Below are 236,618 nucleotides of genomic sequence, written 5' to 3'. Positions count from 1 at the left end.
CAATCTTACGAAAAAATGTTTGTGGGATGAATATGGGGATGGTCTGAAAAAGATATGAGAATTTTGGCAGCGTGTTCATTTTAACAGAATTAATCCTAGCTGGCAGTGATAGGGGTAAAATAGACCACCTTTCAAAGTCTTTCTGTACACTGGATAGCAAACTTGCAAAATTAAATTTAAACAAATCCTGAAATTTTTCTGACCTGTACCCCCAGATAAGTAAATCTGTGAATTGCTATTTTAAATGGGAAAGAGTGGATAGGATATGCTCGAGCTGCGGCATTTATTGGGAAGAACTCACTCTTACTAAAATTTATTTTATAGCCTGATATAGAACTAAATGTTGTAAGGCACTGAAGTGCTGCTGGTATGGATTTGGAGATGTCTGACACATTAAAGGAGGAGATCGTCAGCATAAAGCGACACCTTATGTTCTATACCCGATCTAGATACGCCTGCAATATCTTTGTTGGATCTAAGGAGTATTGCCAGAGGTTCAATTGCTATGGCGAATAAAAGAGGGCTCAAAGGGCATCCTTGTCGGGTAGAACGATGTAGGCGGAAGTATTCAGAGAAGTTGCTATTAGTCCTGACAGAGGCCTTTGGTTCTGAGTATAACAACTGAACCCAGGTGATAAATATTTGTCCAAGGCCGAATTGTTGCATAGTGTAAAACAGGTACGGCCAGCCCACTCTGTCAAAAGCTTTCAAAGCATCAAGGGAGATCAGGGCTTCAGTTGTTGTAGATGAGGGTTGAGTATAAATAATGTTATAAAGACGCCTTAAATTGTAAAATGAATGCCTATGTCAATATAAATTGGTGCATGGTCAGATATTATGGGGTTGTAGGTTACAGATTGGACCGAGGGCAATAAATTATTATGTATTAAAAAGTAGTCAATACGTGTAAATATTTGGTGGACAGAAGAGAAAAATGAATATTGTTTACCATTTGGGTACAGAAAACGCCATGGATCAGATATATTAAGTTCCTCCATAATGGATTTAATTAATTGTGCAGATTTGGATGAGGAGTGTGTTTTGGTTGAGGATCGATCAAGGGTTGGGTTTATCCAGCAATTAAAGTCTCCTCCAAGTATGAGAGAATGTGTTGCGATATCTGTGAGCTTTGAAAAAACAGTTCTGAAAAAATTAAAATCGTCCCAATTAGGCCCATAAATATTTGCAAGGATAAGGGGAGTATTGTTAATTTTCCCAGTGACAACAACATATCTTCCATTTGGATCTGCTAAGACATTAGAGCATATAAAAGGGATTGATTTGTGTATGAGAATGGCTGTACCCCTTGCCTTGGACTGAAAATTTGAATGATATATTTGACCTATCCAGTTCTTTCTCAATCTAATATGGTCTGCTATTTTTAGACGTGTTTCTTGTAAATAAATTATGTGTGCTCCCAGTTTACGAAGATGACCCAGAACTTTGTTACGCTTCATTGGTGCATTTAGTCCCCTGCAGTCCCAATTGACAAAATTCAGCTCATTCTTATTGAACTGCTGCATAAATCACTGTGTGATAAAACACTAATAATAAGTAGGTTACTGTAAGGCGCCACCACAAATAAAAGCAGGCATAAGGAAAAACAAAAACACACAAAATCAAATTAAAAAGCCAAACACAGACAAAAACAAATAAAACACACCCCTCCCTTGCTAAAGCGTCTACTGAACATGACGCGCGCTTCCCCCCCTTAAACTCTGACGAACTAACTGAAGTAGCACCATTGCTCGTGTACATTCCAGAGCCGCCTACGTGCCGTAGAGGCTAGTGACTTCACTTAAATCAATATTGTAGCCAAATGGCTAATACAAACACTGTAACAGCATTTCAAAATTTAGATTGAGTTATGTCATAAACCAGATAACTTAACCAGCTAAGTTAACAACCGATCAACTGTTAAATTATTTTGCTCTGCACTAAATACAGCAACAACACCTCCCATATGAGCCCTAATGAGAAAGATGTGTGACAAAACCAGGACATGAAATGCATTCATGAGCAAATTAGCAAATAATATTGTCAACCTTTGCTCCTCAGAAACATTTTTGTTTTAGTTATGACAAGTTCACAGGTCCTCAACCCACTTCACAACTAACTACTTCTGAAACAAAAGATGTAGGCTCTTGATTTAAGATGAAGCCAGCCAAAATGTTTATTTCTGCATGCATTTAACCTTTAAAAGAAAACCACTGTTGCTCCTAACCTGTGTCCTGTGACATTCACAGCTCAGATGGCCCACTGAAAACAACGCACACTCCTCAACACGGTCAGTGAGTAATTTAAATAAAATCATTGTGCGGAATAAACAGTTCTGTAACTCTGACTGCAAAACAAACGTGCTCTGTGCATGAAATAAAATGCAGCTGTTACATTTCTTGCACCCTTTGGCTGTCAATCTTTATGAGCACGCGTTCATTCATTTTCATTTTCTAAATAAAAAAAAATAAACTCCCCATTAAGCAGTTGATACGTTGTTGTGTCACAATGGAAATACCCGGGTGGATTACATAAAAAAACCTTCAGCATTGGCCACTTCATTTATTCAGTGTAATGACAAATTTCCCTTTACAAATCCCTGCTAATCATGCACATATCTGCATATCAAACATTTTACATTCTGCAATCAAAGCCTTTGGAACTGGGTCTGCTAAATAATTTCCAAATAGTAGTTCATTAACGCCCTCTACCCTCCTGCCACGGAGAAAAGCAATGCCGTCAGATAAAAACATTTTTAGAATCATTAGTGCATCTTATCGGTAAAAGCCACTCCGTCTAACATCTGGGGTCAGCTGGTGGTAGACTCAACACAGCAAGTAAGCAAAATAAAGACTTTTTACAGCAAAATAGTTACATCAATCTAACAAAACACCAACGGAGTCAAATAAATAAATGCCCTAATCTCATTTTAGATCAATAAATGGCAACTGTGCTGTATTATAATTACTTTCAAGCTAGGCATTGAGATACTTTAAACAGGGTTGTGCTTTACGCTCATGCTAGAAATAAATTATTATAAGCAGAGAAATTCATGCACTTTGCAAGTCAGTGCAAAAATAAAACTACAATCCTTAAAATGTATCAGTGTGTGCAGAAGGGAGTGTCTCCAGTCTCTACTTGTTCTCTGTGCTACAGTCAGGACAAATCAGTTGAGCTAATAAGGCAATGAAAGTCACAAGGCAGGTGAGGACGGCACACAAAAATATGGCATCTTTGAGAATGGTTTATCACGGTAAACCTGTAGCAGTAGTATGTCAAATCTCTTACTGTCCATCAAAACAGAATTTCTGACATTAATGTTTCCTTTAAAATGTACCCTGAGCAGTGAATTTAGCTTGTGCACATGGAACAATGCATAAAGCTGTACATTTTGGCACTGAAATGACAGAATGGCACCACAGGTGAATTGATTGTTGATGGTTAAAGTACCAAGAGAGTGTGTGTGCGTGTCTGCGTGTGTGTGAACACACATCAATTACTATTCTCAGATGAAAAAGTTAAGAAATATAAAGTACAATTGACTCCCAAATTAATTACATGGAGCTGTCAGCGCAATGCCGATGCTTGTTATCTTCGGTAGTTTTTAGAAGATGAGAACCTTAGGCAAACCTTCTGAGCAGAGGTGCATCTGTCCAAGTCAGAGAACATGTATATTGCCAGTTAATATACCGTATATTCCCCAACGGTATAAGTCGACAACAAAGACACACATCAGTTTTCTTATGGCAGAGTTATCTAATCTCCCCTTCACTAAAGTTCAGATTGAAAAAAAAAAGTTATGTTAAATAGATCACAAAAACCATTACCACTCACACAAAGGGTCTCAAGTATGGGGAACAGATGGTAAATGGCCACTAGAAAGACTGAGGTGATGGTACCATCTGGAACAGTTTTACATTTGGCTGTGGAAGGCACATGGGGACGAGGATCAGCTTAAAGATGCAAAGAGAATCAGAAGTGAACTCTAATTCTTTGGGCAGAGACTAAACAAAGAGCAAATCAGTATTCATTACAATCACTCTTTGCCCTTTGGAAGGCAAACATTCTCTACTATATCTTGGCATTTTTGCTCAAAACAACATACATTTGTGTACAGCATGATGTCTTCAGTGAACCCATGTAAAGTAAGCTACTTCATCCAGGTCCACAGGGTAGTCAGTGAGGTACATGGGGCATTTATCAAAATGCTCCCCTTTGTAACTCTTCCATCGTCCTGCAGGCAAGTAGATGTCCCTCTCTTGTTTTCCTGATTCCAGAACCGGAGCAACCATCAGGTCGTCCCCGATCAGAAACTGGGAGTCAATCTTATGTGCTGCCTCGTCGTCAATGGCAATCCACCACAGGGGCCTCACAATGGGGTCTCCTGTATCGAGAACTTCTCCTGCCAGTTCAAGGACCCTTGGGGCCACTAGAGTTTCATGGAGCTCTGTGAACTTCTGCGCAATCTGAACCACCTGGAAATGGAAATAAAAGTACCGTGTTAGCATCAAGGTGGAGTACATGGCACAAAGCACTCCACAAGCAAGATTCTAAAATAACAACAACAAAAAAAAGGGGGAAAACTTCTTGTATAAACGACACCAACAACCACTCTGTGAAGAAATGTTTAACGTTGGCACACTCTAGTGGTCTAGAGGACAAACATTTCACAATTTTTCTACCAGCGAAACTTTATGCTTGCAGATTTACTTGAGGAGTCAGTTATACTTCACATTCATTTTTTCATTCTCCATTAAGATCAGTGCTTTTTCCAGATAATTATCTTTGCCGGTGGGGACTTCTTCCGAGCAGAAGAGATGTTTTGAAATTATCACACCAATTGATTTCTCTATTTACAGAATTTACTCACTAGGTATTAACACAACCAAAATATCCAGTAAAATGTTTCATTTATCTATGTATCTATTTATTTTATACTTTCATTGGCAAATCAATTCATTTTCCTACTGTGAGACACAGCCAGTACTTTTCACTTGGCTCACCTCATTGTCATATGCCCACGGCGGTATAGAGAACTGCATGGCAGGCATAAAAGCAGACAGCTCCAGCCATCGGATGTACAGCTCTCTGTCTGGCAGGCCATTTATTCCATTTATCCCACCTAAAAGACGACAAAAATGTAGGTTGAAACTACATCAAAGACTAATATATGCCTTTAATAGTGGCAACTCGAAAGCTTTCTGTAGGTAACGATAACTGTATGTTATGCATTCCCTTACCTACAGTGTGGTTCGGGTATGCATTCCCTCCAATCATATCAGGCAAGACAAACTGGTAACCCAGAATGCCAACAGTCAGAACAGTGGGGATGATAGACTTCAGGCCGAGCTCGTAACCCCACACTGAGTCTCTGTCAATGATCCTGTAGAAGCAAGAGATGTCCTGACTCTGGTAACCCACCCGCAGCTCAGCACGCTCACTGAATGGTATGGCCATCTCCGTGTAACGCCGTGTAAAGGTGGAGGGGTCAGAAAGTGGGACCAGGGTGCTAAACTGACGCGGCAGGTAGCTCGTTTCACCCGCATCGAACTTGAAGGAGCTAACGTCATAGCGTGTTTTAAGCATGTGCAACTGAGAGGTATACCAGTCACGAGCTTCTGGGTTGGTGAAGTCCAAGATGCCTCCAATGCCGTTCCACCATCGAACCAGAGCAGGCAGCTCACCACTCGGCTCCCGAACAAACAGCCCTTTCTCCACAGCTACACCAAAATTAATGGAGTCATAGTTGATGAAAGGATGTGTCCACAGCGTCACTTGAAACCCGTCCTCTCGGAGTTTCTCAAACATACCGCTGGCATTGGGGAACTTCTGCGGGTCAAAGTCAAACTCTCCATAGTCAGTAGAGTAGCGGTCGTCCAGCTCCAGGTGGGAGCATGTGAAACCATGCTCGATGATGTTAGAGGCATAGCGCAGCACCTTCTCCTGGGTAACAGAAGTCTTATGGAGAGCCCATGTGGACCAAACTGGCTGTTTGAACACCTCAGGAGATGGGACTTTGATGGGCTTTGGGAAATATCGACGCACCTGAGCAAAACAGATATTCACAGAACAGAGTGACCGTAAGTGTACTGACAGCTAGTTTTTGTTTGTTGAATTGAAATCTGCACAATAAGTACTTTGTAAATTATTTGCTTAATTTAAAAAAAATAAAAAACAGTCTAACATTATGCAAAATAGCCACAAATGAGTCATTAGTTGGCATGACGACTATGAGCAGGAGGATGCAGTACATTTCTTAGGAATGTCGCCTTTCTCTGTCATGAAAACCTCAACCCAACCCAATTTTTACCCATGATCTCTATGTAGAAATTACACAGACGTTACACAGCATGCTAATCAGTCAGATGTAGCTGGATTTTGTTACATATAAGCAGTCGATCAGCAGCAGGGCTGGATTCCCTGGTCAGTCAAGGACTCTACATCTTGAAGTAGGAATGATAATACCGATCTTCTCTGAAAGTGAGCAGTTACATTTTTTTTCCTGGAGTTTTTTTGACTTCATTACAAACGGTTGTATCAGTGGTTGTGCTACTATGGCTATCTTTAACTAAAACATTTCATTGGCTGTGGCAAATACTGTTGTATGCTGCAATAGCAGACATAGGAATAGTCTGAAGTGACCTGAAAACCTAGTTAACTACTTTTAGTCTTAGTTTTGGCAGCATGTCAAGATGAAAGCAAAATCCCTCTATGTGTATTGTTAGAACGGGTGAGGCTAATGTAGCTAACACTGAACTGTGACGTCATCTTACAAAATCACCGTACACTTCAGTTAAATACAATGGCTGGGCAGAGATTTCCAGGCTTGCTGGTTTAAGATGTAGTCTCGCATGCCTGCACAACAGTTTGTCTGAGTGAAGCCTGAATGTTGTGCTGTTGTGATGAAATGATGTAGAATTCAAAGTAAATGCTTTTGCGTAACTTGTATGTCCATGCTCACCATGTATTTGTGAATCGAGGTCACATCCGACCCCACACAGACTCTGTAGCTGAGCTCAGGGAAGGCCTGCTGTCCTGCTGCGGGTCTGAAGGGAGAGTTTTGGTACCGGGCCTGAAACCTCAGTGTCTTGTTCTTCTCTGACCAACCCAAATGAAACGGCACGGAGTCATTAATCTTGATTGCAGATGCATTCGATGACAGCCAGTACCGCTCAAGAATTCCCCCGAAATCATTTCGATTAGAGTAGACATCGCTAGTGATGAAAGGCCGTGGTTCCACTTCTCCTTGGAACCTGATGGGCCAGTATTGCACAGCTGTCTCTGCTCCTCCATACCAATGAGAGCCATTATAGGCCATAGTATGTTCTACTGAGTGCTTATCTTGCAGCTCCTCCCAGCGAACTCTGTAGCACATTACAGTGTCTTTTGGTCGAACTGTCTGTATGAAGAAGTTGAGCTTGCCAGAATATGACTGTGTACAGCTCAGAAGATCTCCCTCCTTTGAACAGGAGTCCAGATCCAAAGTTCCAGACCTAGGACGACATGTGGACAGGGGAACAGAAAATACAAAACTGCCAGTTAAGCACAGCACATATCGAGCTGGTATTAGCTCCAAGCCGTATATCTGTTCAGCCAAAAACATAACAAGCTTTTTTTATTGTGATGCAATCCTAAGTTAGAACATTTCAGATGCTCCATTCAATTTCACTGCAAGTGCTGGGACTTAACTAAGTTTCTGTCAATATGAGCTCTGCTGATAAAGGACATGACTAAATCAGTCTTCCCCCAGGGTGTAATCACATGTATGCCTCGAATGGTTTTTCATTATCTATCCATAAACTGCAGACAGGCAGGCTCTCAGCATGGGTCAGTACACAAAGAGGAATAACTGTGCTGGGGCCAACAAAGTTATTTATACCACAAGCTGCATTGAAATCCAAGACTTGTTTCAAATTAGTGGTATTTACTTCAGGAACAACTTGATTTGAATTTATAGAAGATCACGCGTTCTAATGTTAATTTCTCAGTTAAGTATCTTTAGATTACTTTTGTTTTGAACAAACTTTTGTTTTGGTGTAAGAGAAACAAATTGAATTGAAACTGAAAGCAAGTCAAGGGGGATGAATAAAGTATTTTTCTATTCTATTCTATTCTATTAATCTCTGGCTTCCCTCACCCCGAGTGAAGCCTTTCTTGCCTGCTGTGCGCATTTGTTTGCTTTTTCCAAACATCTCATCCAACACTATATTGCTCATCCATGCCCCAATACACACCACAAGTGCTGATTACACTGACTGCCACAGCCCATGTTATATTTTATTGTGTTATTTTCAAGTTTTCCATTACATTTGTCCTTTTTGGGCGTCTTCCTACTTCTCACTCTTTTTTGCGGCTTTTGATCAAGTCTGGGACCAAAATCATTTCAGTAACAGTGAAGATTCTCTTCATCAGCTCCTTAAATGCAATTTAACAGGGCTTTAGGTCTTCTCTTTTTGTCCCCATAGACAAAAATCTGCATTTAATAAAAATTATTAAAAACACTCCCCGTGGCAAACCCACCTGAAGGTCATGGTGAAGATGACAGCCCCTCCCTGGTTGCGTATGATAAAACCATCCTTATTCAGGTCTAGTAACTCAGTCTTCAGCAGCTGAGCCTTACGGAGAGACACTGAGTAGTAGCACCAGGCGACCACAGCAGCCAGGACCAACGCACAGCCTAGCATGCCAGCCATCACCAGTGGCCGGCCCTCGTGAGACAATTTCTTCTTAAGTGGGGAGCCACGAGCTCTGTCTCCCATCTGCTGCTCTCCAGGAGCTGCCGGGACAATCTGATACATACTGAAGTCTTGCAGTCAGGTGTGAGGACAAGTAGGTTTGGAGGAGGAGTTGCAGCTGGTGTTACCTTGCTGTCACTGCTGGTGAAAAGGCAGCTGATCTGCACACCGGCAGCAGTAGAGGTGAAGGAAAGGGATGTCTACCTGCATATCCTTAATAATGTCTCCATGTTTGAACAAGGGCCGATATGTCCAAAGCTGTGAGAGAGACAGATACCAACAATGAGCTGAGCTATGGTTCAGGATGCCAAAAAAAACATCAGTCAAAGAGTGTCCGGAAAAAATAATAAGTTACTGCAGATTCTAAACAGATTCAATCAAATTCATCCATATGGTTTCTGAGAGCCATTCTGTGCATGTGAATATCTGCTACAATAGTGAACGACAGTACTCGGTGAACGTTTCTTATCAACTGGGTCACACTACATAGATAAACACGGTCTGGTAGTTAGAGAGCCCAGGTGCTTTAATCCGATAAATAGCATTTAGCCAGGCTACATGGCCACACAAGCACCAATGGTAACAGAGCCAGAGAGAGCACAAAGTGCAGACACCAAGTCAGCATGATACAGTTACATTTATCTCTTGGGTAAGAGCACCTTAGACATGAGTAAATAATATTTAAGAGGCACAGCCCTCAAATAGCAGTACTGCAGAGAGACTGCAGTTTTCTGTAAACTCCTGTCATCCACAGTAGAACCCCTCTTTACCCACCACGGGAATCATTTTGTTCCTGCTCAACATTCTTAAATTATTCTGATGGATTTTAAGGGAATATTGCATAACCTGCAACAAAAAATGTCCTCATGTACTTACACGGGACTCCCTGAGAAATACAGCTGGTTTAAATCATTTTCTGTTTGCACACTGCATTACAGGCGAAAGTGCACCGTGGACACAACTTTCAGTGATTATAAATTGTGTATTTCATCACACATACTGAGCTTCACTCTGCTTCCCCTCACACCCTTGTTTGCATTAGTTTATGACAGCACTCATACCATAGGTCTTCATTTAATTATTCTAACAATTATTACGTTGCATACTGTTTCATCATGCATAAACCATTGTTGTATGACATTTTCAGGGTAGCTACGTACATCATATCACATCCATTTAGCCTCCAAACTATATTCTACTCTGTTAAACCGTAGGCTACATTAAAACAGTTCTATGCAGGTTGCTTAATGTTTTAACAACAAACACACTGGTCGTTTCATGTAGTAGGCATGTTGCAAGCGGGCAAGTTTCCTGGATGGATACTACATAAATTGTCTCTTTTCTTTAAAAATCACATTTAATAGCCAACATAAAAGCTTGAAAACACTGACATCCTGCTTTGTTGATGGGCAACTTCAGTTTCCCCCTAGATGCATGTTTGCTAGTCTCCATAACAGAGTGAAGATGACATGTAACTAATCAAACATTTCCAGTTTATGGTCAACAGCTGTCGATTGATGTTGACGCTGTGTCGGTGGGGACACTGCCGTGACTCTTAACTAACTGGCTCTACCACTTCCTTTGGTTTCAGCATACACCTTACAACCCTGCAATGCCTATTAGGACCGCCAAGTTCACATTTAGAGGACGTGTTAGTAATGTTAACGACACAGTTATAAGTTGCTGATAATACAGTCCAACTCTTCTTAATAATATACCCAAGAAAATAGAATTACCTTCTCTCTGCGTCTGAGTCGCTGAGGTCAGTATGCGTACACTAGAGATGTGAGAGCGATACTGTACTGCGCAGCCGCCAACAGGTTTGTTGTGCCATAGTGAAAGCGGATTGGCCCATGGATTTGTCAATCACAAATGACGGCACATGGTGGGGTTCTGGGAAATGTAGTGTATTAATGTGTTTCCAAAATTAAACGTCGACTAGATAGATAGATAGATAGATAGATAGATAGATAGATAGATAGATAGATAGATAGATAGATAGATAGATAGATAGATAGACGACTTTATTCACCCCCGAAGGGAAATTTGGTCGTCATAACAGTCCGGTATATTTGAATACAATTAGAGAAACTGTTGCCACTGGAAACAGTTCAAACATCACATTTCTAAAAAAAATAACAATAATTAAAAAAAAAAAAATTCCTGTTCTATTTATCTAAAAAATGACGTGCTCAGCTGCATTTCAGTAATACCTTATTTTACTTTTATTTGTCTATTTATTGACGACTTTAAAAAAAAAAAAAGAGAGAGAGAGAGAGAGAACAGAACAGTTTTGTGACCAAACTATTTTCGAGTGGACTTTGTGCGGACTTTAGCTAGCGCAATTGTCCTGGATTAACGGAGGTAAGGTTATAAAGATCTGATAGTATTGTTGTGATTTTACATATTCAACCACTGGGTGCCAGCAGTGAGCTACATATAGATGCCTTGTTTGCTTGTTTTTTTCTATTATCCCCATGTCGTTTGGCCTTGTAGGAAGTAGATATAATACTTGTGCTGTTGCTATATTTATTAGGAGTTGAATAACGGCTGTAAGTTAGCTTTATCATTCCTTCTTTTTAATCATTAGCAATATTAGATCATAACAGATTCCCATCAGGGTCTGCGACTCAGGAATACGGTGATTTAGGAGGTCCCATTCTCGCTCCCAAAAAAGAGACACAAAACGACAATGTGATAAAATGACCTTTAAAAAAAGAGTGACAATAGAGAAGCGAAATTATCTTTTTTTTTAAAGTCAAAGCTGTCTGTAATAGTTGTGAATGACTCATGCAGTGACCATAATGATGGCGCTTGTTCTGCAGCAGCACTACTATTTAGCAACTCTGTTTCAGGAGGTGCACCAAGTGCAACATTACAGGAGCAAAGGTGACTCGTCCTGTTGCAGAAGGTTCAGAGACCAGAGCGGAGATGCAGCTGATCCTGGTGTCCCTGCTCTGCTGTGTCTCAGCAGCAAGGGCCTGCCTGCAGTGTGACCACACGGTCAGGCTCCTGCATGAGGACTTCATATTGGCTGCCCCCACTGTGACTGATCAAATTGAAATGAAAATGATTTGTGACCATGCCTATGTGACCTACAGAGAGACCAGCCTAGAGCGAAAGGGGGTCATTGGTGGGCTTGTGGCTTTGATTTCATTAAATTGTTCTGAAATGTTGCCATTGAGGTCTTTTCTAATTATTGTCTCTTTTGTCACTGCTTAGATCCCACTACTCTGTACAGAGTCAGAACTGAGTACCAGAATGAATTTGACCGCTTCTGGAAAATGGAAATCACTGGTGAGAAAAATAAATGCGATTTCTTCTAAAGGGATGGAAATTTTGGGACAGGGGCTTTTGTAAAACAATAAGATCATTTTAATTGTCTATTTATATCATAACTTGAATCATTTACCTACAGTTTAAATCACAACCAACTCAGATTTGAAAACAAATTGTGCTCTTCCTCTAAAGGCTCTTTGACATTTGAAACCATTCAGATCATGGAGAAAGGCAGGAAGATTTTAGAGAAACATTTGGACGTTTTCATCCGTGATGGTAATCAGCATGAATAACAGTGCGTGTACTGCTCAGTATGACGCTGGGCACTTTGTACTTGTCAGTTCTGTGCATAAGTTTCAGGTTATTTATCTGTCCCCCCCCCCCCCCCCCAGAACTGTGCCCCAACAAGTGTGGTAAGTTTGTTTTCTCTTATCCCCCTTTCTGCATCACTTTGTGCAAAACACGTTGAATACATGTTGCAATTCATATGCATATATGTGCTCTTGCGTTTGTGTGGTTTTAGGGCTTCTAAAAAGAAGAGTAATGGATTGCTTTTCTTGTCAGTACAAAATGTACATCTGTCCATCAGGCCCGCAGGACTGTGGTGGTATATTTGAATTTTTTGTGTATGTTCATATTGCTATTCAGTGAGCATAGGAGTGGATCAATGAGAGTTCCACCCACAGTCCACATAAAGTTCACCATTTTTTGGTTCTAAGGTTTTATGAGACGCCATGAAAAAAAAATCCTGTCTTTATCTGGTCTTAGAATTAGTTAATGCAACCTCAGATGAACAGCACATGGCCTTTTACATGTGTTGACATTTATCTAACGAAAAATATAAGCCAAAATTGAAAAATAACATGTTCAGAAAAAACTAAGTACACCCTATGACTCCACCTTAAGCAGCAATAACTTGTAGTTATGCACTTTCTGCATGTATGCAGTAGTATCTCAATCGAGTTAAGGTCTGGACTTTGACTGGACCGTTGCAACACGTTGACTCGTGTGCTTTTCAGCCATTCTGTTGTAGATTAGCTGCTGTGCCTGAAGTAACTTTCCGGGTATGCGATCCGGTTTTGACCAGTCTTTAGCTGTCAGACAGATGACCTCATGTTTGACTCTTGAATACTTTGGTAAACAGAGGAGTTCATGGTTGTCTCAGTGACCTCAAGGTGTCCAGTTCCTGTGGCTGCAAAACAAGCCCGAATTCATCACCCCTTGACCACCATCCTCGAAAGCTGGTATGAGATATTCGTGCTGATGTGCTGTGTTTGGCTCTCACTTAATATGGCGTTGAGGATTATATCCAAACATCTGCACTCTGGTCTCATTCATTCAAAGCACATTATTCAAGATTCAAGATTCAAGATACTTTTATTTGTCACATACACAATCATACACAGCACAATGGGCAGTGAAATTCTTCCTTGTCCTGCTACCAATAAAAAGATAATTCAAATTAAATATGAAATTTGAATTAAAATGAATGAAAAATATAAAAGAAGAATAAAAGAACATGTATAAGGTATCTGAAATATACAGTATTAACAGTATTAACAGATAGACATGGAGTCCAGTTTAACGCTCAGTGTTCAGCAGACAGATGAAAGACTGGGGAAAGAAACTTTTCCTCATCCTCTCAGTGCTGGTTATACCAGAAGTCTTGTGGTTTGTTCAAACTCAACTTTGCAAACTTAAGCTGTGCTGCCATGTTTTGTTTTTTTAGAGAAGTGGCTTTCTCGTGCAGCCGATCCAAATGAACCATTCTTGTTAAGTCTATTCATAATTTTACTGTCATAAACTTTAACATTTAACATCGAAACCCTCCTGCATGTATATCTCCAGGTGGTCAGCACATGCTCCAGTGCTCCATCTCTTTACATCTTTTTTGTAAAAAGTCTATATTAACCCTTCCAAATTCCCCAAAAAGCTGCTCTCGTTCACATATTCTTCTGTTACTTTTGTCAGATGACTGAATGTGTCAGAAATTGTGCTTGGAAATCAATCAGCCCATTACAACTACTTATCAACTTGCTTAAAGCATTTCCAGACTGTCACTCTGTCCTAATAAATCCTGATTTTATAACCGTAGCATCATCTGATAAAATTTCCATGTAAGTTACATTAAGCAAACATCTGTAAAGTGAACTTGCATTTACATTGCATTTGCATTTACTGCATTTACTTCCATTTACGATGATTCTGCTCCCATGTACGTATGCTATATTAACCTGCATCAGTGTACTCCTAGCTCAACTTGACCACATGTAACCACACTGACTTTAGAATAATGGACTCCAAATACTATGGAAATATTCCTGTAACCCATCTCAGATTAATGGGCATGTTTTTAAAGTAGTCACCCATTCCGATGATCTTTTAATAAAGTAGGCCTACATTTGATTAGCCCCACCTGGCTGCGACTTTCCCTTTTAATTCCATGGAAACAGTAGCAATCCTTATTTTCATGCACTGTTTGGCTTATTTTTTGTTGAATAAATAATACATTTGTTTGATATGTCGTGTGATGTTGATCATCTGAGGTTGTAGTTACCTTTTTTTATTGTGTGGTAAAGACTAGATGTTTTTCTGTCCAGTTACATAAAACCTTAGAATTAAAACAGGTGCATTATTCTTTAGCGCACACAGATACATGTTGTCACGAGTGTAGAAATGTGTTCTTAAGCGATGTGCTGCTGCGTGTCCATGTGCTAGGCTAATGAAATAGATTATTGAACTAATCCGGATGTAAAAAAAAAAAAAAAAAAGGAGGATGTCTTGTTCCACCTCCTTTCACCCCTTTTCTCTAGAGTACCCGGTGCAGGCTGAGGAGGGAGGCCAGGCAGTGTTGAACTGTTTTCTTCCATGGCATCGTCTTCTGTCAGGGAGACCAGAGTACTACTACTCCTGGGCCCCGGGAGCACCAGGAACCAACAAGGTCTCTCACAGCCAGCACATGGCAACACAAGTAGAAACGTGAAGACCAAATTTAATTCTGCTTTAGTAGAAACAGAACACTTTCAGTCTGCCTGCATCACCCTACCTCCCATGTGTTACATGTCATCCCATACTTGGCTTCAAAATGGCTGCAAAACGGCATATTTTACTGTCTGCCATCTTTGGGCCCACTTACATTTATCACTTCCAATTTTAGGTAGATGAAAGTGACTTCAGGGCCTTGGTGGTGACGCATGACTCATCTGTGGTCTTGAATCAGCTACATGTGGATGAACAAGGAACTTATCGCTGCTCTCTGAAAGACCTAAATGGAACCATCTTCTCTCGATTCACTTTTCTACTCACTGGTAGAGTCAAGCTTTCAGACATGTCGTCACTAATACATTTGTCAGCTCCCAATACTGAGCTCATAATGTAACATTTCACAGTTAGCTGTTGCTAACTGATCTGAACACATGTTCCAGATTTCTGTAATTCAGTGTGAGGTCTGATAAAGTGGCGATTATTGCTAACACGGAATTTTGAAGAACATCAGAAAAGAGAAGTAGAGAAGTTGATTTTTAAAAAAAATATGCATTTAAGAAAATAAACTGAAAACATCTCAGCTATGTATGACTTTTAATTAGCCGGTGAATGTGGTATGAATGATGTATAGGTGCGACGGATCGTTTCTGTGAGGGCTTTGTTTTATCCTACATTTTTGCTGTTTCTTATTCAAATAATAGACATTGGGTTTAATTTTACAGACATTTGCTATACCTTCAAATGTAACATCCCATCCACTGGATGCATGAACACAGCCCCTGAAAAGTATGACGTCTGACGTTTTAACAACGACACACTAAATTTACAACTCCTCTGCATTTATAGGGCTCATTACACAATTATTAAATCATCTCTCGGTTCTTTTCTCCTCCTTCTTCGCAGTCGCCCCTTTCCCACGCCAGACTCACCGACCCTTCGGCACTCTGCCCTCGCTGCCTCATGGAGACAACTACTCACCTTTTCAATCTACAGAGGACCTGTTGGTGCCAGTCATCACCATGGTTACTGCTCTGAGTCTGACTGCGAGTGCAGGCCTCATGGTTGTCCTGGGGTGAGAGACAGCACGTGGGTGGAAGGGAGGAAAATGCAGCACGAGAGGTTTGCAGGAAGGGCGGAGGTTAATGTGGTGATATGGAGCATTCAGAGAGCGCGACTATGTGATGTAAGACAAAGGAGGAAGCTACGTAATTGAGCACTTCATGTAGGGCCATCTCTGGTGACACCTTCACTTCTTCCAGGAAGTGATTTCAGTTTGTAAGCATTAAAAAAATCAGGAGGTTCCAGATTCAAACACATTCAAAGGAAAAGGCAATAAACAGCGGAAGATTTGTTTTATTCAGAAAGTCACTTTAAAGGTTTATTCGTGTGTGATCTTTTTCACAGAATGATGGTGAATCGGCACAGAGCTGCAAGGGAGGTGAGGAGCAGGAGGAGGAGGGAGGAAAAAAGTACAGAGGGAACTGTGTGATAGATATACAGGAATCACACTCTTTGATGACAGCAGAGGTTTTCTCACTTCAGCCTGTACATTTTGCTCCATGGTTCAATAAATTTTGCAAGACTTCATGAGGCAAAACAAAACTCAGTGATGTTTATTTTTGTCAGTGTAATAAGTAAGAGGGGTTTACAGTGACGATGAAATACTGACAACTTATAAAACCGAAAGTTTGTGGTGTCACTAAACCGAAATGAACAGCATTGCTAAAAGTCCCCCAGAAATCCCTCAACTCAGCGTAGTTGCCAGGATATGTCAGTGTTTTGATCCCAGCAGAGACAAAATAAAATAAAAAATGCTAAATATAGTGATGCTGTTGTCACGCAGGTGTTTGAAGGAGACATATGATGCCTTTCTTTTTTCCAGAGCTGACAACTTACGGAGATGACTTGTTTCGGTCAAAGTAACGCAGACAGACAGCATGGCACCACCTTTTTTTTCCAATTTCCACCTATGTTTACATGGATAATTTTAGGGTTTATTCTAACCTTAGGGTCTGCCTCCTCGGAGCACATTACTATGTTTTGAGAGAGTACAGTAAATAGTCTGAAACAGATAAGACAAAACTTAACTGACTTAATTTAACTTAATTTAACTTCAAATACTTACATTCCCCTCAGAAACAATTAAGCCAGCTGGTGGACTACTGAGCCCTCTTTTAGGGAAAATCTCGTCAAGATTCTTGTTGAACTGGTCCAAGTTGTTAGAGCTCGAACCGCAAAATATAACAGCCTGTTATGAGCCTGTTGCTTATCTGGGCAATACTTCATGGATGTAATAACTGTTATCAGTGCCGTACCAATGCTGCATTCACTGCCAAAGGGGTGCAACTTCTGACTGGTAAAAGATTAGCTATAACCAATTAGAAATCAGGTTTCCTTGTGAGGACATAAAACATCGAACAAAATACAGGTTGAGCCTTATTGGCCAAAAATTAAGTGAACTATATAACTAACGACCAGACTTAATATTATTTGGAAAGCAAAAGAGTTTCAACTCCCAACTTCAAGCGTACAGCGAATGAAACATTGTTTGTTGATTTTAGACACAGATGAAAGAGGGATGAGACTGGATGACCTTGTAGAGTGATGTATATTTCCCCTGCTAAACTCAATGACACATTTACTGATATTTGGGACCCAAAACAAAATGCCAGGATTGTGGGTTTTCTGAGTTTTTCAGTTTGTAATGGACCCAGATATAAGGTCTTGTGCACAGAAAAAATGTTATTTAGCATTTTATTCATAATATGTCCCCTTTAAGAGAGGAATCAGCGATGAGGTAAATCTCCCGGATTACTGGGTTTTTAGAGATTGATTGCCCCAGCCATCTGCTTAGTGCTGGATAATCCTCCTGTTGGGAGGGTGGAGGCAAAAGCAAGCAGCCGATGTTTTCATCTGAGCCTCTATTGATGTTTAGTTACACATATTCTCATTCAGAGAGAAATAGGGCAAGTTTCTTGCTACATTAATAATGTTCCTGCGACTCTGAAGTTTGTGCATCAGCTTCTTATGGTATAAAAAAAAAAACAGTCACCTCTACATACAGAAGCTCTGTTATGGTCTTCACCACCTGCTCGTCAATTTGGTTACATAGCTGCTTCCTTAATTTCACATGTGTGCTTTCTGATGTCTTTTTCCTACTAACATGACAGTTGAAGAAAATCATCTTTAGTGACGGCAACAATTTCAGCATTATGTCATGGGAAAGATATTGATAACATTTGGATATTTCAAAAAACTGAAAATGAAACTCCTTGATTAATATTGTGTGAGTCACCAGAACCAGGAAATTACCTATGAAGTCATAAATCACGGTTCAGGTTTTTTCGGGAAATTTCTGACAAAGCCTTGAGTCAGGGTAGGTCGGGTTCTGAGCTACGGCAGCTGTAACAAAAGCTGTAATGATACATTGTGTCAGTGGGTATGTGTGGGGGTTTAGCTCTGCGTGGATGTTGACAGGATGTATGTCTGCTGTTGCTTCCTGTGGGGCTTGCTGACATGGGGGCGAATACTAAAAAAAAAAAAAAACACTTCAAGAGACACTAACGTCATAATCCTCCAACTGAACAGACCTCAACACTGCATTGTGGGTTCACCCGAGAGTGTTTAAACCTAAATTGAAGGTTGAGGCTAAAGTACATGCAGGCTCAGCGACTCCACTGACAGCCACGATGAAACTGTGTAGCAAGGTATGTGTATGCTGCTGTGGATAAACTGCAGTCTCAGCGGGCAGAGGGAATGACAAAGTGGCCATGCTGCTGTGGGAGTGGCAGGCAGCGGTGAGGGAAAGGAAGAAGGGGGATGAAAGCAGTGGGAGTTAGAGGTTTGAGTGGGAGACATTTGTGGGAAGACAGAGTGATTTGAAAGTGGGCTATGAGGAAATGAGGACAGAGGCGTCAGATTACAACCTATGATATAATTAAAATGACCCCACACTGAACATAAATATTGCGTGTTCTTTGGAGTGGAAAGACTCCTCAACCAGAATAGAATCACTGGTGTTTGACTTCCTTACCACTCATGTAGAACTGAAACAAGTTGTTCTGAAAAGTACTCAAGTGAAATCACCAAAAAGACTACTCAGGAAATGTGCTTAAAGCCTCCAAACTTGGTTTTAAAATCTTAATTAATCCTGTTCAATGATATACTTTCACTGAAAGATGTTCAAGTCAGTCAAACAATCTAAACTGTTATTGATTCTTGATTCTAAAACCAAATGAATTAGAACAAACAAAATCACTCAAGTAAAGGAAAAAATGGTGAAGTTCATGTCGGATTTCTACAGAAATCAACAGGAATTCATTGTGCTTTTTATTATCTGATCTTTGTTATATGTATCTTTGATTATGGGAAATGTTTCATTCATGAAAAAAGATTTCTATCAAATTGTCCTAAAGGCCCAAGACTTTCCGGTAACCTGTGGCTCTTTCTGCTCTTATCACTTTACAGGCACGACGTCCCATATTTTGCTGTTTTAAATCTTATGATCAAGAATCTCTGAAAAAGACCTCAACAGTAGTTTTAATGATATCATAGTTTTGTGTTAAAACTCCACAAAATGTGTCAGTGTGTGGAGAACTGACACCATCACCACATCTGTTTGAAGGCTGTGACATCACACTGATCCCACGACCTTAACGTGTGAAGTGTACGTATCTTAAATCTGATATATTCATGACGTCCAGTAACGATTAAAATACAACGCTGAGCTGCAATGATCGATGGATAAAGTCAGGTTTTAGTTTGACTCAATACACTTACTTAAGTTTCACAACTGAATCACACTTCCCCGTATCTGTATGATTTGAGGAAATGATCTAAGGAGATATTCCATTTCTTTTAAGTGGGGTTGAACAAAGTTCTTATCAGTGGTCACTGTGTCACCTGCAGTAGACAGCGGACAGAGCGCTCTCAGTTTGGAGAATCAGAATGTTTTCTGATGGGAAAGCCAAGCTACTCAGAAGGAGGCCAATTAGAAGAGAAATGCTCCTCATCTACAACAACTCAACCCGGGCAGTTTGACCGCAGTTTGAACAAACAACATATTGTGCGATGCTTTTTACACCGCCTCACCTCTGCACTAGCTGCACAGACTTGGTGGGCATAACACAGTTCATATATGAAATGTGGTGAGATGACAAATCCCGACTATAGTCTAGTTCTCTGAAAAACCACAGTGTTATTTTTGAGGTTTGAATAGTTTTAGATTGAGAAAAAAATGTTTCATGTTCCCATGGCCTCCTATTGAGTAGCTTTTAACTCGGCTCCTGTGTCTCCCTGGATGCACACCTCAGTGGGCACATCTGCCGACAGACAGTAACGAAAATGTTTATCACCTGCCTGCGTTGACTTTGATTTCGAAAAGACTCAAAAAAGCACTCAAGATCGGACAGTTGTGCTTCAGTTGTGGGACTATTTTCATTAGCTTACTTTTTTTATCTCTCATAAATAAAGCTGCGTCTGCGCAGAACAAATGAAGGCTCATTCAGAACTGGCCTCAACATAAAATAAGCTAAAGCAACTAGGTTATTTGGATTTAGTTTGCAATGCACGGTGTAACATGTTTATTCTAGATACTGGAATACTCTTCTAATGGAGAGACAAAACATATGATACAAACAGAACACCTAGAGACACACTTAGAGATGCAAGTCCAAATTCAATTCCCTTCTCTCTACTTAACCAAGTTACTAAACACCTTATTTTCTCTTTTTCGCTTTCAACTACTCTGCAACATGTGTGCAAATAGCCCACAGACGCATAGAGACTTTGAAAATCTTTCTAAGGAATGTCCTAACCAGACCAGATCTGGAAAAATCTGAATCTACAATTAATTGTGCTGTACTCACCTTTCGGGAGGACACTACAAAGAAATGGACATACTGCACAATCTGATCCAACACTTAAAAAAGCATTTTACAACAAACCACGTGTTGTTTCCTCTCTTCGATAATGGGGTATTAAACTGCTTAAGCTTTCTTGGCACGGAGGCCACATAAATGCATTATTGCTCAAAGGAGGAGCGTTCTGCAGTTATACTTTGGAAAAATTTGCCCTCAGAGGTCTAAAAGAAGATTTTATGCTCACAGGCATTCTTGCAGTGACCCATATGGTTTTATGTATTTTGGCAGATGGTCTCCATGATAAGTTTTATAAATATGAATGTCTATGATGTTTTGAATAGATTTTTTTAAATAAATTATTTTCTTTCTGATACTTTTGATACTAGATATCACATGCCTCTGAGATGGTTCACACACTTCACTCAGGTAAGTGAGAGCACTTGGGGAAAGTGTTAGGCTGTGTTTGTGATCTACGCGGGGAAAGAAAACAGAGGCAGTTCTACAGCAGCTGAAGGCAGCGCGAGATTAAACTGAACTCAGCTCTCAACATTTCCTCTGAAGGCAGCGGTTGTTTCAGAGGCGGGTGGGAGAGCTGGCTTCCAACTTGCAGCATCACGTCATTCAACATAAAAACACAAGATAACCCCAGAAAACCACGTGCGCAGTAGGAAAGTCGGGTTTTACGTCAGTGTCCGTATGAGGAGTGTCGGGCCAACTATATTTGGTCGTTCCGCCTTTGACGCTTATCCTTCTATGGAAAACAAGGAGGGGCCGCGGCAGCCCCGCCCAGCTCACAGCTGTTATCAATGAACAAGTGAAACTCTGAAACTAAAGCGGATTTTAACCTACGTAACGGAGAGTGCAGGTACTCTCCGGATTCATTTACAATACATTTTTTTCCCTTTTCAATTTAAAAACACTTTGTCAGTCGTAGTGTCTGACATAATAACTTTTTTTAAATTATAGTTTGTTACTGATTGTTAAGGACAAACACAGTACTTTTTTGTTTATTTATTTATTTTTCGTATATATAATTTATACTTTTTAGATACTTTTTAACCACTTTGAAGACATGATTTCAAGCAGTGAGACACTGGAAATCACTGGCAATGAGTTGGTCCACATACTCAGGACCCCCAGGGACCAGTACACCTCAGACGGGTGCGTGGTGCTGGACTGCAGACCTTTTCTCGATTTCTCTATGGCGCACATCTGCGTGTCCCGAAACGTCAACTGGAACTCAATGCTGCGTCGTAGGTCCAAGAGTTCAGTGGTGGCCCTGGAGTGGCTCATCCCAGACAAGACGCTCCTGGGCCGGCTCCGGTGCGGGGAGCTCTCCCCGGTGGTGGTGGTGGAAGAGAGAAGCCGCTCGTTGGCCGATCTGAAGTCGGAGAGTGTGGCCCAGATGCTGCTCACCGCCTTGCAGAACGAAGTCCAGGCGCAGATCTGCTTTCTGCAAGGTAAAAACACCCACAAAATTGTTTAAAGGCTGCTCCAAAAATAGTTTTTGAAGCGTTTGATGAAACGCTGACTGAACTATTAATGCCATTATCTATTATTTCTCTATTTGAATACACTAAATTGTAATGTAGGCTAGTTCTCTAATGTTTCAATTCTTTTTCACACATATTTTTGAGGTGAATTATGGAAAATGTTGCTTTTGAGCTAATACACTGTAACTTCTATTTAGGTGGATTTGAGGGATTTTCAGAGTCCTTCCCAAAGCTTTGCTACAGTTCTGCCAGTAAACTCTTTGCTTCGGTGGAACCAGAGCCAACAGTGACAGGCCGGAGGACTCCTGCATATGATCAGGTAAGATAAATGTCATTTTTGCAAACAACAACAACTTGGGTGCATCCCAAGGCTTTTGTGATGACTGACCATCAACCAAGACAAATCTGCTTAGTGATAATTCCTAATTTTTCCTTTTTCCAACTGTAGGGTGGTCCAGTAGAGCTGCTGCCCTTCCTGTTTTTGGGCAGTTCCCTCCACTCCTCCCGCAGGGAGATGCTGGCAGCCGCAGGCATCACAGCTGTGCTCAATGTGTCCTCCACCTGTCCTAACTTCTACGAGGGGGAGTTTCAGTACCTGCGACTCACCGTGGAGGATACGCTGGCAGCAGATATCAGAGCCTGCTTTCACACAGCCATTACTTTCATTGGTGAGCCTCTCGACTTTGTGCACAGTGACACTGCTTCCTAACTGAAATGTCAGTCAAAGTCCAACAAAGCTAATGAACCCAAGAAACTCCAAGCTTAATTAGCTTCATTGAAATTCCTCAAAACATTCCTAAGCAGCTTATACACCATAATCCATTTTTCATCTTAGATTTATGCGCAAACAGTGTAATAATCTGGTTACAAAACAACTGAATTATTCAGCACAAGCTGCAGAAAAGACGATTATTAACAGCTAATGTTTTGTGTTTTACTTGTTTTGGCCCCTTTGCCATGCAAAAGTTTAGTCCAGAAGAGAACATTAAACTAATCAAAACCACAATTTCAGTGAATAATTGTGACTGCATTTTCATATTTTCTTTATTTAATTTTTTTTGTCCCCCATCAGCACAGTATACTTATCGCTTTTTGTGTGTATTTTCTTGTCCCACCCACAGACTCAGTGAAGCAGAGTGGCGGCCGGGTGCTGGTGCATTGTCAGGCAGGGATCTCCCGCTCAGCCACTATCTGTCTAGCCTACCTCATGCACACGCAGCGTGTTCGGTTGGACGAGGCCTTCGACTTTGTGAAACAGCGGCGTCAAGTCATCTCCCCCAATCTGGGTTTTATGGGACAGCTGCTGCAGTTTGAGACTGACATTCTCTGTCAGGGATGAAGACTACACGTATTGAGGGAACTGACTTTTTGATTAACTGTCTCACCCCATGACACTCAGGGCTTTATAAGGACTTAAACGTACGAATTTCCTGTTTGTACCATTTAAAGCGGTACCTTACGGAGGGGTACACTTTGTGGATTCAGAGTAAAAAAAGCTATTTGTGCTGCTGGCGTCACATAGCCAGATTCCTTCCTCAAGCAGAGACCGTGTATTGCTGACGCAACACATAGCAGTTGGCAACATTAAACCCCACTGCAATAACGACATTATGAATTACTGTGATTCTGAGCCAGCAAGTTGGAGCATTTACGAGGTGACTTCCCTGACTTTTTCCACTTGAGGGAAGTTGTTCCTGCTTGTTTGGTTGCATGTATTTGTACATGAGCATGCGTGTGTTATCTTGTTTGGTTTTTTTTTTTTGCACCGTTTGTTTGTAAGGGCTGTCTTATTTCATACTGAAGCCATTCCCTCACGGTTGCTGCCAATGGGACATGATGATACACTGTGGTAACTCAGAGCAAGTTAGTGTTGAATTTATAGAAATGCACTAAGAATGGGTGTCTAATGAGTCTGTGTGTGAGATGAATTGCACTTAAGCTGGAAGACTATTTTATCATGTAAATAGAATCTTTTTTTATTATTATTTCAAGATTTCTTATGACGGTGTTACCGTTATTGATGTCTGTTACAGCACTTTATACATGCAAGTTTTGCCCCATTTCTGCTGTGTTTTTTTTTTCCACTGAAATAAAAACTTGCTGAGAACACATCTGTTTTCTCTGTGTAATTATTTTGTACATATGGTGTAACGCACCTCACATCTTCTGCTCTAGAAATGGATCATTCTGTGCCGCTGGCCCGCAACACAAACAAAATAATCTGAACTCTGCGCCCTGAGTGTGTTGCATCCAATTCACTCTCATTATCTCCCATGCTGAATCAGGAATTATTAAAACCATGCATTGCTGAGTGTTTTGGAGGATTATCCTGCCGAGAGTGGGTTTTACCATCTCAAGTCCGTTTGACCTAAGCAACCAGTGACAGAAAATTCATATCCGCTTAAGTTTGGTAAACAGCTTTGGGCTTTTGACAGGAAAATAAGTGCACTTTGGTGCTCAGGAAGTTTGGAAAGTCCATATTGTGTTCTTGTCATTCTGATCTGATGGCTCAATTGGAGAACCATTCCAGTGGGCTAAACATACAAGTAAAACATTACCTTTATGTTATATATTGCACATAGCTTTGATGTTAATTATTTCACCAAATGCTGGTTGCTTACTCAGTCCGATAGTAAATGGAGTACCCCAGCCAATGGCTTTACACGCAAGGCACAGCTAAACTTTTAGATGTTTAAATCACATCTTTGATACTTTGTCAGCAGAATAACCCAAATACAGTGGATGAAGAGCTTCTTCTGTCTGCGTTTAAAATGACCAGCTTCCACCACTACCTCATGTCTTTATGCTAATTATTCCACCCACACTTCTCTGTTGGGCATGGCTAAAAAAAGAAAATTCCACTTCCTCTCATTTGCAAGGACCCATTGCCCAACCTCTACGTGAGTGGAACTGTCATGGTTGACTCCCCCTCCATTGGCCACATTTTCCAGATTGAAGACAGAGAAATGCCCCTTGGACTTTTAGGGTTTTAGTTAAAACTGAGCGTTCACTTCAACTAAAACCTAGTAAAAGGACATTTGTCCTGCTTTGTGGCCATTAAAACCTTAACAGTGACATTTTCATTTGAATTTGTCACATGAAATAGCTCATTTTTGTGGTTATGTCCAACAAGCTCAGCCCCCCAAGTGTACCTTATTGCCATTCATCTGTCAAAACATATGTATATATGCATATATATGTATGTATATATGGAAAAATAATATATATACCTATATATACAGATTCATACTTAACATATGAAAGAAAAAAAATGACAATCACTGCAATGTTTTTCTTTTTTCTTTTTTGCTGTTCTTCTAACTTCTGCAGTCTCTTGTAGAAGTTACTATTCAATTATTCATATAAGCTTAAATTGACTAAAAGATAAGTCGCTGAATTTCATAACTGACCACAAAAAAAAAAGACCAGAGGAGCATTAAAAAAAAACTATCGTTACACATCTTGTTCAGCCTATTTCATCATGTGGAGGAAGCTAAAGCCAAGTGATGCCTGAAAGCTTGGATTTTCTAAATCAATACGTCCTAAAGTACTATCAGACTTTCACACAAGTCCAAAACCGAGACAGGAACAACAGACGTCAGACAGAGCTACTGTATGATACATTATGTGGTCATTTATCCACTGAGGGAAATAATACACTGTTACATATCTGTGTGTGGTAAAAATCATGTGATAATGATCAGGTGTTTTTTTTGTTTGAAGAACTCACATCTTTCATGGTCAGAGCCCAAAGAGTTCACAAACTCTCAGACCCCAGCAGATACAAAAAAGTGCATGTATATAAGAAAGTTCATACTGTTTTCTCCCCATTAAGATAAGCAGTAAAATCAATCACAGATTAAATGTTTTGTTCTGGGTTTTTAGAAAACTTTGCGATTTTCCTGAAAATGGAGTTTGTAATTACTTGAACATTAAGTAGGATTTTTTATTACAAGGCTTTTACTCACGCATATTTTCACATTGTTTTGTTGTGATGTTCGCATGTGCAAATGATGTGCGAACTTCTTCAGCTCCTGCGGTTTATTTCAAGAGAAGAATCTGTCAGACTCCGGGCTGGACAACCAGGACTGAGCATTAGTTGGTGGAGAGACAGTGTCCTCTGGTGACAACTTTTAAAACAGCCAGAAAGCACCATCATTGCAAAGTGACCAGCAGAGGACGCCAGCAGTCTGTTTACTCAACGAGGCCTTTTTATGATAAAAAACTATGCAGAAAAGCCTCGTGTGCAGATCCAGATCTTGCTGTCTCTCACACAGCTTTCCTATCCGTGCTGTTTCTGTCCATTAACACGCTGAAACTACTCTTGGTGTCCTTTTGTATCGTCATTTGTTCATCCCCAGGAGCAGACTTTTTTCACCTTCCTTCTATTAGAACATTTCTCATGAGGTTTGTCGTTTTCAATTCACCCTCAATCAGTCAGCCTCCTTAATGAAAACGGACTCGGAACTATTAGTCACACTCTGTGTCCAGATTAAACAAGTGTCAGGGTCAATCATATTATATTAAGCTGTGGCAATACCTATCGCATATGTGTGCCAGGTGTTTATGTGCCTGCGCTGTATGCAGAAAGGGAAGAGTGCGTCAGATTAGGGATTAGCATGGAGATCTCATTCCCTTTGGACGTCGTGTTTTGCAGGGTTTGCTGTTCACAACTGCGGGATGTGTCACTCAAACGAGAAATCCCAAACGGAGAAAACAAATGTGTGCTGCAGAATTATAATGTGCAAACACACACACACACACACACACACACACACACACACACACACACACACACGAGTTCTCATTGCAATTGCAGTCAGGGAAAATTACTGTTTGGCCATTTGAGAGTGCTCCATGTAATTGTTTGCAGGTTACACACACGTACATACATACTGTTTATGATGCTGTGCTTCTTAAGACTCTTACCAAAATGATGCACTTCATCAAGTAGAAGGTGCACAACTGTGGAGAGAGATATATTTCTATTCTATTGTTTCCAAGAATTGGGGAGGGTTTTTCTTTGTTTATTTCTTTGTTCTGTTTCTGATTTTTGTTAAATATTTTGTAGTTTCACATCTTATGGTCAATTGAAATGTTTAAACAATCTGAAAATATCTTTCTTTTGTGGATTGTCTTTCAACTCTTGCAATCCCAAACGTCACAATCATGCATAACATTCAAAACATCTTGATACTCTAAATATATGTTTTCTTGGGGTCTAAAAATCAAGGTGGTGCACAATAAAACTAGAAGCATACATGCACAAAGGCACATACAGTAGAAAACAGGGTGCAGAATCAAGCCTGAGTCACAATGCACATTTCAAAAGGCAGTTTTTAAAAGAAAATGTGTTTTAAAAGATTTTTTTTTTCAAACTGAAACAAGATTTCCATGAGCACGAAAAGTTTTGTCAAGAGTGAGTTCCTTCTTCGGGCCAAGCGCAAACCTTTCTAGTCTGGACGTCAAGCAAGAAGTGTTGATCCGGTGTGCGCGATCTATGACAGCCGAATTACTTCCAGGTTTGTGTGCTGTACACCTGATTGTGTGTGCATGCGCTTCCACAACAAGCACTTGGAGAGGCGGTGTACTGTGCGCTGAACACTGTGTGCTGCTCAGCCTCTGTGACCTTGGAATCAGTGGCACACCCCTCACCCCCAGAATGCATTTCCAGCGTGTTACGAAGCCCGGTTCACCCACGGAAACAGAGACACTTGATTGGAGTGCACTCTCCTGCTAAAAGCTTTATTCTCTGTTCCTTTATATTTAGAATGTGTAGCGGGAGCGAAAAATGTACGACCATTATTGGCTGCTGCTTTAGGTCACGCAATCTGTGAGCAGGCCTCTTAATTGTAATTCCATGGGTGGCTGGCCGGGCTCCTCTCTCATTACAGCAGTGATCCGTGGGGGATGTACGACGAAAACAAATAAACACAACCTCCTACTCACCCATTCATAAGATTGTGTGTGTGTGTGTGTGTGTGTGTGTGTGTGTGTGTGTGTGTGTGTGGTTAATGTATGTTAGAGAATTGTTTGTATAACAGAGGCCACCTACGTACTCCAGCATGGCAGGGTAAACTCTGCTGCTGTTGGGTTTATGCTTCAGTAACGCATCCTGTGTGTGACGCAGGTTCCGCTCCATAATTGAACAATCGGCCACTTGATCTCAGGTGGGGCAGCCAATCACAAGGGACGCATGGAAGTTTTTCTTGGGGGAGGATGTGTTGCTAGGTGGTTGAGGCAGAAAATTTTAGACATAAGTCAAGAGTTGATGCAAAAGCAGGAGCGCAAAAGTGCGTGATATACTTCAAGCCCACCATGAGCACAGGTGAAAGATTACCTGGTGCATTTACCCACGGAGGCGGGAGGTAACTGAGCGGGATGAGATCTCGGATTTCATAATAAAATGTATCTCTTCTACTGAAGCATTTATTTGACGGCTGTAATAACTACATTTTTTGCTGAGTGAGATTGCATTATAAAATCCGAAACCCCACCATGTATCCCCTTGGATACCAAATCCAGAGGCAAGACCACCTGCATTTGAATGGATTTATGATTTATCACTCAGGCAGGAATCATTCGTCGAAACGAGTGCTTTCATTTCATTTGAGCTGCTGAGCTTTTTATGTTTTTAAATACATTGAAAGCACTGGCTTCTACAATGGAACGCGAGACTGCCGCAATGATGATGAACTTGCAATCTAAATTGGTCAAGACATTCACAGCACCGTATCGCCTCGGCAGCCCTCTGCCTCAGAGTGCCTCTGGCCCTGCACTGCACTGCCTTTTTCAAGATTTTTCAACGAAAACTTGAATATCGAACTAGACCTTCATCCGCCACTGTGAGCGAAACTTCATTAACTTAATGGGGTGTAAATAAGATGTTGGAGGTTGTTAAAAATGTGTTTAAAGCAAAGTATAAACTCAGAGAGATCAAGAAAGTTTTTTTTTAAAGTGTTTACAATGATGATGATCACTACGAATAAGTAGTTTTCCTGTGTGTAAATGTTAAACTAATGTTTTCTGATAAGCAGAGGCCATCCCTGCATGACACTTCAGCCTCCCGTGGAGTTAATTGACTGAAGCAGTAACACCCAACAATACATTTCTTATAAATCTGCGTTGGCTCAGCTGATGGGTTTTATGGTTTAAAGGAGGTGGGTGTAAAGAGAAGAAGAGAGCAAGGATCCCATGACGCTCCACAGTGACATCACCGGGTCCGTAAGAAGCGCAAGAGGGAGATGGGAGGCACCCCGCTTATTAGATTTAGTCGGAAGGTCCAGTTTGCAAGAGAAGATGCTGCTGCGCGTCCGTGAGGATATCGGTGATGTGCGCCTGCGGAGCGGCTGAATCACAGCATCCCGGTGAACTTCTAGAGCACCCAGGACCGAAACCCAACTCCCGAAACGCTCAAACCTGGTTCTGCCGACAGCGGGGATCGTTTCACTGCTGGGGAAACGTTTTGGTGACACATCTGGCTTCATGCGCAGGGTTGGAGAGCTCCAGGTCAACTTTCCGTCCTTTCACGTTAAATTAACTGGAAACGCTGGCATCAACTCAGCCTATCCTTCGCATTAGAATACTGAAATATCATTTTGTGAATCATTGTAAATATTTTACTTTTACGTGCCTCTGACTGAATTATTTTATTCGATAATCGCGCGTCTCCAAACGAAGACGCGCGCAAGTGTCAACATTTGCTCTGATCTGATATCTTCTATCCGATGCTGGCTCGCTGTAAATGACCCCGAATTCGATTGTGTGACGTTCACTCTCATCTTCAAAACTGTAATTAATCGACAGCAAGAAAGCATCAATCTGGGCGAAATAAGTTTTTCGTTTTTTCGGGTTGTTTTGGTTACTCCGCATGGACTGACCCACCCTGTCATAAAAATCCCCTCTATTTATTGGAGAGAAACCTCTTCTCGGACGTGGCAAATACCTTTAATTGAAAAGCACTGATCTGCGTCCTGACGCATCTCCCTGGACTTTTCTGTGCGCTTAAAATGGACTTGGACGACCTGCCGCGGAGGATGAAAGAGATCTATCATTTGAAAACAGAGTAATTAAACCAGAGCAACTGAGGTAAATATGACAATGAATTCTAATTTGTTACGAAAATGTGTTGTCTAAATAAAACATATATTTGAGCACGAACAATGCACGAGACAATCCCTTTTAAACCATTTTTACCGTGAAATACATTTTTCAAGGGAATTAAATTCAGTAACCACATTATATTTCTATCTAGAGAGATAATCCCAGCATGGCCTCAGTTCTGGACAGTGGCTGTTCCATGGAGCTGAGCGGCTGGAACAACAGTGTGAGCAGCTCCGGAGCCTCCGTGCCCTGCAACCAGAGTGTGCGAGCGCTCGCCCCTTACTCCCCTGAAGCCACGGCGGCCTTCGCCACCGCCATAACCTTGATGGTCGTATTCACAATCGTGGGAAACATCATGGTCATCATTGCTGTACTGACCAGCCGGTCGCTCCGAGGTCCACAGAATCTGTTCTTGGTGTCACTGGCTGCAGCAGACATTTTAGTGGCTACACTCATCATCCCCTTCTCTCTGGCCAATGAACTGCTTGGCTACTGGTACTTCAAGTCTCTGTGGTGTGAGATCTACCTGGCGCTGGACGTGCTGTTCTGCACCTCCTCTATTGTGCACCTGTGCGCTATCTCATTGGACCGCTACTTGTCAATCTCCAGGGTTACGTATGGGCGTCAACGGACTCCCAAACGCATCAAAGCCGCTATTGTGGTGGTGTGGCTCATCGCAGCCATCATCTCCTTCCCTCCTCTGCTCTCACTTAACAAAAGTAAGGGAGACGAAGCAGGTATAGAGAGAGGACCTCAGTGCCAGCTGAATGATGAGCGCTGGTACATCCTTTACTCCACCATGGGCTCCTTCTTTGCCCCATGCCTCATCATGATCCTGGTCTATGTGAGAATTTACCAAATTGCCAAGCAGAGAACACGCCGCCCACCAGGGGAGCCCAGGAAGGATGGAGTTGGCAGTGCAACACCAAATCAGCCTGCAAGACATGTACAAGCCAATGGGAAGAATGATGATGACAGCACTCCCCCTTCATCCAACAAAACCTCAAATGTCAGACCCCCTACCCTGGCTATCACCCCTTCTCCATCCCAAGGAGACTCTCAAACCTCCCCAAATCCCACCCCTAACAATCTCCTGCAACCTCCATCCACTTCTCCTGCCATGTCACCTGTCACAACTCCACTTCATGGCCCCTTAACCCCCTCCTCTGTTCCCCAGTTTGCCCCCAACAGTAAAGAAGAGGGGAAGAAAGGCAAGCGTCTGAGAGGGAAAAAGGCTGACAATAACAATGGTGACAGCTCAAGCACAGAGAGCGATATGGAGCACAGCCATGGTGGGGGTCGTGGCAGCGCGAGCATGCCAGGGTCCCCTGCCGGAGGGGGGGTCCACTCTCCAGCCTCAGTCAAGCGCTACCGGGACATGATCGCCACTTCAAAGGGAGCTCGGCTGGTACCAGGAAGAAAGTCAAAAACTGAGAACAACCCTGGAGCAGCGAGGCGTAAAGCAATGGTCAACAGAGAGAAACGCTTCACCTTTGTTCTGGCAGTGGTCATTGGTGTCTTTGTGCTGTGCTGGTTCCCCTTCTTCTTCTCCTACTCTCTACAGGCCGTGTGCCCAGAGACCTGCGTCATCCCAGATCCACTCTTTAAGTTTTTCTTCTGGATTGGCTACTGCAACTCCTCCCTCAATCCAGTCATATATACCATCTTCAACAAAGACTTCAGAAAGGCCTTTAAAAAGATACTGTGCAGAAGCACCAAGGGTACTTTATTTTAGCATAGAGAAAACTTAGTGGGATGTCTACACCAAAAAAAAAGGCTACTTCTGTGGCATAAAAAAACTATCTTTTCCATTTTTTAGAAATCTTAAAGGGCTGTTTTAAAAATATGCTAAACTGTGGAAATTCCAGCATGAAACTCAGAGCTGAGAGACACTTTAGTAGCCACAGTGTGCAAACAGGCAACTTGGACTGTGAAATCCCCGCTTGCAGCTAAGTGTGAGATTAAAACAGGGCATGAAAAAGAGGCTGACTGCTTTAAACTGCTTATCACTTCAGAAATGCTGATAAGAATATGACAACAACATTTTATCTCCAGATCACATTGACTAATGGATAATGCTGGGAGACAAAGTGGTGCAGCATCACTGAAGACATGTACATACTTTAGAAAACTGATAGGATATCCATACCTAAGCAGGAAAAAACACGGAGAACAAATTCTCCAATGTGAATAAAGACTATTTGATCTATATCATGTTTTGTAAGTTCTCCAGGACTAATGGATAAAGAAGGCAAGTGACCTTAGATTCCTGTGAGCCTGGGGCCTTTTTATTTATCAGTACAGAGCACAAGGAGGACACAAGGTTAGTGGTGATTTCTTGCGTCTGCAGTCTTAATTTGCCCAGCTTCAGGGCAAACATGTGTTCCTTGATTTCAAAGTACAACAACAAGAGAAGGTTTCCAACAATCTCAGATGTGATAGCACAAACAAGGGCACCCTTTCAAACTTAACTTGTGGACTTTTATGTGGAAAGCCACCTTGCTCTTGGCTTTGCAGGAGTAAAAAATGGACACAATCCTGGCTTTCACCTTTCCTGAACAGAATGAAAAGAAGCGTGGTTAATTTTGGACTTCACATGAAGAATCACATGCATGTAATTAAGATGTAGAAAGAAATAAGGTGACGTGGCCCCCGTCATCCTCTTGAAGTGTTATTTCCTGTGTTTAACTGGACTATTACATTTACGGACTGACCTGAGCATCTCCTTCAATGAGCTGCCTCAGTCTCTGGACAATTAAATAACAACTAAAACTGCTTTGAGCCTCTTGAAACTCTTTCTGAGGTTTTTCATAGCATCTAATGGGAGGAGCATCTGCTGAAGACTGAAAAAAATTACATTGTTATTATTTAAATTGAAAAGATTGTTTCCCTGATTCTTTGCCTGTCATGAACAGCAGTACTTACCAGGTAGACGTTTATATTACTATAAAGGACAGATGAACAATGCAGTTATGGATGTGTGATGCTACCCTTAATTACAGCTGCAGGGGGTTACTCTGAGAAATGTGTGGCTGAGTTGGTCTCTGGCAACGCCTCTGGCACATCGTCGCCTCCATATTGGCACTTTTGGTTTGTTGCTTGGAGGCAAGAGAGGATGGATTTATTTTTTTTTCACCACAATAGTGACAAAAAAAGAAGAGTAGAAAATGTGTCTGACTGTGAACAGCACACAGACTTATTGACTCTATGGGACAAGGGCTGTCAGCAGCAACACGTCAATTTACTAATTGTTTAACTCTGCTGACCTGTGTGAGTGCGTGTGTCCGTGTGTGTGTGTGTGTGTGTGTGTGTGTGTGTGTGTGTGTGTGTGTGCGTGTGCATGCATGTTGACCTTATTGCTTTTTTTTATTCTGTAGAAAGTGTCAGTGCCTCGTCTGGCTGCTATGTACTACAGATCTACTGTATTATTAATAAGAGCAGAGAACAGATTTGCTGGTACAGGGATCACATTGCTGTCTGAATGTTGCACATGAATGTTTCACCCAGTGGGAAGATTGAGGATTGAGTACCGCTACGTTGAGACAGTCTTATTGAACTGAAAGTCAGTGTTTATCCGTAATGCTATCAGAGTACACAGCTTTTTAGTGATCACCCTCAAGGGACCAAAGAGCCTTATAGGACATCCACCTGACTCAGTGATATCTGGATTTTACGAAGTATTGGTTTATATTTGGTGTTTGTGACAGGAGGCTCAGATTGAAAATGCCTTTATTTATTTCAAGCAACTCCAGGTTTTCTCTCCGTTACCTATTTATTGTTAAGTTACTGTGCTTTTTTTGTGTTTTCTGAAAGTCGAGAAAATTGAACAAAGAGTGTACAGATTTTTTTAAGTCATGAATGAGAGCAAAATTGGCTTACAGTATGCCACCAAACTCTTGCTTTGTGGGAATGTTTAAGTTGGGAGTTTGTGTTGAAATGAAGGAACAAGAACTTTAAGTATTGTGCATAATGCAGAACCTACAAGGCAACATTTATCATTGTTTCATCTAGTTATAGCGCCATAAAATGTTTCATTGGCGATACAAGCACATTCATGGATGTACAATTTATTAAGCAAACAGCAGCAGGAAAGTCTCTCCTGACCCTGGGGTCCTGGGAGATCGCAACAGTAATTGAGCATGAAAAATTTCAATAGCATCCACAGCCACTTTCAGGTGGGTGATCCGCTGGACATTAAAGCTACAATCCATATCACACAGGGCTGCTGGGAGATTTGAACAACTGATTCCCTGCACTCATTTGAAATGGTTATTTTGCCTTCAGAAATGCAAACAGCCATAGCTACAAAAATATAACAAAAATAGCCACAGAGGTCATGGATTGATGGTTGTTTTCAATAAATATGAGTTGCAGTGCTGCTCAGACTCACCAACTGTAGCCTCACGTAGTGAGACTGCTGCTTTGTTTGTTTTGAGGAGTAAGAATTCTGGCTTAAAGGGGACAGATGCAGTAATCTGCCTCTTGATCACCATCCTTTCCCCCTGAAACCGCCTGTATTGTCTCTTCTCCAACTGTGTTTGGACCAAACTGCTAGGTCTAAGCTTTACAATCTTCTATCTCCCATCTGTCATCAGCCCCCTCCAGTTTGGAAATAAAGCAACTTGAAAAAGCATGAGTCATTCTCCTGTTCGTTTATTTCATACAATTTCACGTAATGAAGCATCATGGAAAAGGGCAGCAATTTCCAGGAAGACTGTTAGAAATGCGTGTTCACAAATAGGAGAGTTATAACAGAATGGTTTTTCTCGCATGCATGTTGAAGCTAAGTGCAGTCTAAAGCAATTTCCAGTTGACATGAAATGGCCACGAATAGCAACACAACTTCAGGAAATAGTCCATAACGTTGTGAGCTGATGGCTGTTCAAGATGTCACTGGGAAATGTCCTATCACAGTTGGACATGAGAAGTAGGCTGCAGCAGAAACAGCATAATGTTGTCTACTGCCAACAAACACAGAGGAAAGTCTATAAGGAATTAGAGTATGTTGCCAAATGTCACATATGCACTCAAACATAGTGAATATGCCATTCTGCACCAGCTGTATCAGTTGTATTCAAGTCATGGGACGTGCGGTTCACACACGGAGGCAAACACACACGCACACTTGACAGCTTGTTACATTCGAGGTCATCGGGCCTTTAGTGAATTGTGATTGATTTATGCTGATAGGCAGTTTGGAGATTTCTCACCAACAAGTCAAGCCTCTCTGTCCAGCTTTTCCTTCACACACACACACACACACACACACACACACACACACACACACACACACACACACACACACACACACACACAAACAGGCAACACACGTTTCCAGTCTGAGAAGATTCAACTGCGAAACGATGGCCTCCTATATATTCTCAGCTTCATTTCCATATTCATAGCAGTGCTGTGATTTAAGCTGCTCAAGGAGGTGAGCAGACAACTTAAGGAGAAGTGTCGGGAGCAGTGAGGTGCATGTTTACAGTGTTGTATATTCATACAGACACATCGTCCCTAAGCTCCTGATTCTCTGACCTGAGCCAGAATACAAAGCAGGGTTGATCGGAAAAAACAGTGGATTCTCTGGTGTGAAGCTGGCGAGGCCAAGTAACATGACAGAGAACAAGCACATAAGCTTTTCATTCACTCAAGATAAGATACGAATTCCACTCCTGTACAAAGTAAACACTAACATGCGGAGACACACTTTAACTTTCATTTACAAATTTCTGATGGATGTTGCATTTCACAGTATGAATATGTATGTGTAAGGAGGGCGTTTCGCCGCTGAGCGTTTCCCTTTTCCAATCTATTCAACGTTCTGGGGCCAGATAAATTTTCTCACTCTGTAATTTGGCTGCGGAAAACACCCAAGAGGCAAGATGAGAAATGAGAGACAGAACTCAGGCACGCTCTCTGCCTATTGAAGGTGGAGACAATAAAATACACTTTTGCTTCGTGAAGTCTGTGATAAAAATGTCATTTTTAGGGAGCCTAGGCAATTATGATAAGAATCGTTTCAGTAGTATGTGTGTGACTGTTTAACGGAGCTGCATTCTGTGTGTGTGCGGCGCATCCATGATTTTGGTCTTGGCTGCCACATTAGGACCTTGTTGGGACCATTTACAGTATAAACACTGACCTGGTCAGGACGAGTAGTCCTCACTAGGATCAAAGCTCAGTCCTAATGGGGCAAAACGTCATTTCTGGGGTTCTTAATAGGGTTAGTGACTATGTTGAGAATGAAGGTTAGTTAAGGTTGGGGTTAGGAATGAATTGGTTATGGTTAAAGTTGGGTTTGGGGTTTGGATTAGGCTGTCCACAATAAAAATGCAGTTGTTTTTTTGGGAGGATCAAACTGAGCTTTGGCCCTTGTAATGATGACAATCAATTTGAGTCTGCCACGGTTTCTGCAGAGACGTGGTTAAAGCACAGAGTTAAGATCTTTGATGGACATTAAATTGTTCATTGTTTATTTGACTGTCCATTAGTTGTTACCATGGCAAGCACTATTCTTTTTGTGAAGGGAAAAATACTTGATTAAGTCAAGTTAGAGCCTGTGCCACACTGTTGCTCATTGCAGCTGAACTGCGAAAACACCTGCAAATAAACAAAGCACCAGCAAATTAGGAAAACATCTTCACCAAATGAACACGGGTGAAAAAAATGGCAAAACAATTATGCAAATATGGAGAACACAACCAAATACCGAAACTATACAAACAGCACATCCTAAACTATAAAGGCTTTACTGTGTTTGACTGTTTTTCAGTCTAAAATTTCCATGGACAAATATAGAAAATGTACATTTTATGCTGGTTTGCTGGCTTTTAGATGCACTTCTTGCAGACTATTGTTGGTCATGTGCTTGAGATGAGCTTTTAAAATCAAACAAATCACAAAGCTCCACATGACTAAGTGTGAAACACGTTTGGGTTGACTTCATAACTTCAGGAGACATGCTCAGTCACTGTAAAGTGAATCAGTTAACGATTGATTAAAATAGACCAGCTTTGCCTAATTTGTTTCACAATGAAATAGCCATTGATAAAGACTATCCAACTAAAGGATAGCAACACTCAGTTTTTTCATTATTTGGACTGAAAGGAACCTCATCCTGATCACTTCAGGATGTCTGAAGATATATTTTGATATTCCTACTATTTTTAGGTTGTAATGATCATTGATCCAACATAGACTTCAAAATTTTCTACTGTACTTATCAGTATTCAGTGTCTTACCTGCAATAGAAAGTGGTCAGAGAGCTCTTATTTTGGAGAATCAAAAGATTTCAAAACAAGCTAAAAGCTACCCAGAAGTAGGCCAAAAGGAGAGCTATTTTTTTATTTATTTTTTCCATCTAGAAACAACTCAAGCTAGAAAATTACACTGTGGTACGAAAAAGCTATATTGTAGATTTTTACACTGCTTTACCTCAGCATCAGACAATTCTTTACTTTGTCACTACTTTTTTTTGCCTACAGCAGAAGGTCCATATTGCAACATAGTCCGCTGTCAGTCCTGGTTGCAGCACTGTGTTGCAACATGGACTGTGTGAAGAGGACCCGGTCCATCGCAGAAGGGTGAAAATCCACAACACTGCAATCTCGCGCAAGTCTAAGAAATAGTTTTGAATTTGAGACATCAAAGATGGGAGGTCCACATTTACTCGGAAATAAAATCCCTTTCCAGTTGATGTAGGTCAGTACAGCTTTAAAAGCTTTGTGTTAACACAGTAACTGATACTATGTTACATTTCAAAACAGAAACATGAAATCCAACACAAGCATAATCCATGCTGAAATTAGATATTGCTTTTACAGAAGTTTTTGGTTAGACTCATGAGTTGTAATGCAAGGCTGACCCTTCCAACGAGATATGGTTCTGCACTATTCTTTTATATTTATTGCACTGGTGCAACCCAACCCAGCAATTGATCCTCCTCACTATTTATGTTTATGCATTTGGCAGACGCTTTTATCCAAAGCGACTTACACTCATGTCCCAGGTAGGCAGGTAGCAGAAGTCTTGCCTAAGGGGGGTAAGGTAATACCTAAGGTAATACCTTTCATGCAGGGGTGTCAGGATTTGAAACCAGGTCGCCCACATGAAAGGTGGCAAACTTACCACTGCACTATCCAGTCCATGTCCACTGTTTAGAGGTTAGATAAAGCATTATGTAGACAGATGTGTATGTTTCCATGTGAGTTTAAATAAATAAATCATACTTAAAATAAAAGTTATACAGTCATCCAGCTGGGTGTGTGACACTATGTAGAAAAAGATTCTAGGAATGAGACTCATTTCTGTTTTCCCTGTGGCGATAATTACTGCCTGGTTTTTCACAGCTATATAAACACTGACGCATTATTGTGCCTCCTGGTGTTGGTAAAGAAAGAGTGGAGAGGCAACGCTGTCACATGATTGTCATGGGCAGCAATGGCATCAGTTCAATAATAAGTGCCGCTTAAAAAAAAAAGAAAAAAAAGCGAGGTCTCGTTTGAACTCTGATGAAAATTCAAAGCCATATTGCCTGAGTAGAAAGTACTCGTAGAGGTCGTGAAATTAGCAGTTCATCACACAACAACAGACATGACTTGTGCAGTTGTGTGAGACAAGGTTGCCAAATATGAAGAGGGGAGTAAGACGTGTGTTTCTTTTTTTAGCCAGGCCATCATGGAAAGGTCTCAAAGTTCATTTGAACACACAGGCATGCACGCACGTACCCTAATGCATGCACACACACACACATACGCTAAGATAAACGTAAACACACGCAAGTCAGAGCACTCGCACACCAAAACAAAGCACACACAAGGAGAAACAAACTTGAGCCTAAAATAGAGAAACAGATGACTAACACTCCATCGCACAGAGAGATAGACTCTTTTGAATGCCAGCACACACACATACTGTACATGACTGCATATGCCATTATGTGGGCACACGCACACACACTCATCTACACTCGTGCATCACAGATAGTGATCTTTCCCCTGTATCTGAAAAAAGAAAGAAAGAAGAAATCAGAGTTTCTTGACAAATCTGAAGATATTGGTGGTCTGTCATTTTCCGCTCAAGCTTTTGTTGTGAATTTAGTTTTGATTCGTGTATTGATCCAAAGTTATCACTGAAACCTCAGTTTGGGCTACAAACTTTACACTGAAACCTTATTGGGGTCAGTGTGCCGGTGCAAATTTCATTTATTAATAAAGAAAGAATATAAAGAATGATGTGAATGTGACAGCAGGATGTTTATTGACACACACACAATATGAGCTTGTGTGTGTGTGTGTGTGTGCGAGCGTGTGGGAGTTTTGGCACAGGAAGTGGGACAGGATGTTCTGTTTGGATGTGAAAGTGTCATATTCTTTCTAAACTATACTGTTGTACAGTATGCCAGACACAGTGTACACACTCCAATCACAAATATACCACATTCGATTACTAATGTCAAATTCTAACATAACACATTTGTTGGGACAGTCTTTGGTACCTTGTTTCTAAAAATGTTTCAGCCTTTGCCAGAGTTTATGGTCTGGGACTCCCTCCTGATGAAGGGCTCAGAGGTTTCAGGCTTTTTCCGATCAGAACCTCTCAGACTGATCAGGTTGCTGGTCACAGATCTCCTTGTGTTGCATGCATCCAGGCTTTGGCACACATAGAAACTCCAAATAAAAACTATCCTAACAAAAAAAAAAAAAGATCCTTTGGAGAGATTATGTAATGTGTCAACCATTCCTCTGTCTCAAACGTGTTGTTATCTTCTCCACTACCCTCTGACAATCTCCAGAAATGATGGGGGGTCCTAATCCCCCTCCTCCCTCCCTCCCATTTTGAATGGGAGTGTCATACACTGCAGACAATGACACATTCAAATGTAGTTTCTCTTTCCTCCCTTTGATATATTGAAAAAAAAAAGAACTACATAAACAAGTTTCACAACAGGAATCTTCATCATATGAAGTTAAAATAAACTGTTTATACACAGATAAGAGATGCAGTTTAGATAAATAAGAACCCATCCATTTTTCAAATCCTTGAAAGGGCCGCGAGGAGTGCTGCCAATAATAATAATAATAATAAGAAGAAGAAGAAGAAGAAGAAGAAGAAGAGGAAAAGGGAGAGTGATAATAATGAGTATCATGAGGAAAAGTTTTTACAGTTTGTGCCAACTTTGATTTAGCTTTTAAGCAATAGTTCAAGGTTTGGCAATCCACTGTTTTGCAAGAAGTGGCTTGAGGTGCCGCTCCTATGTTTGTCTTTGGAATCAATACTTCAGCAGGTGGCCAAGAAGCTTAGCTACACATTTCGGCAACAGCTGAGGGGAAACATTTGATCTAGATCTATTAGCAGGTCAAACAAATAGCTTCCCTGCACCTCTACAGTTCACTCATTGACATGTTATATCTCGTTTGTTCAAACAGCAGAAAGATAAGACAGATTTATACTCATAAATCGCAGAGTGATTAATGCTCTTGCTAGTTATCCATAAATATTCCATAAGCACCTTTCAATTGTAAAAGATAAAGGCCCAGTCAAACTCAAATCAAATTTCCCTCAATATTTCATCAGCGCTGCTGTCTCACCATCTCACGCCCCAACCGCGGAGCTCAGAGGAGTGGGTCGGCCTTCATGCTGGTGCTGACGCTCATGGACAGTTGTTTAGCTCACTGAGGCAGCTGAAATGCAAAAATGATGCAGGATGAGGTAGGAGGCAGGCTTCAGGAAACTCTGCCTTGCCTTTTCCTGAATTAGTGTGATTACTAGTTTTCACCCCCAGACAAATTAACTTAGCTAATTGTTGTAATCAGTGACAAGAGTTTACTTTGCCCACATAAACCATGATGGTATCACTTTCCAGTCATTTTTGTGTGAAAGAATGCTGCAGTAAGCACAGCTGTGCTGTCATGGCTGCCACACACACACACACACACACACACACACACACACACACACACACAGATACTTGGTCTGTGCTAAATTGGATCAGAGAAAGAGGGACAATGAAATGAAAGGGTATGTCAGCTGGGTTTAGGATGGTCCAGGTTAGGGTAGTTTGTTTCCCAGAGTATAGAGGCATATTGATTCAAAGTTCACATTTAGCCTTTTCTTTTTTCGCCAGTTTGCCAATAGATAAATAGACAAATGAAATATGTATAAGAATCAAACAGAAGATTTTCCTATTGCTTGCACCCTTCTTAGCCTTTTTCATTACACAGCCAACTTGAGAGGTCTGAAAAAATCTGCAAAAAAAAGGATCTGTCTGATTGCCGCCATGCTGTTTTTTCCTGCAAAACATTGCATTATAACCAGATTAGAAGTATCACTCATTTTATCTGTCAGTGGTTTAATGTTATGGCTGACTAATGTATTTTATGTCCGTGGATTTAATAACATTAAATGGATGGAAATTGGGTTCTTTCAACTCACAGCTGAGCAAATTATGAAAACAGTTGGTCAGTTCTTCTTTTCTTTTGAGACACGTTGATGTTATAATCATATTTTAGCTAGCTGAAAAGAAGGTACAAATAGGTCTTAGATGTTTAGACAGCATCTCACCCAATTTTCAACAAGAAATCTACTTTGAAATCCTGGTTGTTGTTCATTGGATTGACCTAAGCTAAACAGTTGCAAGAGTAGCTTCATATTTCTTCACAGATATAGTTGTATTCATACTTTCTTCTCTCTCTAAAGGCCCTGTCACACTGTTGCGTATGAGAGAAGCGTATGAGTTGCGTATGAAAATTAATTATACGCACGAAAAGTCCTTGAAAATAAAGAATGACTAGCGTATGAGTAGCATATGAACTGCGCATGCCCAGCGTACGTTTCAACGCGCCTATTGAGAATGAGGAGTCACGTGACTCCGGTCGGCCGGTCGGCCATGTTGGTAGAAGACGCTATTGGTTGCCAGGGGCAACGCCATTAACTCAGCAGCCTTTCCACATTGCTCCATTATTGCAGTAGACGACGCGCTATCAACATCTCTCGAGACATTCATCTCGATCATGCCTCCCAAGAAGCAATCGTCGTTTGCCCGGGCCCTGGGCCGAGGAAAAGGCAAAAAAACACAAGAATCATTCTCACCCAAACCTGCTGAAATGCCTGATGCACCTGCGGCTGATGAGTTACATGCTTCTGAGCGATCAAGATCCCCAACTCCTCCTCCTGACCGCTCCCGTGAATCGTCTGGCGGAGGTGGAGGCGGCAGACGGGCGGAGGCTATAAATACGCTAGCTGTACGGTACACCTTCATGCCAACATATGGCAATTTATGTCCAGCGTTCTCGACCTATCAGTAACGTACCTATATCGTACCTCTAGCGTATTCAGCGTATGCCTAGCGTATGCTCAGCGTATTAACCATACGCACAAAAGTTTTGAGCATGTTCAAAAATTTATTTCTGCCTCAGCGTATGCCAACGTATGCCAGCGTGCTTGAAACGTATACAACCTATGCCTAACGTTCCCCTGGCGTATGTCAGCGTATGTCAGCGTATACCAGCGTATGAGTGATCATTTTCATACGCTAGTGCCATACGCAACAGTGTGACAGGGCCATAAGCAGGGAAATGTACCAAAGTAAACACTAGTCCTTTAAACACAAACTAACTGGAGATTATCAACCAATTTATGTATGCAGTCACACATGAATTAGCCACCGTTCTGCTGTGATAGATTCACTCAAGCCTAAACAGATGCACTTATTTTTTGTCTCATTCCATTCCGAGTGTTTTTTTCTCACGTTATTATATCTAATGGAAATTTAACCATAACACATAACAACACTGCTCTGAAGCCCTTTTGAATTGATTTCAGTGGTGGGCTTCTTATCATTAAGGTGAATGAAGAAATTAACATGAATGACAGGAGCAGAGCATTAAGCAGATCATAAGGGATAAGGGCATTTACCAATTAGCACACACTCAAGATTGATTTCTCATTTAGGTCATTGTATCAAGATGCTCCTTTTCAGTCATAAAGATTTTTTTCAGGGCTTTTTCTTTTAATCCGTATGTATTTAGACCATGAGAGTCCACGAGGCCAGCGGACAAAGATAGTAAGAACTGTGGGCTCCGTTAGCACAAGATTCAACCATCTCGCTACTCATTGACCTCTCAACCTGCACATTTATTCAACTACTTTTGTGTGGATATTTTTATACTTGCAGAACTGAACATTATGCTATTACATTTTGAGCTATTATGCGTTGCCTCAAAAAAAGAAGGTTAGTACAACTAAGGAAGATGAAGTGGCTCCACTTGTGGCAGCATTTTACAATACGTTAAGGTTTGAATATTACTGGTATCTATCACAACAAAACATCAAGGTAAGAATGTGCGAGTGCAACTATGAAGGGATAAATCCTTTCTCCCGGTCTTTCATATGCTGACACACCAAAGAAAAGACGCCTGAGATCCTTTTTTTTTTGCACTAGTGGCCTTCAATCAAAAGAGAGAGGATGACATGCAGCAAAAGGGCCCCAGCCAGGACTCAAACTTGGGCCAGGTGCATGGAGCAGCTTCACCCTCTGTACATGGGGCACATGCTCAACCGGTGGAGTGACCGAACACCATAACACATCTGAGGTTTTAAGATGAATATTTCCTATAAGGTTTCATGTGCCACGTAGATAACACTCTGCAAAACAGATTTTAAAAAAAGGGCTCCCGCTTATTCCAGGATGTTAAAGTACACAAACAAAACACTGTTCCCATGCCAGTCATTTGGTAATGTTGAATGTCAAATGTCAAAGCAATTTTACAAAACACTGATGTGATTTTCTCTGAAAGTACTCACTACAAAACAGACACACAGACCCCTTCTAGCCACCCCTAATAACAGTTGTGTAGTTTCAAACATTCTGCAACAAAACATTTATATGTGCAGTCCCCCTGCTTTGGAAAAGTGTTCCCGTCAGTGTTAACATTTCTTGGATGTTTGACCTTCAAAGTACAGAATGATGTACAGAACGCGCAGAGTCAATGTAAGACAGCTGTTTTTAAATTCATCTCCCGAAATTGGAAAGTCTCTCCGAGGTCACGGGAAGGCTGGCTTGGAGGCCACTCTTCATCAACAGGAAATTTATATGTAGTGTGTGTGTGAAAACTGTTAGCCTGTGTTGCACATACATTACATTCAGAGGGGGCTGTCAGTGATGTAGGAGATATATTTTTTACAGAAAGGAACATTTTTGGCATAATGTGAATGTTTCACAGAGGGGGTGTGAATGTGATTGTAAGGACCAACCTAACCACTGATTTGAACATTTCTTAAATAGATAAATCCCATCAGACACACACTATTAGACATGTTCTAGTCTCTTTGAACATGCCTGGAGACAATCTTTGAACAATACAAAAGCATGAAAGCAGTACCCTTCACTGTAATATCATACAAGGAACTGTTAAAGATATACACCGTCTAATTCATAGCCATCAGAAGAGAAAAATGTGTGAGTCTTCTTGACTGTTATGGAGCAACACAAAAGAAGCACGGTTGCTTTTATGGGGGGTGGACATAACCAGCCATTTGTAGAAAAGTCAGAGTTCTATTTTAAGGTCAATTCATTAAAAACAAAGTAAAACCAAGTACAATGGTGAAACTGTAATAATTCAAGAAAACAGAATAGGACAAATACACTGTGAAGAATATCACTTTAGAATTAGTTTTTCATGCACTCACACATGCTGTAACTTAACTTATATACATGCCACAAGCAACCAAAGTGAAATGGAATAATTGACTTAAACTTGTCTCTGCCACTCGAGGAAAAATATGCCAGACTGTGTGTTTGAGACTTTCGGATCTGCAGAGGCACAACCAAATGCACAGCTTGGCACATATATCCAAAGGCTTTTATGTGCTATTGGCTCTCTTCTTCAAGACATTTCACACTCTTATTTCAGTATAATAAGGGGGGGTTGCAGTGTATGATTGGTGAATGCAGATCTTCCCCTGCGGCTGCTATTGCGTGCCAGATGACAAAAGCAGCTGACTGAGTGATTAGAGACAAGAGGGGAACCAAAACGAAGAGAGTAATTTGATTGGCATTGGGGTTACTGATTGACAGCAGCAAAATTTCTTATCGTGGCGGTTGAGTGTTAGAATGAACCATAATGAATCGTTACAATGGGCTAACACAATGTTGGTATCTATTGGTCTATTATGAATGCTAAACACTCTTTGAGTCACTAAGGTAACTATGCATGTCTTTTTTCCAGCAGGCTATCCATCTTGGGAGGGTAGTGACTCATATTAAGTCTGAAATCATCTTGGTCTTTGTGAATACAAAGCATGTGGTTGAGTCATCCTCTGCTGCTTGATGTTCCTATTGTTCCTATCAAAACCTGTTTGTGCACCAGTGTGACCCCTGTAGTGTCTGAGGCAGTTATCACAGTGATATTTACTGTACAAAATGTGTCTCTTTTCGCATACAGATCAAATGTGAGTGGAAGACTAATCATCTGAATATTCTGCTAGACAGAAAGCGTGCTGAAGATCTATGGTAGAGGAGCCCACACATGCAGCAGAGACCAATTAAAGATATTCAAGCACATACCGTGAGTCAGACGATGAAGCATAGTGGAGATACAGTAGCTGAGAGACCCAAAAATCCCGCTTAAAAAGACTTGTGAAATTTTGACACCCACAATAAATATGTTATTCGGAAATAAATGATAAATCATGAGCATATGGATTTTTTTTTATTTCTTTCCCTTTTTTCTGTTTTGTAGATGATTGTATCCAAGCTTGAGCAGTTACAAATGAAAAGAGCCTCAGAGTGCTCTGGATTTTCACCACTCCTTATCTCCTCCTAAAGTTAGAAAAAAGGAGATAAAGAGAGTGGAAAGGAGGCCATTGTCATATTTATATTTGTCAAAGCCTAAGAGGAACTCTTCTGATTATGAAGTACCTCTGTCATAAGTGACTTTACACCTTGTGTCACAGATAAAGCTGGAGGTATGTGCACCAAGTGTAAATAATGAATAATATGTTCCCATTACATCCAAATTGTCATCATTAGTTCACGTATGTCATTTTTATGTAAAATATTCACTAGCTCATCCAGTCATTAAAGACAGAAAGCCCAACCTCTCTCAATTCCAAGGTTTAACAGAACAGGACACAATGAATTCCATCTGGTGCCTATAATTAGATAAACATAACCTCAGATAAACAGAAACCCATTAAAATGAACAATGTCGCTCTTTGTTTAAGAAAATTTACCCTAAATGCAGAAGCAGTGTTGAACTAAGTGCATCCTTACTTCCATAGAAATTAAGAGGGTACGTAGCAGCCAGGTGCTGCTAATCAAATACACTTGATCATCAGATGATCATCAGCAAGTGTGAGCACCTCCTTAAAAGTAGAGGTTTTGGCACTGTGTGAGTTTGAAGCATTCAGGTGTTTGTTAACACAATCATGCCAAGGAAGAAACACAATGGTAATGGCAATAGAGAAACGACTGTTGCTAGTTCAACACCTGGGGTGCAGAGATGCTTCTGCTTAGTGAGAAGTCCAGGATTAAACCATCTGCTGCCGACAGGCACTCCAACCCCTCCTCCTTTACTCTTACTTCTCTGTCTGCAGTCTTCGTCTGGCCCTACAACCTGAAAGTCAGGAAGGGAAGTGTAAAGAGTTGTTCCTGCAGCCATGTCTTAGTGACACAAAAAATATTGCCTTACCAATATTTCTATTGCGTCCTCTTTAGGAATCCAAGCTCGTCAAATTCAACTGCCAGTGATCTCACATTTCCCATGATTATCGGGAGCAGAAATGGTTTCAGCTTCCTCCACTTTTTTTCTCGACCCTTTTTACGTAATCTGGATTTGAGGTCTTGTTCCAGGCAACAGTTGGACTTTGGAAAGCTCAATCAGCTAACCCTAGATGCAAAATCTTCCTGTTGGCATACGTAAAAGTGCCAGAATTACCAACAGAAATAGTTCCAGCAGCACAGCATCCAAACCAGTGTAGAAATATGTTTTTCAAAATATGAAATATGTTTTCATAGGAAAAAAAAAAAAGCTCATGAGAAAGTCTAGAGAAGATACAAAGAAAGACTAAGTATTTTCAGAGTTTCTACAACTGGCCATAACTTGTGTGGCACCATTGCATATCAACACAAAGGCGATTCTTCAAACTTCTATATTTTAGGGTGAAACATGTCATTGATTAGAACATTTGAATTGAAAAGGGGCGTCATTTCTTTTTTTTCTCACCACACTTAAAGTAATACTTTCATGGCACTAGAAGACCTCTGGTTCTTTAAGTTGTTGTGCTTCTCTGGACCGTAGGCTGTTCAAGACAACCTTGTTTCCCTTCAGCTCTGAACTCTCTGTTTACAACATGCTGAGCACCAATTAGCAGGCTGAACAAGTTAACTACTTTCTGGTGAGCATTTTGGCTCCTAGCTTAGGTCAAATATGTGGGCTGACATCAAAACAGAGCTAAAATAGGTGTAACTGTTGGTCTTACATTCATCATATGACCAAAGATTTGACCTCAGATAAATTCTAATTACCTCGTGTGTCTGATTACAGAGCTATCTTAGAATTTAATGATATGACATCCAAAATAGGTCATGAAAAATACCTGATGCAGCATTAATGGGTTAAAAGAAGAATCACAAAACAAACTTTAAAATTGGAAAAAAATGAGATACACTTGCTCTTGGGCTCAGTGTAATTTCTGTCAATGTTTTGTTGATCATGTTTTGTCAGTGAGATCATCCTGTATGCAGCATATAGTCCCCATCAGAGTTTTTGTAAAACAAGTGGCTCGCTGGTGAGGAAACTTGCACATTTTCTGGGATTCATCAAGCACAGCTTGTCTCCTTTCACTGTCTATTGAGCCGAATGGCTACACCAGCAAGATGTTTATATCAGAGACAAAAAGGTGAATGATTTTGCATCTATGGGACTCACTCCTGGTGATTTCAATGATTAGCATACTTTCACCCAGGGAGAAAAAGGTAATTATTGAAATTACCATGGGTGAATATCCAATCCATCGATGCCTGGTCAATACTTGTTCCTGTTTGCATTAGAAAAAAAAAAGATCTCCCTGGTGTCTGGAAAATAAGTATCTTCTCGAGGTGCACTGAGTGTATTATGCTGAGCACACAATCAAGTGTGTCGAGATGAGTAAATATCTGACTTGCAGACCCCACCTGCTTTCTTTTTTCCTACCCTTTGCCCTATTCTTTTGACAAGCTACTGTGTATCTGCCCTGGCTCGATGACCTACCCTGTTCAAAACAGTCAGATTACAAAAAAAGCTGTTACCCGTGGGTCTCAAACGAGAGGGAAGCCTAATGTTAATTTTGTTCGGACATGAATTGGTACAGAAAGCACACTGAAGAATCTTAGTCGCTCTGGTCTGGCAAATATTGAATTAAATTCTGTTGGATCTGGGTGTGTTCAAAAGAATCAGTTAAGCTGCTGCTTTGACAGAAGATTTATAATGATTGACTTGATTCTTACAGTAATACTTCTTTGTCTGTGAAATACTCTGTATGCCTGTCTGTTTTGATTTAAATCAAATCACTATGCAGAAAAGTCTCCTTCTGGTATATTTCCAAACAATTCATATCAACAAAGCAATGAAGATGAGGGAAGAATCGATAAAAGGAGTTGTCTTCTCTTATAGACAGGCTCTATTCATTTGATGGTATATTAAAAATTCTGATTGATTCGCTTGTTTGATTTTTAAATGCCTATCATCTGCCAACCGAAACCGGAAAAGTCTACCATAGCAGCTGACCACATAGGTGTCGGTTGATAGACAATAATGCCTTTCAGTGCAGGAAATTTGACAATACATTTCTAAAGATTTGCAAAGGCCTCTCACATCTCTGTATATATAAAAGTTGTTGAGCAGCTGTGCATGCTGCCAGCTCTGAATTGCTCCGTGCAAAGCCTATGGAAACATCAGCCTTATTGTGTTATTTATTTTTTATCTAACATTTATCAGAATGCTGACCATAAGGAATAAGTTATGTAATTTGATATTGTGATCAAAATATATTATGTTAATTGACTAATATCTTTATTTTTTTTTTAAAGATTTAAAATAAACTTCTAAACTTTTTTATTTTGTACGAAAAGAAAAAGAAAAAGTATGGCACCAGAGCTTTTGAACAGAGACCCCATCCCCTCAGGCTCCATGGATAGACATCATAAGACATGGCCAACAAAAAGTGGAATTCAGAATGAATAGACAAAGAAAAACTACTGACACATATTTAAGTCCAAAAAAAGATCCCATGGGGAAGTCTCATCTTTTCTGTTGCCTTTTAATCGACCAAGCATTGGCTCATACGATGCCATCTCAGCCACTGAATTCACTTGGTCTTTTACAGTATTAGTCTTAGCTGTTTTTCAATGTCTCATAAAAAAAAATCATGTCACAACAGGAAATGCAGCACTTGATACATGTGGTATTTGCAACCAGTCCCCTAACAGTCATAAAATACAAGTAAGGAAATGTGTAGAGTTGTACCATAAACAGAACCTTCACAACTATAACCCCAAATGGTCCAACTAACATACAGTCCAATTTCAATGCAATATCACATTCACTATTAACAGAGTATTCTGTCAATTTGTAAAGTTGTGAAGCTGAGTGATATTTCTGAGGCATTTTAAGGTAATCTAAGATGTGATTCAGTCTGTCCCGAAGGGTTCATACAGTTTTTAAAACGTTGCTTACATCTAATATTGCCACAACATTATTCTACATAAGACATAAATTTACCATTTTAAACAGATCTCCTGCTGTGTGTATGCCATTTGAATGCATACACACAGTGGAAACCATTCCATTGTACACTTTCAGGATTGTGCCATAATCATATATATTGTTTACCTTACAACACTTCCCCAGAGTTAATAAGAACTAGATTTGGTTGTCACAGTATTGATTTAAATCATGATCATAACTAAATATCCGTGCCTATCCAATCTGTTTATTTTGCATCCTTTTTAAAATAGTTTGCCAAATTAGTTTTTCTCCATACAAACTTGGAGTAGATCTTGTCCTCCCTTTTCTTTAGAAGCGAATAAGAAGGCCAATTTTATTGAGGCTTTCTTATCATCTTATAGAAACAGTTGATTATGTGAGAGCACCTCTTAAAATGCAGGGTGGTATTGGCTGCTTTAATACAATATGAATTTCTTTTTTTTTTCTTTCATTCTATCTTACTTTTAAATTAGGTTCAAGTTTATTGAGGGTTGCTCTCCCAGTTCTTAACTGAATTTAATAATTTCAAGATGCCTCAAGATAGACAACTATTGAAATATATTATTTCCCAACAAATTTATGGAAAATAGTTTAGAAAGTATTGTAGCATCCAACTCATTCTACTCAGCTATGTGGCCTGAGAGTTTTAAATATTACTGGATGGTTCCAAAATTGATAAGTTATGTCACTTCCGGAGGCCATCTTTGTTCGGCATTGAATAAAACGCATTGTAGATGCAACGAACGTTACAGCGGTGGGACAAATTGTCTGAGAATTAAGGTAGTATGTTTTAAGTTTTAGAAAGTATAGCTCAATAACTTTATGTGTTCTCAAAGCTTGTCAGGGAGTCTGAAAAAACAGATGGCGTGTGTGGTATTTGTTTTGCACGGGGGGGGGGGGGGGCTCAAATAGCTGCTAGCTAACTGTACAGGTGCTACAGAGCGCTCCAGGAGCTAGGTGAACAGATGTGAACACATAATGACCCACAGGACTGTTGATGTTTGCCCGAAAGCTCATTTAATTAGCAAAGTAACCTGTTCTGGTTGTGTGCTTGTAAACGTAACACACTCCATGGGCCGCACTACTGTGTTTTATTTGTAAGAAGATTGAACTGGACCAGAATATACTAGGAAAGTACACGACTAAGTCATTATGTTAACACCTTAATGCTACGTTAAAAAGAGGCTTTCTGTTGTGGGTTTCCAGATAAGCTATCACTATAATCTTAAGAAAGAGTTTCAAATTATTTGCTTGGGCAGTTTGCTGCCTTGAAAAGTTGCGCTTAGTAGTTTGATTTGTGCTCTTGTCAATTTTATAGTGTGAGATTTCTTTAATAGCTCGTTGTAGACGTTGTTTTATTTTATTTATTTATTTTATTCAAGAAATAGGTTTTTTGGAGAGGTATTTGCATTAAAACCTGCTGCTTATGATTCTTTATGGGTTCAGATTGAATATTGTTATGCAGCCAGTTTGAGTCCCTTTATGCTGCACGCGAAAAACAAAAAGTTCTATAAGAAATAATAGGTCATTAAGCTAGAAGCATAAAGCTACTGTCATGTTGGTGTGTTGAGGATGAATTCAGTCGTTTTTACAGCCTGAGGACAGAAACTGCGCCACAGTCTGATTGCAAGGATGCTGATACTTCAGTTTTGCATGTCAGATGGCGGTAGGGTGAACAGGCCGTGGATGGGGTGGCTATGGTGTTTTATCATTATTTTGGATCTTATAGACGCCTCAGCTTACAGATAGTTGGTACAAAGGTGTGATTTATCAGTTAGGATATTCCTTATTGTTGCTATCTATGTGTGTGTGTGCATGTGGATGTTCTTCCTTTATATTGAGTGATATGGCACCAAAACACCAGTTGAAGGTTAATATCGATTAAATGAACCAAGAATTACATTCAACCTGCATTCTTGCACTTAAAAAACTAACAAAAAAACCCAAAAACTAAACAGATCTTAGTCAGGAGCTACTTGCAAATCCTGCATAAGAGTCCTTTCATTTCAGTTTACCTGTAGCATTTTGTCCAAATCATTGCAGCTTACTTTTAAGATGTTACACATCGCCCAATCTAATATCTAAAAGAATCAAAATTTACATGAAAGCAGTGATCCGTCTAGAACAGTGGTTCCCAAACTTTTTTGGCCTGAGTACCCCCTGAGCCTTCTTGTCACACCACGAGTACCCCCCTCACACATACAACGCGTGTGATGATTCTCCAAAATTAGAGCAACACAGTGGTTATTACATGAAAATCATTTTATTTAATATCCTTAACTTGAACATAAAATTCTCAGGCTTTCTCTCTCTCTCTCTTTTTTAACCTCAGTTGAATTCAACATAAGAATAAAAAACATTTTCTTGAAATATAAATAATTAACCAAAATAGCATAAATACTAAATCAAAATAATCTTCCTTTGTTATATAACTTAAACAAGTAATATTTCTCTTTTTTTTTTTTTTTAAGAATACATGAACATAACTCATTTCTCTCTCTTTTTAAGAATACATTAACAGGCTTAACTCATGTAACATTCATCTCAAAACTGGAGTCTCCTTCATAAACAGTCCTCCATAAAAGCGTGACGCCTTAATAAATAAGAAAAAAAAACCTCCCCGTGTTTGGGAACCACTGGTCTAGAAGGAGCGATCACGTTAGCTGAAAGTGTAGATGCTGCTTTTTAGATTTCTCAAAAAGGTTTCACCGACACCCCTTAAAATGTAATAATAGGAATTCACAAATACTGTTAGCACGAGCTTAAAACAGAAGATGGCTCTGTGATCAAGATGTGAATTATCCAAGTACCTAAAGAAAGGCAACTGGTTTAGCTTGAATTTGTTTTAAGACGGAAAAGCTGAAGGGTTCTTTCAGAGAACCGAGGGAGTCTTTCAGATGAGAGGTGAAACCCCTTCAAGGAGCTCAAGCTTAGCACTTACAGTTGACAAGTCATTTCATCATTGCAGTACATCATTTTAGTTCTGGCAGATCTAAAGGTTCACTGCCGAGGTGTTCGTAGTAAAATAAAGCTTATGTGGAAGTACAAGGGAATGACAAACTAAACCACTGCATATGCACACATACACACATTGTGCAACTTTTAGTTATATGATAATGATCATGATGATGAGAGCCTCTCTTCTCAGAAAAAGTGCACATAGGTTTATAATTCACAAATGGATTATTTGACTTTGATTAATAAAAGAGAAAAGTTATGAAATTCTACATATCACAATTTTTTTCCCTGCCATATGTACAGGATGTGACACAAGATTACTGTAATTTTATTTCCATTCTGTCCCATAAATTTGTAGATGTACATTTATTTCCTGTGTGCAGAACTACTGGCAGTATAAATCGTTGAGATGGGTTGAAGCCTCAGAAAGGAAATGATAATAGGAAGGGTTTCTTAACCATACATCCCATTTCTGTGTGGATAGTTTTAAATGCGCTCAGTTTCAGTTTACTGTCGCTGTCAACGTCTGATAACAAGAAATCCCTTATCTCCACAGTTTCTAATTCATTGACTGTAGATGTGCACAGTGATTCCGGTTATTATTGGAGTGTTTTTGCACATTGCACATGTTTAAACCATAGTTTGCTTTTACATTCCTAAAGGTCTTCTTCTTGGTTTGAAACCTGGCATACAAAAACCACAACGTTGTGGCCACTTATCCAGATTTCTGAACATCCTCTGCTTGTGAAGGATGCTGAGATGATGGAAAAATTGGATGCAGCTGTACTTATGTCATCAGAAATCTGGATTCTTACATAACCAGTTATACACAGATATAAATAAACAGGTATTCTGTGTATACACTGTATCTGGAATATAATCAAAACCCGGAATTGGCTCAAAACCGGCATACTAATGTGCATGTGAATGCACCTAATGATAGTCACCGTTATAAGTTGTATGATTTCTTTCATGGCTCCTTGTTGTTTTGCTACTGAAGATAACATTTAAACATTTCAAGTGCTTAAAAGCCTGCACTCTTTAGTATGTTATGATCTTAATGTTTCCATAGCATTATAAATTGTTAATATATAATCAAAAGCATCTCCAGCGATGGAGTACTGTAGTATAACAGGAGGAGATGCAGGTTGGCTAACACCGCTTTATTTAGTCTTTCCTATAATAGGACTTCCCAGGGGTTTGACACTGTGATAATTGATGCTCTGACAGAGGAGAAGTCTGTGAGATATTCGCTTATATAATCTGATCCAACCATTTATGCTCAAACTGAAAAATGCATATTTAAATGATGGATTACCACAGCAGACTGAGGATTTGTGTACAACTCATCAGTCGGTTTTGCTTCAGTGATTTGCAAACTTGTAAAGTTGCCTTTTAAAGAATTATTAAAATGAACTTGTAGAGCATTTTTTTATTTATGTATTTTTTTTTGCATCAGGAGTCTCTGAAAAGTTAGGCAAAAGTGAGCAACTGGGTGACAAGTGAGAGAAATTGAAAGCCCCGCTAGACCCTGTTGTGTTGTGTATTTTAAGGCTCTGACAGGATCAGAGGTATCATGTCATTTCACCCTCTGATGGAGAGGAAGGAAGCGTGTGGTTGTGTGTTAGTGTGTGTCGTGTTGGTACATGAGCTAATCCTCCTTTGTTGTGCCTGCAAGAGCGCACGGCTGTCTAGCGACATTTGGGAGAAAATGGATAGACTTTATCAACAGAAGCTGTAATGTCCATCTGCACTGGTTTGCTGAAAGGGTGGCGTAGTGTAGAAATGATTGTGTGCAGAGCCCGAGTACATCATGGTGGATGAGATGGATTTGTTCTCTGCAATCAAATGAGCTCTGAGTCAGAAGTTTTCTCTTGCCCCCACATGTCATACCCCTCTTCTCTCATTTGTCTTTTGTCGGTGCATTGATGTCTTCCCCATTACCACTGATTTAACTTGTCTGGTTGTGAATACCCAATCACTCTGAAGATGCCACACTTTCATTCATTGAGAGCTTTATTCCTATCCTTCTTTTTCCCCTCTCATCTCATAGTTGGGGTGGCAATTATTCATTGCTGGGAGGGGAATGTGCCACATGCAATTTATACAGTCATAAAAGGAGCCTGTGTGTGGTATGACCCTCTTTGCTCACCCAGCAACAAACAGACACATTCACGCGTGTATTCTTGAAAACGCAATGTTTAGGGATTTTTTTGTGTACATTTTTATGTGCACCCTTATCTCAATGAATATTAATTAGTGTTATTTGGAGCCTCCCTTCTTTTCTCTTCTCCCTGTATAATTCTTTTTTTTTTTTTTTATTCTTCTAAGGCAGTATTGAATTTCAAGCCACCAGTGGTCTTCATCAGTTTAAACCCCTTTGCTGCTTCGGATTAAGGTAAGACAAATGCACTGTTCTCTCTATGTGTTTTGCTCTTGCGTGAACACAGATAAACAGCCAGCCAAACTCCTTGTTCAAGAGCCGGGAAGTGAGCGGCTTACTCCTTTTAATATCTTCTCACACATAAGTCAGCATTTCTGACTACATTCAATTCGGTGTAAAACTAGTAAAGAAAGATACAAAAAAAATGTCTAGATAAACAGCCATGTAAATATCAGTATCAATGTATCAACTGCTTAATATTAACTCAACAGCAGGCTAGAAAATAAGGCAAATTAGCAGATAAGTATACACACTGCTGTCCCACAAGCCACGACATTATACTTTACTTTATGTTACTTTTATACACAAAATACCCTTAAAAGTTATCAACACATCTTATCAAACCCGTATACAATGTGTAACATTTACAACCATTGCTTTCTGAGAGATTAACTGCATTGATGCGGCCGTGACACGATGCACATACACGTTTTTCCTCGTTTCCGTTTTTACTGCCTACTTCCGATTAGTTGGGAGTTTTTCAAAATAAAGGCGCCACAAATACATATAAAGATGGAAAACAGTAAATCAACATTTCAAAGTCGTTTTGAGTGTCTGTGAAACATATTAAACATATTCAACATATTCAGGGCAGAACAACAAACATTGGTCTTCTTTTAGCTGACTGCGCAAAAGAAATGTAGAATGAGTCCATTTTGTTTTTGCTCACATATTTGTGATCTGCCTTGGGCTGTTTCTGTTTGTTTGTAAGCCTGTTGTTTCAGTCCCCACTAGTGGATGTTCATGGGTGTTTGCTGCCTTTGGGGTTGTTGTCAAGGCCTCGTTCACAGCTGTTCTTTTGAAATTATACTAAATAAGTCACATAGTTGCTATGTGATGAGGGACCATAGCAACAGTAGATTCTCATCACTATCACGTTTTTTTTTTGTTTTGTATTGCTTACAAAGAGGGTGAAACTTAAAAGCAATGATAATTAAGACATTCGATCATAAATTATCACACATCCTTGGAAAATGTGGGCTTTTGCTACTATGTGACTGCTCACGCACATTTTATGCTGAAAAGAAAATTGACCAAGCTGATGAACAGTGTGGTGCATTCAGAACACCTTCCTGCCTCAACTTTTATTTACAGTCTGCCCACTAGTATTTTAAATAGACATGCGTTACAAACTTTATACAAAGAATATGAATATGACTCTTTTTTTTTTTTTTTTTTTTTTAAACCAAAAAAAAAAAGGTTATTAATTTTTAACCAGCTGAGAGATGGCCTATTTGGTTTCCATGTGGTGCTTTGAAGTACGTCGAGTGTCTTACGTCAGGGGACCTCAAGCAGTGGTTCACTCTATCTCCTGGATAGTGATTGCATCCGTCTCTCCGAGAGGCTCTTGAGGGAATCATTTGCTTACTTGTTTGGTTGTGAGTGCTGTAGGTCGCAACTGTTGTCAAAACTCCATCCAATAATTTTCTGCTGTCCAACTGCAGAGAAACGTATAGGCAGCGGGCTGAGTAAGTTAGTACATATGTTTCTCGCCTCAATAATTTTCCAGCTCCTCCTCTGGGATTTTGAGGTGCATCAAGGCCAGATAAAATGTGTAATGTGTCCAGTGAACTGGTACCAGTTGGACATGCATATGAAAACTTCCAGTGGGAGGTGCCAAGGACGCATCCAGATGTTTGTACTCCCTTGATTGGTTTCCTTCAATGCAGATGAGCAGCTATGCTACTTTGAGCCTCCACTCTATAGCTTTTTACTCTCTCTCTGTGGAGGAAGGAGCTACCCATCTCTTTTAAGACACTAGTGTTTACATAATCTGCCCTTCTGTCACTACTCGGAAGTAAGTCCTCTTGTTCACCTCAGAGTCTAAGAGCTTAGTTTGTGGTATTAATCTTGTTAATACCAAAATCTGGTGTGTTTTCTTTCTATTTCAAACCTATGTATTCACTGCGCTATACAACTGAAGAGAGTGTTTTGGAAAACATGCATTTGACAGTTATAGTTTCACTTCATTCATGGAATTGTACATCCCGCAATCCTGTTTAAGTCGTGTGTATCTACACAGGAGTTTAAACAAATGACTTTTTATTGTATAATGCAAAGATTTTTTGTAATGTAAAAGTAATTATATCTTTTAAGGTTGACGCTCATATTAAATGGTACGACTATGCCACCTGGTAACATGAGCTCTGGCTCAGTGTTGTCAGAAAAGTAATGAATGATGGGCTACCATCTATATGTAGGTTCTATTGCTTTCAAGACTAAATGTCACTGATCAAAAATTACAGCTATGATTGGGAACTTCACCACACCCTGGGATTCGTGTGGTCAGATGTGGCCTGCATTGCAGCGCTTATAACGCGCCCCAGCAGTACACTGCCAGTGTGTTATAGTTTGCTAATATAAAAATAAAACCCATAAGTTCTTCCCAGCAGCACTAATTACCAATTATCAAATGAATCATTGCAGACATGGCGTGACACAACTACGGGTCGTTAGGTAGCCGTCTTTGTTTTTTCTACAAAAAGCTCATAAGACTGTAAACACCAACCAAACGCAGCATCATATGGGATTGAATCGATCGAAGTTTTAACATTGTTGAATTAAAAATAAACAATATTTTGGCCTACAAGTCTTATTGATGCATGTTCCTTTTAGGCAGTTGTTGCTACAGAGTCCTCATTTTAGTGTCATGGCAACACTATTTGTGAAGTGTTGGACCCTGATTTCATTCTTAATAACTAATTTGATGTTGGCTACCGGGCGAACGCTAACTCAAAGATGTGATTGTACTTTTGTCTGTTTCGGTCCACCCCAGTCAACTGACACACCCCCCACCCTCTCCCTCTCTTCCTCCTCCTGAGGTGTCAATGATACAGAACCACAGGAACAAGCTTGAGGGAGACTGTCTGAATTCTAGTCCTCTCTCCTCACTGTTACCCTTGTTTTTATTCTCCTCAAGCATATGCCTCCACACAAAGCTGCTATTGTTTCTCCTAACTGCTCATCGTGTCACACTTTTTCTTGCCAGGAGACAGTGGGTAGGCAGCCACGGTCTTGTGGACGCATATGTATTTAGAAGTATCTTTTTATCTCAGCAACCTAAACCACCACTTCCACCACGTGCCATGATCCACCTCTCTGTCTGGCGAAACTTGTAAACAAATATCTACAATTATGCTAAGGGTTGGGAGGCTTCTTCTTTCGTTTTTAGAAAGGACATATATATTTTTCCTCTGATTATAACTTAACTTTGCTGTTGTGTTGGTGTTTTTAGAAAAAAGAAAAAGAGGGATCTCTTATTATAAGGCCATTGAACTGATTTAGACAGATTGGGCTTCTCGTACCATCCTGTCAGCGCTATCTTTTGGGTTTCTCCTGTAGTGTAATGGGAGGAATGCCCATGTTGTTATTCTGCTCCTTTTGTTTTTGTCTTTTTCCTTGAATGGAAGCTGATCCAGGTGGATGAGTAGTTGGAGTTTTCTGTCCACATGGTTACTATCTGGGCTTAAGATCGACTTGGTGGATCCTTGTGGAGACGATGAAAGATTCTTCACACTGGCCTTGTGCACAGCTGAATTAGTGAATTGCGTCCAACACTGACTGTTACAATTAGCAATATACATCAGGCAACTGAGTGTCGATGATGTTAAGCAATTCTCTATTTTAGATTATGTGCGAGGCAGCTTAAGATCTTTTAAATGGACATGGGTGGGGAAATGATTGCTTGTTAAAGGTCCACTCGTGTCAGACTTGTGTAACTTGAATAATGTGTAAACTTACACTTATGGGCAAATAAGTTTAAAAACATCTGAAGACACGATGCGAACAATCTTTTAAACTTCTTTCACGTCCAGCTTTGTTTCATGAAATTTCAGCTGTTTGACTGCAGGGTTCTGCTATTCCTTGACTTTTAATTGAGGGACATATGATTTAAAAGGCACTGTTGTTTGATAAAAGACACTTTTTGAGATCTTATTTAAGAACATTTTTATGGTTGTGTCACAGATGTTTCTAATACAGTGGAAACCGCTTATAGTGGTCACGGATATAGTAATCAACCGCTTATATAGATCAAAAGGCTTGGGACAGAATCATTTCTATACAAATGCTGTTTAAATAATTAGTTTATAGTAATCAAGAAATCTGCTTATAATGTTCATTTTTGGCCATTTTATGAATGTAAACATGTGCAAAAATAATTTTAAAACTACGTGTAGCTATTTTATTTTTTACTCCCTTGATTCCTTTCTGGACGTCTGCTTCTGCCCTATGCTTCTGCCTCGCTAGCTAACGTAACGAGTTGACACCGGGCAGCAAGCATGCGAATCATGGCTGGAAAAAGGAAGTCATTTTCTCTGAATGAAAAACTTAGTCTCCTCGAGGCGTATGACAAATGACCAAAAACGAGCCAACGAGATGCTGCGGCGAAGCTTGTCATTCCTCAGGTGCTTTTCCCGGGCACCGTCGTTTTCTTTCTCCGTCGTTAGCATTCATGACTGTCTCTCGTTGCTTAATTAGACTACACAAGGTAGCCTGAGGAATGCCAAGCTTTGCCGCAGCGTCTCGGCTTGCTGCCCGGTGTCAACTCGTTACGTTAGCTAGCGAGGCAGAAGCATATGGCAGAAGCAGACGGCCAGAAAGGAATCAAGGGAGTAAAAAATAAAATGGCAAAAAAATAATAATAATACAAATTTGGTTTTAGTAATCAACCGCTTATAGTGTTCAAATTGGCTCTGGACCAACGTGATCACTATAAGCGGTTTCCACTGTATAAATATCTGAGATCTCTTTCATTACAAATCTCTTCTGTTTCAGCTACTTTCTGACCATCAAACTTATTATGAGGATTAACTGTTGAAACGGGTGACATTCCCGCTTGAACTCGTTGCAACGCTTTTATCCCTCAAACCTGATTCAACATCTGCGTCACAGAGTTTTCAAGACGCACGAAAAGTATATTAAAAAATCTTGACTATCACAAGGGAAAAGTCGGTGATTTACAAAATACAAGCAGACGGTTCTGACATTCATTTCCCGGGTGTTTTTGATCTAAAAAAAAAACAACAACAGAATTTCCTGTTTCCCGAGTAACAGGACCGCCTACTCTGATGTCTGGTAGGTTTGTAGCCGTCAGTCCAACGGGAGCAAACTCAATTGTCAAACCATCTGAGAAGGTTGTGATAGAGGGACATTTCAGGCAATTTAGGAGAAATGTTCTCTGCGGAGTAAACGAGTCCCATTTGGCGTGAAAGATGTACAGAATGTGGGTTCTCATTAGCTTACAGGCCACCATGCTGGGTAATGTGGCTGCTGTGACATTTTTATTAAAGAGCTGTAAGCTAACATGTTAATTTCCTTTTTGTAAGGAAATCACGATCCTTATTTTTCCATATTTTTAATAATGGTGGTTAGATTAAAATAACATTCTATACAGCACTACCAGAATGAATATATGTGATGTACGTGTATTTAGACCTCTTGTGCTTGACTCTCATGAGCCGTCTCGGTGAATTTGAGAGGAGCACTTTCAGTCGTGCGTCAGAAGCTTGTTGATGCAAATTAATTTCCACACTGGTGGCCTCTGTACACCCAAGTCATTTGTGGTGCTTTGTTTTTGCTTTGTTTGCGCTACTTCATGCTGTAGTGCCATCACATCTGCATGACACGAGGAGGTTTGTCGAGTGTTTATTTGTTTCAATGTCCCTACAGGAGTCTGCTTTTTTTAAGAGCGCATTTGCTCCTTCATACTTAGACCAAATTAACACCCTAGTGATGTTTTTTATAACATCTTTCACTTCACTACGTAGTTTGCATTTTCAATTTCTCTGCCTCTCTCCGGGCCCTCTCGTTTTCCCGTGTATTAAATTGTCCCCATCTCTTCTTTCTTATTCTCTGTTTTGGGGAAGCCAACCCCCCCGTCACTGTGTAGGCCACTTGGGAACTGAAGTGCATTTGCTGGGATGTTTATGCATATCACAGATAAATTGTTTGGCTTCATCAGAGACAGCAAGCCTGTTATTAGAAATGCTTTATTATATGATTTGGTGTTTGGGGAAGAAAATATGTCATTTTTAAGTAATTAAAAAGGTATTCTCATGGGTCAGCCATAGCTTTACGAGCCCAGCTCTATAAGGGGTATTTTGGATTCAGTTTAATTCAATATTTTTTTTTAATTATATTGTTAATTGTATTTCATTTAAGTTTCTATGGCTTTGGATTCGTCCAGAGGTGTAACTATATTTTTGTTTAGTTATTTTTTCCAATACCGAGTATTAACTGGCACAAAATGACGAGATGTTGTTAGAGGTGCACCGAATATTCGGCAACCGAAAATATTCGGCCGAAAACGCAAAAAAAAACACATTCGGCTTTCGGCCGAAAGCCAAATGAGTGGCCGAATCGGAGGCCGAATAGTGGTGACGCAAAATTATCCACAGACGGCGGAGTCGACAGAACCAAACTCATCTGTAAACTCTGCCAATATGCCGCCCATTGATTCAATGTGAGACTCCGGTTCTTTTCACAAACGCCACATCAACACCGTAGAACTAAATGTTCGAGTAAACAAAATAAAAGACAACATTAGTTGTTGTAATCATTAAAGAAATAGCACTCTTAGCATTTTCGCTGGTACCAATAAATAATCAAAGTAATACTGGCCACTTTAGCTGCTTCTCAACCAGCGGCAGAGTCATTCCCCAGAGGCAATCTTCACGGTCAGAACTAGGATTCTTTAACTTACACTTCTCCTCTGCATCACATTCACCCAGTTACAGCAAACACCACAAAGTATGGAGTGATGAAATAAAAATAAACTAGCAGGTAACATCACGCTACAGGTGCTCCTCGGTCTCTGTGTGAAGCTAACGGAGCTAACCGGCGCTACTTCCTGTTTTACTTGTTTCAACATAAAAGCACGTATTTCAAAATACATTTTTAAAAAACTCCTGCATTTACAGCCAAGTTGAATTGTCTTCTCACCGTAGTAGTTTCAGTCTAAAATATCACTAAAAGGCAAAACACACAAACTACAAAAAATGCTGCCACTGTTCCTGAAGGAGCAGGCTACCTAGACTCTATGCCAAAAAGGACACTCAGATAATTTGTTATATTGCATGTTTTTACATTTTTGTGTTGGAACGCGTTTATAATATGTTGTATTTTTTATTGTTGTATGAAATGAATGAAAAAAAACCCAGAATGAATTGAAAATGGGAATTAATTAAACTTATCTCTAGCTATTAGTAATAACTTTTGAAGATTTCAAATAAACATTTATTTTCTTTGAAAAACATGTCTAAACATTTATTGTAAGGCGTAGATTTAAGCAATGTTTAAAAATGGTGAAAAATCTAACTTTTGTTAACTTAACTGAACTGTAATATTCGGTTTCGGTATTCGGCCAAGTGATTAATTATTATTCGGTTTCGGTTTCGGCCACAAATTTTCATTTCGGTGCACCTCTAGATGTTGTTATTGCATAAATAATATGAATGTTCAATTTTCTGCAGTCGGTGTGAGAGCACATTAATGAGTCATAATTGAAGTTATAAACCAAAAAATAAACCAAAAAACATCTTGTTGTCGTTAAAATCCTATTCTACGCCTATTGTGAATATATGATGATCATAAGATGAATGAAGCTTAATTTTTTTCCCAGTAGTAAGTAGTAGCAGCAATCCGCTAGTCCACAGAATTGGTAGATATGTCTAATGGTGGTATTTAAAAAAACAAAACAAAAAAAAACATTATTGAAAAATGTTGCTTCCACCGTGTAATGTGACCCAGATCCTTCTCTTGTTTACATTCTTTCACAGGCAATCATCCACCAAAGCATTATTTGCTGCCCTCCCACTGACATGTTATCCTTTTGTGGACTTTTTCGCCATATTCCCATGACATTAATCTGCTGCTCTGCAGGGCTCTCAACTTTTAGTTACTGCGAGTTCATGCTTCATTGGACACTCATGTGAGTGCATGTGAGTGCACTAATGGCATTGTGCTGAGTGTCATGTCCAATTCCAGTCCCTGTTTTTCATCTCTGTTAAGTTGACTGTTGTTTTTTGCGGTTACGCGTCTGCTTTTCTCTAATCACGCCACTGTTGGGGTGAAAGCCTATTTTCCCCAGCATCAAAGAAATGGACCTAAAAATGAAAGATGAGTAAAAGTTCTTTCCAAAGGCTTCAGGCACCAGAGTAAAGTGCCAAAGAAGAGAGCAGAATACACATGTGGATTGCAAATCAATGTCACGATTTATTGAACTAAAATGATGTGAAATTAAGTCTGTCCATGCAGAAAAACTAAAGTTCCCAACCGAGGTGACATGTTTTGCCAATTCATTTTCTTCATCCTACAATGACTTCTGTTTTTTGACTTTAAGTAAATGTCAAAGTCTGTGATAAGGTTTTGCTTTTTAATGGGGAAAAAACTTTCAGTTTGAAAGACTAAATTTCTAAAACTTCCGTCTTGTTTTTTCATTTGTGTTTTTTGGCCTTTAACACCACAAAAACGTACATGTGCGTGACTGATCGTGTAACTTTTAGACGCTTCTTGAGCCTTTAAGATATACAGAAAATCAGTTAGAAATTACAGGGAAACCTTTGGATGCTGGACATCAACAGCATGGCCATAAAACACACAGGAACACACAGGTTTTGGACTACAGTTAGCTCGTTGTTTTTTTTTTTTGTTTTTTGTTTTTTTTTGGGTAAACCTAAGACTAATTTTGGAAAGAATACCTTGTCTATGTGTAGAAATAGGGCAAAAGTCTGCATCCATACAATGTGCGTATAAGGCCTACTCATACTCAGTATTCATTAAAGTGTTCCGATACTAGAGAACCGATAGATGTGTGACCGGAGCGTAATTTTCCTGCGATGTGTTTGTAAAATGTTAAAGCAATATGTTGCACTAAGAGTAGTTTTATATTACTAAAATGCACAAAGTGCAGTTATATTTGGGTTCAATATGCCTAAATAGAATAAAATGTCTTTAATTGTAACAACTGTAATGGCCTTGATTAGTACTCATATCGGTACTCTGTATCGACAAGTACTAAAAGGTATAGTACTTGTAGTTGTACTCGGTTTAAAAAAAAAATAAAAAAGTGGTATCGGTGCATCCCTACCATGAAGTGAAATGAGATGCTTCTGGCAGACATTTATAGATGATCTCACTTGCTTGACACATCACCTCCACACCAGCGTGTTGGCTTGCAGTTACAAAAAGGAAAAGGTTGTTTTGTCGGTGTTCAGGGAAATGACTTCAAAATGTTGATGACTTGCCTTGCACCTAGGGCATGTACTAACTTAGCATTGAATGAAATGCTTTGTCAAAACTTTGAATTTCAATAGACCAGGTCAGACAATTCCAAAGATTATGTTTGACATGACACATGCAAATATTTAGAGGCAAATAGGACTAAGGGCACCATTTCTTGGGGATTTTAAGTGAAATCTCGCTATATATTGCGCAGGTAGGTTTTTTATTATTGTAAGGAGTTCAGATATCGAGTTGGATCTCGGAAGTTTTCTTTTAATGATAATTCTCAGAGGCCTCTCTGTCGAGTTAATGTGGACAACTGGAGACAAAATCGGATCATGCTGGATGGATTGTTTATCATTTCTGGATGGAGAACATCTTGGACCAGCTGGATAGGCATCGGAGAGTAGGAGAATGGAGAGTGGTAAACATGTTTGGCTTATGTTTGGGTTTCTGTGCCCAGTAGTTAGGATTTCTAGTAAGTTTTTTTTAATTAACTTTGCAAACTGTTTACTTCCCGATTGCAGTTACTTATTGGCGGCCTTAAGTTGCAAATGCCAGCTTTGCTCGGGGATTGCTTTTGCTCTGCAGGAACAAATGACTAAAAGAACTGGTGAGAATTTTCACACACTAAAACAGCCCTGTGTGGGAGGTAGTACTTTCAAGAGTCCCAGATCTTGCAGAGTGGACCTCAGAGCGCCAATATTTCAGACTATTTGCGCACTCCCACAGTATTTATTCATTTTTCTCCTATTATTTATTGCGCAGCCAGTCTCTGCTACAACTCGTGAAGACTGCTTCCAAGCTGTAACAGCAACATTCAAACTTGGCGAGACGCAGAGCTGTGATGGCTGAGAAGAGCCTGGGAGTTTGTGAGGAGAGATCTGTCGTGAAAACAAAACAGTGATTCAGAGACAGCAAATATTAATTTGTTATTGTTTCACAGCGGTGGCCAGATTTAATTTTTTTTGTGTCACTGATAAGCTCCTTAGACAGACTTGAAACTCCAACAGAGAGCAGCGAGGAAATACTTCCCCCTCTTTTAATTCCTTTTAAAAAGCCCCTGGAACTAAAGCATTGGATGCTACTGTTTAACACCGTATTGGACTAAAGAAATTCATATCAATATATGTCATGAAACCTAGGAAGACAAGGGAAAATTCCAAAGGGGATGTCAAAACTCGAAGACCTTTGTGTTGATTAGGGCAGGTCTGATTTATTCAGTTATATAGTCCAAGCTGATTTAAATATAATTCCTTAGTCAAATTTAAATGTCTAACGACAACTGGGACAGGTCCCAAAATGCCCCCCCTGTTGCACATTTGTAAATTGTGCAATTATACTTTTATAACTGACATGGGCTCGTGTGGTTTATGAGGTAGTAAAACATCTGAATCAAATAAAGTAAGTGACACAGCTCTGAGTCATAGAACATACTGGAATCTAAGTTGATTACTAAACTTTATCTCCACTGCCTGAACACCAGTGCTCCTAACTTTTTTTTTAATCACTGTCTAAGTTTACTAATCATTACAAGCCTGGAAGCTCTCCAGTGGCAGGATTGCAACAACCACAAAGCTCGTTATCATTTGAGTTGACGCAAATGGATTTTGAATTGGCCTCTCCAGTACATAATACTTTAAAAATAAATAAATCCTACTCACAAAAGAGGAAAAAGGGAAATTATGTCCGTGAAAAACAGGTGCATAGAAATGTTTGCTCAGCAAAAGAGCGGAAAACATCTAGAGGGAACTATACTCGGGAAATGTAAAACAGGAATTATTCTTCCTTTCATTGTATGTGTGTCACTGTTGCGTTTAAAAAAAACTGATTACATAATTTCCCTTTTGTATTAAAATTAGACTTCATTAGTTCTCTGGCAACACTCCAGATATCAAACTGACAGAATAAAAGGCAAAGTTTCTTCTCTCTTCTCTGTCAGTTGACTGCACACAGACGCCCATTCGAGGATTTAGGTGATATAGTCCTGACTTGAGACTCCTTTATATCAGCCTCCTCTGATAAAGAAACAGGCTGACTTGACTTTCACACATGCACTGCTTCTCATGAAACTGGTGGTAACTGAACAAGTTGGGGACTTATGTGAATTTCCACCCAGGTGCGTTTCTGTAACATTTTGCCTTACATATTCATATCACTTCCAACATGGTACAAATGTGAACCGCTGCAGTCACATTAAAGAACAGAAGTGGTTTAATTTGACATGTAATCAGCTGTTCAGAGGAATGTGATGAGTCACATTATTAAATGATTAAATGTCAGAACTGTTCAGGTGCTTAAACTGCACAAGATTTCCCACTCTAACCCAGAGGTGTGGATAGGGAAGCAGAGAGTGTTGCATATAGTAGATGATCTACATAAAAGAGGAACACTCATGTCATTTACTGAACTTGTTCAACAATACAAATAACAATACAAATATTTACTAATTGGAGATTGCATTATTTTGTTTTATTTTGTTAATATATTTTGGGGGCTTTTTATGCCTTTAATGATAGGACAGTTGGAGAGAGACAGGAATGCAAGGGGGCAGAGAGAGAGGGGAGACATGCAGCAAAGGGCCGCTGGGGGGGGGGGGGGGGGGACGGGACTCGAACTGGGGCCAGCTGCAGCGAGGACTATAGCCTCTGTACATGGGGCGGCTGCTCAACCCACTACGCCACCGACCGCCCCAGGTGATTGCATTATTAAAAAGTTTCTGTTCGAGAGACTAGCCAACCCAATTATTGACCATCTAGAATAATCCTCATCATTTTACAAAAACTCAATCTATTTAATTTGTATCATGTGTGATCATTTGAAAATAATAAAGAGAGCTTAATTGTGAAATCTATAAGGAAACCTGGAGTCAAATCATAGCGAATAATAGCAAATATGTTGGGGAAGCTAGAGGGAATTCATTCAGTATAAAATTCTGCACCGGTATTACTGGTCACCTTGTAAGCTCTCCAAAATAGGACTAAAAAATAAGTAGTTCATGTTGGAAATGTAAAAAACAAAAGAAATGGGCAATCTTTTTGCATCTCATATGGTTATATGGTTGAGCCATTTTGGCACAGTGTACTGTCATTTTTGGTGCTGTGGGCGGGAGTAGCCCTGACGGTGTCTCCTCGTTTATGTCTTTTGAGAGATAAAACAGAAAGCCCAATTCTAACAAAGAATGCATATTCAGTTTCGATGGTTGGGATAACTTCAGCCGCCAGAGTCGTATTAAGACACTGGAAATCACCCGCACATCCAGCACTCCGGGAAATCACCCGCACATCCAGCACTCCGAGAGTGGAAAATTCGAATGAGCAAGACCGCATCGTATGAGGTTATGTTGGCCAGAATAAGGGGCGAGGGACCTGTGGAATTGGGCATTTGGGACCGTTTCATGGCCCATCTCACCTCTAACAGTATGATTGCGATGCTAGAAGTGATCTTTGTATAGTTCTCTCGTTATTTCACTTGTATTGCTGTTGTAGTATCTGTTTGCTCAGCTTATTTATTTTCCACCCCTTTTGACCCTTAAACGATGTGTCCTTTTAATGGCTGATCTTCCCTTCTCTGTGGGATTGTACCATCTGAGCAGTTGTTCACTGTGTATAGATAAAGACTTTGAATGACTTTTCTCCACTGTGGTTTTAGCAATTAAAAATAAGCTGCAGCACCAAGTCATTTTTCGACGGGGTTTGTCCTGATCCACACAGGGTGCTGAGGAGGCAGAAAAAACATACTTAGTTTGAAAAATCTCCCAGTAAGATATAGCTTTTTCTTTTACAATTTTGCTGTCTTTTCCACTTGGACTGTGGTGATTAAATTGACTCAGAAATGTAATATCAGAAGTTTTAGTTAATTCAATTCTTTTGAGACAGAGGCTGTAGGCTAAAACCATTTTCTCTCAAAGAGTAAATTGATGATTGCTTTTGGCGTTTTTCATCCCTGTAATTTTTTAAACCTCTAATGGAGGAGGCGTGGTACAGTATGGGCAGCCTAAGGTACTATTTTTGCTGCATTTATTAGTACTGTCTCCGTTATTTCCTCATGGAAATGTTTTGTTGTATTTAGCAGCTATTATGAAGTATTTTGTGGGCATTTCATTATTCATATTATGCACAAGATCCCATCTCTGTTTTTTAGTCTCCTCCTTTGATTAGATTTTCATCAGATTCATATTTAAGGTGCTATTAAATATGCATGAGGAATTCTCAGTAGCAGTTGTTTGATTAAAATATTTGAAGTCAATTCATTTGCATTCTATAGAGAACAACTGGATAATGGGCTGTTTTTTTTTTTTTTTTTTTGGTATGTGGGATGGTTGCAGGAGAGGTAAAACTGAAGTGTTTCTCCGATTTAAGGAGGGGAGAAGCTGACACAGCAGAGATTTAGTGGAGAGGGAAAGCTTTGAGGAGAGCTTAAGCCTGCATAGACGTTGAGGAAGGGCGTAAATCAGACCACAAGAGGACTAAGAAATTACAAAGCCTCTGAGACTCAGAGCAGAGACGGAGGGATGTTGATTGATAGGGGAATGACTAGTCTGTTGTTTATTACTGGAGTTAAGATGGTGTTAAGTAGCCTTGTGCTGTGGTGAGGGAGAAGCAAGAGACAAGCAGAGGAGGCATGAAGGAGGGTGGGTGAGAGGAAGAATAATTATTGCAAGGTGGAGGTTGGCAGCTTAGAGGCACATTCTTAAGAGAACATTGTCAATATAAAGCCATATGCCAGAGATAATGTTAGAGGGTTATTACTCAGTACAAGAAATGTGGTGTGAGCTATTTCTTTTTTTTGTATTGAATGTCTTTTTTTGTGTTGTGGAAATGCATTAAGTCGCAGTTCTTGAATAATCTCCAGTAATACTGATGTTTCACCTGTTGTTTCTGCCATATTCATTCAGTTCTCTCTGCCACATGTAAGTTTCAATATTTCCTTCATTTTTTTCCTCCACATTTTCTTTTGAAGATTTATTTCTTTTATTTCCTCTGTTGTTTAAACTAATTTTGTTTCCACTGAGTTATAACCAGTGGCAATATTTTCATTCCACCATGGGACCCCTCTGGAGATTTATTCTATGTATATCTCCAGTCCATTGGTGATTTTTATATATATATATATAGAAAAAAATAAGAATATGATTTGACAAATGGGTCTACATATTTTCAATATTGCTTTTAGGAGGCATTTTTTACGGTGACTCATAAAACGCACTCGATAGCAGAAAACAGGTGAACGTATTGCTTGGAAATGAATTGGCTGTTTGCACGACTTTCTTTTGGACTATTGCCATCCAGGTCCAGACCCAAATGAAGCCTGTTTCCTTGTACTTTTTGATGAGTAGGTTGTGTAGTTGCTCTAGCATGGTTGTAGAAGTTGTAACTGTAGTAATCTAGTATTCTAGAGTTGGAAAAAAGTTCTGCAATATATATATATGCTGAAGGTGCACATAAACACGAGTAATTTACTAATCTACGTTACATCTCCCCTTCGCTGGGGAATTGACTGTTTTTAGGCATTTCTTTGATTTCTTTTTTTTATTTTTATTTATTTATTTTTCATCACCTGATCCACATGCTTTCGTTTGCAGAAGTACAAATTCTGCACTTTATTCTATCTTGATGGTTTTTATAAAAATGTTTATATGCTGTGACTGCTTTCATTTTTGAGATGTGTGAAATTGTATAATCTGTTGCATTAACAGGGAGTATACTGCAAATCTTTTTCATGTGGACTTTACTGTGCAAATACCTTCGTCTAGTATAGGACTGCAGCAAATGATTATTAAGGTAATCGAGTATTCTATTAGTAATTTGATCGATTGATCTGAAAGGTTTTTGTGACGATTATTGAAAAGAGAAGAAAAGACGAGCGTCTTTACATTATGAAAAGATGAGCGTCATGATGAATTACTATCGTGTGTTTTGAGATATTGCCTTTCTATATCTGAATTTTTCCTTATCTGTTGATTCCGTCACATGCATTATCTTTCTTTTGAATGAGTGTAGTATGTTAGAAATAAGCATGTAGCTATATGTAGTCAACCAGTTACTAAAGATAATCATCCTTTTCCAGCACTCTGAGAGGCTTTAGCCTTATGATGTTAGAGATAACATCTCATTTTATCTCAGCAGAATTCCAACGTCATATAGTCTCGGGCTGCATCATCTTTACACGGATTTCAGCTGAGGCATAAAAAGTTTTTATGTTAGTTAAATTGTGAGTTGTGTCAGCTGTGCAGTGTAGAGTGAAACAGAAGCTGTAAAGAAGTCCTCAATGTATCTGAAAATCCAAGACGCTTTGATTTTTGTGAGTTTTCTAATGAAACAGGTGTTCCCCTTATCCTGCTATGAGAGCTTGGAAATGAGTTCACCCCTGCTTCATTAACATTCATATTGAGCAACAAAAAAGTAACAAGCCTTTTCGTCACACTTCATGTAATTTGACTTGGAATTATGTGGTTTCCTTGTTCAGATTTAGTCTTTCACCTGCTGATATCAATGATTTAACAACTGGTTGATCATGATCAAGGGTCACATTTAAACAAATTATGTCAGTACAGCAAACAGGCAAGAATTTGTGTTAAAGTCGTGGCAGTGATTAGTAGTGCAACGGATCAAAAAACTCATGGTTTGGATAAAAAAGAAAAGCTAGAATGCTAGGATTGTGATAGTAGAATTAGTGTGTTTATTTTGTGTATGACTTAGCAGCATAGCTATCTAGTGACATTCTCCAACTCTGCCAGCCAAGCAGGTCTGTTTGCCATCTGCAGCACCTGCTGAGCACTTATATTCCAAGGCTGTGCGTGACGATCTGCACCCTCGGTGCCAGTGCCAGTCTCTGTGTGGCCCTGTGCTAATGGTTTTCTCAGAATCATAAATTAGTCTTGAAAGGACGGAGACAATGAGCTCATGATTGAGGACTGAGAGGTACAGAGTGGGGTTGATATATTTTTCTATCATTAATACAGATTGTCTTGCCACAGTGTCTCTATCTTGTAGGCCAATTACATTGATTTTGTACATCACTCAAGTATTTTACCAGAGTATAGCCTTCGTTCAGTATGCATATGTGTGCCTGCTGTAGTGAATTTGCCAGGTCACACAAGGGCCTGTCAGAGGACTTTGTCTGTAATTAAAGACTGTGTGGCAGCAGCATGTTTCCCATTAGGGCACCAGTATCACATCCCAGCCATGTGACTAAGCTTTGGCAGTCTGGCACTCTTTCCCTAATGGAGTTAAACAGAAACGCTTAGGCTAATTTGTTTACGTCACTGTTTGGATTCGTCTCTCGCAGTCATACTATAAAGCTGCAGTAGCAGCGTTCAGCTGAACCGAAAATACAGTGGGTTTAGTTTACCTGGTAGAAAAACATGGTCTTTTATTGTAATTGATCACATTAAAGATACTGAATATAGCTGTAATTTGCCTTTAAAGAAGTGTGCCCATATAGTTTGGAGCGCGTCTGTATCATGATTATGATAATACACTAATACAAGATCTTTCCTCAGTGAGTCTGCAGCTGAGTGGGGCAGTGCAAAGCTTTTTCACAGAAATGAAGATTTATTCAAAAGGTTTTTACATTTTTCACAATTCGCATTGGCACTTATAATTGCATTTTACTTACACTTACCAATGATTCGTTAATAGGCTTTGGAGAGTTTCACACATGAATTTATTCACAACCTTAAAAAAACTATTGTTAAACATGTTTTGTCTATCTAGCAGCATCAACTTCTTGTGAAACGTTATTACTTGATGTGATGTCTGCTTTCCTGCACTGAGGGGAAGATGTTACACCTCCCCTTCCTTCAAAGGGGAATAGTGAAGAACAGACACAAGACACGATGTTACTGTCGTCACATCCAGTGTTGTAATGGGATTTTTCCACAAGAACAATATTTTTAGCAACACAGCATCATATAAAATGGTACAAAAGATAGGAATATGACTAAATTACAACTTTATACTTGTTGCTAAAATCTCAGTACAATACACATATCCAAGTGGTGTATCCTTAATATGGACAACTGTATTGTTACAGCAATAACATTATAGTATTAACACAAGCTGCACTGTGCATTTACAAACATTAATGAAATATTCTTATATTCAACAGTTTTCATCTTTCCTGAGTGCTAAACATTGCACATAAACAGTACATTTATGTGGACTACAGCGCTGCTCGCATCACGTGATGCAGCTAGCAAGAAAACTATGGCGAGTAAAACTTAAGTGATGCTGCACGTACTCAAGCCAACATTGTTACTCTAGACAGATTTAACTTCAACCTTATTTCTTAAAACACAGAGAACATGAGTACAGACATAAAATATATTAATAAGCAAAGAGTTTACCTTCAAAGGGGAATAGTGAAGAACAGACACAAGACACGATGTTACTGTCGTCACGTCCAGTGTTGTAATGGACGAGCAATAGCAACACGTTTCCCCTTCGCTAACTCAGACATAATCAAATGAGACTCAATCAGCAGGTAAGACACTCAAAACAAACTTTGAAGAAATCACTCTAAGAAAACAATGTACAATGAAAAATAAACAAATAACATTCAAGTATTGGAATTTTTAACACGTTATTGTTCTAATGCATTTTTCTATCGCTTTGTTATTGCAAGACCAGAGTAGCTGATCATGGATCACTCGATTAGCAAATCAATGTGCTAATGCTATCACAAGTTTTCTCCTACAAAGACGCAAATCACAATGGCCCTCATTTATCAAACTTGCGTAAGACGAAAAACATGCGTAGGTCGTGTGTACGTTCTTTTCTGCGCAAAGGTTGGCATTTATCAAATCCATCGTGAGCGCAGGAAAGATGAAATCGCCACGACAGGTCTGAAGCCGTGTACGCACTTCCATTTTGACTTGCGGTGACTGCAATAGCATACATAAACAGCAGCGTCACTAGTGTGTGCCTCATGAGTCGCAACAAATCCCTAGGTTAAAATTACAGACTTATCACTTCAAAGAAGGCCCATGTTTTTATTTGACTTCAACATAAATATAAACATAAACGCAAATTAAATAAATAAAAAAATTAAACAAGTACAACTCCGTAATTGGAAGAGTGATGGCTCATTATTCAACCGCCTATTTAAGAGGTGATTCTAGCGGCGCGGTAAAGGCGAAACGATGGCAGATCTGGCTTTGTTAGAGGACCTGAAGCGCGAATCAGGCGCGAGAGAGTGTTCCGGGACCGGCAGGATTTCTTTCGGGAAAATGATGAGTGGCTTATTAGCCATACAGGAGAGGCGCTTTAACACTGCGCATAGTACGCTTGCCACTGTGGAGAGGTGTACAGGGCTCCTAAAGGGCAGGTGGATCTGTCTCTCGGCTGCGGGGGGAACCCTTATATACGCCCGATAAGGTATGCAATATTATTATTGCATGCGGAGTGCCATTTCCAGATGTACATCCAGAGGACCCCATACCCAGAGATTCTTTCCACCAGCCTGCACAGCCAAGAGCGCTCAGGAGGAGAGAGGAACTGATTCAGCGATTCTGACTTTTGGTAAGCATTCTGTTATTCAAGGAAAAAAGATCAGGCCAGCCACCCTCTCCTCCAAGGCACTCAAATCCAAACCTGGATCGGAGCTCTCTCCCTCCCCCCCCCCCCCTGTTTGTGACATGCTACGTCGGAGAGCTGTGCGACCTTCTTTGGTGGCAAATTTCATATCGGACCACTTCTTCCTGATCTTATTGGAGAAAAAGTAAAACATCGTTCAATTTTAGATTTCATTTAATCTGGAGTTTATCACATTTTATTGACCATCACAGTAGGGGAAAATACAAAACTCGTCCGGTCTGCGATTTACATCACCAACGCTGTTGACAGCCGTCCCAGCTGTCAATGCTGTTGACAGCGTTTCTTTGCCGCCTTTCGTCTATCCATGTCGCAAATTCTAGAGGTGCGGCCTTTTGTAGAAGGCGTGGTTAGGATCATTACGATGGATTTCAGCCGCCGGATTTATCAACAGCCGCTCGGTCTTACGATGGGATTGGTGTGGTACGCATGTTCTGTAAATCTCACTTGAACCTCTGCGTACGACGAGTTCTCCGCTCATATCAACGATGCTTTCTACGACGGCTTGATAAATGAGGGCCAATGTGTTTTTGCTTCTGTCCAGGCACCACCATGAATGAAAACAAAACACTTTTTAACCAAATAGTATATGTATATTCTTTCTTTGTGTTCAACAGTAAACATACTTATAACCATTACAAAGACAGTCCATCTAGCCTATCATTCGTTCATTCAATCAAAAATCAAATGATGAGCCATTATACATTTTCTTATCATGTGCTCGAAAAATGGGACAAATGGATGACTACCACTGGGATTCTATTTTGGGTGTTTTTGTCCGAGACGGGCAATGTAACCTGGGAGTTAATTTTGCTCTGTGTTGTTTACGTGTCCAAAGCTTTGCTGAGCTCATTTGATCATAATGATGAATACTTACACAATGCAATATTTCCTCTCTGACTTCATCCTGTGAATTAAGAAAGCTAAAAGTGATGTTACGCATCTCCACATGCGAATTATCATGTTCCTAGGAGAGCACATCATGTGAAGAGTTGTGGTAGCGTCAGACGATTGGCCAACAACAATCAAACTAAAATCAAGATTTTCATGGATTCATCCTGCAGTAACTAGTGGGATACAGCCCTATGAAGCAAGATTGATGAGTCAGCCTGCAACTTTACTGCATTACCGAAAAATAAATAGATCCGTCACGAACAGACAAATTGGTTAACTAACTAGCCGGCTAGTCACAAAGAGCTCGTTCTTTGTGACATCTTTACCTTTAACTGCACGACCGTTTCGTGGCTGGGGGAGATGACAGCCTACTGCTTTCAGATCATCGTAATTATTAACTTGGGACTGTCATCTCACAGGATGCTATGAATACTTGTTTCCTTAATTCAAAACGAAGTGGAGCTGAGGAGAGGACAAGCTGCTAACTGGGGAGACGCAGGTTAATGACGAGTTATGCATTTTTAAATGCTCCCACCTCCGTTGTTAGGCAGGCTGGAGTTAACTCTCCGGTCTCTCTCTCTCTCTCTCTCTTTTCATACATTTCACATTCACCCCTCTCTGCTTTTATAAGTGGGATGTTAAAAAACATTTGTCTGAAAGCGTTTTGCAATTTAGAGTTTTCGGTGGTGGTTGCATTTCTTCTTTTGGCTAATTTTTTCTGTGACAATGAAGCTACCTTAAGTATTCCCTCATTGCCCAAATGCATATCTAATGAAAACCAGTAAGCACTCAAGTTTATAGGGCTTAAAGACAGAAAATGTGCAAAGAAATAAGGGGGTCAGAGTAATCACTTGCCTAATATTTGTGCATGCATTATAGTGGTATAAAGAACAGGGCCTGTGCTCAGATGTTATTGACATGTGTAATCATGAAGTACCTTGCTCTAATGGAGGAAGAGTCAATGCCTCTCAGGAAGTCTGGCCTTTTGAAATGTCACAGTCACTTCAGAGGACTCTCCGTTAAAAGAGAGGATTTCAGCCCCTCTTCTTCCACTTGTCTTTTTTTCCTCCTTTTTCATGCTATGTTCTCCCTTTTGCACTCCACTTTCATTGTTCATCTTCTCCCTTGAAGCTTTGAAGAGCGGGACAATGTGCTTTTTGATTAAGGCGCAGGTAATGGAGATCGGAGCTGTACTGTGGCAGTCAAAGGTGCTGTGTTACACCTTAATAGGTTTCTCAGCTCAGGTGTGAGCTTTTTATGCATGCAGATTGACGGTAGAATGAATCCCTCTTTAATCTTTACTCGAGCAATTTTTTTAGAATGCCTTTTTCTTTTAAATTTCTTTATATTTGAGATGATCACTTTCATAGTTGGTTCACCATCTGCAGTTTCTAATGGCTGCAAAAAGTCCACAACCTTTCCAAAACAAAAAGATTACTTAAAATAACAAGTTTAAACCAATATTTGTGCTCGATTTTCTGAATGAACAGAACAGCAAAATGTCATAAAATAAACCTTTAAAATAAATTCTTGTTGCTCCACACAGACACTTTTCAGTCATCATTTTCTTTCTTCTTCTATGTTCTAATCTGACTTACTTACTCGGCGTTGTCGCTTTCTATTCGAGGTGTCACTTTAAGATCCTTCATGTGAGATGTTGATCGTCATTTTTCTTCTCATAAGAAAAGGTGAGCTGTCCTCATAAACCCCCAAACCAAAAATAAGAAATGCTTGTGTGTGTGAGTTCCTGCAGCCGGGTGGATTTACTTATAAGTAAAAACAAAACAAAGAAAACTTTCCTTTCTTTTTTTCTTTCTTGCCTGATCTGCTTATCACAGTTCACAGCAAGTCAAAACTATTGCCAGCTGAGCAGTCAGCACAGCCCTGTTTGTAAGCCAGCTTTTTGTATCTCTTTCTCACTCAGTGTGTATCCTGTGTCTAACTTTACAGTTCACATTCGTTTGTGTAGAATGACGTATTTCTGTTTTTATCTAACGTCTCCGATACTTGCATTCTACTTCAAAAGTTTATAAAAAATAATAAAAATAAATAATTTCCACACCTCAACCTCTCTTGTTTGATCCTTCATAAAAACACTGAACAGGATCTGTGGTCGTCTAACACCTCATGTTTGCCAGCTCTCAAACCTCTTCATACACATGATTTAGATTCTCTGACCAGTTGGCCCTCTGTAATGGCCTATATCAATGGCGCTGATGTGATATTTGATGTACAGTCTGCACAAGGTGTTTTTATTTTTAAACTTGACTGGTTTCTCTGAGGTCTTCCCAAGTCGCACTTCCCCTAAAACTTGTCTAACCCGTAGCTGTTGACGGGGCCTCCCTCAGAAATAGACCAGCCATGTATTCTTAGCAGAGCGGCACACCGAGCTGCTTCAGGGACCTCTTTGAAATGTGATGTAATGTTTCTGGTGGAGACACAATTGTGGACTGCAGTCAACTCTTGAGGCTGCCTTGTAGCCAGATTATGTTATAACCAGGTTAGGTGGAAAAAAGGGGTACTGCTGGTAGAAATATTGATATAAATTAGAATAAGCCAACATACCACTCAGAGTCCTACATATAGGAAGCTATTGCTTCCTGCTTCTGAAGAGTGCAGATGTGTCTCTGCTTCCTCCTGCTGCTTATTGCTTTATTTGCTTTTAAATAATTTTATTTCTTTCCACAAGTCTTGGATATAATTTTATTCTTTTTCTTTTAAGTGAACCAAGACTTTTTTTAATCATTTTTATCAAAAAGTCATCTGGAAACTGTCGTGTGGAAATTCCGTTGCAGCTTCCTGCTTTTGGAGGAGCTCAGCTAACTGAAGCTAATTAGCAGCAAGATGCCTCCCTTTTCCACTGACGATTACCACAAGCTACTCCAGAAGATAGCAATACTGGAAACAAAAATGTATCGGCTTGAAGTGAACGTGGAGATAAATGGACAATATGGAAATGAAACTACTCTGCCAGTATCCCAAAACACTGAAAGGGAGCAGGCTAACAGGAAGCTAACTGGCACCACCCAGACACGGCAGGAGCCTGGTGTAAATGGAAAATATTCAACCAGTCCTCCCTGGAACTCCCTTGGTGCTAAGCCAAAACACTACAAATCGCCTCCCTCAGATGTGGGAAGACGGTTATCAGGCAGAACCCAACACCTGGAGACCCACAATGACTCCGAGTGGCCTGCACTGTCACACAGGAATGTCTCTACCCCGATACCAAAGAAAAAGCAACAATGGACCGAGACCACCACCAAAACCAGGAGTAAATTGCCACAAGACACAGGAATTCTGCTAGAGAACAGATTTGCTCCACTTTCTCAAAATCCTGATTCTCCAAAAGAACGCTCATCTCCCAAGACCGGAGAAAGGTATGAGGCTAAATTATATGCTACAAGGCCACAGAAAGAGCTAACCACTGGGCCTCAAACTCTGATAGTGGGTGACGGAGCTGTGAATGAGATAAAACGTTTTTGCAGCAAGAAAAAGACCAAAATACTCTGTTTTAGTAACGACACGGTGTCTGATATCTCAAAGAAGATCCTGGACATTGTTGCTGAGCATCCGACACTGAAATCTCTCATCATACACACAGGAGCCCTTGATGTTGTGAAGCAACAATCGGAGGTATTAAAACAAGACTTTATGGACCTGGTAAACAAAGTTCGATGCACAAGTACAGAGGTGTTTTTCAGTGGACCTCTACCAACAGTTTGGAAAGGAGATGAGAGATTCAGCAGACTGATGATGCTAAACAGATGGCTCAAAGACATGTGTGCTGCTCATTCAATGAATTTTATTGACAATTTCAACATCTTTTGGGGACGCAGGCACCTCTTTAAGGCAGATGGATTTCACCTTAACAAGTCAGGAGTACAGTTGCTAAGCTCCAACATTTTTTACTCTCTGCGTCACACATCAGCAGCCCCTATCAAGGACAAGACAGGACAAAACGATCCAAAACGACAGATAGGACAATGCTCTGGTGAGGGTGCTGAGACAAGGACTGACCATGGAGGACAGCAGATCCAGAAAGAACCTGCAACGTCATCATCCTCACCCCAAGATAAGGAGTCTTCACCAGCCCCGGCAGTCCAACAGGCGGAGTCTCCCCCAGCCCCAGTGGGAAACCCCCAGCTTTCGCCCCCCCGGACCCCACCCAGCCCCCAGCAGTCTCCACTCAGTCTGGACTCCTCACTTCTGGATTTCCCGGACAGGATGAAGAGCTTTCTCAATATTGGAATACAATTGACACCACGCCAAAATCCCATATTCTTCCCCCCTAACATCCCACCTCATCCAGCCCCTCCCATTCCACCACGTCCATCACGTTGGAAACAACCCTCAAACAAAAGTGACCAAGCCCCCCCACCTCCTCTGAATCATCATATCTGTGAGTCTGACTGATATGTGCCGGGTCCAGGCTGTAATACTGATATCAAGAATGCTCTTCCCCAGATAAAGTCAGGGCCCTATGGAGTTCAGACAGCCTTTTCAATCCCTGTGATGACAGGTAACAGAAAAGTGTTCAAACTGGTGAGAAATAAAAAAGGTTCAGTTAAATCTACCAATCTATTGAATATAGTGTGTCAACCCCGAAACACACCAGTATCACCTGTTGTCTCCACGAGATTAGCCCTACTCAATATCAGATCACTAGCCAACAAATCCCTCTTAGTAAATGACATGATCATGACCTATAATCTAGACTTTTTATTTCTTAGTGAAACATGGCTGACTGAATGTAGCTGTGATACCATTCTCAATGAGGCCGCACCAACAAATTTCAGTTTTATCAATAAGTGTCGAAGTGGTAAGAAGGGCGGACGAGTTGCCGCCATTTTTAAATCAGTCTTTCAGTGCAAAGAAATTTTACTTGGTGATTTTAGCTCGTTTGAATATCTCTGTTTTTTAGTAAAGGGGGATCCAAAAGTTATCTTCCTAATCATTTATAGACCACCAAGATACCCAGGAACTTTCTTTGATGAGTTTGCTGAACTGCTGTCAGTTATCTGCACTGACTATAACTTTTTTTATCATAACAGGGGATTTTAACATTCACATGGACAATAACATGGACACTAATGCCAAAGAACTCTGCTCTCTACTTGACACTCTTGGCCTCCTTCAACATGTGAATGGACCCACACATACTCGAAGCCACACACTGGATCTGGTTATCTCTAAAGGTGTTGACATTTCTTCTGTTGATATCAAGGACTTGGCGCTCTCTGATCATTTCTGTGTGTTCTCTGACTTACAGTTAACTCCAAACATTCAGTTAACCCGTGTGTCTGTTAGAAAAAGGTACATAAATGAGAATACCAGTGCTAAGTTTATGGAAGTTATAGCTATGTCATCAACTGCGAGTGCAGAGACAGTTGATGAACTTTTAGATAACTTTAACTTGAAAATCTCAAATGTCATGGATACTGTTGCACCTGTTAAAAATAGGATGATCTTGAGCAGAAAGCGAACACCATGGAGGAACACTATGATGATAAAGGCCTTGAAAACAGAATGCAGGAAAGCAGAGCGTAAATGGAGAAAAACTAAACTTCAAATTCACCATGACCTCTACAAACAAAGTCTTTGTAATTTTAACCACGGGTTACTCCGCGCTAGACAGCAACACTTATCTGAAATGATTAATAAGAACATCAACAACACTCGTGCTCTGTTTGCTATGGTTAATAAGCTGACGACCCCCCCAAAACAGATAGTTTCAGAACTCTGTTCCACAGAAAAATGCAATGAATTTACTTGTTTTTTCAATGAAAAAATCAAATCTATAAGGCTAAATATCAACATAAATCAGCAAAATAATAAAATGACACAAACCTTAAAACCACCTAGGAATCAATCAACTATGATGTCAGAATTCAATACAGTTGACCAAAAAACCATAGAAGAAACAGTCCAGCATCTTAAACCATCGACATCCTGTCTTGACACAATGCCATCTGACTTCTTTAAAACTATTGTAAGCTCTGTCCAAACAGATTTGCAGCAAATAATAAACTGCTCACTTCAATCAGGCACGTTTCCTAAACCCTTAAAATTAGCTGCCATCAAGCCACTCCTAAAAAAGACAACATTGGATGCTTCCATTTTAACCAACTACAGACCCATCTCAAATCTTCCTTTTATAGCCAAGATTGTTGAGAAAGTGGTTTTTAATCAACTCAGTAACTTCTTGAACTCCAGTGGACTCCTTGACAAATTTCAGTCAGGCTTCCGACCTCACCACAGTACAGAAACGGCTCTTATTAAAGTGTTAAATGACATAAGGTTGAACACTGACTCAGGCAAGGTGTCAGTTCTGGTATTGTTGGATCTCAGTGCTGCATTTGACACTGTGGATCACAGTATACTGCTGAACAGGTTGGAAACCTGGGCAGGACTCAGCGGGACAGTCCTAGAATGGTTCAGGTCCTACTTGGAGGAGCGGAGTTATTTTGTGACTATTGGAAGTAATCAATCTGATCGAGTGGCTATGACATGTGGAGTTCCTCAGGGGTCAGTTCTTGGACCCCTTCTGTTCACTCTATACATGCTGCCTCTGGGTCAAATTCTGAAGAACTCTAAAGTCAACTACCACAGCTATGCAGATGACACACAGATATATCTCGCACTGTCTCCAGATGACTGCAGTCCTATAGAGTCATTGTGCGACTGCTTAGAGCAAGTCAAAAAGTGGATGAACCAAAATTTCCTTCAGTTAAATCAAGAAAAAACTGAGGTCATTGTGTGTGGCAACAAAGAGAAGAGGTTTGCTGTCAGTAAACATCTTGAGTCACTGTCTCTAGAAACTAAACACCAAGTCCGGAACCTCGGCGTGCTGATAGACTCAGACCTGACCTTCAACAATCATATCAAATCAGTCACCAAATCAGCCTTTTATCAACTTAAGAACATATCCAGAATTAAGGGTTTCATGTCCCAAACAGATCAGGAGAAGCTGATTCATGCTTTCATCTCCAACAGACTTGACTACTGTAACGGTCTTCTGACTGGACTCCCCCAAAAGAGTCTCAAACAGCTGCAGCTCATTCAGAACGCTGCAGCCCGAGTTTTAACCAGAACAAAGAGATCACATCACATCACCCCAGTTCTCAAGTCTTTACATTGGCTCCCGGTCAGATATAGAATAGATTTTAAAGTTCTGCTGCTCGTCTACAAATCACGGAATGGTTTAGGTCCAGAATACATGAATGACATGCTAGCAGAGTATAAACCCAGTAGAGCTCTGAGATCTACTGACTCAGGTCAGATAGTGGAGCCCAGAGTTCAAACTAGACACGGTGAAGCAGCTTTTAGCTGTTATGCTGCACACAACTGGAACAAACTACCAGCAGAACTGAAATCAGCCACAACTGTAAGCACTTTTAAATCCAGGTTAAAAACATTTCTCTTTCGGTGTGCTTATGGTTGAGTTTATATATTTCTTTTTCCCCTCTTCTTTGATTGCTTTAATTTTTATTCTATTTTTTTTTTTTCTCTTTAAATTGCTTGATTTTATGCTGCTTTATGCTGTTCTTTTAAATGCCTTGTCTTTATGTAAAGCACATTGAGTTGCCTGTGGTATGAAATGCGCTATATAAATAAAGATGCCTTGCCTTGCCTATAGTGCTTTACATCCTTCTCTTGGGACCCTTTAGTCCGAGAGTGTAGTGCACAGCACATAGTTTTCCATCCTGTGCCAGGGGGGCCCACCTGATATGAGTCTCTTACACTTGACCTTAACATAAAACCTTTAAACAGTCGGACAGGGAGTGAAATGCTTTGCTTCATCAAAGGTCACTCCCACAGATTTCTCCCACTCTGGTGCAGTGGTTGGCAGTGAGAAGAAAAATGGTGAATGCAGCAGACTTCCACTTTATGACCTAAAGCCAAATACATTCCTGGAAGAAAAATGGATTGATTTTGTCTCAACAATACTTGTTTTAAGTTAATTACACTCTCGCACAATTGGATATGTTGCCTTTGTCTGTAGTGATGAAAGTTAATTTGGTGGTAATCAACTTTGACCTGTTATTTAAGCTCACTAGTTTAAATAGTGATGGTTTTGTTGATTGTTATTCCATTTGATAAAAAGGAAAGTTTTCTTGTATGTTTGTCTGAATGGCTAAAAGCATTCTGACGCACCATGTAATGAAGCAAACTATGTTTTTAAATCTCAGAATAATTAAACAAACCCTAACACGTGTTGGAAACAATTTCCAACTATGTTAATGACTGACTGTGTCATCTCAACACCTATTTCAGATTTCTGATGATTGACGTTGCCAAATGTATGTTCAGTTAAAGAAATATTATACAGCACCAGCCTCATACACTCACACGCAAGTGTTTTTTTTTTTTTTAAATCTTTTATTTAACTGTTCCATACATTTGAATCGGTACTAAAGGCATCCAAGGCATGACTGCTTACATTTTTCACACTTTTGGCATTCTCTCAACCTCCTCCGTGGGGTATTATTGGGATGAGATTCACTGTTTTATGATCGCATTTCTAACACTATATAAATCTAAATAGGTGCATTTTGTTTGACACAAGTAGCTACATCGTTTTGGGCTTCCTTTTTATTCAGTGCTTTGAAAATAAGGCAACTTTTTTTCAGATAAAAGGGTGTTTCATCTTATCAGAACAGAAATCACTTGGAAAGGCTACTTGAATGAATACCTGGGCTTTAATGTGGCTGTAGAGTAGGGATGTCACGATACCAGATACTTAGTAGTCGATACCAATACCAGTGAAATTCCACGATTCTCGATACCCAATTCGATACCACGGTAAAAAACAAAACAATAGATTCCATGTCCTTCAACATACACACTTATTAAAAGTATTTGAACATGACAAAAACAACAGTGGCACTGGCATGTAGCCTTCAAGTAATGAATAAAAAGAATACACTATTAACATTTGATCCATTTGAATTGTGATCAGGCAATATCAGAACCATGTCTATGACTTAGTGATTTGAAAAAATATCTGCTTAGTGCCTATCGTGCATGTGCACTGTAGCTTTAGCTAACTGGTGCACAGGTGATCTGCGCACGTCTTTTGAACACAACTTTAGTCTTTAAACAGATACATTATTTGATCTATTTCAAAACCGGACGACTCGCCTTGTCACAGAAACAAGGAATACTTTGGGTACGTTCTGCTGTTTATTTTGACATACGGTGCATTGTGTAGTGACGGGAACTTCACAACTTATTCAGCCGTGCATTGCAAAGACATGACTTTGTGCTGTTTGTTTGTTGTCTTCATTTTGTGATATTTCGGTATGTACAGATACTCTTTGCCAAGCTCAATTTCCACTGTTTCTTGTGGTATGTGTTTCATATCTATGCCATGGGGAGTTAGTTCAACTGAGAACAAAGGGCTTCGCTAAATTGGAAGTGTTTCCTCCTTTTTGTCTGAAAAGCTCTTTGAAAAGCTCTTTTTCTCTGTTCAGCATATAAACCCCTTGTCCAGAGACTACCTGTCACAAAAGGACTGTTAGAAAGTGGTCACATGATGCTGAAGAAGCCTTACGGTGCGTTCACACCAAACGCGATGCGAATATTCGCACCGCCTTCATCGCGCGATCGTTGCCGCAGGTGTAAATTAAATTTCATCGCCTCAAACGCCTCTTTCGTGCGAGTAAAAAACGAGTGAATAGCTCAAGAGGCTATCCATGGCTGATCGCGTCCTTGTACCTGCTGTGGCAGTCCGAGATTCGTCTGAAACGCACACGCCGTCGTGTCTGGGTCAGTGACATCATCCGGTGGTGCATTCAGCTCGGATAATTTCATCGCCTTCTCCAGGAGTTGCGTCTGGATGACGGCCGCCTCCAGCGGCACCCCAGGCCCACCAGGACCCAGCCCGACGACCCGCTTGGGAGGACCGGCGCCTGCAGCCGGCGTCCCGCCGAGAGATCACGGCACCGATCCTCCCGAGCAGGCCACCAAACTGGGTCCCGGCGAGCCCGAAACACCGCTGGAAGCGGCCGCCACGGGAGGATCGGTGCCGTGATCTCTCGGCGGGACGCCGGCTGCAGGCGCTCCGCAGCTGGGCCGAGAGATCGCGGCGCCGGTCCTCCATGAGTTCCGTCTGGATGACGGCCGCCTCCAGCGGCACCCCAGGCCCACCAGGACCCAGCCCGACGACCCGCTCGGGAGGACCGGCGCCGCGATCTCTCGGCAGGACACCATGCCACAGGCGCCCCGCAGCTGAAACGGAGCCGCGGAGCGCCTGCAGCCGGCGTCCCGCCGAGAGATCACGGCACCGATCCTCCCGTGGCGGCCGCTTCCAGCGGTGTTTCGGGCTCGCCGGGACCCAGTTTGGTGGCCTGCTCGGGAGGATCGGTACCGTGATCTCTCGGCGGGACGCCGGCTGCAGGCGCTCCGCAGCTGGGCCGCGGCTCCGTTTCAGCTGCGGGGCGCCTGTGGTTGGTGTCCTGCCGAGAGATCGCGGCGCCGGTCATCCCGAGCGGGTCGTCGGGCTGGGTCCTGGTGGGCCTGGGGTGCCGCTGGAGGCGGCCGTCATCCAGACGGAACTCCTGGAGAAGGCGGTGATTTAATTTTTTTATTTTATTTTGTCAGGGACCATGTGCAAAGTACATTAATTACAAAGTAAAGAGATGACCTGCACCAGATTGTAGCTTAGAAGCTAATTTCCATGTGCAGTCCCATCTGCATGTCACAGACAGCGCCTGTCCATCTGTCTCCACGTCACTGTCGTCCAGAATCTCAACGCTGATAGGCTGTCTGGCGCGAATATTTCGCCAAAGTTGGATTTTTTGAACTCGCGCGAATCGCATATTTTCACTCGCGCGGCGGCCACCGCATCACCGCACCGCCTCACCGCTCCTCACCGTGCCTCACCGCGCCTCACCGCGCCGCCCCACCGCGCCTCATCGCGCCGCCGGCTCGAATCCGCGTCTAATCGCGTCTTTGCATTGACTTTGTATGTAATCGCGTCGCCCGACCGCGTCTGGTGTGAACGCACCGTTACAGGGTTGTTTTGATGCAACCGATTGGATTTCTCTTTGTAAGCCACATGGAGAGGACATTAATGCCATGACTGAGTGTGTGACTGACTATATAAACTTCTGTGTGGACAACACCATCCCCACCAGAACAGTGAGATGCTTCCCTAATAACAAACCCTGGATCACCAGTGAGCTAAAGGAACTATTGAACAAGAAAAAAAGAGCCTTTAGGGAGAGAGACAGGGAGTTACTGAGGAGTATACAGAAGCAGCTCAAAGTCAAGATCAGAGAGAGCAAGGAGGTGTATAGAAAGAAGCTTGAGAGTAAACTGCAGAGGAACAATATCAGAGATGTGTGGTCAGGAATGAAGAAGATCACAGGCCTCAAGCAGAGGGAGGATCGGATGGATGGAAGTCTGGACAGAGCAAATGAGCTGAACACATTCTTCAACAGGTTCAGTACAGGAACAAGCTCACCATCCTCCCCTCCTGTTCCCAGCCAAAGAGACATCCCACCCTCCTCTGACCCACAGCTTTCCTGTAACATCTCCACCTCCACCTCAGTCATGGATTCTTCTGATTCCACTAGTTTGTCTTCAACCCAATCAGGAGATGCTGCTGTCCCCTTTGCCTCCCCCTCCCACTTTTCTGTTTCTAGAAGTCATGTGAAGAGGCAGTTGGAGAGACTGAACCGGAACAAGGCTGCAGGTCCAGATGGTGTCAGCCCCCGAGTCCTGAAGGCCTGTGCAGAGCAGCTCTGTGGGATTCTGCAACACCTTTTCAACCTTAGCTTGACCCAAGAGAAGGTACCACTGTTGTGGAAGACATCCTGTCTGGTTCCGGTACCAAGGAAAACTCACCCTTCAGACATCAATGACTACAGACCTGTTGCCCTGACATCCCACATCATGAAGGTCCTGGAGAGACTCCTGTTGACCCACCTGTGTAAGCAAACCAGCTCATATCAGGACCCCCTGCAGTTTGCTTATCGCCATGGAGTTGGAGTTGAAGACGCTATCATACACCTGCTTCAACAAACCCACTGTCATCTGGACAAAGCAGGCAGCACTGTGAGGATCATGTTCTTTGATTTCTCCAGTGCATTTAACACAATCCAGCCTGATCTGCTTCGTCTGAAACTCCAGAAGACTCAGGTGGAGGCCTCAACAATCACCTGGATTAATGACTACCTGACAAACAGACCACAGTTTGTCAGACTGAAGAATTGTGTGTCTAACCAGGTGATTAGCAGCACAGGAGCACCATAGGGGACTGTACTCTCACCATTCCTTTTCACTCTGTACACTTCAGACTTCCAGTACAAGTCAGACTCCTGTCATCTACAGAAATATTCAGATGACTCTGCAGTTGTCGGGTGTATCAGAGATGGACAAGAAGCTGAGTACAGAGAGCTGGTGGACCGCTTTGTGGCATGGTGTGGGAACAATCATCTCATCTTGAATGTTAACAAAACAAAGGAGATGATTGTAGATTTCAGGAGAAACAGGGTCAGATCAAACCCTGTTTCCATCATGGGAGAAGAAGTGGAGGTGGTTGAGGAATATAAATACCTTGGTGTTCATGTGGACAACAGACTGGAGTGGAGACACAACAGTGAAGCCATCTACAAGAAAGGACAGAGCAGACTGTACTTCTTGAGGAAGCTAAGGTCCTTCAAGGTTTGCAACAAGATGTTGCAGATCTTCTACAAGTCTGTTGTTGAGAGCGTCATTTCCTCTTGCGTCATCTGTTGGGGCAGCAGCATCAGAACCAGGGACCTAAAAAGACTCAACAACCTGATAAAGAAGACTGGTTCTGTTCTGGGGACGGCTGTGGAACCTCTGGAGACAATAATGCAAAGAAGGATTTTGCATAAAATCAAGAGAATTATGGACAACCCTGAACATCCTCTCCATGAGACTGTTATCGGAAAACAGAGTCTCTTCAGTCAAAGGCTTCTTCAGTTTGGATGCAAAACTGACCGCTACAGGAAATCTTTCCTGCCCACAGCCATCAGCATCTATAATAACTCCTTGATTTAATTGAGCTACATCAACATTTAATTTCCCTCTGGGATAAATAAAGTATTTTTGAATTGAATTGAATTTGAATTGAATTTGACACTGTTTGCATATAGGTTTTTGCAAATCTGTTACTAATCCCTGATCATCTGCCTCAAACGCGAAGCACTTCCAGACATGACTCTTACTATTTTCCTTTTTGACGAGTCGAGGCGGAGCTGTCGTTGCAGTTGCCATCTTCCGTGTTCCTTTGGCATTTAACGGCCCACTAGAACACTTGTAGGTGTATATGGCGCCCACGTTACGTGGAGGAATTTCATCCCAATGGTACCTACGGTACTGTAGAAAAACTGTTACCGTCATGTTTTTAGAATTGTGGCATTGACTTGGTACCGAAGTATCGGTTCTCGTGACATCCCTACTGTAGAGTTCAGATGTAATCTTTTCTGTAGAGGGAAATTTGGAATTGAAGCTTATACCATGTTCAACAGCTGGCAAAATAAGTCTGTAAATCCTTATCTCGGGAAAGTTTCTAAAAGATTTGAAATCTTTCACATATGCCTTTTCAAGCCGGTGTTACCTTCGTTGCACATTGTATCACATGTGAAAGGGTAGTGGCAAAATGGGGGGGTCGAAGTTGACTGACCTCTCCACTCTAACTATCAGTGCTGTCACCACTCCTCTGGGTTTGCTATGTTGGTTTTATGTGTGTCAGGACACAGTGACATGAGGCAGGACCGCCTCATTTTGGCACGTGAATTATGAGGAGAAACTGGCAGGTTAATGAGACATTTTTTTGTTTGTTTGTTTGTTTGTTTTTTGTGACCTTGAATCGTCCATCCATACATTTTCTATACTGGCTTAATCCAGTGCAGGGTCGTAGGAGGGCTGGAGCCTATCCCAGCTATCCCAGCTCTCATTGGGAGAGAGGCGGGAAGTGTTGAAAGAATCAAAGCAAAGTTGAGACCAGAATGTTATCAGTGCATTTTATACTTAGACAGATTTCCCAACGTAAGGACACCAGGTTCAAGCTGTCCAGGAAGGTGTACTAAATCTTACTTAAAAACGTTGAATAGCCAAAATCAGCCATTGCAAAAGGACTCAAACTTGAAAGGTTTTCTTTTTCTTTTAAGCTTTTGTACGGTCACCTCAGATGTTTTACTAAACGACTCTAATACAAAAGTAGTTGATTTCTTTCAAAAGCTAAGTTTTCTACTTTAAATTCAGGTGTGCCGATTATTCTGACGAGCTCCGTGAAGTATAGTAAGTAAAATTACAAGCAGGCAAAGTTGTGTGACTATGTTTGAAACAGGCTAATGATGTGGTATGAATGTCTTTTTTTATTTTTGCATTTAAGCCTCATGAGTTTAGGTGTTCACAACATGAAGAGTTCAACATAGGCTGTGTTTTTTCCTGCTGTCACAAATCCTTTTCTGTTGAGTTTTTAGAGTCTGCCGTTTCTGATCTGCAACACTTATGACCTCAAATGTGCCTGACTCAGTCTGTTCTGCATTGTCTTTGGTTAACCCCACCTCTCTTCCATCTCTCCCCACTGCTTGCTGGTTTTGTCTCCTGGCCTATGCAGCGTGATGAAATGAGAACATGCGGCGTCGCTGTTTACAGAAACGACTGCCAACCTGACATTCAACTGTCCGTCAGCTGCCTACATGAATTCATTTTACCCACGTTCTGTCCTTTTTGCCTGTCACTTTTCTCTCTCTATCTCTAACATAACATGCTTTTCTTCTCCACTGCCTCGACTCCTCCTCTTCTCCTTTTTTTTCTCTCCTTCCCACTCTTGCACAGCCATCCGAGATGTCGGCTTTAGCCACATTTCTTTTTCTGCCCATTTCCCGTCCATTTCCCTCACTATCCTATTCCAAGTAATTTGTTTGAACTATAAAAGGCCTTTCACCATTGCTCGAGTTTCCTCTCACCGCCCTACTATATTTATCTTAATCAGGCGATCATCCCATCTTCCCTCTGAGCTTTTCTCTCTCTTCTTCTGCCTGTTTAATGCTGTTGCATCCTCTCACAGTCATTTATCTCCCTCCTTTTCTCCCACTTTGGAGGACATGCCCTGCTAACTTTCCTCTTTTGAGATGAACGTGTATGTCTTTACATCAGGATTTATCTATGAGGTTTATTAAGGTTTTGTGGAAGGGCAGACCTCAGGAATGTATAGAATATGTCCCAGTTGATAAAGACGTTATTTGATTTTGCTCCGTGGCTGTTTTTATCTCGGCTCAGTGGGACATTAAAGTACCAAATATACTAAATATACTAAAAGATGTTGTGCTGTTTGTGGGCAGTCCAGATTGCTTTGTTTAAAGTGTGCGTCCCCACAGGCATTGCAGTGGATATTAAGTTTGGCTATATTATTTTTTTTTTGTTCAGTAAAATCCTTATTTTTATAAGCGCATGTCAGTCTGCATTTTATGTTGCAGCCCGCGAGCCAGATTGTATTATGAGCTTCATGGTCTTCCACTGCGTGTTGCTTTGCAGAGTTGAAAGGACTTGCTTGTCAGAGTGGTGTAAAGGACCTCTTTTTTTTTTTTTAAATAGACGGGAAACTCTGTCTGGTCTCTCCAGCTCTCCTCTTTCCTCCCACTGTGCAGATGAAGACCTTCATCCCTCCATTTATCTCTTTGTGATCCAGCAGGAGTCTGTATTTTCCTGCTTCGTGCTTCATCCCCCCCCCCCCCCCCCCCCCCTTTTTTTTTTTAAATTTGCCCTTGTTATTTGTCATCTTTATCCTGACACAGTCGTTTATCCTTTACTCAATAATTTCTCTTTGGCCAAGAAAAGACAAATGAATAAATTGTCACTTCAATATCACATTCTGAAGTGCATTAATATTTCAGTGGAACAGATCCTATTTAAAAACTTTTAGCCCTGAATGATATCCAGTGGTAAATTTGAAATGTTTATAAGACTTTATGGAAAGGGGTAAACAAGGAAAATATAATTCCAAGAAAAACTATTTTAATTGGGCAATAAGTGCAGCCTCTTTAGCAACTTTCCAAATTGAGTTAGATTTCACATAATTGCATTACGTGAGTCTGGAGAACCAGACTTTCTTTTTTGAGGCAGAAAGTAGCTCCAATGGTTTTTCACGAGTCCTCTCTCTAAAATATTTACAGTGGAAATGTTGAGTGTTCGTTCAAGAATTGTGTAATTAGGGGGTGGTCGGTGGCGTAGTGGGTTAAGCAGCTGCCCCATGTACAGAGGCTACAGTCCTTGCTGCAGCTGGCCCCGGTTCGAGTCCCGCACCGAGCGGCCCTTTGCTGCATGTCTTCCCCCCCTCTCTGCCCCCTGCTTCCTGTCTCTCTCCAACTGTCTATCCATTAAAGGCATAAAAAGCCCCCAAAATATATATATAAAAGAATTGTGTAATTAGAATGGTTTAAAAATAGCATATTATCCCTTTAAAGTTGGACACAGAGGTCACACAGGTTACTCGGATAGCAAAGACTGTGGCGATGCTGATCTGATATGTCTCACATGGGTGGGACATATCAATAAGAGAGACGGCTCCCCTATTGTCACTTCAGATTAGACTCCAGTTGGTTCTGACAGATTAGCAAAAATCCGATGGTTTCACCGTGTCCTCAATATTGACATAAAAGGTCCTAAATGAGTTACTTAGAAATGTCGACGCACAAATATTTGGAACATAAGTAAACATACATGCGTTGTACTGAATACACAATTAAACAATGTATTACGCGATCTGATTGTACAAAAGTACAAATAATACTCAAATGGTAATCAAATAATCACTTTATTGATTCTGTTATTTCAGTGTTTATACACTCGTATAATTAAAGACGGCGTGAGTGTGTTGACTTGTGTGTCCTTCATAATCACTCACTCACTCTCTCACACACACACACACACACACAGCCACTTCAGTGCTGGATTACCTTTCTTCTCCAGCGGCTCTACGCAGCACATAACCTGAGATGCGCTTTCTGTCTGTGAGTCATAACCAGCTCATACTTTAGGACTGTTTAACAGAGAATTTTAATGGTTTTGCAACCCTGACTTCTTAAAACCGTTGCATACATTGAAGCCGGAAACCGGCTCATGTCCACTCCAAAGCACTTCGTTCTCTGACTCACTGAATGTACTTTGCTCTTTTTGTCTCTTTTTCCGCTTCCTTCCTGTCTCTCTAATTTCAATATGTGCCATTGTCACTCCTCAGCTGAAATCCCTCTTTTTTTTCTTCTTCACTTTTTACCACTTTTCAGCTGTAATTGGGAGTAGTGTCACCATCACAAAGATGAGTGGAGGCAGGGGATTTGGCAGATTTTCCACAGTTTTCCCCAGACACATTTGTACGTTAATGGTAGAGAAAGTGAGGGAGGGTGATTGTAGTATAAGAGGTGGGCTTGTAATACAGTGTGGAGGAGGTGAGTGTCATTAAGATAGTTTTTTGAAAGGTATTTTGTATTTTTTTTTATCTTTCCACCGCACGCAGCTTTTTTGTTCACGATCACCCTTTGTCCTCCCTCCTCTTTTCTGAAAGCTGAAAAGCTCTACTGTTAACCTGTGCTCTCATAACAATTAAACAACTCCCCAAACTCAGAATGCATAATTAAGCAAATCACATGTTTGATTGAGTAATTAAAATGGGATGCGTTGTTCCCTTCCCCCTGAAGAGTTCAAAAAGCTTTTTGAATTAACTAGCATGGGGTCTTTGTAATCAAATAAACATGTATTCACTGAATCCGTCTGTGTAATGCAGATTGAATTTTATATGAAGATGAGGCATGTCAGTGCTACGTGTATTAATCTAATGGTCAGCTTGTCCTTTAAAGAAGCACCAGAGTCTGGTCATTCATCTGCTTCTGAGCCCTACGAGTGGACAGCTGATGGTAAAAATCTTTTGTCATGCAGCGAAGAGACTGCCAGGAGCCATCAAAAGTGTCAGGTGGTGGGTTAGGGTAATGTTACAAGATCTAACCAGAAAATACTGCATATTTTTGAATACTATATGTGACAACTGGGAAAAAATTGAAAGCTTGTCACTTTTCAAAGCCCTTAGTAACACCCCCATTCATGGTGCTCCTTATCTCCAAGTAGGCGCCTTCTTTCCGTCTTTATCCATATTAGCTTCATTCCTTCACTTGCAGATGAGCAGCGCAAGACACTGAGTGCTGGTAGATCAATACGCTTGGCTGTCGTTCAGTCAGTGAGGTCAAGATGTTGTTTAACCTCACAGTTGGGATGTTAAGCCCTCGTCCAATGTTGATCCACCTGCCATCATCCCATCCTCTAAAACCCTGCAGAGTGCTGCTGCTCCTTCCTCTCCCTCACAGGAGAACAGTTGATTTCTTCTAAGAGAATTCCCTCGTTTGCTTCTCCTTTTTTTTTTCTCCATTAGCATACCTGAAGGTTGTGGGGCTGGACTAATTGAAGAGGATTTTTGTGTTTAGTGAAAATAAGCCGAACTTGTTTGAATTGAACTTAAAAAACCCGGATGGAATTACGAGTTGAGCGCTCTGAGTTAGACTGATTCTTCGTGGCTTAAGTTGTTATATAAGAACATTGCTTGAAAGTTTGTGTTGCGGCCTTTTTTAGGTTGTATTATGAAACTAAAAACACTCCCCGTGGGGCAGTCGGTGGCGTAGTGGGTTAAGCAGCCGCCCCATGTACAGAGGCTACAGTCCTCGCTGCAGCTGGCCCCGGTTCGAGTCCCGCACTGAGCGGCCCTTTGCTGCATGTCTTCCCCCTCTCTCTGCCCCCTGCTTCCTGTCTCTCTCCAACTGTCCTATCATTAAAGGCATAAAAAGGCCCAAAAAATACTTTAAAAAAAAAAAAAAAAAAAAAAAAAAACACTCCCCGTGTCACACAGCCAGTCACCCTTAAACTTAAGGGAAGAGAGAAGAAAAACTGCTAAACTTAAGGCGCGCAAGGAAAGGTTTCAAACTTTCAAGACAGCGGTGTGAGACTTTTCCAATTTTCTTAAGTGACAAGAATTTATTTGTATCCTTGTGAAGGCTAACTTAATTTGTAAGGCTATAACTTGCATTTTCGCTCTGATAACGGCGTAAGAGGCGACAGGGATTAGCGCCTCCATTGTTGCAGTGTTGTTAGCAGTGATGCAGAGCGCCAAAGCACACCAAAGACCTGTTGCATAGCTGCATGTGTGTAGAAACGATCTTATGCACAAACATTGCCAAATGAAATGTTCACCCTTAAACTTCTATTAAGTTGTTTTTTGTCTTATTGTTTTATTACAGGAAAATTAGACTTTAAGTTTAAAGTGCCGTCGAAGTGATCTTTTCATAAGTACAAGCCCACAAACGGCGAAAAGCGAGGGTGAAAAATACAGAGGAGGAGAACAAATTGGTTATTACTGGCTGATAACAAAGTTAAGTGTGCAGCCATCCTGCTTCCTGTTTTTATTCTTGGTTTCTCTCAGCCAAGTAAAACCCAGCCTGGAGTTTACTCTCTTCTTGGCTCTTTGTCTCATTATTTTCCTGCTTCATTCAGTAGTCTTTGTCTTTGGTCTCTTTGCCCCATTTATCATGGTGTGTGTCCATTGTAGTAAAAAGGCTTTTTCATCTATTTTTCTATTTCCATTTTTTCTTCCATTTTTTTGTACATAAATTAACTTTACCACGCAACTTGAAAACAATAGAGCCTGATGGGTTTAAATGAATGCATTGTAACCAAACTATTACCCCCCCCCCCCCCTATCTAAATGAATTGCTTGGTAAAATGCTCCTTTCTGACTCCTGTGTAAAGCTTGACAGTTTGTTTGATGTGTGTGACTTTCCCTTGTTCTCTGTTGGATCCCGTGCGTTGCTGTGACTCCTGGGCAGGGTGAGCGTGCTCCACACACACTGTGAGAAAAAGAAGGAGCGTTTGTATGAGCTGGGAACTCGTGCCTGGCATTCCCCTCTGCTGCTGATTACCCTTTTTCCCATCTGGACTATCTGGCACAAGTGGCTCTCTCACTCTTTTCTACCTTTACTCAATTTTCTTCCATCTCCTCTGTAATGCTTGTACAGTTGATAAAATCACCTTCATTCGGGCAAGAATGTCAGGAATTTTGAGGTCTCATCACCAATTACTGGAGGCAGTATTGGCGATGCTGATAACCCGATCCAAGCTTCTATCGATCATGTCGTGGTACTTATTCAGTCGGCTATGAACAACATTCGTGTTTTAAGTTTAAAGATGCAAGAGTATCATGACTTCACAATTCATTTCAGGCAACATGTGTTTCCTATTCCTCTCGGTAAGCTATGATTTAAACCTAAGGCGAGTTTATTTGTATAGCACATTTCATGTACAAGACAATTCAAAGTGCTCTACATAAAAAGGTTTTAAAAAATAAATAAAAAAGCATCAAAAAGTAAAAGAGTAACAGTAAATTTAAAGGTTTTCAATCTTGACTTAAAGCAATTGAGAGTTTCCGCAGACCTGATGCATTCTGGGAGTTTGTTCCACAGGTGTGGAGCATAAAAGCTGAATGCTGCCTCACCGTGTTTGGTTCTAACTCTGGGTACAAGAGAAGGCACGACCCTGATGAACCTTAAGGTTCTGGTTGGTTCATAATGGACCAGGAGATTAGAGATGTATTTTGGACCCAAATCTATTCTGTGACAGACAGGAAGCCAGTGTAAAGATGTAAGAACTGGAGTTAAATGGTCCACTGCCTTGGTCTTAGTGCAGCTTAAAGCTTAAACAAATCACATCTTTGCAGTTTGAAGATTTTTTTCTTTTTTCTGTACTTTGCAGTTGGTTTTCATTTCCTTTTTTATCCATTTTCTATAGAGAATACAAAAAATGTTAGATTTTTATCCCTCTGCACTGATGATAACTTTGGTCAGAGGCATTATGTTTTATTGTTAAACACAAGTAACTCTAATTTAACCCCTCGAAACTACATTTGACAGTGACCATGAAAGTAAAAGTGATTAGGTCAAAGGTCACTGTCACCTAATCAGTTGAAAGGTGATACATTTTTATGTCCATACGGTCAGCAGTTGTATTTCCTGTAACATCGTAATGTTCTGCGAAAGTCCCCCATATTTGAAGCTCTCTCAGTTGTCATGGCTACAACTTTGTATTCCTACTGATTCGGCTTCTTTGGCCAAAAAATACCAGGGAGTTTGATTCTATTTATCCATATCTCTTTAAGAACTTTTACATTAAATGTGGTAGTTTAATATTATTTCTTTAATCTCTTACTGTGTGGACCATTTCATGCTTTTCCTCATCGGCTTGAGCCCAATCTACACCAATTTTGTCATCTGCGAGGGTCAGCATGGACCTCTCTACAGATGCCCAAAAATTTGTGTCCAGCACGCTTTCCAAACGCACATATGAACAAAACAATGTAGACACTGGACGTTACTTCAGTTCTGAGTATGTTTGTAGCCTTTTATGAAGAGAAGCTTTGGTGCCATTTACACTTAACATTCATCAGGGAATAAAAAAGGCTTACCAGAGTGCACATTTGCTGTAATTTTCTTCTTTTGGCTCGTTGTTCTTTCAACAAACAAGCACTTGAACTCCTCTTCAAGTCCCAATTTTCTTTTCTAATGTGCAGGCATGGTATATAAATTCTCATAACAGACAGATGGCTACCTCAAACTTTTGTATAAAACGAACAGAGCAAGAAGCCTGAAACAGGTGGGCTGGGAAGGGCCGACACACAGCTGCAACGTTCTTCCTGCTGGATGGAAAACGCTCTTTGGATTTCATGCCTGTCTTGCATTTATTGTGGCCTTTCTAAAATACAATTAGAATTCTAAGAAACTGCTTTGAATACAAAGTGTGGTTTTGGCAGTACCTTGATATAACAGGCTTTTGTCCTTACACTCTGGCAGAGGAGTCTTTCAGCTGTAGACTTTTGGAAAAAGCCCCGACTGCCAAGTAATAGCATGGTAATGTTTTTTTTATTCAAATGCTCTTAGTAGATGCGCTGTCAATATTTCACTGAAGATCTTACCGAGGTTGAAGAGGTCCCAGAAGTCTTTTTTGAATTTCTGACTTTGACGTTCACGCCAAAAGCTACATGTTAGTCACGTGGAGTTTAAGATTGGACGCATGTCACAAGAGGGAGAGACGCATCAGTTGTACGGGGATACGATCACAAGACGTAACACCGAGCAGTTGCACTTCTCTGTAAACATTTTGTTTGTGACTTGTGACATGTTTCTTTCTCGTTTAGCTAATTAGCATCTCACCACAGTAATAATATTAAAAAAGACGAACATTATGAAAATTGCAATCTGCTCGTATCAAACGGATGAATACTAATATTAAATCAGGGATGCAGTAATTCATTTGAATTTCACTTTAAAATATTTGGCGAAATAGAAAAGTTCTGAATACTCCAGGTTTGTTGGAGGGCAGAATATTTCAGAAACAATGAGAAGTTATTTTGTTTTTATGATCTTGTTTCACACAAATGAGTAGTTCCTGTTTGGAGTTTTCTCATCAGTAAAACAAAATGTCAGCGATACTAATGTGTTTTACACAATCCAGTATATTTATAAGTCGCAGAACAATCGTCACATTCACAAAATTCATGTTTTTGACGGCTGCTGAGCTGCTTCTCGTTCTCTTTTCCAATCACTGAACACACAGTCGCCTCCTGTTTAATTAGCTGCCCCTAAACAAGCCAAGTGTATACTCATTATTCTGATCTTGACAGTATTCAAACGGTAGATTATTTTCTTTTTTGTCTTTCTGTGCTCTGCTCAATGCTTTGTTCGGGGGAAAAAGGGCGAAAAAACACTCTTAATTTGCCTTTGAAGTCCTGATGCCCCAGTTCACAAATCCCCCGGTCAAACATTTTTCCAATTTTATAAGTTGTGGGGGGTAAAGACTCTAAAAAGCTTAAACAAAACTGTGACAAAAAGGGGTGAACAGTGTGCCCCCAAAGCATTTCGACTGTCTCGTGACTGTTCGCTTGTAACGTGGGCAGCACAGTAGACTGTCCAATCATTTTATTCATGTCTACATGAATTACAAACTGAACAAACCTGTTTGTATGCGACCATAATATCAGTTGGTGTCCTCCCCATTTTGTCATTTTGCTGACAATTTTCAGCCTCAAGCACAACCAGGAATACAGGCTTTGTATGCCTTTAGGTTTTTAGTTTGTCAATGTTCCTGGCCTAGAGACGAGGCACTTTTACGACCCGGCTCAGGCTGGGAAAAGGGTAAGCAGCGTTTGAACCAGAAAGAATTGGTTAAGGGAAAGTCCTTAATTATCCAGTGACAAACCAAAAGATGCAAAACTGTCACTGAGAGCTGGGGCTTCTGGGTCTTAACAAATCAGTGTAATTAGAAGAACGAAATGGATACCAACACAGTTAACTTATGGCTCTAATCTAAAAACAAAGAGGTAAATAAAATGCTGTGCTAAGTACCCGAAGATGAATACAATGGTTAACACCCCTGGACCCAATGAGTCGCAGTAAAAGAAGCTAAGTGTGGATGTGAGAGTGCTGTAACTGCTAACTAAGCCTGGTCCAGTTGCAGGCAGTACAAACATGCCTTAATACAGATGAGACAAAAAACACATGGAGGTTGTCCTAGTAACAAGTGCTGACCATGGCTCAACCAAAGTGCATGCTTATGTGACATAGTCTGCAAAATCGGCAGTATGCTTACAACTAGTTGAACAATAAATATGCATATATTGTAACAAGAGGCTTATCTGCAGGCTGCTCACATTAAATAACATCTGCCATGAATGAAAGGCTGACTGAGCTTTTATACCAGCTGGTGAAGGTAATTGTCTCATCTTGATTGGCAATCATCGCCGGGAACCGGTCCAATCGGACACGGTGGTAGGTAGAACGAGCATCAGCAAAGACAGGATTAGGAAGGAGAGCAAGTAACTATGCTGAACAAGGACCAGTACGTCCCAATTTACGAAACAAAACTCTCACACTAATTAGGCCCGAAGGTGAGGGGGTAGGGAACACCATGAGCCGTGAAAGGTAGATAGAAATATCAGGAAAACCCAGTTTCTGGCAATATGTCAATGCCTGCACTCCACGGATTCCTCAGTAAGTTGTCGGGACCAGTGGTTGTTGATTTAGGATGATACTCACCTGATATACTCCTTAACTCCATGACTGTTGGCAGTATCAACGTTGAATGTATTATCACTCAGAGGGTTTGTGTAGACGTGTGGGAAACAATCTGTTGTCAAACTCATGAATTTGACATCTATTAGTGCAGCATTTAACCATCTTCAACACCTTTTAGCACCACTCATTGATGATGCTTTGGGCAGCACTCTGCTCATATCTGAACTGATATGTTCGTGCTGGATGATAAAGTGTACACTGGCTGGAAGTAGTCCACCAGGCTGTGAAATCTGACATTTTCTCTGACAGACCAAGCTTGATCATTCAGTGTGATGAAGTTTGGAAACATCTCTGTGATCCTTTGACCTTCTCATAGCCAGCTAGGAGTTCACTGCTCCTCTGGAGGGGTCCAGAGAGCGTCTGCTGCCTGCCGGTTTCTCCTCAGTTGATAGTTGTGTATGATGTAACACAAGTTCCACTCCGTGTTTGCTGTACACATATTACAAGTTGTTGTCTTGCTTTTCTTTGTTTTGTGACACTGAAAACAATTTCAACATGCAATAGGTAAATAAAAGAGCCGTGGAGCATACTCCCTCAATAACCTACCGATACTCCCGGCTAGTCCTAAATTACAGTTGGTAATAGGATTAGTCCAATAGAGAACACACTGAAGGGTAGAGTTGATTCAGGGTTGAACCTTTTTTAAGATTTCTGGTCCAGACTGTTTCAGAAAAACATGTTTGGCAAGAAATCAGGCTAATGAAGGGATAATGGGATAACCAAATAGAGTAAATGAATAGAAGAGCATTGTGAAACAACTGCAGGAGGGCATCCTCTGCGCAGGCCAAAGGCTCTAATTTTAGTTGTTTAATAAAAGTGATCCAGATGTGCACCAAAATTTCTGAATTTTGTCCATTCTCCATCAAGGAGGAATTTTGACTTGGTAGTTTCTGTTTCTGTTTTGCAATCATGCAGACAAGTTGACAGACACGCTAACGACGCTGCTTTCATACTTGTGACTCGCCTCTCAATTTGGCAGAGGAGCATCTGCATTGTTAAAAAAGATCCAAACAGATGTTTTTATATTGCCTTAAGGTTAATTGCTGAGTTTTTTTTTTTGCAGGTCTCAGTGGAGTGGCGCCCGTATCCACAAGCATGATTGTATCATCTGCTGCAATAAACGGAAGTCAGACCCTAAGGCAGCTAAATACTGAATATACAAATATTTGTGCTCAAGTAAAAGTTTGATTACTGAACAAAACATTAACATTAAAGGTTTTTGCTGAGCTAGAATTGGACGTCATATGTCTATGCTGCAGAATATAAACTCAAAGTGTTTTAACAGATGTGTTTAACTGACAGCGTAGTTATAGGCTCCTGTGCAGAAGCCAGATGGAGATGAACCAAAAGAACCAAAAGGTATGGGATGCTATTGTAATCAATATTGAATGGATAAAAGAAATATTTATTTATATTAAACAGCTTTGTAACAAATATATATGCAAATGAAATGGATGGCCATGGGAAAAAAATTATTTGTTTCCATTGATTGAGATGGGAAATGACAATTTATTTATTTTATTTATTTTGTTACCTACCCTACAACAATGGTATATATGTATAGTGTATAACGGGGATTCCCAAAGTGTGGTGCGCGAGATGAAAAATGTAATGGCGGCGTGATAATCATTTTCTTTCCCCCACACAATAAAGACGTGTAAATAAACATTTCCATTGTAAAATTTAAAATCAAAAACTGTACTTTTAATTAATAAGTAAATACAGGCTATTCAAAATGCACTAACATGAAGCGTAGATGAAGTTATCTTTTACGCACTGTAAATCCGCACCTAGCTTGTGGCCTCTACGTCATTCAGTCTCGCAAATATGCTCAATTGGCTGAAATCAGGGGGGGGGTTGTCAGATTTAAGTAAATTGACTGAAGTCCTGTGAAAAGCTTAGGAAGATATAGGACTTGAGGCAATCAGTCAAGGTCACAGCAAAAATGTGACTGGACTGTCAAACAAATCACATTACAACTATTCATAAAGTGCCTTTCACCGTTCTACACACAGAGGACAAATCACTGTCTAACTCAGTCTTATTCATCAGTATAACTGCATTGGGTAATGTGTGATTATGAGGTATCTTTGTCCCGGACACCTTTGACCGGTCCTAAAGACATTCCAGAAGAAGACATTTGTTACGGAAAAGTTAGCCAGGAGAAAATCCTGATTAAACAAGGTAGTCCCTTTATTTATATAACAGTTATAGCAAGTGTTCCCATTGATTAGCATTCGATCAGAAACGACTAATCCCAGGCAGAGCTGATCTTGTTAGCCTGCAGACATTAAGACATTCTTTCTGGCCAATTGCATCTCTTTTCTTGCATGTAAATACGCACATGTCAGCTCAGGTGTTATAGGTAAATAACAGTTATAACGCAGCCTTTCCCAGGTTAACAGTTGGGAGGCAATGCTTCGGAAGATTAAGTTCAAATGGAATATGTGATCTTTTCCCATACAGGGGAAAGTCTGTTGCCTGTTTTGACCCTGCGATTTTCCACAAAATGTAATGGTTTTTGTCTGCATATTAAAATTTTACAGTACATCAGTATTGACATGCACCCTGTTGGTAAGATACCAGGCTTACAATAGATCTTAAAATTGCATGGACTACTTTAGCATGTACTAAACAACAATACAACTTTAATGAAAGACTTGAGCTGCTATGGCCAAAACATTTTACTTTGATACAATGAAGGATCTGTTCCAGTTCCCCACAGTAAACAACCCAAAGTCTGCTTCATGTTTGGACTTATTTATCATGTATTGCCTGTTGTTGGAAATCTGGTGATGCTGAAGTTGGATCATAGTTGGAAACACAGCAAGCTAATACAATATTCAAACACTAGACTTAGATAAAAGCATTAAATATAAAACTACTTTGAATCGGAACTAGTTCAGACAAGCGGTGGTGGTCAATGAACATCACTTTCTTTGTGTCAGCAGCCCCAATGATTTCTTTAGGTGTAGGAACCAGGAACAATGTTTTTGAATAATGTATTTGCTTATGCACAATAATGACATTTACAGCTGTTCAGGTATCGGGGTTATTTATACTTTTATACTGAAAAAACAAACGGCTGTTTGCAGTGAGATAACATGAGGCAGAGAACTAGCTAAGCAGAGATTAGCAAGATGAAATATGGATCCACATATGGTAGATATAGAAAATGCAGATGCACAAGCACACGACGCACTGCAGTCTTAAAATTATGAGCCTGATGGGGTCAAAAAGAGCAGAAAAGCACCAAGAGGGAAAAAAATGGCCATCACAGAGAAACTCATTTGTGGTGTGAAAAGAACCAGAACTGATTACCAGTGAGTGCTGATGTTAGCTAACGATGTTGCAAAGTTATTGTAATGTATGCCATTACATATCAGAGTATCACACACACAAAAAAGGTTGTTGCTGGAGCAGTGAAGTATTGAAAAGGACCAAAACATAAGCATGAGCTGCTGGGCTGTTAATCACATGTCACACACTGTACAAGAAGGCAAAGCTACATCTTACGATGTCAGAGACTTAGATTAAAGGCTTTCAGTGCACGGTTCCTGTCACCGTCTGGCTGTATCTCATTGATCCTTCAAGTTCGGTTCGGTTCTCGTACACTAGTGTCCTGGCAGGCTTATGTTGCTGGAGACACACTGTCGAAGTGCTCAGTTGCATGGGGGAGAACCTCTGTCCGATATTAATTTCACACGGTTCTGACTTCTTCGTCCCACTTGTAACTTCATAGAATCCCCGAGTAAATAATCCTGAAGTCCCGTTTCTTCACCAACACATAGTGAATCGAGGGAGGAAAGCCAGCTCTGTTTGCTCCTTACAGTCAGAATGGAAACGGTACAGTGGACCGCGTGTCCTGAAAAGCTGGAGTTTTTGCAGATTCCAACTGAAAATCGCAGATCGTACCAAATAACTTTATCGCAGCTACCAAAAGCTCCCTGTCAAACCTTTCTGTCACAATGTCGGAGCAGAGCTACGTAAAATGCCCTTTCCTCTTACCCAGGCTCCGCCCTCGCAGTGACGCAACACCTTCGGCTCTGCTACACTTACTCAGGCAAACTGCTCATTCAGGTGGATTCGAGTTCCCGAAAAAATGGGAACTCCACCCACTTTGTCGGGAAGCAATCAACTTTGAACAGCGCCAACGGCCCAGGGTAGAGGCGTGTTCAAGGTAGAGACGTGGTTGAACTGCCACTCAACCCATGGATTGTACACGGAAGCGCTTCATTCAATATCAACATGGAGCAGCGTCAAGCTTTTGACACTGCTGTAGATGCTGTAATGAAAGTGTTCGACGGGAGATTCTCGTTAAAAATCGAGCAAAGAACAGCCCTTGAATCATTTCTTGACAGGAAAGACGTTTTCGCCTTGCTCCCTACTGGCTTTGGTAAGAGTTTAATCTACCAGTTAGCCCCGCTGGTAGCTAAATCATACGTCAGAGGAAAGAGTGGTGTGATTGGCTTAAGCTTAGGCACAGCCTTTTCTGGCCACAACCAGTAGCAACCCGAGGGAGGCGGGTTGACCAGGCCATTTCGAATCGTATTCGTTATGGTCTTGGTCAGACCAGAATCTCGAAGAGATTTGAAAGTCTATGTTAATCAGGCTACTTTCCTCTGAATCTCTTCATTTACGTCCCATGAAATACCTTCAATTCATATGTGACCTTTAAACCAGACTTCCATCAAATATTTGCATATATTTTAAATAGCTCAACGTGCAAATTGCACGTAATGTTTCGAAATGGAAAATAAACAGTTTGTCATTAATATTCATCCACCTTGACTATCTTCCTCTGTTCCGAGAGACGAGGTTTGACGCATTTTGTATAAAACAACATGAGGATATGAACCCATCATCCTAATTGTCTCGGGTGCCACTTGAGTAATACAATTCGAGAAGTGTGTTATTTCTACTCTACTGCAAACAAGAACACGATGTTCAGAGTTGAAGAGGTTTCTGTGTAGTCAGTCGAAGCAGAATGTGTTCTCAATCTGCCGCTGGATACGTGGCATTTTGGAGGACGGAGCACTTCACAATACATTATTTTGAAACAATGCTTTGTTTATTAAAACAGATAATGAATAAATAAAACCCCGCTCAGTCATTTTGTTTATTTTCTTTCTCTTTTCATCAGCGTTGGGTGCATCAAAGGATGTCTCTGAATAAATGGAACAGAAGTTCAGACGCGCAAATGCTTGTTCAAACCAAATTAAACTGGTGCCCCTACGATCATATCAGCTTCTACTGCTCCGACAGCTCCTGTTTTTCATCAAGACAAAATAATACACATTTACCCCTTTTAATACATTAAAAGGACCAAGATAAAACGGTGAACCAGGGTCATTTTGGGGGCACAAATGCATTGGAAATTCCATTTAGCACACGAAAAGTGCTGGGAGGATTCTAACGGGAGAGAACGGTGCACAGATGCCCGCCCCTTGGGTTAAGTGATAAAGTCCACCCACTCTCTGTTTTAATTCTGTGACTAATAACATTTTGGGGTTTGTGAGGATTTGATGGAATGCATTTTGAAATGGCTGTCCTTTGGAAAAAGTGCTCTTTAATGATGCTTTATTGTGTTTGCGCGGCGAAAAATTGTGTTTTTGGTTTTCAAAACATCCTCGTTGGTGTGCTGCTCGAGTGCATCAGTGAGATCCACAGAGTATCTTGTCTGGGCCGATTCTTCTGAGGAGAACTTTTCCTTTTGACTTGATGCCATCCAGTTTCCACATGACCTATTTAGCTACCAGTGCCAGGGAGCTCCTTTGGACATCAAATGCCTCATGAACAATTAGTCTTTTCCTATTAATTGTATGCCACAAATATCGTTTAAGCTCAATACTGTAGGAATAATACATGAGTAAGTCTTATAAACAAGATGTAGGCAGAGTCTTGGATCTGTCTAGTTGTTTAGATCGATGCTATGAGCCGATGCCTTTTTGCTGCAAACTTGTGAAATTGTTATGGGGCTCTTTCTTTTTCCTCGACTAAAAACCCAAAATGTGCCCACAGTGGGGCCAAATTAAATCTATAAATGCTAATGTTTAAAAAAAAAAAAAAAAAAAAAAAAAAAAAAAAGTCACTTAAATGTAAGATGTGCTTAACCTCAGTTCAACTTCAACTTTTGTTGTCAGTTTTTCTCCTCTCAGGTGTTATTAGAGCTCGACAGAAGCACCAATCAAACTTGTAATAGTGGAAGGCATGGATATATCAATGGAGGATATTTCTCAGTCTGATGCTTCCATTTATTTTTGATATTTTTGAACATTTGATTGATTTTTATTTTTTTATTTTTATTGATTTTTATTGATTTTTATTGATTTGTTTATTTTGCCATTTAGTCATTTATTATTATTTAGTTAGTAGTAGAATTATTATTGTTGTTTTATTGTTGTTAATTCAATCATTGTAAATATTTAAAAAAAATGTTGAGCTACTTGACGAATTTGAATTTCCCCCATTGGGGGATAAATAAAGTATTTTTCTATTAAATAAACATGATCCGAAATTGTTATGGTAATCATGCCGAAAGGATCACGATTATCTCGCATAATGGCCATTAGGCGATTATGTCATAATTTTGACAGGCCTAGCTCGATACAGTCAAAATGTGCCAACGGTCACAGTGATCCACCTAAACTTTTATCACTGTACCTTTAGAGCCACAGTGATACATTTGAACTAGATTGGCATGTGTCTGTATGCTCACGTTTCACATTGTTTTGAAAGCGAGCAATTAATCACTTCTGCAATTAATTCTCTTCTTTTTGACGCTGCCTTCGAAGCTCTGCCTGGGTAACTATTTACTGTAGGTGCAACTGTGCAGACGAACACAAAAAAACACATTTAACCAAGAGAACTGTCAGCACAAAAATACAACATGAAACGTGCCAGAAGAGACGGATCAGAAGCACCTCATTTCGCTCACTGGATCCGATGAGCTCTCGCAGGCTAAAGGAGATTTCAGAGACAATATTTTATGATTAGAAATTGCTGCTTCAAGTGCTGAGAGAGAATTTTGAAGCGTCGCTAAAAGAGACTGAGAAACTTGTATACCCTTCCCCACATTATGAGCTCGTAAAGATTAATTTCTTATAATAATAAAAATAATTAATTTGTGTCCATGTTGTGTAGTAGTCTCAAAAATAGTACGAGCCAACCCAACCCTTGCATTTGGAGATACTCTTCGGAGGTGTTGAAAAGCTAATCTCGCCTGTCATGTCACACCGTATGTCGGACAAAGAGAGAGGCTACTAATCCGCGCTGTTTCGCCCTTTAATTACTTTTGGGATTTTCTATTCTTTTTTTTTTTAATAGATGAATACACGTTGCATCACTGTGTTCCACGGCAGCTCAGAAATGCAGCCTGTTGAACTCTCATCACTGAAACATGCATAAAGGGTACAGGTTTTTGTGTTCATATTGGTGTCAGGATCGATTGTTGGTAGTCATTGTGCGTGAATGCGTTTCTGTAGATTGGTAAGTGGAACTGCTTTCCTGCAAGTGTTCCTGGCTGATAAAACCCACAGGGCTGCTTTCAGCGGCAAATATTCCATTCATGCTTGAACCCGGTCAGAGCCGAGTCTTCCAGAACTGCCAGCATTCAGACGGTGGAGGACAGTGACTAGCAGATGGGCATTCATTTGCAATTAATTCATTTGCATTATCCACAAATCAAGGCAGTTCAGCTGGTATCTAAATCGGCATTTCTGACTGGGTGACCACACTTATGGCTTAATAGAACTGCCCTGTGATGCTTGTAGTGCCACATGTGCTCTTCTTTCCTGTTTTCTCTGTTGAAAAAGCTTAAAAGTGCTTTGTAACAGCATGAAAACCGGCAAATTTTATTATCGTGAGTAATCCTTATTGCAGTAGATCGGCATGACTTTTTTTTTTTTTTTTTTGCTGTTTTTTCACTATAATTTCACCCTTGTCTCACACACAGGATGTGTTGTGTAGGGTTACATATGTGAAGATGAGTGTCGATGATTCACGGCAGTTATTTTCAGAGTTATTTTCAATTTTCATTTTGCCAGATTGTTGATTCTGACATATGCACATATTTTTCCCACCTAATTACAGAGAACATCGGATGTCCTGCTGTGAAATGTACATATCATTATGCATTATTTCATTGTGATGGCCCACTGGCAGATGGAGACATTCAGTGCAGCGTTTGTTGGTGTACATCTGCTGTGCAGTGAGAACCATGTCATCGATCGTGTAAAGCATTTTTGTAACATTTGTAAATGAAACTGTAAATGGAGGATGCACAGTTTTTTTTTTTTTTAGTTTTTTTTTTTTTTTTTTTTTAGTTTTTTTTTCAATTTAAGCTGATATCCAGAAAGCTATTTAATATTAAAGCTTTAGTCCGAGAATACCGATGACACGCTAATGCATCACTAATTTGCATGCATCTTAAAGAAAGGGTTCTTTGGCTACACAGCCCCTGAATTAATTACTGAAAAGCAGCATATACGACATGTTGTTAGGACTTCAGAAGTGTTTTTGTTCTACTTGATGCCAGAATCTGTGTTGATTTGCTTTGTTTGAGTTGTCAACCTGGAAAACAATGCCAAGCTGACCCTGGAGTCGGACCTTTGTTGAGGATATGAGTCAGGTATTTGAAGCTAGGGATTCATGCAGTATTTATGGCACTTACTTCCTATTCTTTTCTGGCACTGTTGTAGAATGAGATATAGAAATGTGGGGCTTCTCTGTCATACATCATCGGCTTAGGATGCGGCAAGGCTCAGCATCAGCTGAATATTGATTTTTCAGGCATGAAAAATGCAGTATACATCCTATACCCTGTATATGAATGGAGTTTGAGCACCGCTGCAGGGTAAAGGTCAATATCTGGGTTTTGTTTTTGGAAGAGTTTTAGGAAACAGGAGCGTGGCTGCATTAAGAGTAGCTGTTTAAAGCATCCCTGGAATTTTGCAGTTTTTTTTTGCTCTTCAACCCCCCCGTACATTTATGGGATAGAACACCGCTGTTGTGAAAACAAATCTCCCTCTTAACCTTGTACATGCACAGCTGTACACGGGGTACATTTGTTGTCATTCTTTAGAGGCTGACCAAAAACTGCTCCAGAAGTCACTTTTTATTTTTCTATACTATTTCTATATGTGACAAAAGAACATGCTCACAAAAAGACACGAGATGGAATGTACTCCTATATCTGTAAGTTTGCTCTCTGCTATTGAAATTTTTGAAGGATTGGAACGTGGCTCATGTTTGAAATCAGTGCACGTGCAAAGTAGTGCATTTATAAACATATATATATTACAGTATATAAGGCCAATCTCCTCCAGCTCCAGAGGACAAGGCTGTATGGGCGACCGGGCCTTCAGCTCAGCTGCACCCAGTCTGTGGAATGCTCTCCCTGACCATCTAAGGGCACCACAGACTGTGGATTCTTTTAAAAAAGGGCTGAAAACTCACCTTTTTAGAAAAGCCTTTAGTTTGCCTGAAAAATCTTAAAATTATTTGACTGTTTTTCTTAAATGCTAGTTTTAAAATGTAGCACTCTGAGGTCATTAAATTGATGTAAAGTGCTTTATAAATTAAATATATTATTATTATAATTGTTATTATTATTATGTACCAATAGAACAGGCAAACGGGCTCGGCCAGAAAATGTGGTAAGTGTAGGAACAAAATTCTATATAGTTTGAGTGGCAGTGGCCCAGTGAGGATTAAAAAGAATAAAAGACTGTGTGTCTGCAGGTGTAAAAAGAAGATGTGAAGGTAGTAATAAAGTTGTTTGAATTTAATGCAGAGTGCCTCTGTCTATACAGATAAAGTACAAGCAATAAAATCAGAAAATATCCTCATATGTCATGGAATCCAATTCCACTTTATGAGAATTTTAAACTTTTTTTTTTTTCATCCGTGCTGCTCACCAAACGTCCTCCAAGTTATGGGGAAATGAAAGTAGAAATAAAAAAAGGCAAGATTATAACCGTCTTTAAAAAGCAAATGATTTATTTGTGCAGTTTGTGCTGTGGCAGCTTTTCTCAGGCCTCTGATTTCTTATGTATTATTCTTTTGTGCATTTAAATGGACAAATCCAGATTTCTCTCTTTCTGAGTTTATATAATTTCATTATGTGCAGTAAAAACGCGTCTCGCAGGAAACAAAGTTCCAGGCGGCCAGGCTGTGTCATTATTATTCCCATTGGCAAATCTTTGCATGGGACCGAAGTGTTTGAAAAGTAATTCAGGTTTCTGATTTTAATTTCTGAGCGTTTTTACGAACAAATATGTCCAGAGGATTCCGTGATTTATTACCTATCAAAATTTTAAATCACTAATGGAGCTTTAGTTAAAGTCCTTACTTAAAACATGTTCATGTATTAACTTTACCAGCAATGCATGTCAGAGTACATAAAGCTATGAGGGGCCGTTTAGGACTTAACTATTGAAACACTCTCACACTCACTACTGAGACACTCTCACACATAGTAATGAAACACTCACACATACATACATACTCTGTAAACCTATGCACGCTCATATATAAAACATTATACACACTCGTCTGAAACACTTACACATACATATGAGAAACACACACGCATACATATATACTTCCGTGTCACCAAACTCACTACACACTTCACTGGTCTCCTAAAGATTAAACAACAACTCTGTTGTTGAAATTCCCAGAAATTCTGAAAAATGAATTTCTTTCAAACCAAGAGTTGTTGTTTAATCTTTAGGAGACCAGTGACATGTATAGTGAGTTTGGTGACACTACACTGTATCCTAGTGAAGTTATTGAATATTTATTGATTATTTTTTGTAATGTCCGTGGTGTGATCATATGTTCACACATAGATCACACCACAATGTCTCTCTTCGGTTGCACTTTGTAGACGGTCCCTGATCGCTGCTCTCACAGCCGGCTGCACATAAACACTAATATTATTGGTGTGGCTCCGAGGATGGCTCGTTTTGATGAAAGTTAGGTTGTAGCGCCTTGTCTGTCTTACTACGGTTGAAAATATGCGTGTTTTGTATTTTAACAACGTCTCACTTCTGAGTTATTGATCCTGGAAGTCCGAATCTGCCAATATCTTTCCAACTTTACTACTGAAACGCTCTTAGATACACTATTGAAACGCTCTCACGGTCACTACTGAAATTACTTGTATGAGTACATGTGAAACACTTGCACATCCTCATGTAAGAGCATACACACTTATAATTGAAAAACGTATACATACACATTTGAAACATTTATACAAATATATGTGAAACACTTGCACATGTATCTAAACTTTTTATATCTTTGTAATCATATGCAAGAGATTCACTTATGAAGGTATAAGTGTTCAACAATATATGTATATATAACATTTTCATATGTGAATGCATGAGTGTTTCAGATAGATACGTATAAATGTTTCACTTGTATGCATGCAAGCATTTCATATGTATGTGTATATGACACGGAAGTATATATGTATGCGTGTGTGTTTCTCATGTATGTGTAAGTGTTTCAGACGAGTGTATAATGTTTTATATATGAACGTGCATAGGTTTACAGAGTATGTATGTATGTGTGAGTGTTTCAATAGTGAGTGTGAGAGTGAGAGTGTCTCAATAGTTAAGTCCTAAACGGCCCCTCATATAAAGCGGTCTCTGCTCATTTGTATTTCACTTATTTTCTCTCCCAACAAATCACTTTATCTGTTTATGTTTAGAGCAACATGGTGACTGTGGCTGCACTTTATAGATACTATGCATCGTATCGACTGCTGATATTGGCTGGAGATTTTTTAGGCCCGTGCACACTGTCTGGTATTTGCTAAATAGGAAGTGATGAAATATCATGTCGGGCTTCCCGTTAAATTAATTAATAATTTCTCAATTATGTCCCAGTCTTACAATTGAAACCACTCCACGCTCTTATCAGATTGTAGAGAGCAACGCTGGAACCCTGCCAGTACCAGTCAGTGAAACACTGCGATTGTCAAAGTAAACACTCAGCATGAGAAGTCTTCGAGAGCCAAAAGAGAAGAGACGCAGCAAGCGGGAGAGAATGAGACCTCAAGGCCTTGTGCAGGATCTATAAAGAGTGAGTCAGTATAGCCCGAGGGGACAAACTAACATGGTTCCTTGTGGTTTCTTTGTATGCCATCTGTTTATGTAAGCTATGCACCCTGTCGGTCTCCATCAGAACACAGGAAGAATTAAAAATAAGAGGCAGCACTCGTATCTACTCCAGTGGTGAACAGATCTATAGGAGCCTTAGCAGGCAGAGAAGCTGTGAAACTAGTGTGCTGTATGAGCATGACCAAGCATTGAACAGTGGCTTAAAGAAAGATTTAGATTCTAAACGTTACCTGAATGAGTTGGAAGTGAATCAGTATTGTAGGGAATATGTGACTCATTACTAGAACAATAAGCTCAAGCTTTCTTTATACCAATGGATACATATTTTTGCATCAGTAATGAGCTTTTTGCATCAAAAGGGCCCAGGTTTAAAGCTAATGTGTGTAGGATGATGATGGCGATGCACGAGCAGCCTAGTAGCTGATGGTGTGATTTCCTCGTCACGTCTCAGTAAAGAGGAAATAAAATCCTTTGGATGGGAATAAAGAATATGTTCTACACTTATTGCTACCTAAGTAAACCAGTAGTCTATGGAGTAAAGGTTTGGTTGTTGCGAAAGAGATTTGATGGCTGTGTGTTGTAAATGTAGTTGTTTGATCTGATCCTCATCCATCCCTCTATCTGATTCATACTTGTGGTTAAAGCAGGCCCAGCAAGCTACTTTAGATGCTCTGGTTTCTAATTATGTGTAAAAACGTGTCCTGGTGCTTCTTGAAGTGGGAAATGTAACCCCTTGGGATCTCTTCAAATGACCAAATCGCTGCTCAGAATATATAACCATGGGTCCACGCACTTTAAAATTACATGTGTGCACTCTGACACCCTGAGCTAGCTTGCAAATGGTTATAAAATGCAGGTGAGACTCGGGTCATAGTGGAAAGAACAAAATAAATTAGTGAAGTAACATAGGAACTGGGCTGTCTGTGTATCTTTGAGCAGAATGCGTTCAAAATGATCTTAGTTAGGGAGGGACCACATCAGTGGGACATAATCCACCATTTTTCAAAAACAGACCCCCAGTTGTGTGCCCATTATCAGCTGTCCGTAAAAACAAGGAAAAGTATACTTGTAAGACAAGGCTATAGTTGGGAAAACTATTTGTTTGTATTATATTTGAATAGTCATAAAATGATATTTAATGATTATATGAATATTCTAAAATCGTGGCCCACCCTTGATGGTGTGGCATTTGGACATAGTATATTTGGTGTAATCTGCTAGCTTCTAGTTTCTGGCTTGTCAATTTTCTTGCTCTTGCCTGTTCTAGCTCTCCATGCGGCCATTTTTGTTGGTTGATCATAATCAAGGTCATCCTCCTTAAGTTGTCCCACTCACTGGCCTGGCACACCCGGTCTCTAGTCTGTGGGCTGCACCCACTGCAGCTGCCCTAATTTACCCTTCTGTCGTATGTCTCTGCCTGCAATTTCAGAGGCCAGAACAGAAATGCATTTGTTGGATTGGTTCTGATTATTCAGTGCCAGACCGAAGGGGAGCCATCTAATTAACATGTGTAAATCTTTCCCTTCTGGTTCCTGATTTTCTCTAAATTGGAGAAAAGGACGATATATTTAGCTGAATTCTGAAGTGGAAACGAACTTCAACATGGGTGTAATTGCAATCAACCCAGAAATACAAGGTAAAATAGACTAATGATTTTAATGCAAATCACTTGTCCTGCATTCACAAAATACGTCGAGACTCAAATAGCTCTTAAGTGAGCAAATTAGGAGCTAATGCTGCTGGTAATAATGAACTCATAATTACAAATAATTTTCTTCTAACAAGTTGACTTACCTAGATCTGTGTGTACCTAGATTATGTGTGTCTCAGTAGGCACATATCACTCCTCACAAATACACTAAGTAAATGAACCTATAAGAACAAAATCTTGTAGTTTGCAGAATCCATCACTCGTCAATGAACCTCTCTGTGTTTGTAGTTAATGTGTCGGGTGCAGAGTCCTGGTTTCCTCCAGCTGTTCGTTAGAAGAGCGCCTCTCACTCCCGCACAAACAGAGGCTGTCGTAAAGGGACCGAACGACTCTCTGGAGCACAAATGGTAGCCAAAGTTGGCGCGACGCTGTTCTTGCATCCGTGGGGTGTTGGCTCCATCTGTTTGGTTGTTTTCATCCGCCAGGACACATTTTTATGCAGGCGGTCAGTGCCCATAATACGGGCACTCCACAAGTGTTTTTCTGCATGATAACAAGCCCTTGAAAGTGGAATATAAAGTCCAATAGCTGGACCACAAACAATGTAAATATTCATGAGTCCAGAGCTCATACACTAATGTAGAGAAATACACTCTTTGGGTGGGTTGATGTGTGAAAAAATACAAACCTACTCTGGAGTTTTACCTGGTATTGTATTAAATAATTGATGAAACCACTCAATACGTTATTCAATTTGGTATGTTCAGAGTGGGGAATAAAGATGTAGGTTTGGCTGATTTCTGCTTACAAACAGGAAATGGAGCATCATTGATGCAGTGGTCTTGCATCTATTTGACATGTTTATCCAAACAGGCATACATGCATGTGTCTCTTTCCTTCATCATGCATTGAAACATGAATATGTTCATGTACAATTAATAGTAAAAATATTTGTCGCCAGAAAATCAATATAGCTTAATATTTTCACTGTTATGAAATCATGCAGGCTATACCTTTATGGCGAAATAAATGGGTTTTAAAAAGTGCTTTGCATGCACAAAGGGCATTATAAACGAATAAAGGACCGTGTCAGCAGCTTGAAACTTTTACTGACAAAAGAAATAAAACCAGCATTTCCAGCCCTCAAAAATGTGTTTTTATTGCAATTCTTTCTTTGATCTCATAAAGTTTGGTTTCTGAAAAATGATTCCCCTCAATGTCCAGTTTATGTCACATCCAAGAATAGTTATTTAGTGTTCAGGAAGACTTGTGCTATTTGTTCATTTAACTTGTCATTTTTCTTATCCTGTGATTGCAATCTTGACTGTTTAAGCAGATTTAAAAGATTTCATATAAAACAAAAAAAAACACACATTATCTCATAATGTATCTTTCCTGTCTCCTTCAGCTCCTCCTTTTCTTAAAGAAAAGCCACTTCCTGAGAAGGCCTGGTGGGTTTGATTGATCAGCTGATTAGTGAGAAAACAGCAGGGTCCACAATTCAAGGAGATGTATTATATCCTTTTTTTTTTTTTTTTTTTTTTTTTTCACGAGCTGAAAATATTCCCTGAGGTCTCAATGGAATATCTGTGACATCATTTGACCAGACTAACACGGAGAGATAAAACAACCACTGAGTTTTGTTCCAGTTATTTACATCTCTATTCAGATGGATCATTTCCTGGGCATGGAGTTGACCCTCTCAACTCCGCTCTCTGGCTCAGGCATCTGTTGTTCTTTGGATTTGTTGTACTCAATAAACCTTGGAGCACAGTATTGTAGTATGAGAAAGTATAAAGTAAATAGCAGAGTTCAGACCACACACCAAATGGAGATATCATAAGAATTTATCAAAGACTTTCATATCTCTTGTTTGCAGTTGGACTATGGATAGCTGCTCATATGCCAATCTCTCTTTTAGGGTTAGTCTTATTGTGTCAGCTTCTGAACGGGCCCAAGTTGTTAAAACACAGAACACAACAGTTGCTGGCCAGTTGATGACACCATTAAGAACTCGCATCGTAATTCCTCCGTCACATATTGGCTCCATTAACTCTGGAATTGAGTGTCTCTCAGTTCCTGTGTGTTTTAACTTTTTAGTGGCTAACTTTAAGAACTGTTGCTTATGTAGGCAGTATTTTACCGATGTCTGTTTTTTGCAACAACAGTTGCTGGTGCTATTGATGGTGCGTTTAATACTCATGGAAAATTGTAATTCCTTACCTTCTGACTGGTTGAAAAAAATAAATTAAATCTCAATTGGAAATCAATAGCAAACTACTTCGTATATGATACTATATATATATATATATATATATATATATATATATACACAGTGAATCCTGAAAAATCACAGCGCTGCACTTTTTCCACAATAAAGCCTTATTCCCAAATAGATTAAATTCATCTTTCACCTCAAAATTCTACACACGATAAGGAAGAAGTGGAGCGCTGTGAATCCTTTCCAGATGTACTGTGTGTGTGTGTGTGTGTGTGTGTGTATATACACACACATATATGAGATAATAATGACATTTTATGTTAATAGCAAAGCAAGACCAAGTAATGCAGCATTATCTGAAGTTGAAATTAGGCAAAGATACAGTGAGAGGATAGCCTTGTCCAGTCTGAACGAATCTGAATAATGAATTTTCCAATAATAGAGGGGCCTCAAAATATGGTCACCTCTGGCACCAGAAAGGCCAGCACTAATGCTGAGCCTAGAACCTTGAAAACAGCAGGGTTTGTATTTTCATTTATAACAGATCATACTGCTGCTGCTAATATTTAAGCTGCCGATACTATCCGAAAAACCTAAAATGAGCTTTGATCGACAGCTAATTAACATAAAGCATAAAACAGAGCATTGCAAAGCATCAAAGGTAAACCGATGATTAGTCTGTGCAAACTCTGACTCTGACAAGCTGAAACTTAGACCCAAAAATAGTGAACTATCTGGTACTATTTTCTCTGGGTCCGTTAAATGAAATATGTCAATTAAAGATTGAAATGTGAAGAAAAAAAAAAAGAAAAAAATGGGAGAAGCACCTAAAGGGGGTGATCACACATCTTCCAATCCACACCTAACCTCACATTTAACAGGTGTACATGTCAGTATCCTTAAACAAACTGAAATCAGGAAGTGCTTTCACAGACTGGTTCTACAACATCATATACATGTACATATATACATGTCAAACTTCATCAGAGAATTCCCCCTTACCTGCTTCACATTTGGAGGATTTATACACACCGGTCTGGCACTGTTCTTTCTTACCTCAGATCACATCTTGGTGCCTTCCTCCATCTCAAGGGTTTCTCTGAACTACACGCAGAGATTAGAGAGTTTTCGGTCTCCCCCTCTGCGGTTTGTGGACATTTCTTTGAACTACAATGTTGGCCATTGAACGACTTGTTTGAAAAGGCTCGGTGTTCTTCATCATTTCCCTTCTATTAGCTCGACGTTTGATGAAACTCTATTAGAGTTATATTTGTACACTGTGATAATTTGTTGAACAATTTTTTTTTGTGTGTGTGTATTTTGTTAATTAGTTTATCTGCTGTAAAATTAGTAATTCACAAATAAAGATAAGTAGTGGAGGCCTGGCAATAAAGCCACAAAAATGAATATTTCTATATTTTCTTTACAAATATTTGGAATTAGGGTACCAATTTAATGACTTTCACCGTCCCTGTAGAAAACATACATGTAATCTGAGCAGTATAAGTGTGGGAACAATGCAAATGAAAAATATTTGCTGTGAAACCGTAGCTGTGGCTGTCCATGTGTGGATTATTAGGTTTACGAGGTACACTTGAATGCAACAGGAAGTCTGGCAGGTTTTTTGCAAAACGATATCGGTTTTTATCCCTTGCGTGACGACAGCTTTGCTATGTATGCTGCTCTATGATGGCTCCATTACCAGAAAAAGCTTCTGTATACAGTTTGTGTTATGGGGAGATGGAACAAGAGCTCAAAGCCTTTCATTGAGGGTGTGCGCACGACAAGTGTGTCCAGCAGAATGAAAGTGGGTCCTTCTTGCAGAATTTCTTTGCTTTGATATTCTTTGAATATCGTGACATTTTTTGGTCATGTTTGTGTGCGGGGATGTCCCACATCATAAGCATCTGATGAACGCACTGGATTCAGTGAAGTTGTGTGTAATGCAAGGCAATCCCACGCTAAATTAGCCTAATTTGATACGATCCAGACGGTATAATTTTCACTTTGGAAAATCCCATCGGCCTTGGAGCCGGCAGATGCTGAGCTCAAGCAGTCAAACACACTTATCTTCTTCAGAGTTATAGAATGTCGTATTTGTAGGTATTTCATGATGTAATTCTCGGAGATGGTTCAACCTTTTTATGCATTTCGCTTGTCATGGAGTTGACAGCCGAGCACAGAATGTAAACCCACTCAGGAGAAAGCATAACTACCATCGTGGGGGCAGCCTCTTCATCGACAGCGGATGGATATAAGACTCACGCACCGTCTATCTAGCCACTTTTCAACATTTTCATTACGACAACTCCCAAAAACATAAACACACTCCTAAACCTTGTGGAAAGCTTGTAAGAGTTGAAGCTGTTATAGCTGCAAATGGTGGACCGACGACATATTAAACCCAATGGATTAAGAATGGGATGTCACTTAAGTTCATATGCGTGTAAAGGCAGATGAGCCAATACTTTTGGCAACATAGTGTATGTCAGCAGAGTTAAATCAAAGTGCCGGGTTTAAGTATCAGACACTGTAGCTGTCTTATTGGCAGGAAAACATCTGTTTGGCAAATGTATAAAGTACATGCAAAGTCTTTTGAGTTTCATTGGCCTTCATGAATAACTTATGGACACAGCTGCTGTGTAATAAAATAAGGTAATTTGCTAGAATCAGTCACCCTTTGACTCTGTCATGTGTTTTAACCCTTTTAATGACAAGCTGTTTAAGTCAGTGCTGCTTCAGTAATGAATTTGATGAGTGGGTATTTAAACAAATGTTTTTTTGTAGAGAAATGGGGATTTATTATTTTTTTTAAACCCTGAGTGCATTTCGCCACAAAGAGGCAAGAGTAAGACGCAGACAGACGTATTGCATCAAGTGGACTTAATTTACTTCACCAGTAGAGCAGAAATAGTTCTTGTTCCTGGTACAAACAACAGCAAGAGCAGTTTTTCTCTGCGTATTACACCCCCGATGCTACTGAGTATTTTCTCCCACCAGGTCAGGACACATCAACCAAACTAATGCATCTGGTTTAATGCTCATGATCATTTCATACATTTTCTCGTGTTAAGTGCAGAAAAAAGCGCTCACCACACCGTTAGGCCGATACTCGCCGCCTACTAGCTTAGAACTGAAGAAGCCTTTCGGATGAAACATCTTCAAGAATCGAGAGAAAGAAGTCCAGCTGCTCTTATTCAAGCTCTTAGGTTTACCGTGTCCCGGATGACTCAGAAGCTACACTGACATATTAAAAGCATGTTCAAATAAGCACCCGGCCAAGTGAAATGTTCCTGCTTCAGACTGAATCAGAGTTTCTGCCGTTATTTGTGTGGCTGTTTTGACCTCTTAATATCTTACATATCGTGCGCAAAATTCAGCTCCCGGGGCCCCAGTTTGTGTTGAGTCAAACTCTGTAAGCTTTGACAAGCAAATTTGCATCACTTGACAAATAGCAAAGCCATCTAGACAGTGCTGACCTTTTAAAGGAACAGAAAGCAGAAGGCAGCAAAATATATGAAGCTTTTCTAGTCTGTTTGCTGTGTTGTATAATTCACTTTTATATTAGACTGCTCTGCTGTAGTACAAAGAGCTTCGTTAAAAGGAATGCTTTGCTAACATTTCTAATTTGGTTGTTCACACCTGTTCAATAATTTCACACCGCATTTATTACTGGTCTTGAATCAACATGACATTAAATTTCATGCAAATTTAAGCAGGTTGACGCTGTTGCCATGGTAAAGGAAAAAAAGTAACATCTGGCAGTAGTACAGTTTTACATTTTGAGAACCACACACACACACACACACACACATTTTTACATTTACTGGTACATTCATTTGTACCTTGTAACCTTGCTTGTAACTTCCTGCTCTCAGTGCTCTTCTTCTCTGCCGCACTTAAACGTACCCGCTCATCACGGCTATGACCTTTTTAACTTAACTGCGGTTATGTGTGTGAGGTTAACATAGTCCACACAAGAGACCACTCTTACAGCGTCTCACCCACGGAACTAAATGAACCTGTTAACACTTAACAGCTCTTAACAACATGCATAGCTCTTACGCATTTGTTTTCTCAGTATGTGGACCGGCTACTGAATATATTAATAATATATATATATGTGTGTTCATATCAAGGCTACTGGACTATGGCCATGAGGAGAAACTGGTGCTCTGATTCGGAAAGCAACCAATTCATAATTAATAAGTCATGAGCAACACGAACCTTTGCGATGGATCACAAACCGGTGTTTGATGTTATGTCATCTATCTTGTTGCCACTAGTTTTGCTCTTTCGGGGACAACTGTCTCTCGTTTAATCACAACTGTTCAATGTGTGGTAGACCTCAGAAAGCCAGTGGGTGTCCCACCACTGCACGAAAAGAGGGATTTGTGTCACTGTGGACGGCAGTGAACATCCGCGAATTTGCCTAATTTTCGGACGCACCTGGGCGCTTGCAGGCAGACAAACTTTAAGTTTGTTGAGCGAGAAAATCGTCGGAAACGAACCCGACTCGCGGCGGGCTCTCACAGCGGGGTGCTAATGGCTCAGCGATTAGCACCCCGCTGTGAGAGTGCCTGGACCTCTCACTGGCCTCGCTGGTATTGGACGAAAAAGGCACGTGATTACATAAAAAAGCTCCTGTAAAGCTGTCCGCCCATTGGCCAATAAGGTTAATATATGCATACTTTATATGGGCATATCATTCAGCAATTATGATTAATAATTGTGATTATGATTACTAATATTCCTGGGATGTTTGTGTACTTCATATATTCACGTCATTCTTATAAGCTGCACTATGACTAGGCTAATGCAGGCATGAATGACGTGAATCTATTGAGAATGAAAAAGGAAACTTTTTTTTTTTTAAAGCGCTTTTATTGCCACACCACACAATGTACATAGCTTACATTGTAATAAGAACCATATTGATAATAAAGAATTGAAAACTATATATACACACACTGCTGTAGCCTACAATATACACAATAAGCCTAAACGCCGCCGTTTGGAATCCGCATTCTTCGCATTACTCCGGTCCCTGCAGGGTCTGCGGGAGTTGTCAGACGTCCTCATCCTGGATCAGAAGCTGGCTTCTGGGAGCTGTTGGAATAACCAATAAATAATCAAAACATAGTCTATCCATGCACAGCATATTGACAACTTGTCTATAAAGTAACAAAAGTCATATTGACAGCGTATATGTTCTTACTCTCTTTCACTCTTCTGTGGTGAGACTGTGAGTATTTCGGGTTGGCTTCAAGACGCGCCTGTAGCACAGCACACAGGTCCGTCACGCTGCTAAAAAAAAAAAACAAGAGGAATGAATAAAATGACCAGTGCTTAAAAGTATCAGTGCCAGCCGTGGTAAAAGTCAGCGCCGCTCACCCTCGATAGTGTCGCCGTCTACCTCTCTGAAGTTCGGACTGTTTGACACCGCCTCCTTCAAGCGACTCGTTACATCCATATTGTGAGGTGACAGTAGCCTGTAAAAACAAAAGGCCTATGGTTAATAAAAAAAAAAAACTGCATTGACGTAACGTAACATCGGGTCCAACTCAACTAGATATTGGGAGAACATTCACTTATTCTTACCCTTGACCTGGATTATAATGCCACGGTGAGTTATGCAGGCGGCGAACTGCTTCCTATAAATTGAAAACACGAAATTCATTTTTTTAAATAAAGCAACTCACACTGGTTTTCACGTGATGGACACAATTAAGTTGAGTTTAGCCTAAAGCCACAGTCAATAACCTACTCTTACCGCGATTTTCGGATTCTGTATCCGCCTTCTCTTGCGCTCTTCAACTTCTCTGGAATGTAACTTCAGTCCGTTCTCGACGGCCATCTTGCCTCCAACCTAGCGAATCTCTGGTCGATTCCCTCCAGAACCCTCTCCACGACCGTATCCACAGTGCTGGCCACCATACGAGACATTCCGGTCATAGCATTCAACAGGACTTTCATTTTATCTGCCTGTAAGCAAGTGAGTAAGTAAGTTTAATATACAGCACATTTAAAATCAGCGAGAACTGTCCCAAGTGCTGTACAGTGTCAACAAGACTAAAATTAAACAATCAAATGGTCATGTGCAAGTAGAAAAAAACACACAAACCTGTAGACCCGCAGAGAGTGGCTGGGGAGTTGAAAGCAAGTCGTCTTCCAGCCCATTGTATTCTGCAAACCAGGTCAGTTTTCACAGCACGGGACCTCAGCGATTTCTGTCTGCCTTTCTGCCGCCAGATCTGCTCCTTAAACTTTTTGTTTACGCTGCACGACACAATGTTTCTCATACGTGATTGAACGAGAGCTTATGCGAGCCGTTAAGCTCCACCAATCATATGCGTATACGTCATTACACGGAATACTCGCGAGACAACCTCCCATCCTTTTGCTATTTAATGTTGTCTGACCACAGCTGGCAATTTGCACTGTTTTGACACAAAAATGGACTCCGCAAGGACAAAGAAAAGACCTCGGCGATATTGTGACCATTGTGACACCGAATTAAGCCATATACAATAAAACACTGAGCGCACTACTGCACATTATGTATACAGGCCAGATTTCTATATTTTTATTTCTATATTTCTATTTTATTTAAGAAACCTTTTAGAATATTGCTGTTGCATGCTTATTTTATCTTTATCTTATCTTTATTATTATACATTTGGACATCCAGTGCGGGCAACAAAGAAAACAAGAACTGCAAGCAGTGATAACGGCCCTCGCAGCCAAGCGCAGCTCCGGCCTTGCGACCGCCTGACCGCCGGCACCGCCGCCCCGACGTGGTCACCGACACCGTCACGCGTCTCCCGCGCCGGTCATCCGGGCGGAGAGTGCGACGAATCTCCCAAATCGTCTTAAGTCCACGTCAGTACGACACCAGTGGCACGTGTTCAAAGTTGGAGCGATACCTCAACTTCCAGACAGGAGTTACCGTCACTTCCTGTTTTGTGGGGGCGGGGTAGCGACGTCACAAATGTACCACGCCAACGTGTGAAGCACTCCTCCGTAATGATGCACAAAAAACACGGTGCAGATCGGATGATGTCTCAAGGAGATATAGCTGTTTAAATGATCTAGGGGGCGCACTTGAGTCACACTCCAATATAATCCTATTGGGCTCTTTAGATGTTAACAAAGGTCATTCATATCTAGTTTGGTGCAAATCGGATGATGCATGTGAGATTTAGAGCCGAACGTATGCAAATGGCGAGGGATTGGAATGTGCCATTCTCGCCACGCCCACAGTATTTTGTAGGTCCTGACAAGACGCACAGGTGTGCTGAGTTTCATGATTGTCGGTGAAAGCATGGCTTGGGGCTGATGTTTTTAGTTGTTCTAGGGGGCGCTGTGGAGGCATTAGGCCACGCCCATCAAATATTGGACTGCACACCTGTTGGGGGGCGGATTAGGATCGATCCCAGTGAGTTTGGTGCATCTGGGCTCAAAACTGTAGAATTTAGAGCCAAACGTATGGTAACGGCGTGATGTCTGACTTCACCAACCAGCCATAGCCACGCCTTCAACTGAAAACTGTTGGTGCTTTAAAGCAAGTCAGACCAACTTGTTATCTGTATTATGACACAAGATCATGTTGATTAGGTGAAGGGGGCCAGAGATGGAGCTTTCCAAGTAAAAAAAGTGACTTCCTGTTCTGAGGGGGCGGGGCTTAGATGACGTCAGCATATGACCACATAGGATTGACATGCATCCATCATGGATGACTCATACCAAGTTTGGTGCAGATTAAACTTTTTTGGTGAAAGATATAGCGTTTCGTTTACACTGGCGAGTACGCCAAGTTCGCCGCTTGGCCAAGCCCCCTAAACATGCTCAAAAACTCAAGTCTTCTGATAACTTTTGTTCCCCCATCCCTTAACTGCATACTGACCAAAAATGAAGTCTGTAGCTCAAAATCCCTGGGGCGTGAAAATTTTCCTGCGAGGTGTGTAAATATGAAAAATGGCCAAAATTTGCCCTTTGACCTAAAATGGCCGCCTCCTTGTACGTTTTAGAGCATACCTCCAAGAGACTTTTGTTCTTGATTTGAGAAGATCTACGTACATACCGAGTTTCAGATCTCTACGACGTACGGTTCGGGCTATCTCACGTTAGGTGGCGCTATAGAGCAGTTATGCAACGCCCACTTTCGAGTACATTAAAATCATGCGATTTCACGCGGGGGACAATTTTGGGTAAAGTTTGGTGAGTTTTCGAATACGTTCAGGCCCCCCCATTCGCGATTCCGCGTGGAGAAGAAGTAAGAAGCCGGAATAAAAATAATAGTGAAATCCTTCAGATACAATAGGCCTTCGCAGCGCTTAGCTGCTCGGGCCTAATAATAGTGAAATCTTGCAGATACAATAGGCCTTCGCAGCGCTTAGCTGCTCGGGCCTAATAATAGTGAAATCCTTCAGTTTCAATAGGCCTTCGCAGCGCTTAGCTGCTCGGGCCTAAAAATAGTGAAATCTTGCAGATACAATAGGCCTTCGCAGCGCTTAGCTGCTCGGGCCTAATAAGAAGAAGAATAGTGAAATCCTACAGATACAATAGGCCTTCGCAGCGCTTAGCTGCTCGGGCCTAATAATAGTGAAATCCTACAGATACAATAGGCCTTCGCAGCGCTTAGCTGCTCGGGCCTAATAATAGTGAAATCCTTCAGTTTCAATAGGCCTTCGCAGCGCTTAGCTGCTCGGGCCTAATAAAAATAGTGAAATCTTGCAGATACAATAGGCCTTCGCAGCGCTTAGCTGCTCGGGCCTAATAATAATAGTGAAATCCTTCAGTTACAATAGGCCTTCGCAGCGCTTAGCTGCTCGGGCCTAATAAGAATAGTGAAATCCTTCAGTTACAATAGGCCTTCGCAGCGCTTAGCTGCTCGGGCCTAATAATAATAATAGTGAAATCCTTCAGTTTCAATAGGCCTTCGCAGCGCTTAGCTGCTCGGGCCTAATAAGAAGAATAGTGAAATCCTACAGATACAATAGGCCTTCGCAGCGCTTAGCTGCTCGGGCCTAATAATAGTGAAATCCTTCAGTTTCAATAGGCCTTCGCAGCGCTTAGCTGCTCGGGCCTAATAATAACAAGCGCAGCTCCGGCCTTGCGACCGCCTGACCGCCGGCACCGCCGCCCCGACGTGGTCATCGACGCCGTCACGCGTCTCACGCGCCCGTCAACCGGGCGGTGCGTGCGACAAATCTCCCAAATCGCCTTCAGTCCACGTCATTACGACACCAGTGGCACATGTTCAAAGTTGGAGCGATATCTCACCTGCCAGACAGGAGTTACCGTCACTTCCTGTTTTGTGGGGGCGGGGTTTAGCGACGTCAGAAATATACCACGCCAACGTTTCAAGCGCCGCTCCGTATTGATGCACAAAAAATATGGTGCAGATCGGACGATGTCTCAAGGAGATATAGCTGTTTATATTATCTAGGGGGCGCAATGGAGTCACACTCCAATATAATCCTATCGGGCTCTTTAGAGGTTAACAAAGCTCATTCATATCTAGTTTGGTGCAAATCGGATGATGCATGTGAGATTTAGAGCCGAACGTATGCAAACGGCGAGGGATTGGAATGTGCCATTAAGCCACGCCCACACTATTTTGTAGGTCCTGACAAGACGCACAGGTGTGCTGAGTTTCATGATTGTCGTTCAAAGCATGGCTTGGGGCTGATGTTTTTAGAACTTCTAGGGGGCGCTGTGGAGGCATTAGGCCACGCCCATCAAATATTGGACCGCACACCTGTTGGGGGGCGGATTAAGATCGATCCCAGTGAGTTTGGTGCATCTCGGCTAAAAACTGTAGAATTTAGAGCCAAACGTATGGTAACGGCGTGATGTCTGACTTCACCAAGCAGCCATGGCCACGCCTTCAACTGAAAACTTTTGGTGCTTTAAAGCAAGTTAGACCAACTTGTTATCTGTATTCTGACACAAGATCATGTTGATTAGGTGAAGGGGGCCAGAAATGGAGCTTTCCAAGTAAAAAAAGTGACTTCCTGTTCTGAGGGGGCGGGGCTTAGATGACGTCAGCATATGACCACGTAGGATTGACATGCATCCAACATGGATGACTCATACCAAGTTTGGTGCAGTTTAAAGTTTTTAGGTGAAAGTTATAGCGTTTCGTTTACACTGGCGAGTACGCCAAGTTCGCCGCTTGGCCAAGCCCCCTAAACATGCTCAAAAACTCAAGTCTTCTGATAACTTTTGTGCCCCCATCCCTTAACTGCATACTGACCAAAAATGAAGTCCGTAGCTCAAAATCCCTGGGGCGTGAAAATTTTCCTGCGAGGTGTGTAAATATGAAAAATGGCCAAAATTTGCCCTTTGACCCAAAATGGCCGCCTCCTTGTACGTTTTAGAGCATACCTCCAAGAGACTTTTGTTCTTGATTTGAGGCGATCTACGTACATACCGAGTTTCAGATCTCTACGACGTACGGTTCGGGCTATCTCACGTTAGGTGGCGCTATAGAGCAGTTTGGCGACGCCCACTTTCGAGTACATTAAAAACATGTGATTTCACGCGGGGGACAATTTTGGGTAAAGTTTGGTGAGTTTTCGAATACGTTAAGGCATCCCCATTCGCGATTTCGCGCGGAAAAGAAAAAGAATAAGAATAAAAAAAAAAAAAATAGTGAAATCCTACAGATACAATAGGCCTTCGCAGCGCTTAGCTGCTCGGGCCTAATAATTTCATTGTTCAGGGAAACACGTTTCTAACTGCACATATGACAATAAACCTTTGAATCCTTGAATCCTTGAATTTTGCCCACAAAAAGCGGTATTACAAAAGAGGTGTTTGGGAGGAAAAAAACAGATATGCATCACCTGTCACCAGCAGACAGCGTGCACCTCTTCTTTTTCAAGACAACACAGCAACAAACTTGGCTGGAGTTGGAGGTGATAGTGATGAACGTGTAGAAACAGGCCTGCCCACCCCCCACCTCACCTCACCCCACCCCACTTGAAAATGACTGTGGCAGCTCCTGACCTGATCACTGGCATTTACATATTAAAGGCTCTCCTAAGTAGGGGAGGGGAGGGGGGCATGGGGGAGCAGTTGCCAGGTCAATTTGCGACAACTTGGGCCAAGTTTTCACTTTTACCACCGCAAATGCAGGGGCTTAACGTATGCGGACATGTAAGGGGCCACATACATCCACAAATCCCTCTTTTCATGCAGTGCACATTGCTCTGTTCTGTCCAGCTCTGAGACATCTGGACCAATCACTAAACTATGGGGAGTGTAGAGAAGTGTGTCGCCAGAGGGGGCAGCACAGATCCTAAACCTCACGTGAACTGACCAGTGATGACACAGTTTGAGGAGACAAAATGCTTTCACCTGTATTTTCTTTAGGTGTCGGATGATCTGAGTTGGAAAAATTGGCAAGCCAAATATTGTCGCTTGAATTATTCCTCTTCAATTAAAATCGCCCCAACCGCCCCATATTTAGCCCTTGAATGACACTCATTAAAAATTCAGTAACGTCTGCATTCATATTGCATGTGTTTGCATAAAATAGGCATGGGATGACAACACTCCCAAGTTCTCCTCGGTTGATTGTCATCTTGCACAAGAGCTGTGTGCTCGCAGATAACCCCCACTTCTCTTTTCATCAGAGCCATCAGCATCTCTTTCAGCATCACAAGTTTTAACGGCTTTCATGAGCTGCAAAAAAATAAGGGTAGAAGGACAGAGATTGAGGGATTCGGCCATATATGGAAAGCTATGATCTCCGCTTAACAAGCTGTTGCTGGAATTACTGGTTAAATCAATCTAAGGGTTTGTTGATGTTTGGGATCGTCTTCCTGCAGGGCAGGAGGAGGATTTTCATAGTGTCTTTCTCCCTAAAAACAGACGACGCACAAGCCTGTTCGTTGTTGTTATTACAGCTCTTTATTCCTTTATATGCAATCTTCTGCAAAGCGCATCATTTATATTTGATTAGTTTGCTGAAGAGCTTCGTATCATTAGTGTGTAGCAAGAATAAAAGTCGCTGTAATTGTCACAGTAAACATTTTGGAAAACTTGAAAAACACATCACCTTCATAGTGACTTTTCAAGCTTGAAGTGTTTTTTTTTTTTGTTGAACTACTATAAGAATATTAGCTAAACTGCACAGTGTACTTTCAGTAAGAAATGAACACCTTACAGAGTGTGATGTTGTTGTGTCAGTAGCCTTATCTGTTGACTCTGTTTGCTAAATTTAGTTTTTAATTTTGGAAGAAGGTTGCACACCATTGATGGACCTAGCTGAAGCATGATTGGAGTCTTGTGCCTATTATGCCTAATTCTATTCACTGGAACACATGAATTGTAAAACTCAATTAGTTTGAGCATTTTCGGTCAGAAATGCTTCTGTGGGTAAATTGCAACGGCTTTTATGCTAATTAGCTGTACAAATCCACTGACATCTGTAGCAATAGTTTAAGTTACGCGTGTTGGGTATAAATATTATTATATTTTTTGTTATTTCCAAGTGTGCAAAGACTTTCAGATTTATGTTCAACGAATGAAAATCAACAAATATTGAGATTTGAAAGTTTTTAGAAAATCTTCCGAGTTAACCAGTCATCTCAGTTGATTATTTGTATGTTGATCAGCTTATCTTCTGGCCTACGATGATTTGTTTTTCTTTACTGTGAATGATTTTAAGATGTTGCATCCACCCTGGCCTTGCCGTGGTAGTGCAGGGGGGGGGGGGTCTGATTGCTGCTGCTTGTTGTATGTTGCTGAGGGGCTTCAACATTAGCTGGTTTCTAATGAGCAACCTCATTTTTTCTACACTTGTATGTTCATCTCAGTGGTAACAAAGACAACCGTACAACAGCTGCTCTTCCTTAATTGTTCCGCTATAACATTAACTTAGGTGTACTGGATACAGTTGTTTGTCTTATTGCCATCGCCAGAAGGGATTCATTTGTCACACAGATCGACAATTGGCCAACCTGGGCCATATTGATTGAGGCAGGATGAGTTAAATGTGCTGAGACGAGAGGATTTGACCACATTTCAATATCAATTCCTCTATCCAACTATTTTCTTGCCTGTCAGCTCTTTGTAAGCAGCAGGGGGATCCTGGGAGATGTTGGTGACACAGTAACTCCGGATCTTTTTCATCGGTAGTCCTCAGAAGGATCCTTCATGAATTAAAGAGTTATGACCTGATTATCGCATAAATTGGCCCTCTGAATAGATTTTTACCTTCTTGGCAGTGTGTGCACTTGCACTGTTTGTTTGTGGGCGTTTGCAAGAGAGAGTCAGAAATGAGATCCATCCGAGATAACTCGCCCTCCATTACTTATATCAGCAGTGCAGATAATGCCGGTGTATTTCTTTATTGCTGTCATCAGTTTTATTGGTGGTGTTAATACTGTGGTTTGTTCCTCTGGCACTCTAATTCAGAAGAGATGAGTGGATCAATCACAGCTAGATTGGTTCCTGGAGGAGAAATAAACGGCATGAGGCAGAGGGGAGAGTCGGGTAGAATGGAGAGCAGAAAGGGACGAAATGCAAGAAAAAGAAAAGTAAGATGATGTGAAAGAATGAGCCAAATAATTGAACAAACTAATGGGCACAGACGAGCTATTTGTCAAGAGAAAGTTACAGAGAGAAAAGGCTAGATTGTATTTCCTCTGAATGTAAATGTGTAGAAGAAGAAAAACCCAACAATAACAAATGTGCACAGAAGGGGGGGAAAGAGCTGCATTTGATTGAGAGTGAAAAGTTGAGCTTTTGCATGGAGTGAGGAGTGCCTGGATGAGATTTATAGACTGTGAGAGCAAATAAACTTGCTTTATTTATTTATTTTTTCCTTTAGTGCTGCAGAAGAGCAATATCAGCACTACAAGAAGCAGAGGTTTCCCAAGACTTATATAAACTGCTGAATGTCTCCTGCTTACTTGTTTCACTGATGGAGACCGGGGCAGAGAGCAAGAAGTGGCGGGCTTGGTGCTTGTCAGTGCGGCTCACTGCAACCTCCCAGATCTGTGCTTCCGTCGGCCCCCTTTTGACCGCAGTGAACAATGCTACAGGGAATAATTGAACAAGACAAGAACAACCCTGTTGGTTTAAATGAGATTTATGATGAAAAGATCTATGGGGGGGCCAAATAAACTAACGCAATCTGTTTCCTCAAGTTTACTCCACAAACTGTCATTTTTTAGTCTTCAAGTTTGTCATTTGGCTGTTTTTGTTTTAAAATTGTTTTAATTGATCTAATAATTCATTTACTTATTTATTGTTTGAGGGAGGGAAGCTTGACATGACATATAAGGGAAAGAAGGGATTAGTGCTGGGCGGTATACCGGTTCACACCGAATACCGGTTTATAATTTCGTTATGATATGAATTTTTAATATACCGCCATACCGGTGTATTTGATTACACAACGGGGGGGAACGCTGCGCCGCGCGTAATTGTTTGAGACGGGACCCTTTTCAGTGTTGCGCTTCTAAACACGCATGTTTACTGTCTATGGGTGCGAGGTGGTAATAAGCACTTGCGTTACGCGAAGGTGAAGGTGGATAGGATAGACATGGAAAGTTCCAAAATCGAAGCTGCAGAACTAGTAGAACATGCTGACACAGAAGAACTTGTGCCAAAAAAAAGAGCCGGTGTTCTGTCGATTTCTCCTACTTGTCGAGAATTGCTACTTTGTGGTTTTTGCGCATGCGCCGAGCCGATTTTCTAAGTTTCCTTTTCACGCCCATAATGTTTTGCTACCCTGCGTCTTGGTGTGTAACTGTAACATCCTCAAAATCCTGATTATTTTCTCTTTTGGAAGACATGCAAAGTAATAAAACACTTATCGTATTAGCAAGCAGTTAGCTTAACATGCACAAATGGGGTGTCTGAAATAGGGTTACGCATATTTGAGCATATTTGAGCATGTTGAATAAGTGGAAGAAAACTGGACTACAGTTCACAAGTACCTTTCTGAGGGACACTTCTGTCTTTATTTAGGTGACTGCTCCATCATTGTCATGAATGCATTGAGAACAGGGGGAGCATTATTTGACAGGGTGTTATTGGATTATCAAAATGTGGTACCCTCTTAAATATTGATTAGAAAATGTTATGAACATGCTGCCATTCATCCTACAGTGGCAGTGAGGTGATAAGTCGTTTTATATGAATGCATTGAGAAGGGGGAGCATTATTTAACAGCGTGTTATTGGACTATCAAAATATGCTACCCTCTTAAATAAATCAATTTCATTACACTTTTTATAATTACACACACGAGAGACAAAAAAAACTTACTTTATGACTTTATTTGATATACAGAGGTAGAAAACCACAAAGTTGCATTTTTTGATAGGGTAGCACAAATCGATAGACAAGCCTATCGTTTTTTGCGGCGGTAGCATTTCTCGACGAAGTAGCACAAATCGACAGAACACCGTGTCTGTAGTTTGGAAGTTTTTTGGTTTAAAAAAATCCGACGTCGACCAAACAACCATATACCTTATGCAAGTGTTGTCGGGCTACAGTTGTCGCTGGAGGTGGCAACACGAGATATTTGCTCCATCACCTTAGCCGTAAGCATGTCTTAGAATATCAAGAATGCATGAAGTTAAGGTCGGCACCCGCCACATCAGCAGGTAACACGGGGAAATCAAAAGAAAAGTCGAGCCAAATGTCACTTCAAGACGCAGAGTAAAAGTTCTGTATTTTGAGTGCAATTGTGTTTGCATTCCGATTCCTCACTTCATTAGAATCATGAGTAGCACTTCTGTGTAAACAGCATCATTTTGTGGGGCGTTATTCTATGACGGTAAAATAGACCGTCCTAAGTTAAATTACTGCAGTAATTCTGTTCTCAATCTGTAGAAAATGCTGTGAACACCTAATTATGCATGGAAAAAAAAAATACCGTGATATACCGTGAAAAAATATTGTGATATGTATTTTTGGTCATTCCGCCCAGCACTAGAAGGGATACATCTGACTGAGAACCCAGTGACCCCCGTGCACCTCCACTGTTAGGACTCATTCATCATGCGCTCATAGCAATGCACGTCTTTGAACCTTGATCTATTTTCAGTGAGGGGAAAACTGGTTTCATGTACCAGCTTTCTGCTGGGAAGTTGGGTATTTTAATGTGGTTGTCTGTTTGGATTGACTGCCTCGAGTGGTCATTTGGGGAACTTGCGTCTTTGACTTTTCCCCTTTGGTGTCATTATTTATTCTTTTAATTAGTTCGCACTTGTTTTCCATTCCTACAATAGGACTTGAATCCAGCACATAATCTAACAAAATTCAGTCAACAAAGACAGTGCTGCGGCACGTAGGAACACTGCACAGAAGCTACAAATTATGTACGAAGAGGGCTGCTTCTTCATCTCAGCGCTCCGGTTTGATGAGACTTTTGTTGAAGCGGTCATCTCAAAGACGCACTCCTTTGTATAATTGATTTCCCCTCTCAGGTTTGCTCTCTAATCCACCAATAAATCTAGCATTAAAAAGACAAATACTTTTAATTTTGCAAAGTTAATTGAGATGAAAGCTAGGGACTAGCTAGTTGTATTAAATGACTCTTATTTGAGTAGTAGCTGAAATAGTTCTTAGCCTTTGTGCCATTCAAACTGCCACCGGATCAGGAAGTGCTCACATTGTTCTAGTGCTCACCAGGTTTGGGCCTTGTGTCAAAAAGATGCTCGAGATCGGAGGGTTATTGGCAAATTGTAGTCGAATTGTTTTCTTTAAGAATGAAAACAGCCTTTTGAGAATAAAGATTTTTGGTTGTCCGATTTGAACAACTACTGGATCACAAACCAGACCGGTTTTGTGAATGAAACCCCAACCACAGTGCTGCCGGGTTGTGAAAGAATACTGAATGATGGGAGAAGAAAATGGCCGACTTTTTTTGATATATATATATATATATATATATATATTTATTTATTTTTTTTTACTCTACCTTTTTCTTCAGGTATGTGAAAGTAAGATTTACAAAAACTGTGACCCGCAACCTCAACCGGTATTTTTTAAAGTGAGGACGCAGCAGCTGCCTGAAACGGTAAATAACACATTTTCCACCTTTAAAAAAAAAAAAAAAAAAAAAAAAAGGTAATTATTAATTTACTATGTGTTTTCATGATGAATCGATAAAGAAATAAGGAAGACATAAAGGTTACGGAATGTCATCAATAAAAAAAAATAAGAAAAAAAGCATCAAACCTTCACATTTGAAAGCTCGATGCCAGGAAAAGGATTGACATTTTTCAATGAAAAACAACCAAAATTCTTAGAGTTGCTGATTCACTTTCTGTCAGTCAACAAATTGATTCGACAGGTGCTTGTGTTGAACCTCAAAGAATCTTCAGAATGCGTCTGTACCTTGCAAAGCGGTGACATTTGCTCGAGTTTCTCTATCTCTCTATCCTTTTGGAAAACGCATAGGGCCAGAAATCGAATAACGAGATGCCGAGTCACAGCGTCACCTGTTGATATGCTTCTGCACTGAAAGCCTCAGGTTAAACCTCCCTTGTTTCAAAGATTCTAGATATTACAGCAACCACTGCCGTGTCAAGTTGTTGCGATATGAGGAGCAAGCTTGAGATGATGAGAAAGAGAAGGCAACCGTTATTACCAGACAGAGGATGATGTGGCAGGTAGCACAGAAGGGAAAAAATTACACAAAAAAAACAAGGAAAAAGTAATGAAAAGGAAGGCAGCCCATGACGGCCAGGGCGAAGCTGAGGGAAAAAGAAAAGGCAGATGGTGGTGAGAAGGAAATGTCACAGAAAATGGGTGCAAGTCCGTGTTTCTTATTATAAAAGCGGATGGGGAAAAAATGAGACCTTGGCTTCTTGTCGTGGTGGTTAAAAATTAAAGAGAAGCAAGGAGTGGTGCAGTGACTGGGGAGCCGAAGAGGAAGAGTAAAGACGGGCATGACAGTAAGACAGAAGAGGCTAAAGCAGTGTTTTGTAGTGTAATTAGAAGTGCTTCCACCCATTGGGAGACGCTTTGGTTCTCCTCTTGAGCGCCTGGTTGTTCATCTGCACAGCTGGTCGAGGGGGAAAAAGGGAGGGTGTGGAATCAAGACTAACAGTTGAAGTTGGAAGCGGAGGACCAAAATCCTCAGGGTTTGGTGTGTTTGGTGAGACTACGCACACACCTGCAGAGCTGCAGTATGCACACGCTTATTGTGCATTCTCACGTGTTGTGTGTGCGCGCCCCGATTCGACTAAATTCTGAGCTCGTTAAGCTCTATGTTCTCGGTTCGTCACAACAACAATCACATTAGCCTTGCAGATATTTTTTGATGAACTGTGAAGGATGAGGAGCTGCCTCTGTGTCCCTCTTTTATTTGAGCTGACTAAGTTACCAGATGGTTATGTCAGCATCCATATTATGCAATATCTGAAGCACTAATTGCACAAGGAGGCGAGCATAAACGCACTGCATTCTTTACCACCTCTTTTTGCCCCCAAATCATCACTGATTAACATTAACGCTTGGATTAAAATTTAATTTGACTGCATTTCGGTCCAGAATGTGTCTGCTCCTTCTGCTAAAACTATTGTGATATTGTAAACATGTAAATTATGCCGCTTTAGCATATGCAGAAGTCATGGGTCGTTTGTGATTATTGCAAATTGCCTACCATGCATGAAATTGTCCGTCCATTTAGGTGATTTAGACCTCATGTACTGGAGTAATCTTGTGACTTGGCAGGAAAACCTCTAAATCTGTGTTGGACTGTTGCAATTTTAATAATTCATCCCTGAGTTTCCTCGGCTTAGTAATTTAAATTTATATAACCGCAAACCGAGACCACTTAATTTAAAGATCAGCTTTTTTTTTCCTCTTCTCTTCTTTTCTCTGCTTAGCTTTTGCTTTGAATTTGGCCATCAGAATACAAAAAGAAAGTCAGTATTCCTGAAGCTCTGTCTGTCGTGGCTGCTAAGATTCGTACAGTTGCAGTGAAAGTGAAAAAAGAAAAAAAGGTCTGTTCGTAGAGAAACCAGCAAAAGGGTGCGATATAAGTGTCAAGTTGTTCAGGAGGTGAGTCCTCTTCACTGTAAACTGAAGTCACACAATCACATCTTTCTTCCTTATTAATTACTTCTATCAGTTTATCTATCCGTTCTGCTGGAGCAATAGCAGCACAACTCATGGCTTTCGCCAGAGCCCATATATATGTAGCTGAGATTAAGGAGGAGACGCTTGAAGAAAAAAAAAAATCCATATAGCTTATGAGAAAACACGAGCATCTATCTTTCAGGGGGGGTTTAAACAAATGAAGACTGTCTCTGCAACGGTCTTCCTCCCTGTTTAGGCTTCAAACTCGAGTTCTGCTGGCCTTAATGCTCCTGAGATTATGAGAGCAATAATGATGTCCCCTCAGTAAGAGAAACGGAGGGAATTCTTCTCCAGTGTCTAGTGCTTTGAAACCAAGGATAGAAGATTAAAGCAATAAGCTTTTTTTCAGGAACGTTTTCTATGCAGGCAGTCTAAAAATCACCCCAACCGCCACCTACAATGACCAAAATAAATCATTTTGTGAAAATTTTTGCACATTTCAATGCAATGCCATACATACTGTGGAATACTCTATGTTGCAGTGTCGGTTCATCTGATGCGCTGCCCTACCGCAGGAAAAATCCAAACTACAGTTTTCAGAGTGTCTTCTGTTTCACACAGGGGATATCTGGTGTGTTTTTTTTTTTTTTGCTCGAGGTATTGAAGAAGTAAACAGAAATACTGTTGTACCTGTTCCTGCCTTCTGTGGAGTAATGTTGGCGCATTGCTTACACCCACTATCCCACACCTCCACTCCAGCAAGAGGATGGAAACAGAGAAAATGCAGCTGATGTATTTTGAGCAGATGTGGGCATAGTTGACGATTCTTTTATTAAAAAGCATTTATCTCTCAGTTTTTTTTTTTTTTTTAAAGTAATTGTATACCTGCGGTGCATCTTAAATGCACTTAGTACACTTAACAGTTTTACAACAATTTATAGCAATAGGAGGCTTATTAATACTGTGAATCCTTGGAATTATCCTCACTGACTTCAGAGCTCACTAGTTCATAATGACCCCCAAATTGCCTTTAAAATGGCAAAACACATTTAATTTTCTAAGAAGCAAAACTGTATGACTGTTCATCCCAACACATACACACCCATACAAAAGTATCTTCTTGCAAATAACTTGGCGTTCGACCTGAGGGATGCTCATTAAACGCTGCTTTGGGTAAGGTTACGTTTTCACAAAAGCCCACCAAGGTAATGAGACGCCCTTAACTCCCTCTTGTGCTAATTTCCATTAAAAACTTGCAAGGATGGTTCGTAAGTATTTGGACTTTGCCCTCGACTTCTAATTGGTTTGGTGGATTTCAGGAAAACATGCAAATCCGAGCCTGCGTGAGCTCAGATCAAATAAACCGCGGTCACGAAAATATCCGAATGTGTTGCGTTTATGAGTACCACGTTGCACTGTGGACTGGATTTCTCTGAAGGGTACTACCAGAAGCTATTCCCACATCTAGCAGACCAGATGAGCTCGACAAAATGAAACCCCCACCCAGGAAGAAGGATTTTGATTGCCTGTGTTTTGCAGAGCTCCCACGAATAGGTTTCTCTTACTTTATATCAGCTGCGTATATACAGGATGTGATCACAAATAGTGCTGGCGCCAGAGGCCCATGAGGCGAGCTTGGAGGAGGGAAAAAAAAGAAGGTTATCCTCGGAAAGGAAACGAGTAGCGCTGAAGCTGAGAATCTGCCGACCCTGATGAGTTTTAAACTTCACCGGCCTCTTAACAGAAGACAGCAGGGCAGCCAAACTATCCCAGCATCACAATCTGGTTTAAAGTTGTTTCGAGGCAACACGAAAAAAAGTCCAGATGACCTCCGCCTGAGTCAAAGATGCGTCTCTTTTTTACCAGATGAAATATCGAAGTTCTCCTGATGAATTTTGTCACCCAGCGAGACACCGTTTTTTACCCGTGGTTTGAATTGCGAATTCTCTCAAAGTGTAATTCCTTTACTTTTTTTAGAGTCTTAAGGCAAGATTTTTTACTTATTTTAATTCCTGTTTTAAATTGGGCTGCTTGTCCTTGAAACTGAGGTGGAAGAGCTCGAAATGTGAGCACTCTTTGTTCTGTGAAGCTCTTGTAATAAATACCCTTTAGGTGTTTTTGTTTTTTTTCTTCTTCTTTTTCATGAAATCACATGAAAGAGACGCGCTATTGAGCATTATGCAACATAAGTGTGACTCTTATTCATTCATTGTTACTCACCCTGCGGGAAAATTTTATATTTTCATAATATGTTATTATCATTTGTTTTTTTTTTTGTTTTTTTCCCTCTCTCTCCACAAGCACCCTTGTGAGAGGTTTTCAGCTGTTAATGTCCACGTGCATCAGACACCCGAATCTATTACGGTTTGCCTTTATAAGTCTGCACATGGGGAATCTATTCATATGCTGTTTACAGGACTGTGTGCGCATCTGTAGGGCCTTAAGCTAAGCTCTGTTCTACATCCTCGCCGTTTGTCGGGTGATTCGATAGCATCTGAGCGCCGCTATGCTCACACCTTCCTCGTGTCAGAGTGGGGGCTGCAAGTGTCAAACCGGCTCTGTGACATCACCTTCTCACAGTGTTGACACCGTGATGGGGCAGCTGTGCCGAGGTGAATTTGGAGCCAGGAATTTTGCTTCTTTCTGTCGTTAATCGGCCATTTGTGCAGCAAAGGAGAACAAAACCTGACAGGCTGTCAGATTATTTTCAGTCCCGACTGGTCAATTTTGGCTTTCCTTTTAAGAGCTTTGTACAGTTTTGTACTTTTTTATTTTACTTGAACCTTCAACTTTTAAAAGCATTTTCATCATGCATTATTTTTTACTTTCTCCCCAAAAAGGGCGGCCGTGGCTCAGTGTTTAGTGGTACGTCCAATAACCGGAAGGTTGGCGGTTTGATTCCCACTCTCACCACTTAAAAGATTGGTGAACTGACAGCTTGAGGGGTGGCAGTCCACCTCCTTGCCACCGTACCCCCCCTTACTTGTTACCAAGTAGAACTCCTTTCGTGAGGCACATTTTGGGGCCTGAAAAGACTCGAGAAGAGAGCGAGTGTACGAGCAAGATGTAGGAGAAGAGCAGAGATTGGATTTTCCTGTTGAAGAGCTCAGAGTTCAGAAACTGAGAGAGAGGCCGTGCTTGAAATGTTTTTTTTTTTTATATTGTTATTCCAAAGATTACAAGCTAATTATCTCATTATCTTGAGGTAATGAAGCTGATTTTGTTGTGATAATGAATACATTTGATGTCTTTATCTTTAGATAAAAAGGCCGGTTTCGTTCAGCCTTGTTCAGTGTGTTTTTCTGTCACTACAATCAGGGAAACTGCATGAACGTCAACTGAAACGGCGTCGGTTAAACAGATGCCGCTGTGTTCAATAATCCCATAACAGCGATAATGAACGACGAATTAGGAGTTGGCACAGTAACTGCTCACTTTTCAGCTCATCATAATCACTCAGACTCAAGAAAACGTCAAAAGGTGTCCAGTGGAAGAAGACAGTAAGCTGCCAGCAGCATACTTTTAAGTTGTGTTAATTAGGATAGTTTAACAGATGTCAGTGTCGACTGATTTGGTTTCCACTGCTCATTACAAATGTATTCATGGCTACTTATACAGCTGGTCACAAATCTAAACCTGTCCCATGAAAAATAAGTCATTGTAACTTATCGTAAATATGAATTTGATTAGAAAGGATTGGAACGTTTTTGGATACGAAAAGTGGATTTAATGAAACGCTGGTTTCAGGAACCAAAGAGAACTTCAGTTTGGAGTAGTAATATCTGCTACAGCTACCATTATGGCTCCTCTAAATAACTGTACAGCCGGTACATATGTTGCCTTTTAGAGCAGATGCAGGGGTTGAGTTGCCACCTTCATATAGCTGATAACTTGTGTTGTAATATAAAGGTTTCTGGCATGATGAAACACCGGTGTTAGCATTTATCACAGTGTGGGGATGATGTGGGAGGCTTAAAGGGCAGGAGTGAATCTCTCAATCTCGTCTCTATTTTCCATTACAGATCGTATAATCTGTGCCCTACCTTTCATGTATTAGACATTAAACGATATGTGACCCGTCAGTTAGTTGCCAAGCTTATTCAGACACAGCATGACACGTTTCATTTGTTCCAGTCTAGTTACTAAATGAGAACTAAACAGCTGGCTGATTCACTAAATACGTGGCCTGTTGAATGTTGTAACACCACTGCTTGTTTTTTCCTGTCTAATATTGTATTTCATGAAAATAAACAGCGCAGTGTTTATGCAGGGTACCTCTCCCGTAAACACCTCCTGGTTTGCTGCAGTAAACTATTTGCAACAACAGCAAACACAACTTTTCACATGTCCTAGGTTTTTTTTCATGGCATGCTGCTTTTGATTTAGTCTTTGTTTATTGCAATGAACAGTAAATCCACAACGAAAGCGTTTTTTTTGCTTGTTTGGTTTTCTTTGCTTTGGTTTTCCTCTGCTGGAATCTAGTCCCCATAACTCTCAGGACTAGTCTTAAATGTGATGAAAATGAGAAACATCGTTCTATCTTTCACCCCGTCTCCTCTGGATTAAAGATGTTTCTACTGGATGTTTGCCGTCTTGTTTTCACAAGACTAAATAACTTGTCCACTGTTCGGAGAATTCGCCTTAGAGGAGGTTTTTTTTTTTTTTTCCCTCTGTTTAGAAGTGATACAGCTCTCCAAAAAGGTAAACAGTGACACCACTGTCTTCTTCAAACCATATACCCACAGCAAGAGGGAGAATGCGGAGGGGAGGAATTCATGTAAGATATCCACCCTTGCCAGCCCACAGGCTCCTCATTGAGCCCACCTAATGACCCTCACATGTCTCCCTATCTCACTCTGAGAAGTAACCACAGATCCTGCAGCCCTGATTGTATTAGATTAATTTGCTGTTAAAGATGTGATCATGAGACATCACGAAAATTGCCTCCTTTCTGTTTTACTGAGGAAGCTTCTAAGCCATGCGGCAGACCTGCGCACACATTCACGTTACCCTTTCAGAAGCTGTACACAGGAGAGAGGCGCAGTTTAATGTTACAAACAGCTCGGAATCGAGGTACTTTCCGTGCCGCAGTTAATTTGCTCCCGAGGCAAATTTGATTTGTGATATCAACCTTTTGTAGGGGAAATTGACTTTGCTTTAATGTGATGGATATCGGTAGGTTTACATAGTAAATGTTCAATATTTCAAAAGCCCCGTAGTCGGAGAGGGCTTCTCTCTCTTCAACGGTTGGCTAACAACAGACATTTCAAACGTAAGCCGATGACGGGGAAAAATGAAAAGATGATCTACTTTAGGTCACAAAATCATCGTTATCTTAAATCTAGTGATGGAATAACTAATTTAATAAAGCACTGATTTAACAGTAAAGCTAATGCTGTTGAACCACAGTTCAGTGATATCAATTTTTGATAATGACATAATGAAAACATTATCTTCCGCAGCAGACGGAGTCTGTCATCATGAAAATGTGCAAGTTTCCAGTCTGAGAACTTTAAAGAGTTTTGTCTACGCAGACTAAACAAGTTAATTCTCTGCCCTGAAAACATTAGCTGACAGAAACGACCTTGTCACATGACCCCTCAACAGTTTTTATAAAGCAGTTTGATTACACGGCACCTCTGCCTCTGAAGAAGTGGAAATGTTTGCCTGGAAATGCGGCGACTAGTTTCATGGAGGTGTTCCTGAATCAAATAATTAATTTGGTGCTAAATGCTCAATATTTCGCTCAATATTCTAAATATTTATTATGTTTGCCTTCATAATACATCCGTACCTCGCACATTTAAAAGTACCGTTGAGGCGAGCTCACAGCCGTTTGTCTTTTCTGGCTCTACATGGAGCTGTCTGAAGACTGAGATCATTGCCTTGTTGATATAATTGCTTTACGACAGGTGTAGTCGAGGCTTTTAGGGGCGTGGGAGCAACCTTAAAGGGAAAGTTTTTTTTGTTTGTTTGTTTGTTTTTTTTAAACCTGGACCTAATTTCTGGCATAAAATAAATTGGCATAAATTATTGGTGAAATAAAGACCGATAATGCCTTATTTACAGGCTGTATTGTCAATGCCCTGTTCTCTTGCGTTATATGGATACACGCAGATCTCGAGTAATCTAAATGGCGTCCAAAGGATGCCGACTTTCATCAAACTGTTATCGGTGAGTAGATGAACGGCCCTGCACGAAACTGCAGACACACGGTGGTGCATCATTGGACGCTATGAGGAAGATGATCCGTACCATCTGCAAATGTTAAGTTCTTGTTGAAAGTTTACTTTGTAACGGCTATACTTTTTTGTGTGTAATTAAACATGTTTCAGTGTAAAGGAGTCCTGTATTTTTTATTTTTTTTTATCGTAAGAAATGATAAATCCTCCTTTAAATTGAATAGTTTTTAAATATTGATTTAGTGTAATAGAATTAAATTGAATAAGATGAAATGATGGCGTCAATTGTTGTTAACTTTAAAACAATATATTTGTCCAACTAGTTGGCAGATAAATGGAATGGAACCAGGAAGCATGTGATGCAGGTTTCTCTGTTGAATGCTAAGCAGTTTAGATATATGGGATCTTGTTGTGATGGCGAATCAGAGCGAGAGATGGACAGATGGCTCGGGGCTTCGTCAGAGGGCGCTGCTCCGGGCTGTCGTCGTGAAGAGGGAGCTAAGCCAAAAGGCCAAGCTTTCGGTTTTCTGCTCCATCTTCGTCCATCATCACCACGTGAGAGTTTTATGTGGTGATCAAAGAATTTGGTCGGAGATTCAAGTGCCTAAAATCCCTCAGAGGTTGGCTGAGCTCGGCCTTAGAGATGAGGAGCTCAACCATCCAGGGGCAGCTTGGAGTCAGCTGAGGTGGTTCGGACATCTGAGTATGCTGTTTCCTGGTCACATGTCTTTGTCCTGTCCACCTGTCCTGGTCACATGTCTTTGGACGTTTTTTTGGCACATCTAACTCGGAGGTGACAGTCTTCCTGGATCCCCCAGGAACACTGTCAAAGGAGAGGGATGTCTGAGTTTCCCTCGTGGACCCGTGATTGGAAGATAATTGTTGATGTATAAAAGAAAAATAATTTAGCTGAATTTAGCTGAGGTAATTGCACATGCTGGGAACCTGATGATACAAAAGGATTTCTGAGGGAAACTTGAGTAACTCTGCTTTCATTTGTTGCTTCATTTGCACAAAGCTAACCACGATGTGTACATAGCTGAACCCACACCATCTGTGCAGCGTCTTTACTTTCTGCACCACTCTTCAGCTCACATACAGAAATTCTTCTTTTTTTGTGTCAGAGGGTGTCTTCGTGTGTCTTCATGTGTCTTTTGTGTCTGGACTAATTCAGTGGCCCTTTTGAAAGAACTTTTATTTAATTAATTTTTTATTTATTTTTTATTTACCCGTCACTTTCAGAAGGTAATGGTTCCAGCTTGTCTTGGACACTCGGGCTTTTCCACTCAAGTCCAGCGGAGAGACTTTGCTTTCTCTGCATTCTTCTTTCCTCTTTACACCAGCTTTTTAACGCCTCGTCTTCTGAGAGCTCACATGTGTGTGGCTGAATGTGCATGACACATGTAACACTTGTTTATGTACGAATACACCCCGAGCAGAAAAACGCCTTCAGAATTTCAATGCTCTGTTTCAATGAGTATTTTCTGCTATGAGACATCTGGGTCTTCCTCCTCCATTAGTCAACCTGGTCACGAGACTTCGAGCACGTTCTACGCTGCTTGTTTTACTGTGGTCTCAGTCTCCAATGCTTAGCATTTTACTCACATGTCTTACTACTTCGTTGTGCTGTTTTAGAAGTAATTCCTATTTCACTAAGACTATTAGCTTGTCTGAGCCTTTTGCAGGTCTGTATTTCAGTTCTGATTTACCATTGCTGTCAACGTCTTGGTGTGCTATCACTCTAACTCCTGCGACCATGAATACAAATACAGATGATTATACGGCACTCCGTCACCCATTAGTCATGTCTTGCTTGGACACCACTGAAGAAAAAAAGCTTGCGCACACAGACGCAGATGTGTCCTTGCTCTCTGGCTGAAGTAAAACTCTTAAGACATGCTTTCATTTGATTGTATGTCAAAGCGTATTCTTTTTGTCACATCTGACAAGAGTTATTGAACTCCAGCATCTGCAAATGCATGATTGCGTACAGTATGGTCACGCTTGTGTGTGTGTGAAATTGTAAATATCTGTGTGTGTGACTGTGTGATCGATGCATCCAGCCTTAAAGAAATGATGGGTGCGGTAGTGATGTGCTTCTATTGAATTACCTTTAATCATCCAGGTGAAGCGATCTGCTGGATGTACGTTTGGATAATGAGACTGTTATTGAATTACAGACATCATCAATGAAGTTGCTACACAACTACCTCATCGGAGACCTCCCTGTTTACTGACCGAGTCCAGAAATGGATTTATTGTGTTTGTAAATGGAACACCTTTGGGTTTTTAACTCGTGGCAAACGCTGGATCCATTAAGCATGATAAATATGCCTTGACTCTATGGAAGAAAAAGGTGCTGATTAGATTAATTAATAGATTTTAAAGTTTTTCCACAACCATTCCAACCTTGCATTAGCTGTCTAAACGGAATACTTGCATGCATGCAGGGAATGTTGTTGACATGCCAGAGCTGGTTAGTTTAGTTTCAGCAGTTTGCAAAAGCTTTGAAAGTCAGTCAGTCAGCGTAGCAACTTCTGACGTCAAAGTTGTTGTGGAGTTTTTGAAGGTATTTGACGTTTACAAGGCTCTCCAGGTAAAACAAATGTTTTTGGGAGTGTGAATGGAAACATGTACTTGATGTGAGGCGTGCGTCACGGTGAGCCAGCTGACCCTCTTCTTCCTTTTTATGCAGATAGAAGAAAATAAATAAATACATTTTGGTATTTAGAATTAATAACCCTAACTTTCTATAAGCTTTCAACCTTAATCATGATTATCCAATATGCACACAACAGTCATAAACAGTCTAAATGATGTGTTAGTTCAAATTGAAATGCAGGGTTTTGGGTCTAAAATCAATAAAACCAGCATATAACTTTTTTTTTTTTTTTTTTACCTTACCGAATCATTTATAAACCCCTGTTCCTTTCCAGAGTCGTGTCCTCTTGCGCACGTGTACATTATCACAGTTGGTTGCCTTTGCTGTGTGTTCGAGAAGCAGTTTTTTTGCCCCCTGATGCCGCTGACGGCAGGAGACACAGCAGGGCTGTGGGCCGTCATCACTTGTTCTCGGCGGTGGTTTGAAGTACAAGAGCCCTTAGAACATAACATTTTGACAAACAAATTGATAGAATAAATTTAGTTTCTCTGATTAACTGCTTTCTTCTGCGTCTTTCACTTTCTAAACGCACTCAGACTTGTGGAGCAGAGGCCTGTGGCCAAGCTTGAATGCTGCGCTCTCAAACAGTTGCTGTTTTGTCTGCCTTTAACTTGTGATCTTTTTTAATTAGAAAGATATGACTTGTCCTAAAACAATAAATGCCCCTGAGATATCATAGAATTAAATATAACTTTATATATAGATGTAAAACGATCTGATACGTAACCAAGTTTACCACAAAATAATAAGTAAACTGGGTTTCTTGGTTCCATTCGTATTGAATGACGAGATAATCGGCTAATTAGTTAACTGAAATATATGCTGGTTACACCCCCTCCTCCTGTAGCTTTATGGTTTAATAGATATCTGCAAACTATAACTACTGTGAAATGTTGTGAAGTGGCTCAAAGAAAAGCAGCGCTGGTCACTAAACGAATCACACTGTGCTGCTTGTTCTTTGCTTAGGCAGGAGAAGTCTTCCAAGAAATCTGCTCAAGAAAATGACTCCATGCTGTTGGAGAAGTTAGGAGTTGTTATTTAGGTGCGTCCATTCGTGATGACTCTGTCTTTTAAACCTATCAGTCTCTTCTTGGCTTGACTTCAGAGAGAGACACAGTCACTCAGAGCGCCTGCATCCATGGATTGCTCCTGTAAGTCAGTTATTTACACTTGTTTAGGAATGTTAGTTATGCTACACATTCATCACGGCTTCCCTGTGAATCATGCAGTCATCAGTTAGATCTGTGTATGCTCTCCATCTTGTTTTTACTCCTCGTGGACAGCGGCTGGGAACAACTGCAGCTCAAAGATTAAATGGAAACGCATTCAAGGTTATTGGGAATCCAACACGGCGGGTGCTATCAGGCAGTAACCGTTGATCAAACGCGGTTGCAGTGTTTGTTATCGAGCCTCTGGAGAAGTCTGATGAAACACATTTCTTACATTTAATTCTGTTGCATAAAAGCTGTCAACCCTTCTTCAATATTTGTAAATTAGTTACCAGATAGGCCGGTTGCATAACACATCGTGTTGCATAATAGTATTTGCAGATTACATTTTCAAGTTGAATTTTAGCTTCTGAGGTTTGCACATGTTTGAGAGTATGTACAAAGGTGAGAGTATGTGGCCTAACTTGCACATTTGTGTGCGTTTGAAGCGTAGAAGAAGCCTTGCTGTGGGGTTTTCAACTTTCACCCCCGCCTCAATCTGATATGTTGGCTCAGGTGTCTCGTATCTCTCAGCAGTGAATAAAACATCACGGCTGTGGAGGAGAGATGAACACCTGTTTAAAGCTTGGGCAGAAGAAGTGAAACTGAGGCGTCGAAAATAAGAGATGAGTTTTTGACATGTAATCAGGGCTTCTTCTTTTTTCTTTTTTTTTTTCCCTTTTTTTTTTTTTTTTAATCCAAAGCGAGGCAGGAACCTTTTTATCTGACAGCATCGGATAGAAATGACTCGATGATCATCATCAGATCTTATTAGTTAAACACATGTTGATCAGTGTAATTATCCAATCCTGTTTGTATTAAACAATCTCATCTCAATTTTTCCAAGCTGACGACATCTCTCTTTTTATTTCTCCTCAGACACGTCTCAGGCAGTCTTGTGAATGCTTTGATGTTTTTTTCTCTGAGTAAACTTCAAAAGTCACAGAAAATGACTCCGTTTCTCTCTGATAAAAAGACGTGTGAGGGACGATCTGTTTTGCCTTTCTCTTTTGGGACATGAACAGTGGGGTCACCCAAAGGGAATACAAAGTTATTAATGAAAAGATGTGCATGGTTATGAAAAGTGAAAGACATCTTACAAGCTGGTCTCTTTATTTTATTTTTTTATGACATTTTGTCCTCCCACTGATTTGTTTTTTTTGTTTTTTTTTTGTTCCGTTCAGGTATAAGAAAAAAAGAATCTGTGTGACGGCTGTTCTGCACAATCCCAGGTCTCTCTGATTTAATGACCTGTGTGTCCTCACAAAGGAAGATTTTAATGCCATATGTACTTATGGTTCTTTTTTTTTTTTTTAAATCTCAGTCATCACAAAACTTCACACAGGTGCGCGAGCCTTATCTCTGCTTTTATGTCTAACCTTGAATGGATTTGGACACTCCTTGGATTTACGATTTGCACATATCGAAACATTGTTTTTCACCACGGCGTTGAATGCGGCGACAAAGAAGCGCAAAGTTGCCTCATGTCCCATCAGTGGAGTTTATCTCAGTTCTGCAATAACAAAAAAGCTGCTCGAATGAGGACAAAACAATAAAAGAAACAATCAGCTCTGTGTGCTAACAGCAAAAGAACCCAAAGAGGGATAAGAGAAATGATCGGAGAGCAAACAAGTGGCCAAAAGGTGCGTCGGTTCACACAGGGATGGCATCAGAGCAGTGGGCGGGGGACCGGCAGCTTAATGCTTAGCCTGTACATGGTTGGAGATGATCAGGGGTTGAGACGGATGCAAAGAAGGAGCGTGACATATCTGCTGTTTCTTTTCTTTTTTTTTTTTTTTTAGATGGCATTCGGATGCTTGAAGCACGAGGCAATTCTGTACCAGATAAGCACAACAATGTTAAAATACTCGTTCTCTTAAAGTTACATGAACGAGGCCCTCCAGTGACGTTAGAGCATCCTTCCTGGCGCACCACAGGGCTTGGGCTGTTTGAAGCACCCACAGCTTAATACGACTGTAATATAAAAACAAGCCATAAGGAACATAATCGTAAAAAAAGAGCCCTGTCTGAGCTCTTTGAAATGGTCTCTTTTGTTTTGTGTTGAAATATCACTTCTCCTTTCATTTTCACCAGAACATATAAGGCCTAATTTGCTCAAATGACATACAGGCACACAGCGTTCTCATTGCATATTCTCCCTTTATAAATACCAGTTAATGCGTGGGAAATGGTGTATACATTATTTTTGTTTGAACACATCTGGCCCCAGGAGCCTGATAATTGCTACGTTCAGACTGCAGGTCTTTATGCTCAATTCACACATGTTTTGGGCCACATTTTTGACATGTAGTCAATGACTTTGCTAAATCGAAATTTTGCTGTAGCTTATAAACGCTTGTACTTTTCCTATTTTCTTTAAAAAAAAAGGCCTATACTTCCACTCATTGTTACTCAGCAACACTTTCTCTGTTACTCATAAGTCTTTGCTACCTGGACGTTGATGGTTTGTTTTCTTATCTCGACCACGTTTGCCCTCTCATTTACAATGTTGGGGCCGCTATGTGTAAATTCTCAGGGGACGTTAGCTTGTCCCAAAATTGGTTTGGAATACTTTGAAATGTAAAAAAGCCCCCCCTTGCGTCCACACATCACTGAATAGTGTTGTCAATTATTTTCGCTAATTAGCCAAAGAAAAAAAAGGAACGCTCCAAACTTTATGAGCCAAGAAGAGTGTGTTTGAAAACACGACAGGACAGGGCACAAAGACTGAGGTGTGTGCCACGATGCATTTCTGATAAAGAAAAATAAAGAAAAGGTCTACCAACAGCACTGTACCTGATACTACCTGAGTAGTGACTCAGCCCAAACGTAAAGATGATATACTGTCTGTATACTCGCACTTTGAAGCTCTTTAAAAAGGACATTTAGGTTTACCGTTGCATGTCCACAACCTGCCACTGTTTGATATATCAGCCCACACCTGCTTCATCGCGTGCAGCTTATTCAATAAAGGCAGGAATTTCCTTGTCGTGAAAGGTCACAACAGAACCAACGAGACCCGGGGAGATGTCAGTCAAGCTCAGTCTGTACACTGCTACACCTCTCAAGTAATCCCTTTTAGATTAAAGCTTTTAGTCTTTAGCTGTGGGTTTGTTGAAGTCACATTGTTTAATGATGGGGATTAACTTGGTGCCCAGATGACAGGTGAAATAAACAAAAACCTGCTGTATCAGGGCAAAAAGACAAACATTTGTCATGTCTAACTTACTTTTGGGATGCGCTGATGTACTGTCTATGAGTACCAAACCAAGAAGGAGTGAATGTCAATGGTAACTGATGATGTAATGCAGAAAGATGATCTTGGCACACCTGCTAGCAGAGAAAAATAAAGTTAATAAAATATCCTAATGCAAATTTGCTTCATTAGGGTTCGTGAGAATGAAATAAAAATCCTGTGACTACCAAAATGTGGGTATTTATATAAAGCCATAAACTCTCGCACTGTGTAGGCGGTGATTTTCATTCTAAAAGAGGATTATGTGGTCATTTAGATAGATTTCAATGGGGATCTTGCATCAATATAGTGTGAGCCTGCCATGCATTTAAATTTCAATTAAAAAAAGAAAGCAAACCAACTAAAATAGCTACCCCATAAATATAGAAAAGGGTCATATCTAATCAGATGGGTATAAAGAGTTGCTGTGACGTAACTGTTCATAAACCTTTTTAAGTTGATGAGACGCTTGTCTAAATCTGCAGTTTCTGAAGCGCCGTAACACTGACATTAAGTGAAACCTGTGTGCCGCTAAAGGAAGAAGGAGAGCAGAGTAAAGTTATAGAATTCCCTTTGTTGTCAGAAATCGATGAAACTCACGGGCTCCGTGACGCACGAGCGCTGATTCACAAATTGATTTTCAGTGTGAGTGTGCAGTGATGCGGCCCCAGCCAGGTGCACACAGCTGCGTACTTTTACCATATTAGCATTCTTTCTCACTTGCCTGGGCTGCTCGCAGACTGTAAATATAAGCCCAATTGCATTGTTGTCCCTGTGGCATTTTCTTTTTGCCTGCTCAGCAGAATCCTCACGCTCCATTGGTTTGTCTAAGAGGGATCATAAGCACATCAAAGATGAGCTGCTAATGCCATCTCTGTGTACATAATATACCATTAACTTTTTTTTTTTCCATCCATTTATCCCTTTCTTAAGGTTAATATTCTCTGCCTGCAGTAAACATTAGTCTCAATTATTGTAGTCACGGATTGCTTAAGACGTTTTACACCAAATAATGTAACTAATTGAGGGGTTATTTGAAAGAAAGTTGATTATTCATTTAAATGACCTGCAGTTCTTCACAGGATGTATGACTTCAGCATCCCTCGTTTCTCTGTAGTATTGAGGCTTCTCTGTAGTTCAGACACAAGCTGCTTTCTGTCAAATTAGGTCCTTTCTGGTCTGTAATTCGCATCCCGAGGTGATCTTCACATTGAGATTATGAGCTTCTTACTCTCTTTCCTCTGGATCACATATGGATATTCTGATCCATACGTGGAGGTGGACTTTATCCTAGGGGCCCAACCCGAGCTGCATAAAGCTTACACAGATGAGTTGCAGCGTCTGCCGAAACATTAATCTGGCTTCTGTCTGATTCCGTGCTTTGCGAAGCGGCTGGATTCTCCCGCCATTTGCAGGATCATTATCACTCCAGTAAAAACTCCACACTTTACCATCACTGAGTGAGGCAGACCCTATGATGGTGATACCAGCTGAATAGTAGTAGGCTGCATATGCAAAGAGCAACACAAATCCTGTATGTCACAGCAGCGTTACGTTTTATGGGCTGAAGGACTGAAAAATGACCTATTTACTGCCGAGATTTAATATAGTCGCTGGTTTGCTGCTCACTTCGATGTTGTAATTCCTTTTTTTAAATTTATTTCTGGGGTTTTGGTTGTTTTTTTTCCGCACCGTCTTGGCATGATCTGTAGGGCGCATAACACACACGAGACGTCGGCTGCCACAACTCCAGATTTAATCTTAGTTTGAATTACAAAAAAGTTTCATTTTCATTGCGTTCATTAGATTCAGTCCAAAGTGTTGCGTCGGCCAGCACGTTTCACTGAAAGATGCTCATCTTAAATTTTTCTGACACAGTCAGAAGTTCACCTCTGTTTATCTTTGGTCACAAGACTGTGGCATCGGCTTTCTTTGAACCTCTCTCACTCTACTACGTAAAACCGCCATTTTTAGCCACGGTCCAAGATCTTTTGTGTATTTAGCTCGACTTGCGCACTCCAGACAGAAAGTGCCGCCCCACCCCCTACACACACACTTACTTTTATATCCACTTGTGATGCTGCATCACCAGCACAGGAAAAACTCACAGTGGAGAGATGTTTGTGAAATGCAAATGTGGAAAAAGTCCTTAGCAAATTATCGCTGGTGGTCTTGTGTGAAAATGGCTTTAGTCTGCAGGGTATTGGTCAACTTTTTTTTTTTTTTTTTTTTTGCCACAGATGCAGACATCTTCATGGCACTGCTTTAATCCACCCTCACTTCATTTACATTGATTTTGTGTCTACAGAAGATAGATTAGCATAAGCCGACTAATATCACGCAACTCATTCTCGTCAGATACTGCTTAAAGTTGTGGAAAGATTGTGTGTTTACTTTTGAAAAGCTGTTGTGAGCCCACAGAAAAGGTGTTACATATATCACTTTTTATTTGAATTAAAATGTGTCACTTCCTGAATAGACTGAGTCTAAAAGGCTTTAAGAATGTATTCACTGACAGAAAAATATCAAAACAATGGATTAATTACTCTTTCCTGCGAGTTGCCTTTGAGATTTGATTGACAGGTCATCAGGCTAATTAGCTAGCTGCAGCTGTGAATTGGCCACTCGCTGACTTTCGTGTTCAACATGGCCGGTCTGTTTCCAGAGGCAGGTACTGCTCATTTGTCTGCATACAAAACAAAATTAACTGCTCAGGAAGCTGTCAGGGCTGCTGGTATGTACTCCAGATGAATTGTGAATTAGCAGTCTTTTATTTATTTATTTATTTACTTCTTTCTTGAAAGAGCTGTAGCTAGCTAACATATGGCTAGCATGTTCTTGGTGACTCTTAATCATTCACTGTCAGCGAGGTACTGACACTGGTTTACCGTTTACAGTGTAATTGCTGGATTAAATCTTGTATATTTGAGGTGGACAAGGGTCTTTGGTGCATCAATCTAGCAGCATTAATAACAGATTTTATTCTAAGTCGTTTACAGCCTGCCCTACACAATTGTGCAGTTTATTCAAACCCAGTCTCACTGCAAAACATGAACCGGTCACGTAAATTTAATCTACTGATTCATGTCCACAGACATAATTTCAGCTGTTTTTTGTGCGACAGTGTGTAAAACAGTGTCACGGCATTTTGTGAAATAGTCACGCGTTGACTCATGTTTCACCTTTAAGAGGAGAAAAGGTCTGCATCTGCATGCACGAAAATAATTCAGATTTAGTCTGTCAGCACAAATACGTAGTTTTCTGTATTTCACGTTTTTCCTTGAGACTGGGTTTGTTTACTGCTCTGGTATTTATCTCTTCAGCCTGTTTTTTTGTTTTTTGTTCTATATGAACGGTTTTACTTTATCACTCATACCTGCATGGGTATCCACTTGGCAGCCCACCCACAAACTGCCAAAGATATGATTCATTTTTATTCATTTACTTTTCGGATGGGACTCCTTTTTCAAATATACGCTTAGTGTATTTGAATGCCCTGATCACTGAACAGTTTTGAAAATGGGCTTTACTTCAACGACTCACACATCAGCACGGTTGCGTCTTTGAAATGATCTTTTCTCTAATCTGAACTGGCATTTTGTAATGGCCTCTGATTTTTACTCCTTTTTTTCCCATCATGGGCCGACTTAAGTCTTGGCTATCATCATCTATTAAACCGTAGCATATTAATTAAAGACTGTTATTGATCGACGAACTTCAATAAGAGCAAGAGTCAAGCTGGCATTGGTGCGAGAGCTGAATACTGCTCCAGCCATGTGTATCGGTTTGTGAACCCATGGGTTTTGAAAAGTAAAATGAAAGCCTTCATGTTGGGAAACCATCCCAACATTTTAGTCTAAAGGGAATATAAGACTATCCACTTGGTCTTGTATTCCCCTCAGACTGGCTTATATAACCCCAGTGGAGCCTCGGTTGATTCTCTGCCTTTTTAATTCACCATTTTCCACCCTTTACTCCCCATTTTACTGCCTCGTCTCCTCCATTAAACGCTGTACCTGTGAAGCATCACACAGCCCTGGTTAGCTCTTATCAATGTCTTTGTTCCCACTGGAGTTGATAATGAATGTGAGAACTTGGAGCTAGTTGAAATGGAGCATCTCCCAAATGGGGAAAGGCTTAAGTTTTAATTAGCAGACTTAATGGGGCAATATGGGGTCAACGGAGCAGGAGACAGAGATGCAAACGAAAAGGCTCCCTGAGCCTAATGAGACTTTCTGAATCGGACCGATATAGCCACAGAAAGATATGTTTGAAGGGAGTTGATGACACAAGGACACATCCTCACCCCTTTGTAGTAGAAACAAAGCCTTAAACAATCAAAAGGAAATCTCTCTCAGGATGGTGGTTGTCTTCTGACTTTGCTTTTTCCTTGAAGTGTGCAGAACGCTTACTGATCTGCAGTAACTGTACCTTAATTTCAGATAATTACTCTCTGGAGGACCAGCACAGTCAGCATTATCAATTAAGTAACTTCAAGCTAAAACCAACTCGGTCGCAAACACTCATCAATGCATTTGTGAATGGGCAAGGGGCCAGCAGCAGTTACAGAAGCGCTGTTTTCAGCTAATGGCTATGTACCTTGCTTTTAATGATTTATAACCCATGTGTCTCCCCTGCTCCACCTGTACCTTGCTGAGTAAAGACGGCCTCAAGTTCTTCTCCAAGTCAAACCTCTTTAATGACAATTCTTTTTTTTTGTTTTATTCCTACCTGCATACACAAGTAAGCACAAAACCTTTAAGCTAAAGTTTACTACGAGTCCAATAAAACAACACAATGAGAAACCAATGAAACCATCAGCAAGAGGCAGCTTCCCTTAACTTGAGAAGAATGAAAGGAAGGTTTGGAATTCTAGAGAGTTTAAAATGGTACTGGGGGGGGCAATGTGTTGGTTAGAAGGATGAAATTGTAGCTAGGGGCATTGGGTGATAGATTGGAGAGTGTGGCCAACACTCCCATGCAAGGAAGCAGAAACCTGAGTGAATTTTTGCACTGAGCTTGTGTGTGGTTGTGTCTTTATTTTCTTAAATCGGATGATTGAAGTCCTTTCTCCGAGCCGTCTGTAAATGTGCAGAATTAGTTCTTGTATTTTCAAGGTCCACCTCCCAAAAAAAAGACACGTTTGTGTCCTCTCACACAATGCGACCCATCACATTGTGACAACGCACTGTGTTAAAAATGACACCCATTATTATCCTCTTTTCTCCCAATCTTTTTCTTGATAGGTTCCAAGGCCTGAATCTGCAGGGGCCTCACCATGGTGCAGGAGAAGAATGACGAGATAAACAAAGACATGGGCCTTCTACCAATTCAGCAGCATAGACCCGCTGTAAGAAATCTGCCCGCATGCCTCTCTCCCACTGTTCTCTCCATCTTACCCCGTGTGCACTAATCTCAAACGCTTTGTTCTTCGCAATCGCTAGAGAACACGCATGGCCCAATATTCTTAAATCTGTTTGATGTTTACCAAATTGCAGAATGTGATGCATCAGTGAGTCATGTCGGCCCGTCAGAAAATTAACTGAAATGTTCAAAGGATTACTAAGTACCACATGAATGCTAGAACTGTCACTGTTTCTCCCCCTCCCTCCTTTCCGCACTGTTCCTTTAGGCTAGTATGCTTTTTTGCATTATTGATATTTCAATCTAAGCTTTGTCTTTGGTGTCATGTTTTGCCTTTTAAATTGGCCTTTTCGTGGCTTCTGACTCTGTCTTCTGAAATCTATCATCATTCAAGCGGTCATTGATTTTGGAAGATTCATTAGCTCATCTTGTCGAAATGAGGAGATCACTCTGAATCCTAACCAACCACACAACACCACACACAGAGCCTTATCATCAATCCATTAGTGTTTGCGATCATACTGCAAATCAAATATTCGTGCTGACAAGCAGTCAAGACGAGACTTGAAGTCTGGTTAGTTAGTAAACGGTACAGGTTCTGGCCCGTTGGGTGCATGGCCTGGTTGTTTGATGAGCACTGAGTGCATGGTGCTGGTCCTCATATAGGATTTATGTACTACACTGCCATGTTAGTGCACGCTGACTCGGATCCGGCTTATAACCAATCCACAGCATCAAAGAAATCTTAATAAACTTAAAATTACATCAGTGAATCGAAGTGTTCGTGTTCATGACTTATTTTATTGCTGTAACCACCCCGCTTCTTTTTTCTAATATTTGTTACAGAAAATATAAGAAAACCATGTTTGATATAATGTAATATAGTCCAATAGTTGCACAGGCTGCAGCTTCCACGATGACAGAGCCGCTATAGCAACATCCATAAAGTAGTTTAAACAGAAATTACGTTTTAACCTGGAAGATTGTATTGCAGGACTGTTGTGTTCCTCTGAACTGACGTTTGGTTATAGATAAGTGTTGTTGCAATCCATGTGTACAGTACTGTGCAAAAATGTTGAGCCAACCCTCGTTTTTTAATTATTTTTTTCGTGTATTGGCAGGAGAAAACGGGAATTAAATGCATCTAAACTTGTAAACAGACTGTACAACTCTTAACAAGCTCAAAAGTCAAAATTTGGTATGAGCAACTTTAAAAAAAAAAAAAATTTCAACAGTCTGAACTCTGTTACAGAAGCTTTCTGTCATTTGTTTAAGTAGTCTTCAGGAATAGTTCTCCAGGCTTCTTGAAGGACATCCCAAAGCTCTTCTTTGGATGTTGGCTGCCTTTTGCTCCGTTCTCTGTCAGGATGATCCCACACTGCTTCAATAATGCTGAGGTCCGGGCTCTGGGGAGGGTTCATCCCTCCATGAAACCTGTTGTCACTGACTTTCAGTCCACTTCTTGTGTCATCGAGCATACCTCAGGTCATTCTCCCCGTTTCCCTTCCTAAAGAATGGCTTCTTACAGTCCCAGCCACCCTTCCGTGGAGACCATTTCTGATGAGGAGTCGGTGAACAATAGATGGATCAACTGAAGGTTCAGATGCATCTCTCAGGTCCTGTATTAGGTCTTTGCTGGATTCTTTTCTATTGCTAAAGGATATAATTTTCAGATGCTGTTCATCTTCTGTATCTTTTGTGTTATCTTTGTTGTTTTTCAATAATATAACCACAAAGTGGGAACGAATGGTGTGTCTTTGTGACTGGCTGCTGGTAACAAAGTGGTTCTTTTCTAAGATGCCTGTTATGTGTAGCCACCAGCAGCAGCGCCAGCACAAAATTTAAGACTCACTGAATCGTTAAAAATCCACCTCAGGTCACCAGTGAGGTCTAAATGTGACCAATGAAGCGAACGGCAGCTCTTTCACGCTATGCACAGTCATTTTGATGGGGTGGGAGGCCGTTGCTCAGTGGGTAGAGTGGGTTGTCCAATAACCTGAAGGTTGGCGGTTCAATTCCCACTTTCACTGTTTACTGTGAGAATGGCTGCCCACCGCTCCAGTGTATAGCATCTGTCTCCATGAGTGTGCAACCCTGTGCGTGTGTGTGTTCAACAGGTGCCAACCTGGATGGGTTTAATGCGGAGGAGTAATTTCGTCTTTTTCAAGTATCTACATGACAATAAAGTCTTAATCTTAGTGTGATAGGAGGAGACCCTCCACCAAACTGTATCCAAACCATTTGATATGTTACTTGAACGGCGTAAAATGGCACACCGATATAAATGAACAGAGAAAAGTGTTGAAAGCGGTGGGCTTTTTGTCCACTTTACCATGAAAACATGTTGCTGTGCGACATTCCTCGTCCTAACTTTATCAGAAATGTGGTGCTGCAGGGACATGGAGGTCATTAATGATCTTAGTGTGTCAGGATCGCGGACCGCACACTCGACACTTGGCAATGCGTTAATCCAACCCCATGTTGTAGTGCTGACGAGAGCTCCCAGTTAGCTCTGCTTTCTGCCCTCCAAAGACTGACGATGACACACGTACCTTCCTACCGTAGATATATGCTAACAATTTAAGAGCAACAACGGGCGGAATCAACTGGTTTAGACACAACACTGGTTCATTCCTGGATTCGGGTCCGTGTTGTGCGTCTTTACATAAACAAAGAGACTGAACTGGAGATGAGTGGAAAAAGGAGCCAATGTCCCAAGAAAAACTTTGAAAATATGTAGATCTTTTGTTCTAGAAAATCTCTTAAAAAAAGATTACAGGATGGTCTTGCTATTTTGGGGCCAAATATAAAGAAAAGACAACTTTTGCACAGTACTATATGCAACATGTTTTTTCCCATATTTTTCAGCTGTCATGGGAATTGAAGATCAAGAAGAAGGGGAAGACTGTGCCTCCTTGTCTTGGCAAGTTTAGACCAGCCGTGGGCCAGTGCTGCCACCAGTGTACCCCGGACAGTCTGGTAAGAAAACATGACTACACCAACTGAATAAAAAAAACACAATAAAATTGGTTTTCAAAATTGACCTTCAAAGATTACTTTCCTGTAGTGCAACAAAGTGTCATATCCACAGACACTATATTACTGACTACAGAGATACTGACAATTTAATGATGTTCCCATAGATGTTTTCATTTAGATGGAAACCTTCAGCCGCTTGTGTTATGAATACAATTAAATGGCTTTTGTTTGGGCCTTTTCTTGCGGTGGCTGCGAGAGCTCATCCAGCTGTGGCTTGAAAATATTTGTAAATGGAAAAAAAAAACACAAGCGAAACAGTGAAGCATCTTTAGCGATCACACAAAATTATTTAAAAGTGGAGGAATAAAGCACAGTTAGCAACAAAATTGTTTGAGGAGATGCAAAATGGTGACAGATCAGACAGGGACGTCTGAGGTGTACAGCTGTAAGTCGGCGAAACTGGCATCGTAAGGTCAGCGGGAAAGGCGCGAAGGAGAGTTTATAAGGACTCGAGACAGAATATTAGGGCGAAAGGCATTGCATAAGAACAACAACCAAGATTGGAGATCAAAGAAAAAGAAAAATGTTGTATAAAAAGCTGTGGTTTGGGCCATCAAATTTCCGTCTCATACAGATCTGATTGTATGAAAATAACTGAGCATTACTTTGAAAATTGCAGTCGTAAAGAGCGTTGGCCTTATCTTCTATCCTTTGACAAAAGAGCGTCCGGTGTATTCTGTGCTAAAAGACATCATAAAGCCTCTCCTATCACAGCTGCCACTTTGGTACTTCAGAGTTGTTTGACGTAGTCGGGAACGTTCCACAGCAACAAGCTCTATTTGTCTGCTGTGGTGCCCAGAGGTGCAGAAGCAACCAGTTTCATTAACTCCTGAAATGATAAAGCATTAAAAATACTTCTGTGTTGCAGCCTGTTTCTGTAAATAATTTGCAGCTCATTCATTTGGCATGTTGTGTCTGTATGTGCAGAGCAGGAATTGTCAAATGGACTTTCTTTCTCAGCCATTGAACACCTGGGCTTGATCGTGACACCCAGACCATTTGTCCGTATACTCTTTTGTTTGTCATTGCTTAGCGCAAGAAGCTTGGACAAAACTCTCTTTTTGGCTTCCACAACCTGCTGAGTGTCAACGAGACACAAACCAGGTAGTGACGGTATCAACGGTACTCAGGTTAACCCATGCAAATCTTTCCTCTTCAAGCACTTTGACTCATGGACGGTTCTCTGACTCATCTGTTTTTGTTTTTTTCTTCAATTGCAGATATCGAGGCTGGTTGGTGCGGAGGGTGTGCTGTGCCCTGTTTGTGAGTGGGTGCAAGGTTTATGGGAGTCCTGTTAACAACAGGCTGGAGAGAGTCTGTCAGAGCAACAGGTACCTGAGTGGAAGAAACAGAGGGACGATGGGAGTAGAGATGCCACAGGAGTGTAAATAAATGATGGGCGGAGATACAGAAAATGAAACGGGCTGCTACAGCTCTGGGGTGACGGAAAGAGAAAAGACTAAAGCAGATAAGAAACACAAACAAAGAGACAGAAAATGGAGCCTGTCACGGGTTCTGTGCAGGGTGAATGAAGAGAAACGGGATAACTTGGGACATTGTTCACACGTTCCCCATCTTTGTCACTGAGTTCTCAGTTGGTATCTGTTGTTTGCCCTCCTCCTGTGTAATTGAGTTTAAGCTTTATGTAACCGTGTCACTCAGGGATGCTGTTGTTTTTGTCGTCTTACTGGAAGGCGGATGTTTGTGTAAGTGCAGCACAAACGAGGCTTTGTGCTGTTTCAACCCAGCTGTCCTGTGACCATGTGTTTCAGGTTGAAGGAGGCGCTCGCAGCAGACCATAAAGCACCCGAGGGGCAAGACGGCCAAGGGCCGCTTAGCTGTCTCCCACCATTCCTCCCCCTCATTAACACCTGCATTTCCTCTGGCCTCTTAAGGTTTGTGTGTATGTTCTTGTGCGTCTGTAAACAAACGGGGTGAGGCTCAAAAATCTTTTTTAAATTGTTTCTTTATTTGAAACGATGATTTGCATATGAATTGCTAGAAAATACTGCATCAAATACAGTATTAGTGTGACTGACCTGTACCAAAAATTTCTAATTATTTTCTTGAAATGATGATGCTTAAGAAGAATCTTAGCATTGAAACTTTTTCAACTACATTTATGAGAATTTCCTGTACTTTCCATCAATGTATGACTGAAGGCGAGTGATCTTTGTTATTGCCAACATTAAATCCTCTGAAAATACTCAAAACAAACAATGAATAACATTCCATTAAAGGCACAATGTGCGATTTTTATGTCATTTTGAAGTGTATTGCATACAAAAAACACCTATACATACCATAAGAGTGTGCAGAAATAATCCTACTGGCATGTCCTAACCAAAGTTTATACGCAGCATAGCTGAGTTTTACTGCAGAATTAGCAGGCTAAACTGATAGCGCCGGACCGGCAGTTTTTCTGGCCAGGAGGTGGCGATATAGAGTAAAATCAACCTCCGTTCAACCCCAGGCAGTAGAAGAAATCGCTGGTCAAAGCGCATTTCCATGGTCTCCATTAGTTGCCTCCATCTGATGAAAGCATTCCCTATATTAACGCGGGCTTGCCCCCTTTTTTGTCTGATATTCTTTTAGACAAACTTCTTTCGGATTTTCCGCTAGCATCTGCCATCTCGTTAGCCTCTCTGAAGCCACTAGCACCTGCTCTGAGGAGGAGTGAGTGGGGTGGGCCGGCGGGGGCGGGGGCGGGGCGGGGGCGGGGCGGGGCCAGCGCCAGACCAGCGATTTCTTCTACTGCCTGGGGTTGAACGGAGGTTGATTTTACTCTATATCGCCACCTCATGACATAAAAATCGCACATTGTGCCTTTAACAAAAGTTTTTTTTATTACAATTTACAAGAACACAATTGATAAATCTGAATTTAAACTGTCCTTCTCCGGATCTAGAGTTGGAAAATAGTCCCCAACAAAAGCACAAATTTTAAAACTATTTAAAGAACAGATTGATGTTTTGTTTTTGCCTCTTTTTTTTTCTTTCTTTTTTTTTTTTTTTTAAAAGGCACGTAGACATCGACTATTGTGCCGTTGCTTTTTGTAGTATTTATTGGTGATGGCCATCAGCTGCAGCTGTAGTTGCTATGGAGAAGAGGCCACTCAGTGGGGGAGTCATTGCTCTTAGGGATAGAAATAGGAACAAAAACGGTGCACCATAATTGCAAAAAATAAAAATAAAATAAAAAAATGAAGAATTGAATCCACTATGTGGTTTTTCCACTATCTAAATAAGAGCTTCATAATTTCAGAAAGGTTGAATTTGTTTTCTCTCAAACCAAAATGTTATTTATTCATTTTTTTTTCTTTTCATTTTGTTATTTCAAACATTTTTAGAGACTGTTTTATAAATGATTACACTGGGAAAGTTTCATGCTCCAGAGTATTGGCAGGCCCCTAACATGATTGCAGGAAATTAGCTTTTGGATTTAATTCCCTGGTCGGGTAAGATATCCGCATACTTTTGTTACATTCTGGAAAAACGGAACAAAACGTTGGCACCTCAAAGACATGCACAAAGCTTACTGCTAAATATATAAGATGCTGGTGAGATTGCTGTGCTTCCAGTATGGCCACTGATCCAATCCTTCAGTCATTCATCACGCTTCTCAAGATCACTGACAGTTGGTGAAGCATAAACTCGTCCACGAGGGCACACAACCACTCCAGTCGCCCTCGTTGAAAACATGAGAGTCGCATTTTAAAGCTGAAAAAGGTGCTATGAATCCGTCAGCTCTTAAGATGCTGCTCCTATAGCCACAGTAGGCGGTGTTAGAAACTCTCTAAATGTCTGATGAAACTGAGTTGAAATTTCTGTCTCCCCCCTGGAAGAAACTCTTTTGACTTTCTTGTGGTCTAAGGAATCTCGTTTCAAAGATCTCCTCTTCTTCCCGTTTTTCCTTTCTCCCTCATTTACATCCCCTGCCTTTGTCCCTATCTGCAGCTGTCACCCTTACACCCCTTCCTCTTTATCACTTTCCACTTTTTCTCCTCCCCGAGTCATCACTCATCCCTACTCTCCCTACGCCGTCTACGCCATTTCATTTACATGTTGTCACACTCAGCAGCCATCCTCACTTCTCTTATTAAAGCTACTTTTTGCTTACTCACATTATTGGCAGCTGTTTCTCTTAGATTCACTGCAGTCTGTCCATTATTCTCTTGTATGCCATGTGTTCCTTATCTCCAGTCATTAATTTTTTGTCTCCTCTTCTTTTTCTTTTCTTTTATTCAAAACACCCCTACACACTATCCTCCGTTAACTAGATTCATGTGCTGGGCGATGTTGAAGATGTTTGCTTCAGTGTTTGGCAGCATTCAAGTTAACCTCAGCCATCTGTCAGCTTTACACAAAGCCTCACAAGCGGTACGAGTGCCCATGAATCCACGCACGCATCTTTAGATAAGATATTGTCACTTTTATTTGCTGTTGATCAAATGTGTCTCAAACTGCTGCCTCAATAGGTGTCGATTCATTTATCAAAATGTGGATGTACACTTTTTAATCACAAGGTCAGAGTGTAAAATGAAGCTATGTTCAGTCATCTAATGTGATGACAAAAAGCTGCAGGCTTGTTTGTGCTCATCTGCCACAAAACAAGATAAACACGAAATGTCTGAGTATTTTCAGTCAGGGGACATCAGAGTTTTAAAAGTTTCTCTTTTGTTCCCTATACTTAATTATTTTCTGAATACAACACAACTCTAATTTCACGCTTGACTTAATAGATAGTGGTAAAAAAAAAATAGTGGTATTGGGTGAACGCATTTCATTCAGATATCTCCTTTGCATTGATCTCGCTGAAATGTAGCATTGGGGAAAATGAAGGCCAAACCAATACAAAGCAAAAAAGTTTTCATTGCCAGGAACTTATTACATATTTAGGATTACTCCCATAGTTAAGAAGATTGTCCCTCTTTTCTGAATGATTTATTCAGGCCATCTCTGTTTATCTTCCAGTGTGTGTTCAGATTGTCGACTTTTTCCGCTCGAAATTTCACAATCATTTACCAGAAGTAATCAAATAAGGGACTTCAGAGTGTTTGAGGATCATGTGGCCATGACTCGCCTGTCTTGATCCAGATGCCTGGAGGCTCGTGCAGTTATTAATAAGTCAGTTTAGTGAGAATGTTTTGGTGTTGTCAGATTTTAAAAAAACAAAAAACAAAGCAGTCGAGTAGTTGTCCTACAGGTTTGGAGAACATGGCGTCGTTTTTGTTCAACAGCTTTTTTTTAAACTGTTGCCATCATACTTGAAGCACAACGATACTTTATCTCTGCGATAACTTCACAATAATTAAGTTTGCAATAGCAGCTTTTTATTTCCACCTGAAAAACTGCTACTTGAGATACTCTTGAGTTGTTCAGTGAAGAAAACAACACTCTTGGTAGTGTGCTGTTCAGTTCAACAGTACATAAAGCAATTTAAACACATATATACTTAATCTGAGCCCGCTTCACCTCGCTCTTGAGTAAAACTCGTTTGAAGATTCTCATCTGACGGTAAAAGTGTTTTCTTGACATTCCTTTTGTCCGATGCTATCTGAAGCTTGCGGTGTTTGATCGCCACACTGATTAAACATGAGCTCACAGTTAGTCACCTCTGCACAGCCGATCTTTGTGTGACATAATGAATGAAAATGTGAGGAATTCTGCCTGTCTGAGGCTGCTTCTGTTCTCTAATTCAGAGCTCTCCACTGGTTTATGTGTATGTGCGTCAGAGCGCCATGGACTGCGCTCTTATCCCTCTCGTGCTCTTCTGTCACAATCTGAGAGTACCATACACTGTTTGTCCTCTTCACATTTCCAGCTCCTTCCTAAGGTATATTCACACACACACGCACACACACACACACACACACACACACACAAACACTGCAAGGCAAGTTGAGCTACTAACAATGCAGCACATTGTTTTCTCCCACAAATCCTGCAGACACCTTTTTAGACTAGAAATTAGATGCTGAGTTTATTACAGTCACGGTGCCATATTTAGGCTCGTCAAATGAATTTTAAACACAGAAAGAAATGCATAATTACTCCAAGCTTCCTAAATGGCATACGTGTCCTTCCTTCCAGATCAGTCTTACAGGCGGTAGGTGTAATCCTCCTGCCATCCTCTGCAGTAAGTGAGCTGGAAGCTGAGATGGACCCTCTGTATTCTCCACTCATGACTTCTGTAAGTCCAACGCTTTGTTTATTTCATGAATGGGATGGATAGAAGGTGCAGGTACCTTTTGATATTTCTGATGATTTTTACGATTTGATACCTGAAATCAATTATTTTTCAGTTGTTCTCAATTGTAAAACTGCATTTCTTGAAATGATTCTGCACGCAACTCCATGACCGCACTCTCAGCTTCCAAAATCTTCAACTTCCAAGTCAACACTAACTTCTCCACTAAAACCAACTTTATCCCCAGAGAGCAGAAAAGTTCTCAAACACATACATTTCAGCATATTCTTGCATGCCGGTAAAATTGATTCAAAACACTAAAAATCAGCCGTGACTAAAGCTCCTTATGGATTTGCCCTCTATAAAACCTCTATACAAGTACAATTCCACATTTTTATTTCTTTCTTTATCCCAAAATTTGGTGCTACTTAAAACCCATGTATTGTAAAGTACAAAGGAAATGCACTGCAATTCTGGTCTTGATCTTGTCTGCTTAGCCTTTCTCCTGTTCCTCTTCCTCTTCCTCCTCCTGCACCGCTTCGCTGTTGTTTTCGTCCTCCTCTTTCATGACTTTCTGGAACCATTGCTCCAAAGTGTAATGACCCAAGGCCCGTTAATCTATCTATTGAACGGTCTAATTGATGTGTGAACAATCCTGACTCTTGGCGTTTTCACCTGGATAATTTGGAGCTAATCGTCTTCAGGTTTGCTGACCACCGACTGCTTGTGTTTTCGACATGAGCACCTGGTTTGGTTAATTATTAAAGTTATGTAGGACAGTGTGGGGTACGATGAACCAGTGGGTAAATTGACCAGCCCTAATGTTATGTAACCATTCATTTTGGAAGCATCCATCATTTCTGCCAAACTGTAAAAATAAGAAATGCACGGGAGGAGTGATGAGTACCAATTTCCATTGACAATTTGATATCTCAGATGTGGTTGCTGCTGTATCCCTGCCAGTTTCTACAGGTCTGAAATGATTTGTTACATGTTTGTGATTTGTCAGCATATAGAATCATGCAAATCATTTAGTCATCAGTAAAAAAAAACAGTAACTATTTACAGCCAATCTGTGCCGTCATCTTGGAGAAATAAACGCACACTGATTGTAAAGCTCGTGGTGCCTCAAGAGACAGAAAATTCAGTATAGATGCAGTCAACAGGAATTAGGAACAGGGAAACAATGGCATTTTTGTTCCCCAAACATCAGAGGAAAATCTTGGACTATCTGACAAAGCAGCATCACTATTTTTGAGTCGAGCAAGCCACTGTCATGACAGGAAATGTTCTATCTCTGTCATTTGAACTTTAATTTAAAGAGACTTTACAACTCTGTTTTTTCAGCAATTTACCATTTAAGTTCCTGTTTCATTTTGAATATAAAGACTCAAAATAAAAGCGTATTTAGTCCATTTAAAGACTCTTTAAATTGAGGTGTCTCAGATCCAAATAGAGGGAAGGATGGTTTGATAAGTGGAATTTCTTTTTATATATTGAGCTCTCTGTTAGAGGCCCAAATGAACATATCTTTGAATGAAATGGGGATTTTTAAAGAGTTGTTTCTGGGAAATGACTGCCTGATGTCACCACCAAACGGATTTAATCCGTTGCGATGCTTTGTCTAGTTTACACTGAAACTGTCCTCAGTTAGTTTTATCTTCGGCAAGTGAAATGCTCAGTTGGCACAATATTCAACTTCTGTACACTCAAAAACTGCGGGGTTTTGGATTTTCATCCAGTTTCATCTATCATCCAGTTTTCATCTGTTTCGTTGCACTTTCCAATCAGCTTTGCGGTTTATCCCAAGACGCATCAGAATGAATCTGCCTGCTTCTGTTTTCTGTCACATTTTAAAAAACAAAACAACGAATGACTCTGTTCCGACGGAAACTGTGCATGTTGACTCCATCACATCGCCCGTACCTGTGTAACAGAGCATGATATATGCTTTACATCATGCTTTGGGCTTATGAATGTCTTTTCTTTGTGGTCGACGTGGAAAATAATTACTTCTTCTTGGCTGGAGTTTCCCTTGAGCATGTAAAGAAGCTGTGATATGGGAACCTTTGTGCATTCTCACCGGTGCTTTATTTTTCACTCACAATAAACCAAACAGTTTATTTGGCTGCTCCTGATGTTCAATCATGCTAGTCTATGAGTTTAAATCCTTCCTCCAATTTGGATGTGAATGCCCTGATATCAAAACATGGAGTCCATTTTTGAAACTCAAAGTCAATGTTGAACTATAACCTAAATGCTTTGGTCGATGACGATTCACTACAGTTCTGATGATGTCTGTAAAGTATGAAATTTAGTCGTCCTCTTAAACTGTTAAAAGTTGATACAAGTTACCACATTCTCTTGAAAGCCCTCTTGGTACAAGGTGCTTATTGGTTATGAATGTGAGACCAGGAACTTGGCACAGGGCCCTTATTCAGAGAGAAAGTTGCTCATGAGGTTTGCTTAAAAAGAGATCCAGAGGTAATTATATAAAATTGCAGGCGAAGCAGTAAAAATGCTACCTGTCAATATAATTTAGCTGTTAGTTTCTGTGTATTCGGTTCAATTCATGCTCTCTCACAGATGCTTTACATTGCTCTCCAGGGTGGAGTGTTATCACAGCCAACTCCTCAGTCAGAATACAACCTGTCTTCTCCTTCTCTGCCTCATTCCCTAGCCTCATCCCAGTTTCTATTCATTCTTGAAATTACCACAGGGGGCTTGAGTTTTGCTGCAGAGATTTCCACTTCGGAGTTGGCTGGAGTGAGAAAGCAATAAGGAGAGGGCGGGGAAATGTAAAAAAATACAAAAAAAAAAAAAAAAAAAAAAAAAAAAGGCTGCTGGTGGGATTGTGAGGACACGACAGGTCTGCATGGGTTGTTTGTCTCTGATGGAAAGTTTCTCTCTTATTTTGAGATTTTCATAGTCTGCATTTCTTGCTGCACCCTCTCACTCACATCTTTTATAGATTCACATACCTTCGTACTCTTTGTTCGGGTGCCTGCATTCATTTTCGGAAACGATTATCATGTGATAGTCATTTGTATCTTGTTGTGTTTGTGATAAGCAAAGAAGCCGTTGGTGCTTTGTATCAATTGTCCTAATGACACGTTTCATTTGGAGGAGTTACAAACTTTATTAAGATCAATATTGCACTTTAAAGCTCAATAAAATAAACAAAGTTGACATTAATATGCAAGGCAGTGGCCACAGTGGTGCATAAGGTTGTTTATTAGTGACGCAGTAGTTTTTTATTTTTATTTACTTTGTTTGTTTCATTGACCATTTATGTGAGTAAGCATATTGGCTTTGCGTGAGAGTGCAGGCTTGTTTATCGGTTGTATTTCAGTGTTAATAGACCTTTATTGTTTATTGAGTGTGGGCCTGCTTAGCTGCTGTTCAATGGTAATTGAATTTTCCTTGTCTGTAAGGGGAAAACAGTACTTGAGGCAAGGGAAGTATCTCTGAATGTCATAAAGTGTTCCCCGCAGTCCCTCTTTATTTCTGCACTTTATCCTGCTGCCTCTGTTTTGACTTGTCATCCCTCAGCTGCCCTCCATGCTCTGATCGTGTGTCTTTGTATTTCCTTCAAGGTCTGGTTTCGCTAAACAGCAAATGTATTTATTTTTTTTAACTTTTTTTTAAATGTGATGCAGCTATTGTATGCTAATAGCTCCATCCCTGCCAGGACTTTTCAGACCTTTTTCTCTGTCATCACGATCTCTCCTCCTCCCATCTGTTCTGCCTCCTCAGCTGCTACGTGAGCTGCTACATGAGGATCAGGCGTTAAGTGTTGGTGTGTCAGCAGAGTCTGGTCAGGGTGGCCAGTGGCTGGCTCGCATCAGGCAGCTCATCAAAGAGGGATCTGTCCCCGATGTCAGCCTGGTCCCTGTGGGCATCTCGTACGACTGCGTTACCAAGACCAACATAAAGGTGCATGCGTGTAAACACACACTTCCAAGCACACACACTTAATAAGAGCCATCTGTAACTGAACGGGGTTTTTCACACTTCTAGAGGAAGACATATGAGGCAGAGACGCCGTGTGAGGCAAAAGGAACAAGTGCATACTGGTGTTTGACTGCCAACAGGAAGTTACAGTAGTTGTAGAGACAGTTGTAGCAGTAGGATTTGGTATAACATGGGGTCAGTTAATGTAGCAGTTTAAATTGAAAATTGCAGAGTCATAACTCATTTGAATTTGAACATTGAGACATTATTCCCACATATTTTAAAATTTAGTACGTCTCACGTTTCCTGTGTTTCTCCAGAAATCCATAAATCTGCTAAAAAAAAATTCTTAAAAAAGGCTTCATATGGCTTGCTTAAAAATCACCCAATTTGAGTTCATGTCAAGTATAAAAATAATTAGATTACTGTCATGAGTGAAAGCTGTCCCGCAAACAAAAGATGTTTCATTCTTACCCCATTCGGTCCAGATCCAGTCCATGTGCGGATCTGTATCTGAGACTTGGAATGACACGTGTGCTTCTACCTTTCAGATGCAACATTCAAGAGTGGACTGTGACAATTTTGTCAAGGTTTTCAGAAAGGTTGTAAGTGGGCTAAAATACTACTTTTCAAATAATATTTTGCCCTTTAGAATACTTTTTAAATGGCACCGTAGGTCTGAATGGGTTGAATGGCAAAATGAACACCACAGATGCAGCATTGATCTGACAGAGCCGTCAGTTTAGGATTATTTGGCATTGAGGCTTCTCTGTGGTTGTTTGTATAAACCATCTTCCTAAGGAGGGCATACACACCGCCTGAGTTGATCCATTTTTTTCAGCTGTGTGCAGACTTCACCTGCTTGGTGCACTGCAGGCACACAACAGGTTAGTAAAAGAACAGGCCATCTGAATTCACAATGGCATGGTTTCTGTTCACCCCCCTCCCAAAGTCTGTTGGTTCTCCATAATGGAAACAAACCAGGCCATTAGAATCCAGTCATTTCATACCACACAATCAATAGTTCTCACTAAGGCTCAGAATATCAGTGTGGCTCATAGTGTCACACCTAAGGTCTAGAGGAAAAAACATTTCCGTGATGATCCAGCTTTTAGAGCCTCTCACAACTTTTCTCTCTAATTTCTCTCGGGCCAGTGTTTGTTGATGAGCTGAGGTTTGCGGTTCATTTTTTCAAGGCAACAGTGATGGCTATTAGTCTCCATTAAACCTGCCCTCTGTTATCTGCACTTTGAGACTTCACTAAAGAGTGGGTGTCGCTTTGTGTTAATTGCATTAATAAGGTCTTTGCCCCATAATTTTCTTCTGCTATTCAGACACGACACAAATAAAGTACTGTGCACACAGTTCCTGCACACACTCATAGACGGGCTGTTTAGCTTAGTGCCTTTCATACACTACATCCTCTCATTAGCTTTATTGCTGTTGGAACATCCCTCCTAAAGACAAAGACTCCATTATGACATACTGACTAACTTTCTGTACATAAAAGTCCTTTCAATCTTTTCTGTACGTCTGATGTGTCCACACAGGTGGGCTTAAGATCTGTGCTGCAGTGGCTGTGGTCTGTTTTGTGGAAGAAACCAAATGGAAGTGTGAGCATCCATCTGGCCCAGCCTTTTTCTCTCAAGGTGTGAAGCAGAAGGATCATATACTTAAAGAACTACTTGTTCCCAAACTGTTAGGTTTGAGACCCGAAAAAAGGTCCAATGCCTAAATGCTGAAAATGAATTATTTTTGCAAGTTAGCGAGTCAGTGCCGCCATTTTTGACTTTCCTTTAATGTGCCTGTTTCTGACGATAGATGTGCAAAGTGTTCTTTTGTCTTCGTCTCGAGTCTTTAGAATATCACAGATGTCAGTGCAGACATGAGTTAGGGTTTTAATTAAAGAGTAAAAGAACTGTCAAGGTCAGCACCTTGACAGTTCTTTTACTCTTTAATCGGTCAGTGATTATTCACATTCATTGCTAGACAAGAGGGACAAAAGAATCAAATTATAGAGCATAAAGATTTCTATATGCTTGTCTTGGTTTCCCCCATGACAGAGTGCCATTGATTTACTCATACTTGAACTGGCAAACATTACGCCTCATCGTAAACCCTGATGGCCTTTTCGAGTAAAATTTGCTTTTACAAATAAGTGTGGAAAATGATATTTTGTTTAAACTCTATCCTCATCAGATACTTCTTTGAGGCATGAAAAGAAATGTAGACTCACCTAAACGGAGCGATATCATATTAAGCATATTAGAACCGTCTCATTTTATGCAACATAAGTCGGTATCCCACAAACTGCTGCCTCCAAAGTGATTAAAAGCTGTATTAATGCCTCTCCGGCAACATGAATATTCCAACTTTTCTGAAAGTATGATTAATTACAGAGTAGCTTTATCAGGCAGTATTAGTTTTTATGCCGTACATCTAATAATCTAGAAACATATATTTTGTTAATATTGGAAGAATGAGATGCAGCAAAAAGTTATGGAATACAGACTTCTCCTACTTTTCTGAATTTAGTTGACTAGAACATCAGTATTAAATGGTTTATAGCCATTATTTTCCTGGTCTTTGAGAGTGCATGTGTGTGTACATCATCCTTTTGGTGTGTAGGAGATGTGCGAGTCTGGGAGGTGCAGAGTAGATGAATGGCTCCCTCTACAGGACCTGTTGCTGCCTGTTATCCTCAACAACAGGTAATGTAACCCCCACCTGCACGCACGAGTGAGTGCTAATACTGTACGTGAACACAGTGGGATTCAGATTTGGATTTTGTTTTATCTGACATCTTTGAAGTTTCTTTATCTAAAACTTTGAAGACTAAACCTAAGATCTGGCACAGATATGATGCAACCTCTGATCAGAGTTTCATCCACTTAGACTCGATCCAATTACCATCAGCATTACACAGTCTGCCAGTAAAAAAGATAACAAGTTGAAAATAACATCCCGCTCAATCTCTGCTCGGCGTCTAATGAGCAGAGTCGCTTCTCCCATTATATGTTTAATTCTTCTGAGAGAGGGCCTGATGAAAAAATGGCTTGAAAGAAAAATGAGGCGAGTGACAGATGAGTAGAGGAAAAGAGCGGTGGTTAAGTTGGGTTGTTATCAGCACGTGCGCATTTAGTTCTCTGTGCATGTCAACATGGTAATCATGCTGTGCTACCTACTGCTGGCTGTTGAGCTTTCAGTTGTTGAAGCACTTTCATTGTTTTGCCGTGCAGTTTCTGCTTCGGGGACGTTTGAGTGGCTAAGGAAAACTGAAAAGTCCTCAAATGTGAATATTTATTTACAAATGTGCACAAACTCAGAGCAGTTTATTTATTCTTGGCTAGGATGGAACAGTGTCACAGTCAGTAAGTCTTGTACATCAACAAACCAAGATTAGACACACACTCTGATACTCTTCTGCGTATCTCTCTCACACACACACACACACAGAGCTGAGATGCCTATATAATACTCATGATGAGCTGGCATTGCCTCAGATAAAAATGCTTAAAAAAAAATTATCAAACTGCGTAAAGTTCTGATTAATTCAGCTTTCTTAGTTCACTCATTGTATCAGACTTTACATGGAATATTGCTTTTCCATATTTTTTCCCCTCAGTTGGAGGAAATAATGCTTGGAAACACTGATTTGTTTGATCTTTTTATGCGGCTGCCTCACCAATGACTGCGATCCACAGCAACACTCTCTAATGGCTAAAGGCCTACAGTGGATCTTTTCTATAAACTCACATATTGTTGGTTTTCTACGAAATTATAATCCCTCAGATTTCTGCCTTGGTTGATGAAAACTGTGGTTACCTTGGTAACGGCAAGTGCAGTCCAGCAAACATTGAACAGCTGCTTTGTGAGAAATGCGGCCACATATCCACTGATGTAGTGATGATAGTGACATTAAAAAACGACCTTATTTGTTGTGATGAAAACGTGTTTTATTTGGATAATGTATTAATGACCATGAGCTTGTTGCTCTTTTATTCAGGTGGTGCTTTTTATTAAATGACTCGTGGCTTACACGATCATTATTTTTGTTTTCTGGACATATGTTTGATAAAGTGGGCTAATATTAAGTGCGATGACAAATAAACAGCATTTCCTGTGGTTAACTCACAGTTTTTAACGTAGTTAAAAAAAAAAATAAAAAAAATTGACATTATTAAATCATTTCCTAAATGTTAAGACAGAAAATAGTACAAATTCCTACTGAATATCGTCCCCTTTCTTCTCACTTTTTCCTTTAAGAGCTAAAAGTGTGTTTGGTAAGAGGCAGATGTCGTGGCTCCTGCCTTCTAATGCATCTGAACAAAGTCATCCAGAGAGAGACCTCAGTGTTGCTGTCATCCTGCACCTCATCTTCTGTAAGTCCAGGATTACATTACATATCTGAATCCTAAATGAATCTTTAAAGTCTTTTGTTTTAATGTTGTGCAAACCTTCCCTCCGTGTGTGTGTTTGTGTGTCTGTTTAGCGGCATATTCCTGCACAGCTGTCATGTCCACCAGTCTTGTGTCCAGTCTTTTGCTGTACAGACACCGCAAGGTACATGTTTGATTCCTGCGTTGGTGTCTCCCAAGGTCCCCTTTGGTGCACTGAATTCTGCCTCTGCTGCGCTAAGTATACATCAATTCTCCAAGAGGTTCAATAAGCAAAACTTTTTTTTGAGCTGGTGGTAGAGTGTGACAGTGATTTTCTGAGTCATACCCAGAGGTCTATAACTAACGTCACCAGATGGTTAATGTTTGATTTGGAAATGAATTTTTCCCTCTTCCTCCGCTCCACAGGGCGTGAGAGCCTCCGTCCTGTGTCGTGACGTTGCTTGGCTCACGGAGGAGCTCTTGTTCAGAAATCAAGATGTTGGCTTTGGGGGAAGTTTAGTGGAGGTTGTCCACTATTCCCTCTTTCTGCTCACCCCTCACCTCATCATTGCTGCAGCACCATCAAGGTTGGTTTGCTATCAAATGAACAAGAAACGTGCTGATAAACATCAAAGGAAAATTCCTATGTTCTCTGTTAGGTCCGACCCTCTTATTCTGCCCCGCCCGTCTCCTGCTGCCACACTGCACCTCTCTCTTCAGGCCCAGACGGTGACACACACCTTCATATTAGAAGCTGTTGGAGGTCAGTGACTTTTAGTTGGTGTATTTTGTGTAGGTAACAGAATTCTTTATTACATGAGCTTAAATAACATCTTGAGATCCAAATGTTCTCCAGGCTCCTTATTTTCCGTGGGAGGCCTTGGCAGTCACCCCTTAGTGTTGGCATGTCAGTGTGGAATAGCAATTTGAGAGATGACATTTGAATTAGAATTATTTCTTTTACTTATTCCTCTAAAAGGGAGCGAGTGACACGAGGATAGCAGTGAACTTGTTTCCATCAGTGGAAAACTTACATTTCAAAGTTATGCATTACAGGCCGTTGATGTAAAAGGCAGAATTCAGATAAACTTTGTTTCATGAGAAAATGTTTAAAAATGCTTGAGGTAGCTTTTACTTTTACTAAAAACAGTTGATGTGCATCATGGGAGATGGAAACCTCTTTTGTTTCTTCATACAGCCAACACACATTGACCTGAAAGCATAAATTCCTGAGTACCACAACTACAGTGATCTACAGCTCTGCCTGTGGCCAAATAGCTCAAAGCTCTCAGAAGTCCAATTACACGCTGTCCATATTTTACAACCACTCGCCTCCGGCTCTTAAAATATAGGAAATGATGCAAACCTGATGACAAAAAAAACAAGACTCCCTATGTCACTTACGCAGACCTTTGTATGAATATATGTCTTCACAAGGCTAACTAGAGCTGAAAATTGGCTGCAGTGTGTCGGGGTTTGAAATGAACACCTGCTAAGTGCTAAATGCAGGTACATTTTCAATTTTATGACTTCCTAAACTGTGTTGAGAATCTCTGCTGCATTGCTTTGTCATTCAACGAGCTAACCGTCTCCCACCATGCTCTGCCTGTGACTGGCTCAGAGCCTGAAATTTACCCTAATCTTCCAACCAAACTGTAACAGTAGCTCAAATGATGCACAAACACGAAACAATCTTTGGCAAAGTAGGAGATGGACTTAATGGACCGTGGAGAAAGCAAAGTGAGGAGTCTGATGAGATTTCAGTTGGTTGAAATGATAAAGCGTTTGGAAGATTTCCTAAATCTTCATATTTGAATCCTAATAAGATTAATCCTGTTGAATTTTTCCGATCAACACTTCAGTTTATTAACAGCAATGCACCACAATCATTTAGCTTCAGAATTTGCTCTGGCCTCTTAAAGATTGTATTCAAGGTAACACCTTATCATCTCAAAGAGACTGAAGCTGCTACTAACCTTGGCTGATGTGTTAACAAATGTATTTCAGAGACTGTATCATGAGCTAACACACGGCTTATGGGTCCTGTGTGGCATCATCCTGACTAAATCCTTCTCTTTACCTACTCTCCCTCCGTTATGTTTAGAATTTTAAACAAATTCCACCATTACCATCACACTGGTGCGTTTAATTAAGATTTAATTTTTGAAATTTTAATTTGAAATTCTTAGAATTTAAGATTCTTCTCCTCACGTTTAAAGCACTTAATGACCGAGCTCTATCGTACCTTAAAGATCTCATTGTTAGATATTTTCCCAACAGATCCCTTTGCTCTCGGACTGCAGGTTTACTTGAGGTTCCCAGAGTTTCTAAAAGTAGAATGGGAGGCAGAGCCTTCAGTTATCAGGTCCCTCTCTTGTGGAATCAGCTGCCAGTAAATGTCCGGGAAACTTTCCTCTTTGATAAAGCTTATAGTTGGGGATGGCTCAGGTGACCCTGAAACATCCCATAGTTAAGCTGCTATAGGCCTAGACTGCTGGGGGGCCTCTTATGTCACACCTTTCCTCTCACTTTGCCCTTGTATGTATGAAATTAACTCATTTTGAATTTAACAAATAGGATTTGATTGGATTATAATTATAATTACGATGAATTGGACTCTAATTGGTTTGAATTGGACAGTATCATTGAAGTGCTTCGAGATGACATTTGTTGTGTTTTGGCGCTATATAAATAAACTAAATTAATTTTAATTATATCTTGTTGTGATATTTTTGGCAGATTTAGGAGCCTTCTTATAAATGCCAAACTAATGATACCTGAAGGAGAATCTCAGCCTTAAAAATGGTTTCTGTGTCATTAAAACTGCCTCGATTTGATTTTTGTAACATATGAAGGCTGCAAGGTTTAGAGATGTAATTTTAGGATTTTCCCACCAGCACAAGAAAAATTAGGATAATAGGGACTGCAGGCATGAATAAATTGTGGAAACCTCATTGACCGATTCTTTATCTCAGGACTGTTAGTTCACTAACTGACGTATTTCAACCAAATTGTAACATCTTGTCACGTTAAGTTGTAATATACAGGCCTGTTTTATCTTGGATAATGCCAAACACCTGTATGTCCCTGAGCTAACAGTCAGGTGTTTTTGTTTGTAGCATGTGCGGTGTCAGCCATGCTCTGCGAGGTGGTTTTCAGTGGTGTCAGCAGCAAGGTGAGGACTGACGGTGTGGAGGGAGAGGAGGTCAAAGGTGACATGGAGTTTGATGTGGTGCTCTGCCAGGCTGAGCTGACGGAGAGAGCCTTGCAGCTTTGCCATCTCCTGCCTCCGGGCGTCATGCCAGTGAGTTTGTATTCATATCACACAAATACACACCCAGTGTGTCTCATTCAATGGATGTTTAATGGAGCTGAACAGCCATTCATCCTGCTCTGCTGCCTCTATCTCAGGCAGAGAGAGGTTTTAGATTGTATTCTTGTGTGTGTGTGTGTGTGTGTGTGTGTGTGTGTGTGTGTGTGTGTGTGTGTGTGTGTGTGTGTGTGTGTGTGTGTGTGTGTGTGTGTGTGTGTGTGTGCATGCATGCGGTTGTTTATATACGTGCGTCATCAGACTGACTTCAAGGGCTCAGAATATGAGCTGGTAATACTTTTTCCTTCTGTTTGCCCACCTTTCATTTCAGCAGCTGCTCTTTCTTGTCTCCTTTGCTTGTAGCTTTGTTTCTCACCCCATTTCTCACAGAATAAAATCTCCCCCGCTCTCATCCCCCTGCCGGCCACCTCTCAGTCCCCCTCTGTGATCTCAGCTACATCTCTACTACGCACTTTGTGCTCCCTGTCAGTTGTCTCCCCCTGTATTTCTTAGACAGGCGATGGGCTGAAGCTGTTTTTTTGCCTTGAACTGTGTTTCACCATCGAGCTAACCCATTCTTGCTCTCTCCAGCCCTGTCAGTCGTGCCAGAGTTTTGCTCTGGACGCCGTCGATAGTCTGGTCCGCTGTGGCATCTTGATCATGGAAGAAGTAAGAAACTTTAAAGATTTCTAAAAGTTGTGCTCTGTTTCTGTTGCCTTCAGTTAATTTCATTATTCAAACATCTGATCTGATGTGCGTTGAATATAAATCTTCAGCATTCTTCATGACCAACTCAGATCCAACAAACAACAACAGAAGGGCGTATTGACCTGAATGTAACATTCTTTCACATGATCAACATTCACACTTCAAGATTTATCACTGTTTTGTATAATGTGACACCCTGGCATTGTATTCTGTTACCTTAACTCATTGGCTGCCAGCCATTTTCAGTTCAGAGCCACCCATACTGCCAAGTGTTTTTCAGTATTTTGACTGATTTTCCAAGACCCACAGAAAAGTGTGTCTTATGACTATGTACACACCGAAATTACCAAAAGAAAGAGTAGACTCTCTTCTTTGATCAGGAAAAAAAAGTTTGTTTCTACCATTTTCAGTCTTTTAGTAATAGACAGTAGAACATAGGTTGGTTTCACCAAAATCAGCTGTTTGACCCAAAAAACGGAGAAAACACGCTTTTTCTTTTTTTGTGCAAAGTGGCACTGCTGCCACCTTGCGGGTAATTTTGCCAGTATATTCTCTGTTTAGTGTTTACAAGCCTAAGATTTAGTGACGAACTCCGCTAGATTGTCCCCCAGCCCGCTCCGTTAAAAAACACAATTGACGTCTATAGACATCTTTGGCAGTGAACGTTTTTTTTTAAATTGACGTCTATAGACGTCAATGGCACCGAAAGAGTTAATGTTCTGTGTTTTCACTAATTGTAACGTCTGACTTTTCAATAAAGTTTGCTTTAAAAAAAAAAAAATTTAATTAACAATAAATAAATAAATCGATACTTTATCGGGAAACGAAATATCGATATATATCGCAGTATTGATAAAATTGCTCAGCCCTACCTCTGACAACGCAATCACGTCAACAGTAACGGCAGATAGCTTTGGTCTTTAGGAGAGAACCATCTGGCAGGGTTTTCATAGATGAACTTGCCATTCTTGATGTCCCGCAGCATGACTGAGGGTCATATTCACAAAACGTGCCTGTTTTAATCTTGCGTTAACTCACTATTATATGTGAAATGTTTCCAAATAGCCATTAGTCCAATGTTTGTGGTGGAGTATATATAGTGCACACAGGTGCGGAGTGAGTTCATGGGGAGTTTACAGCAAATGCAAGATTATTTAGAAATGGAAAATCATAAAATCTCCCCAGGGACTGTTTTCAAAAAGCTTCTAAGCATTAACTTAGGGAGCTCTGAACTTAGCTTAAAAACTTCCTGCTTGGAGTCTTACAAAAATAAATCAAGAGTATTATTAGAGCACGTCTGTGCAAGGAAAGGACAAAAACTGACCCCTTAGTTAGATACAACCAGAGTGGTGTAAAAAGAGTGGCGACACTCCCATAGACTTCTATAGAAAGAAAGGAATGCGGAAGTCACGTGGGTCACGGAGACGCCAGAGTTCCAAACAAGGGACGCAGCTCCGTTAACCTCAATTGCTCGTCAAGAACAATTACTGGTAAGTTAATAAAATAACAGCATTTTAAACGTTTTTTACATTTTTAAGCATTATCTATCAGAAGTATACTCTTAGACATCGTTATTTTTACATTTGGTTAGCATGAAATGTCGATGTTGATGTTAAAAATGGAATGGATTTAGGGGCCTAGCTTAAAGCTTGGTAACGGAGGCTAACGTGAGGTAATTAACGTGATCATTTCACTAAAGTCCGTTAACTTTTTATTGTCAGGTGACATTGTGTAAAGTTGTTTTGATTGTTAGGTTTTAAAACATTACCAAAATACTATATAGGCCTATAGTAATAATACATTTAATACATTTTTGGTATTTCTGACGTATTTTCTCCGGTAAATTGATTAAATTACAACATTTTTGGCATAGTGAGGCATTAGCTGACTGGTCTTTAATTAAGTAAGTTTTTTTCAGCATGACTTTGCAGCTGTGATAATGAATTTATCAATTTCTTTGTTGTTGTTGTCAGGGAGGTCAGCAGATGTGGTGCTCGCTGCTGCCATGGATCAACCCTCATTAGGACTTCAGAACTTTTCTACAATGTCCAAACCCTTGAATTTGATCAAATACAGTTCATTGTTGCAGATTAATCTACCCAACAGTATAAATAGCAGTAAAATAACTTCTTTATTAAGGCTTGTTTTACATTTTCCATGATGACATTTTATAATAAAATGTTTGGTTTAAATCTGTTTTGTTTATTTTTTTTCACAACTGACACATTTATTTTGTCATTAATATGGTTTTAACCAGAAAAAAAGTTAAATTCATATTTTAATCCATCCATCCATCCATTATACCCGCTGAATCCGTCGATCGGGTCGCGGGGGTGGGGGGGCTCATTGTCCATCCGACACCAGAGAGAACAGACAGACTGAATGACATCTTCTACAGATGGAGTGTTTGGGACAACAGGAGTAGATCCTGGGAACAGACAGTAACATCAGGCTCTGTTGGAGGATGTAGATCTGAAGGTAAGCTGGACCACTGGCATGATTCAGTATAAAGGAGGACGAGGTAGCTGCCCCCTGCTAGCATGCAGGTGTACCCTCTACGATTTAAAACGGTGATAAATGTGTCTCTGCGCTCCAAAAAAGAAAAACGTTGATAAAATACATCGTCGGTGAAGTGATCAATGCACATTATGGGTCAATATTTACCGAAAATTGCGTCGTAAATGTTAAAGTTATCGTTTTTGTGCTCCGTCCCGCTAAAACCCGTTCAAACTGACTGACAGCGCTGTGATGTTTGGAACTCCGGAGGCTCACATGAACCACGTGACAGCCCTGGCGGCGACTTCAAAGCGTGTCGCAACTCTGTATTACTCTATAGCTCTGGATACAACGTAGTCCATTTAGGTTGTCTGAGGAAAAAGCCAACAGACACACATAAAAGTGCTCTTGAATATAAGCCTTTACCCTATTCAGACTTTTTTGTTTTTTGCTTTATTTTATGTGTGTGGGACGCATCCACTTGTAGTCTGTTTTGTACTTAATCTAATGTAGATGCCCAGAGACGTTCCCATCTGTGATGTCTGGAAGAGGGACGGTACTCTGTCCTGGGCGACCAGTGACGACCCTTATCACAGCGACTCTGACTGCGAGGAGGAGGACCTGCGCTCGTACAAGGTAGATACACAGCTTTGCTGGGCCACTTTAGCTTTTTGGTATGCCACAAGGAAACATGAGGTTATAAGATGGGACAAAGGTTTGAAACCCCATGAGCAACTGCCAACAGGACACATCCAAAAATACCAGAAACACAACATGAAAAATAACTTTGAAGTAACTTCATCTACATTACAAAAGCTGCACAGATGAGTCTCATAGTTTGAATGTAAATTAGTGGTGCGAGTCATCGTTAAAAGAAGCCTAACTGTTGTCACGTTTGATGTTTTTCAAAGCCAGGTTACTTTCAAAGGGACCAAACAACCACTGCTCCACGGTGCTTTGGAGTGTAAAGGCTCTAGCATGGTTGCCGCGTCTGCTAGCGCGAGCGGTGTTGATGACGTCACGATTTCGTGCCCGCCATGTATAGTGGCGCAAGTCGATGCGCCAGTAGTTGCAATCTTCTCCGTCACAGAGGTGGCGCTGCTACGTGAAGGTTGCCGCTACTCTACAACCACGAAAGTGGAGAAGAAAACAATGCCTCTGTCAAGAGCAGGAACACTGTAATTAATGATACTGCTGCAGTTTTCGGATCATTTTAATTTTTTAATTCAGTTAATAGAGGTGAAGGTTTGAAGCCCCCGGCATCAACAGAGTCTCTGCCCTCTTCTTTGCCTTCACGTATCTGTCCCGTAGCTTCTTCCACACATTCTTACAGAACTCTCCCTCTTTCCCCAAAGTTCTGCCAATCTCTGTGCACCAGTTTTAGGAGTTTACGTGCTCCCTGTGCTATTTCACTGCAGTGTTGTACAGCTGCTGTACAAACGCACCTCCTCACTGAGCCCGGTCTCACATCGATCCATCCGGTTCGTTGTTCTTGGCGCAGCCAAGTTACAAAAATCGACTGGTGCACGACAACTTTGGGGAAAACATCTGTACAACTTTTATTCAAACCCCTCTCAATTTATGTTCACATTAAAAAATCAAAACCTTGCAAGATTTTTAATTTTTTTTATGTCCTGCTGGTTGACAGAAAAAGCAAACCTCCTTTTGCTCTGTTCAGCCCTCTTGTTACAAAGTAAGGAACTATCGATGCTGTGGGTATTGTTTTAAAATGAAGAGGCTTCGTACTGTCAAACAATTTATACAACACTTGGTATATTTAGAATGTGCTGATGCCGTTCTAGAATAACACAAAGTGAATTTCCACACATTGTTGCCAGCGTTGAGGTTAAAGTTCACTAAAGAGATTTGATTTGAAACACACAGAAAGGTAATAATCAACCTAGTGTTAAATGCGTTGAGTGCACTTCCAACATCAGCAGCTTTGACTATCCTGAGATCTCTTCTTTGTAAACTTGTTCTATATAATCTGTAGGCAGGAACAGAAGTTACTTTAAAGTGGACAGTAGCCAGTCTTACTACCTGTGACCTCCCTGTCTTACTAGGTCATAGTTGTTAACATTTGGTGCTTTTTATTTTTTTTAAGTTGGTTTTTCCATCCTCACCGCAGCTTTGCTATAAGTCCTCAAAAATGTAACTAAGTCCTGACACCCCTGCATTTATTTTACTTTTGATCTATTGGATTTTCAGGGTTTTCAACAACATTATTTATATATATAGATTTAAGATTACTTTATTGTCATGTTACAAGTCTCACATAATTACTCTCCGCATTTGACCCATCCAGGATGGCACCTGTTGAACACACACATGTATATGCACAGGGTCACACACTCATGGAGACAGATGCCATCTGGAGCGGTGGGCAGCCAATCGCAGCCCCCGAGGAGCATGTGGGTACGGTGCCTTGCTCAAGGGCACCTCGGGCGTGGCAAGGAGGTGGACTGACACCCCTCCAGCTGTCAGTTCACCAATCTATTTGAGCAGCAAGAGTGGGAATCGAACCGCCGACATTCTGGTTATTGGACGACCGACTCTAACCACTGAGCCACATATATATATATAAAACGTATACAATAAACGGGTAAAAAAAAGAGGTCATGCACTTGAAGCATTTTGCAAGCTCTCAAAAATTACAAAATGATGGGACATTTTGGCCTCGGGTGTTATGAGATCATTCTGGGATATGGACTGGTAAATGGACTGCAGTGATATATGCCTTTTATCCAAAGCGCTTTACAATCTGCCTCCCACACCTATTCACACATACACAAAACTGTGTTTCCATTACCTCTGAAAATATTGAAAACCTAATACTAATCCTGAATAGAACTGAAACTTGTGTAACCCTAAACTAGACTACTGTGCAGGTTCCAGAGAACCTGAGTTAGGATTGCTGAGTCTGCCTGTCCTTTTGTCTCTTGCTAGCTCCTTAAAAGCGTAAGCTGAATTTATCACAGTATATGGAAATTGAACAGAGAAGCTGCTTATTAATAAATGTCTATTAGCTGTGGAATTTTTCTTTTTTTGAAGGCAGTTTAGCTCTCCATGATGAGGTTAAGCGAGAAACTCACTAAAACTTTGTCTCAAAAGCCTGTTATTTGGGAGGAAACCCTGAATACTAATGACTCGGATTTGGTGCTACAAAGCTTTCTTGTGCACATCGGTGTGGCGTTTGTGTTTCCGCTGTAAAATATGCAAACCAACAGGCAAGTTAAAGACCGACTACCTTTTTAGTTTTCTCTGAAAATCCCACGATGATTTTGTATTTGAGTCTTAACGAGCTATTGGGCATTTTTTTCTGTCATTTGGAGGGTTCTAGCTCAAAAAGTGTGTCTGTTTGCTTTGAGAGCTGTATTGTAAGACAGAAGACAATTTCAGTATTTCAGAAATGAGGGTTCATGCTTGTAAGTCTGCGTCGAACGATGCAAGACAAGATAATGGACAAAAAAAACTGAGGAAGAATAAGAAATTACAACATATGGTGGTATTACTTTCATTAAAATTACTTTTTGGGGCGGACGTGGCTTAGTGGTTAGAGTCGGTAGTCCAATAACCGGAAGGTTGGCGGTTCAATTCCCTCTCTCGCCACTCAAAAAAAAAAAAGATTGGTGGAACTAATAGCTGGAGGGATGCCTTGTCACGGCTGAGGTGCCCTTGAGCAAGGCACCGTACCCCCATGCTCCCCGGGCGCTGAAAGGCTGCCCACCGCTCCAGGTAGGCATCTGTCTATGAGTGTGTGACCCTGTGCATGTTTGTGTCAACAGGTGCCAACCTGGATGGGTTAAAAGCGGAGGACAAATATCGCATGACCAATAAATCGGATCTTAATCTTAATCTTAAAAAGCACTCCTACCTGGAAAGAATAAGTCTTGTCTTAGCCCTGAAATTGAAAGCAGCAGTTGCTTTTTGTCCTTAATAGACAGGCCAGTGCTCACAGAGGGATGTGTAAACAGATTTCTCTCCCCACACCGTGATGCAAGATGAAACAAGCTGATGTATAGCATGTGCATAACGCTGCCCTGCAAGGCACTAGCTCAGCCATGGTGGGTATTCGCGTTGTTATTCAGGGAGACTTAAACTTGTTGACAGGTGAAGTCTGATATTGAGTCGCCAGCCTCCTTGATCACCTGTTTTTTTTATTACAGACCTGTTTTCTTCTTTATATTGCCTGCATTTCATGTGAATATTTGTCCGATAGAGACCTTTAAAGCTGAGAAACTGAAAGCTCTGAATCATTTATCAGTTTTCCCGGAAGCCTGTGTGCTGAAAAAGAGGGCTGCATCCCTTCTGTTGTTTCTTTTGTACTTCAAACACAATCTATATTGTTGGTTTGTGAAGATACATTATTGACCTTTATTTAAAACGGAATATGTACTGAGCATCACGAATAGCTAGGGTAAATTATTAAAACGGATCGATTTAAAAACATTTTTTACTGCTTTTGCCACAAGAAAGTTGATGGTTGACTTGTGCTGTCCAGTAAAACCACTGCCACCCACACTGGTAAACAAACATGTGTCTGACTTTCAGCTTTGTCCACTGGACATAGATCCCTGCCAAAGTTTACGCAACATTTCAAAGTCTTTTTAAACTCTATATCCAATGCTCTCACTCCACGCCTCTGCTCCGCGGCCCTCAGGTTCTGAATGAGAACAACAAACACCTCCGTACCAAGGGATAGAAGACATTCCCTAACCCCCCCTTCTGCCTGTTTTTCAGTTTGCCTGGATGAATTCAGTTCAGGTGGTCTTTCATAGCAGCCTGGCAGTAGTCCAAGTTAAGTCAGTACAATACTTAACGCTCAGAAAACCTGTTTTTGTGGAGGCTCAGAGATTAGTTTTACTCCCAAAACTTTTAAGGATTTATTTTATTCACAAACACTTGCATTTTTTTTATGTGTAAATTAAGTAAATAATTCACGATGTGTCTAATTTGAAAAGACAGAAACTCAAATAACAGTTAACAGCTGGAAAATACTCAAGTAACTCTCCACTGGATAAATGATGCAATGTCTAACAAAACAGATGCAACCTTCTGATGACCTAATATTGAATGTTGGTGGTAGTTGTGTTTTTCTATCTTTAGCTGCTCCTAAGTTCTTTGCAGCCATGAGATGCAACATCTTGCTTTTCTTTGGATTGTTTCACAGTGTCTCAGTACATCCCCCATTCCCAAAAAGTAAAAACAGAAGGCGATGACGTGCGAGTCTCCATCCATCCATTTTCTATACCCGCTTAAGGCCTCGGTATGCTACTCCGTCGCTATCCGTCAATCCGACTCCGTGGTCACGCAGAGGCTATTAAACCTTTCGGAGTTCTCCGTCGGGCTGTCGGATACGCAAGGCAATTCACCTCCCGATCAGTAGGCGTAACTACGCTAGCCGACCTAATCTCGCGACGTCTATCGTGAAAGTCGTTGATTGATTGTTTACCTTCCGGCTCCGTTCCACTCCTCACAGTGAACAATGGCGACCGAGAGAGAAAGACTGTTGTTGGAGCTTATTGATATTGAAATGCAAATAATTTTGACCAAATATTGACCTGCAAACAGTAAACTCTTTCAAAAATGGCGGTGTTGTTGTTGTGAGAGGAAGGAGCCAAACCGGAAAAGTGATTCCGGAAATGATGTTGTTAGGCGACCAATCACAACCCTTGCGGTCTCCGCGAGTCTCCGTTTCCTCGACGGATGGATAAGAATTTTGGCCGACGCACGCAAGCGACGGAGAGCGTCTCCGAGAGGGCTCTCCGTAGCCTTTCCCGAACAACTATAAATCAGGCTTTAGTCAACTCGGGGTCCTGGGGGAGGGGTGGGGTTGGCTGGAGCCTGACCCAGCAGTTTTTGCAAGTGTCATAAACCCAAATTATAATCACGCTGGAACACAGAAAAACTTATCAAATGTTGAACTTACTATTTCATGAAAAATATGAGCTCATCTTGAGTTTGATGGCAGCAACATTTAAAAAAAAAAAAACTGGGACATGGCCTTGTTAACCACTATGCACCTTACCTTTTTCTTTTCCAACAGTCGACCAACATCTAGGAACCAAGTAGACTATTTGTTGGACCTTTTGGAGACGAACGTCTCATTCACAGTCCGATGTATTCTATCATTAATGGAACCTTACAAGATCTGAAGGCTAGCAGTCTCATAGGCACCAATATGTTTGTGTAGCTGTAGAAGGCACCTCAGTGTTGAGGATTCCGTCTTCCACAATGTGCACAGCACAGTCCAAAAAAGGGCCTGATGTAGCCGTCCACTAAGCTGATCTAATCAGTGAAGGCCTCGACTTCATGAGTTTGGATTTTGACCTAGGCGTTGTCACATATATATATCAGGTACCCCCCTTTTTGACTCACACCACCCGCTGGAACACAAACTAGCTGTCATCAGAACTCTTCACCATTGGGCTGAGAGTTTGAGGGGGAAAGAAAAGGAGCACAAAAACATCAAGGAAACATTTCAAACTTGCAGATACCCAAACTGGGCCAAACTGGGTCTTGTCTATTATGGGGAGTGCCTAAGAAACTTAGGACTTTCTCAAAACACAAAATCCTGGCGCACAACCCAACAAAACCCTTAGCTGAAACTGGTTCTCTGAAGGGACAAAACAGCCTAACACAAACTGAGGGATGCTGTATATGCAGTCCAGTGTAGTGTACAGACCTTTATGCTTAAGGGAACTAAACCACTTCACAAGCATATGGCACAACACAGGAAAACCAGCTCCTCGGGTCAAGACAGTGGTCCTGCTACATGTCAAGGAGAGGAGACACTCTTTGGAGGCCAGTAATGTACACATTGTGGACAGAAAAGACTGACAGTTTGAAAGAGGATTTAAATAAACTATTCATGTTAGATGAGAAAAATCTAATTTAAACAGTGGTGGCCAGGTATCACCTAACCAGCACGACAGAGAAACCTTGACTCTCCTCTCCAGGCAGTTTCACAACCATTAATGCCTTTAGATCTTGTGACCAACAAGTTGGTCAACAACTCCCAGCTGACAATTATCTTAACGACCCAGAGGTTGGGTGGGTGTCTAAAACCATTTTCACACACAAACACTAGAGTCCTGAAATGTTCTACGGCTGAATTATTGTGGAGATTTTCCATCCAGCCCCTTTGGAAAATCTCCAGATCATAAGCATCCAGAAGCCCCCCCTCCCTCATATTTCCAGCCCAGAGAGCATGTCTCGAGCAGAAAGCCTCCCAATGTGTGAACAGCAACTCCCAAAAGAGTCCAAACCAAATGATCCACACCTTCTCCTGAGCATCTCTGGTGTCCATGTGATATAAAACAGCTTGAGTTTCTCTTGTATGACTTTAACAACTCTCCTAATGTCCCAATATGAGCTTATAAGCCTGAAACTCCCCACCATCTGGTTAGCACCGCAGAAGCTTTTCAGATGAGAATTAAATCATCTTCACGAAGCAATAAGGAGGTGTCCAGGTGCCCCCTTGATGCCCAAAGCGGATGCAGGGCTGATAATAGAACATGTTATAGGTTGGCTCTAGCTAATAACTGGTTGGGTTTTCCACAACCAGCCCGTGTCATTACATCTTCACAAAAAAACCAACAGATAAAAGTGCTCGTCTTGTTTTCGCGGAAAAGTGGTGTCTTGATATCACAAGTCTTGTTTAGTAACCAGCTGGTATTTATGAATGGCAATACAAGCAGGAATAATGCCTGGTGTTTCGAGTGGGATCTGTAAATACCTGCTCACTTTATAAAAACTCTCTACAAGGTTAATAAATGTAGCTGCAAGCAGTGATTGTGAATGCAGCTCTCCGCATGCGACTGGTGATATAAAACTTTGTACAGCAGGAAAATGAGAGGGACACTGCTCATGTTCACTCACTGCTGCTTCAATGTCTAATCGTTTTTTCATCGACTCAATATTTAAATATGGCATTCACACTATTTGAGTCGGTCTGGTTGGTGTCAGTAATCCTGCCCTCAGCCCCCCACATAAGCAGTTCTTTGCTGTAGCCCAGCAATGAGCTGCTAGTGTAACGCCAGGATTTTGGTGCTGGAGAAAATGTTTGGTGGTGGAAACAGAACTTGTTGTCATCATTTCTGTCTGACATGTTGTAGCCTATGTCAAGCCCACCAGATGGTCAGACACAGCGAGAACAAGTTGATCATACTGTGACACTTTCTGCCCCTATGATTGGTTGCCTGACAAAGGAGACCTTGACAACCCCAATCTCAGAATAGTTTCATTCAAGTGCAGTAACACAAACCATCAAAAACACGATGATGAAACTTGCTCTCAGGCAGCCCGCTTCAGGACAAGTAGACCAGGAGTTCCCCTGTGGTAGATTAGCCCACATCAATGCTTCCTACAGTTCAAATGGCAGATACCTCTTAAGTGTTCACAGGAGACTGTGTGAGTCAGGCCTTCCCTGTCGAGCTGCTGCAAAGATGCCACTACTGAGGACGATTAGGAAGAGGAAGAGAACTGCTTAGGCCAAGAAACAAAACTAATTTGCTTTAAATCCATGAAAATTGAGTCTAAATTTGGAAGGTGGAGGAGCTGTGATGCTATGTGCTGGAGACTATTTTTTACTTTTATCCAGACGTTAACCTCACCAGACTTAATCAACACCACTGAGCCAGCTTTGATGTTCCTGAGAGAAATGTTTGTGGAAACTCTAAATAAGCTAATTAATTTGTGACGTTTTCAACTTTCACTGTTAGAGACTTTTTCAAGCTATCGTCTGTTGGACTGGGAAAAGTAGTTTATCTGACGACTTCATAGCAACTGCTTTAACGATCGATCTGTCGTCAGTATAAGGTGGATTCATCCTGAGCTCGGAATAAAATCCATAGTGTCCTTAAAACACTTTGACACCGTGGACGTTAAGGCACCTGTCAGGTTAGCATCCAGCTCCCCTGCAATGAAATGTTTACTGTGGTAAATAAATTAAACGCATCTATTTGAAGCTTTAGACACATAAGACACCGATCGATGAACAATAATTTGTCATATTGTGGTCAGTTAGGCCGAATGTAAATTCCTACTAAGGAATCTTTTAACTTTATTTACACTTTTCACAAAGTGTACACTTTTATCCAAAGCGACCTGCAAGTGTAGAACAACACTCGGCCTAGTCATGAATCTTGGTATTTAAAGGACAACAGATAAACAAGAGCAAAGTGAGTCAAAGCTAGGGGTTGTGAAAGAGGAGGTGTTCTCGGAGGAGATTCTTATCCACTGATAGTTTTCTTCTGTGCAATCTCCAAACAAATAAAAAAAAAAATTATGACGGCAATGAAAACAACCTTCGAAACAGTAGTCTTGTCCAAGCATTTGACTGATATCATAGATTGGACAGGGTTTGAGAATGAGATGGACCTAAATATCACACGTGTCCAAATACTTTTGCCATCTTGTTATGCAGGGTACCTGCTACAGTGAGAATTTTTTTTTTTTTTTAGCCTGCAGCAGTTCAAAAAGATTTACAGTGGGACTTCCTTTTAAAATGCTGCAGTCCCGGAGTGTGATACCTCTCTGCATCCTGCAGACATACTTAATCCTCCTGATGGCAAATTTGAACTGTCAACACTTTTTATTGGAGAAATTGTTTCATTGCTTCACTCCCTCACTCACACCTTTACCATGTCTAACCTATTCTGCTGTGCTCGCTGCCTAATTTTATAGATAAGCCAGCCAAGTCAGTGTCCAGAGATGCTGTTCTTCCTCTGCAGCATGCTAGCTGGACATCTGAGGGCGCTGTGCTGGGCCGCTGCTGCACTGGACCTCATAGACACTCCTCTGGGTGGTAAGAGACTTTGCTTTAAAATTGACACATTTTTTGGAAAGTTTAGACAAAAAGAAAATGAGAGGGTGTTAGAGTTAATGTTCTCTTTTAAACCAATGTATTGGAGTCGTTCAGATTTTCTTACTTTCACCCTAAACTATCTGCAGTGACCGACTGAACCAGCAACAAATTTACAGCCTGGTAGCACATCACTGGAGCATGAACACTCCATCCACTATCTCGGCAGACACTTTGCTGGAGTAATGCCTTCATTTTCCTGTCTGTCTTGCTGCAGAAGCAGAGTTTGTGTCTCGGATACACTCCCACCTCTGTGATACAGCAAATCAGAAGAAACAGCACTATGGTGAGCTCGACCTGACATCTCTCTCCCCGAATACACGCACTCACACAAAGGTTTCTTTGTGCCATAACTTTAAAAGCCTGCCACCTTGTCTTTTCCCACTGATTCAGTGTGCGTTGTAACAAATCTGCACGGACTAAAGAGGAAACACAGAGCAGCTCCCACACTCACATCACATGCTCTCACATTGCTGAAATAACATATAAGACAGTGAGAATATACCCAAATGGCACCCCCCAATAATACATCTATAAAAATTACAGTCCCACTGGTAGTGGCTTTGTTCTGTTATCCCGACCTGGATTTCTATATTGGTTATCTGCCTGTTCTTTTGATTCATGTGTGCCTTTGTGCTGTATCTCACAGAGAGCTGCTCAGAGGAGGCAGCACACACTGCAGTTAGAACACTAATAGACCTCGGGGTGAGTGACAAACTGTGTGTGTCTGCGTGTGTGTTTATGTCAGTCTATTAAATCAGCTGAGAATTAGAGCTTCACTCAGGACAGTTCTTATAAGCAATATATTCTAGAGGCAGCAGCTTTGCACAAGCTTGTATTCAACCTGATTTTAATGCCGTAAAAATAGAAGCCAGCCATATCCAGTCACGTTGTTGGCAGAAATATTCAACCATAAAAGAATTCACGAGGCCGTGGACACAAGTTTTATTTATTATCCTGGTGTAGCGTAACAAAAGCTCCTCAAATGAAAATGGTTGTAATCAGGGATGTATTACTTTCAGTGCTTCATCTTTATTTTGAACAGTATTGTGTAGAAGTCTTGAGCCACCCCTCATTTCTTTATATTTTGCTTCCAAGGAGCCAGACTTTCATATCTTCTCAATTGGTCATGAGCAATAGTTCTCTGGGCTTTCTGAAGGTCTGTCAAAGTTTTTATTTTTTAACGTGTTTTTTTTTTTTGTTATTCAAGCTTCAAAAAATTTGCCTTTTGCAAAAACATATCATTTGATAGCACAGTTTGACAGACAAAAAGGTGGTATTTTCACACCAGCAAGATGATTCCCAAAGGGCTATGAGCCGAAACCTTGGCTTATCTCAGCGCAATGTGCAGTGTGATCTTAAAGGTATGAAGGAACTGGACAAGTGGAGGACAAAAGAAGAAGTAATAAGACTATCTACAGCAGATGAACAGTATCTCAAAGTGATATCCTGCAAAGAAAATAGGAAAAAATCCAGCGAAGACGGGACACAGAACCTGAGAAATGCATCTGGACCTTCAGTCGATCCATCTTCTGCTCACTGAAGCCTCATCAGAAAAGGTCTCCATGGAAGGCTGGCTGTAAAGAAGCCATTCTTAAGGAAGGGAAACGGGGAGAAAAGGCTGAGGTTTGCCAAATGACACAAGAAGTGGACTGAAGCAGTGTGGGATCATCTTGACAGAAACGGAACAAAAGGCAGCCGACATCCAAAGAAGAGCTTTGGGATGTCCTTCAAGGAGCCTGGAGAACTATTCCTGAAGACCACTTAAAGAAATGACAGAAAGCTCGTCTAAGAGAGGATAAAGTTGGTCGAAGCAAGTATTGACTTTCAAGTTAACTGGAATTGTTCCAGCACTGTTTTTGCCTCATAAACTGTTCACATTTGTGACCCGCTCTGGCGAAATGAGTCGGAAGTCGCAACGTTCTATTTTGAGGTACGGGCAGATAACGTGAAAAAACAATGGATTAAAAAAAATTTTTTTTTTTAGCTAATTTCAAAGAATAGACATTAAAAAACAATCTCCCAAAGTTGTATAGTCCATATAATTGAGGAAAGGCATGTAAATGACAATTCAAGTTGACTTGCAAGTTGTATTAAATGCGTTCAAATTTAACAGGTTGAACAAATTCATCGACTCCTCTCCCGTTAACGTCTACCTCTGAGGATTTCCCTTTACCTCTGAAACGTCTCTATCTCTGCTCACTTCATAAAACCAATCAAAATGCTTAAAAATGTACACACACAGTGAAACAAAGGCCCACAATAGGCGGGAAGTCACGTTTCGAGTGACTGGTGCACGCGATTGGTCCAGCCATCACTCCTGTCAAACTAGCTATCTGTGTTGGTGTAGCCTAAACTAATCGTAGAAAGTCTCTCAATATTCGTCATTGTCAAAAAAGTCATCGTCTTATTACAATATTAGTATCGTGTAGTACTGTAGTATAGTGTAGCGTGTTGATCTGTGTTTTTGTTTTAAAATGTCATTCGCTAAAGAAAGTAGAGTCGCAAAAGCTTTAAACTCTCGTGGCGTCCAATTTTAGCTCTGCTGCTGGACAGCAAGACTTGCTAGCGCTAGTTACGGATTTTTTTACTGAGGTGATATCTTCTGAAGAAGAAAATGACAGCGATGTCGAAGACTCGGATATGGAAAAGGAGCAAGAATTCGCCACTCATGTGGAAGATGACGATGAAGTCATTGAGCAACCTGTGACTGATATTAATGAGGTGACGAGGGCTATGTCGAGCTGTGGAGCAGTGTGTGTGGGAACAAAAATAAATATTTTCTAATCATTTGGGCTTCAGTCTGGTTTAATACCATTTTATATGTGTACAAATACCTTTGGTAAAATTAAGCTTTAAGATAAAGAGTTTATCCCCTTAAATTCACAGGATTTTGAAAGCTATCAACAAAAAAACGGGCAAAAAACTTTAAACGCGATTTTCTCAGGTTTTCAATCGTAAAAAAAGGGTGGAAGATCATAAATCAAATGGCCATATTTTGAAAACCATACAACGTATGACTTTGACTATGGTATCATTTTAAAGCTTATTTCCATTCCTTTCTTTTGATACCAAAATCTCAATTTTGACATTTGGGTCACTGTGACTCATTTTGCTGGATCAGGTCACATTTATGCTTTTACGTGTTTTATTGAAAGAAGTGAGTTTTGGCTCAAGACATTTGCACATTATCGAACCTTTTCAACTCTCTGCATTTATACGACAGCCATAGTTAAGATATTTTAGACAACTAGTCTATTTATTTATAATTAACCTCGTAACATTTAAACCTAATTACAGCTTGCCTTAGTATTAGTTATATAACTCTACAAAAAGGATGGATTCCCTGCCTTAGAAATACTTTCTGAATATAATTTTAGAAGAAATAATATTGTAAGGGTTCTCAGGATTTATTTGTAGTAAAAGTTTTTTTTTGTTTGTTTGTTTTACATAGAAAGTTTGAGGTTTGCTGAGTTGACTGAATGAAGTTATCTGCATTTTTGTCTGGACTCAGACATGTATGGAGAGTTATTTCTTAGAACTGCTTTCTTGTGTATTTCCTGTTTTTCTTGCGGGTGGTGCGATGGCCTGATATGAAAACACGCAGGACCTCACAGAAGCTTTGATTAGACCGCAAAGTCTGCATGTTTATTGTGAAGGATTATCACACGGTGGCACTTTCTCAACGTCTGGGAAAGTTTTTTTTTTTCATACAGTTGAAGGAAAATAGGTAGGAAATGGTTTGTTGTACAGATAAGAGTACAAGCATGTGTTGTCTCTGCCATCTGCAGATTCTGCAAACAGCAGCAGAAAATAATGAACTAGTATTGAACACTGGCATCTGGAGGGAAAATATCCACTGCAGAGGACAGACTGAAAAGATGCAATATTCTTTCTGAACATATCCTTCTATATATCTAAATTTCTGCTCGAATGAATAAGTAATTCAGCACCCAGCCTTTCAAATCAGTACACGATTGTTCCCTTCAGTTTCCTCTGCAGGTTTGGAGTCACTTCCTTTAAAAATAGAGCATCATTGACCCATATCCCTGGCAAGATCCCCTGTGGCAGTTGTTAAGTTTATTATCGAGGTTATTAGTTAGGACTGGTCGTTATCATCCTTGTCTTTACTGTCTGACTTTAATTCTGTCTGACATCAGAGGCGTGATGTCCAAGACCTACAGGTCAAATAGAGAGGAAATGTGCCTCTAACGTTGATGCAACTGTGAAAGAAGTTGGCCTCATTATTTCAGACCTGGCTCAGTGAATAGTAAGAGGTGGTTTTTTTTTATGTAACATCTTGAGCTTTGTTTTTCTTCTCCCCGTTTCAAGTGTGATGAGGGTTTTGTTTTCATCTCCTCTCTTTCTAGACTTTTAGATTGTGCAGAAACAGCGTACTTCTCGAGTTAAAACGCTGAGCCCTCACACTGTTCAAATAAAGGTTTTTAAAGAAAAAGCACTGTGGTCGCAGTGTCCTCTAACCTTGCTGTGTTTATGATCATTATTTTCAATTCAGGTCCTTTTGGAGGAGCGTCAGGCGGGAGGCATCTTCCTGGGTCTTAGTCCTTTGTTCCAGCTGTCAGAGAACAGGCAGAAACTGCACCGCTTCATCTCACAGTACCTTTACAATTAATGCGTTTAACTGTGCAGCGTGACTCAAGACCTTGACTCAGCTTTGTTCTGTTGGAGAAACTAACCTCATCTTCTTTCATTGTCAGGGAGCCTCAGTTCAGTTCAGTTGAAAAAAAGAACCCAAAGACACGCTGAAATAAGCATGTGTCTTAAGGTAATTGCATTTTTTATTTCTTCCACGAGGCATTGATTTTAAGTTCATCCCCAGTAATAGCATTAGCATAAAGCCGCAGGAGACGAGGATTATGAAGTCCCTGTAATCAGGTGAGGGCTGTTTGGCGATGCTGCCCAGCGCACCGTGTTCCGAAATGTTTTCTGTTTTGACGCTTTTGTTTGTTGCACCTGAAAATGTCAAGTTAAAGAATAATCCAACTGACTGTAAACAAGAGTTCTGACTTTGTCTTAAATTCAACTCATGTCCAAGAAACCTCTTTCCAGTTGTACATTAAATGTGCTTCTCTGCACACTGCTTATCATTTTCAGTGGCTCTCTTCCTGAATGTAGATCACTCTCTGCTGAGTCAGGGCTGGAAAGATTTTGACATGAACCGCTGGACATCACGAAGGCGAGACCGATCGATGCCTCACTTTGATGGGGACATTTCCTGCCAGGCATTAATATTTTGCTGTTTACAGCCCGACTGTTTGTACAGTTAACAGTGAGTGCAGCTCTTTCCACCTCCTGCACAAAATGAAGCCGCAGCAGCTCCGCTGTCATCAGCGACTGCAACACTTTACTGCCACCCAGTGTTCAAACTGAGGAAACCTGCAGATGGTTTTCACTGACCGTCACTATCACCCAAATCCATGTTGTGGGCTACATTTGAGACAGGTTTGGGTTTGAATAGTTTCAAAGCTAATCAATCTAAAATGTACTAAAACGGTCAGTGTGCTAATGAAGAAATCTGATGGTGTGTTGATGGATATTTTTCCCTAAAAAGGAAACAATATATGGTTTAAAAAAAAAATGTTTTTATGGTTAACAGCATCAAGAACACCTAATAGAAAAAAACCATTTCCTTGTAATGATTGTCTGGCCATAGGCCTTTACCTCTAGTGTCCTTTGAGTTTCAAGATTGCTTTCAGTCTTAAGTGAATGCAAACAAAATGTAGCTGAAAAACATTGTGGCAGTGACCGCTCTAATTTCCTCAATTTGTGTTCCTTTTTTATTTCATATTCAGCACAGCAGCTGCCTTTATCTTGGGGGTAATGAGCCAAATTCATCCACTCTAAACGTTTCACAAATCACTAGCGATTCAATGGTCAGACTCAATTACCAGATTCCACCTTAATAACGCCACAGAAAACGTAAACAGATTCATTCATTCTGAGAATTTCCATCAAGCTCTCCGTCAGTTAAATAAAGAGATGTCTGTGATTTCAGCAAGAAGAAAAACGAAGCACAGAGAAACACGAATCAAAGTAATTATTGGGAATTTTCCCAGAGGTAATATTCTAAGGGCAATTTCTGATCGTGGCCGATTTTAATGAAATTCTGCTACGAGGAAATCTGTCTTTTTATGAGAAAGTTTCTATGCGAGCTCTCTTTAGTTATTAAACATTTATATGAAATTCCTGAATATTAAACATGACTAGAATTGCTTTTTATTTTATTTTCAGCATGTTAAAATAAGTCAGGAGGTTCACAGTTTCTGCTGTATGGCACGAGTGGGTGGCTGCTGATGGACACTTTTACAGCTGGTGATCACCGACTCAGTGGTTGAGTCACTTAATTGCACAGTTTCATGTAGTAAAAATACCACATTTTCCCTGCTCACTATTACTGAAGTATCACATACAGCAGTTATCAAGCAATGTATATTTTCACTCATTAGCTGCTGCTTTTGGTGATTGTGAGAAGCCTGCGATCAGTAACGGGATTATTGAACAGCTGACATTCCTTCATAGAGTCTGGATCAGGGTTTAGACCACTCTGTTGATGATCGAGCCCAACTGGTCTATCTGGCACTCCACCACGTCTCCTTTCTGAAAGAAAAAAAAAAAAAACAAGCACCTCATTAAAATACGCATTTACTACTTTTAAATTGCTGCCTTATTATAGTGCCATTCAAAGGTCTGAGCACCCCTGATCAAAGCTTGAAGGTGACTATTTAACTGTCGGTGTGATGTTGGCTTTTAGAATTGGTTGCTACTTAACTCGCTCCATTTTTCCCTTTACCAGAAAATTGCCCCTCCTCCCCCCGCATGCAAAAGGATGTTCAATCCATTCCCAAAGTTGATGAAGAGTTGGTTTTTGCTGATTGCAACCTTGAAGTTCCGTTTTCATCATTTCACAGGACTCTACGTGTTTCTTTAGCAAACTAAAAATGACAAATTTTGAAGTAAGGACTCAGGAAAGGTCGTCTTTGATTTCTCCTTCTCGATGTTCTTATATACATACATGTGCCCATATGAGGAAGCAGTGAAACAGCGCACCAACTCTACAAAGTCTGCTGGATCTTCCTGAAGGTATTCAAGTAAAGGAGGAGCTTTGATTTGAATAATTTAAGCTCTTTGGGCATTAATATTGAGACTCCCGCGAAGCTACTTGAAGGTGTCCAGTGCTTCTTTTTTCTCATTTATCCACTCGAAAAATTCTTCAATACAAAAAAAACCCCAAAACATCTTAATTACAATGCTGAAAAGAAAATTTAAATGAACCTGAGTGACCAAAATTGACCTAATGTTTAATAAAAAAAAAAAAAAACAGTTCGACAGCTCGGCCACTTTAAATCTGTGCAGTAAAGAAAGTCAGATGAAGCATTTCTCCACAATTACAAAAGAAGAACAGATTTTTTTTTGGACTCATTAATGACCACGTCTTTTCTTCCGTAAACTTCCCCTAATTATTATGGTTATAACGCTCGAGCTCGACCATGTTGGGAGCGCAGCTGCTTTCAGAAAACTTTGGGTAATGGATCCAGACTGAAAGTCTTTTACTGAAGGCACTTTTCTTGGCGGTTTGTTTCAGATCACTTTTGTTGAAATGTAGAGCTCACCTTCGTCTGAAATCCTGAGTGGTCTTCAAATGCTTTCCCCCCAGCTTTGCTCCACATGCATCTTTTCCAACATCCTAATTAGACCCTGTCGCTGAGAAACATCTCCTCTGAATGATGCTGTAATCGCCATCTTTGCTTTGAGATACCGTTAATCAGCGTCTGGTTTCCTCCACTAATGCACCTCAGGATGCGTTACCAAGTAATTAAATCTTCGTTTCATCGGATCAGTTTGGGAGAACTTTCTGTTGGCTCTGTGTTCTAACTGATGTTTTCGTCGTGCATGAATCACCTTAAGAAATGCGGGTGGATTCCTGAACATGCCCACGCCTGGAGGAGTACCTGTCAGGAACACGTCTCCTGGAGTTAATGTCACAAACCTGAGGAGAAGAAGAAAAAAAACAGTGCGGCACAGCTAGAAAATGCTTGAGCTTTACAGCAGCATAATGATCAGAGCCTGAAATTTCAAACCAGATAAGAAAGGCTCCAGTTGATCATTTTTAAGCTCAGAGTCTGAGATCAACAATGATCATTCGATCGCATTCTGCTCCCTTTTTGTGTTCGTTTCTGACATGATTTGATTTTTAATTTTCCCTTAGTGGGAATTCAGCTGAAGTCGTGTTACTGAAGATGGGAGTTTTGCCTTTTTTTGTGTTAATTGGCAGTAAAACGGGCGGCGTCTGAGCAGTTCTCCCGCATTCACACAGTTCTCAGGATCACTTTCACTGAGTCGACTTACTTTGAGACCCATGCAACCAGCGCTGCTGTCTTAAAGATCATCTGATCGGTGTTGCTGCTCTGGACTGCGTCTCCATTAACCAGGCATCGGATGCCCAGATTGTGAGGATCTGGAAGAAAAATGTCACACGAAGAAGGGGAGACGATAGATTTGTTTGCAACTTTAAAAAATAGATGTCTTTATTTTACACTATCAGTGCTGAAAATGGTGCTGCTACCCTTTTAAAAATATAAATATATAATATAATAATAAATAAAAATATGTTGTTGGAAAATGACAAAGAATATGTCAAATATGGATAAGACCAAACAACACCAGTTCAATTTAAATTGAATATTTGAATCCACCCTATCCATTAAAAATCATTTCACCTTCCTTTACTAAAAGTCTAACCTTTTATTTAAGTGTTGCTTCACTTTTCTAAGGATGTTAAACAAGTGACACATGAGGCCGGGTCATGTGTTTCACAGTTTCGTTTTCAGTGGGATTTTTATCCATATATCATTCTAATGCTGGAACATTTCTCCTCTGCCAAGCTGTAGGACACTAAAATACAAGCTGTAAAGACAGCTCCCAGAGTGTGGGGCCATTAGATTAGAATCATCCTGTTGACAGCTTTTACATATCACCACACTTCCACGTCCATGCTTCACTCTCAGGACTTTGAATTCACTGTGGTGGTCCTGGCCAGGCTCATGCCAAACATGCTGGACCCCATCTGAGCTTTGAAATAAAAAAAATATCAGGCTTCCTGTTATGATTATAGTTTATTTTTCCAGTTTGGTGCCAAAAATCAAGCCAGCGTTTGTTTGTTTTCTTTCTTGGATGCCATCTATGGTGGCCAATGTTACAGTCTTCTGCACAGTAGGAGCTGCCACACAAACTGATTTCCATTAAGGACCTCTGTGCCACATCTGGAGCAAGTGAACATCAGACTTTTCAAAGTTAGATTGCACACCATTGATGAGGTCATTTTTAGGATGGCCATTTTTTTTTATTTATTTAAAGCCATGAAATGCCTGCATGGAAACACAGCTCAAAGGTCTAAAACAGACAGTTCTGGTGCTCACGGGTCATTTTACAACCACGCCCATGCAGCCACTGTTGTTGCGCTGTTTAAAATTTCTGTGATGACATTTCTTAGACCTAATTGCCTGACATATTCAGCTTAAAGTATACTGAGTATTCCAGCGTTGCCCTATCATCGTCTCGGTTTCGTAGACGTGCACTCAACCACACTTTTCACTAATTTGCAGCCTGTGTTAACTCAGTAAAGCTTCTCAGAAATTGGAGATAATTACATGATTCATCTGACTGATGTTAATTCCACCTGTCCGCCTCACACTTCCTTCTTCTTTCCTCTCACCGTTCACTGCATCAGTTGTTACTAAGGCAGGGCCGAGCGGACAGAAGCTGTCAAATGTCTTTCCCAACAGCCACTGCTTCCCGTTGCGCTTCATCTGCCAGTCGCGTGCGCTGACGTCATTGGCCACAGTGAACCCGGCCACGTAGGAGAGAGCCTCTTCTTCCTGACTCACAAATAGAGAATATAAATCGAGGCGGAGCAGATTCCTCACTAAAGCACGTCAGAGGTGGAGATGCGATGCTTACCTTGATGCGTTTTCCTCTCCGTCCAATCACAAAGGCCAGCTCCACCTCCCAGTCCACCTCCTTGGGTCAAACAGAAGCATCAAATGCGTGTCGCAACACTTAACTAACATTAAGCCAGCTTTAATTGGGTCGAGTTATGAAAACGGAAGTACACCCCAAGGGAGACTGATGGTTTTAACGTGTTTGAACAGCATTTACTGATGGATACCGCAAGGAAAACAAGAATTTTCTAATTTTTTTTTACAGAACGAAACATCTCATTAAGCTCAGTGTTACGCTTTGGCTCGTTCAGGTGGCACCATATGGATGAGAGCTAAAAACACCGACATGATGCAGAGATGGCGAGCTGCCCACTCCCTGAGTCCACCACTGCCTAATTCTGGATTGGAGGCTCTTTAACTGTTAGTGTGTAAAACATTGTTTTAGACCAATTCAATCCTCACGAGGGAAACAAAATCTTTGTCTCCTTCACAATCTCCAAATAAAGCTGTGTACCGTACAGGATGCGTGTTCATCTGCTGCAGATAAAATGGGGATCGGCAGTCCTCCGCCCACGAGTCTTTCTGTGAGCTAACTGACGTTTATGCTCGTTTACAATCCAACACTTCCTTTAAAACTTCTTTTTAACCTCTGCAGAGCGCCTTTTCTGATCTTGGAGAACAAATCATTCGGGAATGATTTCACAACTGAATTATATCCACCGTTTTGCTACATAATCGTGCCGCCATGAAACGCCAATTCAAAGAATTTAATTCAATCTTTCGGTCACTGGTTATACCTTGAAGGTGTGATGAATGCGGTTGAGCGTTTTTCTTCCATTGCGATTATTTCAGTTATGAAGATTCCTTTACCGTTTGTCCTTCGTTTGAACTTTGAGGTTGGGCACTGTTTGAAAAAGGACACTACAAGGGACAGAACAGGCTTTAAGGTCCTTAAGTGTCACAGCACAGAGATGCTGTATTGCTTCTCGATCTATGTGGTGGAGAGAGCAATCCGCTTTGAAGCATCATCAGAGCCAGTGACTGAACAAACTGATAAAGTAGGCTGGCTCTGTGCTGGGGACTGCCCTCCAGCTCCTGGGTCTGATTGTACAAAGAAGAATGCTGCATAAGTTGATTAACATATTGGAGAATACTGCCCACCCTATACATAACAGTGTTGAAACATCAGAGCATCTTCAGTCAGACTTCTTCAGCTCTGTTACAACAAAGACCAACACAGAAGGCCATTCCTGCTGGCAGCTGATTCTAACTGTTAAAAATTAAATAAATAAATACTGCAACAGTATGAATTTCCTTTGGGATTAATAAAGTATCCCCCCTCCCCATTATAGTTTCATGTGCTATTGGGATGTAAGCACTATTTCACATCAATGTAGCATCAAGACTCAGCGTGCCTTTTTAATATAATCATAAATATGATGATTCTGTCATTTTAACACACACTCTTTGTTCATTTTTTAGTTTCCTGATTTTTGCAGGACTTCTAAAATGTGTGAATCTTTTAAATGTTTGACTGATTAAAAGGCTTTCTTTTTTTTTTTTTGTCCATGTAAGGCTGACAGACACCAAAGTTCTCTGTTTGAATGTTCTTCGCCGTTTTGCTCATCGTCTGTGATGTCATGTGTGCGGGGACCCTGGGGTTTTTTTTTTAATTGGGCTGTGACTTTTTGTTTCCCTTTCTCTCTTCCTAAAATTGTGATTGAAAAAAACAAAAATGCTGGACAGTGCAACCGGGAAGGGAGGCAACTATTTATCAAATCATTGATTCATTCTTTTTTTTTTTTCCTCCAGACACTGGGCTGTGAACTGAAAAGAGCTTATGTTTAACTCACTAATCCTTTTATCAGCTTATATTTTTAACTCTTATTTGTTGTCTCCATTTTATTTTCCCCTCTAAAGCACTTTCGGTTGCATTTTTTTCTTTCAAAACAAAACAAAAAGTTGGCAGCTAGTTTCCAGTCCAGTTATAAGATGCTGCCAGTAAAACGAAGCGGTCTGCATCGATGGGAGAGGTGATGTGTCACCGTGCTGTTCATTCGCCAATTTAAAGGACTGATCTCCGTCAGTTTGTGGCCAATGGCTGCGAGCTGGCTGATAGATGTGTTACTGAGCTCATGTGGTGTGTTGTTAATACAGCAGCTTCAACACGAAACACTCGGCCCTCATCTCGACCTCTGCCGTCTGATCTCATCAAAGTCATGAGGGTGGGTTTTGGATTTTCTTCCAGAAACTTTATCTCCGCAGGGAGAAGAAGTACCGAGACATTCACAGGATTTACAGACCGACTATCACCCTATATTGACAGGATAAAACAAAACAGATCTCTCGTCCTGCTGAGTGCGACTGCTTTGACAAGAGTGATAAATGAATCAAAAGCTCTTAATGACCTTTCGATTCGGCCCAGCTGAAGATTTCAACAGGAGGACAAAAAAAACAAAGAAGTCTTGTGTCTCTCTGACACATCTACTTGCTGTTCGAACAGAGAACGGGGTGCCAAGTAACTGATCAATTAGGGGCTCTTAAGGACACGATCTGTACTTCATGCTCTCTGCAGCACATCACAAACCCACAGACAAAACCTTATTCTGCCCTCATTTGTTTCTCCAACACTGCTCCAACCTCCCGTGAAAGAGACAAATACATTTCATCAAATTCTTGAGAGTGGCTCAAACTGAATCCAACACATTTCAAATCATTATGAAGTAACGTTAATCAAGGGTCAATCAGTAGAATTGAGTCTGGGATAACAACTGAGTTTCTAAACCTGCTGATGTGAAGCTTCAGCTATCTGCCGTTGTACCACAGTGCCATCTAGTGGTCCAACATAATAAATACATATAACATGGCCTTTTAATGACGTTAAATGCTTAAGACCTCCACATAATGTGATGCAGGATGCTCAGTTTTATTGTATCCAACTCAGGAGTTACGGACGTGTTTTTACTCATTTATTTTCTCAATTTTTCAAATGTGTAATCACATGCATCCCCCTCATGTTTGATAGGGTACTGTGAAGAAATCCCTTCTTATACATCTTCTTTTATCATTTCCTTTAATCTAAGAGTGAAATCCAGGTTAGTTTAATTTTATACAATGTATTGTGAGAAAATAAATATTTTCTTGGACTGTAACACAAATTCACCAGGTCACAGCCAATTGTGGGACGGAATTATTTCCTTTCTTACTAAGGGACGATTAAATGTTTCCTGTGCTAAAGAAGGTAACAAATGAGGTACTGAGCCTCCTTTCCTTTCCTAAAGAGATTTAGAGAACTCAAACATCTCTTATCATGTCTGCCACTCAGATATTTCGGAGTCATTTTTACTGTTTTTGGACCAGCTTCTCCGTGTTTCCTCCCAAACGTAGCCATCCAGACTGTTTTAAAGTTGTTATTAACTGAGGTCGAATTGACTCTTGCTGTCTAACACATGATGTAGCTCAGCCTTTCCCAGTTTATCAGAAAATTCAGAGGAATAAAAATAAAACAAATTCATGGACAACTGCATTGTTTTCAAAATACCAAAAGCCATTTGTTTTTATGATATTTCTTAACTATTCCTGTGGAATATACACCTTTAGCTTTGGTCAAACAGTAACAGCTCGTGATGTTCCTAACTGATTGAAATGACCAGAAGTAAATGGCAGCCATGATCAGAGCTGCTTGGATTCTCTAAATGCTAAGTGGTCCCAGTTCTGATTTTATTTTGGATGCAGTAGACCATTCTATGCGTTACAGAGGGAGGTCGTGCCATCTTAAAATTCCCAACATCCACAACACTCAACTATTTTCATACAGTCATACTAAAAATTATACAGTTTGTATGTGAGGCTTGCTTTCTCTCACCTGGCTCTCTGAGGGCAGAGTAATGTCATCATATGGCCCAGTGATGGCGCTGGGGAACTTGCTGAAGATGATTGGCTCGTCGGGGATGGGGGCATTCTGCTCCAGACAGTGGTCCCTGTAGTTCATACCCACACACACCACTTTTTCAGGGGCCAAGATGGGGGACAGCAGCTGGATGTGCGTTCGATCCACCACACACTGACCGGACGCCAATGCCCTGAGGAAGGAAACAGGAATTTTACAAGCATTTAGCATAATAAGGACAAATGATGATTGTGACCAATGTGAGAAATTAGTATAAAATGTGTTTGAAACCTCCGTGCACACTCCAGCCCCTTGTCTCCCAGCTCCAGTAGTTCTCTCATTGTCGATGGCATGGAGGGGTCAAAGGCCTTTAGGTCCACCACACTCAGGCCCTCACCTTGCTCCACACCCACCCTGACGCCATCTCCATCACCCAGGCGGCGAAACTGCACCAGACGCATCGCTGCACCACTCAAGCCTCGCCGCTGTGTGGCTGCTGTTTTCTTCTGAGCGATTAAATTCCTGAAGGCACTAAAGGAGCGAAGAGGAAGTCTCATCTGTTGAAAAAGAGGAGGAAGGGGGAAAACAACAGGTGAGAAGCAGAGAACAAACAGAGGAGATAAACATTTCATTGGATTTTGTTTTTTGCTTTAGTTTCAGGTGGTTACAGCAAAACATTCAAGAGACAGTTTTCAGCTTCTAACAAATCTTTTTGTGTGTGTTTCCTGCAGAGCTATGTATTGTATATCTGTTAAATTTCTACCAACAGTTGACCACAACTTCAATGAGCTGATCGGTAAACTAAAATGTTAGAAGAAGAGCAAAGGCGCAAATCTCCAAAGTTAAGACGCTTGAATTGAATAGAAGAACTTTATTGTCCAGCCAGGGCATAAAATTTGTCTTTGATCTCACCTTTAAAAATAGATCCATAAATACAAAACCACAGAACATACATCGTGCTCATACTTGGCCCATCCCATGCGTACAGCCTACACTGTGTGGTTTGATATTACTTGTTTGTTTTTTGTTTTACCCCAAACTGCCTTTTAGGTAAAATAACCCTTGTATATCTTTTTTTTGCAATGGGTGCTCTTTAGTGCCACCCTGAAGGCACTAACTCAAATTCCTGATGAGGGGATTGTGTGTCATCTTTAATGATCCATTATGCTTTCCTCCGAACAGCAGTACAGTAAAGTTCATTTAAAGTCTTTTGCTGGTGGCCAACTATTTTTCCCTTGTTTTACAACCGAGTTCATTCTGTTTCCGTTTTAACATTTCAGGTGTCCGTATTCAAAACTAGAATGCTTCGTCTCGAGCTCACACAAACAGCCTTTGGCTGGCTTTCTTACATATTTCATCTACACTGCTTTGATGCTCAATGTCTTCCCAAATAGTGACAGTTTCCACAGTTTGGCAACAGTGTCAATGATGAAAGTGAATCTATTTGATTTAAAATGAGTTCCCTACTTTTACCCACATTAACTAGCAAACAGCTCGCCTTGCACCACTGCTCCAGTTTGGAATCATGAGCGTCATAATTATTGTCATCTTTGATCCAGTGTGTCAGGCCCCCCCAAATACAGTAGCCGCTGAAGAAGTACATGAATCTGCATTGAATTAAAAGCAAATAAATAAGTAATATCTTTACATGTCAATTGTGATTGCAGCAGAAAAGAGTCTTGCCAAACTCAGGTATTCATGTGATTAGGAAACTATTTGATAAGAATAATCAGTCAAGCTTGAGCAACATGTGTTCTGAACCACATGTGAACCTGAACCTAAACTAGTTGCAAAGAAGACAGTCCCAAAATGGTGTCTATGCAAACAATGTCACTGTCAGCATATCTGTCACAACTCTCTTCACATTATAAATCTTAACCACAGTGTGCCAGTAGCTGCAAAACTTAACCTACCTGCTGCTCGCAGTTTATCTGTAGATTAACGAACTGGCAAGAGGAATGTTCCCCTGCAACATATCAACCAACAGTGGCACCTGATCACCTACCCCGCCCTTTGGACTTTACTTGTCAATACTCACCCCTGTGAATCGGTTCTGCTCTGAAAATGCTACATTTAACTACTTCCGGTTAGCGTTTGTAATCCGTACGGTCACTCTAGTTAAAAGTGAGATACATGTCACAAACGACAACATATTATAATAGTATTATTATGAAGTACATAATCCAATAGCTGCTTTATTTTTATTGTAATCATCTTAACGCCGCCTCTCGCATTTAATACTGTAACATTTTTTTTAAACTACAACTCCCTACATTGCCCTTATATGTAACAGAAGCTTTAGGTTAGCGGATCACGTGATCGGGTGTGACGCCGTAAAGGGAAGGAACGGTTGTGCCCGGTTATCTGCTGTCTCTTTTACCCCGAAGACACCGGAGGAGAGGAACAACGATGTGCACCAGGTGGGATTAAAGGTTTTGCTTAATTGTAAGCGATTGATTGTTGTCAGGGATGAAAGGTTGTCTCACGTGCAGCTTTCCGCTAGCTGAGATTGTTATGCTAATAAATAACAACCAAAGAGTCCTGATAAGGTTTTACTTTTTTCCATTGTCTTAATTGCTACTTTGTCCCGTGTCTTGTTTTCTTTAATTGGGTTACTTTCTGTATCTTGCTCTGCAGCCAACTCGGCACTTTTAGTTTTTCATAGATCAAAGTGGGAGAATCTGATCTCCCTTTTGTTGTTTTCAGAGGTTTATACAAGTCTGGATTCAGTTTCCAGTACAAGAGTGCAGTCATTTTTGCTGAGACGACACTTTAGATTTTGTGTCATATGATTCCCAAAGCGCCTGCCTGTTGGGGTAACTAATCTGCTTTATTGTCAAATATCTCCTTCAGACCGAGGTGACTGCTGTCTCAATCCTGCTCCACCAACAGACTGAAAAACTCTTTTGTTCCTCTGGCCATCAGGCTGTACAACAGCTCTCAGTGATGACACTTCTGAATTTCACTGATCACTTTATATTTTATATTCTTAAACAGTTTTTTAAATTCTTAGATTGTTTTTAAAGTGTTTATTCTTGTATAAACATTTTTATTGCTTTATTATGTCTGCTACTGGATGCTTGAATTTCCTTCGGGATCAATAAAGTATCTATCTATCTAAAGTGCGAACAAAGCCCAGGCGCAGAGATTTTTGCCTCAACCTCACCTCAGACTTTGAAGTTGTTCAAAATTCTTTCTAAGCTGTAGATCTCAAAGGTCTCGCAGGTCGTATACTTGTTATCATTAACCTATATTTCTAAGTCAGAGATAAAGAGTCTGGTTTCGTCACTCGAGCTGGGGGATGCAGTCAACTGTTTGTTAAACATTGTTGCTGACACTTCACTTTGTTTCAGCGTCCAACCCACCGAGTGGACTACTGATCTCAAGAACCAGAAGTGAGTATTAAGAGGAAACCTGCTCCTACTCTGTAGCTGTCAGTTTGTGGGTGCGTTGTTTTCTTTGCATATAGTCACGTTAGGTGATTGCTCTTGTCTTCTTTCTAGCTTTGATGGCATCATATTAGTGACCCAGAGCCATGACACCCTGCCCCCCGAGCTCGAGTGTCTGAAAGCCCCCCTGGAGGACTACAGCTCTGTAAGTGTCTGCTCTTGTGCAACAAATCAAGCACTCATATTCCAACTTTAAATTTAGTTTTACTTCTGCTTTTTTTTTTTCCCCCTTAAAATATCAAGTGTGAAGTCTATCAGTAAAAATGTGTGCATTTGTTGGACATGTAGGCTGTAGTTTTGAAGAAAGATGTTTTAAAGATTGTGTAAAATGTCTATCATTTGTAATAGTTTTTTTTTTTATATATGTATTTTTAGAAATGTGCATCGACTCATCAAATAGACATTTCCTCATCGTAACGGCATTAAAGGACTTGAACGTGATGGTGCTGGTGCTCTTTGGTGATGTTGTCTTGGTTTGTGATGATGCGTTACCATCTAGGTGGACAGTGGTCTGGGGGATGAGGTGGTGGTCCTCAAGGTTCCTGGTCTCCCTGGTAACCGGCTGGTGTTTTCCTCCACCGGCCCTGTAAATCGCGACTACGATGACATCAGACGTTTTAACGATGCAGCAGTCAACGGCATGAAGCGGTCCGTGAACAGAGGCTGATTATTTTCCCTCCCTCTGTCAGGGATGTCCAAATCCCTGGCGGTCCTCCAGGGCCGCCGTCCTGCAGGTTTCGGATGTTTTCCTGCCTCAACACACCTGATTCAGATTAAATGGATCTCTTCAAAAGATTGTTGCGTTCTGCACAAGCCCGCTAAAGATGCATTGATTTGAATCGGGTGTGTTGAAGCACGGGAAACATCTAAAACCTGCAGGACGGAGGCCTTGGAGGACCAGATGTGTACATCCCATCTGTCTTTCATAGCTGTTTAACATCCAGCTTTCTTTGCTGCTTTGTCCTTTCAGGGCCTTGAAAGCCGGCATGCAGCGCCCCCTGCTGGTGTGCCCTCCACACAAGGACTATAAGAACAGCACCTTGGTGGCTGCTCTGGGGAGCCTTCATGCTCTCTACATGGTAAGAAAATATTCTCTTGTGAAGAAAAGTTGGGCATCGTGGTTATGTTGCAGGAAATATAAGATTTACAGGATATTACAAAAAAAAAAGTTTGGATGTGTCATTTTCCGCTGCATCAATTTTAGCATCATATTGTATTTTTATTAGGTTTAGTCCCCCAAATTCAGCCACCATTGAAGCTGACAGGGATGCATTTTTATGAGAATAGCACAGTTTAAAATAAGCTCATTTTAGCCAGTTTATCAGTGTGGTTCTTTGGTTGGTTGGTAGAATCGAATGTATTCTTGGGATTACTCCAGAAACATTTTAAAGGCTCACACTAAACATAGTTGCATGAATCAGATACAGTCTGTGTGTGTTTTCAACACAACTTTCACTTCATATTTTCTCCCTCAAAAGCCGCTTGAAGTCCGAGAGGCAAAGATCAAATCCTCCGACTACAAAGTGTGTGTTCTGGGGCTGTGGGCAAAGCAGGAGGCTCAGGGAAGGAGGCTGGTGGAGCTGACGAATGCTCTGGAGAGTGGGAGGTGAGTCAAATCCTGTACTTCACCTCACTCCCCAAATTTTCTCTCGTGACGTTGTTCAGTCGCTCACTGGACGTCTTTGTTTCCGCTCCTCAGACTGGCCTGTCGTGACATTGGCGGCTCAGACCCCGAACGTATGGCTGCTCCTCGTGTGGCCGAGTACGTCCAGGAGCTGTTCAAAAACAGCCCTGTAAACGTAAGGAGGGATACTGTATCCTGTTTGCAAACGGAGAGAGAAAAACCAAATGTAGAAGCACTTGGTTCTTTAGTTGCTTTTTAAGCCACAGGTCTGTGTGTTTTCACTTCCAGGTGGAAGTGGTGGGCAACCTGAAGACTCTGGAGAAAGAGTATCCTTGTCTGGCTGCAGTCAACCGCTGTGCCAACTGTAAGACAACATCTTGTTGTCCCAAACACAAATTTCCAATGCTGCCAAAGGTTGTTTCTGAAAAAAAAAATGTCATATTCATTGATTGTTTCCTCCTCCTTCAGGTGTACCTCGTCATCAGGCCCGAGTCATAAAGCTGCAGTACTGTGGAGAGGGACCGATCCAAAAGACCCTCATGTTGGTGGGAAAGGTAGGTGTGGGAGCCACATGCGTAAGTTGTGTTATGTTCATACATGTGCTGGTGTGTGCACACTTTGCTGGCTCTGGGGTGATGGCTGATTCACTTTGGGCGTGTACTCCGCGGTTATAAACGGTTGCACATACCTGTTCACCTCACCTGACATTGATGATTGCAGGGGTGGGGTGAGCTCAGGAGTGAAATGCTCTGCCGACCATAAACGGCAATGAAGTGTAAGTCACGCATAATGTTTCTTTTTGTTTGTGCAGTTTCCTTTGCACACGTGGAGGCAACTGCATTGAAGTCTATTGGGCTATGCTGTGAAATGTGGAAAGAAGTTCCATCCCTCTGCATGTCATCAGTTATCTAACATGTTGAGCTTACGAAGGAGGAAACATCGGTCAGTTAGCTGCAATGTCTAGTCAACAGAAAACTTTCAGTAGGAAGTGTCAACATGGAAAAGTTGGTTCATACTGGATTCCAGGGGTCCTTTTAGAATACTTGGAAGGAGACGCAGTGTGTGTGTGTGTGTGTGTGTGTGTGTGTGTGTGTGTGTGTGTGTGTGTATCGACGCTATTAGAGCGCATCAATAAAAACATCCATTCATCACCAGCTTCGCTTCGGTCATTACAGCCCTTGGAATGTGACGTATGGCCATACTATACACGAAACAGGCTTCATCATAAATTAAACTATTACCCCTGGTAAGCTTTAGCAGTACAACCAGAGCGGGTGTTTTTATTGATTTTTGTTTTAAGTTTTTATTGGTGAAGGAAGGAATATTCACCAAGGATGGTTGTTTAGTCGCTCCTTGGTAAGCAGTTTAGAGAGGACCATAGAGTGGTCGTTTAGCCTGTTGGATGAATATCTCTTTGTGTATTGAAGCTTTCTTCTCATCAAAGTGGACGTCATTCTCTTAAAAAAGGGATTATGTTCAAGGGGCTGTATGAGTTGGATTTTGCGTTACGTTTGATATTTTATGTTCAAGTACTGACATAAATGCAAAAGATGAACTAAAAAGACGAGCAAAGCTTACTGCCAAGGCCTGGAAAATAAAAGTGAAAGGCTTCAGTCAGAACAAAAGTTACTGAAATCAAAGGTGTCATAAAGGTAATAGAAGCGCTTAGGCAGAATGAAGGTATTGCTTCTACAATTCAGTCTTAATTTGTGTGAGGATGTCAGTCAGCTCTGAGTCTGATTCCTTTGCTCCCACTGCAAGAACAAAAGAAACAGAAATGAGATGAAGAAACTTTAGATCGATTAGGAATAAATTTGAGGAAGGAATGTTAACACGTGTTGCATGTGTAACTACTTTGTAAACCGAGTTCGGTTCTTTTGTGATGATTTCAGGGCATCACCTACGACACCGGTGGAGCAGACATCAAGGCTGGCGGCATCATGGCTGGGATGCACAGGGACAAGTGTGGAGCTGCTGCTGTTGCTGGATTCTTCCAGGTAACTGACCCACACGCCTGAATAATAATCCTTAAGGAAAAGCCTCATACTTGGACTACAAATTCAACACTTGTGAGTCATCTGGACAGAAACACTGGATGACTCAGACGTGGACGCTCCTGAGGCATGATAAACCAAAAAAAAGCTTATTTTGTGCAAAGAGAGGAATGTTTTTCTCTTTGCAGATTGGGAATTTTATTCAGAATAGTTCACCTTGACGTTTTAACATTGATTTTTCAGATGACGCTCACCTCTCACCCCCCTCTCTTGCTGTATAGATTTTAGCCTATTTGAAGCCAAAACATCTGAAGGTTGTCGGCTCGATGGCCATGGTGAGGAACAGCGTGGGCGCAGGTGAGTTTGGAACTCCTCATATCTGTCTCTCAGAGCGATCTGTGTTTTTGTGCCTCCTCTCAGCTGCTCTTGTGTTTTCTTAGATTGCTATGTGGCAGATGAACTGGTGGTTTCCCGTGCGGGTCGTCGAGTGAGAGTGGGAAACACTGATGCGGAGGGGCGTATGGTGATGGTGGATCTGCTCTGTGAGATGAAGGAGAAGGTCAGCATCAACTTATTAAAATCACTTCTGGACTGATTGGTCCTCATTTTGCATCCCTTTTTGAGTGTGACTATCTCTTTCCAGGCAATGAATGAGATGAATCCTCAGCTGTTTACCATTGCAACTCTGACCGGCCACGCCATCAGAGCCATGGGACCCGACTACTCCGTGAGTCCTGCTGAAATACCAACTTAAACTCACTGACCAGAGACAATTAAAGATCTACAGTTCATAATTGAATCCTCCCATAAGAACAGTTCCAAACTTCTCATTGTAGATCATCATGGACAACGGGCCGGCCCATCGCAGCGGGAACGCCGCTCAGTGGCAGAAAGGTGAGACGCAGTTTGTGGATCAATTTGAACATCTTTCTGTTCATCTCGGTTGTAGTTTAACCAGAGCTGGAGCAGTTAATGCAGTAACTGATGTTCATTGTTTGAAGCTTTTTATTTGTTTTATTGACAAGTGAATTCAAACATTTGCAGCTTTCTTCTTTCAGTCAGTTTGATATGATTATTAATGACGTGCATTGTCTGTAAAGCTAAAGCAGAGTCGGTAAATAGAACTTTACTCTACGTCTGTACTATTTCACAGCATCTGGTGACGCACACGCTGCCTTCACCGGCACTGTTGTTAGCTTCATTATTCATAACCAACTTTAGGTTTCTTTTTCCAGAACCCAGTCACTTGTTTTGGGCAACTTTTCCTTGATTCGGGTTGCTTGTTTCTGTCACAAGACCTGGCAACGCAACCGCTCCAGCAGCAGAATCGGTGCTATAATAATACCCTTTTTGGACAAGGGGGAAGTGTCAGTTATGACCCATATTATCAGAGATAAGAATCTACTGAAACAAAGACACTGGGTGGGCACAAATCTCCCGGTTGCACAGTGAGACATAATGCGAGTGCGACTTATTTATCGAACTGTGATCCGTGACATGTCCATGACATAAAAGGAGTATTCTCTTAATTAGAATAAGGTGAATTTGTTATATTCATTTAGTAGACACATCGTTTCCCAAAGAAACTTCTAAGTGAGAAATGCAATGTGGGTTTCAGCATCATAGAGTGGGGGAAGGTAGGAGTCGAACCAATGAGCTTCCGTGTGGTACAGCCTCCATGAATATTGTCGGACTGTAAACGTGCATGTACACGTAGCCCATGCTTAATTTCCACCACATTCCTCTTTTAGTAGTTCAGTGCCTCCGGAATAAAATAAGTGATCTCCTTTCTCGCAGCTGGAGAGGTGTTGGGAGATTTGTTTGAGGTGTCCAGTATCAGGAGAGAGGACTACGAGTTCCACAAGGGCAAGTCCGAGTACGAGGACATTCTGCAGTGCAACAACCTGCCGTCCACAGCTACGCCCCGAGGACATCAGACCCCTGCGGCGTTCCTCATCATGGCATCGGGCCTCGAAAAGGTGCTCGCACACTGTCAGATTGTTTCTGCTGCGTGTTTACAATGGGGAGGGAGTGCGATGATTAATCTGTGTCGTTTCCTTATCCTGAATTTTCACCACAGCATGGTGTGGACTCCAACCGCCCTCTGCCGTACTCCCACATCGATATCGCTGGGTCCAGTGGTCCTTTCCCTGGTGTTCCAACCGGAGCCCCCATCATTGCCATGGCAGCCAACTACATCCTCTCAGATAGTCTCTAAATAAATAGCATAAAAAGACTCATTTCTAAATGTCTGCAAGTATAAGTGAAATACTTGCCACAACAAAGTAATACCGTCACTTATTAATGCCTCCAACTCCTTTTCTGTCAGACTTTCTTTTGTAAGATTCTAAATCAAGTGTCAAACAAGCCTGTTTGTTGGTCTGAATCAGTAAACTCTCAGGGCTTAAATCACTCAATTGGAAATAATACCCAACTACGTGTGTGTGCGACAGACTGGGGACATGGTTGTGTGATTTTTACGAGGCTGTGGGTCTGTCAGAGTACTGCTCTTTGATCAATAAAAACAATTTACAGTCACTCGGTTGTCTCAACATAGCTTTTTTTTCACACTAAAGTGTTAAAAGGAAAAAGTGTCTGTTTTAAAAGCTTTTTTACAAACCTAATCAACTTTGGATGAAAGTGTCTGCTAAATCAACACAATAGTCACCCACAACAGATTTCTTTTGTATGAGGCAGTTTGTTGGTAAAACTGACTTCAGGTTAGGATAACTTAGCAAACACGTAGAACTCAGAGCTTCAGCAGTTAGTTTTGTAATTGTTTTCATCACTGTATAAGCAGAAATGGCTGTTTTCACTTCTTAATTACGGTTATTTGCTGCTTGCCTTTTATCACACATGCACATGAATGGAATATATTTGGATTTAAGCCTGTTGGTTGCACAAAACCAGATCCCACAGTGTAAAATCTGGTCAATCATGCCAGGAACCACCAGTAATGTTCCTCTCACTCAAAGCACGATACAACTTCTTAACCTGATTATAATCACCCTGAATTTCTGATATAACAGAAATGTCCCACAGTGGAAACCTCATGTAAACGAACAGAACCTTTGCATTAATTAGCCTTGTACAGTATGAGTTACATGTGGGCAGATAGGAAAACAAACTCTGAACATGAGATATGTGTAGAAACCAAATCAGTTGAGATAATTAATCTTTTGAAATCAAATCTGTTATAATTTTTCTGTTTGTCACATTCCACATCTAAACACCTTGTGATGGATGACTGAGAATAATGTGGGTGATGAGGAAGGAATCTGAGGTTTAGCATTTGAATAAAAGCATTAACATGACATTGTTTCCCCCCCTCCTATGCTCCAGCTTTGTGAACTACTTAAAGCAAACGTTAACCAGTCCACAAATTGTTTTGTCACCAGTTTATTAAATATGTACATGACAAAGTTCATACAATGCAGCATTAAAATGGTTAACATGTATTACTACTGCTGAAGCCAAAATCAAAATGCCACACCACGCGTTTCAGTTAAGATCATTTATTTTATACAGTAAAACAGAGGTTTAGGTCATGCTTTGTGCAAAATTTCAAGAGTTTTCGCGTACCTTTTGCAAAGAATAAGAAAGAAAGAATAATAATAATAAACCTTACAATTACAATAGGGTCCTTGCAGTTTCACAGCTCGGTCCCTAATAAATGGCATTTTAACTGACTATTTAATGTACTAAAAGAGACTCTTTGCTCCTTTTTTGTATGGTTTGGACACTCGGGCTCTGTACGGCCGAAAGCCCCTCACAAGCTGGATGTTACGCACAGACGTACGGAAATGACGTAATGACGCAAATTTATTAAAACCGGACTTTAGCGCGCGCTGGCAGCTCAAAAAATCCACTCCGCCGTGAAAGACGCACCAACCTGCGGCTGCTGCTGTGTCAGCGTACAACAAAGACCGAGCTCTTAGGACTTTGTTGCCCCTTCTGCTTCGTGATAACTTCACTCTGCTGCCTCCATTTTGACGCTACGTCGAAAGCAAACTGTTCTCTTCGGTCTACGCAGCACGTAACACTCCACAGCAACCATGTTTGAGGCTCGCCTGGTCCAAGGCTCCATCCTGAAGAAGGTGCTTGAAGCCCTGAAGGATCTGATCACAGAAGCCTGTTGGGATGTCAGCTCGTCCGGCATCTCCCTGCAGAGCATGGACTCCTCTCACGTCTCTCTGGTGCAGCTCACCCTGCGGCACGACGGCTTCGACTCGTACCGCTGCGACAGAAACCTCGCCATGGGAGTCAACCTCAGCAGGTGAAACCGCTAAACTGCCAGTTTTATGGGGGAGGGGGAGAAAAAGTGGATCTTTAGCTGGTTGACAGACAAATTGCGCGTGTTCTGACGGATGCAGCTGATTTGGGAGGTTGATTTGCTGAAGTTTGGGGGTTGCATAAGCGATGTAAAGAGGAGAGGAAGTCCAGTCGAGATTTGGCTCTTAAGAACAGCTTTTTAAAAAAAAATTAAATCCAAAACGCCTCCAAACACACCCGATCTGCTGATCACGTCAGCATCTTTGGTCACCAGAATGTGTATCTTAAAGTAATCTGTCTGGTAAAGAAAAGGTGGCCATCTTGGCGGAGTTGCCCGGGCATGTTTCTGTACTGAGCTGAACAAATTAACTCTTTACTGTCAGCTTTTAAAGTACGACTGCCTGTGTGTTTGATTCACGAACGACAGTCTGGGGGAACGATTCTGCGGTGAAATGATATTTGGCGCAGTTTTGGGGGGAAACCATCTACTTTATTAGTGTTTAGTGACGTCAGTTGAGCGCCAACTGCTGCTCCGGCCGCCTTGGCGGGAATTATTGTTAAACCCGGGAACCTCCACTTCCGTTTCCGTTAATGCTGTGTAACATTACATAGCTTTATTGAATGAAATTCTCATTAATCTTATGTCCAATCAAATGGGTTCAAATAGTAATATTTTTAAAAAGAATAAGTAGTTAACAGTTTAATTGTTATTAAAATATCAATTTAGAATAGTTTAGGTTTGCCCCGAAACTCTTTTGCACGGTTTTATAACTTGAGCAATAACTGATTTAATCAATTATTTCATACAGTTAATCAGTTGATTTAGTCAGAAAAATAGTTACTGCAGCATGCATTATGCATTGTTTATGCATTTTGTAATCATAAAAATGCAGTTTTTAGTCTTTGAAGTATTTTTTAGCACAAACTTAAGTGAGCCATTACTTGTGAAAGTTTCAGCGTTCGCTTTTGCTGCTGAAGTTTTGTTTTCATGTTTCAGTCCCCTGTTGTCATTTGTAACCAACTTTTGACTCTTCCAGTATGTCGAAGATCCTGAAGTGTGCAGGAAACGAGGACATCATCACTCTCAGGGCAGAAGACAACGCCGACACGCTCGCCCTCGTTTTCGAGACCCTCAGTAAGTCTAACTGTACATCGTAAAAACGCGTTCAGCTTGATCGACGCTTCTCGGCTGCTTTTTCCTTTGCTCCAGCGTCACCTCCGCTTCTGTTCCCGCAGATCAGGAGAAGGTCTCGGATTACGAGATGAAGCTCATGGACCTGGATGTGGAGCAGCTCGGTATTCCAGTAAGTAATCGGTGACCTTTGTGACCTGTCCTGCTCATCCTGTGTGCTGTTGCTGACCGTCCCACCTGTCTGTCCCACCAGGAGCAGGAGTACAGCTGTGTGGTGAAGATGCCCTCTGGAGAGTTCGCACGCATCTGCCGTGACTTGTCTCAGATCGGCGACGCCGTCATGATCTCATGTGCCAAGGACGGAGTGAAGTTCTCCGCTTCAGGAGAGCTGGGCACAGGAAACGTCAAGCTGTCCCAGACCAGCAACGTGGACAAAGAGGATGAGGCTGTGAGTGTGAAAGACCAAACTAATGACGTGCACCAGGCACTTAATCAGAACCTGACAGAAACTAGATGAAGGTGATATAGATCATATACAATCTGACTGGTGAAGCTTTAAGTTTCTGTAGGTGACGCTGGAGGTAAATCACAGGAAAACTGTTCGCTCACATATTGGATGTAAAAATGATTTTGAATTGTTTACATCAACTTCCGGCAACATTAACATCACTTAAAGTTTATGACACCCGACAGTGAGATTTTACCCCCCCCCCCCCCAGCTTTTTACCTGCATATAGTAAAGTCTTATCATTCACTTTCTCCTGTGCAGGTTACTATTGAGATGAATGAACCTGTCCAGCTCATCTTTGCCCTGAATTACCTGAACTTCTTCACTAAAGCCACACCTCTGTCCAAAACCGTCACCCTTAGTATGTCCGCTGATATTCCCCTTGGTAAGTGCTTGTGCCCTACTTGAACAACAGTCCAGTACTTCATTTTATCCGTTGAGAGCCGGACTTAACTGTTGTTGCCTTTCCACAGTGGTGGAGTACAAGATTGCTGACATGGGACACGTCAAATACTACTTGGCCCCGAAGATCGACGAGGAAGCTCCTTAAGTTTTTTTTTTTTTGTAATGGACCAAAAAGGGAGAATGGAGAGCTGCAGATGTTCTGGGACTCTTCCTGAGTTACCTGAGGAACTGAAGTGATCTGATGGCGGGCAGCCATCGCTGAGGTTTTCTGATCTTCTTTCTGATGAGGACGATCGCAGTTTGTAGAGTCACCTTGTGTCGTTGTGGTGTTAGGAAGCTTCAGCGCACCTGGCTTTGCTCCCGACATTCTCAGTAAATTCCAGCACTTGTTCCTTCAGCTTCTCGCTCTCTCTTTTTGCCTGTTTTTGGAAGCAGTTTTCAAGCCATTTTCTTTTTTTTTTTCTTTTTTTTCTTTTTTGTAGATAACACATTTGTAAATAATTCCTGTGGTTTCGCACTGTCGGTCAACTCAAAATGTTTTTGTATTCTGAGATCAGCCCAAATTAAATGATTCAAATTGTTTGAAAGTCTCTTTTGTGTTTGACATTTGTGGACACGAGTACATAAAAGGATCAGCTGCTCTCTATTCCATCTCTGGGGTTGTTGAGGGACGATCTCAAAGCGCCTGTTTGAATTTCTAAAAAGTTTTCCAAAAGATAATCGTGAAGCTCCTGTTAGGTTTATATGATTATTATGAGGGCAAACTAAAGGTGCTTGATATACCACAAAACCTGGGTTCAGATCTCAATTCAAGCAGATGAAATTTTTTCATTGCAAAGATGGTATACAGAGATTTCTTTGTGTGGTAATCTATTAAAAAGCCACTAGATGGTGCTATTTTACTACATTTGGTTTTCTGTGGCTGAAACTCTTACCTCTTAAAGCTAATCAGTTATACACAATATAACAATTAACTGTACTATTTTCAAATATTTATTGAAGTAGAGATTATGTAAACTTTATTTGTACTTCATGACAGAATCTCCTGCGACTCTGACCTGGATGCAGCGGCTCCAGTAAATGGAGGCGAATCTGAGAATCTGTCAGCTGCCCAGTTTCCATTTCAATCTGTTTCGTTCTGGGATTGTTGCTCTGCTATTGTCCAGTTATTCAACCGAATAATCTGGACTTGCACATCGAGCCTGGCTTCAGAGATTACATCACAAAAGTTCCCGGGTATCGGGGTGCCAGTGCTGGTCAGTGAGCAAAATGAACAAACGTCTGAGTAATCTGAGAGTTCACATAAAGCCAGAGATACATGATCGAAACAAACGTGTTTGTCTGCAGCCAGTTGTTGATCAGTATGCTGGAGGGTGGGAGGTTGGGTAATGTTGGCCTGGCAGTTTTAATCCTTCCAAAGCTTCAGTCTTTCTGACAGACACATCTGGCACATATCTAGTCTGTGTCGCTCCTCACTCAGAGCGGTCTGTGACAGCGTAGAAAACTCACTGGTGTCTGGATGAAACTTTTTAACATTTTTACTGGAGCGTCAACTTCTGAGGAGCGCTCTCCAATGACCTCTGCCTGCTACCATTGTTGCCTGACCACGTTTTGTTTATATTTGTCTAAAAAGACGGTCCCTACCAGGTGAAATGAAATCATTCAGCTGAGTGCAAGATCTGCTCATTAAAAAGCATTATGCCAAAGTCTGATCCCTCCATATAGTCCGACTCTTTATTTGCCTTTTCTATGACACGAAATTAACTTTGATACTTCCAAATACATTCATTGGTATGTTCATTTAATGGAGTCATATGCAGTGGTTTTAAAAGTCACAATATGGATAAAGACAAAGATTTGCTGTGTTGTTGGAAATCATTAAAATAAGGATTTAGGTTTATCTTAGAAAGAAGTTAAAGTTGAAGTTGCATCTGGACTGGGCAACATAAGGACTATCATCTATAAAACAGGGTGTAGAATAATAATGCTGCAGTACCCTGAGCTAAAAGGTTGGATTCTTAAGATTAAAGCCATTGAGATTGTTCTTATTATTTTATAGGATAATAACGAAATGTTAAAAAAAAAAACATGCTTACATTTAGATTATATTTGGATGCTATATTTAGATTTTCCACATATTTAGAACTCCACTGTGACGATGTTTATTATTGGATGAGGTTTGTTTGGTGCAGGTCCACTGAAACATGTGAAGATGACCGCCTGGGGAAAATCTGCACAATCACTGATGATATGGGGTTGATGTCAGACAAAGAAGATGGCAGTCATTATCTCTGCAGGAAATGCACAAGCATTGAAACTTTAGACGCTTTTTCAACATTGCATCAATTGGAAGGAAGTCAGACATTTTTCAGGATGATAATACGTCTTGCCACAGAGCAAACAGGATTCAAACTATTCTTCAGGAAAGTCATGTCAACTCAGTGACATGGCCAGCACACAGTCCATATCTCAATCCCAATCTAAGTGGAAACAGAAAAAAAAAAGGTTCATGACGGGAGGCTCATCCTGCAGAGCAAATCTGTTCGCCACTATGTCAGAAAGTTGGAAAACGATCCATGAAGATGATTCATACTCTTTTTCATTAGTGAAGTCCTCCATGGATCCAGTCTGTCATAAAAGCACGAGGAACTGAAACAAAGAATTGTGAAGTTTATCGAACAAAGCCTAATTGTTCAGCTGTTAAATACAATTGCTTCAGAAAGAATTCAGTAAGTGTTGAAGTAATTTGGGTCAGTAAAAAACAGTATGAAGCAGCAACTCCTAAAAACCTGCACACTCACGCACTATTACTGTGCTGGAAAATATGTTTCTATATTCTCACATGGGCCAACTTGCAAACCTTTCAGACTAACTAGGTGGCTGGCTGAGTAAGAAGTCACGAGTGGATGCTGCAGACATTTGTGTCTTGAAACAGGACCCCTGTGGAATATTTTAGCGCTGAAATGCATCTGTGAACACAGCCTTAGAAAAAAAGCTGTACAAGATTTTAGGAAACAGGAGAATATACAAATATCCTCCTTGCTGGCTAAATGCAGACATCGTTTTTTCTCTGGCCTCCATTTCTTATTCACACTTTAGTAATGCATTTTTATAAGATTGCACTGACTGCTGCTGTGAGCCAAGTGGGTCATAAAGTGGAAAAGTGTTTTCATGGGAGTTTGACGTGTCTTTGCAGTGGAAAAAGCTTTCTTAGCGTTGCATACCTAAACAGAGCGGTGGTGGAGATGGCTCTAACAGGTTAACCGCCTGAATTTTGATTAAGATACAGTACAGTCACCGAAAAGTGTGATTAATCAAACATTAGAGCAGGATGCTGAAGAGTTAACATACAGAGAGGCCAAAGAAAGACACAAGTTAATTTAATCCAACATATATGAAGGACAACATTAAGGCCAAAAAGTGGTAAGTCAAGTGAACTTAGCATTGGGACTGGCTAATATCAAGGCTGTAATAACTTCTTAGTCTTGCATTTAGGATGTAGAAGATGAGGATAAACTCATCTTATAATCTCGTATAGAATGGAAAACAATAGGTTTAAAGTTTAGTTAGTTTAATCCAGCTGGCGTACAGACAGGAAACAGTTTAAATGCCTGCTCTACTCAAATGCAACAGAAAACAAAACAAACCAACAGCACTGATGCTCACTTCTTAGAATGTTTTATCTTGTTTTTTTTTTCTTAATTCACACAGAGAACTGTGCATTAAATATATGTTTAGAAAGGGCAATTCAACATTTTATGGAAGGTTCCCGCACAGCAGTTGCTTGGCAACAAGCATTGGAGGACATTTCTGGTCATTTGCAAATTGTTTGTTTTTTATGCTTCAGTTTCTGTATGGATTACACAAAGTGTCATGTGTTAATTAGTGAGCTTTAGAGGTGCTTATAGAGGGATTTTCTTACCTCTGGTGAAAGCAGGCCAATCCAGGCGAGGTGGATGTTTCATATTTCATAGTAAAAGTCATCCTTCTACAACTGTCTGCAAAAAAGTAAATAATCCCTCCATTTTTTCCTTTAGATGATACATTTAGTTTCTTTTCCTAAATTCCCATAAAGAAAAGAAATGCTCCTTTTGGCTGTGGTTGTAAAATGTTACTCTTACAGCACCTGAACTGATGAATGAAGAATGCAAGCTGTGTGGAATAGAGACCACTGGCAGAGCAGATTACAACTTCACAGTGGATTGCCCGTCATTATAATCCCAGACTCCTCTGGAACATTTCCTGAAAGGGCTGAGCTTGCACTAGCAGAAAGAAAAGAGGATTTTAGTTTTGGGGATTTATTTATGATAAATACTTTCTATAAATGTGCTTTAGCTTTTTTTATGCTGGCATGTCTGTTTGAGTAGTCTAAATTTAGAGCAGCTCACAGCCCACCATTTTCCTGTGTACTGAAATGTTCTCGAGCTGTTCTTTTACTTTATTTTCTTAAGTACAATGTGTCTGATTCAGCTGTGCATGGGTTCACCTGATAGAGCCACTGTTTTAGATAAGGGAGCAATTCTCCAAATGGAGAGCAGGGAAACGAGAGGGGACTGTCATCTTAGGACGTGACCGATAAAGCCAAGAGACAGTGCAGCCATTTAAGATGCCTTAATATTTAATTAACCACTGCCATCCAGGTTGAGATTAATTACGTCCTGGAATGGAGTGAAGAGCGTTCCAATTAACTGGGGTTTCCACTTTTTAATTGGCCACAATTTCACACTCAGACATGCTTTATAACACTATTAAAGCTGTAATTCAGAGTCATACTTGATGGTTAGAGAAAGTTTTGACAAAATCAGGTCACAGAGAGTCTGCCCACGTGAAACTTACTGCAGCTCACAAACGACTATGGTTTTTTTGGTGGTCCAGCCCCCTTTTTGGTTGATCTTTACATCTGTATCTTCAGAGAGGTCTGCGGTTGTGGGGAAATAATAACACACTTAAAAGGTAAACTTCGATTCATTCTGACAAAACATTATCATACATTCAAATAATCTGCTGTTGTTACGTGTTGTTGATAGAATTAGAATAAATGTGACATGCTCAAAATAGTGCTGGCCATTGTAACTCTGTTCTAGTGTCATTCATTTGTAGCTTATGTGCACCTGTATGGGATGTAGCCTGTTGTATTTGAATTGAACCTGAATTCTGCAATGCTATTATGAGGCTGTATCCCTGCATCTCTGTGGCTCTCTCTCTCTCTCTCTCTCTCTCTCTCTCTCTCTCTCTCTCTCTCTCTCTCTCTCTCTCTCTCTCTCTCTCCTCTCTCTCTCTCCTCTCTCTCTCTCTCTCTCTCTCTCTCTCCTCTCTCTCTCTCTCTCTCTCTCCTGTCTCTCTCTGGTCTTTAAATTGCTTTCTGGAGGCACGGGATTTTAGCCGGAGAGATAAGGGAAATGGGATGAAACAGTCTCTCTGGCTGTCTATCTCTGACTTTGAGAGGCAGGGGGAGTCTACCTATGCATCAGAGAGGTAAGAGTAAGTTGTTCTGGTTAATCCCTCTGGGTCAGTGAGACTGGAAACACTTTCCAAACCATGTCATACTGCCACCAACCTCATCAGAAGCAAAAAAAAAACACTTCGTAAATGTCGGGCCAAACAGTACATTCACACTGAAATGATATGTCTGTTTTGAGCTGTTGTACAGTATAGAGTAGATGCAGCAGTATGTTTTCGTCTCTGTAAATAGCTTCATCTTCTTGTGGTTTTCTCCTGTTGCCAGTCAATGTAGTCCTGAAGGGTAAATCCCAACTCTAAGACTTGACACTCTTATATAAGCCCTCAGTGCTTTGCTGTCTCCCCACAAGAGCAGGTCGCATGGATTATGGATGCCAGCAAAGAACGAGCAAAGCCGCACATGGCAATGACATACAGTGCATGATAGACTAAACTGCTCTTTCAATATGTCAGATTTTTTTTTTTTTTGATGTCAGGACATGGGGATTCCCTCTCCACAAATCTACCGGTTTAGTTTTTATGCATTTCGCTTCGGCTCCTTTTCCATGGTTCATTCATATCGCCCTCCTACTCTTCTTCCTCCCTGAGCTTTGATTTTACACAGCTTGCCTCACAGATGACACACATGTATTTCTGACTCTGCTCCGTGTGTTGAAGTCATCCCCGCACGGATTAGCATATTAATGGGATGTCCTCCTTGTCCCTGTTTTCTGTCACTCAGATTTCACAGTAGCAAAGGAGAAGACAAGGCAATGCATATGGGCAGGAAGATGGAGGGCTGAGCGCTGTCCCACTCCCAACAGATCACAGACTAATGCTTTGTCAGGGCCCTCTTGCATCACACAGTAACACATTGGATACCCTTCAGCATGCTGCGCAGGGTTAATGAAGGAAAATGCATTTTTAATTACAAACCTATGATTAATTTCAAACCTGGAACAGGTAATTAAGACCTCCCGTAGCCCGAAAGAGAGCAAAGAACAAACAATAACATGAGTAAATAAAGAATAAGGGTGATGCAAGGGACTTTGACTTTTTCTGATTTCCCTTTAACCTTTAGTTTAATTTCCTCATTTTAAAATAAAAGCAAATAAAGCACTCTGCTACCTCACTCTGCAATGTCCAGTTTTAAAGAAAGCTTTTGCTTCAGCCTACGCTCATAATAAATGTGCCATTCCTTATTTCTTTATTCACAGCACAAAAATGAATACTTTATTATAACAGATTGTGATTTTCACTATAGTTTTCTATTTGTCTGCCTTCATGTCACAAGCTGTCGAGTTAGTTTCTCTTTGCAGTTGTAAAAAGGCCCAAAATGAGTAGGAGGCTGGATGCCCAGTCGTGATTACTGCATCAGAGTTTCACCCAGGAGACAGAGATTGTGTCCTGTAATTAAGACTTAAACAGTAATAGTGGCTTAATTTCAAGCATCAGAACAAGTTAAAGGTTAAAGAAAGCATATCCTTTCACTGCTTGTATTGTGTATTACAAAGTTCTTTATCTGGCCTATAGGGGTGCACTCAAAGAAAAAACAGCCACCCCACAGTTTTACAGCCTTTATTATAATAAGATTCATTTTGCATTGTGGACCAACAAATCTATTAAAAGACATTTTGTTTGTTCGGTGACATCACAAAGTCAGCCACACTGGATAATGTAATGAAACTATCAAGGTGATTGTAAACACCAGTGTCACATCACCTCATACATGTCTTTATTCGGTTAGCAACAATCAGACTGCTTTTTTTTAAAGAGGTTCCTTTTTCCTGTGCTTGAGAGCATGTATTCGACCTGCAAGACAAAAGAAACCAGCTTTGCTTGGAAATGTTCTACTCTTAGTTGTACTGAGGAGCAGGCATCTTACATCTGCTACCAGCCTCAGAGGATGTAAGAGTGCAGTGTGTAAATTATATTTGGGGGCAATGTTCCAACAAAACTTTACCAACTTGGTCCAGCTCAATGCTGGACTGAAGCAATAGTGTTGCAAAGAGGGATCAGTGGGATCAATTCCCAGTGCCCAAACTTTAGATGAGTGAAATGTAAGAACTTCAGAAATACTTTCTCTGGGTTTAATTATTCACTTGTTTTTTCGTTTAGCAGTAGCTAATGCTAACAGCTTAGGCAACGAGGATGACGAACACCAACTTATTGGTGTTACTGTTTGAAAGATTAACATTATTTTTACGCCATTACTTTGTCAGTTAAATGCTTCCAAGTTCAACAGTGATGTTCTATAATTCAGACCACCTGCAGCTGTGTGCATAAGATGTGTTTTTGGCCCAACATCAGTCCTCTCCTCACTCGTTTGTTTCATTGAACACCACGTGCCACCCTTGGTAAATGATCTAATGATGCTAATATATGAAAAATGTTTAAATGTAGTATTTAACGGTATACAAACATTACCACAAGTTACGCTGTGCAGATCTCTAGCTTGTTCCATTACTATTGATAAGAAGTGAAATTTTGTCTTTCTCAAAAGTTTCAGTAAGAGTTTAGGAAATTGTGCGACCTGTTAAAAAGGAGCCTAATTTGTCCCCTTTAAACTTTAACAAATTTTATTATTCATCGGTATCTTTAAAGCAAGAAGAACAGCCAGCTTTGTATCTTTGTGATCATAAAAGTTCCGCTTTGTGTGTCAGGGTTGCAAATAGTCACATCAAAGTCAAAGATGTTGGCTGCACAAATGAACTGCTCATTGAAATATCAGACAGAAAAAGTATTCTGATAAACTGAAACACATTTCAATCCTTCCTTGTAAATAAATAAGTAAAGCTTTTTTTGCCTGTAAGCAGTGTTATACTGTAGCATTATTTAGTTGTTTTTCATCGTTGTTTATGAACATTTTGAAAAATTCTGTTCAACAAAATATGTGATGGAAAGTGAAATGAATCTTTAGTGAGGCAGACTGTACTTATCTTACATTCTAACTGCTGCTGGTCAAATTATTTTCTATTTGAGCAATAGACAAACAGTCACCTCTATGATTTCATTCAGTCTCAGAGTTTTGTTCATGACGGTAACTCTGAGCATCCTTGCTGTGATACTGTCTTCTCTCCTCTTTTCCTGCTCCTTGCTTCCCATTACAATCAGATCTTTGTCCCTATTCGTCTGGTCTTGCCTTAGTTTGCTACTTAGCAACTGTTTCCACGGCTACAAAGTTGGTGCCTGTGTCACCCCGACATCGCCTCCACAGTAAGTCGCTGGTGTCCCTCTGCTGCTCTGTGTCCTCTTCCTGAAGCCTGGTGATAAAGAAAGTGTGTTAAAGGGGTTGTTGTTAATCACTGTCATTTAGTTATCTAAGATCCAGATATGAGGAAACAAAACAGGTTGGGCTTTGTTCTGCGGCTACACTAATCCTCTGTGTGGAAAGATGTTTGTTAGCCCAAGCTCTTGTCCTGTTTTTGTTGTTTTAGCCATCCCGAGTGTCAGTTTTCTCTGAGACCATACAGCTCCCCACTAATGTCCCTGAGACGGATTACACTTCATTTTCCTCACTTTCAGAGTAAACCATTCATGCTTCTGAATGTCATTCACATAGACTCTCAGGATCACGGCGGATTAAACTTTTGCTGTCTGATTTTGAAAAAACAAGTCAAAAGAGACAAACATAGATAAGAAAGAAATATTTAGTAAAGGGTGCTGGGTATATCAGATATGATTCCAAGCTTCGGAGCTACAGACAAATCTATTTATATCGCTTCTAAAAATAGACATTCTTCTCCATAGAAACATGAAATCCAGAGGGACGAATTAGTCTCAAGCTGCTGCTATTATGTGTATGTGTGTGTCAATCTCTGTCATTCTTCGGTTTCATCCATAGGTGAAAGCAAATTACTGACTGTGTCATTCCAGCTATTAAGCTCTGTCTTGGGGAATCTCCGCCTGCAGCTGAAAGAAATTTGCATTACTTTGATGATCAACCCCCATTCACCACCCCTTCCTGCCTTCATGGTGACAGACTTTAAGCTGCCGTGCATGGTGTAGATTCGTGAAGATTCGTGTTTTGTGGGGACCTGTTGGATTGTTTTTGGCTAATCCGCTGTGGGAAACAATTGTCTAGTTTATCTGGAAAGGAAAAAATGGCACAACAATATGAATTAATTTCTATTTTTAGTTCATTGAACAAAACAGCACAAAAGAAAAAGTACCTTTGTCTGATATTTCCTTTCAGAAGAGTTTTACTCAGTATAGCAGTGCTGTGGTGCAGCCTTGGACTTGTAAAACTGCACAACACAGTATGTTTCTACTGCTTCTCTTGGCCATGTTGATTCCAGGTGTTTTATTTGTCTGGCTGATGGTCATTTTAAGCACATTCATGTGATCATACTAAAATACTTACTCCAAAACTGCAAAAGATGATAAATAATAACAGAAGAAACTGCTAAGGAAGCACATGTACATATTATATTACACTGTGAATATTTTGCGTATGCGTGGGTACTCTGGCTCCCCCCCACTGCCCAAAAACATGCAGGTTAGTTGGTGACTAAATTTGACCCTGTGAGTGAGATATGCCATATTGTTCCATATGCCATTCCTTAAACTGCATTTTTCTCAGATTGAATTATCATATAACACATAACTTAATCTCCACTCTGTGTTGCCAGATAACCAAGGGTGCACACATTCATGTATGACATTTCCTGTCAAACTGAATGGATAACTGACAGAAAAGAAAAGAAAAAGAAAGCCTTTAGCTTTACAACAGTTGCGCTGCATGATGCAATTAAGCCACCAACACCCTCTGTGAGCTGGTCCCAGCAGACACAACAGAGATAAATGGATATGACCTTTACAATGGGTCAAAAGTCATCTATGAAATAAAAGGAGAGTGTTTGATGGAGGTGAAGCTGATGGAAACAAGCTGCTTTACTGGTCTGATATTTCCCATAAGACTGTGAGCAGTGGAGATGCTCTATAGCTTGAGAAGCTGACTGTGATAGAAGGTGTTTCTTATGTTCACAATACTGCTAATAAATACACACTCTTACTTTAGCCTTTGAAAGTGGAATTAATCGATGCACTGTGTATAAGCTCACAAAAGAATGAGTAAAAGCTCAGTTGCTCTGCTCTACAGAGGGTAGCGCATTCACAATAATGGCTCAAAAGATTTTAAACTACTACGTTTAGCTCCAATAACATTTGCCTTTGCAAATTCTAACAGGCTTAGGTTTTGCATTACATGAAACTGTCAAAGAGGTCATGTTGCACAACTATTTCACGTTAAAAATCCCGGTTAGGGGATGTAGATGGTTATGTATACATCCCATGCTCTCACTCATCTGTGCTGCAAGAAAACTCTGCTATGCCTAAAGCTTGGAGGTGTTGTCTGTATACCTGATGGAAACTGTACTGCTCAGCAAGAAGTACAGAGCTCCTTGGGGGGAATCAGCAAACAGCCTCAAACAGCTCAACTCACCCATCGGAAAACCCAATCCCTTCACCAGGATCAGAGTGCTGCTGTCGATCTTCATGAGCTGTATCCATCATGTTTATTCTGTGTGAGCTGGTGGAGTTTAGACGGAGCTGACCTTTGGACTGATTGTTTGTCCTACTGAGCAGTTCCCTCTGATAACTGTTATCCTTTCTCACTGTGAGGAAGACAAATGCTCAGTGTTTGTGTTGATAGATACGTTGAAGGCTTAAAGAATCAAATATTCAACTCAGAAGGTTGAGTATAACAAGAACAGGAAAGGCAGTGAAAAAGATTGAAAAGGTTGTGTGTTATCAACCCGCCATTGGCCTCTAAATGGTGCTCATCCAGTACACTTATTCATTGGACATCAACTGTGAACGTACAGTGCAGTTGTTTGTGGGTTATTTATGAAAAGCAAGCAAGGCAAAGATAAAGCTGAGGAGAGCTGGAGGTGGAGATTTCAGATTATTTCAAAATAATCCACTTAAAGTAGTTTTAATGATAAGAGCTTCAGTTATAGGAAGTATAACTTTCTCCTGACCTTTATGTTTCAGACTATTTGCACTGTCTTAGACATCCTGAGAATATTTACAGTCAGCAGAGTATTTCTTCTTACCAAGCGGCAGGAGAATGTGCAGACGTTTCTGTTCTTGAATGGACAAAAAGAAGCTCTGATTGTGTTGAATGAAAATGGTCAGATGTGTATTTTCACATGAATCTGTTTGAGGGTTTGCTTTCCGGGGACGTTATGGAAGAAGGAAGTAGTTAAACCAAACAAAGCACTTTAAAGAAAAATGGTTAAAAATCTTTTACAGTATTACAGCATTAATAGCTTTAAAACCAATTTATTATACACTGCACAGAGATGTGAGTGGAACAAGAGAGAAACAGTCAAATGATTAATGGGGTTATCCATGAGTGGTCCCTGAACATTTTACATTGATAATTGCTCAAAGAAAAAGTCCCTCTATGTCTTATTATTACCACCACTCCGTGCATTTTGGAGATAAATACGTACTCAGACCTTCACATCATCTCTTTCAGTGTGAAGTTCATGTATAACCGGATCATTGTAAGTGATGCATTAAAATGTATTTCACAATGTAGGGGGTTTAGATTTTTTCTTGTAAAGTAGAAATCCACAATTCCCCATTAATGTATTTAAGTAAAGTGTTAGCAGAGGTGTACTTTAAATCTGAGAGAAAACTTTCTTTATTGGAAAAGATCATGTGACACATATGAAGGCTCCACAACAGTCCACTCCGATGTGAAACGGCTTTAAATTAAACTGTGTAATGGGATTCAGAATTTGGTACAAGAGGATCTCAATTTTAATTGAGATTTTAGTCCAGCCTTCAAACTGTTGGTATGGTTTTAGTTCTTCATGTAAAGATGTTCTCGCAGGGCTCACATGGGTCATGTTTACTCAGATAAGAGGTATCAGAGGGCTTCTCTGATACAGTTAAAGAGTCAAAGAGAGTCTGAGCTGAAGTTTTTGACTGTAATGTTTTTTTAATACAATAATCAAACCATGTTTTTACAACTTCCACCCAGTAAAAACATCCCAAATATCAGTCAATACACTGCCACAGTTACAAGGCCAAACTGAACAACCATGGGACCAAAGGATGGGGGACACAGGAAATTCAATATGTATCTTTGTCCCCATCGTTAGATCAGAGAGAGATTCTGAAAAGGACATCAAAAACAGACTAATATTTGCAATTCTGCCGGAGTAAATCTGTAATTCCCAGTACAAATTCAATACCAAACCGTCTTCTGAATTGTATTCAGTTGTTGTACAACTTTCTTGTACCTGTTGTACAAATTACCGGCCGACTCAAGAAAGTCTGATTGGACAATCTATGTATGTGCTCGAACATTTCCCAAATACACAGCAGCTCATTAGATATTTAGCTGGTGTTTAATTTGTTAGCCATGAATTCACAATTGGTGAAAGGAAAAACATGAAACGAGAAAAAGATTGTATTAAACCAAATGAATGGCCACAGTGTGTCACTGGAGTTGAGTGGAATCATAATTTGTATTAAGGATGCAAAATTCTTACCAAGAACAAAAAGTAATTGTAAGGTTGAGCTTTGAAGACAAAATGCACTCATGTTTGTGATTTCAAGTGAATATACAGTAGGCTATTTGAAGAATGAAACTCCCTGTAAGCTACCTCTGATGCTATCAGGAACCGGTGAAAACGTGGAAATGTGTCTTCAGCTCTGGTGACTAATAGGTGTCAGTTTAAATGGACAGATGGCTCACCCTCATTTATCCTACAGGCTGTTTACGTTTCTTGGCTGTTCGTTATGCAATCAACGTGATGTGTGAGGATGCTTGACCTGGCTTGATTGCTATTTGGCAAGTAGCTGCAGCCTCTTTCTCGCTGCTCCGGGCAGCTTCACAGAAAGCCAAGGTTGATTCAGTTCTTCTCGGAGCGCATACGAATTGACCAGCAGCACTTTAATTGCATTTCTGTATCAATAATTCTCGTGATGATCACTGCTCACCCTCACACATACACACACATAAGGAAGTACCTCCCTCCGTTGACTTTTAATTGGCTGCTGTGATGATGGAGGAGGAAAGAAATTAATGAAAAGGAAGAAAAATGCAGATGTTGTAGCTTGATTTTGGTGCAATTCTGCATTCTTGCCCAGTTGTAAATCTAAAACCTATATTATATTAATATATTCCATAATTCTCATCTTGTTAATATATCTTAATGCAACACTGAGGGCAGTTTGAGATATGACACTAATGAACAGATACTGATTCAATTTGACTTTGTTTACAAATAATCGACAAGTCACAGGGCAGCTCTTTAAATCAGCAGCAAAGTTGATGAGTTTTCTGCAGTTATGGACGTTGATAAATTGCTAATGAAGAGTTTTATAATATTAAACCACTTCTGCAGATTTAAGTTGTTAATAGATGCATTCTAATCAATAATTCACCCCAATTTCTCATTTACAAGCAGCATATGAACAATCAAATCAAAGTCTGGCACACTGATAGACACCCATTATACACATTTTATATGACTGCAGCTGTTATGCAGTATTAGTTATTCCCTTTGCTGTAAAATCCCATGCCTTCCTGATTGATTTCAATCACTTACAAACGCATGCATGTATGCTTAAGATAGTTCAGCTGCAGCAGTTTACATACTTATAGGTTACCTTTACATACATACAACATGGTTAAAAACCATTGCCCAGAGTGTCAATACAGCTAAGTAAGTGCTTAGTGTGAAAAAAAAATCAGCAAACGCAACAGCACCACAGAAATCCCATTTATGTAACACCCAAACAGAGACATCCCATCATAGGCTAAGAAGAAGAAGAAGAAGAACAACAACAACAACAACAAAAACACCGAATGAGTCAAAACACAAAATGTTGTCTGATTATGTAAAAACTTCAAATGTTTATACTTAAAGTGGATTTACACTTACGAGAGTGATTTTTACGGCCGGGCAACTAAAAAGCTGAAAAATGATTTAAAACCGCTCAGCTGTAAAAAGCCTTAATGAAGCCATTAGAGAGAGCTTATTAAACTAAGTGGCACTGCTGAGAGTGTGAAAATGACTATCAGAACAGCTAACGTATCCTAAGAGGAGAAGTATGAAACACAGAAATACAAATGAAAATCTAATCAATTAGAATTATTCGCAGCCAGCAGATTGCGTTGAGCCGATGGGTAAAACCAGATGCGATGCTTTTTGATAACCCACAACAACATCTGTCCGGGTGCTCCAGACCAATACATTAGCCAAATTAAATCCACCGGCAGCCTCGTGTCATTACGCTGTAAAATATGGATGTCTACTTGTTTCCTCGGTCGCCGCACAGCCCTCCCTCCACCCCACCCCACCGTGGCACCGTGCGTGTGGATGTGTGCGCGCACACATTCCTTCGCATCCAGAGGAGCTTCAGTCCGAGGTTGAGGGTCCGCGCAGTGAAGACACACTCGGCAGAGCGCAGCCATCACTGTCACCTTTACAACACAGGGAGTCATGCAGGTAAGACACAAACATTTATCTATCGGACAAGTGAAATTATGACTATTGCCGGTGGGAAAAGCGAACAGGCGTTAAGTGAAGAAGCTTGGATCTGCTCGTCGGGCGACTTGTTGGCTTACTTGCTATTTAAATTTTTTTTTTTTTTTTTAGCTTATTCCTACATTTCTCCGCGAGCCATATCGGCTTATTTGCTTCCACTTTAGCCCAAAGCTGAGTTTCGGACCCAAGTTATGTAATTGCAGCTCTGCTGGAAGCTGCCTGTGGATGAGACGCGTCGCTTTTAGCGCGCAGCAGGAATCCTGCTGATACCCAGTGTCACTGTCACTGGGTATCACGTCCTCCACCGTGACTTTTCCTCCCTTTTGTTTTATCAGTTTTCAGCGCAGGGTTTAGGCTATCGATGGGATTTTTTTCTCTTTTTTTTTTGTCTGTGTGTGCGCGTTCCAGTGATTGACGCTTGACTTCTGTTTTGGTAACACCCCGGATTCTCACAGTTTGTCTCAAATTCTCATCCCAAGCAATAGGAGTGAGATTATGTTTGAGATTGTGCTTCTATGTGTTTTCCTCAGAAGCATCTCAAAAGATTAGTCATCAATAGCAAGCACCATCTGAGTCTGCATGACTGTAAAGGGAAAACCCTGCATACATAAAGTGACTGGCAGCACCTTAAAAGACTCTACTCATTCATGCTCTCAGATGGATTTGCCTCTGGTGGAGTTTCCCTTCTGTGTGAATGTGTCTCATGGTGGGCTGGAAGAAAGGGCAGCCTGACACAAACTAAGTCCTTTTAGGAAGCAGGGCAGCCCCTTTTTTTTGGCACAAATGCATCAGAAGCCCCTGAAAGCTTCAACTTTTTTTTCAAATCTACAGTTGAATTAACTGGTTGTGATCTGGATGTACAAGAACACCCTGGGGTTGGCTTTCTGAGGGAAAAGGAACGCAGACAACAAAACATGTAAAAAGTCCCCCAATTTTACCTGAGGCTGACACCCAAACTGAAAAAGACAGCCAGTTTGAGGTTGTTGCGCAGCTCCAACTTGAGTCACAAAGATGTTTTGCATAATTTTGTGTCTTTGTGGTCCTTCTGCATCTCTTTATGGCTGTTTTTTGGCCCTTTTTTGATCGTGTGACTTCTCTTTTTTTTGTTGTTGTTCGTGCCCCCTGTGCACGGTTCAGTTCATGCAACAATCTCACATTAGTATGAACATGTACAGTTCTTATTAGTTTGTTGCTGTAAGAGGAGTGAGGCAGAATCTCCTTTAAATTGATTAGGCTCACCATAAATCATTCGGGGGTCAGTCAGTCACTACTGGGTAATCAATCAGGCAAACATAATCAAATAGTTGGCAGAGGTCTGTGGGCTTTTGGAGTGTCCATGGATGCCTTTTTGTTTTTATGTTATCTTCTCCTGTGGTTCCATCTATATGTGCATGATGGCAATGATGTTTGAGTGGGAATTATTATTTCATGTTATTTCTATCATGTAATTACTCAGTCCACAGGGTTTCGTAGAAAGGTTAAAAAATATACGCACATAATTCTCCCAAAACCACTTAACTCATTGTATGATGCAAACCAGTGAATGAAAATGCAAATAATCAAATTTATGGACAGAGATTAAAGAGACGAATCCCAACAGCTAAATCACAATGGCTCATTTGCTTTCAATCAGCTAATCTGATAGTTTTGAGCTTTAGTTTTTATTAGTCTTAGCAGTCGATTTTAATATTAGCAGAAACATTAAATCCAAGTCAAATGAAACAATTTCAGATTGAAATCATTCATAGCATCACTTTGGTACCGGCTGCTGCAGCACCACTCTTTCAACATATAGATTTTTTTCTTTCTATAATTATCAACATTCAGGTGTTTGAATTCAGTCTGGTATCTTGTTACCTGATGTTTCAGTGGATGACTCACTTTTTATATTTTGTTCCAGAACGGCTGTATGATCAATAGGGTTTTTAGTTGTTCTCCCACTCTGAGTCATGTTCGGCAGGATCGGAGTGACTGCCAGAAAGAGTGAAGCTGAATCTGCTCTGATGTGTTTCTTTATAGCTCACAATATCATTACGGAGCAGATTTCTCATCAGTTGGGAGAATGCTCAGTTCTTTCCATGAATTCTTTGTGTTGAAAAACTAAATCACTTTTGATCTCAACCACCTCTCTGTTCAGTGTTTTTATTGTTGTCAACAGATTTTACGAAAAGAACAAAAAGCAGAAAAATGATCCAACCAACATCTGCTGTTATACAACTGTTGGAAACACAATGAACCGCACTGTGTGAATGACTCTTCATCATGATGAACGTGTTTGCTGTAGTTGTTGTTATAGTCACCCCTCAGTCAAACAGGCTGGGGAACTTGACAAATATTGAGTGATGGGCTAAAAGTTGATTTGCACGTGTGTGTTAAAGTGCATCTACTGAGCCTACACATGCAGATACCTGAGCTACATGAACCTCTTCATACTGTAAATGTTACCTCCATGATGGCAGCAGCAGCTTTGGCAGGGAACTGGCTGTTTGTGTTTTCTTCTGCAGTTTTTAATGCCAGAGGAGTATTAATACTGCGTTAAGGAAGTGCAATTACTACTGTTACACTCATACAGAGTTGAAATCCAACTGATTTGATATGCTTACGCTTTACTGTTCTTTAAATAGATGCATAAAGATGGAACTTTGCAGGAGGAGCATCGAGGCCCATTTGACTCTAACTGAGTGTATACATGCAAGAGTAATGTAAATCCCAGATAAATGATCTGGGTGTGTAAGAAGTTCATATTAGTATGATTTCAGTTGGACAGATGTTTTTCCATGCTATTTACAATAAATTTGCTAAGACTGTTTACATGGACAAAAAAAAAGCTCCAAGCAGGCTGATGCCTGTTTTTACCAAAAGTAGTGTGTTTTCTTAATCCAATCAAATCCTCTCCACTGCCAATAGTAACGTGTTTACTCTCAGAGCTCTGAGGGCTAGAGTGCATTCAGAATAAGGCTTTGTTTGACTACAGTTTATAATGAGCACAACTTTCTGAGATCATTAAGCTAATTTATTATTTGGACCACAAACGTTAGTCCCATACACAGGGACTCAGAGCAAGCTGCCAGCTTTCCTGCAGACAAGTAAAATTGGTCAATCTCTTAACAGGCTATTGATGTTAGTTTCAGAGCATCAATATGAAACGTTGCAGTAGGTAAACGCGTGTTTTTATAAATAACAAATAAGCTGTGCCCAATCTTGTATCCCTGAGTGCAGCAACCCAGGCAAAAATTAGCATGTGGCCGAATCCAATTAAAGCATCACTCCAGAAATGGCCTTTTCTTTTTTCCTCCCCTACAGTTGTGGCATGTAACACCACTGTCATAAAATCCAACCTCCGTCTGAACCTTGTACATGCACATACACGAGAATTTGTTGTCATGCTTTAGAAGCTGAAAAAAAAAAAACTCCAGAAGCTACCTTAAATGTCAAAAGACAATGTAGTATTATGTTTCAGGACTTAACAAGAATAAGAGAGCATATTTGAGTGTATTATGATTGACGTGATTAACAAAAAGACCAAACAAATAGATAAGTAATTAGGTCACTTTTTCTGATTTAGATTTTTTAAGGATCTAAATAGGGTATATGTGTGATCTCAATACACGTGCAACAGAATGCACATTGTATATTTTACACAGCCGTATATTGCAGAATAATCGAGAACATTTTGAAAGGCTGAAAATAAGATTTTGGCCTGAAAATAAAAAAAAATCATTTAAAAAAAAAAATCTAGTTGCTGGTGATGATGTGATGCAAGACTGTATGTTGATTAAAAAGTCTCTCATTGCACTCAAAAGTCATAATTTAGTAGGTGTGAGCAGGTTTTTTGACAAGTGTAAAAAAGGCTTTAGTCTGGTTCTAACGCTGTCTGCTGGAACACATTTGTCTAGTCCCATGTTTTAGTTGAGCCAGCCATCCACCCAGAGATCCTACCTATCACACATACATTACCTGGCTGAATTATCTGCTTTGAAAAGACCACAGTCATAATTCCTGCAGTAGCTTTCTTGCATTTCCTTTAACTGATACTGTCAAATGCGATTTTTTTCATTCATTTAATTTTTTTCATTCATTCAGTTATTGAGCTAGTGTTACATTGAAATTTTGTCCCCAGATATCTAACATAAATCTAACTCATGACTGTATTGGAATTTAAAGATTACATGACAGGTATTCTATAGTGGGCGTTTCCTTTAATGCACTTGTTTTAATGTGACAGGTTTCCACAGGGCAGCATGTCAACCAGGACAGTTTCACACAGTCAACCTGCATGGATCAGTGACGCCACGCCAGACAGGCTGTCGGCAGCACACACACACAAAAACGCACGTACACACCATGCTTTGTTCTCCACCTGATATTGTGTCTGGACCCACCTGTTAACTATAGAGGGATTGGCAGATGAAGACTCATTAAATAATTGAACAGTTGTGGTAACTGTATCCTCTTAAACGGGAAGAGGGATGGAGGCTGAACACTTCTGATCTAACTTCCAGACCGAGCCCATATAAATGAGTTTTCATTATATCTATGATGATTTAATTTTCTTAAGATATGGGTGTGAAACAGAGGTCTCTCTCATCATTGCAAATTATGAAGACAGGGAAATCATTCCAAAGGTTGTTTTTTTTTTTTTACTTCATAGGTCATACTTGTACAACTCAATATGCAGCATGGATTTGCTTAAACTTTTAGATGTGAAAACTCATGTTAAGTTTATAATGACTTTGCAAATATCTATAATTATCTACTACAAATACTTTTTTTTTAATCTTTTAAGTTTGGCCCAAGAGCAAAACATCATTTTTGCAATTCTTTCTAATGGCTCATTGACGCTCGCCATGCTCAGCCTTGTGACAGCAGCATGTGCCAAAGCTGAAGTCAGGATCATGGTGCATCAGGTGCATCGCTGTCGTTTTAGCCAGTCATGCACATCTCCGATGCAGGTTGTACGAGTGCCGTATTTGATTAACTGGAAGAGCTGTTGGGAAGAGTGTGCAAGCTGGTCTGTCACCGTAAGACTCATCGAAATGTCACGATTCGGTAGTGGAGGTGAGGAAGATGGACCCAAATGCAGACACGGAGCAGGATGTAACGGAAAACTAAACTCAGTTTATCTGGAGAGAAACAAAAAATCACAGCCAAGCTGGAACACCATAAACTAAACTTCTACAAACAAAAACACTTAAGAAATAACAAACCAAACTGTAACAATACGCAGGAGCTGGAACAAGAACTGACGAGGGGAAACCACGGATGAAACAACGACCAGGATCTGACAAAGAGATACGAAAACCAGGAGCTCAAATACTGTTGGGAGAGAGATTAGTGAATAATAACTGACCAGGCAGGAGGGAACTGAGGAAAAAAATTGAACTCCCATGGCGTAGTTTTGTCATTATCTCACCAGCGACACCGACTGTTTAGATTGAACACTGCGTTCAGTCCAGTAGGCCTCAAGCACCAGTTTGAACATTTTTAACGCTGTGTGCACGTGATATTTCACTCAAGCATTAACCAATGTGCTGTGCATAACCAAGAATCCACACCAGTTGGGTTTTTAAAACCTGCCCCAATCATCCATGAAACCCAAAGGATAATTGGCAACAACACAATTATTGCTGGTTATTTTAACAATGAATATCTATTTACTTGAATGAAATGCTACAGAGAATCCAAATTTGCTTTCAAGAAAATGACGGATAGTGGAGACACTGATTTAAGAACAAGTGTTATTTGTTCAAGTTGAAAACATAGTGTGACGTGAGCACAAAGACACACACAGCTACATTTATATATCCACGTTAAATATAAGAGGAAAAATAACTCGAAAGATCTGATGTGTGTATGTTCATGTGTGTGTTAGAGAGAGAGGAGGAGAATGAGTTGTTAATCGAAACATAGCTCCTCTATTGCTCAGAGCCTCCCTAGAGTATTAATTCTGTCTCCACATGAAGGCTCACACATCAATATAATACACACTCTCTTTTTCTCTCTCTGTCACACGCACACACAAATACACACACGGCAAACAGTCCATATGGATGTGTTATCCTCCCACAGACACACTGATTTGCACTGACAGCCATACTGAGAGGCTCAAGCTCTCAGGACACAAATAGTATCAGCTTTCGACCATCAGCTTGCTCACATGTTTTACCATCATGCAGCCGACTACACATGTAGCCATCTCACAGGAACATACAATTATGCTGATATTTTGTATCACTGAACAGTAAAGTTGACATTTCTGAAACCAAACAGTGGCTCATTTCCAACACTTCAGCAGTCTCGGTCTCTAACTACCATCCAGCATCTGTGAGTCTGTTTTTCTGGTGTCAAGCGACAGGTTTGTTTTTGTTTTCTATTAAAAAAAACTTGATTTTGTTTTTGCAGTTTTATGTAGCACTTGTTGAGTTTGATTTTCTGATTTTCTTTTCAATTCAAGCAAAGTATTTTACACGCAAAAGAAGCTGCATTTCACAAAAATAGGATCTCCTCGTATAGCTGTTTTTAAATCACAAAGAGAGGAAACAAAGCAAACATTTTAATGACGGGAATCAGGTCATTTCCCAGCAGAACATTACATTGGACCATTTTTTTTAGATCTACTGGCATGACAACATTGTTGGTGCTTTCTGAACTCATTCCACATGACGTTTATGATAGTGAACCATATAGCTGATTGGTTTTGGTTTCATTTGGGCACAATAAGGTAATAACCAGGCTTTGCCACCAACTTATTCTCATAACAGAATGTGTTAAATACACAATCAACTTTGTCATGATCTGTGGGTTTTGTTGAGTTTTAATGTGCTTTGGTTTCTTGGATTCAAGCCATGTTCTAATATCTTCTGATTATATTAGACTTGGTTGTATTTGAATGTTCTTGCTCTTACCTTCCTCCTGTCTGTGTTCAGTAAGTTTTTGCCTCGTTCTGTGTTTTGGTTGAGTTTACGTCCTGTTTTATTTTCTATTTTTGCGTCCTGCTTTCGAGTCCCACCTGGTTTCTGTTGTTTGCCACACCGGCTCTGCATAGTTGTTACTTCTCTCAGGATATATCCTTCTTGGTATTCATTGATTATTGCTTGGTCTCTCATCGTCAGCTGGTCTTTTTTCTTTATCTTGAGAACAGTTTCTTTGGTTTCCTATTATGGCAGTGGTTTTAGTTTGTTTAAAATCATATCCTCCTGGGTCATCCTCCTCACACCATGGGCTGTGACAGAGCTGCTGTTAAACTAGGAGTTTTTGTCTGAATTAGGAGTCCAGCAGTGTTCCTAGACTCTGGTCCTCTGGGACCACTGCCCCTGCATGTTTAA

At 40.7% G+C, this 236,618-nt stretch overlaps 8 protein-coding genes and 1 long non-coding RNA gene across 10 annotated transcripts; 6 read left to right on the top strand and 3 right to left on the bottom strand.

Moving 5' to 3' along the window:
* Positions 1–1,944: 1,944 nt before the first annotated feature.
* Positions 1,945–10,533, bottom strand: LOC142382121 (myogenesis-regulating glycosidase-like). Its single transcript, XM_075467625.1, has 6 exons — positions 10,469–10,533; positions 8,518–8,990; positions 6,959–7,490; positions 5,238–6,042; positions 5,001–5,119; positions 1,945–4,472 (listed from the first exon to the last, which is right to left on the bottom strand). The coding sequence occupies exons 2-6, from the start codon at positions 8,793–8,795 to the stop codon at positions 4,125–4,127; spliced, it is 2,082 nt and encodes a 693-aa protein (XP_075323740.1). The 5' UTR covers positions 8,796–8,990; positions 10,469–10,533; the 3' UTR covers positions 1,945–4,124.
* Positions 10,534–11,663: 1,130 nt separating this feature from the next.
* On the top strand, positions 11,664–16,072 carry izumo1 (izumo sperm-oocyte fusion 1). Its single transcript, XM_075468851.1, has 8 exons — positions 11,664–11,865; positions 11,955–12,029; positions 12,204–12,287; positions 12,404–12,424; positions 12,535–12,618; positions 14,825–14,952; positions 15,169–15,319; positions 15,900–16,072. The coding sequence occupies exons 1-8, from the start codon at positions 11,664–11,666 to the stop codon at positions 16,070–16,072; spliced, it is 918 nt and encodes a 305-aa protein (XP_075324966.1).
* Positions 16,073–21,710: 5,638 nt separating this feature from the next.
* dusp2 (dual specificity phosphatase 2) lies at positions 21,711–24,457 on the top strand. The gene is made up of 4 exons (XM_075468990.1): positions 21,711–22,317; positions 22,548–22,669; positions 22,799–23,018; positions 23,472–24,457. Exons 1-4 carry the CDS (start codon positions 21,930–21,932, stop codon positions 23,687–23,689), a joined length of 948 nt encoding a protein of 315 aa, XP_075325105.1. The 5' UTR covers positions 21,711–21,929; the 3' UTR covers positions 23,690–24,457.
* Positions 24,458–29,626: 5,169 nt separating this feature from the next.
* adra2b (adrenoceptor alpha 2B) lies at positions 29,627–35,129 on the top strand. The gene is made up of 2 exons (XM_075467624.1): positions 29,627–30,438; positions 30,605–35,129. Exon 2 carries the CDS (start codon positions 30,620–30,622, stop codon positions 32,186–32,188), a length of 1,569 nt encoding a protein of 522 aa, XP_075323739.1. The 5' UTR covers positions 29,627–30,438; positions 30,605–30,619; the 3' UTR covers positions 32,189–35,129.
* A 5,432-nt stretch (positions 35,130–40,561) lies between these two features.
* On the bottom strand, positions 40,562–47,436 carry LOC142382120 (uncharacterized). Its single transcript, XR_012769921.1, has 3 exons — positions 47,148–47,436; positions 46,946–47,072; positions 40,562–41,138 (listed from the first exon to the last, which is right to left on the bottom strand). It is a non-coding gene; the product is annotated as an uncharacterized LOC142382120 (long non-coding RNA).
* An 8,053-nt stretch (positions 47,437–55,489) lies between these two features.
* On the top strand, positions 55,490–192,218 carry gpat2 (glycerol-3-phosphate acyltransferase 2, mitochondrial). The gene is made up of 23 exons (XM_075468988.1): positions 55,490–55,557; positions 153,053–153,156; positions 156,039–156,149; positions 157,243–157,313; positions 157,430–157,540; positions 157,982–158,104; positions 160,489–160,588; positions 161,911–162,044; positions 162,302–162,401; positions 166,155–166,334; positions 167,903–168,001; positions 168,981–169,063; positions 170,619–170,734; positions 170,845–170,915; positions 171,158–171,318; positions 171,391–171,494; positions 173,851–174,035; positions 174,633–174,710; positions 177,759–177,881; positions 186,933–187,053; positions 187,328–187,396; positions 187,760–187,815; positions 191,627–192,218. The coding sequence occupies exons 2-23, from the start codon at positions 153,085–153,087 to the stop codon at positions 191,741–191,743; spliced, it is 2,385 nt and encodes a 794-aa protein (XP_075325103.1). The 5' UTR covers positions 55,490–55,557; positions 153,053–153,084; the 3' UTR covers positions 191,744–192,218.
* Positions 192,219–193,331: 1,113 nt separating this feature from the next.
* On the bottom strand, positions 193,332–203,226 carry fahd2a (fumarylacetoacetate hydrolase domain containing 2A). 2 transcript variants are annotated; one of them, XM_075467623.1, is made up of 8 exons: positions 202,997–203,226; positions 201,250–201,515; positions 200,935–201,151; positions 197,089–197,148; positions 196,844–197,006; positions 195,478–195,586; positions 195,031–195,118; positions 193,332–193,728 (listed from the first exon to the last, which is right to left on the bottom strand). In XM_075467623.1, exons 2-8 carry the CDS (start codon positions 201,513–201,515, stop codon positions 193,666–193,668), a joined length of 966 nt encoding a protein of 321 aa, XP_075323738.1. In that variant the 5' UTR covers positions 202,997–203,226; the 3' UTR covers positions 193,332–193,665. The 2 variants fall into 2 exon arrangements, with proteins under 2 accessions (XP_075323738.1, XP_075323737.1); XM_075467622.1 differs by lacking the exon at positions 202,997–203,226 and adding an exon at positions 202,872–202,985.
* A 47-nt stretch (positions 203,227–203,273) lies between these two features.
* Positions 203,274–210,563, top strand: LOC142382117 (putative aminopeptidase W07G4.4). Its single transcript, XM_075467621.1, has 16 exons — positions 203,274–203,378; positions 204,312–204,353; positions 204,462–204,552; positions 204,907–205,055; positions 205,378–205,486; positions 205,886–206,013; positions 206,107–206,206; positions 206,320–206,395; positions 206,500–206,585; positions 207,924–208,028; positions 208,307–208,382; positions 208,466–208,584; positions 208,669–208,752; positions 208,862–208,919; positions 209,823–210,004; positions 210,106–210,563. The coding sequence occupies exons 1-16, from the start codon at positions 203,368–203,370 to the stop codon at positions 210,241–210,243; spliced, it is 1,554 nt and encodes a 517-aa protein (XP_075323736.1). The 5' UTR covers positions 203,274–203,367; the 3' UTR covers positions 210,244–210,563.
* A 1,297-nt stretch (positions 210,564–211,860) lies between these two features.
* Positions 211,861–214,929, top strand: pcna (proliferating cell nuclear antigen). Its single transcript, XM_075468987.1, has 6 exons — positions 211,861–212,301; positions 213,335–213,432; positions 213,534–213,601; positions 213,683–213,877; positions 214,199–214,322; positions 214,411–214,929. Exons 1-6 carry the CDS (start codon positions 212,081–212,083, stop codon positions 214,485–214,487), a joined length of 783 nt encoding a protein of 260 aa, XP_075325102.1. The 5' UTR covers positions 211,861–212,080; the 3' UTR covers positions 214,488–214,929.
* The last annotated feature ends 21,689 nt before the right edge of the window (positions 214,930–236,618 follow it).

This window comes from Odontesthes bonariensis, chromosome 6, assembly GCF_027942865.1.
Source record: "Odontesthes bonariensis isolate fOdoBon6 chromosome 6, fOdoBon6.hap1, whole genome shotgun sequence".
Lineage (NCBI taxonomy): Eukaryota > Metazoa > Chordata > Actinopteri > Atheriniformes > Atherinopsidae > Odontesthes > Odontesthes bonariensis.
This window is presented reverse-complemented; position numbering and strand designations above follow the sequence as displayed.

Bases quoted from the DNA above. Each gene is read 5' to 3' on its own strand.
- LOC142382121 (XM_075467625.1), bottom strand. From the start codon at position 8,795: ATGTATCAGATTGTCCCGGCAGCTCCTGGAGAGCAGCAGATGGGAGAC. The intron at 6,043-6,958 runs GTGAGCATGGAC...TGTTTTGCTCAG, and splicing joins CCTCGATTCACAAATACATG to GTGCGTCGATATTTCCCAAA. The intron at 5,120-5,237 runs GTAAGGGAATGC...GTCGTCTTTTAG, and splicing joins ATACCCGAACCACACTGTAG to GTGGGATAAATGGAATAAAT.
- izumo1 (XM_075468851.1), top strand. From the start codon at position 11,664: ATGCAGCTGATCCTGGTGTCCCTGCTCTGCTGTGTCTCAGCAGCAAGG. The intron at 12,288-12,403 runs GTAATCAGCATG...CCCCCCCCCCAG, and splicing joins GGACGTTTTCATCCGTGATG to AACTGTGCCCCAACAAGTGT. The intron at 12,425-12,534 runs GTAAGTTTGTTT...GTGTGGTTTTAG, and splicing joins ACTGTGCCCCAACAAGTGTG to GGCTTCTAAAAAGAAGAGTA.
- dusp2 (XM_075468990.1), top strand. From the start codon at position 21,930: ATGATTTCAAGCAGTGAGACACTGGAAATCACTGGCAATGAGTTGGTC. The intron at 22,318-22,547 runs GTAAAAACACCC...ACTTCTATTTAG, and splicing joins GCAGATCTGCTTTCTGCAAG to GTGGATTTGAGGGATTTTCA. The intron at 22,670-22,798 runs GTAAGATAAATG...TTCCAACTGTAG, and splicing joins GGACTCCTGCATATGATCAG to GGTGGTCCAGTAGAGCTGCT.
- adra2b (XM_075467624.1), top strand. From the start codon at position 30,620: ATGGCCTCAGTTCTGGACAGTGGCTGTTCCATGGAGCTGAGCGGCTGG.
- gpat2 (XM_075468988.1), top strand. From the start codon at position 153,085: ATGGTGCAGGAGAAGAATGACGAGATAAACAAAGACATGGGCCTTCTA. The intron at 166,335-167,902 runs GTGCATGCGTGT...GTGTCCACACAG, and splicing joins TTACCAAGACCAACATAAAG to GTGGGCTTAAGATCTGTGCT. The intron at 170,735-170,844 runs GTAAGTCCAGGA...GTGTCTGTTTAG, and splicing joins CATCCTGCACCTCATCTTCT to CGGCATATTCCTGCACAGCT.
- fahd2a (XM_075467623.1), bottom strand. From the start codon at position 201,515: ATGAGACTTCCTCTTCGCTCCTTTAGTGCCTTCAGGAATTTAATCGCT. The intron at 195,119-195,477 runs GTAAGTCGACTC...TCTTCTCCTCAG, and splicing joins CTGGTTGCATGGGTCTCAAA to GTTTGTGACATTAACTCCAG. The intron at 193,729-195,030 runs GTGATTCATGCA...TTTTTCTTTCAG, and splicing joins ATCCACCCGCATTTCTTAAG to AAAGGAGACGTGGTGGAGTG.
- LOC142382117 (XM_075467621.1), top strand. The intron at 206,014-206,106 runs GTGAGTCAAATC...TCCGCTCCTCAG, and splicing joins AATGCTCTGGAGAGTGGGAG to ACTGGCCTGTCGTGACATTG. The intron at 210,005-210,105 runs GTGCTCGCACAC...TTTTCACCACAG, and splicing joins TGGCATCGGGCCTCGAAAAG to CATGGTGTGGACTCCAACCG.
- pcna (XM_075468987.1), top strand. From the start codon at position 212,081: ATGTTTGAGGCTCGCCTGGTCCAAGGCTCCATCCTGAAGAAGGTGCTT. The intron at 213,602-213,682 runs GTAAGTAATCGG...CTGTCCCACCAG, and splicing joins TGGAGCAGCTCGGTATTCCA to GAGCAGGAGTACAGCTGTGT. The intron at 213,878-214,198 runs GTGAGTGTGAAA...TCTCCTGTGCAG, and splicing joins TGGACAAAGAGGATGAGGCT to GTTACTATTGAGATGAATGA.